This window comes from Erpetoichthys calabaricus, chromosome 1 (genome assembly GCF_900747795.2).
Source record: "Erpetoichthys calabaricus chromosome 1, fErpCal1.3, whole genome shotgun sequence".
NCBI classification, from domain to species: Eukaryota; Metazoa; Chordata; class Cladistia; order Polypteriformes; family Polypteridae; genus Erpetoichthys; species Erpetoichthys calabaricus.
The window spans coordinates 88,983,635-89,271,992 of record NC_041394.2 but is presented as its reverse complement, the minus strand read 5'-3'; the positions used below and the strand labels follow the sequence as shown (position 1 = coordinate 89,271,992).

At 38.2% G+C, this 288,358-nt stretch overlaps 3 protein-coding genes and 3 long non-coding RNA genes across 6 annotated transcripts; 3 read left to right on the top strand and 3 right to left on the bottom strand.

Moving 5' to 3' along the window:
• Window positions 1-14,295: 14,295 nt before the first annotated feature.
• Window positions 14,296-15,040, top strand: LOC127526580 (uncharacterized). The gene is made up of 2 exons (XR_007934076.1): window positions 14,296-14,499; window positions 14,951-15,040. It is a non-coding gene; the product is annotated as an uncharacterized LOC127526580 (long non-coding RNA).
• A 33,466-nt stretch (window positions 15,041-48,506) lies between these two features.
• On the bottom strand, window positions 48,507-231,067 carry LOC127526581 (uncharacterized). The gene is made up of 3 exons (XR_007934077.1): window positions 230,645-231,067; window positions 48,613-48,833; window positions 48,507-48,556 (listed from the first exon to the last, which is right to left on the bottom strand). It is a non-coding gene; the product is annotated as an uncharacterized LOC127526581 (long non-coding RNA).
• Window positions 52,266-55,373, bottom strand: LOC127526579 (uncharacterized). The gene is made up of 5 exons (XR_007934074.1): window positions 55,195-55,373; window positions 54,614-54,773; window positions 53,603-53,812; window positions 53,118-53,298; window positions 52,266-52,648 (listed from the first exon to the last, which is right to left on the bottom strand). It is a non-coding gene; the product is annotated as an uncharacterized LOC127526579 (long non-coding RNA).
• On the top strand, window positions 55,507-91,125 carry LOC114646349 (uncharacterized). The gene is made up of 12 exons (XM_051922239.1): window positions 55,507-55,792; window positions 59,004-59,181; window positions 63,405-63,560; window positions 66,636-66,772; window positions 68,760-68,914; window positions 69,842-70,030; window positions 73,650-73,739; window positions 77,064-77,153; window positions 85,087-85,209; window positions 85,336-85,467; window positions 87,858-87,974; window positions 90,053-91,125. Exons 1-12 carry the CDS (start codon window positions 55,783-55,785, stop codon window positions 90,161-90,163), a joined length of 1,488 nt encoding a protein of 495 aa, XP_051778199.1. The 5' UTR covers window positions 55,507-55,782; the 3' UTR covers window positions 90,164-91,125.
• rce1a (Ras converting CAAX endopeptidase 1a) lies at window positions 171,591-213,790 on the bottom strand. The gene is made up of 8 exons (XM_028803223.2): window positions 213,539-213,790; window positions 212,317-212,419; window positions 205,062-205,145; window positions 189,795-189,873; window positions 182,433-182,600; window positions 178,410-178,481; window positions 177,582-177,644; window positions 171,591-176,491 (listed from the first exon to the last, which is right to left on the bottom strand). Exons 1-8 carry the CDS (start codon window positions 213,700-213,702, stop codon window positions 176,256-176,258), a joined length of 969 nt encoding a protein of 322 aa, XP_028659056.1. The 5' UTR covers window positions 213,703-213,790; the 3' UTR covers window positions 171,591-176,255.
• Window positions 231,068-231,161: 94 nt separating the features above from the next.
• Window positions 231,162-275,313, top strand: LOC114653002 (uncharacterized). The gene is made up of 12 exons (XM_028803222.2): window positions 231,162-231,441; window positions 234,636-234,813; window positions 239,037-239,192; window positions 250,230-250,366; window positions 252,703-252,857; window positions 253,431-253,619; window positions 257,270-257,359; window positions 261,727-261,816; window positions 269,969-270,091; window positions 270,218-270,349; window positions 272,742-272,858; window positions 274,242-275,313. The coding sequence occupies exons 1-12, from the start codon at window positions 231,432-231,434 to the stop codon at window positions 274,350-274,352; spliced, it is 1,488 nt and encodes a 495-aa protein (XP_028659055.2). The 5' UTR covers window positions 231,162-231,431; the 3' UTR covers window positions 274,353-275,313.
• Window positions 275,314-288,358: the final 13,045 nt, after the last annotated feature.

Genomic DNA, 288,358 nt, shown 5'->3' with positions numbered 1-288,358 from the left:
ATAAATAACCCAATAAGAGATGCAAATGATTTTTAAGTAGAATTTACTCCTATACAGATAAATAGATGTATTTATAGACTATATAATAGACAAGGGTTATGTTGCTGAAGTACCTAAAGAGAACCTGAACTGTAATGATGACAGAGTGCGGCATATTCCACATGAGGGTGTGTATTATCCAAAGAAACATAAGATTAGAATAGATTTTGATTGTATAGTCACTGATCAGGGGATCAGTAATCAGTAGTTGTCAGTAGACAACACAAAGGGAGCTACAGATTCAGTAACTTCTTCAAACAATCTAGTAGATGTGATGTCCACAGAACAAGAGGTTGGTTCAAACTGATGGATTAGTCCAATGAGCTGCTGTTTAGGAAAAGATCTAAAAGGATCCATTAGCAACCTCTCAGCACACCGCACCTCATTATAAGTCTGAGAACACACAATTGAAGCTCTTAATTTATTTACTGGTTAAAAAAAAACAAAAAAAACAATAAGCTAAAAATTGTTCACAGCCAATATTTCTTGACACATCTATCTGTAGAATAGGATTGACATGATTGTTAATAGTTTTAAATAACAGTGTAGGATTATGGTTATTTTTAAAAAGTTCTGAGAAACATGCCACCCTGCCCATTTTAACAGCAACAATATCAGTGAACAAATTTAAAAACATACGATTAATTCTGTAGCTTTCCAAGCTCTTTCAGCAGAATCTGCTCGCTAATCCAAGAGGCTTGAGAACATCCTTCCCTCCACTTTCTTCATAAAGGTGCAACAGAATGTAAGATTGACAAAGAAATGATTAAAATCATATACCAGCTGTGAGGTGTCAGCCATATTCATAACCATCAATTTAGAGCAAGAAGAAGAAAAAGCTGAAGAAAAATTTACAACAGTAGCTGAATTTATAATATGTAAATGTCCTGGCCAACATTTTTGGGGGCAGTGGAAAGTGAAACATGATACTGCTATGATTGGATACACCAAAATCTTGAATATTTAAAAAGATATGGAAGTACAGCAGCAGTGAATATTAAATCCAGAGTGTGACTGTGATTATGTAATGATTCTGTTACGTGGTGCACCAAATTAAAGGACAGAGTCATATTCAACAACTAACATGTCTGGCTTAAGCCTCCATGACTACAATTTTAACGAACTGTGAGGATCACTATAAATTCAGACCAATCAATATGCCATTTTTTGATAAATAATGGATAAACACTAGTTCATAACATAATTGCTGCTTTATTTTTCTCATCTGCAGAATCCAAACCCACCTAGTAAAGTGCAAAGGGAAAGCAATATCTTTAACTACTGAAACTTAGATAAATTTAAACTGAAACTTAGTGGAGTAATTCAACATTTTTGCACAATATAGCAACCCCTCATAAAATGTTGGTATTATTTATAATCATTTGCTGCAACATAGTTAACTATAACATCCTTTACCACTTTTTTTTTTTTTATTAAACTCTAACCCAGGGGTGCCCAATACGTCGATCGCACTGCATTCAAAAAATTTTTTTTAAATCTTACTCTATCATATATCCTCCCTATGGCATTTGCCACTTGATTGACATGCAGAGCAGCCAGTCTGAGATCTCTTTTCTTCTAACACACTGGTCATCCCGCACGCACGATTAAATGTGTGAGCTACTGCAAAACTCCGGCTATCTAAGTGATCTAGTTAGCCTTCCAATTTATATCAACATAAGAAGGGATTTAAAATTTTTTTTGCTGTTTTTTGGTGGGGGGTGGGGGGGTGTTATGGGCTGGGTGTGGAATTGGAAGAGGATTTTTTTTTTCTCACAATGTCACAATTGAAGTGTGTGTAATGGGCTATAAAGCAGTGTTTTAAAGAAAAGGCAGAATTTCTGGAAAATTCTGCTACAGGTTATTGCTGATGGCTATCTACAGGACACAAATATTTACCTGTCTTGCTAAAGAGTCACCTGCTTTGAATAGTCAGACTGCTTTGATTTAGTATCTCATCTACACACAATGTGTAGATACAGAAATGTCTGCTTCCTTGGAAAATTAACGAGTTGTGGGGACATTGGTTTCTAATCAAGTACTCAAAGTAAATGTGTTTACACTATTTGTTATACAGAGTAAATTGGTTTGCACCATTGTTTTCACTGATTACCATGTTCATCTATGCAGAAATTGAAGCATATATATATTTCTGGGAAAAGGAGAATAAAGGTAGAAGAGAACAGAGAAGTATGGTCTGAGACTTGGGACTGCTGTCTGTTTCTTTTATGTTTTACACCATATTGCTGTGGCTACACCCTGTAGCAACAGTGGCTTGTACCTGGCCCAGGTTCCCCTAGGCCTGAGGTCGGTAACAATTGGGGGCTCGTCTGGGATCAGCACCCTGTCATGGAGACAGTCATCACTACACCTGGTAATTCCTGTTGTGAAACTTCAGGGACGACTCCTGTAATTGAATCATCCAGAGAGCCCAGCTTCAGGTACAGAAGGGAGATGGCAACATCCGGACCACGCAAGATGCTGATCTGGGAAAGCCATAAGAAATTAATATTGCTGGATTACAATCAACTCAGCATTCTGGCTGCAAGTATAGGAGATGAAGGAGGAGATGAAACTGTAGAACTCTCACAACTAGGTGAACAAGAACTTTATTATTTCCTTTTTGATTATATTAAGAGTGAAAAGTTGAGAAATTTGGAGGACGAAGGCATGTCACACTTACTTCATTTCCAGGATATGATTTCACAACTCCTAACCAAAAAGGATTTCAACCCTGCTAGGAGTATGGATTGTACAGGTGTTACCACTGCAGGGCCGGATCAAGATATTCATTCGAGCTGAGCTAAACATTTTGGCCGAAACTTTGAAAATTTTAGGAGGAACTCTATGAACTTGGAGAAAGGATGTCTTCCTTACATGACTTCAGATCAAGTGGTAAGACTCACTGATATTGCTACTTTTCTGCCTCGTAGGGAGTTCAAAGTCCATGGTGGGCAAATCTATGATGGGGGCTCTGAAATGTCATACAGTAACCTTTGCAAACAAATAGATGTAGGGTTACATGAGGGATTTACCGAGTTTGAAGTTGTTAAGTCTGTGCTAAAAGTAGTTAAACCTGGTATCTTCAAAAAGTTTCTTATGAGTAGAGATGATCTCACATTAGATGAGCTCAAACGATTTCTTAGGTTACACATTAGGGATAAAAGCAGCACAGAACTGTTTCAGGAACTGAGCTACACAAAGCAACAAGATAGGGAAACACCCGAACATTTTGTATATAGGATAATGGATCTTTGACAACGCGTGCTGCAGGCATCAGAGCAGCATGGAGCTGAATTCAGTTATGACAGAAAATTAGTTCAGGGCATATTTCTTCATACCCTTTATCAAGGGTTCAATGAAAAAAATAACAACATCAGACAAGACATAAAACCATTTCTTACTGACTTGAAGGTGACTGATGATATAATTGTAGAGAAGATAACTAAATCTACCAGGGAGGAAGCAGAGAGAATAAAGCGTCTTCACACTCCGAGTGAACATAGGTCAGTCTCTGTAAATTCAGTACAACAAAAGGGCAGTTCACAGGCTGATCAGACTGAACTGAGTCAAGCAAACGATAGAATGCAATTTGACAGTGAAGCTATAAAGCAGTTAACTGCTCGAGTGTCTGAACTAGCAAAACAATTTGACAAGATTGTGAACAATAACGATAATGATAATTTGAAAGTTCTTTGTGGACATCAAGCTCATAATACTACCCTTGAGTAGCTGGCAGCTCAAGTGTCTATGCTAAAAAAAAATTTTGAAAAGATCACAAAGCATACTGGTAACAGTACTCGGACAGATGTCTGTGCACTGCCACAATTAAACACTCAGGTCTCAAGAGATAGTCCTAAAAGAAGATGTCAAGAATGTGCCCAGCAGGGAAAAGAATGGTGTACTCACTGCTTTCGCTGTGGTTTGATGGGACACAGAGCTGTTGGCTGTACTAAGAGATGGGAATCGGGAAACTGGGGAAGGTCACTGGAGAGGGGACAACCAGTGACCAACAGGAGTAACAGATCCCCCCAGACTGAGGCTCCCACAATGCAAAACACATATCTACTGCCCCCTAAAGAAAAACATGCTGCCCAACTAATTGGGAGTCGCTTCATGGTCACGTGTGTAATCAATGGAATTCAAACACAAATGCTGTTAGACACAGGAGCACAGGTTAGCATAGTAGGGAGAGAGTGGGTAAGGAAGACATTGCCTGATTTTAAGATTCAGTCACATGAGAGTTTATTAACAGGAAGTGCACTCTGTATTACTGCAGCAAATGGCACTGAGATTCCATTTGAAGGGTGGATTGAGGTGTCACTTCAGATACTGAGCTCCAGGCATGGGCAGGTAGCCATTGATGTTCCTTTGTTAGTAAGTCAAAGTCATGTTAACTGTCCACTGTTAGGCTTCAATGTTATAGAGGAACTGATCCGAGAGAACTGTGACCAGACCGATACCACCAGTCTTAGCGCACTGCTGAGTGAGGCATTAAACCTGAAAGGTGACACAGCAGATAATATCATGTCTGCAGTAGGAGTAAAACCTGGGGAAGCAATATCACCAGGTATTACAGTAAGGATGGGGAAAAAGGGGCTGGTTATCCCAGCATGTCAAATATGTCAAGTGAGATGTAAAATTAGGGCTTTGCCTAGACGAGGCACAATGACTTTTGAGCCACTAGCAGAGAATCATTGCCCAGAGGGCATTGAACTACTCCCTGCCATTGTTGACAATCCAACTGGTACTTCAAAACTAATTACCATACCTCTCCAAAATTACACCTTACATGATATCTACCTTCCTAGTGGAACATTACAGTAATCCCTCGCTATATCGCGCTTCGCCTTTCGCGGCTTCACTCCATCGCGGATTTTATATGTAAGCATATTTAATTATATATCGCGGATTTTTTGCTGGTTCGCGGATTTCTGCGGACAATGGGTCTTTTAATTTCTGGTACATGCTTCCTCAGTTGGTTTGCCCAGTTGATTTCATACAAGGGACGCTATTGGTGGATGGCTGAGAAGCTACCCAACTTACTTTTCTCTCTCTCTCTTGCGCTGACTCTCTCTGATCCTGACGTAGGGGGGCTGTTCGCACACCTAGACTATACGGATGCTCGTCTAAAAATGCTGAAAGATTATCTTCACGTTGCTACCTTCTGTGTGCAGCTGATTCGTGAAGCGACATGCTGCAAGGTGCTTCGCATACTTAAAAGCTCAAAGGGCACATATTGATTTTCTCTGTCTCTCTCTCTCTCTCTCTCTCTCTCTCTCTCTCTCTCTCTCTCTCCCTGCTCCTGACGGAGGGGGTGTGAGCTGCCGCCTTCAACAGCTTTGTGCCGCGGTGCTTCGCATACTTAAAAGCCAAACAGACATATTGATTTGTTTGCTTCACTCCTTTGAAGAGGAAGATATGTTTGCATTCTTTTAATTGTGAGACGGAACTGTCATCTCTGTCTTGTCATGGAGCACAGTTTAAACTTTTGAAAAAGAGACAAATGTTTGTTTGTAGTGTTTGAATAACGTTCCTGTCTCTCTACAACCTCCTGTGTTTCTGCGCAAATCTGTGACCCAAGCATGACAATATAAAAATAACCATATAAACATATGGTTTCTACTTCGCGGATTTTCTTATTTTGCGGGTGGCTCTGGAACGCAACCCCCGCGATGGAGGAGGGATTACTGTATTAGGCACTCTAGAAGAAATTATTGATATCTGGCCAGTCCTTCCCCCACCATCTGACCCAGTAATACTCAGCCAGCTAGTTGAAGGCCAAGTCAATGCTGCACACCCAGAGTACAGTAGAGTTAATCAGGGAAGCAACAAATACAAGGTTACTGCTAGGGAGAAATGGAACCCACCAGTAGATTTGTCCCACTTAAAAGAGGAAGAACGAGAGGTAGTCAAGCACATGTTATATGAAGAATCAGATGTATTTTCACGTGAAGATGGTGAAATTGGTTGCATTCCAGATTTGAAGCTAAAAATCCACTTGAAAGATGATACTCCTGTGCAGAAAAAGTACAATGCTATTCCAAAGCCCTTATACAAAGAGGTGAAAAAATACATCCAGAACCTTTTGGACAATGGTTGGATAAAGAAGTCCACTTCGGCTTACTCTTCTCCAGTTGTCTGTGTCAGGAAAAAGGACTTAAGTTTACGTTTTTGTGTGGACTTTAGAGAGCTAAACCATAAAACCATCCCTGACAGACACCCCCTGCCACGCATTCAAGACCTACTGGATAACCTTGGGGGCTACTCATGGTTTTCAATCCTGGATCAAGGAAGTGCATATCATCAAGGTTTCATGGATGAGAACTCAAGATCTGTCACTGCTTTCAGTACCCCATGGGGGCTATATGAGTGGGTACGCATTCCTTTTGGCTTGAGCAACGCTCCTGCAGCATTTCAAAGATGCATGGAAGGGGTACTGGAACAATTGAGAGATGAATGTTGCACTCCATATTTGGATGATGTACTTTGCTTTTCCAAAACATTTCATGACCACGTGGAAGACTTGAGACGGGTACTGTGTCGAATGAGAGAGCACGGAATAAAATTACGACCAGAGAAATGCGAGTTATTCAGACAACAAATCCGGTACGTAGGTCGTCTAGTGTCAGAAGAGGGGGTACAGATTGACCCTAAGGATTTGGAAGCAGTCCGACAATTAGTGGAAAAGGAACCCACAACAGTTGGAGAAGTCAGATCATTGCTGGGCTTCCTTAGTTATTACCGCTCCTTCATACAGGACTTTTCCAGGTTGGCAAAACCTTTGTTTGAACTTTTAAATGGTACTATTGGAAATACTGGAAAATCTAGCTTGTTGACTACAGTAAGAGGGAGGATAAAATCCAATGTACAGCTACCTTCAAGGACACCAGTTCAATGGACTAATGAACATCGTACAGTCATTTCTAAATTTGTGGATATACTCACCACTCCACCCATACTGGCTTTTCCAAATTTTGAATTGCCCTTTGTTTTGCACACTGATGCATCAAACGAAGGACTAGGAGCAGTACTTTACCAACAGCAGGATGGTAAACTACGTGTAATTGGCTACGGATCGAGAACACTCACCCCAGCTGAAAGAAATTACCATCTCCACTCTGGCAAGTTAGAATTTTTGGCCCTGAAGTGGGCAATCTGTGAAAAATTTAGAGACTATCTATATTATGCACCCACCTTCACTGTATATACTGACAATAACCCTCTGACATATGTTCTGAGTACAGCAAAATTGAATGCAGTGGGTCATCGCTGGGTTGGAGAATTAGCAGACTTTAACTTTGACATCAAATATCGCCCTGGGAAAGCAAATACAGATGCTGATACACTGTCCCGCTTCCCTGTGGATTTACAGGCCACTATCACTGAGTATAAGGAAACAATATCTCCAGAAGTCGTCTCAGCTGTCTGGCAGGGGGACAAAGCAGCTAAAGATAAAGAAGTGCCATGGGTGGCTGCTCTACAGTTCACCTCAATGGATAACGATGTGTTGCCAGGAAGTGCTGATACAATCACACCAAATGATATTAGGGTTGCACAGCAAGAAGATGCTACCATCAATGAAGTGATTAACCTCAAAAGCAAAGGATGGGGTCCAAATAAGAAGGACAAGGAACAAATGGGAACTGAAACAAAGAGACTGATACATGAATGGAACAAACTCACCATTGACAAGGGAGTACTGTACAGGCAAGTAGGAAAAAGAAAGCAACTTGTTTTGCCACATAAGCTGAAACCAGTTGTCCTTAAAAGCCTCCATGATGATATGGGACATATCGGATCTGACAAGGTGATTCATCTGGCCAGAGAAAGGTTTTATTGGCCTTACATGCAGCAAGAGATTGAAGATTATGTAATTCGACAATGCATCTGCATCAAGCAGAAGCACCCTAGTAACCCAGACAGAGCACCTATGGGCTCTATTACTACAAGCGAACCTTTTGAACTGCTGTCTGTGGACTTTCTGCATCTTGAGCCAAGTAAAGGAGGTTATGAATATGTTCTGGTTCTGATGGATCACTTCACTCGCTTTGCACAAGCATATGCCACCAAAAACAAATCTGGAAAAACCGCAGCTGAGAAGATTTTCCAAGACTTTATCCCTCGTTTTGGCTACCCTGCAAAGCTGCACCATGACCAGGGGCGTGAGTTTGAAAATAACTTATTTCAGAGGCTCCAACAACTATCTGGAATAACTCACTCCCGCACCACCCCCTATCATCCACAGGGGAATCCAGTAGAACGATTAAATCGAACTCTGCTTCAGATGCTCCGAACCATGGAAGAAGAGAAAAAGTCAAAGTGGAAAGATTACCTACCACAAATTGTGCATGCATATAATTGTACAAGACACGAATCAACTGGCTATTCACCATTTTTCCTCTTGTATGGCAGAGCTCCAAGATTACCTATCGATTTGTTGTTTAATCTTACAAGTGACAATGAGGAAACAGACAGCCAGGACTTTGTGCAAAAATGGGCAACCAAGATGAAAGAAGCTTACCAGATTGCTGCAGATAACAGTCGGAAAGCATCGGCCAAGGGTAAGCAGTATTATGACCGTACAGTGAGGGGCGCTATTCTTCAACCAGGTGACAGAGTCTTAGTCAGAAACCTATCTGAGAGAGGAGGCTCAGGAAAACTCCGTGACTACTGGGAAAAAGAGGTATGTCGTATTGTGGAGAGAATTAAAGACAGCCCAGTGTACAAGGTACAGCAAGAAGTTGGTAGCAGAACACCCCGGATACTACACCGCAACCTCCTGCTCCCTGTCAATGACTTACCTCTTGTAAAAGACACTAAATTGAACACAGTGAAAAGGAAAATGCAAAGACCAGCAAAAACAAATAGTGAGACACCAGACTCAGCATCTGATCACTCCGATGAGGAAGCAGAAACTTCATATGGCCCCCGTCGCTTGCCATGCTTTCCTGCACATGTCAGATCTGAGGTCATAGAATCTGAGTCACGCTCCAGGCTCAGAGCCAAGGCCCGAGAGGTCTACTCGGAACCACGAGAACCACGAGAAACTGACAGAAATCCTTTGCAAGGAACATCAAGGGAATTAGGACTGGAAATGGAGACCAGTGTTGCTGAACCCCAGGTGGGGAATATTGATGAATCAGTGGAACCCACAAATGGTCAAGAATACCTAGCAACAGAACACCAGAGTGACAGAGAAGGGGACACTTTAAGAAGATCGACTCGCACTGTCAGACCCAGAGAAGTATTCACATACCACAGACTGGGGCAGCCATCATACCAGCCTTGGAATCCTGGTGTCCATGCAGTTATACAGAATCCTATGTATCTGTTACCAAGCCCCACAATAATGTATCCAGCATACCCAGAATTTGATTATTATGGTTGAAACACAATAGACACTGAACTAAAGGCCGAGCCTTTGGAGCAAGATGTCAGGAGACATCTCAAAAAAAAATATAATGGGCTATAAACCATTGTTTTAAAGAAAAGGCAGAATTTCTGGAAAATTCTGCTACAGGTTATTGCTGATGGCTATCTACAGGACACAAATATTTACCTGTCTTGCTAAAGAGTCACCTGCTTTGAATAGTCAGACTGCTTTGATTTAGTATCTCATCTACACACAATGTGGGGATACAGAACTGTCTGCTTCCTTGGAAAATTAACGAGTTCTGGGGACATTGGTTTCTAATCAAGTACTCAAAGTAAATGTGTTTACACTACTTGTTATACAGAGTAAATTGGTTTGCACCATTGTTTTCACTGATTACCATGTTCATCTATGCAGAAATTGAAGCATATATATATTTCTGGGAAAAGGAGAATAAAGGTAGAAGAGAACAGAGAAGTATGGTCTGAGACTTGGGACTGCTGTCTGTTTCTTTTATGTTTTACACCATATTGCTGTGGCTACACCCTGTAGCAACAGTGGCTTGTACCTGGCCCAGGTTCCCCTAGGCCTGAGGTGGGTAACAATTGTAGATAAGATACTAAATCAAAGCAGTCTGACTATTCAAAGCAGGTGACTCTTTAGCAAGACAGGTAAATATTTGTGTCCTGTAGATAGCCATCAGCAATAACCTGCAGCAGGATTTTCCAGAAATTCTGGCTTTTCTTTAAAACACTGGTTTATAGCCCATTACACTATAATTGCTGCTTTATTTTTCTCATCTGCAGAATCCAAACCCACCTAGTAAAGTGCAAAGGGAAAGCAATATCTTTAACTACTGAAACTTAGATAAAATTAAACTGAAACTTAGTGGAGTAATTCAACATTTTTGCACAATATAGCAACCCCTCATAAAATGTTGGTATTATTTATAATCATTTGCTGCAACATAGTTAACTATAACATCCTTTACCACTTTTTTTTTTTTTTAATTAAACTCTAACCCAGGGGTGCCCAATACGTCGATCGCACTGCATTCAAAAAATTTTTTTTAAATCTTACTCTATCATATATCCTCCCTATGGCATTTGCCACTTGATTGACATGCAGAGCAGCCAGTCTGAGATCTCTTTTCTTCTAACACACTGGCCATCCCGCACGCACGATTAAATGTGTGAGCTACTGCAAAACTCCGGCTATCTAAGTGATCTAGTTAGCCTTCCAATTTATATCAACATAAGAAGGGATTTAAAATTTTTTTTGTTGTTTTTTGGGGGGAGGTGGGGGGGTGTTATGGGCTGGATGTGGAATTGGAAGAGGATTTTTTTTTCTCACAATGTCACAATTGAAGTGTGTTTGTCTGATCTGTCAATCTATCATTGCTATTCCAAAGAAGGAAAATGTGGAAAGGCACTTTCGAACTGTTCATAAAAACTACGAAACTGACTTCCTTCCGAAAAGCAATCTGAGAAAGAGAAAGGAGAGGGAACTAAAATCGCAGTTAATCGGACAGCCGTCATTTTTCACTCGGCTGAATTCAAAAGCAAAGGCAGATACACCGAAGCATCATTCCGGGTAAGTCACTTGATCATTAAGCATAAGAAGTCCTTCCAAGATGGAGAGGTGATAAAAGAGGCCTTCGTTGAGGCAGATGGCTAGGGAGAAATTCCTGCGGAGATTTCAAGACCCCTGGCCAGACAAAAAGGAGTTTCTCCTTGTCATTAAACAGGCAGAATACAAGTAACTTTATAACGATCAATGGCTGCTAGACTTGGCATTTTTTTTCCGATCTGACCAACATGTTGAATGAGCTTAATTTACAGCTGCAAGGAAAAGACAAAACCATGGTCAATATGATTGGCTCAGTTAATGCTTTCAGACGAAAAATGCAACATCTGTCCTCAAAGCTGCAGCGCCTTGATTTGGGGAACATCCAAAACCTCGCGTCAGAGCTGGAGACGCAATGGAAGGCGTGTGCACAACTTGACAGCATACGCTACACAGAGCAGATTGAAAACTGTCTGTCAGACTTTGACAGACAGTTTCAAGACTCAGCTTTACTTGAGCCAATCGCTACATTTAAGTGCTATCCATTTAGGGAAGATGTTGAGGGTGATTCACCCGTATCAAAAATTGCAATACTGTTTCACCTAAAACCCCTCTACAGTGGAGGATGAGATTTTGACACTACAGGATGACATTCAGCTGAAGTATGGGGCTCATGGACAGTTTTGGAACTTACTCACAGAGGAAAAGTTCCCAAACATGAGGAAATGTGCTACCTCCTTGACTGCATTATTCGGCTCTACTTATTTATGTGAGTCAGCCTTTTCCCACATGAAGATTATTAAATCCAAATACTGTAGTGACCGTAAATGTATTGAATTGTTATTGTGCCATAAGGGTTATACGGCAACATATATTTTATGTATAAAGTATACTCAATGTGTATATATATATATATATATATATATATATATATATATATATGTATGTGTGTGTATATATAGCATTTTTAATGTAGGTAGATCATTTCGACGTGGTCATTTTAAAAGTAGCTCACATGCCGAAACATTGTGGGCACCCCTGCTCTAACCTATTCTTTTATTTGACTGGAATTTAAATATCAGATGTATGGAGCACTGTAGTTTGTGTACCGATCTGTAATTTGCTTAATTATGTGCCAGTACCGACAGAATAGATTCTTGCACTTTCCATTGTTGAATCAGCAGCCGTATGAGCAGACATTCCATCATTCAAATGAGCAGCTCAAGTGCCAGCTACAAAGGAGACTTCAAAAACAGCAATCCTGCCACAATTCCTCAAACTCCACTGTGGTGCAGCTAAGCAATCGGTCCTTTAAAGGACAGCAAGGAACCTTAAGTGATTTCAGAGAAAGAATCAATTGGGTCGGCTCTGGTGAACACCATGCACTGCTAAAATGCAGAAACTCAGTGGAATTACTCTCACACCTTTATTAGAGATATTTTGAAGATGTTTTGGAAATCAAATAAGGTTTAATCATCTTTTTCTTTTTTTAAACAAAATTTGTTATTGAAGTTTAGCAACAATAAATGCAGGATTCTCAGACATAAACATTCAATAATGAGGCCCAACAAAAGAAAAGTAAAAAGAAACACTGATAACAAGAATAAGAACTGCTAGCTGATACCCAACCCAGTAAAACCCACCCATATGAAAGCTGGAAAGTAAATTATGTAGTCTTAGGAGGCTAACTAAGGAGGCTACTGGCAGCATGAGTCAAAGTACTAGTTATCTTCTTCTTGGACCAGAAATGAGAAAGGTCTGCCTGCAGACTTCCAGAGCTCTGTAATTCAGGAGCTCTGCTTGTTGAAATGCCGGCTTATTTGCAAAGTGAAAACTCTGAGAAGAGTTAGCACTACATGGCACTCCTAATGCAAGTCACACCTACAAAACAGTACTCATTCTTCTTTAGTAAGATTAACCCTCCCACACCCTAATCTTAAGCCACTGTACGAGGTATGCCTTGAAAAGTGCATTTTAAGAAAAGACTGGGCATGTTGTGGAACATGACATATGTGTAATGCAAAGCATCCAAGTGGTATTGAATGTGTGTAATTTGGTTAGCTAATCAACAGACAGTGCTGTGTATCTCCTGTCTGAAGGGTTAAGAGAGAAACAAGCGATTGTGCACCACTAAAACCCTCCCCCAGTGTAACCTTTAGTTAGCTCGACACTGAACTAAAGGCCGAGCCTTTGGAGCAAGATGTCAGGAGACATCTCAAAAAAAAAATAGGGGAGAGTGTAATGGGCTATAAACCAGTGTTTTAAAGAAAAGGCAGAATTTCTGGAAAATTAACGAGTTCTGGGGACATTGGTTTCTAATCAAGTACTCAAAGTAAATGTGTTTACACTATTTGTTATACAGAGTAAATTGGTTTGCACCATTGTTTTCACTGATTACCATGTTCATCTATGCAGAAATTGAAGCATATATATATATTTCTGGGAAAAGGAGAATAAAGGTAGAAGAGAACAGAGAAGTATGGTCTGAGACTTGGGACTGCTGTCTGTTTCTTTTATGTTTTACACCATATTGCTGTGGCTACACCCTGTAGCAACAGTGGCTTGTACCTGGCCCAGGTTCCCCTAGGCCTGAGGTCGGTAACAATTGTAGATAAGATACTAAATCAAAGCAGTCTGACTATTCAAAGCAGGTGACTCTTTAGCAAGACAGGCAAATATTTGTGTCCTGTAGATAGCCATCAGCAATAACCTGTAGCAGGATTTTCCAGAAATTCTGGCTTTTCTTTAAAACACTGGTTTATAGCCCATTACACTATAATTGCTGCTTTATTTTTCTCATTTGCAGAATCCAAACCCACCTAGTAAAGTGCAAAGGGAAAGCAATATCTTTAACTACTGAAACTTAGATACAATTAAACTGAAACTTAGTGCAGTAATTCAACATTTTTGCACAATATAGCAACCCCTCATAAAATGTTGGTATTATTTATAATCATTTGCTGCAACATAGTTAACTATAACATCCTTTACCACTTTTTTTTTTTTTTAATTAAACTCTAACCCAGGGGTGCCCAATACGTCGATCGCACTGCATTCAAAAAATTTTTTTTTAATCTTACTCTATCATATATCCTCCCTATGGCATTTGCCACTTGATTGACATGCAGAGCAGCCAGTCTGAGATCTCTTTTCTTCTAACACACTGGCCATCCCGCACGCACGATTAAATGTGTGAGCTACTGCAAAACTCTGGCTATCTAAGTGATCTAGTTAGCCTTCCAATTTATATCAACATAAGAAGGGATTTAAAATTTTTTTTGTTGTTTTTTGGTGGGGGGTGGGGGGGTGTTATGGGCTGGATGTGGAATTGGAAGAGGATTTTTTTTTCTCACAATGTCACAATTGAAGTGTGTTTGTCTGATCTGTCAATCTATCATTGCTATTCCAAAGAAGGAAAATGTGGAAAGGCACTTTCGAACTGTTCATAAAAACTACGAAACTGACTTCCTTCCGAAAAGCGATCTGAGAAAGAGAAAGGAGAGGGAACTAAAATCGCAGTTAATCGGACAGCCGTCATTTTTCACTCGGCTGAATTCAAAAGCAAAGGCAGACACACCGAAGCATCATTCCAGGTAAGTCACTCCATCATAAAGCATAAGAAGTCCTTCCAAGATGGAGAGATGATAAAAGAGGCCTTCGTTGAGGCAGATGGCTAGGGAGAAATTCCTGCGGAGATTTCAAGACCCCTGGCCAGACAAAAAGGAGTTTCTCCTTGTCATTAAACAGGCAGAATACAAGTAACTTAATAACGATCAATGGCTGCTAGACTTGGCATTTTTTTCCGATCTGACCAACATGTTGAATGAGCTTAATTTACAGCTGCAAGGAAAAGACAAAACCATGGTCAATATGATTGGCTCAGTTAATGCTTTCAGACGAAAAATGCAACATCTGTCCTCAAAGCTGCAGCGCCTTGATTTGGGGAACATCCAAAACCTCGCGTCAGAGCTGGAGACGCAATGGAAGGCGTGTGCACAACTTGACAGCATACGCTACACAGAGCAGATTGAAATTTGCCTGTCAGACTTTAACAGATGGTTTCAAGACTCAGCTTTACTTGAGCCAATCGCTACATTTAAGTGCTATCCATTTAGGGAAGATGTTGAGGGTGATTCACCCGTATCAAAAATTGCAACACTGTTTCACCTAAAACTCCTCTACAGTGGAGGATGAGATTTTAACACTACAGGATGACATTCAGCTGAAGTATGGGGCTCATGAACAGTTTTGGAACTTACTCACAGAGGAAAAGTACCCAAACATGAGGAAATGTGCTGCCTCCTTGACTGCATTATTCGGCTCTACTTATTGTAGCTCGCATGCCGAAACATTGTGGGCACCCCTGCTCTAACCTATTCTTTTATTTGACTGGAATTTAAATATCAGATGTATGGAGCACTGTAGTTTGTGTACCGATCTGTAATGTGATTAATTATGTGCCAATACCGAAAGAATAGATTCTTGCACTTTCCATTGTTGAATCAGCAGCCGTATGAGCAGGCATTCCATCATTCAAATGAGCAGCTCAAGTGCCAGCTACAAAGGAGACTTCAAAAACAGCAATCCTGCCACAATTCCTCAAACTCCACTGTGGTGCAGCTAAGCAATCAGTCCTTTAAAGGACAGCAAGGAACCTTAAGTGATTTCAGAGAAAGAATCAATTGGGTCGGCTCTGGTGAACACCATGCACTGCTAAAATGCAGAAACTCGGTGGAATTACTCTCACACCTTTATTAGAGATATTTTGAAGATGTTTTGGAAATCAAATAAGGTTTAATCATCTTTTTCTTTTTTTAAACAAAATTTGTTATTGAAGTTTAGCAACAATAAATGCCGGATTCTCAGACATAAACATTCAATAATGAGGCCCAACAAAAGAAAAGTAAAAAGAAACACTGATAACAAGAATAAGAACTGCTAGCTGATGCCCAACCCAGTAAAACCCACCCATATGAAAGCTGGAAAGTAAATTATGTAGTCTTAGGAGGCTAACTAAGGAGGCTACTGGCAGCATGAGTCACAGTACTAGTTATCTTCTTCTTGGACCAGAAATGAGAAAGGTCTGCCTGCAGACTTCCAGAGCTCTGTAATTCAGGAGCTCTGCTTGTTGAAATGCCGGTTTATTTACAAAGTGAAAACTCTGAGAAGAGTTAGCACTACATGGCACTCCTAATGCAAGTCACACCTACAAAACAGTACTCATTCTTCTTTAGTAAGATTAACCCTCCCACACCCTAATCTTAAGCCACTGTACGAGGTATGCCTTGAAAAGTGCATGTTGAGAAAAGACTGGGCATGTTGTGGAACATGACATATGTGTAATGCAAAGCATCTAAGTGGTATTGAATGTGTGTAATTTGGTTAGCTAATCAACAGACAGTGCTGTGTATCTCCTGTCTGAAGGGTTAAGAGAGAAACAAGCGATTGTGCACCACTAAAACCCTCCCCCAGTGTAACCTTTAGTTAGCTCCTCAAAAGAGCTGGGAGATGGTCACAAATAGGACAACATGCAGAAGGAGTGCACCTTGTATTCTGTCATGTGGGTATTTCAGTTTAGTCCTACTTTGTCCTATTTGCTCTGTACTGCAGTTGGAGAGTAGGGAGTAGAACTAGGAGCTTACCTAAGTGAAAAGTAAAAAAAAAAAAAAAAAAAAGTTGTCAAAAACTACTTTATTCACAAAAAAGCCAAAACCAAATAACATGGTGCTAAAACCAAAAGAGGAAATAAAGTTCAAGTCAAAAAAAACAAAGAGGACAAGAAAGGAAAAAGTCAAAAGAAACAAAAGTAATCATTTCAGGTTCAGTCAAAGTCTATGCAATGCAGATTTACACTGGAATATATACAGTGCATCCGGAAAGTATTCACAGCGCATCACTTTTTCCACATTTTGTTATGTTACAGATTTATTCCAAAATGGATTAAATTCATTTTTTTCCTCAGAATTCTACACACAACACCCCATAATGACAACATGAAAAAAGTTTACTTGAGGTTTTTGCAAATTTATTAACAATAAAAAAACTGAGAAATCACATGTACATAAGTATTCACAGCCTTTGCTCAATACTTTGTCGATGCACCTTTGGCAGCAATTACAGCCTCAAGTCTTTTTGAATATGATGCCACAAGCTTGGCACACCTATCCTTGGCCAGTTTCGCCCATTCCTCTTTGCAGCACCTCTCAAGCTCCATCAGGTTGGATGGGAAGCGTCGGTACACAGCCATTTTAAGATCTCTCCAGAGATGTTCAATCGGATTCAAGTCTGGGCTCTGGCTGGGCCACTCAAGGACATCCACAGAGTTGTCCTGAAGCCACTCCTTTGATATCTTGGCTGTGTGCTTAGGGTCGTTGTCCTGCTGAAAGATGAACCGTCGCCCCAGTTTGAGGTCAAGAGCGCTCTGGAGCAGGTATTCATCCAGGATGTCTCTGTACATTGCTGCAGTCATCTTTCCCTTTATCCTGACTAGTCTCCCAGTCCCTGCCGCTGAAAAACATCCCCACAGCATGATGCTGCCACCACCATGCTTCACTGTAGGGATGGTATTGGCCTGTTGATGAGCGGTGCCTGGTTTCCTCCAAACGTGACGCCTGGCATTCACACCAAAGAGTTCAATCTTTGTCTCATCAGACCAGAGAATTTTCTTTCTCATGGTCTGAGAGTCCTTCAGGTGCCTTTTGGCAAACTCCAGGTGGGCTGCCATGTGCCTTTTACTAAGGAGTGGCTTCCGTCTGGCCACTCTACCATACAGGCCTGATTGGTGGATTGCTGCAGAGATGGTTGTCCTTCTGGAAGGTTCTCCTTTCTCCACAGGAGGACCTCTGGAGCTCTGACAGAGTGACCATTGGGTTCTTGGTCACCTCCCTGACTAAGGCCCTTCTCCCCCGATCGAGTTTAGATGGCCAGCCAGCTCTAGGAAGAGTCCTGGTGGTTTCGAACTTCTTCCACTTACGGATGATGGAGGCCACTATGCTCACTGGGACCTTCAAAGCAGCAGAAATTTTTCTGTAACCTTCCCCAGATTTATGCCTCGAGACAATCCTGCTTGGTTTGTGCTCTGACATGAACTGTCAACTGTGGGACCTTATATAGACAGGTGTGTGCCTTTCCAAATCATGTCCAATCAACTGAATGTACCACAGGTGGACTCCAATTAAGCTGCAGAAACATCTCAAGGATGATCAGGGGAAATAGGATGCACCTGAGCTCAATTTTGAGCTTCATGGCAAAAGCTGTGAATACTTATGTACATGTGATTTCTCAGTTTTTCTATTTTTAATAAATTTACAAAAATCTCAAGTAAACTTGTTTCACGTTGTCATTATGGGGTGTTGTGTGTAGAATTCTGAGGAAGAAAATGAATTTAATCCATTTTGGAATAAGGCTGTAACATAACAAAATGTGGAAAAAGTGATGCGCTGTAAATACTTTCTGGATGCACTGTAATTTGTAAGTATATTTGATAGAAAGAATCTGCAAAAAGGATTAGAAAGAAACACATTTTTTATTGTTCTTGTTAATTTTCAACATGTCCACCATCATTACTAATACAAAGGGTAATACGATTCTGTAGTTCTCATAAAACATTTTCAAGCTGATTTTCAGTAATACCTGTGATGACATCAGTTATCTTAGCTTGCAAGTCTTCTAAAGATCGAGGCTTGGTTGAATAAACATTAGTTTTCACATGTCCCTATAAAAAGTAATCCAATGGAGTCAAATCTGGCGAACGTGGAGGCCAAGAAAATGGTCCACCTCTTCCAATCCATCTGTTAGGGAATTTCTCATGTAGAAACTGTCTAACATGCAAAGCCAAGTGACAAGGAGCACCATCTTGTTGAAACACTGTATTCTCTATCAGTCCTAATTGTTACAGTTGAGGAATAAAGTAATTTGCAGCATTTCTAAATAGCTATCAACATTAACAACATGTCCTTCAAAAAAGAATGGCCCTATGACTTTTATGTTCAACAGACTCATGTGGATTTTCAGTTCCTCAAATATGGCAAAAATAAAACTAAGGTCAAACAAAAACTAGATAATGCAAGCTTTCTAATCCTTTTTACAAATTCTATCACATATACTTACAAAGTTGCAACTATTTTAAACTTACACACAGACTTCATGGACACCCTGTATTTTCAAATTCTCCAATAAAATACTAACATTATATTTGGGCTATTTAAATTTTTTTTTTTTTTTACATCTTCTTTACAAAAGAATTCACAAAATGTTGTAAAGCTAAGTGACATCACTTCGGCAGCAGTTTTCTTCAGCATGATTGGTGAGATGGCTTTGTCCTGTGATACAAAGTATAAACTATACTTTTTACAACTGCACAATTTTCAAATAATATTGCATTAGTGCGATGATGTTTTCTGATTAGTACTATTCAGGTCATACAATGATTTCTTCAAAATATCACATATATTATTCTCTTTCTTTTATTTTCCCCCGTGAGCTTATTTAGTGCGAGCAGGAGCACGCAGGTGGCCGGTTGCTAGTGCTATGAAAAGCTTGACTTGGCGGCGATCAAAGCACTAGTATTGTGCAAGGCATTTACGGGGTCCACTGAGAAAAGAGCGTTCATTCGTTCAGAAGGAACATTCTTTCCTCTGCATGTCCTGGAGTCCTGTGCAGACTGAGCAAGGTCAGGGGGGAAAAAAAAAAAAACACGGTCACCGATTACAACCAAAAGAAAAGTACACGAATGAGAATGAGTAATATAAATAATGTTGCATCCGTGCCACAATGTTTTCCGAAATGTACTATAAGGTCATAAAATGAATAATTCCAAATATCATATATACCCATGTCTCTGTTTTTTTGACAGTGTGGCTTTGACATTATGGGCCATAAGATGCATACTAATTCAGCGTAAGCAGGAATGCTCAATAAAAATGAATAAAAAAAATCATGTGACAACGAGATACAAATAAGGCAGATTCGCCAGTGTTTGTGTTTCAGCTTTTATCCCTCCAGATCAGAGAATTTCCAGTTCGATGGTCTCAAAACACCACTCATATCTACATTTATTCCCAGTTTCAGATAAAAAGTAACAGCGTCAGATCCTTGGGGGGGCAGTAGTATGTATCGTGATCATGACAGAGAGAATAAAAGTTTAAAAAAAAAAAGGTAACTTTTACACACTGTAAAAAATAACGCGTTAAAAGTACTTAAAAAAATAAGGCAACAAATTACAAGCAATATTTCTGAGTAGATTTAATATACTGCACTACTGAGTAAACTTAATTTATTAATTTACTCAAATTTACCTAAAAGAAATGAGTTTGATTAAATATAAGTAGTGGCAAAAATGGTTTATTTTACTCCGATTTTCATTTGAATTACAGTACTAAAAAAAAAGAGTAATAATGCAACGCTGGACAGTAACGACTGTATAACAAATACATGCTAAAATTCCATATATCTTTATTTATTTGAACATACACAGATAGTCACAACAACGGAGTTGTATTTTCAAAGGAAAATTAAATCAAATGTCTGAGGATAATTTTTACTGAATTACTGACATTCAAATGTCAATGAAAATTTTCTTTTCTTTATTTAAACTTTCTTCAAAAAGTATATCTCAATCAAATAATGTCCCAGGAATGAGTGCTAAACGGGAAGGAAACGTAGAGAGTGAAATCCTGACGCAGATGGCGCTCTTCAAACATGTCCTGCATTTACGCCAACATATCCGCTTAAATCAATGGCCGCCTTTTCCACTACTTCTCAGTATGCGATAGCGAAAATCCTGAAATAAAATAGGACGTAGGAATTCAAACATCGCTAAATAAATCACAGTATTAAAAATTAACCAGTAAATACATTACTTGTGTAGAACACTAATTAAATAAGAAGTCAAATAATACCGTGACGGTTAGGCAAACGTCTTTTTATGTTGTTTACAGGTCGTAGTTTAGGACAAACGCCATAGCGTTCTCAAACTTATCTCAAAGTGTCATTTTCTTTTTCTGTGTAAAATAAAATTTTAAACGATAAAAAAAAATATGAACATATGTAACTATCCGAGAAATGTGCCTGCTTTTTAAAGCAAACCAACGAGGTAGGTTGTTAGAAAGACGCTACCTTGCCCGCCATGTTTCCCACATGAAGGGAAAGGTTTCGTGAAAATAACAAATGCTTACATCTGTAACTATGCGAAATGAAATACTAGTTATTCATTACGGAATTAATATGCTTTATACTTACACATTCGTAGTAAAATAACTCTTGTTATGGATAAGCGTTACAGCTGAATGCGTTCTTGTAAAGACCAAGAAACCGATGTGAGAGGAAGTGCCCTGTCATTACATTTCGATGTGAGAGGAAGTGCAGTATCATTAAGTTTAACTTAACTTAAATGTGTTTAATTCACAGTAGTTTTTTTACTTAGAATAAGATATAAAAAATGTTTACATTTTCAGAAAAATAATAAGTTAACATTATTCATAATTTTTTTATTGAATTAGAACTAAATAATCAATAAAAAGGGTAAAACTCATTTTTATTAATTAAAGTAATGATTATTTTGCGTATAGTTAGCTATATTTTTTTTTTTTTTTCACACATGCAAGATTTATTTTTAACAGTGCAAGTACTATACATTTACAGTGGCTGTTACAGATGCAAATAAAATGCATGTGTTTATTGTATAATATTAACAATAAGAGCAACTCACTACTCAAAACAGTAAATATACGAGGCAGTCGGGATCGAACCGGAGGACTCTTGATTATAAGTCAGCAATTCCAGCGCCACGGAAGCTGTTGTATCATCCTTGAACCTTTGGTGAAAGTGTTTGTTTGATCTTTGCACTTCAGGCTTTACACATTTTATAGTTTATGTCTACATTTTGTCATTTATTACTATGAAAAACGTTTCTGTTTTAATGATGTATTTTTTGGTTAAATGCACTTTTTGTGTTTAAAGATTACGTGCACTTTAGTTTGTGTTGTTTAATGTATTTCTTTTTTATTGTGATGGTCACACTAATATAAAAACATTTATTATTTTCAAATTCATATGTTTCACTGGTTATTTTAATTTGATTATTATTAATTTTAATCGTGTTAATGCAGAGACGACAGGGTGACATTCACAGGTGGACAGACATGAGCAGATGAAGTAAGACATGCACTGGAGCCCAGAACAGGATGTGCAACCACAGGTCGCAGGCTTCAAAATAGTCAGGCATGAAATAATCGTGACTAATCAAAAATAAAAATGATTAGACGACTACCAAAATAATCATTAGTTGCAGCCCTAGTTGTGGATCTTATTACATATTATGTGAAATAAAAAATATTACCCCACAATCTGTGAACACTTCTCAATAATGATAAGAATAATTACAGATGTACTTTACTAACATAAAATTCAACATTTATCATAATTTAAATAGGAATAATAAATATAATGATTAAATACTTTGTGTACATTTTCAAATTACGTTACAGATAACTGAGTACACACTTGGAAGTGAAATTTATGAATTTATTTATATATTACCCTACAGGTGATATTTAAATACATCACTTCTGATTTTTTCCACCATAGATCTTTACTTAAGACACTTTGTTGGAGTACTTAAAGCACTGCAAATTTCTTCAAAGATCTAACGTTTTGCATTTTTTAAGTGTTCACTTAGTTAAATTCCCAGACTTTTACAAGCAATGGCTGTCTCAGACAGAAAATACAACACAATACAATTAATTTTTGTATCGCCCAAAATAACACAAGAAGTGCCGCAATGGGTTTTAACAGGCCCTGCCTCTTGACAGCCCCCCAGCCTTGACTCTCTAAGAAGACAAGGAAAAACTCCCAAAAAAAACCCTTGTAGGGAAAAAATGGAAGAAACCTTGGGAAAGGCAGTTCAAAGACAGACCCTTTCCAGGTAGGTTGGGCGTGCAGTGGGTGTCAAAAAGAAGGGGGTCAATATAATACAATACACAAAACAGAACAAATCCTCAATATACTATAAAAATAAAAATTTTACAAGTACGGAGCAGAATTTAACAGTAGATGTTATCCCATAATATGATACAACTCACTACTATTAGTCAGGGAAATATTCCACATTTTAAATGTTACAATCAATCACATTTCATGTTTTTTCTTTTTCTCCCTCGTGTAATATTCTGAGGAAAAACCCCAAATCTTTAACTTTGTACCTCAAACTCAGGGTTGGGGGTGCTTGAGTATGGGGATGGCAAATACTTTTGGCAAAGCAACATGTAGCAGTTACCACTTGTGACTCTCTGTGTTCTTGCAATAACCAGCACCACCCACTAGGATAACACTGCCACTTCCATCCATCCATCCATTGTCTCCCGCTTATCCGAGGTCGGGTCGCGGGGGCAGCAGCTTGAGCAGAGATGCCCAGACTTCCCTCTCCCCGGCCACTTCTTCTAGCTCTTCCGGGAGAATCCCAAGGCGTTCCCAGGCCAGTCGAGAGACATAGTCCCTCCAGCGTGTCCTGGGTCTTCCCCGGGGCCTCCTCCCGGTTGGACGTGCCCGGAACACCTCACCAGGGAGGCGTCCAGGAGGCATCCTGATCAGATGCCCGAGCCACCTCATCTGACTCCTCTCGATGCTGAGGAGCAGCGGCTCTACTCTGAGCCCCTCCCGGATGACTGAGCTTCTCATCCTATCTTTAAGGGAAAGCCCAGACACCCTGCGGAGGAAACTCATTTCAGCCGCTTGTATTCGCGATCTCGTTCTTTCGGTCACTACCCATAGCTCATGACCATAGGTGAGGGTAGGAACATAGATCGACTGGTAAATTGAGAGCTTCGCCTTGCGGCTCAGCTCCTTTTTCACCACGACAGACCGATGCAACGCCCGCATTACTGCGGATGCCGCACCGATCCGCCTGTCGATCTCACGCTCCATTCTTCCCTCACTCGTGAACAAGACCCCGAGATACTTGAACTCCTCCACTTGGGGCAGGATCTCGCTACCAACCCTGAGAGGGCACTCCACCCTTTTCCGGCTGAGGACCATGGTCTCGGATTTGGAGGTGCTGATTCTCATCCCAGCCGCTTCACACTCGGCTGCGAACCGATCCAGAGAGAGCTGAAGATCACGGCCTGATGAAGCAAACAGGACAACATCATCTGCAAAAAGCAGTGACCCAATCCTGAGCCCACCAAACTGGACCCCCTCAACACCCTGGCTGCGCCTAGAAATTCTGTCCATAAAAGATATGAACAGAATCGGTGACAAAGGGCAGCCCTGGCGGAGTCCAACTCTCACTGGAAACGGGTTCGACTTACTGCCGGCAATGCGGACCAGGCTCTGGCACCGATCGTACAGGGACTGAACAGCCCTTATCAGGGGGGCCGGTACCCCATACTCTCGGAGTACCCCCCACAGGAAACTAATCTAGAGCTTAATAAGGTAAAATGACTTGCATCATAATAGTATAAATAAAGGCTTTGCATAACTAGATGTATTGTCAGTACCTTCACTATCAAAGAGCAAATGAGAAACTGGATTCAAGCAGACAGAAGAACAAGCTCTTTAAAAAAGTTAATTCTTTATTAAGGAAATTTCAATTGATATAATTAAAACTTCTTTACATACAATAAACTCCAAAAACAGATTGTCTTAAAAGCTCACACAATTAGACATGCAATTTATTTTCTGGTATACTCGCACATCTTGAAAATACTTTTTCAGAAAATATAGACCTCAATATATAAACATCTTCAATCTTGATATACAAAATTCACTGATGTGAAAATAGAAGGGTGAGAAAACATTGCTCAAGGTCTGTACAATAAACCTTTAAAATAAACAACTATTCTTGAAAACATGTCTACAGAACATGTCTGATGTCTTCAATGAAAATCTTTCCTGAGACATGTGCACAACATCTGCAAGGATAACCTGGCAAGACTGGTATTCACTAGAGATGTGCTTAATAAGCATGCAATAATTTCACGCTGAGCTTAGCCTCGGCTTAGATCAGGTAAGATGCTGAGGCATGCAAAGAAATAAGCATTATTTACCAATTACTGTATATGAAATGACTTTCAGATAAAGGCTTTTACATGGACATAGAACATTTGCATTCATCAGCTCATGGAGTATGAGACTAATTTTAAACTATGTTTGAGCGAGAAAAAAAAGTGAAGAGTAAATGTTAATACATCTAAATGCTATTATTTTAAAGCTCTTTGGGAAAAATGTGTATTGTGGTTATTTTACAAAAAATACAATAATAAATATGTAGTATTTCATAATATATTAATGATCTACAGGGGAAGGCAACATCTTGAACTTAACACGTAGGTTTCAACTGCATTAAAACAGTTAAACATTCACTCAACATTTGTTTTTAGTCTCCATTACATTATTTCTTTATGATCAGCTTCCCTTGGATTTAAAGAGTTAGGATTGGTTAAAAAAAAAAAAAATCCATCAGTAGTTACCATAGCATGCACATAAGATTTTCACATAAACTCAGATTTAATCATTAACACCATTAGTTTAATAGCACATTTTATGAAATTAGATTAAGCCTTTGAAGTCATAAGATACACTTTCTTATAAATGCATACTATTTTTCCTTTCTGTTTATCCACTTATTTGACCAGCATTGAAGTGACAAGGAAAAACAAACAGAAAAAAAAAGACTAGCTCTATTCATAAAACAGTGTTATATCACTGCTTTAAATAAATTCATGTAAAATGTAAAACAACAATAGAAAAACACATTTAAATGGGTATTAATTTCTGTGCAACTATAAAGAGTGTGCCATGTTTTAAATTAAGTACAATGCCCGATTAAATAACCGATTAAAACATAACACAGAATGCCCACAAAATACAGCTTTCTTACAATCATTGGACATTTTATCTCATCCTATTTTAAAGCTAATGCTGCTCTTAAAAATTATTTAAAAATATTTAGATTTAAGGAAATCACACCAGTGCACATGAAGTACTGTGAAATGTTCAGCTCACTGAAGATTGTACCCCAAATAAGAAAATAAAAATACAACACAAAGAACTATCCAATCCATGAAAAAATAAAAGGGGAATAAAAAGGATATCCTCACCTTTTTCAGGACTGTAAATAAATGTGCACAGTATCTGAAATACAGTATGTCAAAACACACCATACTACATGTCACTAACCAAGGTTTATCTATGACAAACTGTTCACTCTCTGTCCTGGGGTGTTGCTTTCACTCTCTACAAAAAGATTACAAGGTGAGTTAACACAGACGTGATTTCTGCTCTGGACTGGACAACTAATGTGAAAGAAATTGAGACAGTAGCAAGCTCATAGTTAATGAGCACTATATATTTCTTTTTTTTTTTTGGAAGCAATTCATTGTCTTTAAAGGATTTATTTTTGTGAGAGTGATACTATATTTCTGTTTTAATTATACATAAAACATTAAAATTGTTGGATTCATTGATAATGTGTTGTAAATAAAAAATAATTCCTGAAAGGTGAACTTAAAAGGAAAAAAAATGGATGCACAATTACTCCTTTTTCTGTGTATATATACATACACATACACGCGCACACATACAGTACATATATGCATATACACACTATTGTGTGTGTATAATACAGGGTAATATAACTTTCACACACACACACATACATATATATATACACACACACTAAATTGTGTACAAACACACAAATAATAGCAGTACAAAAGTCACACTATCAAAAGTGTGTAATGTAAATAAAGATAAGTAGCGCACAGTAGGGTGTACTATAACCACTTAACTTATTTTGTCATCATAAAGCAATTAAAACTGTTTTCCCCAAATACAGTAAGAGACTTTCAACTACCCTGTGAAAATCCCACAGCTATATCATAGTATGACATTAAAACTACATCAGCACTGTCCCACACCAGTTAACCTGCTAACCTTGCCACAATATTAGCAGTTACTTTAGAGTTATAACCTCTGACACATTGGCAGGAAGTGTTAGTCATGTACCAGCACACAACCATACAGGTATTGAAGTTTTCAAAGACTGAATTGTAACAAACATCTCAACTGTGACTCTGGAACAACTCAGTACGCAAGCTATATTAAGCGTCAACAACGAAGACTCGCTACACCTTAATGAACAAGTGCTGAAACTTATCCCTACTGACGAAGTAACTTTCACCAGCGTGGCCTCCATCGTCACAGACGATCCCGCTTTCAGTCACAGACAATTGTATGTTGCTCTCTCCAGAGGTCCATCTTTTCATTCACTCACAGTGGTATCCACAAACCCACCCCATTTGGACAACTGTGTCGTTCAGCAAGTGTTCACCCATCAATACATAATTATGCGGCGTATGTTACGCCGCGGGTTGGCTAGTATAATATATAGCACAACAAAATCTCAAGTACAAACCGGACTGAACCTCAAAGCAGTGAGCACAGTTATACTTTTACTAAAATATGCTTAACAGATCTATGTTGAATAATTACTTGATTAACATATGTATCCTTGATCCAGTACCTACAGCATTTTTTTTTAAAGTTGTCTCCGATTTACTAATCAATATTTTATATAGTTAATTTTTCATTGATGTGGGTTTTTTCCCTAGGTTTTCTAATAACTGTTGTAATTAAGTGGCAGCACGGTGGCGCAGTGGCTAGTGCTGCTGCCTCGTAGTTAGGAGACCAGGGTTCGCTTCCCGGGTCATCCCTGTGTGGAGTTTGCATGTTCTCCCCGTGTCTGCGTGGGTTTTATCCCACAGTTCAAAGACATGCAGGTTAGGTGCATTGGCCGATCCTAAATTGTCCCTATTGTGTGCTTGGTGTGTGTGTGTGCGCGCGCGTCCTGCGGTGGGTTGGCACCCTGCCCGGGGTTTGCTTCCTGCCTTGTACCCTGTGTTGGTTGGGATTGGCTCCAGCAGACCCCCATGACCCTGTAGTTAGGATATAGCGGGTTGGATAATGGATGGATGTTGTAGTTAAGCCACAACTTAAATATAATCTTGACGTTTCTGTCTTGGGCAATTTTAGATCTACCTCTGGCCTGCCTTTTTTAAGTAAAATTCTAGAAAATGTAATTTTTCGATAGATAAATGGCTACTTCTGAATACGTATCACTCATGTTTCAGACCCAATCATAGAACAGAAACCACATTGGTTAAAGTAGTTCATTACTTGCATCTTAAACCTGATTCAAATAATAGTTCTTGTTCTACTGGACTCGATAGTAGCTTTTGATACCATTGATTACAGCATTCTTATTGACTGCTTTAGATGGTGGGTTGGCCTTTCTTGAAGGGCCTTGGGCTGGTTATATTCTTATATCACAGGAAGTGAACTCTTACATCAGTTGTGGTCAGAGATGCATATTATGTATGGTCTGTAACAGGGATCTATTTTTGGCCCTTTATTATTCCCTATCTACATGCTCCCATCAGGTCTGATCATTTCCGAACATAAAGTAAGTTGCCAGTTATAGAGATGATACACATTTATTTGTTGATAGAACCAGATAATCCGGAAGTTCTAAATCCCATGACCTAGTGTATTACAAGCATCATAGAATGGATCAGTAATAATGTCCTTAGAATTATCCAAAAAACACATAAACTTTAATCACTGACAGCAAACAAAAATTTGTTGACTTCAGAAATACACCAGGCCATCTGGTTTTATAAATAAGGCTAGGAGTAATTAATCTAGGTGTGATTTTAGATTCAGAGCTAAGCATATTACTGAACTACATTTTTTCACTTAGGAAACATTGCAAAAGTTTAATCTTTTGTATCACATCAAGATGCTGAAAAGTTAGTACATGCTTTTGTCTTCAGCTGTCTATATCATTGAAATGCACTCCTACCAGAATTACCAAAAAAAGATAACACTTGGCTGCAAATAGTCTAAAACGCAGCAGCAAGAATTTTAACTAATAACATAAAATCTCACCAGTCTAAGTACCCTGGCTGCCTTTGTCCTTTAGGATTGGTTTTAAAATACATTTAATTCTATATAAGGCTCTACATAATCTAGCACCTTCTTATATTTTGGAATCCTTGTCCATTTACTTTCCCCAATTGTAATCTCAGATCATCTTAACACTAGTTTACTCAATATTCCATGAATGAAGCACAAGAATTGGTGAGGAAGCTTTCAAGAGTTGGGCAATATGGACAAAAAAAAAAAAATCCCACTACATTTTTTTGTATCAGATGATTTTGATTATTATCATAATATAGTTTTATATTAATGTTTCTGTTTTTAGAGTGTATCTCTACTAATTTATTTTGAATAAACAACTTAAAATAAAAAAAATATATATTACTAAGCAGATAAAATTTATTTTTCAGAAATGGCACATAAACTATTAATTTAACATTTCCTTAAGAATTCTTCAATGTTTTTGATCTTCAGAATGATTGCACTTACAGTAGTTCAAATTAACAAGGCAATGCATCAATGTATAAAAACAGTGTGCAAAACAATTTAACAGTGCAAATATGTTAAACAGCAAACATAACAATGCAAACCAAATCTGCATTACTAGCTGCAAAATATATCTATCTATATCCTTATCAGTTTTTGTTTGGGTAGATTAAATACTGCTTGAGCCGATGCCAGATCGCGCTGCTTTTTCCATGAAAAGAAAATGTGCTGACCACTTTTTAATAAACACCTATAGCTCCTTCAATTCTGCTATCTCTTCCAAAGAAAGTGACCATGTTTGTGATGTCCCGATGCCTTTTTGATTTTCTACTATATGGGGTCATAGCGACAAATGATGACACAATCGACTGCTGTTTAGGAACAGCACCACTGCTCACAGGCTTGCTAGCCACATCACTCAAGGGTTCGTTTTGACATTCAGCATATTCAACTGGATATTTTGATGGTGGAATAGGTTTGTGGTATCAGTCATTGTTGGGACCTGTTGGCAGCATATCTTGCATGCTGGATTTATTTGTGGCTGGTCCAATTTGAGGTAGCCAAACCACTTCTAAACTTTGGATGACATGTGCCATTTAGTTGGTCTCTTCCTGGGCAGACTTTCCTTTTCAGCCTTACTTACCAGGACATCCTCGTTGCACAGCATGTTTCCCAAACATCTATGTTGCTAATGTTTACAACATAGTGTCTTCTTTGGGATGGTCAAATTTTCACAGTGCATTGTGATTGACTGTTGTGCTGGCATTTCTCCAAGCCTGCATGATGTACAAGAGGCCACAGGCATTGTTCATCGCAACACATTGTTTTTTAAAACTTATTATGGGAAAAACAAGTTTTATCGATTTTTATAGGCTGCATTTGTCATTGTTATCATCAAGTTTTTTTTTGTTTGTTTTTTTTGCCTGATCAAAAATCAAAATCATTTTACCGCCCAGCACTACAGCTTTATTTCTACATACCAAAAATCTGGACTATTTTACTATTTTTAAATACAGTTCAATTTGTGGTTTTATAAGATGGTCAATAACCATCACTTATGTATTTTCCATTTTTTTCCCAGTACTTTGTGATGGCACCATGTGCCACCGCCCCTTGTCCTAGGTATGCTATAGCCTGATGAGCTGCTTTGAAGGGGAGAAGGCTCCATAAGAGTATTCTATTAGTGGTGACTGATTAAAGAACCATACAATGTCTGGTTGGCTGGGGGGGCTGGGCAGTCTTTTGGCCTTGAAACCCCACAGGACTATTTTCTTCAATATCCCACCAAATGAACTTTTTTTGTCTTCCCTGCCCATCTGACCATGCTTTGAAATTAAGTTGGCCATTATGATTCTCTACAGTTATAAATGCTATTTAGTTTTTACTTTTTTTATATACTACTGTTTACCTACTATTTTTGTAAAGAACTGCGAGCTAATTTCATGATTAACAACATGCTATATAAATAAATGTGTTTATTATTGTTGTTATTGAAAAAGAAAAGAATGTGAAAGTACTGCAGTGGCAAAGGTCAAAACCAACACCTCATGGGAAAAAACTGTACAATACTTTTTTCACTACAGAAGTTGCAAGATGATTCTCTGTTTATATTTCAACATTAGGTTTTGTGTTTATGTTGCAATTCTTTCATACTAGCAAACACTGCACAGGGCTCATAGATAGGAGTATGCTTATTAACAATAAAAAGAAAATTAAACTGAATGGAATAAATCTTAAACACAGAAGACATTTTAAAATATACCAAAAAAACTGCCACTTAAAGCATGCTTAAAATTTTTAAATTCAGCTTTTGCAACCACTTCAAGTTAAGATTCAGTTGAAAGTAAGCTGAAGTAGTTAAAATGCTTTTTGTGAACTTAAAAAAACTAGACTTTGTTAATATAGAAAAGAATGTGTATAAAATAACTAACACATGAACTACTTTGGGGAACTATTGCTGAAAAAGAATAAAAACAAGAGAAAATGTTACCATTTCTACATGCAGAGGAAAAGATGTATTGTAGGCCTTTTTAACAGAATGACGTGTATTAATATTTTAATTGTGCAATAATTTGTAAATGTTAGTGACAGCTAACAATTTTGGACAACCTGCTTATTGCTAAAAATTCTATAGCATGTTAGTAGTTTAATCAAAAATTAAAATTCTACTGCTCTTTATATGAGGCCTTAAATGGTAAAATATTTTTCATAATAGAAATAACCACAATGAGCTGCACAAAGAAAAAATATCAGAATTTAGACTTGAAGTCAAATGATTTAAACAATATATCCTGTATTTTTCATTTGAAATACTATGCACATTCAAATAAATGCATACAATGCAAAAAATGCACAGTGACGAGAAAAGAGAGAAATGAATTCCTATAACAAAACTGATGACTTACCATTGTAAGCAGCAGAGGCAGTGTTGCAGCAAAAAAAATGCCCTCCAGACGAATTCCCATTAAAGCAAATAGACATGGGCCAGGCTGTAAAAATAAATAAATAAACCCTTGTTACAGAGGGAAGTAACCATACAATATAAGATTCCATGGATGATGTTTAAAATGACAACCTTTTTCCTATTACTTACACTGAGTTTTTGTAGTGAATTTCCCATCGGGATTAATAAAGTATCTATCTATCTATCTATCTATCTAGTGATGGTTTTGAAATATCGTTTGTTGTTGTTCCCTGCCGGCTTCCAGTAAGCGACATTAAAGACCAAGTAACAAGTAACTTTGTTACTTGCATCTTCCATGAAAACAAGAGATTATTATTTTTTTTTTTTTATTGGCCATGACTACAAACATGATGTAAGTATCACATTTAAAACAAAACATTTTTTTAGTGGTGCATACCTTAAACAATTGAAAGATTATTTCACATCAAAAACCATCGAAAAACTCTTTCAACTAAATGCCAAAATGATCATCACAAAACATTTGTGCTTTGTGCGATAAACTAGGCAAAAAGTTGACTGTCATCATATTTAATAATTAAATTTGCACAAAACCTGGAAAACTGGCGTGTGCTTACACATATACACACACACTTTGACACCTGTCTCACAAAAATCAAACTTGTGATTTAAAATGCAAATTCTTTTAATACAGTCTTACCAATTCACATTATAGGATTGATGAAAAATATTAATTATTATTTTAAATTATAACCCTGCAAAGACAGAAATGGATGAAATGAACAAAATTTAAAAAAATATTTAGAAGCACCATAGTGGCTCAGTGGGTGGTGTTACTGCATCACAGTACTTGGATCTCCATTTCATTCTCAGCTGGGGTGCCATCTGTATGGAGTTTGCACACCTTGTGTTCTACCATGGGTTTCTCCCACAGTGAGAAGTCATGCTCTTAGAAATTCTAAAATGGCTCTGGTGTAAGGGAATGCGGGTAATGAGCAAACATCAGGCTTAGGATAGACAGTCATCTTGTATGTTTCTTTTTGCTTTATTACATGAGATATGAAAATGTGAACGGCACTCCAAGGCTGCTGAATTGAAAGAGCAGCATATGAACGTAAACAAAATATCATTAAAGTGACATTTGATGATTTCCTAGTCAGCATAATATAGTTCTTTACAATGGCTGTTTAATGCAAACAAATGTAACATCCATGCAGCTAAATTTGCATTTTCCCCACCAGAAGATCTAAGGAATATCTTATCAAAGTAAGTTAGTACAAAATAAGACATTTGCGAGCAAAATTAGTTTTTTTTCTGCCTGTATCTCTGGAAAAAATATTTATCTGTTAGTTTACTTCAATATTCTGTTTTTTTAAACATGAAATTGTCTGTGCTCAGTAAACTTTGTGGTAATTAATAACACACAAATAAGAGAGTAGCCATTTAAGATAATGTGAACTGCTGTGAGATAATAAAATGAGCTTATAGTCTTATATACCATTCCTCTTAAAGGAATACTCCATCTGAAAATGACATTTTTTCCTTATAGGTTACTTAACCCATGTGCTCTGTAGTGCTGGCCAAGGAATTTTTTTTTAATTTCATATTTTCTTGGAGAAAGTACATTAAAAAAATTCTCATAAATGGGAACTATAGGTGACCAACACTGGATAGTGACAAAACATTGTTAAAAACGTCTATATTTTAAAAAAAAAAAAAAAAAATCTCACATTACTCATGTGAAATATCCACTTCTTTTATATAGTCACCAACTCAAAACATGCAAAATAAATGCTCTTTTTTGCTAATATGTTGCAAACAGACGCTTCCTGAATTATCAGGGGCTATGTAAACAGTATACTCAAAGACTCACGGGAAGGAATTTTTGGCTTGAAGACCCACCCTTCCCATCATTCGTTGCTTAATAGTCCCATCTTCATGTTTTTGTGTTTGTTTCCAATTTACTTTATTAATCTCTGTGAGGAAATTGTCTTTTAGCATGACCTTTTACAAAAACTACCTTCTGTGAATTAGTTTCCTGTTTACATACAGGCTGATAATTTAGGAAGTAAATATTTAACAACTTTTCAGCAAAAATGCATTCATGTGGATTATGTAACACAAGTAACGAGAGATTTCGCTTTTTCTTTTTCATATGGATATTTTCATAAAGTCTGCTACTGCTCAGTGTTGGTAACCTACCAATCCCATTTATAAGAGTCTCTCTTATGTACTTTCTCAAACAGACCGGAGCTATTTCTTAGAAAGTCAAAAGACATGCATATTTTGGATAAAAGAAAAAACATGTTGATTACTCAGAGCGGTCAATTTAACTGTAAACTTCTGCTTAAAGCATCAGAACTTTATTACCTGACTGCAAAAACTTCTAGCAGTTACCTTAAAAAATATATCCATAAATAACTTCCCTATGTAAAATGCACAAGTACAAAAAACCACTTCATACTGACAGGTACGGTGTCAACAGATTTGAATTGATCCCATGCACTTCTGTTAGGTCCCCTGTTTTTGAGCAAGCACTAGTAAAAATATCTTTCCCAAGTAAACTGGAAACAGGTTTTAATAGCTGTGGATAGCCACAGCTGTCCGATTTCCTATTATTTGCTGAAAGAAAAAGCAAAACTTTGTAGAATGATGTGTCAAAAAATGCTCACAACAAACTCTACCAACGACACCCTTTACATAAAATGAAAGCCACTGACAAATGGAAAATGAAAAACTGGGTACACTTCAAAACATATTTATAAATTATGGTTAATTTAAAAACCTTCCCAATACTAAAAAACTGTGTAACCCAATTGAAAATAATGAATCTTGAAACATTTCAAGTAAGAATATAATTGCATAACCTTTACTTTTGGACAAGTTATTAGAACTACTTTTTTATGAACTAAATTGTCAAAAGGAAATTTTATAAAACTATTGTACAAACTTAATTTGTAAAATCAAATACAAATGCTGGATATTAATTGTCTTACTAGATTTTACATTACTAACTTTAATGCAAAGGGGAAAAAAAATCTAACTGCAGTTTTATGTTTTTTTTTATTAATTTTATTGTAATCATTCCGTACATATAGATCAATTTTTACGAAAAATAGGATTGAAAGCAAATCAAACCCCACCCCTGAGAAGGAGAGTATGGCCAAAGGAGTAATACTTAAGGCTTGTAAACATGTCTAATTATTGAGTTTAATAGGGCAAAAAAAGATAAATGGAGAAGGAAAAGAAATGCGGAAATAATTATTTCTTCTTACTCTAAAATATTATTGATTAACTGCAGTTCTTAGAAAATTCTATGTGTGTTATGTGCATATTTAAAAATTCCAAATGTGTACTTCATGCATGTTCTCTGGCCTTACTTAGAAATAGCTCCCGGTTTTCGAAATACTTGTTTCACTAATAAATAAGGTAAGACAGTAGTTATCTGGCCTAAAGTGGAGCAGGCAATGAACACAATCTTGCAAATTTAATGTGATTAAATAGCTTAATTAGCTGTTCTACCCAGAAGCACCTGGTAGAGTGATAAAATGTACATCACATTCATAAAAAAAGGAGAACTGACACTTTTGACCTCTTCATTGTGGCAGAAAGACTTATTTTTTTTAGATTATTCGGGACCTAGTGCTTGAGATATTACTGTAACATTAATTGTTAAGATTTAGAGAAACAGAAGTAATTTTACCTTGGATGCAATCTGTATAACAGTTATATTAATTATCTTAATAGTTCAGCAATAATAATGAAATGTTAGAGACCATGTAGAATGCACCACAGTCGTAATGGACAACTATATCAATGAAGACTAATGAGGGTCAAGCAACCCACACACCATCTTTCACCATGAGCAGCACTCCTGGCAGATTCCCATGAAGTGGCTGCCCCCTCTCACTATCACAGTCTCAAAAGACTTTTGTCATTCCAACTGAAATACAGATCTAATCACAACTGGGCAAATTGCTCGCTCATTATTTGCCCTAGACAAAAACAAAATATGACCTTTTCTGTTCATCATAAAATAATTTTGTAAAAATAGTAAACAGGCTTTAAATATGATGAATCTATGAGTTATTAAGTGGCAAACATAAAATTGTTCCTCTTCAAAACCATAAAGACCAACATGGAACTTTTACAGGAAAATAAAAGACATTTTTATATTTTAGCTAAATTAAGCTTACACTTAGCATAATTTTAAAATAAATAAATAAAATAAAATAAAGTCTCCTATTCACCTCTCTGCAAATTAAATATGACTGGCTATATTATGCTGCCCAGGAAGCAGAAAACATAAACTTAGTTAAGAAGAACAGGTGGTCAAGATATCTAACCTCAAATTTCACCTACAACTTCAAACAGCTGTAACACAGGAAAATAGATATCCTACTCAAGGTGTTTTCACACCTAGGTTGCTTGGAGATCTTTCAAACTCTGGAGTGATATCCCTAATAGTCTGGTTTGCTTAGTTAGATTTGAACACATCAGTCACATTTTAATGTGAACCAAAACAGGACTCGGACTTTTTAGAAATGGTGTTCTCAGCACAGTACTAAGTGAACCGTGGAGATGTTCATACAAGGTATGACTATTACCTGGCACTTGATTGATATAACTAGTGCTTTTTGATTTTTGATTGGTTGGAAGCACTATAGACCGCTCAAACATGTCAACTGAGGATACCATATGCTCTGCCCTTCACCTCTCCCTGACACATCTGGATAAAAAAGACACATATGTCAGGGTGCTATTCATAGACTTTACCTCTGCCTTCAACACAATCAACCCACCAAAGCTGGTTGTAAAACTGAGCAGGTTGGGCCTGAACACCACCCTCTGCAATTGGATCCTGAACTTCTTGACAGAGAGGCCCCAGTCAGTTCGGATGGGCTGCAACACTTCCAGCATCATCACACTGAGCACTGGGGCACCGCAGGGCTGCATGCTTAGTCCACTGCTGTTCACCCTGCTGACTCACAACTGCACAGCCACGCACAACACCAACCACATCATCAAGTTTGCGGATGATACGACGGTGCTGGGACTGATAAGCAGGGATGATGAAACAGCATACAGAGATGAGGTGGAACGGCTGTCTGCATGGTGTGAAGACAACAATCTATCTATCAATGTTGACAAGACAAAAGAGATAATCATGGACTTCAGAAAATCACGTCCTGCCCACATCCCACTCAGCATCAACGGTTTAGATGTGGAGACTGTTAGGAGTACCAAGTTCCTCGGTGTGCACATAACTGAGGAACTTACGTGGACACATAACACCTCATCACTAATCAAGAAAGCCCAGCAGGGACTACACTTCCTGAGGCGGCTGAAGCGAGCAAGTCTTCCCCCTTCCATCCTCACCATGTTCTACAGAGGCACCATTGACAGTGTTCTGACCAGCTGCATCACTGTCTGGTATGGCAACTGCAACATATCCAACCGCAAGCGCCTGCAAAGGATAGTGAAGACAGCAGAGAACATTATTGGGGTGCCTCTCCCTTCAATACAGGACATATTTTACAAACGCAGTGTCCACAAGGCCTGCAGCATTGTGCAGGACCCCTTACACCCCTCACATGGACTTTTCACACTTCTGCCATCCAAGAGAAGATTCTGCAGCATCAAAGCCAGATCTGCCAGGATGCAGGAGTGTTTTTACCCCCAAGCTGTTAGACTCCTTAACACCAGGCTGCCCCCTGGGACCTTCCACACGGCCTCAACCACCGCTAAAAACAGAACATGTCGCCTAAAAACTGAACATGTTGCTAAAAACAGAACATACATGCGAGCCACTTTCCTGCAAAGACGAGTGTGCATGTAGAAAAGAACTGAAAATCTCATACTGACCTTTAAGCATTTTGACACTCTTGTTATCCTTCTGCTGTGAAACATTCTGACCTGTCATGGTTTACACATGTCTTAAACAACTATTAGCATACACTAATAATAGATATAGATAATACAGAAATTATTTATTATATTACATATCTTACACATCAATATTGCTGCTACTTCTTTGTCCTATCTTTGCACAATGTCTTGTCTTGTTTGTGTTTCAACTTTTAATTTTTAAATTTTAAATTTTAATTCTATTTTTAATTTATTTATTGCACGTCATGTTGTTACACTGTGGACCCTGAGCTTCGCAATTTCGTCTATCTGTATATGGTTGAGATGACATAAAGTTCACTTTGACTTTGAATTACAGAGCTGTCGTACATTGAGGCACACATTTCTTAAGGCACAGGAACCATTTAGAAATTGTATCTTAGAAAATGCAAAAGATATAAACCAGAAGGCAGAAACATTAAATCAACAGAAAGAGAAACCCAGATTCAAAGAACAGAAAATTGAGGAGATCAAACAGAATTACTGACAACAGCATAGGAAGTGAGACAGCTTTTTGTTTATATGTACAGTATCTGGCACTGCAATTCCCAGTTTGTTTTATAGGATTATTTTTGTGCAATACATTATTCTCTACAGCAGTGTATAATATTAGGATGGTGTCATGTACTGCATATTGTGCTGTTATTTGTATTTACTTTCGTTATGTGAACAGATGTAACCTCAAAGGAATTTTCTAGCAACTACATTGCTACATAATTGAAAGCTAAAATGTTATTGTTCAGACGCTGTGTTGTTTCAAAACTCTGTCAAATAAGGGATATTTTCTTATCTTGTTTTTGTTTATACTTCTCTTTTTTTTTAATTTATAAAAACGTGACTTTAAAAAGAGATGGCTTATTTGTAACGGGGGAAAAAGCACCAAAAATTGCCAGAAAAATAACAGAATGCAATTGCTCAAATAAAAAGAAAGGTTAAAAAAAGTCACTTAAAACAGAAGGTAAAATATTATGTAATTGTTTACAACCATATAAAAATTCAAAAAATTACTTTGTCTATTTTGATACTTGAAAACGTGATACTTGAAATGTTTCAAGAAATGCTATTACTGTATCTGTCAGATGGCAAAAATGATGCATTAATAATCTACAAAAGTCACTTAAAAACAGGAGGAGAAATATTATCTAATTGTTTGCAATCATATAAAAATTCAAAGAATTACTTTGTCTCTTTTGATACTTGAAAACGTGATACTAGAAATGTTTCAAGAAATGCTATTACTGTATCTGTCATATGGCAAAAAAGATGCATTAATAATCTACAAATACTTGTACGTTTTTACTTTACCTTAATGCCTGTATATTCTCGCCATGTCCACACAAAAACTGGGGAGAGGGCAGACACAATAAGCACACTGGTGAAGCGCCTTTTAATCACTGCAGGATGATCCCTAAGTGAGAGGAAAACACAAAAAATAGCAAAACATGCATTTGTATAGTTTTACTACAAATATATTCTCTAATACAGGCTGTTTCTCAGATTTTATAGCCTCAGCAAAAAATGGAAAAAAATCAACTTTTTGAACCTGCTTATTTTTCATTACAGGGTCAAGTAAAGCTAAAGTCAAGAAAAGCATATTCAGCATTAACAACAGGTCCATGGATCAGGATCTAAAATCATGTAGACTGTAAATAAAAATTAAGTATCTCACATAACTGATGCCAAAATTCTTCAAACCCACTATAAAACAACAGTTTAAATTAACTTCGTAAAGTATTAAAAATTTCCTAAACATATATTTTCATAGGACATCAGAAAGTCCCTGATATTAAGAAAAATGACTGTGAATGGGAAGAATGCAGGAGTTCAAATTGTACGAGTGAATGCTATTGCTTTCCCCAAACTTCCAATGCCTTTGATCAATAAGGACTGAACATGAAAAATCAAATCTAACCTAATTTTATGTCACATATAAGTATACACATGGAACACATTTGACAATGATATTTGTAAAAGAAAACTTTCTTTACTGCACCCGTCACTATTCAGCAACTTTACTCATACCCAATATTTGGATGCCACTTGAAGAATATTACTTAACAGTTTTTCTAAGCCTTTAAATGATACACTAAAAACAAAGAACTGTGATATGACCATTTAAATCACTTTCATATATATTGTAGCAGATATAGCGCTTGTCCACCTCTTGAACCCTCAGGTACCACTCTTGAGACCAGGTGAAAGTACAATAACTATTATTTTTATTATTATACAGTGCACAAAGCACTCCACACACCCCACTCATATACTACAATAATTCTCTCTCTATAAACACAATCCTCCACTCCCAGACACTTTGCCCTCCTACCTCCCAGCTCAGCTCAAATGTCTGGGCTTACCCAGAGTCCTTTTATAGCCCCTGACCCGGAAGTGTTCTAAGCACAACCCACAAGTCCATTTCCTTCCGGGTCAGGGCGAACAGTCCTCTTCTTCATCCCGGGAGCACGTCACTTCCTCCAGTCACGTGACTGACACGCACTCCCGGGTTATAGGGCATGCAAGAGCCCACTAGCCCCCCTACAGTGACTCCTGGCGGCCCCCAAGGTATCCAGCAGGGCTGTGTCACAACACTACAAAGTCCATGAGGCCCTGCTGGAACTCGGGGCACGAATATGCTGTCCGGAGGGCTCCTCCTAGCGGCCTGGGGGTGAGGGCCGGACTGGAAAGCTGGCAATCCTCCACAATATGCACACATTTATAAAAGTGTGTATATGTGTAAACACATACATACTACGAAGCTGAATAAATCATGGGCTTTCATAATGTCACAGGTGTCCGGTCACACTTGTAGGTAATCTAACTTAGACACCATTAAAATATCCGACTACGCCACCCAGTTTTATTAAGAGAATGGGAACTCCTGAAATTTACCAGTAATAGCACACAGGTTTCTTTAAATTGGGCGGTGAGTAAACACACAATGAAAGACACAACAGTAATTTAGAAAAAAGCAACAGTAAGTTCTATTGTACAAGACAATATAAGGTACATTAAAAAGATAAACGAACATAACAGAACCTAAGCATATCAGGAATTAATGTCCTTTTTTTAAAAGGAAAATACACAGTCCACACTCTGAAAGTCCGTAAAAACAAGAATTGGAGGATACAACCTTTAGTGGTGCAGAGTCCGGTTTGGGCACTGTGTTACCCCAACACTTAATTGTTCATGGATGCACTCTGTTCCCCGGCAGAAGTTGTGTCAAATTGTTGACTCCCTGTCAGCGTCTCTTCGTTGTTCCTTTTTCTTCCACTCTGGGCTCCTTGTGTTGCTGGGACCTAGGCACGCCTCATTCCTCGTCTGTCAGCTTTGCTTGGTCCTCTCATGCGGCTTCCCTCTTTCGCTGGACCCACAACTGGCGTCTCCTTATGGAGCTGTCTCTTCCTCCCTGGAAGTATATGTTGCCGTCCTTGTGCCTCACGTCGTGCCAGCCAGGTACCCTTGTCTGCCTGCGAGCCCCTGTGCCCTGTCCGAGTGTCTTGGCAGCGTTTCCTGTGGACTCTCCCTCCTGCCTTCTGCTGGCCAGCAGTTTATATTTACTTCACCCCTCTGTTGTCAGTCCTGGACAAACAGTTTAATCAATGGCACATCTAAATTGCCTGGGTTTAACAATTAATAAAAACACAAGTTAACAAAATGTATGGTTACCAAACATTAATAAGTACAGATATGCTGATTAGGAACCAATATTTCCAAGCCAGGTAAATACAGACATTCTTCTAAGGCCAAACTTCAAAGCAGTGACTCCCTTGCAGGACAGCAAATACCATTAATAAGTACAGACAGCCTTTTAACTTCTCACCTCCCAGTCCCAACAGTGGGTGCCTAATGGAGCCACCCAGTGCACAAAAAAAATGTAAAAGTCTCCCCCTCTGACATCCCCCCAGACTTAACCATTGTCAGTCCCGGACAATCAGTTTAATCTTCTTATTCTCTATAACGGGCTGGGGGTCTCCCCAAATTTTCCCTCCTCGATTGGCGCAACTCCACAGCTCCCCTCTCTGGGACATCACTATTTTCTCTCGAGGCTGGGTTTCCCATTGTCCAAAACCCATATATGGGAAGTCCAGGTGGAGATGGTTCGGCCGTTGGGGTAGCTGAAGTACTTAGTGGAGACAAACAACAAGGCTTTAAAGCATTACGGTGCACATTTTTCTCTCTACCTCCCCCTTCTGGTCTCACTTTATACACCACCCCAGAATCCCCTACCTGGCCCAGCACAACATAGGATTCTTGGTTCCCCCAACCTGTCAGCTTCCCTTCTGCTTGTCTACCTCTATTCCTCAGCCATACTCTTTCTCCAGGAAGCAATGTAATAGTCTGAGCTTTCTTATGCCAAGCTGTATTATGTTGTACTGCCTTATCCATCCTCCCCTTAGCAGTTTGACCTGTATTGGGTAGATTCTGCAGACGTCCCTTCACCCATTCTTCCCTCGTGCCCCCTCTGGCAGGGACCCTCACACTATGGCAGAAGGCTGGTTGTTTGTATCTGCTGAATCCATTTTCCCGGTGTGCCTTGGCATGTCGACACACAGCAGAGCTGTTAGACCCTGCTTCCTGCGTACTGGGGGCTGCTTGTGACAGTACCACTGGTGACTCTGGAGCCTGAAAAACAGCTTGCCAACAAGCAGAGATTACATTCATTCCAATCAGCAATGGGCTTGTCTGGACCTCATCTCGCACAATCACAACCCCTCTTGCAGGTAACTTTACTGTAGCCACCTCAAAATCCATTGTGGCGTACCCTGTATAGGGGATATCCAACCCATTGGCAGCTTTCAGGGTAAGAAGAAACGGGACCTGCCCAACTTCTATGTTATCTGCAAAATGCTGCTTGAAAAAGCTCTCTTGCATCAGGGTAACCTGGGATCCAGTGTCTAACAGTCCATTTAAGGTTTTCCCTTCAATGGTGACCTGTACCACGGGACATTCACCAATAAGAGGGGATATTGCCTTTCGAGTTTCACTGTCCAACCCTGCTATCTGGCCCACAGCTGCAGGGTTCACAAGTTCAAAAGTAGGGCGCCCACTAGAGGATGGACAGTTCCGTGCCAAATGACCTGCTTGTCTGCACTGATTACAAATGGGCCTACCTTGTGAATCCCATGCATAACGGCTGTTAGTGCGAGGCCTCCTATCTGGCTGAGAGTGTGCGAATGGCTGGGCAGCATCAACCTGTGGAACTTCTGGCCTCAGTTCCTTCAGCAGCTCCTGAGTCCATTCCTTCATCTGTGTTTTCAGGTCACCCAGAATCTCGGCCTTGAATGCTAGTCTCCAGTCTGTCTGTGAATGAGAGTTAGTTGCGGACAACTCACCAATAGCTCCGCAAGTTGCTTCCCTGTGTCCCGTATAATTACATTCCCCTTCCAGCAGCAGGGCCTCTTGATGCACTTCCCCAAAAGTTTTATGTGGATTATGGCGCACAAATGTCCATAGTGCTTGTCGCAGTCCACTGTCATGGAGGCCCAACAAGAGCTGATCTCGCAGCTGTATATCGGAGGGGGCTTGGGCTGGGCTACACTGTTGTAACCTGCAATGAAGTTCTCTCAATCTAAGGACAAAAGCCCTGAAAGGCTCGTTAGTCCTTTGTGCACAACTGTAAAATTGGGGACATCAGAGTAGCTAACGGGACTTGGTCACCATATAATCTATCTAGAACCAGAAAAATCTTTGTAACCCTATCTCTTTCTTCCACACTCAACACACTGACTTCCCGTTTGGCATCCCCAGTCAATGCTCCCATCACAATACTGACCTTTTGAGACTCCCCATATTCAGCAGCTTCTAATAACCCCTGTATCTGTTCTTTCCACTCAGCATAATTCAAATCACCTTTTTCCCCACTAAACTTGGCAATCCAAGGTGCACCGGCAAAAATAGGCATCATCATGATGATAATAAAAACACAGTAAAACTACCCCACAAAATCAATAACTAAATAAAAATGATTTTTAAAAAAATGCCTAGTACTTCCAAGTGTGTTACTCACAAGCCCAATCCTGCCGACTACTGTCAAAATTATGTCACAGGTGTCTGGTCACACTTGTAGGTAATCTAACTTAGACACCATTAAAATATCCGACTACGCCACCCAGTTTTATTAAGAGACTGGGAACTCCTGAAATTTACCAGTAATAGCACACAGGTTTCTTTAAATTGGGCGGTGAGTAAACACACAATGAAAGACACAACAGTAATTTAGAAAAAAGCAACAGTAAGTTCTATTGTACAAGACAATATAAGGTACATTAAAAAGATAAACGAACATAACAGAACCTAAGCATATCAGGAATTAATGTCCTTTTTTTAAAAGGAAAATACACAGTCCACACTCTGAAAGTCCGTAAAAACAAGAATTGGAGGATACAACCTTTAGTGGTGCAGAGTCCGGTTTGGGCACTGTGTTACCCCAACACTTAATTGTTCATGGATGCACTCTGTTCCCCGGCAGAAGTTGTGTCAAATTGTTGACTCCCTGTCAGCGTCTCTTCGTTGTTCCTTTTTCTTCCACTCTGGGCTCCTTGTGTTGCTGGGACCTAGGCACGCCTCATTCCTCGTCTGTCAGCTTTGCTTGGTCCTCTCATGCGGCTTCCCTCTTTCGCTGGACCCACAACTGGCGTCTCCTTATGGAGCTGTCTCTTCCTCCCTGGAAGTATATGTTGCCGTCCTTGTGCCTCACGTCGTGCCAGCCAGGTACCCTTGTCTGCCTGCGAGCCCCTGTGCCCTGTCCGAGTGTCTTGGCAGCGTTTCCTGTGGACTCTCCCTCCTGCCTTCTGCTGGCCAGCAGTTTATATTTACTTCACCCCTCTGTTGTCAGTCCTGGACAAACAGTTTAATCAATGGCACATCTAAATTGCCTGGGTTTAACAATTAATAAAAACACAAGTTAACAAAATGTATGGTTACCAAACATTAATAAGTACAGATATGCTGATTAGGAACCAATATTTCCAAGCCAGGTAAATACAGACATTCTTCTAAGGCCAAACTTCAAAGCAGTGACTCCCTTGCAGGACAGCAAATACCATTAATAAGTACAGACAGCCTTTTAACTTCTCACCTCCCAGTCCCAACAGTGGGTGCCTAATGGAGCCACCCAGTGCACAAAAAAAAAATGTAAAAGTCTCCCCCTCTGACATCCCCCCAGACTTAACCATTGTCAGTCCCGGACAATCAGTTTAATCTTCTTATTCTCTATAACGGGCTGGGGGTCTCCCCAAATTTTCCCTCCTCGATTGGCGCAACTCCACAGCTCCCCTCTCTGGGACATCACTATTTTCTCTCGAGGCTGGGTTTCCCATTGTCCAAAACCCATATATGGGAAGTCCAGGTGGAGATGGTTCGGCCGTTGGGGTAGCTGAAGTACTTAGTGGAGACAAACAACAAGGCTTTAAAGCATTACGGTGCACATTTTTCTCTCTACCTCCCCCTTCTGGTCTCACTTTATACACCACCCCAGAATCCCCTACCTGGCCCAGCACAACATAGGATTCTTGGTTCCCCCAACCTGTCAGCTTCCCTTCTGCTTGTCTACCTCTATTCCTCAGCCATACTCTTTCTCCAGGAAGCAATGTAATAGTCTGAGCTTTCTTATGCCAAGCTGTATTATGTTGTACTGCCTTATCCATCCTCCCCTTAGCAGTTTGACCTGTATTGGGTAGATTCTGCAGACGTCCCTTCACCCATTCTTCCCTCGTGCCCCCTCTGGCAGGGACCCTCACACTATGGCAGAAGGCTGGTTGTTTGTATCTGCTGAATCCATTTTCCCGGTGTGCCTTGGCATGTCGACACACAGCAGAGCTGTTAGACCCTGCTTCCTGCGTACTGGGGGCTGCTTGTGACAGTACCACTGGTGACTCTGGAGCCTGAAAAACAGCTTGCCAACAAGCAGAGATTACATTCATTCCAATCAGCAATGGGCTTGTCTGGACCTCATCTCGCACAATCACAACCCCTCTTGCAGGTAACTTTACTGTAGCCACCTCAAAATCCATTGTGGCGTACCCTGTATAGGGGATATCCAACCCATTGGCAGCTTTCAGGGTAAGAAGAAACGGGACCTGCCCAACTTCTATGTTATCTGCAAAATGCTGCTTGAAAAAGCTCTCTTGCATCAGGGTAACCTGGGATCCAGTGTCTAACAGTCCATTTAAGGTTTTCCCTTCAATGGTGACCTGTACCACGGGACATTCACCAATAAGAGGGGATATTGCCTTTCGAGTTTCACTGTCCAACCCTGCTATCTGGCCCACAGCTGCAGGGTTCACAAGTTCAAAAGTAGGGCGCCCACTAGAGGATGGACAGTTCCGTGCCAAATGACCTGCTTGTCTGCACTGATTACAAATGGGCCTACCTTGTGAATCCCATGCATAACGGCTGTTAGTGCGAGGCCTCCTATCTGGCTGAGAGTGTGCGAATGGCTGGGCAGCATCAACCTGTGGAACTTCTGGCCTCAGTTCCTTCAGCAGCTCCTGAGTCCATTCCTTCATCTGTGTTTTCAGGTCACCCAGAATCTCGGCCTTGAATGCTAGTCTCCAGTCTGTCTGTGAATGAGAGTTAGTTGCGGACAACTCACCAATAGCTCCGCAAGTTGCTTCCCTGTGTCCCGTATAATTACATTCCCCTTCCAGCAGCAGGGCCTCTTGATGCACTTCCCCAAAAGTTTTATGTGGATTATGGCGCACAAATGTCCATAGTGCTTGTCGCAGTCCACTGTCATGGAGGCCCAACAAGAGCTGATCTCGCAGCTGTATATCGGAGGGGGCTTGGGCTGGGCTACACTGTTGTAACCTGCAATGAAGTTCTCTCAATCTAAGGACAAAAGCCCTGAAAGGCTCGTTAGTCCTTTGTGCACAACTGTAAAATTGGGACATCAGAGTAGCTAACGGGACTTGGTCACCGTATAATCTATCTAGAACCAGAAAAATCTTTGTAACCCTATCTCTTTCTTCCACACTCAACACACTGACTTCCCGTTTGGCATCCCCAGTCAATGCTCCCATCACAATACTGACCTTTTGAGACTCCCCATATTCAGCAGCTTCTAATAACCCCTGTATCTGTTCTTTCCACTCAGCATAATTCAAATCACCTTTTTCCCCACTAAACTTGGCAATCCAAGGTGCACCGGCAAAAATAGGCATCATCATGATGATAATAAAAACACAGTAAAACTACCCCACAAAATCAATAACTAAATAAAAATGATTTTTAAAAAAATGCCTAGTACTTCCAAGTGTGTTACTCACAAGCCCAATCCTGCCGACTACTGTCAAAATTATGTCACAGGTGTCTGGTCACACTTGTAGGTAATCTAACTTAGACACCATTAAAATATCCGACTACGCCACCCAGTTTTATTAAGAGACTGGGAACTCCTGAAATTTACCAGTAATAGCACACAGGTTTCTTTAAATTGGGCGGTGAGTAAACACACAATGAAAGACACAACAGTAATTTAGAAAAAGGCAACAGTAAGTTCTATTGTACAAGACAATATAAGGAACATTAAAAAGATAAACGAACATAACAGAACCTAAGCATATCAGGAATTAATGTCCTTTTTTTAAAAGGAAAATACACAGTCCACACTCTAAAAGTCCGTAAAAACAAGAATTGGAGGATACAACCTTTAGTGGTGCAGAATCCAGTTTGGGCACTGTGTTACCCCAACACTTAATTGTTCATGGATGCACTCTGTTCCCCGGCAGAAGTTGCGTCAAATTGTTGACTCCCTGTCAGCGTCTCTTCGTTGTTCCTTTTTCTTCCACTCTAGGCTCCTTGTGTTGCTGGGACCTAGGCACGCCTCATTCCTCGTCTGTCAGCTTTGCTTGGTCCTCTCATGCGGCTTCCCTCTTTCGCTGGACCCACAACTGGCGTCTCCTTATGGAGCTGTCTCTTCCTCCCTGGAAGTATATGTTGCCGTCCTTGTGCCTCACGTCGTGCCAGCCAGGTACCCTTGTCTGCCTGCGAGCCCCTGTGCCCTGTCCGAGTGTCTTGGCAGCGTTTCCTGTGGACTCTCCCTCCTGCCTTCTGCTGGCCAGCAGTTTATATTTACTTCACCCCTCTGTTGTCAGTCCTGGACAAACAGTTTAATCAATGGCACATCTAAATTGCCTGGGTTTAACAATTAATAAAAACACAAGTTAACAAAATGTATGGTTACCAAACATTAATAAGTTCAGATATGCTGATTAGAAACCAATATTTCCAAGCCAGGTAAATACAGACATTCTACCAAGGCCAGACTTCAAAACAGTGACTCCCTGGCAAGACAGCAAATACCATTAATAAGTACAGACAGCCTTTTAACTTCTCACCCCCCAGTCCCAACAGTGGGTGCCTAATGGAGCCACCCAGTGCACAAAAAAAAAATGTAAAAGTGTCCCCCTCTGACACTTGGTCCAGATTTTTTAAGACGGCTTAAGAGAAAGGAAATGATTTTTCAGCCTTGAAGAAAGAAGCAAAAGAATGTACCGTGACGAATTTGTAAGAAATTCATGTACAAACGCTGCTGCCGCTACATTGTAAAAGTACAAAATAAAATAACTTTAAAATTTTAAACTGAAATCACCAGTTCAATTTCTATACAGGTAGTTAGCTAGATAGATAGATAGATAGATAGATAGATAGATAGATAGATAGATAGATAGATAGATAGATAGATAGATAGATAGATAGATAGATAGATAGATAGATAGATAGATAGATAGATAGATAGATAGATAGATAGATACTTTATTAATCCCAAGGGGAAATAATTTCCTGTGTTATGTAACTAAACTACTTACTTCCCACATCAAATAATACTCTAAGCACAATCTTTTTTTTAGTTTTGTGCACCTTGTCTGCCCTCGGGCAGTACGTTTGTACTGCCGCTTTCTTTTGTCTGCACAAATTCCTTTCGAGGTGCCTTCTAAGCAAGAGTTTGCGTTTTTTATGCTGATTTTGAGTATGCATTTTCATTTAACTCGTATTTCCTACTACATTCTAAAAATACTTTTAAATGTATGCCTGTGGCGATGTTTAGCTGTCCCCATGACAGATCGATCAGTCCAGGATATGTTCGTGGCTCTGCCACAGCACCTCACAAGTGGAAATTGTGTGCTGTACTGACAATTGACGGACGAACATTAAACCTGATTAGTTGTTGTCTATTCATTAGTTAATACATTTATGAAGTAGCAGTAAATTATAATAACTCGAAATATGGCAGCTATTAAAATTAAGTGACTGGTAAATTCCTCTGTAAAATAAAAATGTCTATGCCAAAGACTTAACTTGATATAAGTATGAAATCTATGTCAGCATGACTTTGTAAAAGAAAGGCAAGTCAGCACAGGACGGTCACCGTAGCGTAGGGTGTCACGCTTCTCAGTGCAAAGGGCGCGGTACAGATTTGAGTAGCCGCTGGCACAGCCAATTGAGGTTATGATCAAGATACGCGTGCTGTAATATGCTAATAGTAGAGACACACGTTTACTCTCTACCAATCCGTTGCCACATTTGCAATTGTATCCGGCTGCAGGTCGCTGACTCGGCCTTCCACGCCCCCGGCCTTCCGCGCCCCCTGCCTTCCACATCACGCCCCCAGCATTCATGTCCGTCCTCTGTAACATCGCTTTCGTTGAAAAACTAGTAACGTCGATTTACCATGTAACCCTAAAAGACGATATTAATATGACTTCCTGCAATCACGAGGCAAGAATCCGAGTTTCTCTTTATGATATTACTTAAAAAACAGTTTTATAATTTATGAGTCAGGATTCGATTGTTAAAAGAAAGAGGGCATAACATATTTTTAGATTAAGGAAACCCCATACTAAATTTGAATGTGGATGCTCTAACTGCTATTATAGTGAATTCTATCATTCAAAATATTTGAAATTATTTTTATGGTACTTTTGTACTAAACGGCATGTCTGACATTATTTCTGGAACCTCGTTCAATAAAGGAAAATTCCGTTAATGACATTAATTTATTATATTACAAAATAAATGATGATCAATAACACAACAAAGCAATCAACAGGCATGAAAATAAAGGTCTAAACTTTCGAGTTCAAAAGAAACTTTTAAAATTGTTTATATTGAACAATTTTTTAAATGATCCAGCTTACTAATACAGTTCATACCTTCACTTCCATTGTTTGTCTTGAATTGTGTTTTCTTAATTTTGTTCTTCGCTGCTGCTATAATGTTGATAAATTTCAAGTGGAGTTATTAAACTTTCAAATGTTTACCTGGTTTTTAATTTTAATGCATAATTGTTCTCCCTGGGACCCTAACTAATAAATATGTACTTATCAAAAAAAGTGAAGCAATCTCTCAAATTGCTTAATAGATATTATATCGTTTGTTTTTCTAAAGAAATGCAAACATTTGCATTATTGAAAGTTGCACTTCCATAAACTGTCGTTTTTATTTATTTTGGAACTGAACTAACAGATTTTAAACTTAACTTTAAAAATGTTTCGTTTGGGTCGATACAATAATTACAAATCAATTTTTTAGTGATTTTAAATCATTTAATCGCCATATACCATTTCTTGTATTAGGAATTTGTCATTTGTTTCATACCCCAACTTACTCTCCAAACGGAGATTTACTTTTTTGTAAATAAGATTACCTTTATTAGGTCATCGGTGTCACTGCCTGCTCAGGATTCTTCCCATAGTGTGTTCAGCTGTCTTTGACCACTTTGTGCCTGTGTTGTCATCGTCTCTGTTGTCTGATTTGGTGTAACGCCTGAATCCTACAAAGTGCCCCCTGGTCAGTGTCCCCTCTTGATTAGTTAATGGTTTTTTTGATTCTGTCAGACCACGTATTGTTACCTTAATAAATGCTAGCTTGATTTCTGGTTGTGTTCCTGCTGCCTTGAAACATGCTGTGGTGCAGAAACGTATTATAAAAAACAAAATAAGGACCCTCTAATGTGTCAAATTTCAGGCCAATTTCTAAACTGCCTTTTTTATCTGAAGTCTTTGAAAAAGTTGTCCTAACTCAAACATTTCTAGATGAAAATAGTATTCTGGAAAAATTCCAATCCAGATACAGATGTTCTTGCAGCACTGAAACATCCTTGTTAAAGGTTAACAGTGACCTCTTCCCAATTACTAATCCTGGAGATTCTGCCATTCTTGAACTGCTAGATCTTACCTCAGCTTTTGATGCTGTGGATCTTATGATTCTTATATCCTGCCTTGAACAGTATGTAGTCATCCAAGGTAATGCCCTGAAATGGTTTAAATCTTATCTAAGAAATAGGAGCGTTTCTATTCATTTGGGTGAGTTCTCATCCTCTGTAGCTCCTCTTACTTGTGGGGTTCCATCCTTGGACCAGATATCTTTTTGATAGGCATGTTACCTTATAGGCTCCATTGTTAACAAGTATGGTTTCTCTATACTGATGACACTTAAATATATTTGCCACTAAAATCAAGGCGAGAAAATACAGACCCTCCATGTGTGCTTGAATGATTTTAAAACCTAGATGGCAATGCATCTTCTTAAACTAAATGATAATAAAACTGTGATCATGGTGTTCAAGAGTTAAGAAAGTTTGAGTGTCTCTGATATTGCTCTTGGACCCCTTTCCATATATGTATCATAAAGCTTCAGTTAGCCCAGGTGTGATCTGTGACAGCTCATTCAAACTCGACAAACAGATAAATTCTGAAGTTAAATGAAGCTTTTTCCAGCTGAGACTTTAAGGTAAAGGCTTTTCTTTCTTTCTGTGATCTTGAAAAGGCCATCCAAGCTTTTACAGCATCTCGTTTGGACTATTGCAGTTCTTTGTATGTAGGTATTGGTCAAGCCCTGTTACGACGCCTACAACTATTCCACAACTTTGCTGTTCGCTTATTGAAGGCTCTCGTAAGTGTGGCCATATTTCACCAATACTGACCTCACTTCACTGGCTTCTGGTCCATTTCAGAATTGATTTTAAAATTCTGTTTCTTGTTTTCAAATGTTTGAGTGGATCAGCCCCATCTTGCCTCTTGGAATCTCTTCACTTGTATATGCCAACAAGATCCCTGTGGTCTACTATCCCGATGCTCTTAGTTGTGCAGAGGTCGAGGCTGAAGCAAAGGAGGAATCGGGTGTTTGTGGTGGCTGCTCCTTTTCTCTGGAATGGCTCTCCTTATTATATTAGGTCTGCTCCATCACAGGCCATTTTTAAGTCATCATTAAAGTCTTATTTGTTCTTGCTGCCATTTGACCCTCCAAGAGGTTGACATTTTTTGTATACAGTATTTTGGCTCACATACATTCAGGATTATAAATATGTATATATGGGTATTTTAAGTTTATCTTTTATGTAATGGCTGGTTATTCTTGCAGTTTTGTGATGTGTACATACGGTATATTTGAACTGCTTCTTTTACCCTTTCTTGTACAGCACATTGGTTCAGTTCTGGTTGCTGTTGTAAATGTGGTTTATAAATAAATATTGCCTTGCCCTGTTTTATAAAACATTATTTTAATACATAACACTAAGACAATGGACTGTAAAAATGAAGTTGGTTTGCAACATTTATTACAAAAAAGTTAAAGAATATATAAAATATAGAACAAGAATTGTAGGTTGTAACTGAACAATGAGGGACATGTATGTTTGTTACATTTTCTCACAAAACTCAGTCATTTTCCTTTTTCCTCTCACGTTAATCTAAAAACAGATGCATGTCTTCCATATGTGAAAAAAATATGTCTAAAGACATATTCCCTCTCCTCTTCTTCTGGAAATTCAGATAGCAATCAAATTTCTGAAGGGCCTCCTCAGTGTCGTCTTTGTCCATTGACAGTAATGCAGGGCGTGAGATTCGCCCTTTGAACACGGAAATGTTCTCAGCACACCACTTCTGTGCCTCGGTGAAATGCTGAAGGATTCCATCCTGCTGTAATACATTATATTAAAAAAGAAAGAAAGAAAATTCTTTAAATGGTCATCATAAAGCTCATAGCCTTTTCCTCCACATTTACAAGGAATGTAAGGAAAGTAAAAAAAATAATGTACAGTAAATTTAATTTATTATACATTATTAACATTACTGCTTTCGATCACAGATTCTACAAGTCTTCAATGTTTCTTACAATACACTATTATTAATACAGCACACAATGCATTTCAAATGTTTTAAGGCCTTTAAGAGTTGTACTAGTACTACAGTTTGTCAGAAGATATAAAACAGGCTTTTAGTCTTTTGGGCTGTGACTCCTACTGCTTAACGATTAACAGTCGGCATCTGAGACAAGCATTAAGTCTTTTTATACATTTTATTCACTATACCACAGGCATTGTAAGCCAGTATCAACAAAATGTAATTAATCTTTCTTATGGAAGTTTATAAAATGATGTGTCTGTACCTGCTCATCAGTGCCCTGTGCTGGATGTTGGAGAAGGGACGCTGACATTTCTTCTAAAAGAAAAAATCTGAAATCTGCAGAATGCATTGCTATGGAACAGAATAGCAAGACATTTGTTCATTTCAGATGTAGTGCCAAGTCTTTACTCTGTCTTCTCATTAATGGTTCAATAAAGTCTAAACTTAAAAACATAGAAAATAATATTTACTTAAGGAAATGTTAAAAAAGAACCAAAAGAATAAGCACAAAAAATGACCCTGTCCTGGCTGTCCATTGTTTCTGTACCTTCTAATTTTTTGTTTGGTTCTTGGCCTTCATTTAGAATGATGTGAGCAGTTACTTCAGTGATATGAAAAAGAAGCACTAAGTTTATAATGGTAAACATTTGGACTATTTGTCTTTGATTTACAATATGGCTAAGTATATTTGCCATATTGCCGCAGAACTAAATTAGAGTTATTAAAGGAAATTTAAATTTCATTTACCCCTTGGTGCTGGAGTTCTCAAGTAACATTCTACACCAGCTCTTCCACAAAGCCAGCATGTCGTTCTAAAGAGGACTGAGCAGAGTCACGTTGTTAAAAGGAGTTTAATGTTACAAAAATATTTATGCAAACCATTAAACATACATTTAAATGATCTGGATTTTGAAAGGTAGGCGTTTCTGGAACTTCAAAACCACTATGGACAGTATGCTGAAATTAAAAAAAAAAACAAATATAATAAAATAAGTTAAACATAACACAAATATCCAACACAAATTGTAGAAGGTGACAAAAATGGGAACCAGCAACCAGATATAATCCTCCCTCTACAAATACTACAATGAAAGAAGAGAGGACTAAAGTTGAGACACAACTCATTAAAATTGAAGGGGACATCGAGGATGAAATACAGAGACACCACAAAATGGTCCTTTGGAAACCTGGACACAACATTAAATACAGACATACAAAAAATGATAGTTACAATATGAAATGGTCATACCATCAACATGGAAATTCCACAGCCATGGCTATTCATTTGACTTGGAAGGCCCTAATACATCCATCCATCCATTATCCAACCCGCTATATCCTAACTACAGGGTCACGGGGGTCTGCTGGAGCCAATCCCAGCCAACACAGGGCGCAAGGCAGGAAACAAAACCCAGGCAGGGCGCCAGCCCACCGCAGGGCGCACACACACCAAGCATACACGAACACACCAAGCACACACTAGGGAGGCCCTAATACAAGGGGTAAAAAAATTTAATCAAAGAAAAATATTAAATACTGACATACAATAAACTGTTGACAATGACTTTTAACAAAAACAACAATGGAATTGGTCACTTGGGACACACCCTGTGTTACATCTGTAAATAGTAAAACCTGCCAAACAACGGAAAATGCTCAGCTTTTTAACCTGTATTTAAAAAATGTTCCAGTTCAGAAAGCTAAACGTCAGTATTGTTTGCAAGCACACACTCTTAGCATACCCTGTATATATACTACCTGCATACTTGACAATGTGGCCTTCATGACTCTGAAGGTGACGTAGCAGGATGCTGTAGTCTCTGTGCTTTTTACAAAGAGGGCACTTGGATTCAATTGGATATTTAATCAATGTTATCAAAGTTGTTTTTATATTCTCTGCCTTTATGGAGAAATGTGACTGTGGAAATCAAGACAAAAATAATATGTAATACTAATTTGGCAGAAAGCGCTAACGTGCTTTTATAAATAGCTAACTTAACTAAGTTAAGATAAGATATTTAACATACGTTAATGACGACGACAAACATAAATATCTTTCATATTGTACACTAACATTGCAGATTCTCTACATAACATCTCATAAAGAAGTGTAAAAGTTAATATAGATGAAATAATACGGTAAGCATTAAAAAGAAATAATACAAGAGGTAAAAAATAATTAAAACGATATGCTTAAAAATAGGATATGTCAGTAATGACGATAAACAGAGAACACTTGGATTCACTATACTGTATATGATCGTACATCTCATTAGTTTTGTTTAATGGATCTAAAGTTTCTTTAAATATACTGAGCTTTTTATTCTGTGAGTCCATACCTGGTTCTGTTGTGCCATTGTTCCGTGTCAGAAAACGTTTTCAGCCCCTTTTCTTTTTCGAATTGGAAAAACTGTACAGCAGCTCTTCTTCTCTTTCTACGGACTATAGGCGGTTGTGGGGCGGACTGTGCAAGGCAGGAGGCGTGGAAGGCCAAGTCTGCGACCTGCAGCCGGACCCTTCTCACCTGCAGCCGGACCCTTCTCCACATTTGCGCAACATTCCTCCGCCTTTCCGCCAATCGTCAGCGAGGCACTCCGCCTACCTGTCAAGCAATTCAGCGGTTTCAGGAAATATAAACGAGGTAAGCGAACACACTGTAGCAAAAAAACAAAAAAAAACTACTTTTGGCTAGTAGCTTTTATTTTTTCGTTTTAGATTTAGCCGTATAGATGCAGTCTAAAGGCCGGCTAAATGAAAGAAAGAGCCGCAGTTACAGCAGAACAAGAGTTGCTATTCATAGCGTCGTTTCCCTGGATTTCTGCATGATTGAATATTGATTTTCAGGAAAGTGGTTGATCTGAAGTTATTTTTTACAGAAGCATATTTAGTCACAGATTTTTAAGCATTCTACGTGAACCTCAACGATCATGGATGAGGGTAAGAAGCAATTTTTAAAACAGCGGATCCGGATTGGTTATTTGAATCAAAGATTACATCAAAAAAATACGTAAAACGAAAGATTCAACAAGAGCGAAGTGGCATTGGTAAACACGTGAAGTTCTTGCGATTTCGCTGAAGTGTAGAGTAAACAAAAGCAAAGTGAATACTAAAGGCTGATCCGTTGTTGAATAAATGTCCGTGTAAATTTAAAATTGCCATATTATTGTAAGACAGATAGCTACATGAATTTTAATATGGCTTTTTGTTTTTGCTAGCATATAGCTTTATTTTTTTCTTCAGCCTGGAAAAATGAAGTCAGTATTCGAGTGCCGATAAAAAAATGATTTTATATAATCAAAAAATACTTTTAATTAGAACATATAATTGTGACCTTTATTCTGAAAAATATAAATCATATGAGCATAAACATAAATTTATAATATTTTTAAAAATGAAAGTGAGCCAGTCTGATTTTCATTACCGTCTTGTGCAAACCTGTTGGTTGGCAATATTAGGCGCAAGGTCATCCTCAGTCGGGCATACAACCAAACTCAGATGCACAGTGTCTTTTAAAAGTTTCTACACAATCAAACAAATCATGTTGACGTAAAGTACTGTACGTGCTGGGAAACAAACCCGTATCCTTAGAGTTGCTGCGTGACAATTATTAATATTACTAGATGTACTGAAGTCACCAAAAAGAGCGCAATTATGTTAATTGATAAAGCATCAGCAAGCCAGAATTCGCGGATCTATTTAATTAAGTTGTACTTTTTCATCTGAGTTTTCATCTATTTACAGTATTTATATTTCCGTAGAGAGCATTGTTCTGTGGCACCCACGTCCCATGTGGGGAAAAATAGATCAAATGCATGGACCTCGCTTTTTAATTTTTCCGGTTATGATTTATGAGACAAATATACAGTTTGCTCATCTTGCTTTATTTTATATTTTTGCGAAGAGGATGCAATCTCTTGACTATACTGAGTGAAGGTAATCAGCGTAGTTATAGTACAACTCAAACGTGCCCTCGCGTGACCTGCCCTTTACGGACGCCATCCCTGGAATTAGATGGAGTGGTAGTGCGCAGTCATCCCAGAGGAGGCTTTCCTTGAACCGTTGTGCCACGTGTTTGCCAGTCAGTAAACTGCGCCTGTAAGTTATAGATCGTGATGATTACATACGTTTCTGCATTTTTAGTGATTTTTTAAAATATTGTAGCGACCTCGCGGCTAGGTTCGAAGAGGAAGACACAGCATAACAAAAAAGTGAATGCAACTCAGTTTACTCAGAACCTTCTAAGATGAATATACAATTGTAAACCAAAATGAACTAGAACTATTTAAAATGATCTATAAACCTCTCACTGTTATGGCCACGAGAGACTCCATAAACGAACTCCGATTCTCTACTCAGAATCCACCGCACTACCCAGTTCGTCATTCCCCTCCTCATCTGCCCTATTCCGTTGTCACCCGAACCAATCAGAAATCTTCGAATCCGTTTTCAACTCTTCCATCATGGTGTACCAACCCTTTTCTTCCTCCCAATGTCAATCATTTCCCTGACGGCAGTCCTCAGCGCCATTCTTCGACCTCCGCCCTCTCCGCTACGCGCAATAGTCCCTCAGGTGTCAGGCTTTACACCGGCCGGAATGCTACAGTATCTTTATATGGCAATGACAATGACAAAATTCATCATCAACTAAATTTTTTGGTGAACTAAACTATCAGCAAAAACAATGCATTTCTATGGGTTTTTCCATCCATATGCTTAACCACCATGGTTACAGGAGCTGCAGCATACCCTGGACCAAGACCACATGTCCACAGCAGTAACAAATATTGCAGGGTCAGCATCCACCATAATACATATATTTTCACTGTGTTGGAGGACAAGTATCTGGAGTGAAACCAATACACTGCAAGAATGTGCAGACGCCCACAGAGCCAGTGATTGTGAGCCAGCAACCTAGAGCTAAGAGGCAGTAGCACTAAACCTCTACACACCACATTGTCCTATAAGTCTTTAGTTATATTCGCCAACGGGTTTACATTTATTATGAAGTGATATACCTATTGTTTTATTCTGATATTTTTTACTTACAAACAAAACTAAAACTTTATCCAGAGTTTCTTTTGTGATCAGTTTACATTGAAGCTTTTAAAATTTGGATGGAAATGCTATTCTGGATATTTAGTTTACAAGTTAAGTTTAAACTAATTTATTCATTAGGCATGGCCTTTTTTATATCATAAATTCGTTAAGAAATGTTAGATTTTTTTTTCATCTACTTTAGTAAAAGAACGTGTTTGCTTGTCTGTCTGTGTGTATGTCCAGTGTGTCTCTGTAATTCCAAGTTTTTTAGCAATAAAATGCATTGCATTTGTCATCCAATAGATGGCGCATCAGAAACATTTTTAGTACATTAATATGATGCATTGCATTTGTCATTCTAATAGATGGCTCATCACAAACATTTACACTGCTTTTACGAATCCAGTGCCAAATGGCATATAACAGAGACATATGCATTGCATAGTGCACTGCAAACCTTAATGCTGAGGTCTATGTTGGTGAGGCTAGGGATCTGCACCGACAATCAGAAGGTTGCCGGTTCAAATCCCGTAAACGCCAGTAGTGACTCTACTTCACTGGGCCCTTGAGCAAGGCCCTTAACCTGCAATTGGTTTGTCCTGGGTATGACGTTAATCTGCATCCAGCTCTGCAAGCAGGTCCTCCAACTTACAGGGAAAATTTGGGAACTGGTGGCAAGATTGGCACTTCAGTCACTGTAAAAAAAAACCTCACACTGTTCCAGTGTGGTGCTGAGGTGTCACTTGCTGCACTCATGTCCCAATCTATGTGATTCGTTGTGTGGTGGGTTTGGCAACACATTATCAGCGCATGCTCCCAACCTCTCAGACGGTTGGCACAGGTAGTTTCTTAATAATATCGCTCTTCATCAGGTATTTAGCTTTTTCTTAAATGCAAGGCAAAAGAGTAGGTATTCCAAGTATTTCTATGACAGTTAAACATTTAAATATTGCTTATTTGGTATGACAATGAATTTCTGTGCTATTCTAAAAAAGAAATATTTTATTTTGAGTACTTATACTATGGGTAACTAGCCAACAAAATGTAAAAGCACAAAGTTACCATTCTGTATGACAAATAATTAAAATGTGGTTCTCTGTTTTGCTCACAGCCTGTGCACGTAAGAATATGACTGAGTTCTGGAAAGAGCATTCAGTGGAGGCTACAGTAGAAGAGATGATGCTGGATTCTAGTGCCCAGCAAATCTCACACCATGAAGTTCCAGAGATCTTGAGTATTCTGCCAAAGCTGGGTGGCATGAAGGTGCTTGAGCTTGGAGCTGGTATTGGGTATTGTCCCCTGCATATTATATTTTACTAATGAGTACCTATTACTGATTTTGGATAAAATTCATTTATGTTCTATCATAGAGTGTATTAGAAATCAATTTGAAATGATTGAATTGAACACATTATGTTTTAGGAAGAGGTAAAAGTAAATACATAAATTGGTTTCATTTGCAATAATGTAGGATTTTTAGTTAAAAAAGAAGAAAAAATCAGTAAGCTGCTTGTAGATAGATAGATAGATAGATAGATAGATAGATAGATAGATAGATAGATAGATAGATAGATAGATAATACTGTATTTGTCCTCCAGTCATCCAATTTATGACCTTCCAGTTCCAGTGCAGGATCTTGGAATAGTGGAGCCTCTGTCAGCAGCATTCGGTGCAAAGGAAGAACCACACCCTGAATGATACACCAGTTAATCATGAGACACATTTACTCACACACATTTTGGATTGACTTATACAGTAGTTGCCAGTCATTATACCAAGTGTGTCTTTGAGATGTGGGAGGAAACCAGGGTGCCCAGAAACTCATACTGGCACAAGGAGAATATGAAAACACTACAAAAACAAAACTCAAACTGACTCTTCTGGACCTATAAAGGAGCAGGATTAACCACTGTGCCACCATGTCAAACCCATGGAATACCATAACGAGTATTTACTATACAATAGACTCTTGAAAATATATCAGAATCCTTACTCTTCTAGCACTGTCAGAAATGTATCAAATGTCAAACTAATGCTACTTAATGCAAATACAAATGATAGCAATGGACAAAGGAATTTGAAACCATTTGAGCCCCTTAGAACCCCTAGGTAGTTCTGCATACTGTATGGATAACAGTAACTAATACATGCTTTGCATAGATAAAAATGCCATCTAGAATACTGCTAGAAAACATATGTCTGTATTATTTGGTATTTTATTTAAATCACTGGGTCATCTTTCTTTCCCAGATGTAATGTGTCTCTCAGGGCTTCACTATTGGTTTCCGTGCATTTCTGCTTAAAATATATTCTTGCAATTCATACTTTGCTAATGCATATATAGAGATTTGTCTACATTATCATTCTATATTCTATACATTCTACAGACATTTTTAATTAAAATAAGAGTCAATGTTCAATAATGATTTCAATATCTGGGCATCTATAAAGAGAAATATGATTTATATTGATAAAATGTAGGTCACTTGAAGTTAACAGCATAACACATTGTATTTTTCATATATTAAAGTATATTTGCTCAAGAGCAGAGCTACGCACACTAAATTAATTTTCTATGCATAGAATTAAAAAGTCATGTCATTTTCTAACCCACTTGATCCACATCAGGATTACGAGGGTGCTGGAGCCTAGCCCAGCTAATATAGGGGATAAGGCAGGAGGAAACCTGGACAGGGTGCTAGTCCATCGCAGGGTAACCACACACACACACACCACAGCCAGTTTAGCATCTCCAATTCACCTAATCTTGATGACATTGGGCAGTGGGAGGAAACCAGAGCACCCAGAGGATACCCACACAGACACAGGAAGAACATACAAACTCCATGTAGGGACGACCTGGGACATAAACCCTGGTCTCCTTACTGCAAGGCAGCAGCGCTGCCACTTTGCTGCCCAAATTTATGAGTAATTAATTAAAATACCACCATTGACATTGTGTGACCCTGACCAAGCCACTTCATCCGCCAGTGCTCCAATTGGAAAAAGAAAAGAAATGTAACTAATTTTATCTCAAATGCTGTAAACAGCTTTTGATAAAAGCATTGGCCAAATAAAGGAATGTAAGTGTAAAATTAATAAACACAAAAGTGTAGGCCACAATTATTTTAGCTATAACACTTTCAAAAAGCCTGAAAAACATTAAAATGATTAATGTTAATAAGTATAGTAATTTACAGTCCATGTATCATCTCTTGCCTAATGAAAAATTATGTCACCTGTTTTAGATATATGTTCATAGTTGTACTGCAAGAATTTAGCTGGGAGAAAGTGTTTTAAATATAGCCCCAATGCAGAGAATCTTTATATTCAAATAATAATAATAATAATAATACATTTTATTTACATAGCACCTTTCTCATGCTCAAAGCACTTCACAGAAATTCAGAAAGAACAACAGGGCATATGCAACACTGGATACAAATGATATCCTCATGAAACACTATATAAAGATAAATACAGGATATACAAAACTTTGAAACAGAATAAGAAACAAGAAATAAATTAAAAATATAAAAATACAAATACTACAAGAAAACCATGAACAAATAACATAAGTTGTGATACAAATGCAAATTATCTTGAGCATCTGGACAGAGATGATAAATTGAGCATAGGATCAGAATGTCAGGGTAAGTTAAATGCCTTCCTGAGCAAATGAATTTGTTTTTTAAAAGGAATGAATTAAGTCAGCTGATCTGATTGATTTAGGCAGGTCATTCCAAAGACTGGGTGCAATAGAGCTGAAGGCTCCTTCAACCATAGAGTTTAGGTTATTTTGGGGCACAATGAGATTGCCAGAATCAGTGGACCTTAGTGGGCAGACACGAGCATAGTGATGCAGGAGTTTACTGATGTAGTCCAGTGCAAGGCCCTTTTTAAGTTTTATAGAATAGTAATAGAATTTTGTATTCAGTCTAGGACATAAAGAGTCAGTGAAGGTGGACCAGGATGGATGTAAGGTATTGCTGTTGCTAAATGGTGGAAATAAAAGGATTATTATAAAACGATGACAGTAATACTAATGTAAAAAGGACACCTTATTGTACCCTAAGATAAGTTATAGCAGAAAGTAAGACATTTTATTTCTTTCTGCTTCTCACAGAACTAATGTTGTAGCAGGAACTAAGGGTAGATGTTAACTGGTAGGGTCTAAAAGTCTTATTATTAAAGGGACAAAGGGAGACTAACAAAGGTTCCCATTAACAATATGTTACAGACTGTATCTGTCATTCTCTGCATTACCTTGCTTTATAAGAGTATATGTAAATGTTTTTAGTTTTTATGTACATGGATGTATGGTCAATGAAAGTGAGTTCAGACAGGGTCCTGGCCTACTAACTCAGAAACTCCAAAGCTTGGATAATGAGAACAACCTACCATCTAAGACAAAGAAATTCAACAACAAAAAATGCAAAAGACTGTAATTTTCCAAAATGCTGAAAGAATGAAAGAAAAAGGCAGTTTCACCAGCAACAGCAGGTTAGTCAGATACCCAACACTACTCACCAAAGTCAGGTTCAGCCAATCATGATGAGTTATGACTGGTAGAACTGACGTTGAATGACAACGTAGACAGAAACTGCTGCAGCACGGACATAGACAGCAACTTACTGAAAACACCATAAAGATCAACAAATAGTCTTTAAATTTTATTTTTGCCCATTGTTTTTATGTTGTATTTGATGTAAAATTTATATTTAATCAGGGACTCTGTTATTGGCTAAGGTATTGGCTAAGCGGCTAACTCTCTTTGTAAAATCACACTCTCTACATGACACCTTAGTCAACTTGCTGAGCACCTTTAGCAAATGGCTGATTCACTTCAGAGATTTTTTTTTAACAGCAGCTACTGTATCAGACGTTATAGCATATTATTTGTCTAGACAATGTTTTTCTGCCTTTGCAATGTGTAATTTTGATATATTATGAAAAAATGGATTTTGGTTTTATTTTATTAATTTTGTTTTACTCTGTTGGGGCAGAATGGTAGCACAGTGATATGCTGCTGCCTTATGGATCCAGTCTCCTTGGTTTGAACCTTGTGCCTGATTCCACATTGTCTGGTTTTCCTCTGGTTACTTCTGTTTTTCTCCCACATTCTCAAAGACATGAAAATTAATTAATTAGAGATTCAAAATTAGCCCCTGTGAGAATGCATGTGTGGGTGTGAGTGTGTGTGTGTGTGTCCAGGGCTGATTTCTGCTTTACACCCACTACTCGCTAGTATAGGCTGCAACATTTGTCAACCTGAACTGGATTAGGCAAACCTCTAAATGTTGTGTGTTACTTTTATTGTTTAAACTTGAGTGTATTCTGTTTAGTTTTTTACACATTTCTGGCTGCTATTACAGTACAGGATTTAGGTTTATATAATACTGCAGTTCTCCTTGTGGTTAATAAAGTATACAGTATTTCCATCTTTTAATCACCAACATCAGATTCTCCAGCATTAAATACTTCCAAGGTAAACTTTTGTCATTTCTATAGGCGATACACAAAACATCTTGTGAAAGTTGCTCGTCATGTTACTGCTGTGGACTTCATGCAGAAGTTCTTGGATAAGAACAAGGAAGATAATGGTCACTACAGCAATGTAGACTTTCTTCAGGCAGATGTCACTTGTCTACAATTTCCTGACAATAGGTATGCCTGCTTACAAACATCTAACAGTAAAGTGAACTTATTTGAATGCATGAATATAATTCAGCTATGTTCTGTAAGAAAAGATGAATTGAAGATGCTGCATGTCTCACTGAGGAACTCATGCAATAACTCTTTGGAAGCACATAGTGTGATTGTACAATATGACCCAGCATTCTACTCATCTATACCATATCATTCTGAGATTCATGAAAGATAGTTTTAATCTATAAATTGTCAGATTCAAATAAAGGTAAAGCTTTCTTCAGCAATACACAATGAGTTGTTTTTGCCCATAAGTATTAATTTGATTTTTTTATCTTATCTCCCACATGTACTGTATTAATTAAAAAATTGTAAATCAAAGCTCAAGCAGATGGTTAATTAGATGAAAAGGACAACTAAACACCTACAGTCTGAAATAGTATATTTACATGAAGACCCTACATAAATTAATGGGTTAAAGGTTCATCCAGGAAATATAATTTTAATGTGTAGAGCTTACAAATAGTTGAAGATTAATTTTGTAGTGAAAAATAAAATTTGAAACACAATGTCACATCTATACTGCGGCAATTGAAACATAATTCTTTAATCTCTCTAATTATTTTTCGAGCATGCAATTAACTTTTGCCCATTTTTCCATCTTGCTGGCACACACTGGTGCAACACTATATTGATTACATTCAGTATGAGGATGAAAACACAGGTCATGTTACAAATGCATGCTATGAAAATTTAATGAACCCACTAGAGAGTAAATGCAGTCATGTCACGTGTGAATAACATGTCTTAACTTTAATACATAGCTTGGCTCAATTTCCTGCCTTTAGTTAATTCAAAATGTACACATCAAATACATAAATTAGAGATCAGGAATCCAAAATAACATTGGAATCCAATTATACTCAAGAATTAGCCTTACTTAAGAGATTATTCACAGTAAAACTTTGCAAGCACTGCTATAATCTATACAATTAGCTACATTGCTACAGAGGGTACTGAAGTTTCATGTTAACTCAAACCTGCTGTGGTGTTTTTTTAGTTATTGTAAAGTTATGTACTCAGACCTACTTCATCCAAGCCAGAGTTGCGGTGAGCCAGAGTTTGTCAGGACAGATGTCAGGAACCAATTCTGATTGGAGCACCAATCTTTTCTTGGGGCTCACTCATGCACATATCTTCAATGATATTCACACAGAAACAATTTAGAAAACCTCACACGCACACAGGGAGAATGTGCCTACTCCACATAGACGGCAAGCATTTGCAGAATTTCAATTGTAATTGTGCAAAGCAAAATATTTATTTTTTTAGTTGTAAAATATGATTTATAATATGAATTACAACATAGACTTCAGATTACATACAATAAATCAATTATCTGGCCATCTGAAGATTAAGTACAATATGAATGAACTATTTGGTGTGTAAAAATTCCAGTAGTGTTAAAGGTACACAGTATCATTAAGTATTCTGAAAGCGGTCACCATACACTTAATTTGAACAGTATATATTTAGACCTGTGCCATCAGACAGTTAACTGATTCACTTTGGTATCATGGTCCTTTTGTATAAAATATGATTTAACAGAAGGTGGGGTTTTTTGGGATGGTGGGGGGAATTTTCGAATGAATCAGCGCATCCTGCATTGGTAGAGTGTATTCAAGTAGTAGCCATTAAAATGTAAATTTCAAAAAATATCAGATATGAACAGGGATTTAAAGAGTACATAAACACTATAACACTAAATCTATGAAGAGACACCCACCTTCAGAATCGGATTACATTCTTTCTATCGATGATTAGCTTATTTTTCCCTCAGTTACTGTTACAGTGTATAATTATGCTTTGGCATAAATGCTTTGGAAAATCTGTTAGTTGTTAACTTCTGTGTAACAAGAGCTTAACACAGGCTTTGTGTGTGTTACACATCAATAAGTGAGTAGAGCTTAACACAAGCTTTGTGTGTGTGTTTCACAGAAATACATGAGTAAGAGATGCACAATTGCAAACCTTAAAGATCCTATTATATTCTAAAATGTTACTAATAGATCCATTATCTTCTCAACTGGCATGCACCTTGAATTCAAACAAATACAATTTACAGCAAGAGTAAAATCATAAATTCTTTATGTTTGTTATGTTTATATTATGAATCACTCTCTTTTACTTGACTTGCCAGTTGAAATTTAACTGTCTGCATTTTGTAGAACACTTTGGTATACCCCATGCATTAACGTGTGTTTTTTTTCTCATGAGGAAATATAGTGAACATGTCTAACACTTTGACACAGAGGTTAAATAAGTATAATCCTTTCCTTTCCAACTGCACAGTCATTTTCATACGCCATTTTAGTTCAAATGTCTGCAATATCCAATGCATCCTATGCTTGTGGTATTCATTATTAAAGGTCAAAGACTGTCATTCAAGATAGCAGGTATTAATAAGCATACTGTACAAATTGCTTTTCTCATGGACAGCTTTATGTCACATTCTCAAAAGGTGACAATTAAAAGTGTACCTGTTCTCAGTGAAATAAAAGGAGAATACAAGTTCTTCTGGTTTGTAATACAATTTGAATTTGAGCAATGCCTGGTCACTTCACCTCTTAGCAGAGTTTTGCTGCAGCATATCTGATTTGGACAACTAGTTCAACACCCAACAGTTTTACAAGTGTAAGAATCACATATGAGTTTTATTTTACAACACTATTGTTATGCTATAACAAAACAAATATCTGCAAATATATTGTACTCTATATTGCATTTTATTTTCTAATTAAAATGTCTCCAAATTGATTCTTTTATAAATTAAATATTAGTTAACTGATTTATATAAATATTTCAGATGTTGTTAGAAGCCTTGTGCCTATTTATAAAAGAACAATAGTAACTATGAATTTAGCTCAGATCAAAATGTTAGTTGTGTCTGGTGATAGCTATAAAGGTTAAACACTATCTTTCATTGTTTTTTGTGACAAGAAAATTAAAATAAATATTTAAATACAGTCTGCTTACATCTTACCACCTTTTACTTGTCTTGATTACTCTAAAGTATTACTCTTAATGTCATAGATTTGATCTCATCTTCTCTAATTGGCTCTTTATGTACTTGAGTGATACTGAGCTTGAATCTCTAACACAAAGGATGCTCAGGTGGCTTCAACCAAATGGTTATCTTTTTTTCCGTGAGTCCTGTTTCCATCAATCAGGTACGCATCTACTAACAATACCTATGGAAGTAATGGCAAATTGTCATCTTTAGTACAGATAAAATGCTCATTTAAACAGGGACTCCATATACTTCTAAAATGTGACACTGAAAAGAAGTATAGGCTGGAATAAAAACATTAGGGCAGGGGTGTCCAACTCCGGTACTGGAGGGCCGCAGTGACTGCAGGTTTTCATTCTAACTATCTTCTTAATTAGTTTGTTTTTTGTGGTAATTAATTTCTTTTGCCTTAGTTTTAATTAACTTGACTCAGACCCCTTTTTCCTTAATTAGCAGCCAAACAATAATGAGATACAAAACGAGCCGCCACATAACCTGTGGCCATCACACAGTATCTGAAAATTAAGAAAGATTAAGGTCTCAGTAAGGTTGATCTGCTCTGGTCAGCAAGACATTTTGGTCTTAGAAAAAACAGAAAATCAACAGTTTTGGAAATGTCTGCTGTGGCAGCAACAAGCCATGGATGTAACTAACGTGTGAACGAGCCCCGGACACAGACATGTTAGTTGCACCACCACACGTTTATTTACAAAAGTCTTGTGCCACACAAACAATTCATTCATTCATTCATATTCTCATTCTCTCTCTCCTTGCTGATAATGAAATTTGGTATTTAACTGATTGGCTTGTTAGTGTTTTCATTCATCCAAGAGAAATTTTAATTGCACTGTAGTGTTTCCTTCTCTGAGAACATTATTCATGAGTTTTGTAGACCAGAACAAATTTAAACTTAATTTTTCTGTTCCCCTCTCATTTATTTCTAAACATTTTTTAACACAGATACTTCATGGTGTATATACACAGGTTTAAAAAGGAAGCACGTTAGCTAGAGAGTTGCTGGTTTATTGGTTTTCTGCATTTCATTATTAACTAATGTCTGCTTAAGAAAACAGGCAACAATTAAAACTTAAATGCATCTGCTAAAAACTAAAATAGGCAATTAAGGGTCCTGAATTGTAACAGGTAAGATAACTAAAAGTAAGCTCGAAAAAATTATTGCTTTAGTAGTAAATAAATGGGTTTTAATTAAGAAACTGGTTGAAGTAAAAACTTGCCACCACTGCAGACCTCCAGGACTGTAGTTGAGGACCTCTGATCTACAATGTAACAAAAATTTGTCTTACGTTAAATACCAAGTTTCATTATCAGCAATGACTGTGTTCTAATTAGGAAACTGGCTGGAATGAAAACCTGTAGTCACTGCAGCCCTCCAGGACTGTGATTGAGGACCCCTGATCTATTGGCTTGCTTCTCAACTCATTTCTGTTTGGTTACCATATAATGAAGAAAAGGCATTAATTAGCAGTAAAAACTGGTCACTGATTAAGAAAAAGGGTTAGAATGAAAATCTGCAGCCCTCCAGGACCGGAGTTGGACACCCCTACTTTAAGGGTATGGAGGAAACCAGAGAACTAGAAGGAAAACTTTGTTATTGTAATTTTTTGGACAAGCAATGTCAATTCAAATATTAAGATTATAAAGGTTAAAATTTCGCATAACCTAATTTTTCCATTCACCAGTTTTTAACACATTTGAGAATATTTACAATGAGGTTTCAAATGAAAGTGGCATGACAGTACAGTGGTTAGCACTGCTACCTCACAGATCCTGACACTTAACTTTGAGTCCCATCCTGATCGCTGTCTCTGTGGAGTCTGCATGTCATCTGCCTTGTGTGTGGGATTTCTCTAAGTGCTCTGGTTTTCTCCCACATCTCAAATACATGAATGTTAGGTTGTTTGATGAATGTAAATGAGCTTTTTATGAGAATGAGTGCACGTAAGCATGTGTATTGCAATCAGGCTTCCAGCAACCCTGTTATTCAAATAAGCAGGTTTATAATATGGGGTCATGTTTTAACTTTTATTACAAAGAAAATAAGTAGACTCTTCCTTATTATATGGCACAGAGTGTTAAATAACTATTTCTCCTGAAACAAAACAGATCCTGTTACTTTTCATTTGTAGGAGATACAAAGAGGAGCTTTAATCCCACAAAACATCGAACTCCAGCAGATTACAATCACTTGCTGATGTCTGTGGTACAGAAAAACCCAATGGGTGGAGAACAGTGTTTTGGTTTTGAAATTGCCATGACTAAGTCAGTCCAAACTTATATTAAGGTAAATCAAATGCTGTATATGGTAATGTGTTAAGGAAGGAAAAATCTAAAAACACTTACACCTATATATATCCAGAAAGAACACATTATTGTCTTAAAATACACCAGTTTTGCTCCCACATCACAAAGACATTTGTGTCAGGTAAATCAGTGACTTGAAATTGGCCCTCTATGGGTCTGTGCCTGAGTGGGCATTGTGATTAACTGATGCTCCATAAATATGTGTGCCTTGAAATGCTGGGAAAGGTTCTGTATAGGTAAACTGGGTTAAGCAGATTTGATAGTAGATGGATGAATATTTTTATTGGTTCTCCTTTTTACCTTATTCATCTGAGTTTCAGTTTATGTTAAATAAAGACTGAACATTTGAAATGTAACTTCTGTTCTTACTTCATTATTTTCCATGTAAGATTTTGGTATTGGCACAGTGGCGCAGTGGGTAGCGCTGCTGCCTCGCAGTTAGGAGACCTGGGTTCGCTTCCCGGGTCCTCCCTGTGTGGAGTTTGCATGTTCTCCCCGTGTCTGCATGGGTTTCCTCCAGGTACTCCGGTTTCCTCCCACAGTCCAAAGACATGCGGGTTAGGTGCATTGGCGATCCTAAATTGTCCTTGATGTGTGTATGCCCTGCGGTGGGCTGGCACCCTGCCTGGGGTTTGTTTCCTGCCTTGTGCCCTGGGATTGGCTCCAGCAGACCCTGTAGTTAGGATATAGCGGGTTGGATAATGGATGGATGGATTTTGGTATTTAATTTCTGCACTCTTAATGATAATATTGTTATGAGTATTTTTTATGAATAATTACAATAGAATGCAAAAAGGAAAGGCCTGTGAAAGCAATGTGTTTATAGTACCTTTTCCTAAACATGAAAATTTCTTTATATATGGCACTTTGTTTTGTATATAAGCTGGAAGCCATTTCTCCCTATTAGATGAAGAAGAACCGGAACCAGTTATGCTGGCTTTTGCAGATGGTGGAACGCAACCAATCAGCCAATCAAGGATTTGAGACCTTTCAGCAGTTTCTTGACAGCAGGCAATACTCACGGCAAGGCATACTACGATATGAAAAAATTTTTGGTAGAGGTTATGTCAGTACAGGTGGACCCCACACCACCAAGGTACAATCTGTTTATTTTCAATGTATCTTATGCAGAATATCTAAACTCTTGTAGATTGACTGGAACTTTATGTCTAATTCATTTTATAAAAGTTTTCTATAACAAGGTGTTCAAAAGGAGAAAAATCCTCAGTGAAGGAAAATGTCTTTTTAATGTTATTTCTTTTAATATTGTTTCAAAATAACATATAGGTTTTGAGATACCATGCATGATTAATGTGGCATCTTGTCAATTAGCGAATTGAAGTCACACAACTTTTCAAGTGTACAAATGCCATAACTATCACCCAGTCAAAGCCTGAATAATCACTCACACTAAGCTAGAATGGCAAGGAAGTTTGGATTTTCCCTGCTATGCAGGCAGGGTGAAACAACTACTAAGACTTCAGTCCCATGTTCAATAGCAGTGGCTGCTCACCAAGAAGGTAATAATTTATTAATAGAGAATGTAGCATGGCTAACTTCAACAAGCTTGTGCAGAAGAGATGTCTTCGAATCATAATGAAAATGCCAAAAAGACACAAGGACTGAAGGAGTTCTCAGTTAGACAAAATGTTATGTTTGCAAGTTATGGGAGATAGGTGGGTGACATGTTAAAGGTGTCCTTGAAGTCAATGCCATTACCATTGATGTACTTCAGTGTTACAAATGACACCAATGCTTATTTAAATGCAAAACTACATTTGTTTTAGAGGTGTTATGTGGCATTTATAGGATGAAAGGCCTTAGTTGGTAATTATACAGCAGCTTATGATCTCCCAGTAATCTATTATGGTAATAGGACTGCACTTTTACATTTTAATTAGATTTATTTTTGTACAATGCTCATCACTAAGTATATTCTCACAGAGCTGTAAACAGCCTACAGGTAAAATTTAAATTACAAATTTTACAATTTCTGCGGTGGGCTGGCGCCCTACCTATGGTTTGTTTCCTGCCTTGCACCCTGTGTTGGCTTGGAGTGGCTCCAGCAGACCCCCATGACCCTGTAGTTAGGATATAGCGGGATGGATAATGGATGGATGGAATTTTACAATTTATTTTTACAAAATACATAATTTAAATACATAAAATTGCAGATATGGTAAATACATAAAATTGCAGATATGGTAAAACACATGATACAACAAAGTAACTTCAAATGTATTACCATAAAGAGATCCTAAAATATAAGACAATTAACAGTGGATTAGAGGAAAGCATAAACTGTATTCAGGAATGTCCCCTAACAAAATAAACCTATGGGGATCCATGGTCAGTTAAAACACAAAGGTAGACTTGGAAACCTAGACTATGTGACTGCCCATTCTCTCCTTTGATAATGGAAATGTAATTTTTTTCTTTTGCATATCTCTCTAATGATAAAACTATGATTATACAACAGAATAATGAAAGATTTTTGACCTAAACATTTAGCTGTGAGGATTTGTAGGTTTTGTTTTTGGAATTTAAACATTCATCCATTAATTCAATTAAATTCTTTATTTAAAGATAAAATAAAATGGAACATAAAAATTGTGTACATTGTGATGGTCACCAGGCATGGGCTTGTGTTTCAGCTAGAATGGTTCAAGGTTCCTTACCTGGCCAAGATGCCAGTTTAATGGAGGGACAGTGGGAGACCAATTGTACAGACTATTTCCTCACCTGACGCAATAAGTGGCAGTCTTCCTAGACTACGGTGCCTGGGAAGTTTAGTTCAGTAGTGCAGCCCTGCAGTGTTCTATGGGTGCCACCAGGGGGAGCTGCAGGGACAAATCGTCCCACCTTAAGAAACATGTGCCTGACCCAGAAATACCTCCTACTTGTGGTAGAATCACATCAGAATTGCTCCTGGGTCCTGAATAAAAGATGACGCCCATCCTCATTCAAGCCAGAGTGGGTGGATATGGACAAAGCTTGCCTGGAGGAGTAAAAGGACAGAACAGAAGGAGAAGAGACAGAATAAAATAGGATCTGTGCTTGTGTGATATTTGTTCATCATTTGTGAGGCATCTGTGAAAATAAATCACTGTTTTATCTGATACTTGTGTTGGATTGTCTGATTAGTGTGCTGGAGGGTTTGGGAGCTCACTGGTGCCCCCTAAGGTTCCCAACATACAGTCATGGTGGAAAAGTGGTTGGTACTTTGGTTGAAATTTTTGTCTTGAGTTTAGATGCCAGCCCGGATACTTCTCTTCAAATCTGTTTGGATTTCTGCCCAGGATCTCCATTTTTCTTCCATATAAGTTACAAAGTTCAAGCTGATTGGAGACTCAATATTGGCTTCATCTGAATCAGTTTTACTGTGCCTAATAATGAACAGGTGCCACATTCAGGACTGGCTTAATTTCCGAAAACTGTATTCAGGAAGCCCAAGGCTATAAAGCAGCTTTAAAACTCTTTCCTAGGGTCACTTCCAGTTAAGCTCCAAAATCACTAAGGGGTGCCTACCATTTATTCTAGAAATACCAGCCAAAAGCTCTCTCTAGCAGCTCCTGATGTTTCTACACCATTGAGTCTCTTCAGTTTCACCCAAAGGACCAAATATCCTAGGTAGCTTACCAACACACTGTTTTAACAATGGGAAAGCAGAGTCTCGTACATTATTTTTGGGAAACATATTGTCTCTTTTGGTCAAGGGATGTTTCCCCCTCTGGGGATTCCTCCTTGGTCTTTCTAGTGCATTTTCTCATTATTGGTACGACATTGTCCTAAGGCAGGGGTAGGCAACGTCGGTCCTGGTGAGCCGCAGTATGTGCAGGTTTTTATTCCAACCCGGTTCCTTAACGAGAACTCAATTATTGCTGATGAAGCACATATTGCATAAGTGACATTTTGATGCTTCATTTTAGTGGTCTCGCTTGTTAAGGTTCTCCAACCTTAATTGCTTATTTCAATCTTAAACTGCTGCATTCAGTGTTTTAATTGCTCCTTATTAGCAATAAGATGTAAAAGACAAAGCAGCCAGCAGTTCTCCAGCTAGCTTTTTTCCAATTACATCTGTGTGTGTTCATCATGCACTGTTTGATTTAATAAAACACTTAATAGAAAAATGTGACAGACTGAAAATGATCTGTTTTAGGCTTCATATCATTTGGATGATATCCTTGGAAAGGAAAAAAATCTACGATATAAGAGCCTTACATTGCACAGACTAACAAGCCATAAAATTAAATAAGGTCTGAGATTGGCAGTGATTGGTTTCTAATTAAGCAATTGGGTTGGAATGAAAACCTGTAGCCACTGCGGCTCACCAGGACCGACGTTGCCTACCCCTGTCCTAAGGAATCATTGCATGATTCCACTAGTGTCTTTCTGAGGCACACAGAGCATTCTGTTCTTTTATGGCCGTGATGATTCCCTGCTCTGGCATTTGTAGTACCTCTCCTGCTGCTGCTATGTCTGTCTCCCTCATGCCATGACCTCTGCCCATCTGGTGATGATCTTGCCTTTGACATGTTATTGCCAGCCAGGTAGCCCTTCATAGTGTATTAAAAATCTACCTATTGAGAAGTCCAAAACAGTATTAGTAATATTAGTAGTAGTAGTATGAATTCACTATAAAATATACTAATGTCAATCAGGTTCCATAAAGTTTAACTGCTTTCTCCTTCTCTTCTAATTTCTGTGCTTTGCAGGAGTTTGTTGATATGTTGAATCTTCAGCCAGGACAGCGAGTGCTTGATGTTGGTTGTGGAATTGGGGGAGGAGATTTTTACATGGCAAAGGTAAATGCATTATAATTACTCTAAAAGTTAAGTGTACACCCATACTTAATATGTCATTCAATATTCATGTCTTGGGAACGTAGCAGGAGTGCATGTTCAAGTTCAAATGTATTGTCATGTTTACAGAGTGCAGTGAAAACCTCCAGAGCTATAATATCATGCAGAGTAGGCCTTATATTGCTTTCATTTGAAACTATTTCTGCACATTCATTTTTCAATATGTAAAAGGCTCATTTTAATAGCTCTGCAGTTTCAGGCAGTGATTAAGCAGTGATTCCCCCACCCCATATTGTTATGGTATTGCATGTGCATATGTATTTTATCATTGTTTTTGAGTGATTAAGTTCCTTATTTTGTATGTTTGTTGTTACGTTTATTATTGTGTTCAGTCCCTTTACATGTTGTTATGTCTCTTGTGTTTTGTGGGTAAATCCCCAAGAGGTGGGGCCACCCTGACATCACCATGTCTGAGCCCTCTCTCTAGCTATTTAGGACAAAGCCGAAGGAGAGCTCAGACTTGGCGCTTTGAAGTCAATTGGAATTATGTTGTTCGTTGTTTCTGGATTTACTGGCTTTTTTGATACTTTTCTGCCTTGTCTTTGGTTTATGATACCTGGATCTTGTATTATACTTATTAGCTGAGTTTACCCTTTTTGGCATCTCCTTTGTACTTTTCTGCTCTTTTTTTTAACACACTTCTCTTAACTTCACCTGTTTGTTGTCTGGTACAAATCTTGTAATTGATATTTAAGCCACTTCCTATTGTCCAAATGACTTGAAATTTTGCACACTTACTCATTTCCGATGACAATACATGAATCAATAATCAGTTTAATCTATGTTAATTAAGAAATGAAATTTTCAGATGAAGAATAGTTAAAGATTTCACCAATAGATGGTGCTAGTAACAGATAGAAATATTAAAGGAAGTGTTAAAATATTGATTACAGAATTATAATAAAACAAACCCAAGACTAAAAAGTTGAAAATAATATATATATAAAAATACTTTTTAAAAAACACGCTTATATTAAGTTAAGAAGTGTACTAAAAAGTAAAAAATAAATCTCTCATACATCACTTGTAAAATAAAAGCATGGGCGCTTTTCATCATTCAATAAAATCTTAGCAAAAGCGCCCATGCTTTTATTTTACGAGTGATGTATGAGAGACTTATTTTTTACTTTTTAGTACACTTTTTAACTTAATATAATCGTGGTTTTTAAAAAGTATTTTTTATATATATATTATTTGTATTTTTGATTTTCTTAAATAACCCTTTTGATCTATAAGGATTCTTTGTTGCCCTTCTATGCACAAGCCAAAGGTTTCAGTCATTCTCCTCTTGTAGGGCTTCTGATCTATTTTTGGGATATTTTAAGTATATTTTTGAGGCTTAAATCCATTTTGACCCTGTAAGGCCTAAGGAAGGTCAATAGAGGTTGAATTAAGCTCATTGGGTTAAAGCCTTTTCCAGGAAGGCATAGGAGGCCTGGCTTGGTCAATGAAGCCTTTTGGGGGCTTCAATCCCCATTCTTGGTATGGTTCTAACTGTAATTAATGACACATATACCTGGTCCACCTGAGTTAGTCCTCCACAGTCAGCCATCTGAAATATGCATAATTTTTTAAAAATTGAATTCAATTTACTGTATCGTCAGTTATTGTATATATATATATATATATATATATATATATATATATTGTCAGAAAAACGACCAAAAGACATCGAGAAGGTTTGGGGCAGCCATCCATTTAATCGATTACGGCTGCAAAAGTTGTCAAAAAACAGAGACATGCTCATTCAATCGAGTCCAAAACAGAACTGATCTCCAGGTAGCAAGATGGCAGCTTTAAAGGCCAGTAGCGGAAGTGATGTCATCCCGACCGGAACCAGAAGTGACATCAGTGGCTGCCCCAGAGCCGGGTGGGATTTCCCTAGAATGGTCTGTAAAAGATCGAGAGGGAAAATTAGTGCACTCCGCTGGCATGGAACTACCTGTATTTAAGCCCTTTAGCTGCCTCCTAAACACACGTGTGTGACAATATATACAGCATATACTGTATATATATATATATATATATATATATATATGAACACATTATATGATAATAATATTAAACTTGTTAAATCCAATTAAGGGTCAAAGGATCAAACACACACAATAATATGTATATACATATATTATATGTATATAATATGTATACATATTTAACTGTATATAAACACAGGCACAAATAAACTAAAAATTGTCATCCTTTTAAAATAAAAACATTTCAACGGACATATACAGACATAGAAAAGTGACAAATAAACAAACGCAAGTCTTCATTCTGTCTCAGCCTGTCTAAATGTATTTTTAACTTGTGTTTGTCTGGTGGTCTGTCTTGCCCATTGTACACCATAGTACTACACTAAAGCTAACTCAATATCACATCTTATTTCCCTGCAAACCCAGTTGAGGGTTTGCCCCACTCTCTTCTCCATGCTGTGCTCTATTGCTGTCTGCTAGTAAGGTTCCTTTAAATCACATTCCAGGGTCATTGCCAAGCCACAGAATCACTTCCAACATAAACACCGGCCTTTCAAGCTAAAATTCCAGACCCTGGTATTCCATGTCCGCTCAGTCAGTGGGGCAGCCATAGTGCTTTACAATGTATTCTGGGGCAGTCTGGCCTATTGCGGCTGACAGGTACTGCTACCCAAGCCTCCTCCTCTCTCTACAATGAGTTGATCAGCCATTTCTTTCAATAGTTATGTAGCCATCTAACTAGCATTCCTGGGGGAGCATTACATGCTTCCGTCTAGATGCATTTCTCTCTCCCTTCCTCTTTCATCTTTCTCTGTATGTGTTAGATTGTAATGCCCACTAGTGGTCCATGTAGTCCTATACTGGTCTAAGCAGAACCTTTCTTGCTACCATATGGGTTTCTATTTTTTTTCTGTTCTCTGTGTTGCCTGCATGGCACTAATGTGCTCTGTACCATCCTAGGTTGTCAATCCCCTTAGCAAATTACTATTATCCATAAGTAGGTAAATGTAATCCTTTATCCATACATTTCCTGAACTTGAATAGTACCCAGTGATGCCTGGTATAGACACCAACACCCCATGACACTTAACTGGGTAAGTGGGATAGAAAATGGATAAAAAGATAAATTAAAAGATGAATGTAATGACACTTTTTACACAAAGAAAACATGTTTATGGTTAGGAACACTAGCACATTCCAGAAAGGTTCGAGTTAGCATTTGATGTTTAGGTCAGTTTTAAGCAGGATTGTTAATTTCAGCTTTAATATTCCTACAATTGATTTTATACAGGCATTTAAGGTTGAAGTACTGGGGATGGATCTTTCATCCAATATGGTTGAGATAGCAATGGAGCGTGCCTTACAAGAAAGCATACCTTTGGTAAGCATTCATCTTTTTTGTTTTTTTATTGAACCTTTGGCCATGAATAGACATGGTATATATCCAAACATCAACTTTCTCACTTATTCAGTCTAATTCAAAATGCTTGTAATCAGAATGTAACAACAAATGCAAGAGGCACCAGTGAGCTTCAGGACGGACCCCAACACAACCACACCCACACTTAATATTTAATTCATTAGGCATGTCTTGGGAATGTAGCAGGTGTACATGTTCATTTTCAAATTTATTGTCATGTGTACAGAGTGCAGTAAAAACCTCCAGAGCAATAATAAACATGCTGTAGTCAAATATGGCCCTTACCTTGAAATCTATGGATTCTTAATTTTCCAGAAGCGATAGAACACATTATTTCAAATTTACTTGGATTGCGTTGCAATGATTTACACTGCAGGTCTTTGTGACTCTCATTCATCAGTCACCTTTAATAAGCATACCACAGCTACACCTCCATGGTCAATGTTGAGGCTTCTTCCATTATTGTTCTTGGCACTTTCTAGATTCTACTTGTGCTTCATGAGTAAGACTTGCATTAGGTATTGAGTAACATAATGCTTACCAGTGTACTGAATTTTACCTGTTTGTTTTCAGCCATGTCCCAAGTGCTTTCATCAGATTCATCTACCTTACTAACCTTTTGTTGTCATCCTTATACAATACAATACTGTTTATTTTTGTATAGCCCAAAATCACACCGGAAGTGCCGCAATGGGCTTTAACAGGCCCTGCCTCTTGACAGCCCCCCAGCCTTGACTCTCTAAGAAGACAAGGAAAAACTCCCATAAAAACCTACTAAAGAAAAATGGAAGAAACCTTGGGAAAGGCAGTTCAAAGAGAGACCCCTTTCCAGGTAGGCTGGGTTTGCAGTGGGTGTCAAAAGAAGGGGGTCAATACAATACAATACACAGAACAGAACAAATCCTCAATAAAAAATAAAAAATACATTTTTTTTTAGAAGTACGGAGCAGAATTTAACAGTAGATGATATCACATAATAAGATTTGGATAATTTTAGACTCCTGGAGACCTCATCCGTCAAGCTGCGTCCCCCATTTGGCCATTCCACGGCTGAAACAGTGTTGGGCCAGCCAATCCGATGAAAGGACCCCTCTTTCTCATGATTCCTGCGATCCTCCATCAGGGATGACTTTACCTTAGGCAGGCAAAACAACTTGGCAGGTGGGCCTTGGCACCAAGTGCCATATTTGAGTACCGAGAAGAGAAACAGAAGAGGTGAGGGTTAGTATCCAATTCTAACTATTATGTTACTTATGTTTTAGTGCTAATGACTAACAACAGAGATGCAGTATGTGCAGTTAATCAGCAGCTCTAGTCAGGATATGCTAAACTGAAGTAGTGAGTCTTCAGCCGGGATTTAAAAGCTGAGACCGAAGGGGCATCTCTTATAGTAGCAGGCAGACCATTCCACAGTTTAGGGGCCCTGTAACTAAAAGCTCGACCTCCTATTGTTATTTTATTAATCCTTGGAACCATAAGCAGACCAGCATCTTGAGATCTTAATGTGCGCTGTGGTTTGTAAGTCATGATAGGTTCAGACAAGTAAGCCGGACCTCGGCCATTTAATGCTTTATATGTTAAAAGAAGGATTTTGAAATCTGCCCTAAACTTAACCGGGAGCCAGTGTAAGGATTTAAGAACTGGAGTTATGTGTTCGTATTTTCTTGTTCTTGTAATAATTCTTGCAGCCGCATTTTGTATTAACTGGAGGCTGTATAAAGAACAGTTTGAACATCCAGTGAACACCGCATTGCAGTAGTCAATTCTACTAGAAATAAATGCATGAATTAATTTCTCAGAATCCTGTTTATTTAGAAAGCGCCTTAATTTCCTAACATTTGTAAGATGGAAGAAGCATGTTTTGGACAACTTTGTAATATGCGCTTTAAATGACATGCTAGAGTCAAAGATAACTCCTAGATTGCGGGCTGATTCAGTAAAATTAATTGGGATTCCAACTGAGTTAAATGATGACAAAATATTGTTATGATCAGCGTCATTCCCTCCAACAATTAACATCTCTGTTTTATCTGTATTTAAAGTCAAGTAGTTCTCATTCATCCACTTCTTTAATTTGCTAACACAACTAATTAAAGACAACATCGGAGAAACTTCATCTGATTTAAATGAAAGGTATAACTGGGTGTCATCTGCATACGAGTGAAAATTAACATTATGTTTCCTAATGATAGATCCCAGTGGAAGCATGTAAAGTGAAAACGGTAAAGGTCCCAGTACTGAGCCCTGCGGGACACCATATTGAACTTCTGTGTATAATGATGGAGTACTGTCAGCACATTTCTGTACATATTGGAATCGATTTGATAAATAAGAACTAAACCAAGCGAGCACGGTGCCTGTAAGCCCAACATCATTTTCTAGCCTGTGTAGTAAAATAGAGTGGTCGATGGTGTCAAATGCTGCACTTAAGTCCAACAACATAATTACAGTGGAGTTTCCTTCATCAGAGGATATCAGAATGTCGTTTACAACCCGCGTTAGTGCCATTTCTGTACCATGACCAGTGCAAAAACCAGACTGGAATTTCTCAAATAAATTGTAATGCATAAGGTGTGACTGAAGCTGATTGGCGACTACTTTTTCTAGTATTTTAGAGAGAAACGGTAGATTTGAAATAGGCCTATAATTATTTAGTATGTGTGGGTCTAGGTCTGACTTTTTAAGTAATGGTTTAATGCAGGGGTGGGCAAAGTCATTCCTGGAGGGCCGCAGTGGCTGCAGGTTTTTGTTCCAACCCAATTGCTTAATAAGAAGCACTTATTGCTCTAGAAACACTTCTGCTTCATTTTAGTTATCTCCCTCATTAAGATTTTGAACCCTTATTGCTTATTAAGTCTTAAACAGCTGTATTCTTGGTTTTTAATTGCTCCTTATTAGCAATAAGATGCAAATGATAAAAGAAACCAGCAGTTATCCATTTTGCTTGTTACCCTTTACACATGTGTGTATTTATCGTGCACTATTTGGTTTAATTAAATACTTCAAAGGAAAGAGAAGAAAAAAAAGTGAAGGATTGAGAATTACCCATCCGTTTTACACTTCAAAGTATTTGGATGATATCCTTAGAATGGGAAAAAAAATCTAGGATATGAGAATGACTTGACATAGCAGAGTTAAAGCACTAACAAGCCATGAAATGTAATTATTGGCAAGGATTGTTTTCTAATTAAGCAACTGGGTTGGAACAAAAACCTGCGGCCACTGCGACCCTCCAGGAATGACTTTGCCCACCCCTGGTTTAATGATTGACACTTTTAGTGCATCAGGTACTGTGCCATGCAATAATGAACTACTGATAATGTTTAGAATACGCGCTGCAAGAACATTCATTGCACTTTTTACTAGTTTTGTTGGCACTGGATCTAGGGAACAAGTAGTGGGCTTCATTTTAGAAATTAAAGTTAAGACTTCCTGCTCAGTTACAGGATTAAAATTACTAAAGTGCTGAATGCAATGTGAGACAGGGTCTGCTAAGCTAGTATTTGGTTTGTAGTGTGATACAGAGATCTGGGATCTTATATTTTTAATTTTCTCATTGAAGAAGTTCATAAAATCTGTACTGCTAATATCTGTTGGTATTTTGCACTGTTGATCTGAATTTCCATTTGTTAATTTAGCCACTGTTCTAAACAGTACCCAAGGATTTTAATTATTGTTATCTATTAATGTAGAATAGTATTCTGAGCGAGCTTTAAAGAGGACTTTTTTATATTTATTAACACTCTCTGTCCATGCAATTTGAAAGACATGAAGCTTTGTTGTTCTCCATCTGCGCTCCAGTTTTCGACACTCTAATTTAAGAGCTTGAGTGTTTTCATTAAACCAGGGAGAGTTTCTATGTGCTTTGCTATATAAATGTAATGAATTATTATTATTATTATTATTATTATTATTTGATCACTTTTGTTTTAAGGGGAGCCACTGTGTCCAGAGCATCTCTCAAAGTCACATTATAATGTGATGTTAGCTGATCTAAATTGTTTTCCACAATTACACTTGATTTACTCAAAGTATCTATAAATTTTGAAGCAGAATTACAATCTAGATGTCGCACTGTCTTTGTTTTAATCTGGGAGTGTGTTGACAAGGGCAGGACTAAATCAAATATAATTAAGTAGTGATCGGAAATAACTTCATTTATTGGAGTTATATTTAAATTTTGAATTTCAACTTTGTAAGTTATAATTAAATCTAATGTGTGGTTATGATTATGAGTTGGACTTTTGACAATCTGACAAAATCCTACTGAATTTAACAAATAAGTAAAACATTTGCTAAAAGTGTCAGTTTCCACATCAATGTGTACATTAAAATCCCCCATCAGTACTACGTGATCATAATTTATAGCCAAATCAGATAGAAGGTTGCTGAATTCAGTCATGAACAATGAATACGGCCCTGGTGGTCTGTAGACTAGAACTATAATTGTGTTGGAATCTGTTTTAATATTTAAAATGAATGCCTCAAAGGATGTAAAGTTGCCTACATTTTTAGAAGTGATTTGCATTTTGTTACAATGAATTATTCCAAGGCCTCCTCCTCGACTAAAATCTCTAGACTTATGAAGGAACGAGTAGCCATCTGGTGACGCCTCAGCTAGGGGGACAGTGTCACATTTACTAAGCCAGGTTTCAGTGAGAAGACACAGATCAGATTTTGTACTTAATATAATATCATTTACCAAAACAGCTTTAGTGCCAAGAGAGCGAATGTTCAATAAGCAGCATTTAAAACTGCATGGTTCTTTCTGAACTGCTGATATATTTTTTGTTTTAATTTGAAGTAAATTTCTATTACAGATGCCCCTGGTGGAGGGTCTGGTTTTATTCCTTGGTCTAATTATACACTTTATTTTTTGGTTATCGATTAATTTAAGGTTTGTATCAAGACTAAATTTACTGGATGCCCCATGACAAGGATTATGGGTAACAGATACAGGAAAGTAACAGGTGGGATAAACAACAGCCTGTGATTTAAGATCACATGACTGCGGCCTGGATGGTACTCTAATCAGTGAACCAGGCAGTTTTGCTGCCATATTTTGGGATAATACATAAGATCCCCTCCAGTTAGGATGAAGACCATCTCTTCTGAAAAATCCAGGCCTTTCCCAAAAATCATCCCAATTGTTCACAAACACTATGCTTTTGTTTGCACACCAGGTTTCTAGCCAGCAGTGAAGAGAATGCAATCTGCTATAAATCACATCCCCTCTATGTAATCTTGGTAAGGGGCCAGATACAACTAAATTCCGACATTTTCTTTTGGCTTTGATGCATAGAGAGATGAAGTTCCTCTTTAATACCTCAGATTGCTGTGAATAAATATGCCGACATGCAGCAATAAGGTAGATACTTCATCGTCTGCGACACGGTCCAATGCGGCCTCTATGCCAAATATCTTGGCCCCTGCGAGGCACTTAACATTAACTGCTGGTTTAACACAGTTTGGAATTCTAACATTCCGCACTATGGAATTGCCAATTATGAGCACTTTCTTATTCTCAGTTTCCACAGGCGTGCTGAGGAGTGCTGAGAATCTGTTCTGGGTCCGAATTGGTGACCTGGGTGCCGGGGGACTACATTTTGGATTCTTAGACCCCCGTCTTACTGTTACCCACTCGCCCTGTGGCTGAATTGGTGCTGCTGACTTCGGCCACGCATTGACTACAGTGGGACCAGGAGAGACTGAAGCCGAATCAGAAGTAGTCGAATTGTCTAAATAAACTGAGTCAATCCAATTTTCGGTTTGCCTAATCGCTATCAGATTCCTAATGTGGTCCTCCAATTCGCGTATTTTCCCGACCAACTCTAAATTAACTAAACACTTTTGGCAGGTGAAGCTGTCTACACTGTCGGCCGGAAAACCTGAACTGTACATGCTGCAGGACACACAACATATAAACGTGCCCTCAACGGGCAGAGAGCAGATAGAACTTACGTTTAGTGTTGATGTCATCTTCTCCGTTTTCTGTAGTTACTTAAGTGCTTTCTGCTTCAGAGACCATCGGCTTTACGTTTCCACCACCCGCTGAGCGATCGACTTTAGTTTCTCACTGTCGGTTATTTCTACTGGTCAGCTGCCGGCTTTACTTCAGATGAACTTGCTCGGGTATTTGCGAAGGGCTACGTGCCTGTCGGAAACGCCGCTGCTCTCAATTAAGTAATATTTGTGTTGAAGATCCAATTAAAAGTGCAAGATGCTGTAACTGTATATGCTAAAAACCACACACCTAGAAGAGAACCAGGTTTTGTCTGATTGTAGGCATTATTTCCATAGAATTAAGGCAAGGATACAGAGAAAACAAAGAAATTCCACATACAGAACATTCCACCTGTTTCATGTCCAACAACAGCATGTGGGAAACCTGATTATACTATTTCTAGTGTTTGTCTATAATAGTACTTGTTAACCTGTTTTCCAGTCAGCTCGATTTGTGTTTAGTGAAGCAACCTTTCAGCTCCAGAGTCCTGTGTTTGAATCAGCCTGTTTGAAATTTGTACATTCTCCTAATAGTAGTGTAGGTTTTCTTCCCATGTCACCAAAGTCATTTTAGTTTAATTGGCTAGTCCAAATTGCCACAGCATGAGTGACTAGGGGTGTTTACATTAATAAGTTCTACAATGAAACAACGTCTTGACATGGCCTAGTCCCTGTCATGTGCCTAATGTTGCAGGGTTAGTAGATGTTTCTCTGCAATCCTGAATGGGTACGAGAGTTAGAAAATGGATACATGGATGGATATGTGAACTCCACATATTCCAATGTCAATTTGGAAGTAAGTCACCCAAAAAACAAAAATTTGTTTCATGAAAATATTTTATAAAACTGTTGTAATTTGCCATTATGAAACACTGTGTTCATTTTCATATTTTGTTTTTTAAGTCACATATACCATTATTTAAATTTATTTTTATTTTGATATGGAGGTATGAGGGTCTGCGGTGGGCTGGCGCCCTGCCTAAGGTTTTTTTTTCCTGCCTTGTGCCCTGTGTTGCCTGGGATTGGCTCCAGCGGACCCCTGTGACCCTGTAGTTAGGATATAGCAGGTTGGATAATGGATGGATGAATATGAGGGTATCTTAAGCTGTCCGAAAACCCAAAATAATGACAAAATATAGCAAGAAAAAAGACTTTTTAGAAAAAATAAGAAGCAAAAAGTGATAACAATGGGAAAAGCAAGAAATATTGACTGAAGCACCAAACATTCCCTTTTATGTTTTTCTCGCCCAGTGATATGAATTCTTCTACCCTAGAATGTTGGTAAGTCCTCCCACTGTCAGATTGTATTCCTCTCTAGTTATCAGGAACTCATAAGGTACTTCCTTTCTTGTGAGAGTCCCTCTTCCTGGCTATCTCTGTCCTTATTTTACACTAGTCTGTATTTTTGTGATTCTTATTTTTCTGTTGGCTGTTAAGCAGAAATGCTAGTGTTCTGTATGCATTTATCAGAGTTTAAGAAATGCTCCCATTATATAATTGTGGGCAGTTCCATACCTTGTCATTAACAAACAGCACAGTAGTAGCTTTAGTGCTGAATATTAGTCTTCCAAAGCATGTGCTCCCAAAAGAAAGTTAATCTGTTTAAGGGCAAAACTAATATAAAAGAAATAACAAAGTATCATTCTTAAAACCACTTAATCCAATTCAAGTCTTTTGGGGGGAGGCTGAAACAAGGCAGAAACTAAACCTGGATGGGGCACCAATTTACCACCGGGCCCACTCATGGGTTTAAATACCATACCTGATTTCTGTAGCATGTGGAGTTTGTACATTTTCCCAATGTTAAAGGACTACTCCTTAAAATTAGGAAATAAGGGAACTATTTCTCTATACAGTGCTCTAAATCGTTTATCCTTCTTTTGCTTTTTAGGTGCAATTTGAAGTTGGAGATGCTACAAAGAGACTGTTCCCTGATGCTTCTTTTGATGTAGTGTATAGCAGGGATACTATCCTGCATATCAAAGACAAACTGGCTCTCTTCAAACAGTTCCATGTGAGCTATGCACTAAAGTATTTACAGATAAGGTTTCCCTTAGTATTAAAAATAAGGTTTCATTCAACAAAAATACCATACTCATGTCAATTTCTGTGCTAATATTTCACCTGTTATGTTTTGCAGTCTTGGTTGAAACCAGGAGGGAAAGTGTTGATTAGTGATTATTGTTGTGGAGAGAAACCCTGGTCTCCTATCTTTGAGGAATATGTCCAGAAAAGAGGGTACATTCTCTGTACACCTCAGGAGTATGGCAAGGTACTGTATGTATGCAGAGGACTGTATTTTAACCCAGAACTTTTAAACAGTACGGATTAGACTGAGTTTCCTCTGAATTATTGTACAAGTTTGTAGTCTTAGTCTGATTAAGTATGAAACATAATTACAACAATAACTTTAAAAAGCCTGAAAAGTTATCAATGTGGAATGGATGGTATTAATACAATTTTATTTTTTAATCCACATCCTCTAAAACTAAGATGAAAAAGTGTAAAAGTAAAGCTTCCCAGTCCAGTGTAACCTGTTTAATAAAGTAAACTCAATCAATAGAAGAACTATTAGCTACAAAAGTACATTTTTTTCAGTTCACCCATCCATTCATTTCAAAAATGCATACCCAATTCAAAACCTTGGAAAGCTTGTTTCTGTCCCATCAAAACTGGGTAGAGGGTGAGAATCAACTGTGGACAGGAAGCGAAGCCAGGAAACAAATCCATCACAGGATGCACACAACAATGCATGTTTAAGGATACCTTATCATGAATCAAAAAGTACACATCTCACTATTAAATGTAATTCAAGGTAATGTCATTTGAGAAAAACACCATAAATTTCACAATAGAAAAGATGAGTTGCCATACAGTATTCAAAAGCAAAGGTATGTTTACAATAAAAATGTAAAGGAAATAAAATCGGAGTGACATTAATATCAAAAAACTGTTACACATTAAAATTTTAGGTGTGTTTGTTTGTGTCCTGCGGTGGGTTGGCACCCTGCCCAGGATTGGTTCCTGCCTTGTGCCCTGTGTTGGCTGGGATTGGCTCCAGCCGACCCCCGTGACCCTGTGTTCGGATTCAGCAGGTTGGAAAATGGATGGATTAAAATCTTAATTATATTTTATATTTCACATCTTCTAATGTCAGGTTTTGAAATATGCTATTAGTTATTCACATTTTACAAACTGATATACCCAATATCAAAGTGGCTTACAACATTCAAATTTGAATTTAAAATACACAACAGTCTAGAAAATGGATGGATATGTGTCCTTACTTATTCCCATCGTTCAAATTTCTCATTCTGCACATAAAATATGTGCAAGACATGAACTCATTCACTGAATGAGATTCACATTCATAACAGAGCTCAACTTGGTTCTTCTGAGAAAACCCAGTAATTTAAAAAATAAATAAAATAAAAAAAAAAAAAAAAGAAAACCCAGTAATGTGTGCTTGCGCAGGTATCTGTTATTGGGAGAAAATTGCATTTACCATAACCTACTTCTAAGGGTTTGACAATAAGCAGAGTTTAGGCCTTAGCATCATATTTGACTGAAGCAACTGGTCTTAGAATGTACCTAGCTATTATAAACACAGCCAGCTTGAACAAAGATCTGACAAGATGTTATAACAGGCTGCCTGACATATAAAAATGTATTTCCTGTTAAATTTACTACTTTGATAGTCAATAAACAGTCATGCAAAACCAAAACATGGGGACTGAATATTCCAACACCTCAATAATTTATGCTGTACCTTTCCTGTATCTGCTTTTTACATGTTTATTCCTAATATTGTACTGTTCAATTATTATATTTGATATTATATTATAATCTTACTAGCTTTGTAAAGTGTCTTTTTATGTTGAATGTTGTGCTATGTAAACTAAAAAAATTTTTTTGTATATTTTTCTTTTCAGTAGTTTGTATACCTCATAAGTATTCAGTATGGTTTAATGATTAGAGCTTTGGACAATGTTTATTTTAGGGATTTTTTAAAACCATAGGAGCCTATATACAGAGGACTCTTACAAGCAGATATAATGTGTGATGCAGAATGCACAATAATGTTACTTTCTAACTACAAAAATAAATAAAAACATTTATAAAGAGACAAGATTATTCTGAATGGTTACAGTATTTTGTTTCTGAAAAAGCATGGAAGGAGTGAACTGATTTAAATATCGTATCTAGTTCATTCTTTAAATGGTTCCAGGATATTCTCCTTAACAGTACTGTATAGTTTGTTCCTAATTCTCACCACTGACAATATAAAGTGTTACGTGTTTGCCTTCTTACTTTTACTGCCCTTTACACATTTTCTGGATTTAAATTGTCAGTATCTTTTTGAGTATTGAACCTTTGGATTTTACAAACTCTCCACCTGCTTATAATACCTGCTCCAGCATAGTACACATGCTCTTTGTTATATTTATCCAAAAGTTAAACCTTTCAGCTCATCCAGTGCACAATGTAAAAAGTAGCCTTGGTGTTTCTAGCTTGGTATCTTTAAAGATATGACACCCAGAATGCCTTTCATATAAAAACAAAAGGATTTGAATAAAATTTAAATTGTACAATAATTCACTTTACTCTTGGCAGATTTATACTCATCTTAAATCAAAACATAAAATATTTGTTTCTCTACAGTTATTGGAAGAGGCAGGATTTCAGCAGGTACATGCAGAGGACAGGACTGCCCAGTTTGTTCAAGTACTGAAGGAGGAGTTGCAAAGATTTGAAGACATCAGAGATGAATTCATTGAGGTAAACAGATAAAATGAACTTTATATCCTATATATAATTATACTTTGCTACAATATCGGATCCACAAAATAAATGTTGAAAGCACAGGAGCTGATAACATCAAAAACAGTTTGAAGGATCTTTCGTACGCACTTTCCATTTCTATTTTACTTGAATAACATTTTTGGAATATGAAATTAAGTACAGGTGAACATTAAACAAAAAAGATGAAAAAGCCTATTCCGAACTAAAATCCAACTCTTTAGTTTGCATTTATTTAAAAAAAATAATAAATGTGAACTTGGAAAATGTTTCAATATAAAGTGGTGATAGTCAGACATTTCTAATAATAATAACAACCACGCTTCAGAGAGAAAACATGGCTTTTCCAATTAACTTTAAGGAATATCAAGATAGAAAAATATAACATGCTATTCACAAGCCCGTTTAATCCAACTCAGAGTCATGATGGGGATCAGAGCCTAACCCAGCATCACAGATAAAAAATGAGTTGGTCCATCACAGCTCCCACTCCTTCAGACACCAATATTTAGTAGTAGTAGTAATAGTCCAGTTTCATAATCACCAACTAACCTAGAAGATAAGTGTTAAAATGTGATAGGAAAACTGGAATATCATGGCCAACACAACACACACAACAACTAGACATGCGATTGGAACCTAACATGCTGGACTGGTGAGACAGCAGCATTAACCATTGTACCACAATGCCATCCAAAATTCTTATTAAAAGTACATTTAAAGCCTAGCATGCTATACAATAATTAGAAATTATTACAAATGACTTGAAAATTGGGTGGCACGGTGGCGCACTTGGTAATGCTGCTGCCTCGCAGTTGGGAGACCAGGGAACCTGGGTTCACCTCCTGGGTCCTCCCTGAGTGGAGTTTGCATGTTCTCCCTGTGTCTGCATGGGTTTCCTCCGGGTACTCCGGTTTCCTCCCACAGTCCAAAGACATACAGGTTAGGTGCATTGGCGATTCTAAATTGTCCCTAGTGTGTGGGTGTGTGTGTGCGTGTGCCCTGCGGTGGGCTGGTGCCCTGCCCGGGGTTTGTTTCCTGCCTTGCACCCTGTGTTGGCTGGGATTGGCTCCAGCAGACCCCAATGACCCTGTAGTTAGGATATAGCGGGTTGGATAATGGACGGACTTGAAAATTGAAAACAAATCATAATGTTAAAGCACAAACAGATAAACATAATGATATGTTCAAAGAAATATATTTATATGCAAGGTGTTTTTAGGTCTAGATTTCAGATTTATGAGTGCAATACCAGAAAAATATTTTGTAGTATAAGCCAGTGTATGAAGCATGAATCTGTCAAAATGGGAATGAAGTGTTAATAATATTGAGTAGCAGGTGAACTGTAGCAGACATGAACACACGTTGTGGGTTTTCCCCCATATCTCAAAGACATGCAGATTAGATTAGCCAACAGCTATGAACTTGTCCTGTATCAGAGTTTATGTGATTGTGCTTAATAATGGACTGGCATCATGACTAGGTTTGCTTCCTAATTTGTGCCCAGTGCTGATAGGATATGTTCTATCACCCTGAAAATGAATTAAATTAAACACGCTTGATAAAGGATGAATGTACTGTATACTATATGTTAAAGTGGAGCTGCAAAAATCCAAATCTGTAATGTTCAATACATTACTTACTGATATATCAATATGAATGAAGGCATAATTAGATTCATTCAGTGAATCAAATATTACACAGTGAATGAAAACTCATGGCTGTCACAATCCCAGATGTGCACCCCGGCTCTGTTTAGCTTCATCTGATTTCAGTTGTGATTATTTCAGTTCTATATAGTGTAATTTAAGTAATTGGAATATTAGTTGAACGTATTATATCTCTTTTTCAGTTAGATAGATGTTCTTATTTTACTTTTTTAGATAATTAAAATGCAATGAACTATATGGTTTACAGCAAACTAGAGTCAAAAAAGGGGTGGTTGGGAGGAAATGTGTTAATTCAAAATTAAAGTCTAAGCTGCTTCCAATAAACATTTAATCTTTCTCTTGTCACTGAACTTTCTGTTCAACTAAATATGTAATTGTTCTTTGCAGGAATTTTTAGAGGAGGATTACAACGATATTATTCAAGGTTGGAATGAAAAGCTGAAGCGATGTGAACTGGGTGACCAGCGATGGGGATTGTTTTATGCTGAGCACAAATAAATTTAGAGATGAAGAGAATGAGCAGCATATATGAATCTTGTAGGCCAACTGTCCATTTGTAAGCACTCAACAATGACAGAAAAAGCAGAGAATGTATTCAAAAACACTGTAGCTCTCGTGTAGCACAGCATAACATTACCTTCTCATACCTGATTAATCAAATTGTTAATTTACTATAATTTCCAGAGTACAGTACATCTTTTGAAGATGGTTCCTTTATGCATTAGATACATGCCTTTTTCTTGTAGAGACCATAAAAGTTGGATCTCAAAAGGCACTTCCTTTGTGTTTTCCTCACATAAGCCAAAATACACATATTTTAGACTGATTGGCAATTTTGAAAATGGCTATGTGCGAGTGATTGGACTCTTCGATGGTCAGGCGTCATGTCCAGGACTGTTTCTTACTTTGTGCCTAGTGCTTCTGTAAAAGGCTGTGATTCCCACAACCCTATATCGTATTAAGTGGTTTTCAGAATGTTATGTTTTGTTATATTGCATTCATAAATGAATATATTATCACATCCTTTAAAAGTAACGCACATTTGCAGAAATGAGCTCATAGCTTACTGCCTTAAATGCTGATACAGGATTAAAGTTTGCAGAAAGTGAAATTGTACAGGAAATGCAGTGCTATGGTCTAGGATACTCCCTCCCAAATACAATAGACAAAGGTCTATGAGATTAATTTGGCATGTTTTCTATTCAGTTCATCTCATCAAATGGATTTAGGGCATGTGAGTTCCACCGGGATTAAGCTGAGATCAGTGTGATGTTCATGTTCTGTTTTGATAACAAAGCCCAACACTGAGATATGTAAAGCAAGGGCTGGCATTATCTTTGAGCTGCCTTAATACATGAAAATCAGTGTGTACAAATGTAAAAGTAATCTAAATTTTTGAATGGTATTATTATAAAATGTTTTCAAATTTACTAAGATTTGTAATTAAAAATATAATTATATTAACCTGTGATTATTGATATGATGAAAGACACCCCTGCTGTTTGCTTATAGGAAATCTTCTTTATCTCATTCCAATGTTACTTTGGAGCAGAAGTTAAAACTAATCCTGGAAGGTTTGGACAGATGAACCTCATTTTAGCACACAAAACAATTAGGGTGTGCTGGGGTCTCACACCCTGTCATTCAGCTTTGTTCACACCGATGATAACGAAGCAACAGCCAAAGCCAGGCTCGGCCAGCCGCAAGAGGACATCAGCGTATATGTGTGCAGAAACAGGACAATGGTGGACATCAAAATCAAACAGGTGCAAGCTAATGAACCATCTAGTGAGCCATGAGTTTGTATCTTTCTGCCTGTAGAGCCACTGTAACAGAGCATGGTCAGTCACCAGGGCAAACCGCCTACCCCACAAGTAATTGGAGAATGCCTCCATTTCCAACTTAATTGTGAGGCATTCCTTCTCATTGGTCAAGTAATGACATTTCCTGTGAAGCAATTTCATGCTCTGGATTTTATGGGATGATCTTCCCCATCAAAACTCTTGAGACAGTACAGCACTGAATCCAAATGCACTTACATCTGTCTGAAAAATTAACTCCTTAGAAAAATACAGAATCCTAAGGACCAGGTATGATGACAAAGCAAAAAGTCAGAGAAGGACCTTTCACAATCATTGGACTAGACAATGCTGTGGTTCTTTCGCCCTTCATCTGGTCATTGAGAAGGGCAGCTCAATGTGCAAAATTCAGGATGACTCTCCTATAATAACCAGCGAGTACAAGGACAGCACAAAACTGCTTCTGCATTTCCAGATGTGGATACGCACGCACCTTGTCCACCTTGTTCAACTGAGGACTAATCAAACCGTTCCCCATAGAATACCCAAAATAATGCATTTTCGACATACCCAATATACACTTCTTAGGATTAGCTGTCAACTCAGCCTGTCTCAAGCTGTCAAGCACTGCCCGTAGGTGGGTGAGCTAAAACTGCCAATCATTACTGAAAATGACCACACCATCGAGATACGCCCCAGAATACACAGAATTGGGCCGCAAAATCATATGCTGGAAAGTTGCAGGTGCGCCATGAAGAAAAAATAGGAGCCTAGTGAATTCGAACAACCTGTCTGGGGTTGCAAATGTGGTCTTCTCACACCTGGATTCTTCAAGAGGTACTTTCGAGTACCCCTTTATGAGATCCAGGGTGGAAATATATGAGACTTGTCTGAGTTTCTCCAGCAAGTCATCAATATGCGGCAACAGGTACAGATCAAATTTGGAAATCTTACTCAAGCGTCTAAAAACTATACAAAACTGAACAGAGGTATCCGGTTTTGGATCTAGAACATTTGGACTGCGCCATTCACTTTTACTCCTGCAAATCACCCCTAATTCGATCATCTACTTCACCTCTTTGCATACCACATCACTCTTTGCTTCTGCTATACGATACTGGCGCATCTATACCTTAACACCAGACTCAGTCAAAATCTTGTGTTTCACCAGTGTCCTCTGTCCAGGCAAGGATGAAATGACATCCAAGTTCTTTCCAATCAGCAACAGCAACTCAGCCTTTTGAGTGTCCATGAAATCATCACCAAAAACAACCTTAGTCTGAGGGATTTCAGCGGTAATGGCAAACACTTAGTTAGGGTCATGCCACTTCATCAGAAGATTAACATGCAGTATGTGAATGGTCTTCCGATAGACCAGAATTCTAACCTTATAGTTCACTAGGCCCATTTGTTCCTCCACCACTGCAGGACAGAGCCATTTCACCAAAAACATATGTGGGTCAGATGGGATCAAAACAAGAACCTCATCACCCTTTTTGAATTTGCAAAGTCTGCTTCTCCTGTAATAATTGTGTTTTTGTGCCTCCTGCACAAGCTTCTGATGCTCTACCACTATAGAGAACAATTTAGAAATTTGTTCCTGAAGTGAAGTAACCCAATCGACAAATTTCAAACCCGGAGTTATAGTTTGAACTCCTGTTCATTCTTCCCGAAAAACACCCAACACACCATGGGGTCACCTCTCAAATAGTAATTCAAATGGACTCAAGCTGGTAGATGCCTGAGGGGATTCACAAAAAGCAAACATGAGAAAGGCAACACCTTTTCACAGAATGTCGGGTCATCATGAGTCACATGCCGAATCATCTGCTTTAAAGTCTTGTTAAATCGTTCAGTCAGGCCATTTGTCTGAGGATGGTAAACACTGGTGCTCAATTGTTTAATTGCAAGGCTCTCAGATAACTGTTTCATTATGCAGGAGGTAAAAGGCATACCCTGGTCAGTTACGATCTCGCGTGGTGTGAAAACCTCCATTAAAGCCTGTGCGTTAGTCTTACGCAAAGCAGCCACCACGGGATATCTTGTTGCATAATAAACCAACAGAAGCATATACTGATAACCATGTTTACTCTTAGGAAGTGGACCAACAAAGTCTAACCCAACTCTCTTGAAAGGGACATCCAAAATAGCCATCGGTGAAAGGTGGTCCTAATGGGTCTATGAGCTGAAGCAGCTTGACAGTTAGGGTAAGACTTACAAAACTGCTCCACATCTCTGCCAATATTCAGACAATAAAACAATTTCAAAATACAATCCCTAGTGTTCTCTGCACCGAGATGACCCCCCAAGACATGTGTGTGAGCATTTTCAATACCGTCTCTCTATAACTGCTTGGGACCACCAACTGCTGAATCAGCCCGCCCCCAATGCGATCGGAAATTACCCAATACATGAAGTTATTCTTACCTAAAAAGTGCAGAGTTTTGAAACCAGTGCCCTCCCATTCTTCATAATAACAATCATCCACGACATGTGCTTGTTCAAATTCAAAATCTAAGCTGCTGTCGGCTCATTATAAACATGCATGATCTGCTCCCGTTTCATCTTACAGTACTCTACGACTGGAAACTGATCTGATTTTCATATTAACCTGGCTTTTGGCTCCGGGGCGATCACGCCTGAAATTACCAAGCGTTACTCCTTGTGCCTGTGTATTGGAACCTCCAAATCCTGCTACCTCCTCCTGCTATGCTTTCTGCTGCTTTGCTATCGCCGCTCACCTACGCTACCACACCCGCCTGTCCTACCGGTTCCGCTGTGCTATGCTGCTTCTCCAGTGCTATTCAGATAAGTATTGCCCAGTATCATGCTAAAATACTCTCATGACAAACTCCTTCTTATTAAATAGTTTGTCCAGAGCAAATGGTCTGACTGGAACATCCTAAAAGACGCCGGTATTTTGCAACGCCCGAAATATATACATCGTGGGTCAGGTCGCCGCCACCGTCGGGCTGCGAATGAAGAGACCACCGGCGGCATTTGCTCAGGAATACACCGTCTTTCTCATGACCCTGGAAATGGAAGTGTCAGTATGCCAAATTTACATTATGTGGAATTAAACCCTGATCGCAGCTCTGTGCAAAAAGAAGCCTCATTAACTAACATTGCACTATTTACAGTAACTCGAGGTCTCTTAATGGCAAAGCATTGGTGCTGTCAGAACTCATCACTGACACCAAACTTGATATTCTGTGTTTAAAGGAGACTTGGCAAAAACCAAACGAATTTGCGTCTCTCACAGAGGCGACTCCAATTGGTTTCACTTTCCACACAGAGCCTTGCAGCTCAAGACAAGGCGGCGGGCTTGCAGTAATTGTCAGAGATGACTTAAACATTAAACGAATCCCGATTGACTGTCCATTGTCTTTTGAGTGCCTGGCTCTTAAACTAATAACGAAATCAGGTCCTGTCTCACTCATTGTTCTTTATCGTCCCCCAAAATACAATGCATCCTTCTTATCTGATCTTATTGAACTTTTGACATACCTAAGCTCTTACTCTCAGAGAATTATCCTTCTTGGTGATTTCAACATCCGTATTGACATCCCCACATCTAAACTGAGGAATGAATTCCTGTCCTTACTGGACTGTTTTGACTTGACACAACATGTTGATTTTCCAACCCACTCTGGCGGTCATATATTGGATCTGATCTGCACTTCTGGACTATCTGTTGCCAACATTTACAGCACTGATTTGGGACTCTCTGACCATAAAGCAGTATTTTTCACTGTTTCACTGCCTTTCCCTCCTCTTACCTGTAAACGACAAATTTCTTACAGAAACCTTAAAAATATCTGTCCCTCTATCCTTTCTGGATCCATTTCTGATCTTTTACTGTCTTCACCTATTCCACCAACACTAGATAGTCTTGTTGACCACTATAACTCAGCCCTTCATTCAGCATTAGATAAAACAGCTCCTTTAAAACATAAGGAGGTTTCCTTTAAACGTTCAGCTCCTTGGTATAACTCAGAATTGCGATCTATGAAAGCAGCTGGCCGACGCCTTGAGAGAATGTCACGTAAGACTGGCCTCACCGTGCACATCCAGGCTTTCTCTGACCACCAAAGAACTTACAGAGAAGCACTAACTTCTGCCAAGAACACCCATTACGGCAGAATAATAGAAAGTGGCCATGATAACTCAAGGGTTCTGTTCTCTGTAGTTAATAAACTACTCGAACCCGCATCTGGCCCAACTACCTCTTCTACTGAAGTCTGTGAGGAATTCCTCCACTTTTTCCGTAACAAAATTAATGATCTAAATAATTCAACTAACATAAATACATCATCTGTTTATATCTCTCTCTGTTTTCCCACTCCATCCAGCTCCTTCTCTAAGTTCTCACCAGTCACATCTGCGTCTGTTAATAACCTGCTTTGTAAGATGAGGCCGACTACTTGTGTACTGGACCCCATCCCCACCACACTACTTAAATCCTGCCTTCATGCCATAATCCCGACTGTTACAACAATAATAAACTCATCCCTTGACACTGGCTCTGTGCCGCTCACTTTTAAAATTGCTTCTGTAACCCCAATGTTAAAAAAGTCTGGTCTTGATGCTGACAATTTTAACAATTTCCGGCCTATTTCCCACTTACCTTTCCTGTCACAAGTTCTTGAGCGTGTTGTAGCTTCCCAACTCACCAATTACCTAACCTCTAATAATTTGATGGAACCCTTTCAGTCTGGTTTCAGGGCACGGCACAGCTGTGAAACTGCTCTGCTACGGGTAACCAATGATTTGCTTATGGCAGCAGACTCTGAACAAACTAGCATATTAATTCTGTTAGACCTCAGTGCAGCATTTGACACTGTCAGACATGACATCCTACTGTCCAGAATGGAGAACATGCTGGGTATCTCTGGCACTGCCCTCCAGTGGTTCAAGTCCTATCTGACTGATAGGCAAGAGGTTGTTAGTCTTGGCAAGAGCAGATCCAGCTCAGCGCCAGTCACACAAGGAGTCCCTCAAGGCTCTGTCCTCGGTCCTCTGCTTTTCTGTATTTACATGCTTCCCCTTGGCCATATTATCCGTAGCTATGGACTGGGTTATCATTTTTATGCAGATGATACTCAACTCTATTTCAATGTTAAAAGTGGAACTTCATCAGAGCTTTCTCAGCTCACAACCTGCCTTAGTGAAATTAAAACCTGGATGGAGCAGAACTCTTTAAAATTAAATTGCAATAAAACTGAACTCCTGCAAATTGGGACTAAAATGCAACTTAATAAAATGAGCTCCTTCCCAGTCCATCTTGGCAGTGATCTCATCAGACCTGCCTCTCCTGTAAAAAATCTTGGTGTCATTTTTGATTCCTCCCTCACTTATTCTGCCCACATAAATCACATTAAGAAACTTTCTTACTTTCACCTCCGTAACATATCCCGTGTTCACTCCTTCCTCTCCTTTTCTAACGCTGAGAAACTTGTCCATGCTTTTATCACATCCCGCATCGATTATTGTAATTCCCTACTGTCAGGTGCCCCTTCTAATCTTATATCACAGCTCCAGCTTATTCAAAACTCAGCTGCAAGAGTCCTTACTCGAACCAGAAGCAGCGAGCACATCACACCCATCCTGCTCCGTCTTCACTGGCTCCCTGTGTCCTACAGAATCGAATATAAAATCCTACTAATAACTTACAAAGCCTTAAATAACCTCGCGCCAAACTACATCAGTGACCTTCTCCATCACTATGTGCCTGCCCGCCCACTAAGCTCCTCTGCTTCTGGCAATCTTGTTGTGCCCCTCACTAATCTACACTCCATGGGTGACAGGGCCTTCAGCTGTATAGCGCCCAGACTCTGGAATGACCTACCGAAATTAATCAGGTCAGCTGTCTCCATGAATTCTTTTAAAAAACAACTCAAAACTCATCTGTTCAGGAAGGCTTTTAGCTCTACTTGACTTTATTACCCTTCTTTCAGTTTACTTCTCTGTCAAGATGCTCATGTAACCTGTGTGTGTGTGTGCTAGACCATCAATTATGTTGTCTGTTTCTTTTTTCTTTCAGAATTCACTGTCTTGATCTTCTTTATTTATTTATCTGGTTTGTACAATGCTATATACTGTATATGCTGCCGTTCTTTATTATATTCTGTAAGAGCCTTGAGCATGGGAAAGGCGCTATATAAATAAAATGTATTATTATTATTATTATTATTATTATGCAAACTACAGCTATGTGTAAGCCAATGCATCTCCAGAGCCCCACGCAGCAAGAGAAAAGGAGGTGAGTCCAGGTTTCCAAAAAAGACAGCTTTATTGCTGCAAAGATAGGAACAGTTGAAAGCATTTTCAAAAAGGAGCTGTCACTTCAGCATACACAAACACAGCAAGCAAGCCATGAGAAAAACCTTCAGCCATAAGACCATTGCCAATGGAATGAAGAGCTGCTGCCAAAAACCCATTTGTGGGAACAAAATTATGCACAGAAACACAAGAACCAAGGTAGTAAACAATGGACTGACAAGACAAAGTTACAAATTTTTGGCTGAAACAGGAGGCAGTTTGTCAGAGGATGAGCTGGAGAGAGAACCACATGGATGAGTGTTTGTAGCCAGCAGTGAAGTGTGCAGAAGTTCCCTGCATATTCAGGGCTATATTTCTGCAAATGGTGCTAGTGATTTGGTCAGAATTAATGGAATCTTCAATGCTGGGACGTACAAGCAGATTAGTTACCCATTACCATCAGGGAGGCATTCAATTGCTTCCAACTTTATTTTGCAATAGGACAAGGAACACAAACGAATGGCCTAGGTTATAAAGACCTATCTTCAAGAGAAGGTGCAGGGGCCACATCTGGGAGTACTAGTGTCACAGAAGCAAGTGAAAGAACTGAGTCAAGTTATGTAAGATGTTTGGAACAAAGTACTAGCCGATTCCTTATAAAACTGCACAACACTAGACCTAAAAACAGTAATGCAGTACTAGAGGCAAAATGCTGTCACGCCAAATATTGATTTGATCAAGTTTTTTTTTACTATTTACTGCTTTTTAGACTACATTTTTCATATTTAAGATGATTTTTACTTCATTATTTTAATAGTATCCTCACTTTATAGAATTTTTTAACATGTGTCTAAGATATTTGCACAGTACTAGGATTATGTAGTCATTGGCAAAGCATCTGTCCCCAGCTCTGGCCCTGACTCTAATTCAAGCTTATAAATCCAATTTTTCTAACTGTACCTTGCATAGAATATATTATTATTATGATCGATTGGCAATTATTAATTTACAGTAACAGCACACTGCACGATAACATGCAGTGAATACACTTGACTTGAGCATTCATAGTTTTCATACTCTTTCTCTGTACGTTTAGCATTCCTTTGTTCAGAGGTTGATGTGCTTGCTGCCTCCTGAGCAGCTCTTCTTTTCTCCACCCTAGTGGCCTGCTTCTCTTCTTTCGTCGGCATCTTTTCGCATTAAAACTGATTAAGTGTTTGTGATGCAATTACTTAGTATGTTTTCTTAATTTTTCACTTAAGCTGGCACTTAAGTCTTCAATCTGCCTCAAGAATGATTTAAGATATGAAGAGGTAGGGGAAAGGATGGCGAAGGTGGTAGGGAATGAGAACGGCACCATGTGTATGCACCACACAGCCGCCCTACTGGCTGCTGCCAAGGGTTGATTCTGCAATAAAATAAAATAAAAATAAAAAGAGGAATAACCTTGGAGGTCAATCCTCACCCCGAAAGTGGATAGTAGACGTTACATAGTATATGTGTACCAAATTTCAGTTCAATAGGTCAAATGGTTTGCAAACTACAGATGATATAAAATCCTGGACAGACAAACGGACAGCCACGGTAGTGTATTATATCCTCTTTAATAAAATTCCTGTGTGCATCCAGGTGTCCGTGTGTGTGTGTCTTCTGGTGAAGTGCGCATGCACGGGGCACGGTGCAATGTGCGATATTACTGTCAGAGAAAGTTACAGGCATTTTACGTAAATACAAACCAGTATTACTGCGAGAGGAAATTAAAGGCATATTACCGACGCACACGCCTGTATTACCGCCAGAGAAAATTAAACGTATATTACGGATGTACAAGCTAGCGGACATACAAGACAGTATTACTGTCACAGAAAATTAAAGACACACAATACACGGCGGCAGCCCACGAAGAACGGTCAGCTCAGCAAGTAAACATCAACAAAAGAAAGGCTGAAAGAACGAAAAATACGACCAACAAAAAGAATGAGGTCAAAGTCCCTTGCCATTTAATATAGACTGTTCCTACTAATATTTATGCAACATTATTCTAACGGACTTAATGACTAGTATGAAGATAATACTATAAAATATGATGCAAACCTCCATCTTACAAGATATATGGTTAGCAATTAAGTGTTAGCAAATGAAGATGTGTGTTACAAGTGAGCTTCAGGACTAGGATCCCGCAGAACTATTTGCACTCTGATACGGGCAAGTATTAGTGGTCAGCATTGAGAAATAAGGGGTAACAAATTGCCTGTAATGTGCAAAGTCTGGTAAAAATGTCATTTCTTAGAATATGGACAAAAACCATTACTTTATAAAAATTAATGTTTGTGGTGGAGTGGTAGCTCTGAGGCTAGGAATCTGCACCAGCAATAGGAAGGTGGCCGGTTCGAATCCTGCAAATGCCAGAAGTGACTCTGCTCCGTTGGGACCTTTGAAAGGTCCTTAACCTGCAATTGCTTTGTCCTGCGTATGATGTTAATCAGGTTAAGCAGGTGCTCCAACTTACAGGAAAAACTTGGGGGTTGGTGGCAGGATTGGCACTCCAGCCACCATAAAAATACCTCACACTGTTCCAGTGTGGTGCTGAGGTATCATCCTATGCACAGCTGCACTTGGGTCCCAATCCAGGTGGTTCATTGTGTGGTGGGTGTAGCAGCATGCTGTATCAGTATATGATCCACACCCCTCTCTGTCTGTCTTACACTTTAAATACCTAATCATAATGCTGTTATTTTTATAATTTTATTTAAAGCATATTGGGAAAATGAGCAGGCAGATATGCAAAGCACAATCAAAACCAGACAGTGTTGCAGAAAGATGCAATGTGTCCTGCCTTTCTAACATTAAGCAAGAAAAAAAAGTTAATTTGTATTGAACTCATATGTCGACATTTGTCCATATAATTTTTGTAGCTAATAAAGGCTTTATGAAGCTTCCCCAATGCTGTGTTGACAAGGCTACAAAATTCTGCAGATGCAATATCTGCATGTGAAACATGCTTCTAAATGAAATGGACACCAAAGTATAACAAGGCACCATTTCTATTTTTTTGTCATTTAATACCAAGTAGCTCTGAAATGTAGAAGTATCTGTATAAAGGACACTGTGATAACAATTCTGATACATAAGTGTTGAACATCATGAACATGCTCTTACTACATGGGACGTAGTTTCCATACCAAACCTAAGTAAAGAAAAGTACAACTTGCCATCTCAAGTCAAATGAGCACTTTCAGTACACACAAATGTGTTCATGCCAAATGTGCACACCTACATTGAAAAACTTAGTTTTATAATGGTTGACAAGAAGTAATATCTAAATGGCCAATGCGACTCCAAGTTCTAAAATCCACCTTGCCATTTTTCAAGAAAGTAGTGTAAAGTACTGCGGTGGGTTGACGCCCTGCCTGGGATTGGTTCCTGCCTTGCACCCTGTGTTGGCTGGAATTGGCTCCAGCAGACCCCCGTGACCCTGTGTTTGGATTCAGCGGGTTGGAAAATGGATGGATGGATGGATAGTGTAAAGTAGGTACTTGTCTTGCTCTTTTTTCCAAGCAGCTTAGTGTAGACATGTGTCTGTCTGATTCATTAAAAATAAAAATCCTCCCGTAAAAGGGGGATTAGACCAAGTTTATTAGAAAACAGTGTAGACGACAGGTACAAAGTATTTGTGGAAATTAAAAAAACAGTACCATCTACTTGTATAGCTCTACTGGGCATATAACATACATACATCATGGAGCTGCACTGGTACTCACTGTCATGCCATTCTATAACTTTATTTGCATATCTTGTTTATGCTGTGTATATTACATAGCATTTCCTGTGCAACTGTTACATCCCAGCTTGGTACATCAACCTTCTTGAAAGTTTAAACCAAGTTAAATCTGCAGTTTGCATACCATTATGTTTTTATCATTGTGTTAGCCAGCAAGACATCTGCATATTAAAGCACTTGGAACTCAAAATCTTGTTCCAACTCCATCAAATATTAGCCAATTTCACATCTGTGACTCTAACTCCCCAGCATTACACAGTACTTTATTCAAATCTATTCCTTGGTTGAAAATTAAGTGATCAGAGTTTAATAACTCTGTGACTCACAGCTACAGGGACATTAGTTTGAATCCCTGTCTTTGTCTATGTGTAGTTTGCTTGTTCTCCTTGTTTCTGCACTGATTTTTCAGTTTGCACCCATATCCTAAAGACAAACACTTTAAACACTGCTATAAACTGGCCAGCTATTAGTTTGGGAGTATGTCTGAGTGTGTGCCTTGTGTTGAGTTGGCATCAGCTTTGTATGCAATGCTGCAAGGATTGGCTTTGACTCCCTTGACCTCTGTAAAGGAATAAGTGTGTTTGGAAAACAAATTGGTGGATGATTGAATGTACAGAATAAAAATAACACACTTACAAAAGAACACTGTTTACAGTCCTAAATGGCTCAAAGATCTCAGAGTGACACGTAATTGGTTCTACTCTTAGGAGTCGGAGTAAAACCATTTTATCAAGTTTTCCTAATTCAAAAAACTACTCCTAATTTCACCAAGATTTAGAAACACTTGTTAGCTGTCCTAACTCATTAGAAGTTGGCAGAAAATGGTATTTGGGCAGAGATCCACAATCACATTCAAGGAAAGGCAGAATGTTCTGGAAATGCTAGACAACAAAGAATTTGTAAAAAGTTACCAATTTGACAAAAATGTGATAATATAATCTTGTTCATTGTGTGATTGCTACATCTACATAGATAAGCCATGCGCCGTCGGCTGAGATGAGAACAAATTTAATGGTAAAATGGACCTTTGCAATAGCAATGATGAACCAACCAGCAATCATTTTTTGAATTTTGCACCAAACTTTGAACAACCTTACAACGTGTGAGTAATATGAAGATGTATAAATTTTCCCTGACTTTACATGAAGTAATGTTAAAGCAAGATGCACTCATGGAAATCAGCACACACATGAAGATCATTGCCCCAAGTGTAGACGAGCATGCATATGTAATTCATAAGAGATACTGCAGGACACAATACAACATACAGGTGGGTGATGGATGCAAACTGTGCTGTAGCCAGTGGCACAACACCCTGAAGATAAGCAGGGCTGAAAGGGTGATTAACAGCTAAACGTCACACAAGTACACTGAGCTCTACATTCTGCATACTCCTGGAACATTCTCATTACACTTTACAAGCCCAGGATGGTTAAAGAAGGCAGGTGGAGACACTTGGGGCATTGGATAAATAGAGTGTCACAAAGAGAAGGGGGAATCACAGAGAGAGGCTTGACACGGCACAGGAGAAGATGACTGGGAACACTGAAAACATGAACACAACTTCAGAAACAATGCAATAAACGCTGTGGCTAGTATATGTAATTGTTACTTTGTGAGGCACTGCCTAAGGCCATAACGTGAAAGGTGATTCTTCTGTAAGTACAGCTGTAGATTGTTAAATAAATGTGCCCGATTTTGGGCTTTCCTCTAATTCGGTGTGTGTACATAACAGAAGTACATAGGTATGCAGCCAGGAATGACAAGCAACACATCCCAAGGCACAGTTGGCAAAAGGGATTCCCAAGATGAAGCTAATGAATGCCTGTTGGCGGAGCTGGGTGCTAGATATCCTAGTATGGAGCAACATCACAGACCATGGCTTGATGGTCTCAACATTTTGCAAAAAGTAATTCTTTAGCACTGCACAGAAGAAAAACCCAAAAGGGGTTTAAATGTGCACACCTGCCAAAATCAAATACTGTAATAATTATAAACAAACAAATGTTTTACACTATACTTATGTGTCTGAAATGGTGGTCACCACAAAATGCACAACAGAAAATAATTATTTGCCTGCTTACTTGTAGAAACGACCTATCTTGTACTGTATGCCTTACTTTCTTGGTCAGGGTTGTAGGGACAAAAAGACTATTCAGGCAGCAACAGGTGTAAGACAGGTCCCAGCCCTGAATGGGAGATTAGTCCATTGTTGGGCAGCAGCATTTTTAATATCTAACATAAAACCTATACATTAAATGCATCTTGATAAATCAATCCATCCATCAATTTTCAAACCCAATTACTGTATGCTGAGTAGAGTCATGAGGAAACCAGGGTCTGTCCCAGCAAGCATACAATAAAATAAATGACAAGAGGCTCTAAAGGCAAGGAAATGAATGGTCAAGAGTAATTTAAATAAACATGACCAAAAAATACAGAACTTCTTGTTCTTTCAACTCTTTAGGGTGGGCTCTTTTTCAAGTAGTCTTGGATAAATATTTAACTATAATGGTAAGGAAAATTATTCAAACAAGTCATCCATCTGTTGTTTTACCAACTTTCATCATTCAGGCGAGTGTTGCTAGAGGACATCTTGGTTGAACCGAGCACAAAGCAGGAACATGCCACGCAATCCAGTCCTCTCATATGGTGTTGATTTAAATTCAACACTGCTGAAATTATTTCAGATCTTTGCATACAGAGTCACTAGGAAATGTACAGTATGTGTATACAGTGAGAACAAGGAAACTCCATTAATCCTGGGGGCCCGTGCTCTGTGATGTGGCATGATGGCTGCTGTATAACACATACATTATGCAAATTAATTTCATACCACCTTATAACATTCTCAAAATCACGTAATCCAATTCAGAGACATGAGGTGCCAGAGCCTATCCTAGCACAAGGAGGTGCAACAAACCCCCAAATGAAAAATGTGTCAATTTGTGGTGTTACAAAGTCACAGAGAACTTTCGTCTCATTAAGCAGCATCAAACTCAAGGCAGGATCCAACTGAACAATAGAATCAGGAGACAGAACATAATAGTAATAACAAGCCACAGTCAAAACCGGAAGGATGAGATCCAAATAAGCAATGACCAAGGACATCAGACAAACTTGTAAATCAAAAGACTCAGTGAAAGAATGAAAAAAACCCAAAACTTCTTCATGTAGAGAAAAGTGAAAATACAAGACAAAAATCAAAGTTGAAGGACAGGAAGCAATTCAAAGCAAGAGAGATCTTTAACCACCATGATTCTAGAGCTTCAAATAATAATAATAATAATAATAATAATAATGATAATAATAAAGCATTTTATTTATAGGACACTTTACATTAGCAGTAAATCTCAAATTGCAACATAAAAAGTTGAAACAAAGGCAAAGCAAGATAAAAACACAGATAAAACAACAATAATTATAGCATTCTTATTAATAAGCCTTCCTAAATAGAAAAGTCTTTATCTGTTTTTGAAAACAGCCCACAATCTGCTGTGTTCTTAGGCTGTCTGGTAGGGCATTAATATATATAATATATTAATATAATATTAATATTAATATATATAATATAACCAAAAAACAAAATATGTTTTACCTATTTTTAATTTTTTCTTCCTAACCCAAGAGACCATACAAATATACTTGCCCTTATATGAAGGTGGATTATGTTTTTTCTATTAATTTTATTCTATTTAGATTTATGTAGATTCTATGTGTAATTTTTCTAGACTGTCATGTTCCATATATTTTGTGGGTGTATCCCCAAGGGGTGGGGCCACTCATCCATCATAGTTATGGGACTGCCCCCAGCTTCAAAAAGGCAGGCTTTGATTTGAAAGCCAAGGCAGTTCATTTTAATTGCACTCTGATGGATTTTGGTGAAGCTTGTAAGTATTGTGTCTTCTTGGATTTTTTGCTCTGGTTCTTGACTTATTTTTGCTCTGTTTCTTGGGATATTCTACAAAATTTTGTATTAAGACTTGTTACTTTTCCATGTGTGCTGAACATAGATAGATAGATAGATAGATAGATAGATAGATAGATAGATAGATAGATAGATAGATAGATAGATAGATAGATAGATAGATAGATAGATAGATAGATAGATAGATAGATAGATAGATAGATAGATAGATAGATAGATAGATAGATAGATAGATAGATAGATAGATAGATACTTTATTAATCCCAACGGGAAATTCACATACTCCAGCAGCAGCATACTAATAAAGAAAATATTAAATTAAAGAGTGATAACAATGCAGGTATACAAACAGATAATAACTTTGAATAATGTTAACGTTTACCCCCCCAGGTGGAATTGAAGAGTCACATAGTGTGGGGGAGGAAAGATCTCCTCAGTCTGTCAGTGGAGCAGGACAGTGACAGCAGTCTGTCGCTGAAGCTGCTCCTCTGTCTGGAGATGATACTGTTCAGTGGATGCAGTTGATTCTCCATGATTGACAGGAGCCTGCTCAGTGCCCGTCGCTCTGCCACAGATGTCAAACTGTCCAGCTCCATGCCTACAATAGAGCCTGCCTTCTTCACCAGTTTGACCAGGCATGAGGCATCCCTCTTCTTTATGCTGCCTCCCGAGCACACCACCACGTAGAAGAGGGCGCTCACCACAACCGTCTGATAGAACATCTGTACCATCTTATTGCAGATGTTGAAGGACGCCAGCCTTCTAATGAAGTATAGTCGGCTCTGTCCTTTCTTACACAGAGCATCAGTATTGGCAGTCCAGTCCAATTTATCATCCAGCTGCACTCCCAGGTACTTATAGGTCTGCACCTTCTGCACACAGTCACCTCTGATGATCACGGGGTCCATGAGGGGCCTGGGTCTCCTAAAATCCACCACCAACTCCTTGGTTGGAACATGTGATTCATGGATGGAATGCTTGTCTACTTGCTCATCTAAAAAGTCAAACATATACTTGAAGTGACAGGGTGCCACCTCTTTGTGCTGTGCTGAAAATTGTCTCAAAGAAGAATTCACAATATGGTTGCATTAAAATGGCAGAAGTTAGGGTTGCCTTTTGATAAATCCCATTTCCATAAGAACTTAAGAATTTGACAAATATCATCAAGATCATTCAGTCCATCGACCCTGTTTGTTTAGTTAATAGCTAAGCTGCTCCAATATCTCACCTAGATACTTCTTAAAGGTTGTCAAGGTTTCTACTGTACTTTGGTAGTTTGTTACAGATTTTCACAATTTTCACAAATGCTTCCTGACTCCAGTCCTAAATGCAGTTCCGCTTAATTTTTACTGGTGTCCTCATGTGATTCACCTTCAAGTTGAATCTGGTGGATCTACTTTACCTATGTGTTGCTTCTGTAGTCTTTTTTGTGCAATTCAAATAAATACTCTTTTTAGAAAGATATTTTCTTGCTTTGCTCCTTATAGACAGGGGGGTAACAGTGAGCCCCTCTCTAGTGAAACATTTTGAGTGTATTTTGGGACATTTTAGAATATATTTTTGAAATTTAAGAGTTAAGCACATGTTAGTCTGGTGTACTGTAGGACAAAGCCAGTTTCTCAAGTGGAAGCAAGGGTGCCTTTCAGTTTACCTCCTCTGGGTTGGCTGGTGGGAGTCAGGTGTGCTTCAGTGGCTATTTCTCAAGCTCTCACACCACTTTGTCTGTTTTGTGTGAGTAATCCATGAAAGATGGCCACAGAGGGTCAGGACCTTGTTTCAAGTCTCATCCGAAGGATGGCACCAACTTTTTACAGCACAGTGTCCTCGTCACTGCACTGGAGCATTGGGATCCGCACACAGACTACTGGGTAAGCTCACCCTGTCGGCAACAGCATTAAAAATTTTATCAAGTCTGGTTGGTGGGCTGTTTGTCCAGTATAATAATAATAATAATTCTTTACATTCATATACCACTTTTTTCGCTACTCAAAGTGCTTTTCAAAGGGAAGCCACTTTCACCACCATGATGTGATGGCGTCCATATTTGCCAGTACGCCTATAACATATTAGCTATTAGGTGCTGAAGGGGTGAGAGAGATAGCCAAATAGAGACAGGGGATGATTAGGGGGCCAGAATGACTAGGCCATGTTGGGCAATTTGCCCAGAACATCAAAATGCATCTTACTCTTTATGAAGGATGCCCAAGTATCTTTAATGACCACAGAGAGTCAGGAGCTTGGTTTTACAGCTTATCCAAAGGACTGCACCATTTTTAAAGCACAGTGTCCCAATCACTGCACTGGAGCATTGGGATCCACATTCAAACCACAGGGTAAACACCCCTGGCTGGCATCACCAACACCTCTTCCAGCAGCAACCTGTACTTTTCCTGGTTGGTCTTCCATCCATAGATGAAAGAACAAATTATTTCTTGCATTTTTGTCACAACCTGCAACGTGTCAGAAGATGGTGCTCAGGAATGACAGTAGAGTTCTTTGCTTCAAGTCTGGGTTTCTTGTTCATATGTTTGCTAACTAAAGTTTGCTTTGCAATAGCATATCACTAATAATACCATCTACTTACATCTAAACACCCAACAAACAAAATGTTGGCCTCACACATTATATAGTTTATGCCAACATTTTGTCATTTACTAAAAAAATATGAAAAACGTTTCTGTTTTAACAATGTGTTTACACAGATTATTGTATTATAGAAATGGAACACACATGAAATACATGTGTTCCAAACAACAATCTATTATTTCCACTCTAAAACTCCAGCACTTCACTCCTAGATAATCAAGGCATGAGCTGGAAGAACTTTGTACACATTCTGCGGTGGTGGGGGGATAGAATAGCAGGCTGCTTGCTTGCTTGTCTTGATCAGCACATTTACAGGACAAAAGACGCTGATGGAGAGGTGCAATGGGATTTAAGGGGGGCCGGATCTACGAGTTTTTTCGTAGACTCTGGTAATTCTAGTGTTAATGGAGTGAGGCGGCATCTTTTATAATGCCCCGGATGTGCTCCAGGTACTTTGCGATGATATTCCGGTGGCACCCGGAAGATCTCTGTGTGTGCCTGGAATTTCTGAGTGGTGGAAGTGCTGCATACAAATCTCGCTCCTCTTCTCGCAGCACTTCCAGGTGTGGCGGGAGTGCTGCAGATCTTACTTCCGGAGATGTCCAGGCGCCACCTGGTGGTGGCCACGGACCCCAACAACTTTGAGCTTCAAAGCCCCAAGCCTGCGGCCCCGATACAACCCAGGGGGCTGTCCTCTCATGTCCCTTGCTCTTCCTGGCCTCCAGGCAGGGCACGATCCCCGGCCATCCATCACAATATATACATTCTAATATCTGCTTTTAGGATTTGCTTGACAATGCCAACTATGTCTATCAACCTAAGAAGATTCAAGAAAATCCTTACTGATTTTGTGGGCCCAGGCCCACCTATTCCTTCACCCCAACAAAGACTAGTCAAAAAGATAGAGAATGTGGAAAGGAGTCAGCAAGAATCTTTATGGAACACAAATGTCCATGGTTCGTGGGTATAACATTCTAGTTTTCTTTTTAAATTATTTTATTAATTACTAGTACAGGTAAGAGAATAGTTAAAAAAATATTTGCTATCTCTTACCCTACGTGTACCTTCAGTGTCTTTCCTCCGTATTCATGTGTGTGTGTGAATGCCTCTTCACCGGCGTCTTCTTTTCTTGGGCATGTTCCCATAAAGCCTACTTTATCATTTTGTGGGCCCAGGCCCACCAATACCTTCACTCCAATAAAGATCTGTCAAAAAGATAGACAATGTGGAAGAGAGTCAGCAAGAATCTGTATGGACCACAAATGTATGAAGTTGTGGAGACATGGAGGCACATGACCAGACAGCAGGCTCACAAATTGTATATTTGCAATGTTTTATTCTTACTCTTTTAATTTAATACGTTGATCACAGTTTAGAGTGTCCATGTCTATTGTTAAACATCGTCACAATCCCCCTCGTGTTCTTAGATCCGCAGATCAGCTGCTCCTAACTGTTCCCAAGGCACATTTTAAAGCTCGTGGTGAAAGGGCTTTTTCTGTCTGTGCACCCAGGCTCTGGAACTCCTTACCTTTAGTGGTTAGGCAAGCCACTTCAGTCGCCACATTCAAATCACACCTAAAAACTCACTTCTTCACATTGGCTTTTAATTCTTAACCTGTCTTATTTCCACTTGCTTTTTGCTATTTATCTGTTTTATTGGGTCCCCTGACCTGTTTTTTAGTGTCTCTGTTTTAATTCTCTCTTAATGTTTGTTTTTAATGTTTTGCTTTTAGTCTTGCTTGTTTTAACTGTACAGCGCTTCGGTCAGTTGTAATGCTGTGTTTTTAAGCGCTTAACAAATAAAAATGGTATGGTATGGTATGGTAAACACAAATAGTTCTATTGTGCAAAAACAACCTATCACTTTCTTATGTTAAATATTGCAGATTTGTGGTACTGATTTATTAGTTATATGTACAGTATTCTTTATAAACTGATACAATTGTATTGCATTATTATGTTAAAGATGAGCTGTATATGAAATATTCATAAATTTCATTAGTCTATGGAAGCTTGTATGATTATATCTGCCCAGCTAGCAGGAGTACAGTAGGCATCCTTGTTATTGTTATTTTTTTTACCTTTTTCATTTTTTCAGATACAATGACAAGTGAAAGGAGAGACATATCAGCTATGCTAATTCTAATCTGACATTTATAGATTTTAGGTAGCAGCCTGACATTCGAATGTCATCTCTCACAGGATTGCTTTAGATCATGCTGAGTCCTGTGATGACTTAGCATTTCTTATATCTGCAAGTACCACCAATGGTGTACCACATAATGTATCTCACTTCTGCTTTGTAGTGCTGCCTCTTTTCCATTACTTATTTTGATGCTTTTCTTTAATGTTTATGTTTCTTCATTAGCTCTTGTCCTCACATGTATTTATGGTTGAGTTTCACATTTATGTTCATTATTGTGAGGGCATCCCCAGCTGCTGTAGATGTTATATTGATTCAGCATCAAACTGAAAGATGAATACATGGCTCAGACTCTCCTACTGTAACCACAAGGTAGATATGAGATAATATATCTTACTAGAAAGGTCTGCAGCAGCAGCAGCACAAGATAACTACTGTAGTGCTTTGAGAAGAACCTGGGCAGAGGGTGTTTGATGGGTAATTCCATAAAAAAGAAAAACAATTCAGTTAATTAGAGGTGGGGTCCAAAATACCAAACTACAGAAAACTTTACTATGACATAGTGATGCAGTGGTTAGGACTGCCGCCTCATAGCTGATACTGAATGAGCAAGACGAGATGCTGGCTAACGCAATGCGGAATCGAATGCTGCTCTCCGTTGCTGAGCCAATCAGCACCCAGGAACTTAATCGCGTGTTCTGATTGGGTGGCTTCTCAGCCATCTGCCAATAGCGTCCCTTGTATGAGATCAACTGGGCAAACCAACTGAGGAAGCATGTACCAGAAATAAAAGGACCCATTGTCTGCAGAAATCCGCGAACCAGCGAAAAATCCACAATATATATTTAGACTAGCAAAATACCCGCGCTTCACAGCGGAGAAGTAGTGTGTTAAAGAGGTTATGAAAAAGTAAAGGAAACATTTTAAAAATAACGTAACATGATTGTCAATGTAATTGTGTTGTCATTGTTATGAGTGTTGCTGTCATATATATATACATATACACATATACACACACATATACACACATATACAGATATATTATATATACATATACACATATATTTTTTATATATATATTTTTTATATATATATATATATATATATATATATATATATACACATACATACATACATACATACATATACACACATAGATGCACTTACAATAACATAGAAATCAATATAAACAACATTAACATCATTATCATATGAGAATATGAAGTAATATATAAGAAGCACATTTCATATAAATATAAATTATTAAACAGTAAAATCTTCTTCTATAATTTGCTACCGTGGCTTTTCGTTGGTCTGTCCAGGATTTTAAATCACCTGTAGCTTGCAAACCGTTTCACCTATTGACTTGAAATCTGGTACACATATAATACGTCACGTCTGCTATCCGCTTTATGGGTGATGATTGTATTACTCTTTTTATGTTTATTTTATTTTAGAATCAACTCCTATCTGCGCACACCAGGGCGGCCGTGGGCAGATGCGTATGGTGTATTCACTCCATGTTATCGTGCATTGCGCTGTCAGTGGTATTTTGATAAAAGAATTTGAACAATATATAAGAAGCGTATAAATTATTAAACAGTAAAACATTAACATTTAAGAAGTAAAGTTACATTGAGTACTACTGCAGTGCCTTCGGGTATACCTCATTTTTTCTTTGCCCATTACATGCTTAAATGTATACATTTTTTGGTGTACCTACCCGAGAACACGCGACATATAACCGACCGTGGGAGAAGCATGGATTTTAAACATGCGTTGAGTTCATCTGCTGGTCTCCCTCGTGGAATAACTGGTAATGTTTGACTAAAATGTACAGCGAGTAAAACGACATTACCTCCTTTTTTTTTTTTACGATCTCTGAGATCTTGCTTTTTTCGGTTCAAGGCTTCATAAGCTCTTTTATGTTCCATGGTGTACTTAATAAGTACTAATTATCCCAAACCATCATCTTTGAATGTTGCAAGACTTTCGCCTTGTATGTAGATCGGGGTAATTACATTCATTGCATTCCTAGTCTGAATCACAATCTGATTGTATGGGTGGTTACCTGGCACTGTAGGGTTGCCACCCATCCTTTAAAATACGGAATCGTGCCGCGTTTGAGAATGAAATTGCGCGTCCCGTTTTGAATCAATACTGGACGGGATTTATCCCGTATTTTTTTAATCATTTTTTTTTTAAAGCAGCGTCTCATGCAAATCATCCCACACGCATTTTATGAAGATGCCTCCTTTCCTACTTTTGATTGGGTAATACTTGATGTCATCGTTAGTTTGATTGGTGTTTTTAACTGTCCAGTGAGGAGGGCGTGTCTTTTAAGTACAGTCTGCAAAGTGTTGGCACTGAGATGTGGCGTCAGCGCCATACTTGAAGCCCCTAACGTTGCGGTCAGCAAGTCGGCTAACATCTGCCATGTGCCGTCTTTCAGTTGCGAGAAGCAGATCATAGAATGGTTGAAACTGTTGCCCCTAACGTTGCGCCACGGCGTGTGGTTCGTTTATACCTCGTGTCTTCTCATTAAACTTTTATCTCGCGAATATGTTATTGCAATCCGCAGCGGGAGCGTTTCTATAAACTTTATTTAAACTTACGTTTTACACCGTGGTTTGTTTCCCTTATGAACATGCTTGTATGCTTAACTCGCTCCGTTCTCAATTGTTTAATTAATTTTTTGCTCTTCGCTGTTTGCGGCTGTTCCTCCATTTCCCCCTACTTCGGTCTTTTATCTCGCGAATATGTTATTGCAATCCTTAACGGGAGCGTTTCAATAAACTGATTGAAAATAGTTTTGCATTTACCTTTTTAGTAAAAGGCGAGCTTTTAAGCCTGAGAAATCACCCCGTAAATGCACACGTTTAATTGGACATGTGTTAATATGTATGGTTACACAGTATTAAAAGACAGTGAACAACGTCAGTTACCTTTGTTCCCGCGTTTGATAAAAGGTGAGCTTTTAAGCCTGAGAAATCACCCCGTAAATGCACACGTTTAATTGCACATGTGTTAATATGTATGCTTACACAGTATTAAAAGACAGTCAAAAATTAACGTCATTTACCTTCGTTCCCGCGTGCGACTCGTGCTGTAAATCTCTTCCTTGTTTTTAGTTCACGTGATTACGTAGGAGGCGTGATGACGCGATACGTGACTCCGCCTCCTCCATTACAGTGTATGGACAAAAAATATGTTCCAGTTATGACCATTACGCTTTGAATTTCGAAATGAAACCTGCGTAACTTTTGTAAGTAAGCTGTAAGGAATGAGCCTGCCAAATTTCAGCCTTCCACCTACACGGGAAGTTGGAGAATTAGTGATGAGTGAGTCAGTCAGTCAGTGAGTCAGTCAGTGAGTCAGTCAGTCAGTCAGTCAGTGAGGGCTTTGCCTTTTATTATTATAGATATGCTTACATATAAAATCCACAATAGAGTGAAGCCGCGAAAGTCGAAGCATGATATAGCGAGGGATTACTGTAATGTTAATAATCTAAGCTACCAAGCAGTATTGGTAGATAGTAGGACACTTTTAAAATCAGACTTGATGTTATTTTAGCAGAATTAAGTGGATAGGACTGGTGAGCTTTGTTGGGGTGACTGGCCTGTTCTCATCTAGATTGTTCTAATGTTGAATTCTAATAGCAATGGTTGGGTTAATTGGCTGCTTCAAATTGGCCCCTTAGTGAGTGTGGGTGTGTGTGTGTGGTGCCCTTTTCAGAACTGATTCTTACTGTTAAATCTGTGCTGAGATGATTACACTACAGCTCCCTGAAACAATAAATGGTAATAAGCAAGTCTAAAAATGTGTTACTATTTTATCTGATGTATCCCAAGTCTCCCATACTTCCTATCTAATCCAGATGGTCTGTACTGTGACGTTCATCAGAGGATGATCCAAGAATGGTAACAGCTGAACTGCTTGAGGAGGTGAATGGGTGTTTATCTGGGAGAGGAGAGTTCTTTCATAGATATTACTGTTGTGGTTGTATTGTTTAATAGTCTAACAGAGACGTAATAACCCTTGGACAAGTGGTGCACCATGCCTGCTTGCGTAGGTGTGTTCTGCGACTTCTGCATTTGGCTTCTGAATATCTCCCTTCACATCACAGTGCTCTCCATCTCACTTGATGATTTTTCTCTATATGATTCGTTCATAGCAAGCACACTACAAAAAACAAAAAAAAGAGTTTGGCATAGAGCTGCTGGTGGTTGGGGTGGGGAGTCTTGATATTGTCAGTGTAACTTCATATGTGGAGCCATAAGTAAATAAGTGCCAGTTTCAACAAGAGCCATTCCTGTGACAGAGTGAGAATAGGGGTGTTTTTAGGGTTTAACTTATGTATTAGACTTATAGGTTTTAGTGCTTACGTGAAAGCATACAACCACTTGTGCCGATTGCTGTTGGTACAGATTGGCTATCGGTGCACAGCAAGGGGCCGCTTCTTAAAGAGGGCTATGGTGAGTGCAGGGGGAGAGACAAAAAGGAAAACACAGATGAGTGGAAAGATTGATTTCAGTTGGTGTTATGCAGGGATCCTGGAGAGCAAAAAGGGAAGATTTTGGTCATGTTGATCAGGACGGAGTAGGACTGAAGCTTGGATCTAGAGTGTTCATGTCTGCTACAGACTTCAAAAAGAGAAGAATAAGACATGGTGTGGCTCCTTGGACTAAAGATAGTCTCTGCAGGTACCAGCAAAGGTAGACGGAAAGGAGGCGAGGGCAGTGTGGCAACAATGGGAAAAAGCCAAAGAGAAGCGAGTTGTTGGGGTCTCTGTCTGGTGGTGATGTGGATGCTAACGACTTTGCATGGTTTCCCATTTGTTATTCCTGTAAGGATGACGGGACAGTGGAAAGAAAATGAATTTAATAGCTTTTACTTTAGTTATTGAACACGTTGTTGGGCTCTGCCTTTTATGAAGATTATTTATTGAAAACACTGTTTTAGGCACAATTCTGCACATTCTTCTATGCACTTTAAAAATAAACACAGCATTTTTTTTTTGCATTTTCAATATTTGTGTTTAGCTCTTCAGTTGTCGCAGTCCATCTCGGTCTACAAACTACAAGATGCCTGATTTGTGCAAAGGTGCCTATTGCTACAGACACTGGGGTATCACAATTTTTTTCTGATTTTGATATAATTTGTTAATCTCCCAGGGAAATTATTTATTCGCATGACCTTTGGGGGTCAGCCATTGCAGAGAGCCCCTGGAGAGCAATTTTCTAGGCCTTGCATTCTTGCATTTGTTTACAATATGGTCCTTCCCCCAGCCTTTCAGACTTTAGCAAAAACTTTGCTTTATCTGCATAATTAAATAGATTGGAAAATGTCAAAATATTGTCAGGTTTACTTTTGTAACCTTTTTCAGTAGCACTTGTTCCCAAACAGTCCGCCGGACTGATGTTCACTCACTTATGTTGACCTGTTTTGTAAGTCGCTTTGGATAAAAGTGTCTGCAAAGCAAACACATTTTAAAGTAAATGTAGTCTAGCACACGTGTCTTTGGTATGTTGAAAGAAAACCAGGAGACCCACAAGAAATACAACGCATGGAAACAGAGAGGCCATGCAAACTCCACATAGACAGGACAGGATTTGCTGTGATGCAGCCGCCTTATAATTGAATGTCACACTTTAACAGGTTTGCATTATTTCTAACTCTTTAAGCAGTGGCACTGCTAAATCTACATGTTGGGATTGTGTCAAATGGACTGCTGAAATCACTGAATAAAGTGTTGAGTTAACTGTTATAAAACACTGAAATTCCATGGCTGTTCTTCAATAACCTGCTGTCATTGAAGTATATGCACTGTGCACCCACAATATTATAAAGCCTTCACTTTTCTTGGGCCATGTTTCATTCTTTCAAAGCTGAAGGCAGCTTTATAGCTCCAGTGTTTATCTTTCCTTTACTTTTTATTATTCAGATAAACTCATTTCCTCTTTGTTTCCTTAGCATACAGTAGAACAAGAGAGCCACCAAAGTGCTTGCAATCAAATGTGCCGAGGTTCCCTTTGAAAGACTACATTTCCAGATGTGGTGCTTTCACCACACAGTCGGAGAAGTAAACATAAGCCACTTCACATCAGCAGCACCAGGCTACAGTCCAGATTATCACAGCCTAGATTTATGGCCACTGCTTCCTGTCACTGAAGTACAAAGAAATAATTCTTTATCGGTCTTCATCCTGAAAACGCATTTCTTCCCCTGAGAAGAAATATGGTCATAAGATCTGGAGTTTTGAAGGAACAAAATGTCCGAGATGAAAACTGGCTTGACCAGTTCTATTCCTGTTAGTTCACCTTTTGAGTTCCAAGATGGTTGCTTGTTAATCTCCACTCTTTAGGAAGCATTGCTGATTCTTTACAATCTGGAGCAAGTCTTCTGAGATCTGTGTCGCTGTCATGGCTGCTTCGATGGGAGACAATAAGCACAGTTAGCCAATGCTTTTTACTTAAATCATCATCTATATTTACTGCAAAAGTATGCAACCCTCTTTTATAATTAAGCCAATTCTTTCCCATTAACTAGTTAGATGAGTAACATTTTCCGGCTTATTAATGGAATGGAATTTTTTTTCTTTCTTCGTTGTTTGAAGACTTCTTGTCTGAGATGAACTCATGCTTGCTTTGAAGATGGTGTGACTGGAAAAAGTATTCATTTAATGAAGCATCAACCACATGCTCAATATATACATTTCTCATACCAGTTAAGCACCATTCATACAGCAAATTCCATTTTACGCATGGCTGTACACTAATCTGGGTGGATTTCCTGAAAATGATTTATCTTAGTGAATAATTTGAAAACTAATGAATGTGTAAAGTACTTGTCACCATTTCTGAAGGGATTCGTTATCTAATGACGCAGTTTAAAGTGCGTGTTCCTTTGTTGACTCCTCCGTTGAAAAAGCGTCGCCAGTCAGAACGGAACAAGTCATCCACTAAACCAATAAATGTTGAGTATACTGCCCACTATCCATCCATCCATTTTCCAACCCGCTGAATCCGAACACAGGGTCACGGGGGTCTGCTGGAGCCAATTCCAGCCAACACAGGGCACAAGGCAGGAAACAATCCCGGGCAGGGTGCCAACCCACTGCAGATCCTGCCCACTATTAAACCTGAAAAGTTCATATAAAAGTTTAAAATGAGCATTGCTAAAACACCAATAACAGTTATTGCTAAGACAGTAAAGTCTGAATCAGATGGAAACAATATGACTCAAGAGTGTATGTTGTATTTATTAATATGACCGAACTAGCATGTCAAGTAACAAACACAATGCATATATGTCAAACGTTATTTGTACACAAACTTGATGAATGCATTTATTTTTTTGATTTTTTTATATACTTTATTAATCCCTGTCTTTTTGCATGACCATTTGAAGTCAGAGCAAAGGGTTAACAGAGTAGGATCCCTTCTGGCAGTTATGGGATTTGAACCAGCAACCTTCCAGACACCAATGCAGATCCTTTGCCAAAGAGCCATTTGTGATAATGTTCACTCGTGCATCAAAACCCAACTCAATTCCAAAGTTTTCTTCATCAGTTTCCTCATCATCTTCTTCTTCATCAAGGGGAAGGTGTATACCAGCTTGCACTGCAATGATGTGTAGCACAGCATGCACAAAAATAACAGCGAGGCAATGTTCAAGAGAAAATCTAAATCCCCTCTGGTGATTTCTATAGACACCAAAAGCTCACTTCTCAACTTCTCCAGCAGTTTTCAGTTGTAGCCTTCAGTCAACATTAACAATTCAGGGTCAGTCATGGGGCACTCCCACCACCACCACTTACAGTATGTATTTTGACAACCCAGTCTGAGCAGTCTGTAAGTCATCCTGAAAAAGCCAGATAAGTTTGATTTTGTTTTAAGTTGTAGTGGCAGAGTCTTGTATATCCAAGAGTTGCATACAAGGAAAGGAGGAAAGTAAGTGTCGTGGACCATGCAAACAGAGGTTTGTCTATCTAGTATCTCATGTTTGTTGTACTACAACAGAATGAAAAAAGGAGAAAGAGGGGTTGAAACCACAACATAGCTTGTCATAAAAATGTGTGTAAGGCCACTGGTACTGTCCTGCGGTGGGTTGGCACCCTGCCCGGGATTGGTTCCTGCCTTGTGCCCTGTGTTGGCTGGGATTGGCTCCAGCAGACCCCCGTGACCCTGTGTTCGGATTCAGCGGGTTGGAAAATGGATGGGTGGATGGCCACTGGTACTGTCATGCAACATGCCAATTGGCTGTCAACTGAAACCGAGCTGAAAAGCCATGAGGCAGTTGTAGAATTTGTTAATCTGACACCCTCAAGGCAGAGATCCGACAACTGCAATCATTAGGTTTGATGAGCTCTCTGATTCAAAGTCATGTAGTGTGCCACTGGCTTTGTAAACTATCATACATTCCCTGTTTTATATACTGTAGCACTTTTCTACATTGAAACACCATTTCCTTACATGTATTTTTAAAAAGTGATACAGAACAGTCATATAGTGAACCAGAGGTGAAGACTGAACCGGTAGACTTAAGCTTTAAAGCCCAAAGCCTGAACCACTGCAAAAGTCAAAGCAAAACTATGCATTTCCAATTCGTCAAGTTTAAATATAACCTTGATGGAACCTCAACCTCTAATCGACCAGCCTGTAGATGTCATACCTCACCAGAAATTCCTTCAAAACTCAGTTCATCAAGGATTCTGCTCCTCTTGCACAGCACTACTAACTGTGAACTTTTGTTAGCTGTGAAAACTGCAGATTATCAATCAGCAGATGAATCTTGGCTATTAAATAAAGGCAGTTCAGCAAACGTCTCTCATGCACACATGTTGACATACCAGTAACATCACCACAGTAATGTACACCTACATTTGTATTGTCTTCTAGAATTTTACAATGCACGAATCCAACAAAGGCCACTGGTAAACTTGCATCCCATTTGAGAATAAGTAGAGCTGAAGTTGCTCAGGAAGCCAATTTTATATGTCCATTTTAGTGGTCTGAATTGGTTTCGTTTTGTTCAAAATGGAGTCACTGGGGCAAAGGACAATAGATGAACTGCTAGTGCTAACACAAACTACAGTTTGGTCTGAGGAGAGTGTTCAGCATGACTTGGAAACTTCAGAGTGTATCAGGAAGGTAATCCTTACAGAAAGTGGAAGAAATGGTAATTGTGTGCAGAAAGAAAGAACACAACATTAAAAATGTCTATCTTCCATGTAGGAAAGCACTTAATATACGATGTAGCTGCAGCGATTTGACTGGAGGCCTTTTCAGGCCCTGTGCTTGCTGGGATAGGCTCTGCCTCCCCGTGATCACGCTCAAGATGAAGCAGGTTTAGAATATGGGCTGATGGATGTAGTTAATGTACAAATAAAACCCATTTATCAGTAGAGTTTTTAATGGAAAAATGTGAAAAATCAGGAAGGAGGTCAGCATTGGGCAATAACAAAAATATTTACTTTTTGAAAGTATTACTGCCATTTTTGATATATTTTAAAATATGTTATGATATATATTAGGAAAAATATACTGCAATATCTATATACTATATATATATATATATATTGAAAAATATGTAAATTATTTTGCGGTGGGCTGGCGCCCTGCCCGGGGTTTGTTTCCTGCCTTGCGCCCTGTGTTGGCTGGGATTGGCTCCAGCAGACCCCCGTGACCCTGTAGTTAGGATATAGCGGGTTGGAAAATGGATGGATGGATGGATGGATAAATAGAAAGTATTGCCATTTTTGTATGTTCCAATATATTTTATATATTTTAATATATTGCACAATATATTTTGGAGCATATATTTCTAAATATTCAGATTGTGGAAGGTGGCCCGGACACAGACAGGCAGACATCGTTTCAAGCACCACAACACGTTTATTTACAATACTATGTACAAGTGAAACACACACAACCCCAAAACTCCCCCAAAGTTCAGACCTTTCACAATGATGCCTCTCTCTCTTCAGGTTGCCTCCTTTCCTCTCCTCCCGAGCTCCATCCTCGTCCACTCCTGACTCAAGCCATCAAACAGAGGGAGGTGGCCTCTTTTATAATCACCCGGATGTGCTCCAGGTGCATCCCGATAATCTTCCTCCGGCACTCCCCAGTGTGGCGGAAGTACCGGCTGCGCACCCGAAAGCACTCCGGGTGTCCCTGGTCGTCTTCCCCCCAGCACTTCCGGGTGTGGCGGAAGTGGTGAGGACCAGGGCTCTCCAGGCATTGGGGCGCCCCCTGGCCGTGACCATGGGCCCCTATAGGGTTGAGCTTCCAAGCTCAGTTCCCGTGGTCCCCAAAGCCTGGTATTAAAAATATCTAATATATATCTAGTTGATGTATTTTATACCTTTACATGTCCTAATCAAAATCACCTTGTGACACAGTACAAATTACAACCCGCTATTTACCTGGTAACATGTAATGTTTGTCCTCAAAACAGTACTTTGAAAACTGCAACTAAAAGTAGGTGATTTCAAATAATTTGTATCTAAAAGCTTGTTGCTTTGTAATTTAATGCTAAATCAGAATATACTTTTCACTAAAAACATTTCCTTAAGCACCAACCCTCTAATATATCAGGCTTATTTATAGTTAAAATTGTAGATCTGGCAGTAGATTTAAGGCCTGTTTATACTTGCTGTGTCCACATTGCCGCAAGGGTCTGCTAGGGTGTGTGTGACGTAAATTTTGTCATCATTCTGGCATGCGTACTCTAGTGTCAGTGACCACACAGCTCTAAAATTTTGCAGCTGTGAGGCCTTTTGCACACTTACTGAGCATGTGCTAGACAAGAAAACGTGTGCTCGTTGGAGGAACAGTTATGTGAAGTGTCACTACCTGCTTGTACACAATCCAACATTAGTGATGTGCAAAACGATTCTTTTTAGTCATTGGATTCAGTTCATTCAGTTCACCTAAATGATTCAAATCTTTGAATCACTGATTCGTTCACTTCAAAAACAACAATAAGATATTCTAGTTTGAAATCTAGAATAGTATCAAAACTTTAACCACCAAACAACATAAACAATATAAAAATTAAGCATCAAAATAATAAATCATAATAATAATAATCCTCTTTATTGAATTTTGGCAATAAATAAAATTTAAACAATATATAGAAATAAATTGCACAAATGGAACTTTAGAATAGGGTATACATCACAATAAAATTTTAAGAACATTGAAATATGACTAAATAAAATTATTTTCAGTTTTGGATTAATCTCCCATAATTTCCTTCTTTTATATCCTGTACTTTCTGATGCAATCTGCCATATATATCATCAGTGACCTGAACTGCAATTCAATGTACTGCGAGTCTCTTGTCTGCAGTTTAGTACACAAAGTAATTCTTTCTGTGAACTAGTTCAGTGTACTGTACTGTGAGTCTCTTGTCTGCAGTTCATGAATGATCTTGCAATGGTTCTCCAGATCAGTAGGGGGCATACAGTGTCATTCAATCAGCCAGTGTACTGAGACAGCCGATCAAAGGGTGGTGCTTGGTGTCATCTGCCAAGTCAGTCATTGGCTAGTTGTCATCATAACTGTTTTGCTGAAACAGTTTATTGATAGGCTCTTTCTGGAAGACAGCAGCCATTTTAGTGAAGATAAGACGATATCCACAAATTTATGCCGAGAAATTACCCAGACAAAATGGAAATATACACGAGATTGATATGTAAAGGCAAATAAAGCAGGGAAAAGCAGGGAGGTTCTGTTACCACATGTGGGCATTAAGTGTCACGCAACAAACGCTTGAACTATAAACCAGACCAGAGTGCACATCCAATGTGCTCGAGTGTGTCAGTGGCTGTCTGTGTCCGAGTATAAATGGGCCTTTAGTCATCTCCAGAAAGTTAGATTGAAGAAATGCACATTTAATAATTTTTTTGCAAACAACTACTTGACCAAATTGTATATACAGTACAGATTTTGTACATGTAACTGACATAATCAAGCAGAACATTGTCTTTTCCCTTTTCTGTGTTATTTCTTGGCTCTCTCTTTTAGCTTGTCATCTGTGTTTCTCTCTTTCTTTTATTTATTTGTTTCAGGTCTGTAGTATTTTCCTGCTATTAAAAGATTTAATTGTATTTGACTTTATCAAGGTTTGAATTACATAGGTGATCTTTATCAATGCTTGTGCTTTTGCTCATGTGTTTACATTTTTTAAATAACTTACTTAGTTTAATCATTTTATCTTTACATTTTTTCCTGTGCAGCTTTATTCTCTTTTAACTTAGAAACTCATACTCTGAGAATTTGTTTCTGTGACATTTACACAACAATGTTGTTTCCCACTTCCCTATTATTATTTTTTCCAGTATCGTGTACTCTCATACTATTTTACTCTACTCTATCTTATAAAAAATAAGACCTTCATATTACTTTGTACACAATGAGCTTGAGACATGCTAGATATTGAACCCTGGTCTCTGGAGATGTGTGGAACGTTTTTTTGAATATCTCAACAAAATAAAACCTTCTGCTGAATCTATTTATTGATCCATTCATTTTTCAAATCTCCTAAATCCACCTCAGGGTTATGTAGGTAGGAGTCTATCATGGCATCACTGGGGACCTGGCCATTACTGGGCACATTCACACAAGACAAATTCAGCAGCATCCAGTTAACCTAACCTGCAAGTCTTTGACATAAGAGACGATAATCGGAGTTCCTGTATAAATACCTATAAAGGCATTTCGTGGTGGAGGGTGGGCATGCAAACAAACCCATTCTCCTGAGGCTATAATGAAACAAGGCTAACCACTGCATCACTGTGCTAACCATCTACTACAAACTTTTATATGTTACGCATTTTTTCCTGTGATTCAGTCTCTGGCTTATTATAAATATGACCTTCAGTCCACTCCTGTGGGAAATATATTCAAGGCATTGTAGCAATGGACAAAGTCTCCTAACAGAAGTCTATTGTGTTTTTCTGCTCACTCCCCAGAGAAGAGAAAAACCACATACCCACTGGATCCGTCTCATTAAGTCTCCTCCTAGCAAACAATAGCGTCCCCTGAATCGCATTCAGAAGACAAGACTAATGACTCAGGAGGAGGAAGAAGGGCACAACAGGGTCTACTCAGATGAGACAGACGTAGACAAAGAGAGAATGATAGATTGCAGTCCATCTCTTCAACAATGAAGCATGGAAATCCTCTGCAGAGATACTTTTTAATTTCCTCCATAATAAACAATGTTAAATTTTGAATGGCATCACAAAGTGGCACGATTCATTTCCACCATACGTATTCAACATTGGTTAAAATAAGGAAAGAAAATGAGCACTGGTCCTACAGCATAGTCTCCATTGTGCTGAAGGCAGTCATTACACATAAGTTTATTATTTGCGTTTTTGACCTTCAGTGGCTTTGTGGCCATTCTATAACTGCATGGCTCCCCATGACCAGGTCAGTAAATGGAAGAATGAACGAACGAACGAATGAATGAATGAATGACTGGGCAGTCTAAAGGTGATAGCCATGCTGCCTCATGCCACTTAAATTCCTGGCTGAAATGCCTTCTATGCAGAATGTGGATATTCTCCCTGCACTTACAAAGGTTTCTCCAGAATTCTTTTTTTTCTTCCTACTGTCTCGGGTTAAGCCTTTAAATGAATATTTGTATTTAATCTTAAAAGATTTCTGTCTCATTCCAGGTTATGTTCCTGCAGTTATGGTAGGCTGTTACTTCTCCACAACACTACATTCTATCAAGTAGGAGTTAAGATGAACTTTAGTAGGCTCCCTAATGTGTCTACAGATTAAGAAAAACACATTTCAGATGGTTTCTAGCATGCAGTGATGGTCTCCTGCAGCAGTTTAACATACAAAGTCTGTGAGCAGCAATGCAATTTTGACATCAATTCCTCTGCCTCTGGTGCTCATATTTGAAGCTATGACTTCTTTATTTAATTTTCTTTCATGCACAAGTTTAACATAAGTGATGCAGATCCTCATGGACTATGAATACAATAAAGCGTCCACTCTCTTTTTCATTTACTGTTGCCCATAATCTTTTGTCTTGCCTCTCTTAGTTGTTTATCTACCAAAGATGCAGTCACCTGCTTACCTTTTGTGGGCAGCTTGTGTTGGAGTACCTCCATATTGTCACAGCCTCTCTATCTGCCTACCAGTGGCAGGTCAGTGCTCACCAGTGGTGACAAACCTGACATCACTTTTTCAGTCACTGACCCAGTTATTGTTGTAAGGCTAATCTGGCTCCGTTAGACAGAAGACGTCAGGTGTTTTTCCCTGTTTGCAGCGCCTCCTACTGGCCTTTGCCTAACAAGTGGTTTTATTTCAGAGTTTCCCTTTTCTAGCATTTGCATGTTTTATGTTTTTTTTTTCCATCAGTCAGTCATGGACTCAGTTATATTTCTCTGTATTCAGTCCCATTACTTTTGTTAATGGATCTAACAACCTGGATATGACTTTCCTCAAGCCGTAGGATCTGTTAGGTATTTCCTAAAACTTTCCAGATCTTAAGGAGAAAATGGCCGTTGTGTTTGTGGCATGAATAAAGGAAGAGTTTGAAGTGAGAGTGGGATTGCATCATGGCTTGGGATTGGGCCCATTATTTTATCTATATTACTAACCGAGAATGGTAAACCGGATGGCATGGACGCAGGTACACGGCGATGGGACCATGAGACGTACTGCGCAGGCGCGTACAGCGCACGTCTCATACACCGCAAGCGATGTCGTATCCACCACGCACGAAGGAGTCACGGCCCAAAAACGAAAGAGCTCAACTGACGTGAATGAGAAATGAAGCAACAACGCGCCCATAGCTAACGACTACCGACACGGCCACACAAAAAAGAGGATTCTGCGCTGCAGCCCAGATTCAAACAGAAGAGGCTACGGAGGCCCCACAGGTCCACACACCGCCATATTGCGAGTGGCACTACTGCGGAGTGAAGTTAGGAATAATGTGCTGCCTGGGATTGTACAAACCGCTGAACGCGTTACACCAAATTCAAACACAATACAGCTCAACGATACAAACACGAGCCCACCTGGATAAGATCAATGAATGCAGGCGCCTACAACGCGTGTCTGAAACTGCGGAAGCAAAGCAGGCACGGGTTCAAAACGAACGAGCTCGACTGACGGATATACAAACACGCGCCCGCATGGATACAATCAATGAACGCAGGCGCCTACAACGCGCGTCTGAAATGCCGCGGGCAAAGCGGGCACGGCTCCAAAACGAACGAGCTCGACTAATGTATTTCAGGATACCCAACGCTGGGGGTAGGCGAGCGAAGCGAGCAGGGGGCGGAGCCCCCTTGTAATACAATAATGGATGAGATCAGCAAAGAAGTGAGGAAAGAACTTCCATTGTCTGTTCTTTTTGCAGGTGATCTTGAATTATGTGCAACGGAGGAACTGGAAATGGAATTAGAAAATTGTTGAGATGGTGTAGAGGAGCATGGGATGGATATCATAAGTAGATCAAAATCTCAATATATGTTCTACTACACTGGGGGGGGTAAGAATGGAAATGTGAAAATGGGTTAGGAGAAATGGAGCTTTATCAGTACTTAAGATCAATGAGTCAAAGAAACAGAGACGTAGGTGGAAATTAGGCAGAAAATAGGAGGAAAAATGTGAGAAAGCGTTCCAGAATACTCTGTGACCCAAGGATAGCTGCCAAGATAATAAAAAAAAACACACAAAATGAACAAAACAGTAGTGAGATCAGCAATGTCATATAGCTTGGGGAGCAACAAGAGATGAAAAGTTTGCTAAGGATGCCCTGGATATATTAAATGTGAAAGGGATGTGGTGGAAGATGAAGGAGAGAGACTCTAGTGGGCTGGATGTATATGGAGATAAAAGGAAAACGGTGTGCTATGTGGAGAGTGTTAGGGATGGAGTTGTCAGAAGAAAGGACGAGAAAATCAAAAACCAGATAGAGAGACATCTTAATGAAGGATATGCAGATTGAGTTGTAACAGAAAAAGAGGACAATGATAAAGAGTTGGGGTGCCAATGCACATGCCCTCTATAATTTGATGAAGCATGATTGTGTCCAGTAGGGGAAGCTTGCTCCCTGGGAATGAGTTTGTTAGTGATTGTAGTGTGTTATCCATCCATCTCTTATCCAACCCGTTATATCCTAACTACAGGGTCACGGGGGTCTGCTGGAGCTAATCCCAGCCAACACAGGGCGCAAGGCAGGAAACAAACCCCATGTTACTTGACCCAAATCTAAATAGATATGACATAAAAAAAGAAATACCCCTTCCCTAGTGATACAGCGGTAACAGAAAATAAATCACGTTGGAGAAGTAATTTCTTTTAATGTCGGCTTACACTGAAAATCATATCTTGAATGAAGCTCTTGACAATAACCGGTCTTGAAGGGGGAGCCAGAGATAAGAAAAAGTGGAAGTCATCAAATTCAGCAACATGGAAGGCATTCTGAGAAACCGGCGATGGCAACATCATCAAATCGTCTGGGTTAAGCTTTGAAGGTCTGGGCAATTGTCAAAGCATTTTATACAATTTCTGTAGGTCACAAGTCTCCAAAGACGAGCATGTTGTGACGTTATAGCCTCACCATGATGCTAATACAATATAGTACAGACAGATTCTGGGACAAGATTCTCAATAAACTTTAGGAATGAACCACAATGAGCAATATGCCAGTGAGTTTACAACAGGTAGGAATAAAAAATTACTTTAACAAGGTTTTTGGACTTACCATCAGGTTGTTTCTTTCATTTTTTTTTTTTCAAATGTTCCACCATTTGTTTCAGGTGCAAGCCTCGCATGTACCATTCCACTTTTAGATGGCGCCGAAGCTAAATGCAGTCATGGGTGCCTGGGAAGGTCGAAAGACAGCTATAGGAGGAGTCCAGGTTGGATTAGTAGTGTACCTGTACCATAATGTTTCCATTTGTATCTTAGTAACCTCGAGGTTAGGTATAAATGTTTTTGTTGTTTAGTGTTTTATTATGTGTATTTTGTTGTTGGATATTTTGATTTTTACTTGAAGTGTATGATTTCCCTGGCAGGCCCAAAATGATATCTCCCTATGTTTAGGCAAGCCAACCCTGTGAATAGAGAAGTCTTTTTAAGTACCGTTGTAGCCGTAAGAGGGAGACAATCGTCTGGAGAGAATTGAAAAGAAGGGTTAGGTGGCGCAGTGGTAGTGCTGCTGCTTTGTAGTAAGGAGACTGTGGAAGATTGTGGGTTCGCTTCCCGGTTCCTCCATGTGTGGATAGCGCTTTGAGTACTGAGAAAAGCGCTATATAAATGTAATGAATTATTATTATTTATTATGCCAGACTAAGAGGTGCCTGGTGGCTGAGCTGCTGGTTGATGTTAATGAGTGGGTTAGGCTCCTGAGGACCAAAAAACAGCTCCTGAGATTTTTTTTGAGGAGTTATATTTTTGACCTGGGTTGAAACAGAGTCCAGTTTTGTTTTATTTTAAGGCTGCTGATGCCCTTACATGGACTAGAAGTGACTATATATATACAGGTAGTCCCCAGGTTACAGACATCCGACCTACGACATACGAACGGGGCCGCAGCTGCGACGCATGCGCTTCAGTAACTGCTGCTCTGTCATCTTCAGCCTGCTTATGCTGCAAGCGGTGGCTGGACGGAGGCTGGAGGGGGGGAAATTTTGCTGCTCGCGCAGTGTAGTGTCCCTCGGGTGGCTCCTGGCGGCAAGTGGTTTCACTGTCCACCCACCACACGGCTGCCCCGTTCGTTCTAGGTGTGCGGCTGGTAATGCTGCAAGCGGTGATCCGGTTGTGGCTGAACAGGGCGGCAGGGGGGTAGCATTATAGTGTGCCTCGGTTGGCTGCGTGTTGAATGGGGGTGGTGGTGTTGCGTACGCTGCAGGCAGCATACTGTAGTGGAGGTGACTGTGAGGTGGGCTGGTGATGAACCGTCCCTCGCTGCCCCCATTCATTCTCAATAGCAATACTGCTTGTACTGTTACGCACATAGCAGGAAGTTGTCTCTTGTCAGTACAGGGTGGTCCAGATCTAATTATGCAGATCCAGATCGTCTGGATGACTTTGATTTATGCAGGGACGATTCCAGTTCGGCGCGAAGATGATTCTTCATGTCATCAGTTCGCACACTTCTCGATGGTTCGGGATTTTTCGGGTGATTTTCTAGGTAATAAACTGAATAAGTTATGACATAATTAGATCTGGACCACCCTATACATCAGACATGCTGACGACTGGTGCCTTTGTAATGGGCTAGAATTCAGTATTCTAAAAAAAATGACATTTTGGTGTGTTGCTTAGTGTCATGGGCTATAAAGCAGTGTTTTAAAGAAAAGGCAGAATTTCTGGAAAATTCTGCTACAGGTTATTGCTGATGGCTATCTACAGGACACAAATATTTACCTGTCTTGCTAAAGAGTCACCTGCTTTGAATAGTCAGACTGCTTTGATTTAGTATCTTATCTACACACAATGTGGGGATACAGAAATGTCTGCATCCTTGGAAAATTAACGAGTTCTGGGGACATTGGTTTCTAATCAAGTACTCAAAGTAAATGTGTTTACACTATTTGTTATACAGAGTAAATTGGCTTGCACCATTGTTTTCACTGATTACCACGTTCATCTATGCAGAAATTGAAGTATATATATATTTCTGGGAAAAGGAGAATAAAGGAAGAAGAGAACAGAGAAGTATGGTCTGAGACTTGGGACTGCTGTCTGTTTCTTTTATGCTTTACACCATATTGCTGTTGCTACACCCTGTAGCAACGGTGACTTGTACCTGGCCCAGGTTCCCCTAGGCCTGAGGTCGGTAACACCTTCTTGCTGTGATAGCGTGTGCACTACTGTGCAGAAGAGCTCATCTTAACCTTTTGTCTTCACCCTTCAACAATGTCTCTGAAACACAAATCTGATGCAAGTGCTGGTGATACAGTAAAGAAGAGAAAAACCATCACCATTGAAAATAAAGTAGAAATAATAAAAAGGTCAGAGAGAGGTGAAACTCCATCATTCATTGGCAGAGCACTTGGTTACAGTCGGTCAACAATAGTATTTGTTAAAATAATGTACCTGTTCCGACTTACATACAAATTCAACTTAAGTACAAACCTACAGTCCCTATCTCGTACATAACCCGGGGACAGCCTGTATTAGGGTAAGAACCTCTGTGTTTAACAATTTCTATTTTTTGTCTTCATATTTTTCATAATTAGATTTGTTTTGTCACAGGATTATTTATACATTTTTTGTGCATCCTTTTACACCAGCAACTGTTTTTTTTGTCTTCTGTTCTCTATCATGGAATAATAAAATTACCTTTTTTTTTAACATCTCTGCCTCTCTTGTGCCTCTCTTATTAACCCCTCAGTCCTGTCCCAAACTACTAGTAGGCCATCTGCTTTAGTAGACGGCGTGTGCCACATGTCACAACCAAAAACATGGAAAAAATATTTTTCTAGCAGAGCATCACTGAAACAGCACATCAAAAGATGAACATGTATCATCCAAACATGGGAACAATTGTATGCTGACAGAGTGTGAATAAAAAATAGCACCCCATTTGCTGGAAAACATATAGCAACTGTTTTAGATGACACCTGCTCTCCTATAATAGCCTGCCCTAACAATTCCTCCTTGTCCTTTTTCATCTCTTTGCACTTCTATGGTAGTATCAGCTTCTCTATTTCAGTTGCTTCCATACTTTGGATAGCTATGCCAGTGCAGGTTTTTTTTTTGGCCTAAAACCTCACAGAACACAGTGAGATTTTTGTTGTTAACCCTTAGTTGACTACAGCGATCCAAAAAGACACACAATTATTGCAAAGTCCTCCCTTACAGATGGAAGTTCACAACAGAACTATTCCAAGATGGCGGAGCTTACAGTTTTGGGCCCTTCAGACAGGAAAAGGTGGGTCCAGGTGGACGGACACCGAAAGTGACATCAGGGGTGCTCTAGCTGCTAATCAACTGGTCTGCAGGGGGAGGAAGAGAGAGAGGCATTAGGACACAGTGCCAACTCCTGGAGTGGTGGTAGAATTGCAGTCACTCTGGCCCTTCAGCTGTCCCCTATGTGCACGTGTGTGACAGGGTGTATAAGGAAGTGACAGGGCCAGTTGTGCTAGTAGCAAAAACAAAAAAACAGCCTAAGAAATCTGCAGCTCGAAGCCCACTGTTCATTTTATTCTCTAAACAACTGCACTGGGTTGACCACTGGTACTGCTTACTGGAGAGCACTGTTAAAAGTGCAAAAGTGCAAGAGATGTGTGTTTCTTTCTGAAATAAAACAAAACATTTCTTTCTTGGAAGCTAGAGAAAAATGTCAGAAACAAAAGGTAAACTTTTCTGAGCACAACAATGTGTTGTTCTAATCCGGAAGAATTAACCATAATCATTATCAGGAGAAATTCCACACCAGCACCAAAAGGAAGACTGAGTCAAAGACAAAATAGCAAGAGTCAATACCAGTATACCATAAACAAGACTTTCAAAGAGCACTTGTTAATTGGTTGAAACCATATCCTGGACAAAGCAGTTTATGCTGTAGTACTGCAATTTATCAGGATGTATCAGGAAAGCAAGCCCTAGCAACCAGGCAAGTTCTCATAGCAACCACTATCTGATCATAGCAACTTTCAAAGTGGTGATGCAATGCAGTTAAAATTTAAATGAAAAAAAAAAACACTTTATTGAACAAAGAAATAAAACTCAAACTTGCACATGAAAATAAACCCCCCCAAATAAAGCTTTCAAAATATGAAATTGTCAAAACTTTAAAAATATATTCAAGCTACACAAAATTTTTTAAACAGACAGACCTGGTTTTAAGTTTCTCAGCCAGAAATAGAAGCTCTTGGCAAAGAGAGATACACCTTCACTGTGGCAAGCCTGGATAATGGAAAAGCCAGAAGGAAAGAAGAAGGGGGATTCACTTTATACTATGGCACACATGCTGATCTCAGTTCTAGAAGGTGTTGCAAATCACTTCTGCCACATGGGTTTCGCATTAACTATTTATTGGCCTCTTTTATACAGTAGGTTTATAGCGTAATTGGTGTCATGTGTACAGAGCACAGTGAAATTCGTACTTGAATGTGCAAATCAACAAACAACACACTACCATGATCAGTGAGTAGAACCACCTTACCGGGAAACTTATGTCTTCTGGCGCACTTTACTATCTGGGGCATTGATAGTCACAAACTGAGAACCAGGATGAAACCTGCACCAAGGTGAGCGAGAAGACAAGACAGACTTACATTACAAAAGCAGTAGTAGAGTTTAATAAATAAATTATAATAAAAGTGCAAATCAGTGCATTTTGAAATAAATAACTCAATATATAATTCATCTTTAAAATTCATGTCATTAATACTAACAGTATCTTGGGTGCATATAACTAAATCAAAACAAATACGTTTAAAACCATTCAGTTCATGGAGAGATAGTCCTTTGAATTCTTTCTATCTTTTCACATTTAGTCCTCGTTAGGACCGCAGCCTGCTGCTTCTCAGTCTGCTACCTCAGCCAGTCCTCAGACACCCTAACTGCCACCTGAGCCGGTCACCGCAGACCCTAGCTGCCACCTCAGCCAGTCACCTCAGTTCTGAAGCTGACACCTCCATTTGTCACTCTCTCGGATGCCGACTTGTCTTGATCCTCCTGCCTTTTCCTCGTTCCCATGGTCTCTCTCTCTATCTCTTTCTCTGTCCCATCTGCTCCTGTGCTCAACAGACAATATCATGGCCATGGCATGAGACCACCTTATAGTTTTTGGTCTTGCGCCTCCTTTAAGTATCCAGCCAGGCCATCCCTGCCATTTCTATTCTCCCATCCGGCAATCACTAAATTCCTCCCCTTTCTCTCAACAACACCACTTTCTCCTCTCTGCACAGACCCATCCCTTTTATCGTTCTCGCCTCGCAGCTGCTGAATTCTTTGCTTTTTGTGTCAGAGTTGCTGCTTTTATTTGAAAGACAAATAAATACTAGCATATCAAGAGATCGTGCTACATGCTGTGGAAAAGTGATTTATTTCTCATTATTTTTAAATTCCTTTGGATTTATTATGTGCATGAGTAAGTGCAGGTGTGTGCAAACTGCAATGGATGAGAGTGCCACTCTGAGCTCCTTCCTGTCTTGACACTTTGTTTTTTAACATTTCATTGAAATTATTAAAAGCTAGTAACATTCCACACAAGCAAGTCAAACTTGACAAAAACTAAATTCAAATCAAATCAACCCCAACCCATGTGAAAGAGAGCTAGGCCAACAGAGAGAGTAGGAATAAAAAATAAAAATGGGAAGAAAATCCTTTCCTCCAAATTAAATGCTTATTCTAAAATGTTATTGATCAGATCCTGTCAGGTTTTCAAAAAGTTTTACACAGATCTTCTAAATGAGAATTTGACTTTTTCCAATTTCAAAGAGTATATAACATCAGTTATCCGCTAATGTGTTAGGATTCTTCCAGTTGAGCAAAACAAGTCTACATGCTAGTAGTGAAGTAAAGGCAATCACAGATTGTTTGTCCTTCTCCACTTTAAGGCCCTCTGAGAGCACACCAAACACATCTGATAGTGGATTAAGACGGATTATGACACCAAGGCTGTCTGATAGGCAATTCAAAATTTTCGTCCAAAATGACATGAATGTGGCCCAGTAAAGCTGGGGCTCGATTGCAATGTTCGTAGGTTGGATCTTGCCCTGGAAACACCTCTGACAATTTCAAATAAGTTAGATGTGCTCGATAAAAGTTTTTAAGTTGAATAATTGTCTGCTTTGTGCATATGGAGATAGAGTGAATTCTGTGTACGGCTACCTTGACACTTTTGCTGCCATGAAAGAACCAACGTCTCTGATCTAGAGAAACTAAATGAAAAAATGGATAGGTAATTTACACCATTTGCACAATGTTTTGGTGAAAATGATAAATGTGTCCAAGCAACAGGCAACAATTTGCTACACCAAACATTACACACAACAGGCAGTAAGTCCAAACAGAGTACTTATCACTGACAAAAGCTCGTCGTCAAAGTAATTTCACTCTAAATGCAGAGTACCTGGCTACTAGGGATTCAATTCATCTGATAATCTCCTGAATCTCATTTTTTTATACTCGATTACGGGAAGCCGGAGACAAGGCGGAATGAAGCTGAAGAGAGGAACATTTCTGATCAATCCCAATTAACTGACTGGGAAAGGTCCATACAGATGTCTCTAGAGCTGAGTTATCGCAGCGCTATCTGATCCACCACCACGGCTGAAGGATGTCTATACTTCTTACTCCTTATACAAACCCCCCAACCGCTCACACTGCACTTTGCTACATTCCAATTAATTGTATGCTCTAGCTGCTTGGTGGTTCCCCCTTTGATAGGATCCATGTTTTCTGTAAAGTAGTGGGGATTGTGTGGGGGGCCCCTAGATTTTTAAAACTGGGAAACTGACTGAAAGTCCATCATGCATTGTATCAAAAAGTTTTCTGATTCTGTCTTGGTTGTGATTACAGGTTTAGGGAGTGCAGACAAAGCCGGCTCTGGTTGAGTTACACTGAACATTTACCCTAACATGACAAACATGGCATTGTTATTTTACAGCATCAGTACATTTGCAGCAGCCGTCTGACTCCTGCTGTGAAGCTCTAATTTAATCAAATATCTGAAGTGATAAAGCGGTTATTTCTTTAAAACAAGAAACAAAGAGCTTTTGCAGATTTTAACAGCTGCTCACAGAAACAATGCACGGCAGATTGGAAATGCACTTTGATTTTACAAATTGCCTTAGAAAATTGAACGTTTTGTCTCAAAGCAAAATGCCATTTTCAGCTGGCTAATGTGCTGGCTGCAGAGGTGAGAGTGGAGATGCACAATCTGCTATCTTCTTGATCTGTATAAACCAAAAATGCCTTTGAAATCCAAATATGTTGTGAAAATAAAGACCAGATTGCTGGGATTATTCGTCTCTCTGGATCAGCTGACTCAGATATCAAAAGAGTTACTGAGTTTGTATTTATTCTTTCACTCTCTTATCCTAGTAAAACAACACAATAGATCTTGACTGAAGTCTGCAGACATGTTATGCAATATAATTATTGTTGTTATCAATTGAAAAATCTCAGTGCAGAATTTGAAAAAGAAATGCGTAGCTAAGAGTAAAACAAGAAGAATGGGAGCAGAGACTTTTTTACAACTTGGAGCAGATGAAATGAACAGCTTCATAAGGATTTCAGTTTGCTGTAATTACAGTTTTCTTTTTGTTTTTTATTCAATGGTGGTTGCATAAAACAATAGGAGAAGCAAATCTGACAGTCTACACTCTAAGAAGCCATGAAACTGAAACATGAAAAATATTATATAAGCAAAGAGGTAGGAAGTCAAAGAATGGGAACTTGAACAGTAAAACAATACAGTTAAACAGATGACAAGAATTAGGGCATCCGTCCATCCTTCAGTATACTCTACTGATACTGCCATTTACAAATGTGTTAGTACAGAAAATCAAAGGCAGGAAAGTTAATAAAAATACCTAAATATGTCAATAAAGTGCATAATGAATCACTATTCAAGGGTGCGCCACCATCATTAATATCTTCCACATAACATGCCTCTTGTGCCTCTTGACTTTGGGTTTAGAAAAGCTGTGGAGGAGGTTCTCAACCCCTTTTTACGTTTGGTCTGGTGCTCCTCTCAGTCCCTCCTTTTGTCTGCAGTTTCCCTTTGGACCCTTCTATCCGTGAAATGCTGTGGCCACATATGAGAGGGGTCAAGGAAATGAAAAGAGGAGCACTGAGCTAGCAGATTTGCTTGAACATTTTGCTTCTTCAAGTCTCTCTAATATTTGAGACCATTCTGGCAGCTTTTTAATTCACTTAGGCTTCCAGGAATTTCTCAGTAACCAGTCTCTTGAACAGTGTACCATACCAGATTGCTTTAAATCTTTTGTTATTGTTCCTTTTTCCAAAAGTGATCAAATAAGCTGCCTCGATGATTACAGGCCTATTGCTCTTACATCGGTTCTAATGAAAATATTTGAATGGCTTGTTCTAACCCATCTGAAGTCTGTTGCTGCTACTGATCTTGACCCTCTTCAGTTTGCATATCGAACAAATAGATCTATGGACAATTGCATCAACATGGGCCTTCGTTTTGTGCTGACACTTCTGGACTATAAAGGAACTTATGCCAGAATACTGTTTGTAGACATCAGTTCAGCTTTTAACATCAATGTCCCTGAACTGTTGGACTAAACTGAATCCTTCCATTTGTAATTGGATTTACAGTTTTCTGGTAAACCGGAAACATTACATTCGTGTGGGCTCCCACCCCTCATACTGACTCTATATTAGTACAAGTGCCCCTCAAGGCTGTGTACTTTCTCCACTACTTTATTCCTTGTACACCAATGACTGCAGGTCCACTGATCCTTCAGCTAAAATTATTAAGTCTAATTATTAATGGCAATGAAACACATTATAGAAAAGAAGTGTCTCGTCTTGTGTTTTGCTATGCTTTCAACAACCTAGTGCTCAATACCTCCAAGATAGTGGAAATGGTCATTGGGTTTCACAAACAGCAGTTACCACCTCTCCCACTAGAAATGAATGATTGTAAAGTCAATATGGTGGAATCCTTCAAATTTATGGGCACAACACTCTCAGCTGGGACATTAACACCACTTCCATCACTAAATGGGCACCGCAGTGATTGTACTTCTTATGCCAACTAAAGAAATTAAATATTCCCCAGCTAATCCTAGTTCAATTTTACAAAGCCATAATTGAAAGTGTAATCACATTCTCTATTGTTGTCTGATTTGGTCCAACAACGGCACACTCCAAAAATAAATTACAGCGTGTTGTGAGGTCTGCTGAGAAAAATAATTGGCTGTGCTCTCCCATCTGTTGCAGACCTGTATACATCTCGTGTCACTAACCATGTCAAAAGGATCACCACAGACTCACATCACCCAGTTCATCACTTATTCCAAAAACTTCCCTCTGGTAAACGTTTCAGGTCAATTAAAAATAAAACTAACAGACACCTCAATAGTTTCTTTCCCACAGCCGTAGCCCTCTCAAACCAGTAACTTAGCCTGTCTTTTTTGTATATTCATGCGTTCTTTCATATAATGTATGAAGATGTGTGTGTTTACAGTGTATGTAAATGTATGTGTGTGCATATGCATATACACTACACACTCAAAACACTTTCACTTGTACATCATCATTTGCACATATCCTTCATAATTACATTATTCTGTAACTTTGTGTGAAGATTTTCTTTTTTTTACCAATGCTATTTATGTTATTTGTAAGTGGTGCTGTGCTCTGTTATAAGCAGCTCCCAACCTACCAAGTCAAATTCCTATATATTAAGTACTGGTGAATAAAAGTGATTCTAATTGTGATTCTGTTCTGATTAAATTTTCAAAAAGCTATCTTTAGTGAAAAGGCTTGTTTTCAGATTATTTAACATCTTACTGTAATCATCAACCAATCCAGACCTAAGCACAACATTGTAATGGCTCTCAATCCTGTTGTGAATGACCACTTCCTCAGCATAGATGTACTGTATATGTCTACCTCTGAGCTACTTTTGGTAGGCCATCCTGAAGTAGCTGAAGAAGAATGCTGAAGTGACCTGCTGCTAGTGGATGCCAACCATATGTTTCCACCTAACTGTCTGTCTTAATATAATAACTCAGATATCTTATCCACCACATGACCCAATGATTCACGCCAGTGTTGATAACAACATTTAAGTCTGCTTGCACATCACTTTTGCTATGACCAGATTGACACAGGTCCTTAAATGTTTCTTCAAAAGAGAAAACACATGTATTTTTAGTGTGATCTCCAGCTCAACTCAAGAGGCAGGTTGTCCAGTATTACATTTTGACAGGCTTTGGATTTATTAAGTAATTAAAATTACCAGCAATTCTGAATCTCACTTCTTAACTTCAGTCGAAACATCCTTCTCTCATCCATAAAACACACAGACCCAACTAGTCTGCCTCAGACTGAAAACATTCTTTGTCACCATCTTACCTCTTGGCTGGACAATTTAAACTCTTTTTTTCAATTTTCTTTCAGCAGGTGTCAGACATGTTGGTGTAGTGAGTGTGTTATGGGTCTGTGCTGGACACATACAGGGAAGGAATAAAGTGTGACACTGCCACTCACTTGTGTTCTGTCTCTTTCCTTAGAGTGGAGAAGGAGAAAATCCCGGGAGATTGTTGAATTCATTTCCTATATGTCTGAAACCTCGCCCCTTCCAGTTCCATCTGTGTATAACTCAGACTGCCACCAAAAATGGAGTTCATTCATGGAGAAGCATCTGTCGAATCCAGAGCACTGAAACTCTAAAGACTTTTTTTTCCAAAAACAGCAAAAAGACGATTAGCATGATTGTGCGTGTTGTGGACACTGGCCTGGACACAGACAGGCGAACACCGATGGTTCACCCAACACACGTTTATTATACATATTCCGCTATTTACAGTGTACACAACCCCAAAACTCCCCCTAAGTTCAGGCCTCACAATGCCTCTTCCTCTCTTCAGGCTGCCTCCTTTCCTCTCCTCCTGAGCTCCGTCTTTCTCCATTCCCGACACAAGCCAACGAATGGAGGGAGGCGGCCCCTTTTATAATCACCCGGACGTGCTCCAGGTGCCTCCCGATTAACCTCCGCTGGCACTCCCCAGTGTGGCAGAAGTACTGGCCGCGCACCTGGAAGCACTCCGGATGTCCCTGGTCGTCTTCCCCCCAGCATTTCCAGGTTTGCCGAGGTTTCCAGGCATCGGGGCGCCCCCTGGCAGTGACCACGGGGCCCTATAGGATTGAGCTTCCAAGCTCAGTTCCCTTGGTCCCCAAAGCCAATAGGGCGGTTGCCCCCTCGTGGTCTGGAGGAGGCGTAATCCCTTCTCCGGTCCTTCCGGGCATCCCGGCTGGGTGCCACCCCCAGCCGCTTGCCACAGTGTTTTTGTCCCTTGGACACTACACTAAATGGGGTAGCCTGCGGGACCCCAACCCTCATTTCTTTGTTCTTTGTGTTTATTTAAACAGGCTACATGCAGTTCACAATGCCAATGCCAGAGTCTTGACTGGCATCAAGAACTGAGCTCACAGTAACCTCAGCATTAGCATTGTGCCCAAAGAAAAATTGTCCACAAAATTCATCTAATTTGGTTACTTTTTGTTAATTGATGGTCAATTATTTAGAAATTAATTTCACCACTTCTTTTGCTTATATTTTATATTTTGTCTGTTGTTTTTCAGCCACATCCTTACCTTGTGGATTTGTACAGTCATTCCTAGGTAGCCAACTTCATGATCTTACAGTCCTTGCGATTAAATGGAACAGATCTCTACAAAACAAACAGAGAACCACCCCAAAGGTCAACGCCTGAGTAAGAAAATCTTAACAGTCAGTGCCTAGAACATAAACTAATGTTCTTTAATGAAGAAAAAATGTGTTGGTACCCCAGATTTTTTAAATGCAAAATGAGATTATTGACATGGGCCTCATATGCTATGGAGTAGTCCGAAGCCTCCTTAATGTTTTCAAAATGAAAAAATGTTATTTTGTATAACAGAAACATGTAAATACTAAAACGTCAGCATAAATACAGTAAGAAAGGTATGTCTAGTGTCCACTGCTGTACTAATTCAGATTTAGTACATGTCCTTTGTGTGATATGTTTTGAGACAGTCACCAACACACAGCTCAACGTCCCAATTAGGACAGTATCAATGTGTTTATTTGCACACTTTTCTTGTTATATTTTTTCTGTTGCTGGCGCATGAGAATGTAGAATGTCAATGCCTGATCCGCACGGAAAATGTACCCATTGTATTATTGTAGGCTACAACAGCACAAGGCTTTGTGACTTCTACATTTCTGCTGACATGAACATTTACAGTTGCTGCATTGTGAACAGTGCTTTAGTGGGCTAACAGCTTTCTTCTCCTATTTGAACGCAATCATTTTGTCTTTTTGCTACACACCTGGTTGCACCACTGTGAACTTTCAGATGACCAAATTCACTGGGCAAATCATGGTGGTTTGATTGTATAGTGCCGTACACATCAGTTTTGTCATCTGATTAAATGTCTGATGACCATTTTACATTGTCATCACAACCACTTGAATCAACTAATGGTTCAGTTTTAGTTTGTTCTAAAACTGGCTTTACAGCTTCTCTTTTACACACCATTGTGTTTTAGTTGAAGGCTCTGCCCCACTCATGGATATTAATTAGTTACCGTAGAGTGGCAGAACGCTTAGAAATATTCATGATTTTTTGCAGTATGATGTTATTAAATGTACAAGATGGCAGCAGAATGCTTTCCTGGGTGTTATTTGGGCTTAACTCTCCATGTCTCATCAAAATCAGTTAAGCCAAGTGCTACTTAGGATTACCCATATTTACATAGACTTCTTAGCCTGAGAGATGCTCGGGGTTTCCACCAAGGAGATTAATAATTAAAAGTACAAATGCCATTATTAACATTAATAGAAGAAAGTCAATCTTCAACTGTCATTGAGGACCTATTAAAAGTGCTTCAGATCTGTCTAGATGTAACAGAAGAAGTTTCATATTCATCTGATTTGTAATTTTAGTAATGATAATTTACTAAAGCAATTCAGTGCAGGGAGCCCATCAGATTAACATCTAGAGCAATGACAGAGCCAGTCCATCTTAGATCAGACTCATGCAGCCACCAACACTTCCTTACTCTGGGCCTTAGGAACTGAAATCTGAAGTGCTCACAGACAAACTCACACAGTCATGGGGAAAATGTGAAGACTCTGCCCAGAATGTGGACAGAAGGATCCAAACCCAGTTCTCTGGAGTTGTGAGGCAGCAGTTTCCTATGACTGTAATAATATATGCAGAATTCAAAAACAAAACCTGAAATTATAGTGTGGTTGATTTTTAGGCATTATAAAAGCACCATTAAACATTCCTTATTTCAAAAAAGCTAGGGAATTGAGAATTGCTGAAGATTACTGGTAACCAGCAAAGGCTATGAACCTGCGCAGAAAGACACTTCCTGTTGACATGCACTTCAAAGATGGAGAAATGTCTTTTAAGCAAGGAGATGTTGATGAATGTGTATCATCTCATTACAAGGAACATAGCTGAATGGGTAGGGAAAAAAATAGCATCAGAACTAAATAACCTAAAATACTTGCTTAATCCAACGCAGGGCTGTAGAGGCTACAACTAAAGAAGACCACTTAAAATATTTTTTCAATTATCTGAAGAAGAAAAATTGATTCCGGAGAAATATCCAAGCACTATGTGCCTCTTAGTGAAAAAAGACAAGCATTATCAAGAGAAATACACAATACTCATAAAATGTACTTCAAAATGAAGGTTCATGCAGAAGATAAAGTTTTTAGATCCTAAAGAGCTTACGGTACAAGACTGAACCCAGAATATTCTTAAAGGGTCACAAAAACTACAGACATAAGTATTTGTTATAAGTTTCAAAGAACACATTGACCCTGGTTCAAAGGTTTATTTATTCTATTTATAACTTCAGCTGCACAAGTTTAATCACATTTTTCTATCCCCTGTTGTAATTTACTTTCCTCATTTTTAGCTCATGAAATGTGGTGGACTATTACAAATGATGATCTTTAACATTTTAGAGGGATTCTAGCCATTAACTAGCTGAATAACTCTTTTATAATACTCAAAGCATTTGCACAATCCTATTATTATGTCAAAAATGTGTGTGTGTTTGTGTGTATAGATAGATAGATAGATAGATAGATAGATAGATAGATAGATAGATAGATAGATAGATAGATAGATAGATAGATAGATAGATAGATAGATAGATAGATAGATAGATAGATAGATAGATAGATAGATAGATAGATAGATAGATAAGGCAGAAGACAACAAAAAGGTATGGGGATGGCCACCCCGTATACTTGAAAACTGGTATGAAAAAATTAAACACATCTTTACAGATCATCGTCCAAAACAGAACTGACCTACCAGGATGAGTCTGGTCTATAAATAAGGCCAAAACAGGGAGAGGTGCGATCAGGGAGTCTGAAACAGGAACTGATGTTGTCTGTAGGTGGGTTCTGGATAGCGGAAGTGATGTCATCAGTGGGTGGACTGGAGGGGACATTCATTGGGGGGGCTCGGTCTTCGTCTGGTCTGCAGAGGTACAGGAGGAGAAAGGATCACATTAGGCAGTGCTTTGGTCAGAGTGACATTATCATGTCATTTATGAAACAAGAAAACTGTAAAGATCAGGCAGGAGATACAGAGGGCCATGTGGCTGGACAGCTAATGGGCACTATGCTTTCAGAAGGTGCAATGCATTAGACAAATGAAGTAGCTGAGTGAGAGGAAGAAGTCCCGGTAAAGGGGTGGAAGGTGTGCAAGGACAAGTTTGAGTGTGAAAAGTGCTGGAACCTTTGTTCGGCGTTGGTGACGGAGCGCAGGAGTCACACAGGGAAGCGGCAGCAAGCATATGGATATATAGATGAGAAGGAACAGTGTGGTGTGTTCAATCAGCACAAAGTGAACGATTGAGTAGAGGGGAGTGAGAGTGAAATAGCAGCATGCTACCTGTGCCGTAACACTGAAGTGGAAGACAGTATAGAGGGGTTAGACGAGTCTGAGTGCGATTAGAGTTAAGGCAATCATAGAGCTGCTTTTATGTCAGCTTCTCCAGGTAGTCCCATCCACTTCATACAGGTTTTGACCACATAAGAAGCATTTCTCTCTCAAGTCAGGACCCATGGGCACTACACTGTTATTTCCACAGTGCACCAGGTGAAAAACAATTGTTTAATTATCAAGTTGTTGATGGTGATGAATGTATGTATTTGCAGAGTTTTATCACAAGTTTTAATGTATGCATATTTAAGAGATGTTTATTCTTTCAATTAAGTTAGTCTTCAGCAGTGTATTCAAAATCAACAGCCATTTTGATTATTTCATTTTTATTTTGACATGTTCGTGTCTCATATGCTATGCCAATTTGATGATTAATATGTTGGCCTTGTTTTCTAAATGCCTAATTAAGGTTGTACTTGCTCAAGTAGTATTTTGTTAAAAGTTCAGGTGTAAGGTTAAATTTGTGATTCAGTGTGCATTTACTTCATGACTTATGCATTAATTTTGTAATTACATATTTTAATATTAGATGCAATTAATCGAGATTAACTGCATACATTTATGCAATTAATTAGCTATTTTTTTAATCAGTTCTCAGCCCTAATATTATATATATATATATATATATATATATATATATATATATATATATATATATATATATATATATATATATATACATACATACAGATACGTGTCCCGCCCAGGATGTACAGGATATAGGTGAATTCCTTACCTGGCCAGGATGCTATACAGAAGGATGGAATAAATGGGGGCATTACCCAGCCAGAATGACTTATTTTTCCCATCCCAATTGGGATGACCAAAGACTTCTAGAAATGACTACAGAAGGCAAAAGGGAGCAGTTCACGCCACAGTATACTAGGTGGCACTGTCCCTCATATATAGTCCCAGTCTGGACACCCACAGGGCTGCATGGGAGTTGGAGTTTGGAAGCACAGCCCTGTAGGGATCCCGGGGTGATGATTGAAGGTGCTGCTGGGGGAGGACATCCCTTGCTTCCTTATAACCCAGAAGTACTTTCAACTGACCACGTCACATCACTAGAAGTGTTCCTGGGTCCACCTTAAAAGTAGCCCACTGCCATAGCTCAAGGAATCAGAGTCGAGAGGCAGTGGGCAAACCTCATTGGTGGAGGAAAGAGAAGGAGAAAAGAAGGAAAGCAAGCACTTAAAGTCAGTGTATTGGCTGGATTGTTATTTGAAGCAGTGTGAATTAAAGAACCATTTATTTAAACTCAGAGTTGTGGTTGGGTTATCTGTGTTTGGGGTATGGGGGTTTGCTAGCTCCCCCATCTGATTAATATATATATATATATATATATATATATATATATATATATATATATATATATATATATATATATTATAATAAAAAAAATCCTCGGACAAGATGAGACTTTTTAGCCTGGGACGAGACGTGACTTTTTCAGAGAGATACTTTCATGTCCCGAAAGACAACACTTTGTGCAGTAGATTTAACCAAGTTAGAGATAATGAAAGTACTAAAATTCAAAAGTCTCAAAAAAATGATAGTAAAGATCGCATTAGCTCAAACAAACGGAAATTATTATTCAGTGAAATAATGTTACAGCGAAAAGAGATCGAATATACTATTCGGATTTAAACTTTAAGTTGGAGACTTGTAGATTGTCTAATTTGTGTTGCCATCAAGGAAAAGTAGTGTTTCTTCCCAATGAAGAGGCGCATCTGCGAGAATTAAAAGATTTGTTGTTTGGTGAAAGTGAAATCACTTGATCATATGCAAGTGGCAGAGATGCACAGTGGCTGGGGGGGGGAAGGGGGTATTGGCAAGCATAGTGAGCAGGGGGCAAAGCCCCCTAGTGTATGTATATATACAGTATTAGAACATTAGAACAACTGTAAAGGGAATAGACCATTCAACCCAACAAGCATGTCTATCCTGGATTCTCCAAACTAACATCAAGTCGAGATCTGCAGGTTCCTAAATTCCTACTCTTCACTGTCTGGTGATTTATTCCATGTGCTTATGGTTCTCTATGTGAAGAAAAACTTTCTAAAATTTTGTGAAATTTGCCCTTAATAAGTTTCCAATCATCTCCCCATATTTTTGTTGAAGCATTTAAAGTAACAGCCTTTATCCATTGAAAAAATATAATCATTATCAAGACAAATATACAGTATAAGGTGCTCATGTAATGTTTCTAATTGTATGCACTTCATTCAGGTCACCTCTTAAATTCCTTTGCTTAAACTGAAAAGGTGCAGCTTCTTTCAGTCTTTCCCCATAACTCCTTAGGACCTTCTCCAGCCCTGCTATGTCTGTTTTATAATATGGAGACCAAAACTGAACACTGTCAAAGTTAAATCACAAAGCCAGTCCACAGGCCCGGCCTTAGGCATAGGCGAAGTAGGCGACCGCCTAGGGCCCCGGCGTCCGGGGGGCCCCGGATCGACTCCTTGGTCTAATTTTCACGCATTTCGCATAGCTTCCAGGGCGGCTCTCCGCCCCCCTCAGGGGGCCCCTGGACCCCCCTTTCGCCTAGGGCCCCATAATACCTAAGACCAGGCCTGCAGTCCAGGATGAGAAGGATGAGAAGAATACCATTATTGACATGCACATGGAGTCACTCAGTACACGCAAAGAGATGATTGACTTACAGATGCTGCTAACACTTCTTATATATACTTGTCAATTACAGAACTGTGTGATTAGTTTCATGTCCTTGCTAGTTACTGATAAACAAGACCCTAGGAGTCAGGATTCTGCTACACTAGATGGTACTGGTTTTCTTATCCATACTTGTCCTTGGAATAAAGTAGCAGCAGGGACTGGGTCACAGATTTAAAGGCTTTAATTAAAATGCTTTCTAGCCATTCTAGATGCTAAAGGCAAAAGCTGATAATTAACACGGTCAGAAGACACTCAATACAATCACTATATAATCAATTTGTGAAAATCATATTTATCAGTAATAATACAATAGAACTCTCACAATGTCCCACTTTGTTCTTCTGGAACAACAATAATCAATCATCATTCACTTTAAGTAATTGATTCAGGTAGGTCTACATTGGCATAAGGTTTGAATGACTGAGCAGCATGACCAATATCAAGAGGGGCACAAAGACTTGCATAGTATATTAAAAATACAGTAGAATATTAGAATGATGATGATTAGAAAAAAATTATTAGAGTAACAAAGACTGTGTTTAACTAGGCCAGACAAAAAGGAAAAAAAAAATAAACCAGTCAATATTCCATTCTGATGTCCAATCAGGAGCAAAAACTCAATGAGCCACATGCAGAACCTTATAGACCAGATCAGATATATTGTGAGAAGTGTCTGGAATGTAGGCACACCATTTTTCTTCTATCAAACTTCAGGTACTGTACCTCCTTGTGCTGCCAAAAGCATATCCAGGATCATATGATTTTGCAAGGTCACAGTTTTTGTAGCAAGAGTCTCTGCCTAAAGTTCTCAGAGGTGAAATTAGTCATTAGTTTTAGTACATCGGACAGTTCATTTATGTGTGCTCCAGATACAGGCCCAAAAATGTGTGGAAGAAACATTGCTCCATACCACAGGCCATCACTGATAGGAGTTATCTGAGGAACTGACTTGAGCAGAAGGTGGAGCAGGGCCTAAATAAACAGTGACATCAGGTAACACATAGGCCAAGTAACACACTCCACACCAGTCCAAAGGCAGCCACATATGAGCCTGACAGCCATAGACAAAGATGATGTTGGTGAGTGACTCAGGTTTGTTGTCTAGCATAGCTAGAAAACAATTTGACTCAAGCTGAACATGTGTCCAAAACCCCCATGGAAAGCTGAGAATGTATTTTGGCAGTTCTGGGTTTTCCCAACAGCAGTGGAGGTGGAAAAACAGCTCCTCGTAAAACAGTATTTAGACGGCACACCTTTAGAAGTGAAGAAGTAAAGTGATCTGGCGAGATTGGTATTGGTGCAACTTTGAGAAAATACCCAGTCCAGTGTTTTTTCAGCAGGCTAAATTTGCCTCTCTGATATGGTTTGAGAGCAGAAGACGCCACGTACAAATGTTACCATCCACTTTAACATAGTCCCGTTAATAAATAAACTAGTAGGATGGATTATGTGCTGGCTCACCACAGGCATGAGGGGCATCTTGGTCATGAGAGCACTGGTGACACTATAATGTATGATACCATTAAAGTTAAACAGGGTCAACAGACCCATGAGTGTCTCTGACTATAGTGGTATTGGCGGAAGAGGAATGCCATGCTTTCAAAAGTCTATTTCTATACAATTTGTGGGTGAGGAAGCTTTTCCTTCCATTATATTAGCTAACAGGATTATTATGATTATATTAAACTAGGGGGCTCCGCCCCCTGCTCGCTTCGCTCGCCAACCCCTGGCGTTGGGGAATGACAAAGAGTGAGATGTATGAATTAGATATAGAATAGTGTGCAGGTTTGGATGATGCCTATATAAATACAAAATAGAGTGTTTGGCATAGAGTAATGTTTTATTGGAATATTTCTCTGTATACAACATTAGTAGTAAAGATGGTGTGTTGTCTTTGAATGAGTCTTCCTTGGCATGGATCATTTTTAACTTTAACTTTAATGTGAGATGAACGTCGAACACATGAGAAGGCAACATAAAGTTGTCCATGTCCAAAAACGGGTTCAGAGAGGTAGATGCCAACTTTGTCCTTGGTTTGTCCTTGTGATTTGTTGATGGTCATGGAAAATGCAGGTTTAATGGGGAACTGTCGGTGTTTCAATGTAAAAGGTAATTCCAGGTCAGAACTCGTAAGGTCAATTCCAAGAATGAGAACAGTATTGTTAGCATGTGAATCTGAAAGAACTGTTGCTTGAATAACATCGTGTGTTATGGTGTTGACGACTAACCGTGTGCCATTGCATAAACCCTGTTTAGTGTTAAGGTTTCTTAATAGCATGATTATTGTTCCGTTTTTAAGGGTAAGGTTGTGTTGTGGTCATCCGTCCGGGTTAATAGTGTTCAAATATTGTAAGGGGAAATTCAGATGTTCATTGTTGTCATCAGAGTCAACTTTGTCAGAGCTTAGAAAGAGCCGTGTCTCTCCAGGAAGTAATGAAATGACCTGGTTAATAATGTGATTAACATTAATATTTTTTGGACATAATATAGTGCGTTGTGTTAACCACATATGCGAAATCAGTATGGGCCATTGCCTTTTGGTGGCCTGATATGTACTCTGGTAGATGCAAAAGCAAATGAACTATTGTAGGATCTAATGCAGTTCATAAAGTTTTTACTTTCAGGCACATCCTTAGTTAGAAGCTTCTGTAGATATTCAGGATATGAATGTAAAGGAGGCTTTCTAATCTGCCCCTTTTGACAACAACGTGTAAATTCATTATTTGTATTGCCAGTTGTTTCTTCTGTGAAGTTAAGTGAATGACAATGATTGCAAATGGCATTCATTAATCCCAATGAATTTTCCTCAATAGTGGACTCATTATTGAAAGCGTTGTCAGCCAACTGGCGTAAGCGTTTAGCAGGTGTCTGGCGTTGATGTCTGTGACGGGCATGTTTTGCTTGTGGTGTTTGAGTGCCGCGTTGTTGCATGTCCATTATTTGTGACGCGCTATTTTTGATTTTTAATTGATTCGCCTCCGCTTTGCGCAAAGTCCGTTTCACTCTACGTCGTGCATTGTTTGTATCGTGCCTTGTCCGTTTTTGTATGTCGGTCAGTTGAGCTTTCTGCTTTTTGAGTCCTGCTTGCTTGTTTTCTGGCCGGTCATATGCGCGTTGCTTTGCTCCCTTTTTTGTATGTCTGAGACGCGAGCTCTTTCTTTTGAAATTGTGCTTGTTTCGATGCAGCACTTTGAGACGCGCGCTGTATGCATCTACGTTCAATGTGTCTGTTCATTTGGGCACGTCTCTGTAACGGGGTTACTTGAGCTTTGCGTTTTTTGATCCGAGACATTTTTTCTCACGTATTTTCCGAAGCGCGTTGTATGCGCTGCCGTGTATTCTTTTGGTTTCATTCGTGTTCGTGTGTTTGGTCCCATTATCCGATCCGAATCGTTTTGTACCCGTGACCGTATATGCATGACTTGTTTGTTCCTCAGCGTGCGAAATATGGATAAGTAATAAGGAGGATCGCACTCACTGTTAATATGGAGCCTTTCTCCAGTTGAACGGTTAATAGTGCTTTATTTTAATGAGATCCACCTATGCTGCCTAGTGTGAAGGTTTTGAGATGACGTATGTTTAATATGGACGTTTCCTTTAAATATGTGGCTTTGGGTGTCACTTCTTATTGATTTGGGTGGGGGGGGTTGTTGTTGCGTGAGCGTCTTCTTTCTTTTTGTGTTCCTGTGTCTTGTTTGAATCCCCCTCTTTGTGTGTGTCCCGTCCCTTGCTTGTAGGGTCTGTGGGGCGGTTTTGTGTTCTTTTTTTTTGTCTTCCATGGGCTTGTTAAATCCCCCTCTTGGTGTGTGTCCCGTCCCGTGCCTGTAGGGTGTGGGGGGGTGTGGTCGTGCCTTGCTGTTGTGCGCTCACTCCTTTTTGTCCGCCTTTCTCCAACTCTCGCGGACTCTTTTTGCGCCTGCGCCTCTCGCGGACCCTCATACGCCTCTCTCGCCCTCTTTTGTCCGCCTTTCTCGGCTCCTCAGCCGACTCTCGCGGACTCTTTTTGCGCCTGCGCAGTACGTCTTTTTGCAGCTACGGCCCATTGCCGGATGTGCCTGCGTCCATCATCCGGTTTAGCATTCTCGGTTAGTAATATGGATGGCTGAGATTAATATTATTGCTCTGATTTTAAAATATGCCTTAGGACATGCCTTGCCATGCTGTTAAGTCCTCAGGACATGCACTTGGGTCTTTCGCTCAAGGCTTACTTGATCTGCGGACAGGGTGGCTTCTCCCTCAGCCTGGGTCATTTCAGTGAGGTTCATCTTCTTTCTTCCCTTTCTTCCTAGGAGGCAGCTACAACTCAATGCTGGAACTCAAAGCCATTGAAATAAACTGTAGTCCAGTTGTCACTCAGTTAATGGTTTGATTATACTCTTCCAGTGACAAAACCTTTTCCTAGCAGTAGGATGTGTGGACTAAGTCAGGTCAATCAGGTCTCTCTTGCAGTCTCTGCATTGTGCTGAAGGTACGTCATCTGCTGACAAAAGACTTACGAATTTTCTCATTAGTAAGCAACAGAGCAATATTTCATCAAAAAGTGTTTGGTGATCCAAAAGGAGAAGGGCAAAGGTCACCACTTCTTGCATCAGTCATATCATGAGTAATTACAGAGTTTTCAGGCCTAAATTTTAGTTTTGTTGGGGGCACCCCTAAGTGACATTAAAAGTAATGGCAGCGCTTCAGGCCACTTAAGCCTCACTTGTGCACAAAGTTTTAGCAACTTGTTCATAATGGCACCATTGGTGACCTCTACCAGACCTGTACTCTGTGGTCTGTAAACGCAGTAAGGCAAATGTTTAATTTGTATACTATTTTCAATTTCTGTATTTTGATACATTATCGGAAAGTGCTGACGTGTTACCTATTGGTTGGATAATCAAGTGTAAATTAATGTAATCCAATAACATTGTCACACATGCACGTCTGTGGCCCGGCTCATCTGAGGTATGGAGGGGAGCACTGACACTAACCAAATCCTCTCTTGTTCCCTCCACTGCACAAGACAACGGACTCCACCTCGTTGGGTCCCACTGCTGCCAGAAGGAAGTGTTCAGTCTTTCACCAAACCTACTGCAGGACGGGGTTCCTTCCTTGCAGAACAAGCCTTGTAGCAATCTTATTTCAGGATGTTTCTTTGTATTGATGCATCAACATCATTGAAGTTTTCATATATTTTTGTTGGAATTAAACAAGAACAAGCAGGTTGGCACTACAACATTTTCCAGTGGTGTCATGCAGTTCCATTCTCAACCACAACATGTATGATGTGGGAACAACTGAATATCCATCCATCAGTTCCTTTATCCATTATATTTTAGGAACTGAGACAAGAACTTATAATGGCAACATCAGATGCAACGAAGTTTGCATGGATCACTTTCACTGCACACCGACTTATACTCACTTTCACAAGGTTAATTTACAGTTAGAATTAGAACAATCAGAAGAATACATCTTTGAGATGTGGGGCGAAACTGGGGTACCCAGAAAAAAAAACTGACTTCAACACAGGGAGAACCTGCAAACTCTACACAGTGGCCAGGCCTGATGGGATCGTAACCTGGACATGTGAGGACGGTTAGTGCTAGCTATTGAGACACTGTGTTGCTAACAAATGATTTCACTTGTGTGTTAAGTCACGTAGCTCCTCAGTTCTACAGAACCAGATATACAGTATTGTGATCCACATTCATTATCCTTTGTCTTTGATTTGCTTTTGTAAAACAGCAGTACTAGGGTGTTGTACCGTGTTAGCCATTATGAATGTAGAGAAAAGCCAAGCAAAATGACACCTTTTATTGGCTAACTAGAAAGATTACAATATGCAAGCTTTCGACATATTGTAATCTTTCTAGTTAGCCAATAAAAGGTGTCATTTTGCTTGGCTTTTCTCTACTTTTGTAAAACATAAATTGAGATAGACACTAAGAGGTTGTTAATATCTTCACCTCTCAAAACAACAGCAGATGATATTTTATGCCAGCTAGACTGAATAAGTAACATAAGATCAAGCACTGCTGCTTTACAGCTCCACTGACCTTGGTTCTAATTTCACTCCAGCTACTGCCTGTGTGTATTCTGTATGTTCTCTCTGTGTTCAGATGAAGTTTTTTTTGTTTGTTTATTTTGATTCCCAGCTGTATGATGGGCTAGCATTCTTACCAGGGTTACATACATTCTGTGCCTTTCGAATCTCTCTATGACCCTCAAATGGAATAAGTGAATTTGGAAAAATAAATTAATAAATGAAGAGACTCCAAGATCAGTTGCAGTTTGGGAGCTTGGATGTTCATTCTAAGCTATTAGCCCAATAACACAAAACGGCAGTAGCTCTGATTTAACAGATTTTACAGGTTAGAATACAGCTTTTATGTATATTCTTGTTAAGTATTATTTTGTTATACGTTCTGAATACCAGTCTATTACTTCAAGAGGCAAATCACATGAAACTTAAAACTTGCTCAGAAAAGGTGCTTCTGTCTATTTAGGGTAATAATAATAATAATTCGTTACATTTATATAGCGCTTTTCTCAGTACTCAAAGCGCTATCCACACAGGGAGGAACCGGGAAGTGAACCCACAATCTTCCACAGTCTCCTTACTGCAAAGCAGGGTAGTGCGTGACTTATTTTTAACCACTTTTATTGGAAGCCTAAGAAAGACAGATGACACTCATGCACATACCAAAAAGGAAAAAACATTTTAACATGAATGAATTGTTAAAAAAGAACAATGCTGCCATCTAATGGGTCACATCTAACATTTAAGAATTTAAAGCTCTCATAGTAAATATGACCAGTAGCCATTTTATTGTTAAAACCCAGCAATTCTGGAATTCAATATACAAAATACTATTCTTTCATATTCTGCATGTGTCCACAACTAATTAATGCTCCTCGTGTTTCTTCCGCAGCACTTGATGCCACAGCACTTGAAGCACACCTGGCCGATTGATAGGCCCCTGAATGGCATCATCCTCGAGGGAACCACATGCCAGTGTGCATCTTCCCACTGCTACAGAGCTGACCCTTGTTGGAGTGCTGACTTGATAAACTCTAGGTAAGTGTGTATTGAGCACCAACACAAGTTGTGACAATTTAATTACCTGCTCGGCCATGTAGTGTCGCCTGTGCTACAAAGTGCTACTGAAAAGTTGGAGCTGTTGAAAGTGGCATATGGAGAGGATGCTATGAACATGTCAGGTGTCTTTGAGTGGCATAAAAACTTTAAGGAGGGGCAAGGAGATGTAAACGATGACGCCAGAGATAGATCACCCATCAATGTCCCAAGCCGTGATGCACTCAGTGTTCACAACTTCCAGGTTAATAAATCAATTACCAAATTGGATCATCCAACATATTCACCTGACTTGTGAACAGCCCCTGGAAATATAAATAGCCATGAAAGGACAAAGATTTATAGATACTTCTGGCATTCAGTGTAAAGTGACAAAGGAACTCAAGGGTGGGTATTCAAGAAACAGAATTCCAGGCATGTTTCCAGAAATGGCAATCATCTCACTAAATGCATAGCTGCAGAAGGAGATTTGAAAAGGCTAGTGCGCAGATACACACACATTATTTTTTTCCTTTATTATAGGTTTATTCAATGCATTAAATGGTCACTATTTACAAAAATAAGGGCTATAAATATTTATTAAAACTGTACTCTAAATATGTGACACAACCTATCATATGTTGTTATTCAATATACAGCACACAGGCATGGTCAAGGAGTTTAGCTGTTTCAAACAAACATTAGATGACACATGGTCTTCAAGGAGATTATTCTGAAGCTTTATAATGCACTGATGAGGCCTCATCTGGAGTACTGTGTGCAGTTTTGGTCTCCAGGCTACGAAAAGGATATAGCAGCACTAGAAAAAGTCCAGAGAAGAACAACTAAGCTGATTATAAGGCTAAAGGTGATGAATTATGAAGAAAGGTTAAAAAAGAGCTGAGCCTTTTCAGTTCAAGCAAAACAAGATTAAAAGGTGACACGATTGAATTATTTGAAAATATGAAGGGAATTAGTACAGTGGATCGAGACTGTTATTTTAAAATGAGTTCAACAAGAAACTGTGATCAGGTCCGTGCACACAATGCCTTGCCTAGTTTTTGTGTGCTAAAACATGGCACTGTATATACACTGCAATTACAGAGTTGCACTTGTGCCATTTGCAACACATTCAGACCACTGCCCAAGGTACAAAAAGGTTAAAAAAATGCATTTTTTAAACAACAATAACCACAAGGCGAGACAAACATAGCAATATGACAAAGTATAAAACAAGTAAAATAACAACATCTGCTGTCTTGCAACTAAATAAGCAGATTTTACATCCAGTCTCTCAAGTGAAGTGGATAATCCACACCAAAGGTTCACTTTAGCCCGTATCTCTCATTCTCCTCTGCACACTACACTTTACTAACCTCTTGACTTTTAACCCCATCCCATGGTCACTTCTGACTGGGACCTGAAACTATTCCCTGTGGTTAGGGGCTACACTACATTTGCTCAATTGATACAAGGCTTGACCACTCTTTCCCCTCACCATGAGGCTTCTTTTTCGCTTACCTCTTTCAAGGCTGATTTTTTTTTTTCCTAGAAAAATTCACTTTTTCAGAAAGATGACAGAAATTCTTTTTACACAAATTGTGGAAAATATGAGAGTAACAAATATCTGAATGTTTACAATCTTTCTCCAGTGTGGCTGCAGGTTTTTGTTCCAACCAACTTCTATTTTTAATAGGACTCCTGGGCTAATTAAGTGATGTGTTATTTCACAACTTTTGTGTTTTGGAAGCAATATAGAAATTAGAAAACTTAAGTTTGGTTAAAAAAAAAAAATTATATTAAAATGTACCAAGCAGTTATATGGGAATAATGTATTTTGTTCTTTTTAACAATATTTTCATCTTTATTTTCATTCTACTTTTCCAGGGGGGTATTTTCCGTATGTCGCTTAAATCATCCGAGATCAGATGCCTCATCTTGGATGAGTTAATGCCAATGACACTCATCCGGGATAAGTCGGTATTTCAAAAGCAGCCGTGTAGTAGATTAGTTTAGCTGGATCTAATCATCCGAGATGAATGCGCGCGCCCACGCGGATTGAAAAACCCATATTTATTGAGTCTAGAAAACACGATCAGCAAGTCTTTGATAGGCTGTAACAAAATAACGAAAGAACGGGCGCATTTTTTTTTCACACACGCGGCGCAAGACCTTTTATTCGAAGGACATGAAGAATTTCAAGATTTAATATGCACAAGGGGTAACACTGCAAAAGCAGCCCAAACCAGAAAAGACAGCTGGCAAAAAGTGGCCGACAAATTAAACTCTAAGTAACGTGCATTGTACTTACTGAATTAAGCGTTTCATTTCCTATGTGTCAGATTATTATTTAATATGTCATAATTCCAGATCAAACGTGAGCATAAGGAGAACATGGGAACAGGTTAAAGTGAAGTAAAAAAATATACTTCAAGCTGGTAAATATCGGTATATAACTATTTAAAGAATTGTTGACATAAAGAATCATATATAATATAAAAAACATTAATTCTAAAGCTAATAAGAAGGCAGACAAGCAAAAAACAGGTGGAGGTCCATGCGGTCCAGACCTAACCCCTGCAGAAGAGTTGGCTCTCCAGCAAAATGCCCATCGCCCTGTTTCTGAGGGCATTCCAGGGGGAAGCTCCTCCTCAGAACCAGTGGCAGGATGCAGTGGTCACTTCATTTCAGGTAAAGGATGGTCATTGCATATATTTGTCATTGATGTGTGCCATAGGTATGTTCCATATAGCCCTCTTTTTTGTTGGGTCAGTTGCAGGGAATGTCATATCCCTAGAACCTGTGTCTGACCAACGAGATATTGACGAAGGTCAAATATATAAAGTATCTATCTATCTATCTATCTATCTATTTGATGAAGACACTGTGTCTGACTATTCAGATCTGCGTACAATCCAGTGCCCCAATCACATTTGGAAATCCTGGGTAATGAGAATGTTAGGCTGATTTTGAGATTCTTCATGGAACTGTGGGTGTTTTAGCCTGTGTATTACCTACCTGCAATGGCATGAAAACGCCTCTTTTATTGTCTGCACACTCAGGTGTCCAGGAAACATTATGAAAACCCGAAGGAAATATTTCAGAGCCAAACAGATTTTACGAATTGCCTGGCAAACTGCACTTTTAGATAGATTTTCCACATTGCCTACAGTATATAAAAAAAGTGCTGCTTGCAAAAAACCTCAAAGCAATGCCTACTGTCTGTGTGGTTGTGAGAGCTCGACTTCGCCTAGTTTGATTTCGAATATAAGGTGCTAATAAATCTTTGAGGTACAATATTCCCCCTCAGCTAAAGCGGTATCTTTCGAAAAGAATTTCCTCCGGGAGCAATAAAGGATCTTGCCGATCGCGCAAAACCCTCTCAATATGAAATTCTCTTCTTCTAATTTGCGCACCGATATCAATTGGTCGCTCATTCATGAACGGTGAAGTCATGACTGAATGAATTCCATGCACAGACACTGATTAAGTGTGTGAGCTAATCCTTGTTTACGTAGAACAAACCTGTTCCGAGCAGGTTTGAGGATTTGGATGTGCTGCTATGACAACACATTCAGCAAGAGTTTCGAAAAACTGACAGATCCAGGATCAGGCCAAATCGTCAACAATTACATCCGGCTAAACGAGTAATCCACGTACGAAAAATACCCCCCAGGTGTTCTAATTGTTTATTTAATCCATTATTTACTAATTAGTGGGTCTGATGTTAAAGTAGTTGCAGCCTTTGATTATTCAGTGTTCTTTGCCTGGGTGTCTGCCCTGCTTGTTTTTAATTGTCATTAATAAGATACAATGAAGAGGAAAAACTGCACAGAGAAAGGGCAAAAGTTAACCATTTAAATATTTCAACATGTCTTATAAATGTAAATATCATGCTGCTGTGCTTTTCTGAATGTAGAATAAGAGAAAATAATAGCAGCTAATTAAATGAGATCAGTGTTATCAGGTGTTGTCACTGATTAAAAATCTGGTTGGAACAAAAACCTGCAGCCACAGGGGGTCCTCAGGACCGAGGTTGGGAAGCACTGCTCTATACAATTTTGAACTAGACGATACTGTTCAAATCAACCAATTGTGTGCATTACTAATCACACTATTGGTCATACATTTTGTGCCTTTTGCTACATAACCTGACATGTATTTCTTGTTTTCAAAAGCAGCTTAAAAATGATGTTCAATTAACCAATAATTTCATGCCATTCTGAAGTGAAACGCACATAACCTGTTTATTTCATGGGCTTTGCTGCCATCTAGTGGAAGAAACATAAAAATCCACTGCAGAAGACATTTTTGGGTATTAAGGAACATTTTCTGCCTTCTGCCACTTGATGTCAATTATTGTCAGTTCTCACCAGGAAAGAATTAAATTGCCAGTTCTCCTAGACAGCCTCCTCATTGATGATTCTAACCGAAGGACAGGGTGGTCAAATACATTCTCTTCAAGGATAACGTGCCCTCTAGGGACCAGGGAGTGTTTTCCATGCCATTTCCTGCTTTGTTTTCAGGTAAAGGGTTGGTTGTCCCTGATAACTGCTTGGTTACAGTTTGCTTTCACACAGGCCATCCTTCTCCTTCATGCTCATGCGGAGGCACATGACCATTACACGTCTGGCATCAGCTGAACACATACTGTTTCCCAAACACCACCACCAGAGGCTCGGTGCTCCCACACTGAAGTGTGTTGAACCTTCCCTTCAGCCAGAGCGGCTGTCCCTTCTGTTTGTAGGTCCCCTTCACAGTATCATCCAGGTTGGGCCCTTACCCATCTTTTCATTTGGAAACCCTCCTACAGGACAATGAATGGCACACTCTTCAAGGTTGAAAGGTAACACTGGATAGCCTACATTATATTATTGGGCATCTAAAAATGAATATAGCACTGTGTTTATATCTCTTTATAAAATGTTAGTAAGTGGATGTTCCCAAATCTACTTAACTTTTCAGAGTTTACAAGGCTCATTACCACATTCTGGCAACTTTTAGTGTTAGGTAGGAACTCAGCATATGTTGTCAGTTCATCACTGGACCAAATAAGTCTCTGGTTCACCTAACAAGTATCCAGAACCCGATTAATTCTGATCTCCTAAAAAGAAAGGAGCAAACAGAGAAAACAGAATGACTGGAAGTATATTTCATATAAATAACCCAATAAGAGATGCAAATGATTTTTAAGTAGAATTTACTCCTACACAGATAAATAGATGTATTTATAGACTATATAATAGACAAGGGTTATGTTGCTGAAGTACCTAAAGAGAACCTGAACTGTAATGATGACAGAGTGCGGCATATTCCACAGGAGGGTGTGTATTATCCAAAGAAACATAAGATTAGAATAGATTTTGATTGTATAGTCACTGATCAGGGGATCAGTAATCAGTAGTTGTCAGTAGACAACACAAAGGGAGTTACAGATTCAGTAACTTCTTCAAACAATCTAGTAGATGTGATGTCCACAGAACAAGAGGTTGGTTCAAACTGATGGATTAGTCCAATGAGCTGCTGTTTAGGAAAAGATCTAAAAGGGTCCATTAGCAACCTCTCAGCACACCGCACCTCATTATAAGTCTGAGAACACACAATTGAAGCTCTTAATTTATTTATAAGTCTGAGAACACACAATTGAAGCTCTTAATTTATTTACTGGTTAAAAAAAAACAAAAAAAAACAATAAGCTAAAAATTGTTCACAGCCAATATTTCTTGACACATCTATCTGTAGAATAGGATTGACATGATTGTTAATAGTTTTAAATAACAGTGTAGGATTATGGTTATTTTTAAAAAGTTCTGAGAAACATGCCACCCTGCCCATTTTAACAGCAACAATATCAGTGAACAAATTTAAAAACATACGATTAATTCTGTAGCTTTCCAAGCTCTTTCAGCAGAATCTCCTCGCTAATCCAAGAGGCTTGAGAACATCCTTCCCTCCACTTTCTTCATAAAGGTGCAACAGAATGTAAGATTGACAAAGAAATGATTAAAATCATATACCAGCTGTGAGGTGTCAGCCATATTCATAACCATCAATTTAGAGCAAGAAGAAGAAAAAGCTGAAGAAAAATTTACAACAGTAGCTGAATTTATAATATGTAAATGTCCTGGCCAACATTTTTGGGGGCAGTGGAAAGTGAAACATGATACTACTATGATTGGACACACCAAAATCTTGAATATTTAAAAAGATATGGAAGTACACCAGCAGTGAATATTAAATCCAGAGTGTGACTGTGATTATGTAATGATCCTGTTACATGGTGCACCAAATTAAAGGACAGAGTCATATTCAACAACTAACATGTCTGGCTTAAGCCTCCATGACTACAATTTTAACGAACTGTGAGGATCACTATAAATTCAGACCAATCAATATGCCATTTTTGATAAATAATGGATAAACACTAGTTCATAACATAATTGCTGCTTTATTTTTCTCATCTGCAGAATCCAAACCCACCTAGTAAAGTGCAAAGGGAAAGCAATATCTTTAACTACTGAAACTTAGATAAAATTAAACTGAAACTTAGTGGAGTAATTCAACATTTTTGCACAATATAGCAACCCCTCATAAAATGTTGGTATTAATTATAATCATTTGCTGCAACATAGTTAACTATAACATCCTTTACCACTTTTTTTTTTTTTATTAACCTCTAACCCAGGGGTGCCCAATACATCGATCGCGATCGACCGGTAGATCGCGCTGCATTCAAAAAATTTTTTTTTTAAATCTTACTCTATCATATATCCTCCCTATGGCATTTGCCACTTGATTGACATGCAGAGCAGCCAGTCTGAGATCTCTTTTCTTCTAACACACTGGCCATCCCGCACGCACGATTAAACGTGTCAGCTACTGCAAAACTCCGGCTATCTAAGTGATCTAGTTAGCCTTCCAATTTATATCAACATATGAAGGGATTTAAAAAAAAAATTATTTTTTTTGGGGGGGGGGGTTAGAGTTTATGGGCTGGATGTGGAATTGGAAGAGGATTTCTTTTCTCACAATGTCACAATTGAAGTGTGTTTGTCTGATCTGTCAATCTATCATTGCTATTCCAAAGAAGGAAAATGTGGAAAGGCACTTTCGAACTGTTCATAAAAACTACGAAAATGACTTCCTTCCGAAAAGCGATCTGAGAAAGAGAAAGGAGAGGGAACTAAAAATCGCAGTTAATTGGACAGCCGTCATTTTTCACTCGGCTGAATTCAAAAGCAAAGGCAGACACACCGAAGCATCATTCCAGGTAAGTCACTCCATCATTAAGCATAAGAAGTCCTTCCAAGATGGAGAGATGATAAAAGAGGCCTTTGTTGAGGCAGATGGCTAGGTAGAAATTCCTGCGGAGATTTCAAGACCCCTGGCCGGACAAAAAGGAGTTTCTCCTTGTCATTAAACATGCAAAATACAAGCAACTTAATAACGATCAATGGCCGCTAGACTTGGCATTTTTTTTTCCGATCTGACCAACATGTTGAATGACCTTAATTTACAGCTGCAAGGAAAAGACAAAACCATGGTCAATATGATTGGCTCAGTTAATGCTTTCAGAAAAATGCAACATCTGTCCTCAAAGCTGAAGCCTTGATTTGGGAAACATCCAAAACCTCGCATCAGAGCTGGAGACGCAATGGAAGGCGTGTGCGCAACTTGACAGCATACGCTACACAGAGCAGATTGACAACTGTCTGTCAGACTTTGGCAGACGGTTTCAAGACTCAGCTTTACTTGAGCCAATTGCCACATTTAAGTGCTATCCATTTAGGGAAGATGTTGAGGGTGATTCACCCGCATCAAAAATTGCAACACTGTTTCACCTAAAACTCCTCTAGATTGGAGGATGAGATTTTGACACTACAGGATGACATTCAGCTGAAGTATGGGGCTCATGAACAGTTTTGGAACTTACTCACAAAGGAAAAGTACCCAAACATGAGGAAATGTGCTGCCTCCTTGACTGCATTATTCGGCTCTACTTATTTATGTGAGTCAGCCTTTTCCCACATGAAGATTATTAAATCCAAATACTGTAGTGACCATAAATGTATTGAATTGTTATTGTGCCATAAGGGTTATTCGGCAACATATATTTTATGTATAAAGTATACTCAGTGTGTGTGTATACATTATATATATATATATATATACATATATACACACACACACACATATATATATGTGTGTGTGTGTGTGTATACATAGCATTTTTAATGTAGGTAGATCATTTCGACCTGGTCATTTTAAAAGGTAGATCGCAAGCCGAAACAGTGTGGGCACCCCTGCTCTAACCTATTCTTTTATTTGACTGGAATTTAAATATCAGATGTATGGAGCACTGTAGTTTGTGTACCAATCTGTAATGTGCTTAATTATGTGCCAGTACCGACAGAATAGATTCTTGCACTTTCCATGGTTGAATCAGCAGCCGTATGAGCAGACATTCCATCATTCAAATGAGCAGCTCAAGTGCCAGCTACAAAGGAGACTTCAAAAACAGCAATCCTGCCACAATTCCTCAAACTCCACTGTGGTGCAGCTAAGCAATCAGTCCTTTAAAGGACAACAAGGAACCTTAAGTGATTTCAGAGCAAGAATCAGTTGGGTCGGCTCTGGTGATCACCATGCAGTGCTAAAATGCAGAAACTCGGTGGAATTACTCTCACACCTTTATTAGAGATATTTTGAAGATGTTTTGGAAATCAAATAAGGTTTAATCATCTTTTTCTTTTTTTAAGCCAAATTTGTTATTGAAGTTTAGCAACAATAAATGCAGGATTCTCAGACATAAATATTCAATAATGAGGCCCAACAAAAGAAAAGTAAAGTGAAACACTGATAACAAGAATAAGAACTGCTAGCTGATGCCCAACCCAGTAAAACCCACCCATATGAAAGCTGGAAAGTAAAATATGTAGTCTTGGTGACGGCTGGACCAACAGCAAGACCTGGAAACTAAGGAGGCTACTGGCAACATGAGTCACAGTACTAGTTATCTTCTTCTTGGACCAGAAATACTTCCTTAGAAGGCTGGCGTCCTTCAACATCTGCAATAAGATGCTGCAGATGTTCTATCAGACGGTTGTGGCGAGCGCCCTCTTCTACACAGTGGTGTGCTATGGAGGCAGCATAAAGAAGAAGGACGCCTCACGCCTGGACAAACTGGTGAGGAAGGCAGGCCCTATTGTTGGCATGGAGCTAGACAGTTTGACATCTGTGGCAGAGCGATGGGCGCTAAGCAGGCTCCTATCAATTATGGAAAATCCACTGCATCCACTAAACAGAGTCATCTCTAGACAGAAGAGCAGCTTCAGCGACAGACTGAGGAGATCGTTCCTCCCCCAAACTATGCGACTCTTCAGTTCCACCCTTGGGAAGGGGGTAAACGTTAACATTATATAAAGTTATTGTCTGTTTTTACCTGCATTATTATCAATCATTAATTTAATATTGTTATTTGTATCAGTATGCTGCTGGAGTATGTGAATTTCCCCTTGGGATTAATAAAGTATCTATCTATCTATCTATCTATCTAGAAATGAGAAAGGTCTGCCTGTAGACTTCCAGAGCTCTGTAATTCAGGAGCTCTGCTTTTCAACAGCTGGTTGAAATGCCGGTTTATTTACAAAGTGAAAATTCTGAGAAGAGTTAGCACTACATGGCACTCCTAATGCAAGTCACACCTACAAAACAGTACTCATTCTTCTTTAGTAAGATTAACCCTCCCACACCCTAATCTTAAGCCACTGTACGAGGTATGCCTTGAAAAGTGCATTTTAAGAAAAGACTGGGCATGTTGTGGAACATGACATATGTGTAATGCAAAGCATCTAAGTGGTATTGAATGTGTGTAATTTGGTTAGCTAATCAACAGACAGTGCTGTGTATCTCCTGTCTGAAGGGTTAAGAGAGAAACAAGCGATTGTGCACCACTAAAACCCTCCCCCAGTGTAACCTTTAGTTAGCTCCTCAAAAGAGCTGGGAGATGGTCACAAATAGGACAACATGCAGAAGGAGTGCACCTTGTATTCTGTCATGTGGGTATTTCAGTTTAGTCCTACTTTGTCCTATTTGCTCTGTACTGCAGTTGGAGAGTAGGGAGTAGAACTAGGAGCTTACCTAAGTGAAAAGTAAAAAAAAAAAAAAAAAAAAAAAAGTTGTCAAAAACTACTTTATTCACAAAAAGGCCAAAACCAAATAACATGGTGCTAAAATCAAAAGAGGAAAAAAAAGTTCAAGTCAAAAAAACCAAAGAGGACAAGAAAGGAAAAAGTCAAAAGAAACACAAGTAGTCATTTCAGGTTTAGGACTAGTCAAAGTCTATGCAATGCAGATTTACACCGGAATATACAGTGCATCCGGAAAGTATTCACAGCGCATCACTTTTTCCACATTTTGTTATGTTACAGCCTTATTCCAAAATGGATTAAATTCATTTTTTCCTCAGAATTCTACACACAACACCCCATAATGACAATGTGAAAAAAGTTTACTTGAGGTTTTTGCAAATTTATTAAAAATAAAAAAACTGGGAAATCACATGTACATAAGTATTCACAGCCTTTGCTCAATACTTTGTCGATGCACCTTTGGCAGCAATTACAGCCTCAAGTCTTTTTGAATATGATGCCACAAGCTTGGCACACCTATCCTTGGCCAGTTTCGCCCATTCCTCTTTGCAGCACCTCTCAAGCTCCATCAGGTTGGATGGGAAGCGTCGGTGCACAGCCATTTTAAGATCTCTCCAGAGATGTTCAATCAGATTCAAGTCTGGGCTCTGGCTGGGCCACTCAAGGACATTCACAGAGTTGTCCTGAAGTCACTCCTTTGATATCTTGGCTGTGTGCTTAGGGTCGTGCTGAAAGATGAACCGTCACCCCAGTTTGAGGTCAAGAGCGGTTTTCATCCAGGATGTCTCTGTACATTGCTGCAGTCATCTTTCCCTTTATCCTGACTAGTCTCCCAGTCCCTGCCGCTGAAAAACATCCCCACAGCATGATGCTGCCACCACCATGCTTCACTGTAGGGATGGTATTGGCCTGGTGATGAGCGGTGCCTGGTTTCCTCCAAAATGTGACGCCTGGCATTCACACCAAAGAGTTCAATCTTTGTCTCATCAGACCAGAGAATTTTCTTTCTCATGGTCTGAGAGTCCTTCAGGTGCCTTTTGGCAAACTCCAGGTGGGCTGCCATGTGCCTTTTACTAAGGAGTGGCTTCCGTCTGGCCACTCTACCATATAGGCCTGATTGGTGGATTGCTGCAGAGATGGTTGTCCTTCTGGTAGGTTCTCCTCTCTCCACAGGAGGACCTCTGGAGCTCTGACAGAGTGACCATTGGGTTCTTGGTCACCTCCCTGACTAAGGCCCTTCTCCCCCGATCGAGTTTAGATGGCCAGCCAGCTCTAGGAAGAGTCCTGGTGGTTTCGAACTTCTTCCACTTACGGATGATGGAGGCCACTGTGCTCACTGGGACCTTCAAAGCAGCAGAAATTTTTCTGTAACCTTCCTCAGATTTGTGCCTCGAGACAATCCTGTCTCGGAGGTCTGCAGACAATTCCTTTGACTTCATGCTTGGTTTGTGCTCTGACATGAACTGTCAACTGTGGGACCTTATATAGACAGGTGTGTGCCTTTCCAAATCATGTCCAATTAACTGAATGTACCACAGGTGGACTCCAATTAAGATGCAGAAACATCTCAAGGATGATCAGGGAAAACAGAATGCACCCGAGGTCAATTTTGTGCTTCATGTCAAAGGCTGTGAATACTTATGTACATGTGATTTCTCAGTTTTTCTATTTTTAATAAATTTACAAAAATCTCAAGTAAACTTTCATGTTTCACGTTGTCATTATGGGGTGTTGTGTGTAGAATTCTGAGGAAAAAAATGAATTTAATCCATTTTGGAATAAGGCTGTAACATAACAAAATGTGGAAAAAGTGATGCGCTGTAAATACTTTCTGGATGCACTGTACTTTGTAAGTATATTTGATAGAAAGAATCTGCAAAAAGGATTAGAAAGAAACACATTTTTTATTGTTCTTGTTAATTTTCAACATGTCCACCATCATTACTAATACAAAGGGTAATACAATTCTGTAGTTCTCATAAAACATTTTCAAGCTGATTTTCAGTAATACCTGTGATGACATTAGTTATCTTAGCTTGCAAGTCTTCTAAAGATCGAGGCTTGGTTGAATAAACATTAGTTTTCACATGTCCCTATAAAAAGTAATCCAATGGAGTCAAATCTGGCGAACGTGGAGGCCAAGAAAATGGTCCACCTCTTCCAATCCATCTGTTAGGGAATTTCTCATGTAGAAACTGTCTAACATGCAAAGCCAAGTGACAAGGAGCACCATCTTGTTGAAACACTGTATTCTCTATCAGTCCTAATTGTTCCAGTTGAGGAATAAAGTAATTTGCAGCATTTCTAAATAGCTATCAACATTAACAACATGTCCTTCAAAAAAGAATGGCCCTATGACTTTTATGTTCAACAGACTCATGTGGATTTTCAGTTCCTCAAATATGGCAAAAATAAAACTAAGGTCAAACAAAAACTAGATAATGCAAGCTTTCTAATCCTTTTTACGAATTCTATCACATATACTTACAAAGTTGCAACTATTTTAAACTTACACACAGACTTCATGGACACCCTGTATTTTCAAATTCTCCAATAAAATACTAACATTATATTTGGGCTATTTAAATTTTTTTTTTTTTTTACATCTTCTTTACAAAAGAATTCACAAAATGTTGTAAAGCTAAGTGACATCACTTCGGCAGCAGTTTTCTTCAGCATGATTGGTGAGATGGCTTTGTCCTGTGATACAAAGTATAAACTATACTTTTTACAACTGCACAATTTTCAAATAATATTGCATTAGTGCGATGATGTTTTCTGATTAGTACTATTCAGGTCATACAATGATTTCTTCAAAATATCACATATATTATTCTCTTTCTTTTATTTTCCCCCGTGAGCTTATTTAGTGCGAGCAGGAGCACGCAGGTGGCCGGTTGCTAGTGCTATGAAAAGCTTGACTTGGCGGCGATCAAAGCACTAGTATTGTGCAAGGCATTTACGGGGTCCACTGAGAAAAGAGCGTTCATTCGTTCAGAAGTAACATTCTTTCCTCTGCATGTCCTGGAGTCCTGTGCAGACTGAGCAAGGTCAGGGGGGGAAAAAAAAAAAACACGGTCACCGATTACAACCACAAGAAAGTACGCGAATGAGAATGAGTAATATAAATAATGTTGCATCCGTGCCACAATGTTTTCCGAAATGTACTATAAGGTCATAAAATGAATAATTCCAAATATCATATATACCTATGTCTCTGTTTTTTTGACAGTGTAGCTTTGACATTACGGGCCATAAGATGCATACTAATTCAGCGTAAGCAGGAACGCTCAATAAAAATGAATAAAAAAAATCATGTGACAATGAGATACAAATAAGGCAGATTCGCCAGTGTTTGTGTTTCAGCTTTTATCCCTCCAGATCAGAGAATTTCCAGTTTGATGGTCTCAAAACACCACTCATATCACATTTATTCCCAGTTTCAGATAAAAAGTAACAGCGTCAGATCCTTGGGGGGGGGGCAGTAGTATGTATCGTGATCATAACAGAGACAATAAAAGTTTAAAAAAAAAAAAAAAAAAAAGGTAACTTTTACAAGTACTATACATTTACAGTGGCTGTTACAGATGCAAATAAAATGTATGTGTTTATTGTATAATATTAACAATAAGAGCAACTCACTACTCAAAACAGTAAATATACGAGGCAGTCGGGATCGAACCGGAGGACTCTTGATTATAAGTCAGCAATTCCAGCGCCACGGAAGCTGTTGTATCATCCTTGAACCTTTGGTGAAAGTGTTTATTTGATTTTTGCACTTCAGGCTTTACACATTATATAGTTTATGTCTACATTTTGTCATTTATTACTATGAAAAACGTTTCTGTTTTAATGATGTATTTTTTGGTTAAATGCACTTTTTGTGTTTAAAGACTACGTGCACTTTAGTTTGTGTTGTTTAATGTATTTCTTTTTTATTGTGATGGTCACACTAATATAAAAACATTTATTATTTTCAAATTCATATGTTTCACTGGTTATTTTAATTTGATTATTATTAATTTTAATCGTGTTAATGCAGAGACGACAGGGTGACATTCACAGGTGGACAGACATGAGCAGATGAAGACAGACATGCACTGGAGCCCAGAACAGGATGTGCAACCACAGGTCGCAGGCTTCAAAATAGTCAGGCATGAAATAATCGTGACTAATCAAAAATAAAAATGATTAGACGACTACCAAAATAATCATTAGTTGCAGCCCTAGTTGTGGATCTTATTACATATTATGTGAAATAAAAAATATTACCCCACAATCTGTGAACACTTCTCAATAATGATAAGAATAATTACAGATGTATGTTACTAACATAAAATTCAACATTTATCATAATTCAAATAGGAATAATAAATATAATGATTAAATACTTTAAGTACATTTTCAAATTACGTTACAGATAACTGAGTACACACTTGGAAGTGAAATTTATTAATTTATTTATATATTACCCTACAAGTGATATTTAAATACATCACTTCTGATTTTTTCCACCATAGATCTTTACTTAAGACACTTTGTTGGAGTACTTAAAGCACTGCAAATTTCTTCAAAGATCTAACGTTTTGCATTTTTTAAGTGTTCACTTAGTTAAATTCCCAGACTTTTACAAGCAATGGCTGTCTCAGATAGAAAATACAATACAATACAATTAATTTTTGTATAGCCCAAAATCACACAAGAAGTGCCGCAATGGGTTTTAACAGGCCCTGCCTCTTGACAGCCCCCCAGCCTTGACTCTCTAAGAAGACAAGGAAAAACTCCCAAAAAAACCCTTGTACGGAAAAAATGGAAGAAACCTTGGGAAAGGCAGTTCAAAGACAGACCCTTTCCAGGTAGGTTGGGCGTGCAGTGGGTGTCAAAAAGAAGGGGGTCAATATAATACAATACACAAAACAGAATAAATCCTCAATACACTATAAAAATAAAAATTTTACAAGTACAGTGCAGAATTTAACAGTAGATGTTATCCCATAATATGATACAACTCACTACTATTAGTCAGGGAAATATTCCACATTTTAAATGTTACAATCAATCACATTTCATGTTTTTTCTTTTTCTCCCTCGTGTAATATTCTGAGGAAAAACCCCAAATCTTTAACTTTGTACCTCAAACTCAGGGTTGGGGGTGCTTGAGTATGGGGATGGCAAATACTTTTGGCAAAGCAACATGTAGCAGTTACCACTTGTGACTCTCTGTGTTCTTGCAATAACCAGCACCACCCACTAGGATAACACTGCCACTTCTCATTTCATTTTATGTTTGGAAACTAATCTAGAGCTTAATAAGGTAAAATGACTTGCATCATAATAGTATAAATAAAGGCTTTGCATAACTAGATGTATTGTCAGTACCTTCACTATCAAAGAGCAAATGAGAAACTGGATTCAAGCAGACAGAAGAACAAGCTCTTTAAAAAAGTTAATTCTTTATTAAGGAAATTTCAATTGATATAATTAAAACTTCTTTACATACAATAAACTCCAAAAACAGATTGTCTTAAAAGCTCACACAATTAGACATGCAATTTATTTTCTGGTATACTCGCACATCTTGAAAATACTTTTTCAGAAAATATAGACCTCAATATATAAACATCTTCAATCTTGATATACAAAATTCACTGATGTGAAAATAGAAGGGTGAGAAAACATTGCTCAAGGTCTGTACAATAAACCTTTAAAATAAACAACTATTCTTGAAAACATGTCTACAGAACATGTCTGATGTCTTCAATGAAAATCTTTCCTGAGACATGTGCACAACATCTGCAAGGATAACCTGGCAAGACTGGTATTCACTAGAGATGTGCTTAATAAGCATGCAATAATTTCACGCTGAGCTTAGCCTCGGCTTAGATCAGGTAAGATGCTGAGGCATGCAAAGAAATAAGCATTATTTACCAATTACTGTATATGAAATGACTTTGAGATAAAGGCTTTTACATGGACATAGAACATTTGCATTCATCAGCTCATGGAGTATGAGACTAATTTTAAACTATGTTTGAGCGAGAAAAAAAAGTGAAGAGTAAATGTTAATACATCTCAATGCTATTATTTTAAAGCTCTTTGGGAAAAATGTGTATTGTGGTTATTTTACAAAAAATACAATAATAAATATGTAGTATTTCATAATATATTAATGATCTACAGGGGAAGGCAACATCTTGAACTTAACACGTAGGTTTCAACTGCATTAAAACAGTTAAACATTCACTCAACATTTGTTTTTAGTCTCCATTACATTATTTCTTTATGATCAGCTTCCCTTGGATTTAAAGAGTTAGGATTGGTTAAAAAAAAAAAAAAATCCATCAGTAGTTACCATAGCATGCACATAAGATTTTCACATAAACTCAGATTTAATCATTAACACCATTAGTTTAATAGCACATTTTATGAAATTAGATTAAGCCTTTGAAGTCATAAGATACACTTTCTTATAAATGCATACTATTTTTCCTTTCTGCTTATCCACTTATTTGACCAGCATTGAAGTGACAAGGAAAAACAAACAGGAAAAAAAAGACTAGCTCTATTCATAAAACAGTGTTATATCACTGCTTTAAATAAATTCATGTAAAATGTAAAACAACAATAGAAAAACACATTTAAATGGGTATTAATTTCTGTGCAACTATAAAGAGTGTGCCATGTTTAAAATTAAGTACAATGCCCGATTAAATAACCGATTAAAACATAACACAGAATGCCCACAAAATACAGCTTTCTTACAATCATTGGACATTTTATCTCATCCTATTTTAAATAATTTTTAAGAGCAGCATTAGCTTTAAAAATATTTAGATTTAAGGAAATCACACCAGTGCACATGAAGTACTGTGAAATGTTCAGCTCACTGAAGATTGTACCCCAACTAAGAAAATAAAAATACAACACAAAGAACTATCCAATCCATGAAAAAATAAAAGGGGAATAAAAAGGATATCCTCACCTTTTTCAGGACTGTAAATAAATGTGCACAGTATCTGAAATACAGTATGTCAAAACACACCATACTCTACATGTCACTAACCAAGGTTTATCTATGACAAACTGTTCACTCTCTGTCCTGGGGTGTTGCTTTCACTCTCTACAAAAAGATTACAAGGTGAGTTAACACAGACGTGATTTCTGCTCTGGACTGGACAACTAATGTGAAAGAAATTGAGACAGTAGCAAGCTCATAGTTAATGAGCACTATATATTTCTCTTTTTTTTTGGAAGAAATTCATTGTCTTTAAAGGATTTATTTTTGTGAGAGTGATACTATATTTCTGTTTTAATTATACATAAAACATTAAAATTGTTGGATTCATTGATAATGTGTTGTAAATAAAAAATAATTCCTGAAAGGTGAACTTAAAAGGAAAAAAAGTGGATGCACAATTACTCCTTTTTCTGTGTATATATACATACACACGCACACATACAGTACATATATGCATATACACACTATTGTGTGTGTATAATACAGGGTAATATAACTTTCACACACACACACATACATATATACACACACACTAAATTGTGTACAAACACACAAATAATAGCAGTACAAAAGTCACACTATCAAAAGTGTGTAATGTAAATAAAGATAAGTAGCGCACAGTAGGGTGTACTATAACCACTTAACTTATTTTGTCATCATAAAGCAATTAAAACTGTTTTCCCCAAATACAGTAAGAGACTTTCAACTACCCTGTGAAAATCCCACAGCTATATCATAGTATGACATTAAAACTACATCAGCACTGTCCCACACCAGTTAACCTGCTAACCTTGCCACAATATTAGCAGTTACTTTAGAGTTATAACCTCTGACACATTGTCAGGAAGTGTTAGTCATCTACCAGCACACAACCATACAGGTATTGAAGTTTTCAAAGACTGAATTGTAACAAACATCTCAAGTGCTATTATCCTTTTAATTATAATCATGCAATAATGCACAAGTGTTTGTGCTTGTGACATTAAAAAAATTGCATTGCTTTGTATTATTGTCTGCTGAACTGCACAAACTATTTTGGGAGCTTGAAATAAATAAAAAATTCATATGCAGGCTATCTACTGAATCAGCACAAAAAGTACAATATCAAGGAAACTTTTAGCTCTCCAGGTGGTGTTTAGAGGTGTCAACTGCTTTTATTATGGTAAACTGCTAATGTTTAAAAAGGAAGAGTTAATATATTAACAGATGGAATTATGATTAATAGCTTAATTAGAAAGGAAAAAACAACTAAAATTGTTGCTTAGAATGCTTACTGTAGTAAATGCCTAATAAGATGAAAAACACAAAATGAGTGAAAGGATAAAAAGTGAAAAGAAGTGAACGGTCTTTGACATTGGATTTTAAAAAGTTTGGGTTTTTTTTATTATTTTTTTTTTGAGGCCAACACAAAATGCTGAAAAGAGGGCAAATAAATGTGGTATTACAAAGAAAACAATTAAGGGAATAATAAAATATGATCTGTGAATTTTGAAAGAATTAACTAAAAACAACACAACAGAAAATGTTGCCAGGTGTTCAAAGATGCCTTTACACCAAGCACACTACACTAAGGATGAAAGAACACCATTTTAAATAAAACTGTTTAGAATCTACAGCACTTCTATATTTTGTTTAGGAGTAGAACCATGACAAGTGCAAATAATACACTTTATTTGTGCATCAGAAAGATTATGATTTCTGCTTCCATATATGTTTTAATTCTTTGAGAGCTATTATTTTTCCCCGTTTTGGCCCAAGGGTAAATATTTTTTTCAAAAATCTCAGTTGTCTGAAAAGCACACAAAACAAGGATTTCACATATAAATCAACATAAAATATTTATTTATATCAAATGTCAGTGTTTTATGTTCAATAAGCCTCTACACTATATAAATTTACATACGCTAGTGTTGTGCACTACCACATTACACTGCTTGCAGTACGTGTTATACTGGTGCCACTGTTTCAGACGTCTTTTGCTGCATACTGTGACTACTGTTGCCGCACAGCCGCTGCCGACAGTGTAACGCTTACTGCAAGCAGCATACCTGTAGCAAAGAGACTCAAACTATAACGTAACAGCAGGTTTTGTCGATGCTTACAGCTGACTACCTCCCTCTACCCCTGGATGTCGATTAAATCAACATCTGCCTCAAGTCGACACCCACCCTGAAAGAGTTAAAATCCTCTTGGAGGCAAATGTACAAGTTTGAAAACTCACTAAAATCCTTAAATATGAAAAGGCTGTCCTCACAAGGACTGACATCCCATCCCTTTACAGTGTCTGCCTTGATTCGGAGGCCTTCAGGGTAGGTTCTGCCCCCTACACAACCCTTAATTGATTAAGTAGCTCAGAAAAATAAAGGAGATGTTGACAGTTTTCCCCATATAGGAACACGTACTGCAGCAATACTAACTATTGCTTAGAATAGAAAATTACTGCTCTCTTCACAGTGAATAATTCCATAATCTCTGCTAAATATCAAATGAAATGCATTTTCAGGCTACATGCAAAAATATCATTTTTATTGTTTAAATCATTATGTGGTTGCATGGATTCTAGACACTTCATTTTCCTTGAAGGCTGTTGGCCTACCATTGCTTCTGCTTCATTTCAGTCATGTGTCCAAATAAGCTAGGGCATCTTAAAGGTCTCCAAAATAGACAACACGTTATCCTCATGTTTAATGATGCCTTCAACGGGTCTAAAACTGTCATAAATCTCAATATTTCCATGCAGTAAGAATGGCATTTTCACTCAAGACACTCTATGTATAGTGTTTATCAGCAGCAGAAGTACATACAGCTTGGGAACAAACGTTAAGCCCATGCTAGTTACTGAACTATAATTATTTAAGAAAAAAAAAAAAAAAAAGCTACACATTTTCAACAAGAAGTTCAAATGTGCTACATGAACAACTCATTTGCATCCCTGAATTTGTGTGAAATGTTACAGCTGAAGATCCAAGTCGTAGAACTCGTATGTCATCACAGTGTTGGGTGTGAAAGCAATAAAGCAGCACCAAATATGAAAAAGTTTAAATTCTAATACATCAATAAATCAGATGAGTTCTATGAAATACGTAATCTCAAATAAATTCTTTCTAAACCAGACTAGTATGAAAGTAGTGATACTTGATCAAAAAAACAGATGTAAACTCTGAACACTTTCTTTAGCTCTTGAAGTACAGGCTTAGAACACCATGTCATGATGATACAAGTGAAGCTCAAGACTGTCAAAGCAATATAGTGCTGTAATGACCAAGTAGACCCAAAGGGATTCAAGAACTGACAACATGGCCACTTACTCAACTTAGACTGAGTAAAACCTGCAATTTGCTGGGGAAAAATCATGCAAATACAAGTTTATTAAATTTTTAAAAAATGTAATTAATTTACATCAAATTATAAAAAGGATACTATTTTAGAATGGAATCCAACAATTCAAAAAATATATTCCAATAAATGCCAAGTATTTTATAATTCAACTAAAAACTGATCGTTGTCCATGAACATCTCGATCCAACCTATAAATGATATCAGCAAGTGCCCACATTGCTGGGAAACTTGTTTTGGGAACTTCCTACACTCAAACCATTTTGGACAAAAAGTTTGTACATCTTTTTCTCCTCGGATCTAACAGCAGTATTTAGGGTAGTATCAGATGGACTAATACTGTGCTATGAAACAAATCTGTTGTGATAGCTTATACCACACTACTTGCAAGAAGAGTTTTGATGCTCAGGTGAAAGATAACAAAATCTACCTTTCAAAATTCAGTTTGAAGGTGATATTCTGTACTTTGAGTTTGGTAAAAACTCGAATTCTCCTTACAAAAATGAATTCACAATTTGTTTTTAAGAATATAGCAAGAATTCAGCACTCTAGGACTGTGCTGAATTTCTTTATTTTACTTGTCGTTTTATTCTATACAAAGAAACACTTTAGATGGGTCTTTCTTGACACAAGTTAGTCAAGTGAGGGTTGAGTACAGAGTTTGGATTGTGTTCGGAACATGCTGTACTGTATATACTTGCTTTTTTCTTTTTTACATTGATTGTGTTTTGTTTATATGTTTTTGGCTCTAGATAAAATAAATAGCAAACCATTTTACTCAATACAAATAAGTAATTTAGTGTACAATAATATACTTAAAAGTCTAACTGTAATTATAACCTGCATTTTTCACATTTACTAGAGAAATTACTGTAATAAACACTTTAAGGGGTAGATTATATGCTTATATTATTAAAATTATTACCCAGAAAAATTCAATTTCATAATTGTATTTGGGTGTTCGCATAACAGTCTAATACCCAATTGTTTTCCTGCTCTGAATAATGAAAGCTATAGCTTCAGGTGCTCTAAAAGTAGGTATCACAAAACATTTCCACATACACAGTTTTTTAAAAGTAAACTAAACAGACAAACCTTTTAAAGTCTCTTCAATAATTTACAAACTAAACTAGAATTGGTTTCTGCTTTGCACCTGCTACTAGTTTAGGTTCAAACTCCTTTTAACCATGAACTAAATTAAGAGAGATGGTTAAATAATTGAAAGGAAACATTCAGAAAGCAATCACATACCAAGAAAGTAATAAGAATAAAAAAAATAATTTTGATGCTTTCAGATTATTTCATTATCCTAATTTCATCATGTACTTGGGAAAAGTAATGTGGATGCAGGATGTTTGTTGCTGGTGGTGACTGGAGAAGCAAGTGTGTAAGGTTATGATGGACTATCTAGTTGCAGTTCCCAACTGGCAAGCGACTAAGTGATTATATTGAAGGAACTGTTTTGCTGGTACACAAATGGATATTTCTTTTCATTACTCCTGCCCAGAAGCAGTGGTTCCTAATGTACTCAATGATTTATTTACTTCCATCAAACAAGCTTAATACAACACACTCAACTGCAAACCAGAATAGTGCTCTCTCTTTACAACTAATTTAAAAATGGAGAAACAGAAAAATGTCAGTCTTGTACATATTTATTGAAATCCCCTACATTAATTACTCAGACTTATTCAGCCGCTATGCATCACCTACGTCTATCTACTTAACATTCAGAACAAATGCAGAACATTATTTGCATTTTCAGTGTACAGCATATTAAACTGAAAGTTAAACTAACAAGGATGAATTACATGCTCTCTATATTAGCTATACAGCAACCTTCAAAAATATTTTTCATTAATTCCAAAATAAATAACTTTAAGGTGAATAAATGCGCATGTTTAGAACAAGTTGTACTAGAAGCCCGTTCAGCCAGTTTTAAAATATTCAAAAGCCACTTCCATGAAGTTATGACTTATTCACACAGTGAGATAAATATTACTTCCAACAAACACTCTCTCTCACAGACAATCACTCCAAAAATAATTGTACAAATCTATTTACTCACTTTCACAAAGCCACATCAAAATATTAACTATCATTTTGCTTAAATATTTTCAAATGTAGTGAAATATCAAACAAACTAAAAGACATCATGACAACAATTTCCATCTCAAGCAAACATGTATAACCTAGTAGTCTGAGGCAAGAATGATATTGATTAATCAATATTCAGATTCACTGTAGTACTACACACTATACTCACAATCCATCCGTTTCAGAAAAATAAGTGAAATAACATATTGCTGTGTTGAGCAAATGGAAAAATTGCACTTTCCCTACCATATATTCCAGGATACTCAGTAGTGAAAGACTAAAACATAAAATAAGGATGATACACCATTAACTATAAAGCATTTAAATGTAACATGAAAAGAAATGTTTGTTAAAAGGTTAATAGTCCAATCTAAAAAGTAACTGTAAAATGGCACTGTGTCAAAACACCAGTCAGCTGAAGTAAAATACAAACTGTCCTAAGTTTCAGCTATTTATAAATTACATTGGGAAAAGTATAAGAAAATTATTATTGCTACCATATGGATGATGTTCTTACTGCAACAACAAAATACAATATTTGTGAAGCAAGCATGTAAAAAAGTAACAAAATAGTAATCTTAACTTGTGGAAACAATGAAGCAATGCACTGAGCAAAGTCAGATTAATGTTGATTTTCATTTAACAAAATACTGGCAATTTAAAAAATGTATGCAATTTTTGCATCAGAAATAATAAAAATATAATGAAATTAGGACTAGATTAAAATAAATAACCTGAAATTAAGGGTCAAAACATACACATTACAGATCTCCACATTTGTGAAAAGATGAAACAAGTTTAACTAACTAGATAAATACTGCACTGGACAGGATGGCAACTTTTGTATAGCTTTTCTACATTTAATGTTTCAACACATTTTAAGCACCGTTTTTAAACAAAAGCGCTATATAAATGTAAAGAATTATTATTATTATTTAAAGCTTACAGACTAGGTTTAAATACCAAAAAGTTTGCAAATTAAAAACAAAAATTGCACATTTCAGAAAAATATTTTGTAATGCAAACTGCAGTAGTCCCTTTTAATTTACCAAAAATGAAATATTCTAAACTATATCAAGAAATCTAAATATCTAGGTATCTAAGGAGGTATTTTTTTATTCAAATGAGCCTTTCAGAAGCTCAGCTCAGATATATTTGATAATTTTTGTTGAATTCAACTTAATAACCAAAAATTACAACAGGATTATACTTAACTACAGCCATCCAAAATGACTTTATGAATATGCAACTTTCAAAGTCACTTGTAGCTTAATGTTTCTTTGCAAGCATTTTTAGAGGGGATCATTTATGAAGTATAAAATGAATAAGTTGCTGAAGTAACTACTAAATCAATACATCTTGGAAGCCCTTTGACTATTATATTTTGGTACTCCGCCATTATTGAAAAGATCTGTCAAGTATTTTACTGCAAGTTTAAATTATAAATATCTTTGGAATCCAAATATCCTTGGAAATATTTAACAGACTTCAGATTACCACAGTATAAAGATCTGAATTAACTTTCTCACTTATCAAGGGATCTCACATGAAACATTAAAAGGTACAAATGACACATCCTAACAAGGTGATGGAAAATATGTAGTCTAAGTAATCACACTATAATTCAGTCAAAAGAAATATGCAATAAATGCAGATGCTGCCTTTCACTAATGTCAGAAACATCTTGTTATACCTAATAAAAGAGGTTAAATGTAAATAAAAATATACCCTGTCCAAAATACTCTGCATAACCTTACAGGAAATAAACCAAGTTTAAAATTAGGGATATTAATAAATATACTGTAACACAACACACTCCCCGTACCACACCACAAAAACACTTCTTTTCTCAGTCAACTGCATATATGTTTTCCCCCAAAATATAGCTCTCTTTAAACAGATATTTTAAAATAAGTTTGTTTTTTAATCTGGAAAAAAGAATGGCATCAGTCCCTGAAGACTCTATATATCAATCACAGCATTTCACTAAAATTGTAGTTCCATTGCTTAAAAGCTGGCTTTATTGTCCTCTGCCCCTGAGCTGGCTATGGCTGCATTAATGGGGTATCAGACCGAAGGACAGACCTTGCGTCAGGAGCACAAAGTTCCTACCCCTCCCTGGGTCATCTGAGCCAAACTGCACAAAGGTGCACTGCCATAAAGCGTAGGATCTGTCATTGGGAAAAGAAGTACAAGGAACAGCAGCATGCCAAGCAGGTAAAAAGTGAAGATAGTGATTCTCTGTGAGTGCTCCAGCGCTGTACTTAGTGCAGGGAATCCCATGTAGTTACAAAATGAGTGACACAGCACTGGGCCCACAAGATGTCCTACAAAACAAAGGACAAACTCAGATATACTTTGTCAGAGAACCCATTAAACTAATCTTCTATATGTTTAGTTTGCTACATGAATCAATGCTTCATTTGTCAGGCCTATTGTAAATGAGTAACAACATAAACGATGACCTCCTATATGTACAGGAGACTGCCAGATATATTTCTAAATGGCAGCAATGTAATGAGGGTCAACTGCTTACAACTAATAATGCTAATTTCTACATTTATATTTTTTGGAAGGTTAAGAAACTCAATTAAATTGTTATCTGCTCCTCAGAACAGGTGCAGTCATGTCCGTAAGTATTTGGACAGTGACACAATTTTCATCATTTTGGCTCTATCTATCTATCTATCTATCTATCTATCTATCTATCTATCTATCTATCTATCTGTACACCACCACAATGGATTTGAAATAAAGCAATCATTATGTGATTGAAGTGTAGACTTACTGCTTTATTTAAGGGGTTTACCAAATATACTGTATGAGCTATTTAAGAAGGAGAGACATTTTTATACATGGTCCCCCTTTTTTCTGGGGCTCAAAAGTATTTGGACAAACTAACATAACATAACCATAAATATAATGATCATTTTAAATATTTGTTTGAAAATCCTTCACAACAAATGACTGCCTGAAGCCTGTAATGATTGCTTTATTTCAAATTTATTATGATGGTGTACAGAGTCAAAATTACATCATTGTTCAAATACCTGATTGTGTATGGGTGTACTTGTTTTTGTTCATTTAAATTATTGACAATTCAAATTATTTAACAACTTTTTTGCACACATACAAAAATACAGTAGTGTACAAAAATTCCAATTGGTTTCACTGCAAAGATAAATAAAATGCACTGAAATTCAATTTTCATAGAAACCAGTAAACAATCTAATTAATAACAGTTAAAATAATTCTGCAGCTTTTTATTACTGAAATAATTATATATATGTAAATTGCACTACAAAAAACGTCATTTAATATAATGAAATAGTTTCAGAAACAAAAAGATGGTAAGCAGGCACAATATTCACAAATTATATTCCAATTTTGTAGTTATATAATAAGCTAGTAACCTACCAGTTCGGACAAATATAAATGCAGTGTATGCTCCAAAAACAGCTGTATATGAAAACTGAAAGACTGAAAAGAGAAACACAGGAGAGGTTAAACACGGCAATATTTAGCTCAATATAAATTTAACTAATTATAGTATGAAATACACTTATTTATTTAAATGACTTTCAGTATAAATATGATCAATCAAGAAATAAATCATTATTCTGAAGAAAATGACTAGTCATATATAAATGTACTAATCAAAAAATTGCTATATATTTGTCTGCATTTTTAAACAATCACTAACGGATTCATCTTTCTGTGAGTGAATAATCATTGCACTTTTTGCATAAATAAGTGAAAATATGCCAGTGGAGATTTGGAAAATAAAAAATTATTACGTAGTTAGGAAGAGGAAAGCAGCACAGATTTGAAAATTACTTTCAGCCATTAACAACCCCTCTCAGCAGCTTGGAATGCTGGGGACATTAAAGTAGTGTCAAAAACACACATGGGTGCAACAAGTGACTGGCATCTGCAGCACAACTGCAAGAAGGCAGATTGTCAGTATACACTAGCTTACTACTGGCACATTCCATTCACACAAGAACAGTTCTAAATCAAATCTTCATCATCATGTACTGTTCTTCTTCTGCTCTACCATTCACACTAATGTAGCTATACATCTACAATACATACAGTGTTGCTGTCGGTGTTAATGCTAACTATACAGTTAACAAATGAATGACCATTCAAAAATGTACCAATTAAGCATTTTAAGCTTATTGTTATTATTAAAAAAGCTAAATCAACTCACAATGAAAAAAATTATTAAAATATTAAGCTTACCTGCAGATAAGAAAATGCCTGATAGTGTCCCTTGCCGGAATCGAAGGAGCTCAATAACATGATGAAAATGGGCTACAACCAAGGAAAAAAATAACTATTAAGGAGATTAATTTTCTGTAAAAGTACTGAAGCATTCTTCTGTAGTTTACTTAAGTGACCCAAGCATTTTAAATCCTTGCCTGCATTCAAGGAACCAAGTGAAGGATTTCACTATTTACCAAACTGGTCTTTCTCCATCAGTTAACCTAGGTGTAAAAATGTCTGACTGTACTTTTATAATGATTCATTTGTAAAAGTAGTTATACAACCTAAAGCTTTCCATTTATGCTCTTTATATACTACTCTTTGCAGAGAAATGTTTGTTTAAATGTAAATTTGCATTATTTGTTTAAAAAGATCACTTTACTCTTTTCCACATTCTAATTAGCTACTGTTGTTACTGAAGTGATTTATTTACTGAAGTGATATATCTTTTTTTTTTTTTTACTGTTTGTAAAGTCTGCATATGCTGGGTTCATGTGTATTAATGGTGTTTTCATTAAAGAACCTTGATTCAGACTGCAGCAATGTACAGAGACATCCTGGATGAAAACCTGCTCCAGAGTGCTCTTGACCTAAGACTGGGGCAACGGTTCATCTTTCAGCAGGACAACGACCCTAAGCACACAGCTGAGATATCAAAGGAGTGGCTTCAGGACAACTCTGTGAATGTCCTTGAGTGGCCCAGCCAGAGCCCAGACTTGAATCTGATTGAACATCTCTGGAGAGATCTTAAAATGGCTGTGCACCGATACTTCCCATCCAACCTGATGGAGCTTGAGAGGTGCTGCAAAGAGGAATGGGAGAAGCTGGCCAAGGATAGGTGTGCCAAGCTTGTGGCATCATATTCAAAAAGACTTGAGGCTGTAATTGCTGCCAAAGGTGCATCAACAAAGTATTGAGCAAAGGCTGTGAATACTTATGTACATGTGATTTCTCAGTTTTTTTATTTTTACTAAATTTGCAAAAATCTCAAGTAAACGTTTTTCACGTTGTCATTATGGGGTGTTGTGTGTAGAACTCTGAGGAAAAAAATGAATTTAATCCATTTTGGAATAAGGCTGTAACATAACAAAATGTGGAAAATGTGATGCGCTGTTAATACTTTCTGGATGCACTGTATATTAAAACAAACATTAATAAAACATTCATGTAAAATGAACATTACTATTTAAAATTACATATAATAAAATAGAAGTAATGCACTATGGCAGCACACTTTGAGTGTGGGTTTAAAAATGAAGAGAAAGAGAAAGATCTAGTGCTGAAGAGTGTTGCTTCCCAGCACAGAATAAAACTGGCCTGCAGCGAAAAGTAATTGCAGACCCCTATCTTGATGCATAAAATATTTATCTGGTTACAATGATGGTTTAACCTGTAGAAAAAAAAGTCATATTCCTCATTCAAATGCAGCAGTTTGCAGGTTTATACTTAATGTTACTGTAATTTCAGAATAGCATACATTCCGAAATTCTTTGTATTGACTGGCAGGTCAATTCTTGATGTGTTTGGCTAAATTTGTTATGTGGTACAGGCTTACATGTATCTCATGGTTTTGCTCTCCATTAGTTACAAAACCAAAGTATTTTTTAGGTGCCACTCCGACAACCCTCATTATTTATGTAATTATGGGTGCTGGTGAAGGCCCTGATGCTGCTGAATTAGCCATCTTATTAACGCCTGTGAGTGAGCAGAAACGGGGCTGCCGGGCCAATTGATACCCTAAGTAGCTCAAATGTCAAAAGCCTGCACAAATTGGAAGTGCATTCATAATGAATGCTGCTGAATCAACACCGAGAAAGGAGTATGAAATTTTAAAAAGTTGATATTTATTGGTAATTCAATACATTTGACAAGCCTACACATGTGTTTGTGTGTATATGTAATCGGTCCTATTCAAAGGAGTGACATGTCATAGGAGTGACATAACAAAGGAGTGAAACTTCAGATATAAATTTCAAACGAGTGACAACCATCCAACCAACCATCCAAGTGATAGTTGAGGCGACAACGATTTTTTTGCTGAGCGTACTTTCAGTTGTGTTAATTTTAATAATTTTTATAATTTTTTTTTTAAATCATAATTTGTCACTCCATCATTATGTCACTCCAATAAAATGTCACTCCTTTAATACGGTATTTATGTCACTCCTTTGTTAGGTCACTCCTTCGATACAGACCCATATGTATATATTCTCTTAATTCAATATGGAAGAAGGTAGGTTGAGCTTACATTTTTACACATTTTTTTTGCATGTTACCTTATTTTAGGTTTTTGAATACAGTATAATAAGGCAAAACACAGTGTGCTATTTGTCATCTGACATGAGATGTACAGTAATCCCTCGCTACTTCGCGGTTCACTTTTCGCGGATTCACGACTTCGCGGGTTTTTAAATACAAGTGATTGCCTGCCTATCGCGGAAGTTATGTTCCAGACCCATCAGCAACAGGAGAAAATCCGCGATATAGAAAGACCATATAAATAAACATTTTTATAGTTTAAGCCTTAAAATACCCATCCCACATGCTTTAAACTTATAAAACACACTTTGTTAACACATATGATATGTGGATGTCGGGCTAAGGATATGAGTAACATCTCACTATTATAAAACATTTTAACTTCACGCAAGACAAGACCGTGAGACAGGAAAATTGGTGATGTACAGGCTTTTAAATTATTGACAGGCACAGCGACAAGCAGCACAAAGCCAGCACAAAGTCCACTTCTCCTTAGCGTTCATTCAGCTCCCCATCCCCTTGACAATGCGAACTACGCCTCCGGGGAGGGGGGTTTGAGCTAACGTGCGTTCAGCCCTCACATACCCACACACACACTCCTCCTCCTTCTGAACGCGCAGAGCGACAAGCAGGCATTTTGGCAGAAGCAGCACAAAGTCCACTTCTGCTCAGCGTGAGTTCAGCTGCCCCCCTTCACAAAGCGAGTGCAGACACATTGACGTCTGATCGTTGCGTGCAGTGTGCAGTGTTGGTCTGCAGTGTTTAAGAATGTAGAAAGTGTTTAAGAGCATAGGAAGTGTTTATAAGAGTGTGGGAAAGGTTAACAAGAGAGTGAGAAAGGTTTATAAGAGTGTGGGAAGGGTTTATAAAGCCTTAAAATATGTATAAATAATAAAATATAGGTCACTACTTCACGGATTTTCACCTATCGCGGGGGGCTCTGGAACGTAACCCCCGCGATAGGTGAGGGATTACTGTATCTAATTTTAGGGACCCTGATGATGGTTAGCTATGTTCCAATATGGAACATCATAAAAATTTAAAAACATGACTATATATGGTGTATGATAATCGAATTAGTGTACAGTTATATTCGCACTTGCAAATCAAATAAATTGTGGTAAATGACAGAATCAAGTCTATGTTGATAATCTCAGACTGATCTAGTGAAATGATGGAAAGTACTACATTCTCATAGATTCACCATAACCTTTATAATTCACAGTTTCTCTTTAGTTTTGAAGAGCATGGATAATATTAAAGGCAACACATTAGTGGAATTTTTAAATAGATGATCTGTCCAGGCCTGCACTTTTTATGGAAGTTTAAATTTGAAATACTCCACATTCCAAGACAAATAATGAAAAAATACCCTTCAAAAATACAAAAAATGTATTCACTAATGCAGGGATTAGCCTAGTAAATTTGACAATGTTACATTGGACAACAGTCAAGGTATTGTTAAACAAAGGCTGTCTGATTTTTTTTCCCCCCAAGTAATAGTTTACAATTTCACACACCAGTGAACTAGATGTATTTCAAATGCAATTAATTCATTTACAGAATACAGAGCAGGAATCAAACCTGGATCAAACAACCTTTCTTTGGATTTAAGCCACAAACACACACAATCTTGAATCATCAATCAAACCACTCAAACTTTTACACAGTCACTATAAACAACAACAACAACTAATATAAATAGTTTTCTTTCTCCGTCTAAACAGTGGTATAACTCACCAACTCCAAAAAAGAGTGGACAAGTAAAGATGGATGACCATAGCCCTGCACATGGAATGAGCATAGGTAACATACAGGCTCTGAACACCAGTTCTTCAGTCAATGGTGCCACCACCTGGTTCCGCATCCACCGCATGTCTGAAAGGCACAGCATCCAGAACCTTGGATCTATGGAAACAAGATTCAAGGTTTCTTTATTTAGTCATGTTTACAGAACAAAACATGAAATTTACCATCTCAGTTGCACCTAGTAACAAGACAGAAAAAAATAAAACAAAACAGTGACAAGACAGGCTAAGGTAATACATATCTCTCTATTATAAAAAGAAATCCTGTCCCCTGTCCTGATAGTCTACGATACAAATCAGTAGTGTAAAGGCAGTCATGCAGCACACACAGCTCCAGGGCTCAGTGCATATAAAGTGTATAAGGTCAATATGGTAGAAATGAAATGAATAGGGTAGAAATGAAACATCGACGATTAAACGAAGAAGAAAGAAAAGCACTGAGAAAAGAGACTCAAATGCGTTGGACAGAAAAAAGAGCAAAAAAGAATAATTGAGGTGCAAATTCAGAAAATAAGGAAAGTAATTATCAGCCCAGAACAAGAGGAATTGAAAAAAAGCACGTCCAATCCGGCTCTTAAATAAATGACAGTGAGTAAAATGACAAAGTAGAACTTCATAGAGATGTTTACAAACGTTGGCGCTAAACACATGCAGAGCAGGTTAGAGATTATGAAACCAGGGAAATTAGAAAGGCTCAAAAAAACATTGCCGCTATACACATGTGGAGAAAGTTAAAGGATATGAAAGTAGGAAAATTAGAAAATATAAAAAAGTAAAGATCGCAGTAGCGCAAACAAACAAACTGCCTCATTTAATTATGTACCAGTCTAACTTTGGTTTTGCACAATAATTACTATACTATTGCACCTTAACACTTAATTCTACTTTATTCACATAATTTTACTTATTTATTATGTTCTACTATGCTGTTATCTTTCGATCTATGACTTTTTGTTAATCTAACTGATATTCTTCTAACTTTGCACAGTTTTTGATAAGCGGATCAGGATGCATTTCACTGCGTATTGTCCTGTATAACTATGCATGTGACAAATAAAGAATCTTGAGAATTTCAAAAACGGAGTTTACCGCACATGCATTTATTGGTTACTTTGTTAATGTATATATATTTATATGTCTGCTTATTTAAAAACCTAAATTTACCCCAGGAGTCAAAAAAGTTCTGTCCAGCCCTTGTACAAAAACCTAGACAAAAGCTGGGGTATCACCTTGGTAAACCCATGTTCTTTTGGAACTGAGAGAGGAAAATAGCACGACTTTACAGACAGGAGTCCAATGCAGAACTCTACTTACTTTGTTTACTTTGTAAAAAAAAAATTATTAAATGCTGATGATGTAGATCGTTTTGTCTATGCTGAAATTCCAAACAGAGAAACCTATCCTGACCTCATTAAAAAGATTCAGCATATTGGGACTCGCAAAATTACAAATATTGTTTTTACAGAAGTTCTGAAATAAAAGTGAAACTAATGAAATAGCAACAATTCAAAGAAAAAACAATCTTAAAAGTGTGTATCCGGAAAACCAAATATGGGGGTTGGCGAGCGAAGCCCCCTAGTCTACACAAAAATGTAGATAGGATACATATCAAACCTTAATCATTTTCTCCGATATTCCTTATAAAAAAGTTGTATGGCACTAGGAAGGAAGGAATTTCTGGAGCGATTTGTGTGGATTTTCAAAGAGACTATCCTTCCTGATTTACTGAAGTTCTACATATAATGGATGTCTGTCGTCAGTTGAGATGATTTCCCCGTTTCTTTAGCATTGTCCACTGACACACTCTTGCTAGATCATCTACAATTAACCCCAATAACTTCAGCTGCATGCTTAGTAATCTGCTGGAGCTTTTTTAAATTTTGGTTTGTCAGATCACTAAACCAGACAATGAAACTGAAAGTGATAACAGACTAAATCATATTGTGATAAAAGGAAAACATGGAGTCCTTGAGGAGAAATAAGCACTGATTGCAATTAGAGAATATTTTTTTGTTATTTGCATTTCAGTTAAGGTTGTTTTCTAGGCTAGTTCCTAAGTATTTACATTCATTCACTATTTCTACCTTCTCCCCAAAACAACAATGGGTGAACATACACATTTCTGTTTTTTTAAAATAAAATATAATTTCTTTGGTCTTTTTTATATTCAGAGTGAGAGTTTTTATTACACCAGTAGAATTTTAAAGCATATAAAAAGTTTTTTTAGTGCTTTTATAAAATCGTGACTACATGACGACCCAGAGACTAATTCCAAAGAAGGTGTTTATCAATTGGACACAGACTGAAACACAGACACAGGCATATTCACTTACACGGCACTACCAGTGCTTGCTCCCACATGTTGAGGTTAAGCTCAAAAAAAAAAAAACACACTCACACTACGGTTGTTGGCAATCATAGTGACCACATTTTATCAGGTCATTCCCATTTTCATGAACGTTTCTGTGTCAGTTTTTGATGCATGGAATATTACTTTTACTAAGATAGCTCTGCTAACTTTAGAACAGGACCCAACAGACATGTTTTACACATTAGTTTTACCGAAGACTGACCAAGAATCAGCACCTTCTTATATTCCATTAAAACATTATATAATCCATTATCTTATATTACTGCTATGAGATGTTTAAGGACAGAGTTTCATACTGTATAAGTCTATTAAGAAAACCCATGGAAACAGAAGAATGTACAAACTTAACATAGGCATCAAGCAACACTTGCTGGGGTTATGATACTGATGCACAAAAGTGTGCAATATAAAAATAAACTAAGTTTAATAGCATAATACTAAAACCTATTATTTGTACTTTTCTGAGCATGCAATAACTTTCTTAAACAATAAACTACACCACGAGTGATCCCTGAAGAAAACATGGAATGAAATGCCTTCAGAGATGGAGGTCCGTGAGGTGGTGCAAATAAATAAATAAATAAATAAATACAAAATACTACACAAAAGCACTGTCCTTTCTCATCTTCCATCTTCCTCAATCCCAGCCTGTCTCTCTTGCCATTGGGCCTTTCCACAGAATGGTGTCACAACTCCAGATTCATAAAAGCAATGGCCAAAGGCAACTTTTATCTCAATTCTGAAGTCATTTTTACTATAAACCCTCCAATCATTAGTGATTAAATATTTTGCATATAGGGACACCGCAATACAACAGTCTCAAATCCTGTGCAGCACCAAGTGAAAGCTTACCCAGTTAGGAATCCTACACGGTCACTAATTAAGTCAAAAGTTTAGTAGATTATAGTCAAGCTCTGCATGGCATGGCATCTGTCTCAACCGCTGTATTCAGAACCAGGAACCCTGCTTAATTATCTGCGGTCTAGCTTCCGGACATTCCCATATTTATTGGCAGCGATTTAGGTTTTTTTTTTAATTTAATTTAATTAATTTAAGTTAATGGTGATTGGACAATTATTGATGCACTATTTCATGTTCATGTCAAGCTGTGGTATTGCATGAGGAGGTTGGAGTGGCAGAGAAGTACGTAAGAGCTGCACAGGATATGTACGAGGGAAGTGTGACAGTGGTAAGGTCTGCCGTAGGAGCGATGGATGCATTCAACGTGCAGGTGGGATTACATCAGGGATCAGCTCTGAGACCTTTCTTATTTGCAATGGTGATGGACAGGCTGACAGACGCGATTAGACAAGAGTCCCCATGGACTATGATGTTTGCTGATGACGGTGTGATCTGTAGCGATAGTAGGGAGCAGGTTGAGGAGACCTTGGAGAGGTGGAGATATGCTCTAGAAAGAAGAGGAATGAAGGTCAGTAGGAACAAGACAGAATACTTGTGTATAAATGAGAGGGAGGTCAGTGGAATGGCGAGGATGTAGGGAGTAGAGTTGACGAAGGTGGATGAGTTTAAATACTTGGGATCAACAGTACAGAGTAATGGGGATCGTGGAAGAGAGGTGAAGAAGAGAGTGCTGGCAGGGTGGAATGGGTGGAGAAGAGTGTCAGGAGTGATTTGTGACAGACGGGTATCAGCAAGAATGAAAGGGAAGGTCTACAGGATGCTAGTGAGACCAGCTATGTTACTGTATATGGGTTGGAGACGGTGGCACTGACCAGAAAGCAGGAGACAGAGCTGAAGGTAGCAGAGTTAAAGATGCTAAGATTTGTACTGGGTGTGACAAGGATTGACAGGATTAGACATGAGTACATTAGAGGGTCAGCTCAAGTTGGACGATTGGGAGACAAAGTCAGAGAGGCGAGATTGCATTGGTTTGGACATGTGCAGAGGAGAGATGCTGGGTATATTGGGAGAAGGATACTAAGGATAGAGCTGCCAGGGAAGAGGAAAAGGGGAAGGCCTAAACAAAGGTTTATGGATGTGGTGAGAGAGGACATGCAGGTGTTGGGTGTAACAGAACAAGATGCAGAGGACAGAAAGATATGGAAGAAGATCCACTGTGGCAACCCCTAATGGAAGCAGCCAACAGAAGAAGTTGTCAATGATTTACAGATCACAACTGCCATTAACGTAACTGCAGATGAGCAAGCGTGACTTTACAGAGATGGTAACTTCAAAAATCAATGATTTGGTTACTTCTCTAATGAAACAGCCCTTCATAAATCATTCACTTGAAAAAAAAGAAGATAAAGGGGCTTGGACTGGACCAACCTGACTTAAGAAATCAGCAGCAGGCAAGTGATCAAGGACAAACTTACACACTGACTTTTTCCTGCTTCTGATATGACAAAACAGAGTTGGCTAACTGGAGGTGTAAGTAATGCCTTCTTTTGCTTTTTCTGTTTCAAAGTGTCGGCACCAAAGCGACAGGGGTAAAAGACCTAAAACATCTTTCAGATAGACCAGTGTTTTTCAACCAGTGTGCCGTCGACATAGTGTAGCACACTTTGATCTGAACCTGAGGGGGACAAGCTCCATAGGCGATAGGTCTACTAGGAGAAGCTGACATAAACTCAGCTCCACAATCACCATGTCAGAGCACTTTCTGGTTGCTAGAGTTCATCTGCCCCGGGTGTGTGATTGCCAATGAGCTTCACATGGCTGCTGGACAGTGGGCATAACAGTTGCCTCTGAGGCAGAGTAGGGAAGATAAAGGGGCGAAGCAGCTAAGTGATGCCACCAAAGTGCTCTTTAAGTGCCATGTCTGTGAACGGTGATCTCAGAGCTCCTTTTTTCTTTTTTTTGTTTTAAAAACCAGCTTCTCCGGTACTCCCGGCCTTTCAGGAAATTGATCACGGTGTACAAGATATAATAATATATGTATAACATATAATGAGTTTGTGGTTAGTGTAAAAAAAAAAAAAAAAAAAAAAAAAAAAAAAAAGTGGCGCGTCTTGGGATGATTTTGGTTACAAAATGTGCCATTACAATGGGGGTTGGGAAAGAGGTTGGATTTTATAATGTGAATTTGTGCCCAGGTGAGGTAAACCTGGCAAACTTGCAATTTTCAGTTGCAGACTTCATTTACATAATCTTAGTGAGCTAGAGACAATCATAGTCCCATGACTTCGTGTTGTGGCATACCCAGCAACATGGACCAATCAGTCTGTGACTATCCTCAACAAAAAATGCACAGGTTTGAATTGTCTTAAATCGTAGGGTTGCACTTTGTCATTCTCTCTGTGAGAACTAATCAGTGCTCAGGTGGAAATACAATGCAGCTACAAGAAATAAGGAATGTGGATGTTTTGGACCTCGCAATCAGAAAGCAAGCGTGTCTGTGAAATGTCTCATGTTTTATATACCACGAGAAAATGGAAAAAAAGAGAAGAAAAATGGACCAAGACTGCAACTCAACTGGAAAGCATTCATAAGGCACCAACTATTTCAGGCAGTACATTATTGGCCGTCAGAAAAAGAGACAAAAAAGAGACGAGGTTGCAATGCTTTGAAAATATGAATGTATGCTGGGAACCTGTCACAGAGTTATGAAGTTTGTTATCCCCCATGATTTCTAGTCGTGTAATCTGACAACTTCAGATGACAAGATCACCTACTGTGGTCATAAAGTGAGACAATCCCTCTGACTATAAGTCTTGGAATGTTCCAATGACTTTCTATAACCATAATCTTTGGCAATCAGAGATTGTTAGCATATTTCCAGTGAAACAAAGAAAATTTGGTTATGATCATGTCTTATCTTGAGCACAAAATACCAAGCAGGTTTAAATCTGTATTTACGGAGTACACCAAGTTAATTATGCAGACAGAACATAAATATGCCCGGCTACAGTTTAAACTCTGAAGTAGAAAAGACACTAGAGCTTCTACTTTTAAGCATCAAACTGCTCAATTGTAAATGCAGATAAATTAACAGTACTGCTTGTTACAGCTTAGGTGACAGATTTGAACCCAGCTAGTATAGGTGATAAGTAAAATTTTAATTATTAGTAGTAAAATGATAGTTAGTGGTAGGACCTACACTTTTATAAATGTACAGATATTTCCATCCATCCATCCATTTTCCAATCCGAACACAGGGTCACGGGGGTCTGCTGGAGCCAATCCCAGCCAACACAGGGCACAAGGCAGGAGCCAATCCCGGGCAGGGTGCCAACCCACCGCAGTGTACAGATATTTACAAATTCATATTATATATAATAATAATTCTTTGCATTTAGCCCATCTGGCACAGTGTTCGGCACCACTGTCTCACAGACTCTTATCAGACTTCTGTCCACACAGAGTGTTTAGGTTTTTTTTTCTTTTTCAAATACAGATTCTGATTTTCCCTTTACATCACAATTCTCAACTGTCCCAGTATTAGTGAGTGTGAGTAAACATTACTGTGCCCTCTAACATATCTACAGAACAGTCCACAACTTACTCTAACATTCTGTCCGATACTTCTCCCATTGACACTAAAAATGGCAAAAGACATTTGTATTTTATAATTAAAAAGCAAAAACACCAAAATATTACTCTCTCTCTAGCAAGGAGACAATTAGCTTTAGTGAAAATAAAAAGTACAATTAGAATTCAGCTAAAATTATTAGAAAAGTAAATGTGCCACCTATACATTTTTGTGAACAAAAAAAATCCAAATTTTGTTCAGCTTTAAGGCATTTATAAATGCAGAAAAGTCTTGAAAACCATAAAACTCTTCATTATTTAAAATATTAGAATCACTTTCACAAACTTGAAGACATACTCTGAGCTTTATGGCTTGATTTCCCAAAAAGCTACTTCTCCATTTTGAACTTCATTGACAAAACAGCGAACACAATTTTTCCAACTTAAATCTGTAAGCACAAAGTGACTTTAACTACTAACTGGATAACTTACCAAAGTAAACTTTAAGGCCATCGATAAAATCCCATGGGCAATCCATTGTCAGCTGTATTAAGGGGCCCAGAAACAATACCTGTAATAGAAATGTTATTTATTAAACAAATATTGTCCTTCCTCTACACACATGACTTTTGTGGTTGAAAACAGTTTTAAAATTAAGCTACTTGCAGTAAACATACAGTGAAAATAGTAGTTTTACATAGCATGACATAAAGAATCAAACCCTAATATTAGACAAATTTAACCTTATATGAGAAAAAAAATTACTAAGTTAATAATTGCTCAACAGAAAACAAACTAACATTTCCAGAAGTCAGTATATCGTTCCATACTGCTTCCGAAACAATTAAGGTGGTAAATTGAAAAAGGTGCTGCTAATCCAAATTACTGAAGACTCCGAAAACGTGAATCATCTACATAAAGGCAAAACTCTTTAACAGTTTGGCAAGAAACATCCATTTTTATGGTTTGACCATGCCAAGTCCAAAATCTCAGAGAAGCAATTAATGCTGTTCCTCTGTCTGAGATGGGTTTGACAGGCTAGTTACACTTTAAATTCCACTATTCTACAATAAGGAGGATTATTTAGAAATAGAACACATTTAAAAAATTGTTTAGTGTCTTTGCACAACTGTAGGTCCCAGCAAATTTATGCAAAGATCAGACTATATGATGCCGCAAGACATTGCAAAGAATCCAGTGCCTTCATCTGGAGTTGTACAGGCCTCTGCCCACATGGTACATAGAACAGTTGATAAATCAACTATGATTAAAAGAAATAAGCAATATAGCCTTTACAGAAGAGGGGCCAGAAAAAGCCATTATTCTCCAAAAAGAAATTGGCAGCAAAAAATTATGATTTCAAAATTTAAAATGAACAAACTTGAAGACTTTTGAAAAAATGTCACAGCCTAACAGTGTATTACTGCTACTTCATAAAACCATCAATCACTTGTGGAAGGGTGAGGATTTAAAATATAGACACCAGAATGAAATAACTTGCAATCTTCGAGTCTGTCTTGAAGTCTTATTTATTAGAATAAGGAAATGTGAGACCAAAAATAATCAAGCAATACGGTAACAATTTAAAATACACCAGTAAATAAACAACTGAATGGTTACTGCTACTATTCAAGATTTAAAGAGTGTGTGTAATTGAAGAGGAGTCACTCCAAATTTCATCTTGTTTGCAAAGAATTTGAAGCCACAGAAAAGAACATTCAGCACCTTCCCACACTAAAAAGCAAAAACGAACATTTTCAGACAGTTCAAAACACTGTTGATGCCTCTGCTTCTTTAATTGTTTGTATACCCATCACACTTCGTCTTCAGCTGGATCTTGTTTGTTTTACCCCAACTCCTAACCACAAAGCAGATCAACCACAGCAGCACCAGGAGTACAGAACTACCTTGCAGTTCACCTACATTTTCCCAGCCTGTTCTATCTGATTCGGCTTCTCTAGTGCTCATGTTATGAACATCACAATGATGGTCTTGTCAGTTCTTAAAATCTTTGGACTAGAGACACTGGAACTATGGTGTTGCACCTTGGTGTAAATGACATCAGATTTCACCAGACAAAAAGTGGTGAAGGAGGGCTTCACTTTTTCAAGTCGTGAGGGAGTGGACTCCAGCTATTAAAGTATTGATCTCCAGACTGCTGACAATAATAAGATGATCAGACAAGAGTTATAGTAGATTTCTATCTATGAATGACTGCGTAAGACCCTTCTATAAGGGACCCAATATTGGTTACATCGACAACTGGGATATTTTCAGGGATAGTACACATTTCTACAGAAGGGCCAGACTGCACCCCAGTAGATTCAGGGATTAGGTCCCCTCTGCAAACATTACTGAGGTAATACAACATTCTTCACAAACTTTCATTACTCATAATAAAAGCTATAACCTTACAGAAAAATTTAATAATATGAAATGGCCCTATCTAAAGAGGTGCAATGCTTCAAATAAATTGCAAACAGATTTTCTTAAGAGCATAATAAGTTTGGTGTTAATGTCAGTAACTTCATTATCAACAGCTTCTGCACAGGTGTCACTTTCTGAAACTCTTAATATTGCATTATTTAATATTACATCATTCAATAGTAAAACATTTTATACTAATAATCTTATTATTGATAGGAAAACAGCCCTTTTAATTCTATGTAAAATGTGGCTCAATAGTGATTGATCTGCAGTACTTTTTGAGGCAGCATCACTGAACTTTAATTTTACTCAGTGTAGGAAGTAAAGAAAGGCAGTAGGTTAGTAAACATTTTCTCTTAGAATGTAAATTTTAAAGGATGCCAGACTCTGTAGTTTAACATCTTTTGAGTATTTGTCATCACTCTTGCAGGAGTACCACGTTGACTTGATCGCTTTTTATCGACTGCCAAAATATAATGCCTCATTTATTTTTTGAATTTTTTACATTATTATTAATTTTAATTAAAAGCAAATAAACATCTATACAATCAAATCAAACTTAACAAAACCAAAATTCAACCTCCACCCAAAAGAAAGAAAGAAGAGCTAGCCAAGAAAGCAAATCTTTGAAGCAACAAGGAAGGAAGAGCATTCTTTTCCCTGATATAAAAGATTATTGTAAAATATTGATTAGATACTGCCATATTTTAAAAAAAAAGTTTTGAACAGATCTTCTGAGTGAGAGCTTGTTTTTTCCAATTTCAGATAGGTGGTGGGTTGGGAATTTTTCCAGTTGGGCAAGACAACTCTGTGTGCTAGTAGTAAGGTAAAGGCAATTACGATTTGTTTGTCCTTCTCTACTTTACGCCCATCTCGGAGTAAACCAAACATAGCTGTTAATGGGTTAAGAGTGATTATAGTACTAAGGCTATCTGATAGGCATTCAGGATTTTGTCCAAAACAATGTTAAATTGGTGCATGTGCAAAACATATGGCTCAGTGATTGGAAAGCTACAAAATGTATAGATATTTTCAAAGCTTTTGACTATATTTAATAACACCTAGTTTACAAGTAAAAATGGGGCCACATAATAAGACTGGTTAATGAATATTGGTATATACGATCATTACTATATTTTCTTTAATGTAATAAGATTAAACTACCTATTGACAGGTGCAGATGTCTAACTGAGAACTATAGGAACTCCTGCTCTTCTGCTCCACTATTTGCATGGTGTAATGTCATGAATTTAAAATTTATAATTTATTTTTTGCCCACACAAAAAAAATTTAATTGAATTTTAAAAGGGTAGTTAACATCAAATTGTCTTCTCACCTGAATTGTATCACCTTAAAACATCTGTTTTGACAGTTTTACCTCTGACTGTGCTGATTATCTTATTACTTAGAAACAGAACTCTGACAGCCAGCCAATCATAAGTGTTTAACAACCCAAGTCACAAAGTTGTATCCTGAAGCCGTATCACAGAGCCCAAATCACGAAGAAACCCCATATCACATATCATGAAGACGAGAATTTTAATATAAATATGTCTTCAACAGCACAGTACAGAAAGAGAAGAACAGCAATGACAAAAAGAAAAGGCGACCTAAACAAAGTATAGAGCAAGATTTGTGTGACCATTTCATCTCAATGTCGCAGAACATAACTCAGGCATTTAGCCAATAATTGTTTTAAAAAAAAAAAAAAAGAAAAAAAAAAGCCACCCTACAAACATTCATCATTGACATCTTCAACTGAAGTCTCTTTTTCAAGACATATACTGTATATACAGTAATCCCTCCTCCATCACGGGGGTTGCGCTCCAGAGCCACCCGCGAAATAAGAAAATCCGCGAAGTAGAAACCATATGTTCATGTGGTTATTTTTATATATTTTAAGCCCTTATAAACTCTCCCACACTATTATAAACATTTCACGCACAATTATACAGCATAAACCCTTTATATTCTCTTAGATATTAGGTAAGATTCATTGAAATTATGTATGTAAACACAGTTTACATACAGTAAAACCTAAATATTATTTTAAAGATATCGAGCGTCTCCGATATCACATATGTTACAGCCATTACGACAGACAGGCCACCATCAATAAATACGTACAATGCAAGAAAAATTGTATACAATAAAATGTGTGTACAGTGACACTAAACTATGTACATGTAATAAGTACTGTACGTAAATAATTAATTATGGTTACTCACCAACAATGACACGACGACTTGTCCGATAACGATGAGTTTAATTTTACTGCACATCAAAGGATAGCGTTACAGCTCTTCTAAAGGAGCCTCTTCAGGTGACTGTTTAGCACCGCCATTGTTCTTCTTCCATCACTCTTCAACCCAAATCCCTAAAGCAGATTCCATCTAGACTACTGCCTTACAACGTCCACTTGCAACTCATTTTGTGCCCTGGTTAAAAGACACTGCGGCCGTAGATCTTATACGCTTTTCCTCCTTTTTAAATAAAAAGAATCGTGGACTCATTTATGCTGTAATGGTGTCCTGCAGCAGTGTAGCTGTTTCCTTCCTTCAACATATCCAAAACTTTTACCTTTTCTGCAATCATTTGCATCTTCTGTTGGCGCTTGTGCATGTTAATGCTGAATGAGTGAGATTAGTACTTCCTGGTTAATGCAGCACTCCGTCGCTGAGCCAATCAGCAGCACACAGGAACTTAACCGCATGCTCTGATTGGGTAGCTTCTCAGCCATCCACCAATAGCGTCCCTTGTTTCAATTCAAATGCGTCCCTTGTTTGAATTCAAATGGGCAAATCAACTGAGGAAGCACACGTACTGTAGACCGCAGACATCCGCGAAGCAGTGAAAAATCCGTGATATATATTCACATATGCTTACATTTAAAATCCGCGATGGAGTGAAGCCGCGAAAGACGAAGCGCGATATAGCGGGGGATCACTGTATATACACATCAAGAGTGATGGAAGTAATCAGGTAAATATTTAGAGTACCTGGAGCAGTTAGGAGGTGCAATATGAAAAATGCAAGGTTTTATCGGGCTGCAGATAAAAGCTATATCCAATAGTGATCAGTACATAAAGTAAGACTTTCCTTAGTTGCTAAATGGCCTATAGCCAAGGATGTTGAGCCTTTGTATGTCTGAATATATTGGAGACCAAAAGTAATATTTAGATCTGTGACATATTTAAGACATCGTACATTGTTTGTGCCAAAGATACAGTAAGTCTCTAGACTAGGGAGTGATGCATAATTCATACGGCAATTTTGTCTGTGTGTATGGGTTAATCCTGAGATGCGAGAGTAGACCAATCTGATAAACGAACTTGGTGAGTTCACTTACCCCTGACGAAAGCAAGAAAGGGTAATACAAGGGGAATACTAAGATTATACACAAGGTTATCTCAGTTAATAGTCAGGTGGTTAAAGTCCCCCTGTAAACTTGCCTTTTTAATGTTACTAAAAAGATGTGCGTTGAAAAATTACGTCTGCATTGAACTTTCTATAACTCACTACAAAAATAAGATCCTTTACCCTAATGCTTTCCACGGGAAACCACATGGTCTCACTAAGATGAGGTCATCATCCAACTGAAGAGGATTTGCGTTTAAATTCTGTTTCACATACACAGCAACTACACCCCTTTTCTGTTCTTCCTATTCTTCTTTAAAAATGTGTAACCCTCTATATAATACTTATCCCCATTTTTTTTTTATTTAGCCTGGTTTCTGTTATTGCTACTGTATATCATAAGTATGCTTCTCTACATACAACTCCAACTCACTTGTGTTATTTTTTGATACTTCTAGCATTAAAGCAAGCTACTTTTAATGTGTTACTCATTTTACTTTTACATTTAAACAGTAGATTACTATTTACACAAATATGCATTTTTATTTTAACACTACTGTTTGTTCCTCCATGTACTGTTCTAAACCTGGCCTGTCCTAAACTCTCTGCCTCCCCACAAAGGCTAGTTTAAACAATCCTCGACCAACGTATTCATAAGCCTCCCAAACACATTGGTGCCTTTTCCAGTTCAGATGTAACCTGTCATAACAGAACAGGTTCCATCTGTTCCCAAAAGAGTCCCAGTGCCCCATAAACTTATACCCTTCTACACTACACCAAGATTTGAGCCACGCTTTAAGCCTTCTAATCTCCTCAATCCCACCTGGACTGGCGTGTGGCACAGGCAAAACTTCAGAGAAGACTACCTTGTCAATTCTGCTCTTCAGAATAGCACCTAACTCTGTAAATTTGGATCACAGAATTGACAAAACTACCTTTATGTACGCCATTGGTTCCAACATGGACAATGACAACTGGATCCACCCGCACTCTGCCCAAGAGGCTATACACCCTTCCAGGGAGGTCTCCAACCTGTGCACCCAGAAGATAACACACTGTGCGAGATTCTCAGTCTCTGGAGCAAATCTACGCTTCAATCCCCCTAATGATTGAGTTCCCAATTATCACTACCTCTCTCTTTCTGGGAACTGTTTGAGTTAGTCCACTGGGACTCCTCATGTCTGCCTACAACTTCAGAATCTTCAGAAACACTATCCTGCTCCACAACAACCTGAAAACTGTTTGACACTTCCAATTCTGGGGTTGATGCCCCTGGACAGTGTGCAAAATTTACTTTGCGCATTGTGACTGTGACCCACCTATCTCTATCTGTCTGGTCTGGAATCTTCTCTCACACCATCTTTGGCATGCACTCTCTAAAGGACACTTAGGCCAGCTGCACCAATTCTCTACTAAAACACAGGCCAGCGAACTCCTACTCCAGTTCAGTGACCCTGAGCTCAAGGTGCTTGATCAGCTGGCATCTCCAAGCTGTCCTCTAAAAAGTCCAATATTCAACAGGACTTAAATTGCACTGGCATAATTATTAAAATTAAATGATTTAACGTAAAGCTAAAACTAAAAGAAATTAGATTAATTATTTTACACTTTCTAGGCTCTTAAGCTCCTGTAATATTCTCCCCCTCGACTGCCTGCTGTATTTTTCTTTCTATGAGGTTAAGTTTTTTTCTCTATCTGCTCTCCTACCCTTGCTCTCTTTTTATCCCTTACTTAAAAACTCTCCTTTCGCACCATTTGTACTCCTTCATATTAATGAACCCTTACACTGCCGCTCTCTTAACTGCTTTACTTTCCTGACTGCTAAGAACTGTCCAATCCAGAAAAACTTTAATGAATATCCACCGCTTGTCAATTTCATACTGTTTTGTCTTCTCCTATAGCTGCTTGCTATCAGCTTTTAAAGCTAGCCACCTGCCTATATGCCACAAAGTCTTCCACTTTACCACTTTAAAGTGAGCTGCTGCCCTTCTCTTTTTTGACCCACTAAGGAAAAATTGTCGCTACTATGCTGGTTATTTACTTAGAGACTCCAGCATCAGCTACTGCCGATGCCCTGCCTAGCCGATGCTGGTTTGAAAACAAACAAGTACACGTACCACCTAACTTCCTTTAATGTCTGAAGTGATATCCTTCACATCTTCTATAACTTTGTGGCAGCCACTACGATTTTCTATGCTGTGGTGTGCTGGGCTGGTAACATCACGTCAGGAGAGGTCCATCAAATTAACATCAGGGTCTTTAGCAACACCCCATCTCTAACGGCAGTGATGCAGGGACAGCTCTATAGCTGCTTTGCTGCATCAGGTAAACAGTAAACCAAAGGGTAAAGTAATAGGTTGTCCTCTGCAGGATCAAGCTTACAGTGTAACGTGCTTGTTGCACAATGTTTAGAACATTTAACACTGAGCTTTGACCTGCTCTTCCTCTCACTCTCCTGATCTCTCTCCTCCAGTCCACATCTGCCACAGCAGTGATTCCAAGCTGCTGCTGGTGTTCTAATCTGAACATGGGAGCTAAAGCAGGATGCTTGGCCATGTCACAGCTCCTATCTCGTGTGCTGAAGTAACAGCATCTATTTTGAATGATGTCTTGAGACTATGCCTGCCTTCGCTATACAGTAATAAAGTCCCTGTATTTTCCTTGAAAACCTAGAATCACCTTCTTGTGTCACGTGCAACTCTGTGACCCAAGCTTGAGCACTTCTTATACTGTTAAAAATATTTAATTTGAAAATGAGACATTAGATGCTTAGAACTTTTTTTTTTTTTTTTTTTTTTAAATATAGACAGAATTACAGGTATGATACCGAATAAAAACAATATGTTAGATGAAGATGAAGGCATGATTCCAAATGCTTTCGTCACGTCATACTTCTTCATTCCAGAATGAACGTTTTCCAGGATTGTTACGTTTTTTTTCAGCGTAAATAGAATCCATTTCTCACTTTTTCTGTTCACCTCAAAGAAAACTTTGAGAACCACTATGAAACTCGAACAGTACATTATCCGCACATGAAACAGCTACCCACATGGACACCAGGTGGAGCAGTGACTCAGAATTCAGCTAAGTTTATGATGTTGCGCCTACACTCTTACCAAGACTGGGCAAGACCGGAAATTTCACAACAGACTGTCTCTTTCTTTGAGACAGCCTGTTGCACGGTTCCTAAGACTCTGCGTGGAGAGTGTAGGTGCGGCATAAAGTACTTTTTGCATTGCATTATCATCTTCAGTGGCCATTTTTGATCCAAAAAACGTTACACTGAAATTTACATTTCATTAAAACAAAATTTGTTCAACTTGATGTTGTATGAACATTTGTTAGGGCCAACAAAAAGAATTTGTTATTAATTTTGTTACTTCAGTATAGGCTATAAAGGGATTTAACCTGTACCACAGCAATATGTTTGCTTAATTCCTCAATGTGACTATAGAAGCCATTGCAGAAATTTTCTTTCTTTTGATTTTTCTTGCTTTACAGTCATTCTGGTTTCTGTTCAGACCAAAGAGGTTGTGTATATTTATTTACTTATCTACATATTTATGTATTTATTTATTTAAAGAGCTTCTATAAAAAGCCAAATTTTCTCCTGGGGACATAAAAGTTCTATCAATCAGATTAAGGGTCCCATCATTTTTATTTTTTCCATGCCATAATTTATGTTATTATTTGAAATATTCTGTTGAACCAAAACTCTAAAGCAAAGTCTGATTTTTGTTAAATACCGAATAAACAATGATGGGTGCCAATTACTTTTGTCACTTTCAAGTTATTTCAGAGACAATTGTGGGTTGTTCTTTTTTCATGGAGGGGCACCAACACATTTGTCCATGTCTGTAAATGTTAGGTTTTTGCAGCATTCTTTTAGGAGACTGTATATATAATATATAGCACAACAAAATCTCAAGTACAAACCAGACTGAACCTCAAAGCAGTGAGCACAGTTAAACTTTTACTAAAATATGCTTAACAGATCTATGTTGAATAATTACTTGATTAACATATGTATCCTTGATCCAGTACCTACAGCATTTTTTTTTAAAGTTGTCTCCGATTTGCTAATCAATATTTTATATAGTTAATTTTTCATTGATGTGGGTTTTTTCCCTAGGTTTTCTAATACAGTGGTGTGAAAAACTATTTGCCCCCTTCCTGATTTCTTATTCTTTTGCATGTTTGTCACACAAAATGTTTCTGATCATCAAACACATTTAACCATTAGTCAAATATAACACAAGTAAACACAAAATGCAGTTTGTAAATGGTGGTTTTTATTATTTAGGGAGAAAAAAAAATCCAAACCTACATGGCCCTGTGTGAAAAAGTAATTACCCCCTGAACCTAATAACTGGTTGGGCCACCCTTAGCAGCAATAACTGCAATCAAGCGTTTGCGATAACTTGCAATGAGTCGTTTACAGCGCTCTGGAGGAATTTTAGCCCACTCATCTTTGCAAAATTGTTGTAATTCAGCTTTATTTGAGGGTTTTCTAGCATGAACCGCCTTTTTAAGGTCATGCCATAGCATCTCAATTGGATTCAGGTCAGGACTTTGACTAGGCCACTCCAAAGTCTTCATTTTGTTTTTCTTCAGCCATTCAGAGGTGGATTTGCTGGTGTGTTTTGGGTCATTGTCCTGTTGCAGCACCCAAGATCGCTTCAGCTTGAGTTGACGAACAGATGGCCGGACATTCTCCTTCAGGATTTTTTGGTAGACAGTAGAATTCATGGTTCCATCTATCACAGCAAGCCTTCCAGGTCCTGAAGCAGCAAAACAACCCCAGACCATCACACTACCACCACCATATTTTACTGTTGGTATGATGTTCTTTTTCTGAAATGCTGTGTTCCTTTTACGCCAGATGTAACGGGACATTTGCCTTCCAAAAAGTTCAACTTTTGTCTCATCAGTCTACAAGGTATTTTCCCAAAAGTCTTGGCAATCATTGAGATGTTTCTTAGCAAAATTGAGACGAGCCCTAATGTTCTTTTTGCTTAACAGTGGTTTGCGTCTTGGACATCTGCCATGCAGGCCGTTTTTGCCCAGTCTCTTTCTTATGGTGGAGTCGTGAACACTGACCTTAATTGAGGCAAGTGAGGCCTGCAGTTCTTTAGACGTTGTCCTGGGGTCTTTTGTGACCTCTCGGATGAGTCGTCTCTGCGCTCTTGGGGTAATTTTGGTTGGCCGACCACTCCTGGGAAGGTTCACCACTGTTCCATGTTTTTGCCATTTGTGGATAATGGCTCTCACTGTGGTTCGCTGGAGTCCCAAAGCTTTAGAAATGGCTTTATAACCTTTACCAGACTGATAGATCTCAATTATTTCTGTTCTCATTTGTTCCTGAATTTCTTTGGATCTTGGCATGATGTCTAGCTTTTGAGGTGCTTTTGGTCTACTTCTCTGTGTCAGGCAGCTCCTATTTAAGTGATTTCTTGATTGAAACAGGTGTGGCAGTAATCAGGCCTGGGGGTGGCTACGGAAATTGAACTCAGGTGTGATACACCACAGTTAGGTTATTTTTTAACAAGGGGGCAATTACTTTTTCACACAGGGCCATGTAGGTTTGGATTTTTTTTCTCCCTAAATAATAAAAACCATCATTTAAAAACTGCATTTTGTGTTTACTTGTGTTATATTTGACTAATGGTTAAATGTGTTTGATGATCAGAAACATTTTGTGTGACAAACATGCAAAAGAATAAGAAATCAGGAAGGGGGCAAATAGTTTTTCACACCACTGTAACTGTTGTAATTAAGCGGCAGCATGGTGACGCAGTGGCTAGTGCTGCTGCCTCGCAGTTAGGAGACCAGGGTTCGCTTCCCGGGTCCTCCCTGTGTGGAGTTTGCATGTTCTCCCCGTGTCTGCGTGGGTTTTATCCCACAGTTCAAAGACATGCAGGTTAGGTGCATTGGCCGATCCTAAATTGTCCCTATTGTGTGCTTGGTGTGTGTGTGTGCGCGCGTCCTGCGGTGGGCTGGCACCCTGCCCGGGGTTTGCTTCCTGCCTTGTACCCTGTGCTGGTTGGGATTGGCTCCAGCAGACCCCCATGACCCTGTAGTTAGGATATAGCGGGTTGGATAATGGATGGATGTTGTAGTTAAGCCACAACTTAAATATAATCTTGACGTTTCTGTCTTGGGCAATTTTAGACCTACCTCCTCCCTGCCTTTTTTAAGTAAAATTCTAGAATATGTAATTTTTCAATAGATAAATGGCTACTTCTGAATACGTATCACTCATGTTTCAGACTCAATCATAGAACAGAAACCACATTGGTTAAAGTAGTTCATTACTTGCATCTTAAACCTGATTCAAATAATAGTTCTTGTTCTACTGGACTCGATAGTAGCTTTTGATACCATTGATTACAGCATTCTTATTGACTGCTTTAGATGGTGGGTTGGCCTTTCTTGAAGGGCCTTGGGCTGGTTATATTCTTATATCACAGGAAGTGAACTCTTACATCAGTTGTGGTCAGAGATGCATATTATGTATGGTCTGTAACAGGGATCTATTTTTGGCCCTTTATTATTCTCTATCTACATGCTCCCATCAGGTCTGATCATTTCCGAACATAAAGTAAGTTGCCAGTTATAGAGATGATACACATTTATTTGTTGATAGAACCAGATAATCCGGAAGTTCTAAATCCCATGACCTAGTGTATTACAAGCATCATAGAATGGATCAGTAATAATGTCCTTAGAATTATCCAAAAAACACATAAATTTTAATCACTGACAGCAAACAAAAATTTGTTGACTTCAGAAATACACCAGGCCATCTGGTTTTATAAATAAGGCTAGGAGTAATTAATCTAGGTGTGATTTTAGATTCAGAGCTAAGCATATTACTGAACTACATTTTTTCACTTAGGAAACATTGCAAAAGTTTAATCTTTTGTATCACATCAAGATGCTGAAAAGTTAGTACATGCTTTTGTCTTCAGCTGTCTATATCATTGAAATGCACTCCTACCAGAATTACCAAAAAAAGATAACACTTGGCTGCAAATAGTCTAAAACGCAGCAGCAAGAATTTTAACTAATAACATAAAATCTCACCAGTCTAAGTACCCTGGCTGCCTTTGTCCTTTAGGATTGGTTTTAAAATACATTTAATTCTATATAAGGCTCTACATAATCTAGCACCTTCTTATATTTTGGAATCCTTGTCCATTTACTTTCCCCAATTGTAATCTCAGATCATCTTAACACTAGTTTACTCAATATTCCATGAATGAAGCACAAGAATTGGTGAGGAAGCTTTCAAGAGTTGGGCAATATGGACAAAAAAAAAAAAATCCCACTACATTTTTTTGTATCAGATGATTTTGATTATTATCATAATATAGTTTTATATTAATGTTTCTGTTTTTAGAGTGTATCTCTACTAATTTATTTTGAATAAACAACTTAAAATAAAAAAAATATATATTACTAAGCAGATAAAATTTATTTTTCAGAAATGGCACATAAACTATTAATTTAACATTTCCTTAAGAATTCTTCAATGTTTTTGATCTTCAGGTTTTCAGAATGATTGCACTTACAGTAGTTCAAATTAACAAGGCAATGCATCAATGTATAAAAACAGTGTGCAAAACAATTTAACAGTGCAAATATGTTAAACAGCAAACATAACAATGCAAACCAAATCTGCATTACTAGCTGCAAAATATATCTATCTATATCCTTATCAGTTTTTGTTTGGGTAGATTAAATACTGCTTGAGCCGATGCCAGATCGCGCTGCTTTTTCCATGAAAAGAAAATGTGCTGACCACTTTTTAATAAACACCTATAGCTCCTTCAATTCTGCTATCTCTTCCAAAGAAAGTGACCATGTTTGTGATGTCCCGATGCCTTTTTGATTTTCTACTATATGGGGTCATAGCGACAAATGATGACACAATCGACTGCTGTTTAGGAACAGCACCACTGCTCACAGGCTTGCTAGCCACATCACTCAAGGGTTCGTTTTGACATTCAGCATATTCAACTGGATATTTTGATGGTGGAATAGGTTTGTGGTATCAGTCATTGTTGGGACCTGTTGGCAGCATATCTTGCATGCTGGATTTATTTGTGGCTGGTCCAATTTGAAGTAGCCAAACCACTTCTAAACTTTGGATGACATGTGCCATTTAGTTGGTCTCTTCCTGGGCAGACTTTCCTTTTCAGCCTTACTTACCAGGACATCCTCGGTGCACAGCATGTTTCCCAAACATCTATGTTGCTAATGTTTACAACATAGTGTCTTCTTTGGGATGGTCAAATTTTCACAGTGCATTGTGATTGACTGTTGTGCTGGCATTTCTCCAAGCCTGCATGATGTACAAGAGGCCACAGGCATTGTTCATCGCAACACATTGTTTTTTAAAACTTATTATGGGAAAAACAAGTTTTATCGATTTTTATAGGCTGCATTTGTCATTGTTATCATCAAGTTTTTTTTTTTTGTTTTTTTTGCCTGATCAAAAATCAAAATCATTTTACCGCCCAGCACTACAGCTTTATTTCTACATACCAAAAATCTGGACTATTTTACTATTTTTAAATACAGTTCAATTTGTGGTTTTATAAGATGGTCAATAACCATCACTTATGTATTTTCCATTTTTTTCCCAGTACTTTGTGATGGCACCATGTGCCACCGCCCCTTGTCCTAGGTATGCTATAGCCTGATGAGCTGCTTTGAAGGGGAGAAGGCTCCATAAGAGTATTCTATTAGTGGTGACTGATTAAAGAACCATACAATGTCTGGTTGGCTGGGGGGGCTGGGCAGTCTTTTGGCCTTGAAACCCCACAGGACTATTTTCTTCAATATCCCACCAAATGAACTTTTTTTGTCTTCCCTGCCCATCTGACCATGCTTTGAAATTAAGTTGGCCATTATGATTCTCTACAGTTATAAATGCTATTTAGTTTTGACTTTTTTTATATACTACTGTTTACCTACTATTTTTGTAAAGAACTGCGAGCTAATTTCATGATTAACAACATGCTATATAAATAAATGTGTTTATTATTGTTGTTATTGAAAAAGAAAAGAATGTGAAAGTACTGCAGTGGCAAAGGTCAAAACCAACACCTCATGGGAAAAAACTGTACAATACTTTTTTCACTACAGAAGTTGCAAGATGATTCTCTGTTTATATTTCAACATTAGGTTTTGTGTTTATGTTGCAATTCTTTCATACTAGCAAACACTGCACAGGGCTCATAGATAGGAGTATGCTTATTAACAATAAAAAGAAAATTAAACTGAATGGAATAAATCTTAAACACAGAAGACATTTTAAAATATACCAAAAAAACTGCCACTTAAAGCATGCTTAAAATTTTTAAATTCAGCTTTTGCAACCACTTCAAGTTAAGATTCAGTTGAAAGTAAGCTGAAGTAGTTAAAATGCTTTTTGTGAACTTAAAAAAACTAGACTTTGTTAATATAGAAAAGAATGTGTATAAAATAACTAACACATGAACTACTTTGGGGAACTATTGCTGAAAAAGAATAAAAACAAGAGAAAATGTTACCATTTCTACATGCAGAGGAAAAGATGTATTGTAGGCCTTTTTAACAGAATGATGTGTATTAATATTTTAATTGTGCAATAATTTGTAAATGTTAGTGACAGCTAACAATTTTGGACAACCTGCTTATTGCTGAAAATTCTATAGCATGTTAGTAGTTTAATCAAAAATTAAAATTCTACTGCTCTTTATATGAGGCCTTAAATGGTAAAATATTTTTCATACTAGAAATAACCACAACGAGCTGCACAAAGAAAAAATATCAGAATTTAGACTTGAAATCAAATGATTTAAACAATATATCCTGTATTTTTCATTTGAAATACTATGCACATTCAAATAAATGCATACAATGCAAAAAATGCACAGTGACGAGAAAAGAGAGAAATGAATTCCTATAACAAAACTGATGACTTACCATTGTAAGCAGCAGAGGCAGTGTTGCAGCAAAAAAAATGCCCTCCAGACGAATTCCCATTAAAGCAAATAGACATGGGCCAGGCTGTAAAAATAAATAAATAAACCCTTGTTACAGAGGGAAGTAACCATACAATATAAGATTCCATGGATGATGTTTAAAATGACAACCTTTTTCCTATTACTTACACTGAGTTTTTGTAGTGATGGTTTTGAAATATCGTTTGTTGTTGTTCCCTGCCGGCTTCCATTAAGCAACATTAAAGACCAAGTAACAAGTAACTTTGTTATTTGCATCTTCCATGAAAACAAGAGATTATTTTTTTTTTTTTATTGGCCATGACTACAAACACGATGTAAGTATCACATTTAAAACAAAACATTTTTTTTAGTGGTGCATACCTTTAACAATTGAAAGATTATTTCACATCAAAAACCATCGAAAAACTCTTTCAACTAAATGCCAAAATGATCATCACAAAACATTTGTGCTTTGTGCGATACATTGTTTCTGTAATTAAGTTGGAATTAAACTAGGCAAAAAGTTGACTGTCATCATATTTAATAATTAAATTTGCACAAAACCTGGAAAACTGGCGTGTGCTTACACATATACACACACACTTTGACACCTGTCTCACAAAAATCAAACTTGTGATTTAAAATGCAAATTCTTTTAATACAGTCTTGCCAATTCACATTATAGGATTGATGAAAAATATTAATTATTATTTTAAATCATAACCCTGCAAAGACAGAAATGGATGAAATGAAAAAAATTTAAAAAAAATATTTAGAAGCACCATAGTGGCTCAGTGGGTGGTGTTACTGCATCACAGTACTTGGATCTCCATTTCATTCTCAGCTGGGGTGCCATCTGTATGGAGTTTGCACACCTTGTGTTCTACCATGGGTTTCTCCCACAGTGAGAAGTCATGCTCTTAGAAATTCTAAAATGGCTCTGGTGTCAGGGAATGCGGGTAATGAGCAAACATCAGGCTTAGGATAGACAGTCATCTTGTATGTTTCTTTTTGCTTTATTACATGAGATATGAAAATGTGAACGGCACTCCAAGGCTGCTGAATTGAAAGAGCAGCATATGAACGTAAACAAAATATCATTAAAGTGACATTTGATGATTTCCTAGTCAGCATAATATAGTTCTTTACAATGGCTGTTTAATGCAAACAAATGTAACATCCATGCAGCTAAATTTGCATTTTCCCCACCAGAAGATCTAAGGAATATCTTATCAAAGTAAGTTAGTACAAAATAAGACATTTGCGAGCAAAATTAGTTTTTATTCTGCCTGTATCTCTGGAAAAAATATTTATCTGTTAGTTTACTTCAATATTCTGTTTTTTTAAACATGAAATTGTCTGTGCTCAGTAAACTTTGTGGTAATTAATAACACACAAATAAGAGAGTAGCCATTTAAGATAATGTGAACTGCTGTGAGATAATAAAATGAGCTTATAGTCTTATATACCATTCCTCTTAAAGGAATACTCCATCTGAAAATGACATTTTTTCCTTATAGGTTACTTAACCCATGTGCTCTGTAGTGCTGGCCAAGGAATTTTTTTTTAATTTCATATTTTCTTGGAGAAAGTACATTAAAAAAATTCTCATAAATGGGAACTATAGGTGACCAACACTGGATAGTGACAAAACATTGTTAAAAACGTCTGTGTTTAAAAAAAAAAAAAAAAAAAAAAAAAAAATCTCACATTACTCATGTGAAATATCCACTTCTTTTATATAGTCACCAACTCAAAACATGCAAAATAAATGCTCTTTTTTGCTAATATGTTGCAAACAGACGCTTCCTGAATTATCAGGGGCTATGTAAACAGTATACTCTAAGACTCACGGGAAGGAATTTTTGGCTTGAAGACCCACCCTTCCCATCATTCGTTGCTTAATAGTCCCATCTTCATGTTTTTGTGTTTGTTTCCAATTTACTTTATTAATCTCTGTGAGGAAATTGTCTTTTAGCATGACCTTTTACAAAAACTACCTTCTGTGAATTAGTTTCCTGTTTACATACAGGCTGATAATTTAGGAAGTAAATATTTAACAACTTTTCAGCAAAAATGCATTCATGTGGATTATGTAACACAAGTAACGAGAGATTTCGCTTTTTCTTTTTCATATGGATATTTTCATAAAGTCTGCTACTGCTCAGTGTTGGTAACCTACCAATCCCATTTATAAGAGTCTCTCTTATGTACTTTCTCAAACAGACCGGAGCGATTTCTTCCATCCATCCATCCATTTTCCAACCCGCTGAATCCGAACACAGGGTCACGGGGGTCTGCTGGAGCCAATCCCAGCCAACACAGGGCACAAGGCAGGGAACCAATCCTGGGCAGGGTGCCAACCCACCGCAGGACACACAACAAACCACACACCACACACCAAGCACACACTAGGGGCCAATTTAGAATCGCCAATCCACCTAACCTGCATGTCTTTGGACCTGTGGGAGGAAACCGGAGCGCCCGGAGGAAACCCACGCAGACACGGGGAGAACATGCAAACTCCACGCAGGGAGGACCCGGGAACCGAACCCAGGTCTCCAGGACTGCAAAAACTTCTAGCAGTTACCTTAAAAAATATATCCATAAATAACTTCCCTATGTAAAATGCACAAGTACAAAAAAAACCACTTCATACTGACAGGTACGGTGTCAACAGATTTGAATTGATCCCATGCACTTCTGTTAGGTCCCCTGTTTTTGAGCAAGCACTAGTAAAAATATCTTTCCCAAGTAAACTGGAAACAGGTTTTAATAGCTGTGGATAGCCACAGCTGTCCGATTTCCTATTATTTGCTGAAAGAAAAAGCAAAACTTTGTAGAATGATGTGTCAAAAAATGCTCACAACAAACTCTACCAACAACACCCTTTACATAAAATGAAAGCCACTGACAAATGGAAAATGAAAAACTGGGTACACTTCAAAACATATTTATAAATTATGGTTAATTTAAAAACCTTCCCAATACTAAAAAAACTGTGTAACCCAATTGAAAATAATGAATCTTGAAACATTTCAAGTAAGAATATAATTGCATAACCTTTACTTTTGGACAAGTTATTAGAACTACTTTTTTATGAACTAAATTGTCAAAAGGAAATTTTAATAAAACTATTGTACAAACTTAATTTGTAAAATCAAATACAAATGCTGGATATTAATTGTCTTACTAGATTTTACATTACTAACTTTAATGCAAAGGGGAAAAAAAATCTAACTGCAGTTTTATGTTTTTTTTTATTAATATTATTGTAATCATTCCGTACATATAGATCAATTTTTACGAAAAATAGGATTGAAAGCAAATCAAACCCCACCCCTGAGAAGGAGAGCATGGCCAAAGGAGTAATACTTAAGGCTTGTAAACATGCCTAATTATTGAGTTTAATAGGGCAAAAAAAGATAAATGGAGAAGGAAAAGAAATGTGGAAATAATTATTTCTTCTTACTCTAAAATATTATTGATTAACTGCAGTTCTTAGAAAATTCTATGTGTGTTATGTGCATATTTAAAAATTCCAAATGTGTACTTCATGCATGTTCTCTGGCCTTACTTAGAAATAGCTCCCGGTTTTCGAAATACTTGTTTCACTAATAAATAAGGTAAGACAGTAGTTATCTGGCCTAAAGTGGAGCAGGCAATGAACACAATCTTGCAAATTTAATGTGATTAAATAGCTTAATTAGCTGTTTTACCCAGAAGCACCTGGTAGAGTGATAAAATGTACATCACATTCATAAAAAAAAGGAGAACTGACACTTTTGACCTCTTCATTGTGGCAGAAAGACTTATTTTTTTTAGATTATTCGGGACCTAGTGCTTGAGATATTACTGTAACATTAATTGTTAAGATTTAGAGAAACAGAAGTAATTTTGCCTTGGATGCAATCTGTATAACAGTTATATTAATTATCTTAATAGTTCAGCAATAATAATGAAATGTTAGAGACCATGTAGAATGCACCACAGTCGTAATGGACAACTATATCAATGAAGACTAATGAGGGTCAAGCAACCCACACACCATCTTTCACCATGAGCAGCACTCCTGGCAGATTCCCATGAAGTGGCTGCCCCCTCTCACTATCACAGTCTCAAAAGACTTTTGTCATTCCGACTGAAATACAGATCTAATCACAACTGGGTAAATTGCTCGCTCATTATTTGCCCTAGACAAAAACAAAATATGACCTTTTCTGTTCATCATAAAATAATTTTGTAAAAATAGTAAACAGGCTTTAAATATGATGAATCTATGAGTTATTAAGTGGCAAACATAAAATTGTTCCTCTTCAAAACCATAAAGACCAACATGGAACTTTTACAGGAAAATAAAAGACATTTTTATATTTTAGCTAAATTAAGCTTACACTTAGCATAATTTTAAAATAAATAAATAAAATAAAATAAAGTCTCCTATTCACCTCTCTGCAAATTAAATATGACTGGCTATATTATGCTGCCCAGGAAGCAGAAAATATAAACTTAGTTAAGAAGAACAGGTGGTCAAGAAATCTAACCTCAAATTTCACCTACAACTTCAAACAGCTGTAACACAGGAAAATAGATATCCTACTCAAGGTGTTTTCACACCTAGGTTGCTTGGAGATCTTTCAAACTCTGGAGTGATATCCCTAATAGTCTGGTTTGCTTAGTTAGATTTGAACACATCAGTCACATTTTAATGTGAACCAAAACAGGACTCGGACCTTTTAGAAATGGTGTTCTCAGCACAGTACTAAGTGAACCGTGGAGAGGTTCATAAAAGGTATGACTATTACCTGGCACTTGATTGATATAACTAGTGCTTTTTGATTTTTGATTGGTTGGAAGCACTATAGACCGCTCAAACATGTCAACTGAGGATGCCATATGTTCTGCCCTTCACCTCTCCCTGACACATCTGGATAAAAAAGACACATATGTCAGGGTGCTATTCATAGACTTTACCTCTGCCTTCAACACAATCATCCCACCAAAGCTGGTTGTAAAACTGAGCAGGTTGGGCCTGAACACAACCCTCTGCAATTGGATCCTGAACTTCTTGACAGAGAGGCCCCAGTCAGTTCGGATGGGCTGCAACACTTCCAGCATCATCACACTGAGCACTGGGGCACCGCAGGGCTGCATGCTTAGTCCACTGCTGTTCACCCTGCTGACTCACAACTGCACAGCCATGCACAACACCAACCACATCATCAAGTTTGCGGATGATACAACGGTGCTGGGACTGATAAGCAGGGATGATGAAACTGCATACAGAGATGAGGTGGAATGGCTGTCTGCATGGTGTGAAGACAACAATCTATCTATCAATGTTGACAAGACAAAAGAGATAATCATGGACTTCAGAAAATCATGTCCTGTCCACATCCCACTCAGCATCAACGGTTTAGATGTGGAGACTGTTAGGAGTACCAAGTTCCTCGGTGTGCACATAACTGAGGAACTTACGTGGACACATAACACCTCATCACTAATCAAGAAAGCCCAGCAGAGACTACACTTCCTGAGGCGGCTGAAGCGAGCAAGTCTTCCCCCTTCCATCCTCACCATGTTCTACAGAGGCACCATTGACAGTGTTCTGACCAGCTGCATCACTGTCTGGTATGGCAACTGCAACATATCCAACCGCAAGCGCCTGCAAAGGATAGTGAAGACAGCAGAGAACATTATTGGGGTGCCTCTCCCTTCACTACAGGACATATTTTACAAACGTAGTGTCCACAAGGCCTGCAGCATTGTGCAGGACCCCTTACACCCCTCACATGGACTTTTCACACTTCTGCCATCCAAGAGAAGATTCTGCAGCATCAAAGCCAGATCTGCCAGGATGCAGGAGTGTTTTTACCCCCAAGCTGTTAGACTCCTTAACACCAGGCTGCCCCCTGGGACCTTCCACACGGCCTCAACCACCGCTAAAAACAGAACATGTCGCCTAAAAACTGAACATGTTGCTAAAAACAGAACATACATGCGAGCCACTTTCCTGCAAAGACGAGTGTGCATGTAGAAAAGAACTGAAAATCTCATACTGACCTTTAAGCATTTTGACACTCTTGTTATCCTTCTGCTGTGAAACATTCTGACCTGTCATGGTTTACACATGTCTTAAACAACTATTAGCATACACTAATAATAGATATAGATAATACAGAAATTATTTATTATATTACATATCTTACACATCAATATTGCTGCTACTTCTTTGTCCTATCTTTGCACAATGTCTCGTCTTGTTTGTGTTTCAACTTTTAATTTTTAAATTTTAAATTTTAATTCTATTTTTAATTTATTTATTGCACGTCATGTTGTTACACTGTGGACCTGAGCTTCGCAATTTCGTCTATCTGTATATGGTTGAGGTGACATAAAGTTCACTTTGACTTTGAATTACAGAGCTGTCGTACATTGAGGCACACATTTCTTAAGGCACAGGAACCATTTAGAAATTGTATCTTAGAAAATGCAAAAGACATAAACCAGAAGGCAGAAACATTAAATCAACAGAAACAGAAACCCAGATTCAAAGAACAGAAAATTGAGGAGATCAAACAGAATTACTGACAACAGCATAGGAAGTGAGACAGCTTTTTGTTTATATGTACAGTATCTGGCACTGCAATTTTCAGTTTGTTTTATAGGATTATTTTTGTGCAATACATTATTCTCTACAGCAGTGTATAATATTAGGATGGTGTCATGTACTGCATATTGTGCTGTTATTTGTATTTACTTTCGTTATGTGAACAGATGTAACCTCAAAGGAATTTTCTGGCAACTACATTGCTACATAATTGAAAGCTAAAATGTTATTGTTCAGATGCTGTGTTGTTTCAAAACTCTGTCAAATAAGGGATATTTTCTTATCTTGTTTTTGTTTATACTTCTCTTTTTTTAAATTTATAAAAACGTGACTTTAAAAAGAGATGGCTTATTTGTAACGGGGGAAAAAGCACCAAATATTGCCAGAAAAATAACAGAATGCAATTGCTCAAATAAAAAGAAAGGTTAAAAAAAGTCACTTAAAACAGGAGGAGAAATATTATCTAATGGTTTACAACCATATAAAAATTCAAAGAATTACTTTGTCTATTTTGATACTTGAAAATGTGATGCTTGAATGTTTCAAGAAATGCTATTACTGTATCTGTCAGATGGCAAAAAAGATGCATTAATAATCTACAAATACTTGTACGTTTTTACTTTACCTTAATGCCTGTATATTCTCGCCATGTCCACACAAAAACTGGGGAGAGGGCAGACACAATAAGCACACTGGTGAAGCGCCTTTTAATCACTGCAGGATGATCCCTAAGTGAGAGGAAAACACAAAAAATAGCAAAACATGCATTTGTATAGTTTTACTACAAATATATTCTCTAATACAGGCTGTTTCTCAGATTTTATAGCCTCAGCAAAATGGAAAAAAATCAACTTTTTGAACCTGCTTATTTTTCATTACAGGGTCAAGTAAAGCTAAAGTCAAGAAAAGCATATTCAGCATTAACAACAGGTCCATGGATCAGGATCTAAAATCATGTAGACTGTAAATAAAAATTAAATATCTCACATAACTGATGCCAAAATTCTTCAAACCCACTATAAAACAACAGTTTAAATTAACTTCGTAAAGTATTAAAAATTTCCTAAACATATATTTTCATGGGACATCAGAAAGTCCCTGATATTAAGAAAAATGAAGACAAGACAATGCCAGGAGGATCACAAGGCACAGAAAAGGTGCAAATCACTGTGAATGGGAAGAATGCAGGAGTTCAAATTGTACGAGTGAATGCTATTGCTTTCCCCAAACTTCCAATGCCTTTGATCAATAAGAACTGAACATGAAAAATCAAATCTAACCTAATTTTATGTCACATATAAGTATACACATGGAACACATTTGACAATAATATTTGTAAAAGAAAACTTTCTTTACTGCACCCGTCACTGTTCAGCAACTTTACTCATACCCAATATTTGGATGCCACTTGAAGAATATTACTTAACAGTTTTTCTAAGCCTTTAAATGATACACTAAAAACAAAGAACTGTGATATGACCATTTAAATCACTTTCATATATATGCACACATTTATAAAAGTGTGTATATGTGTAAACACATACATACTACGAAGCTGAATAAATCATGGGCTTTCATAACATAGATAGCAAGATTTTTTTCCCCCAAACGCTTTGTAGCCTTGACAGACAAGTACACAACCGTGGCTGCCATGGCTCTTAGAAATATAAATTAAGCATCAACAAGCCGAAAGTAGTAAAAATTAAAATAAAACTTTATTTTACAGAAGTAATGAGGTTTGACCGCACAGATGCTGCCCACCTCTAAGCAGTTCCACTTGGTTCTGAGCGCACAGAACACTCTACATCCTGCTGCCAGTTTTTTTTTTTTTTTTTTTTTTTTTTTACCTGGGCAGGTCGCTCCTCCATACATACAGGCTGCCAACGTACGAGCATGCCAGCAGCAGACACGAGAGCACAGATGCAAAACAGAGCCTTCGCGACCCAACAAGCGGCGCCTCTGGCAACGTATCAGCATCAAGCGCGATCATCACTCCGTCCCCTTCGGACATGGCGGCGGCCGCCGCACTTTTAAACCTCTGTACTGTAGGAAGAGCCACGGGATTTTGTAAACTTAAAAAAAAAATACGGGGAAATGACTTCATCAATGAGCGCCTGCATTGCCTAGCCAATCAGAGCCCTGGTTCTTTCGCCAATTTTCTTTTTCGGCGATCTTTTCTGGCACCTAGTGGATGTAGGCCGTTAATGCAAGCAAGACCTGAAGTCCCGCGGAAATACAATTGGTTCTACGCAATCGAACCGTTAGTCGAGCTTTTTTGTTTTGCATATATCAAGTCTAATAGTTCGGGTTGCTGTTTGACAACTCTAGAGACATGCTTTCTCTGATAGTGTAGCGTTTTCAAATTCTTCATGTCTTTCAGAGAAGGCACACCCACAGTTTTTAAATGGTTTGTTTCGGAAACTATAAAGTGCTCCCCAAACCCCGTTTCAGCTCTTGTTATTCTCCTTAGGGACAGAAAATCATGCCAATCACTGTATGTGAGAAGTCTTCACGTTCTTGCTGGTGTTGATTTTTCTTTTGGTACTCTTCCCATGTCGCGAAGGGCATGCGTGTTAGATTAACTGTCTTGCCGAAATGGGTGAAAATGGTTATCGATCTGCAAAGTGAATTGATGCCCCGCGACCCTGCGCTACAAAATCGACTTTGAAAATACATAGATTGATAAAGTACCTTGAGCTGCGTTAGACGTTTCAGTGTCATTAAATAATTATTAGAAAACCGCCACTAGGTTTTCTAATAATGCTCCACGTAAAGTGCGGCCATGAGTGGAAGACCTCAGGAGTATGTCCTTGGACTGTTACTTTTTCTTATTAATATTAATAACACCGATTCCGGAATAATTAGTAAACTTGTGAAAATCGTATAATAATGGAAGAATGACGGGCAGACACTGAAGAAGCAGCAAAAAAAAAAAAAATCAAAAACACTTGGACGAGCCTCAAAACAGGGCGAACACTTGGAAAAATTCAGTTTAATGTTGGAGAGTGTAAAGTGCTATACAAATATATTCCTGGGTTCGGCACAAAAAGAAGCCCAACGCCAAATATGGGCGAGTCAGAGTCAAGAGGCAGCAGGAAAAACTATTGGTTGATGGACGGGGAAAAATTAAGTAATATTTGTGGTTATATTTGTGTTTTGGCTGATTGTTGGAAAGAGGTATGTAGAAAGGTGTTTTGGGAAGGACTATAAGTCCTTTATTTTACCCAATCAACGTGTTGTGCTTTACTTAGTCTATGGTTTGGGACTATCTCAGGCATCCCCTTTTGGTAAACAATATACGCATATATTTTTATTTTGTACTTGTTTTATAACCTCTGTTTTAGATATTTTATGTGCATAGGGCAATTTATTACATTTTAAAGTAGTCCTGTTGTTTACAACTAGACTAAGTGATCTCTTACAAAGAGACTGTGTTGGTCACCGTATACATCAGACAGCGTGTTTGCCTGCAGGAGCAACACTCTTTAACCTCTATTTGGAATTGGACCTATAAACAGTAGGGTTTAAGCATCTAGTAATTAACCTGGAGAATTCTACTGTTAATCTTGAAGACTTTATGGGACTCACAATCTGCATGTCAACTAGATGGATTTGGTACCGTTGCCCTGAGTACATTACTGCTGTTTGTGATGATGTATTGGATCATTCTTCACTTTGGGGTTATCTAACTCTCTTTCATATACATACTCCTTTTCATTTATTGTAATTACTGTCTATGTAGAGAGATCTGTTTGTGAATTGTGTGGTTATATTTTGGGTTTATCCCACATCTAATGGTATACTAAGATTTGTAACATAATTAATTATGCATTTAATATCTAAAAAGATTTTCAGTTTTGTTGATGTTTGGTGCAGTTCTGATTCTATTCCTCATTTCATCATTCATTATATATTATCCATTTTTTCTATCGATTCTTCTAATTCATTTACTTTTTTATAACTCAGTAGATTAATATTTATTATTAAATGTGATTTTTTAAGGTTGGATATATCTGATATACTGTGATTACCAATGTTGTACTCTGACATCTGCTAGTGTTATATTCTGCCAGGACAGGATTAAGGCAGATTTGTTTTAAAAAGGATCGGAAGAGGATGCATAGTCTTATTGTAAATCAGGCAACAGTTTGTTACTAAAATATCACATTTATTCTTTCATAGAAACCCCATTGCCGCAGTGAATAAACATTGCAAGAAAATGGTGACACCTATAAAAACCAACAATATAATATGAAGTATTTCCAACAATAAAATTAAGTTAAGAAAAAATACATAATTTTTTTTTAATTTTATTAAATTTTTTAAAATCAAATAACACCCCATACACATAACTCGAGTTTTACAAAAAGAAAAAAAAAGAAAAGAAAAAGGTTCGAAACAAATCAGCCCCCTGAGAAAGAGAGCTAAGCCAGCACTGTAAAATGTTATGCTAGTAAAGACAAATGAATAGATAAAATAATAAATGAATAGAGATAAATGGAGTAAAAGAAGGAAGAGAATCTGCTTCCTCAGTTTAAATGTTTATTCTAAAATGTTATCGATTAGATCCTGCCAGGTTTTGAAAAAGTTTTGTACAGATCCTTTAAGTGCAAATTTGATTTTTTCCAGTCTCAAATAGTATATAACATCAGTTACCCAATGACTTAGAATAGGAGAGTTAGGATTCTTCCAATTGAGCAAGATAAGTCTACGTGCCAATAGTGTAGTAAAGGCAATTACAGTTTGTTTGTCCTTCTCCGCTTTAAGCCTTTCTGGAAGTCCACCAAACACAGCTGCTAGTGGATTAGGAGGGATTGTGACACCAAGGCTGTCTGAAAGGCATTTAAAGATTTTGGTCCAAAATGATGTTAATTTGGTGCAGGCCCAAAACATGTGACCTAGTGAGGCCGGAGCTTGATTGCAGCATTCACAAGTTGGATCTTGCCCTGGAAACATTTTGGACAATTTTAAATGAGAGAGATACGCTCAATATTTAATTTTAAGTTGAATAATTCTATAATTTGCGCATATGGAGCTCGAGTGAATTCTGTGCATTGCTACTTTCCACTCCTTTTCTGAAATATTGAGTAAGATATCCTTTTCCCACTTTTCTCATGGATCTTTGAAAGGGAGGGACTGTAAAATACTTTGATATATTACAGAAATGCTGTCTGAGTCCTCGAGACTGAGAAATATTTTTTCCAGTATAGAGGTAGGTGGGAGGTGAGGAAAATTGACAGGTTCTGTTTAACAAAGTTTCGAATTTGAAGGTAGTGAAAGAAATGTGTTGCTTGTAAGTTAAATTTGGAGTGTAATTGTTTGTAGGATGCAAAAATATTGTCTATGTACAGATCTCTAAACGATTTAATCCCAGATGTTTTGCAGGTATTAAAAACTGCATACTTTTGAGAGGGTGGGAAAAGGTGGTTCTTGTGCAGAGGTGCCACAGATAAAAGCTTCTCTATCTTAAAATACATCCTACATTGGTTTCATATTCTGATTGAGTGAAGCACAATTGGGTTGTTGGTATATTGGCAATAACTTGTATTTATAGGGTTACAAAGCAAGCAATATAAAGAAGTACTGTAGGATTTTATTTCTATTGCGGACCAAGCCTGTGTATGTTCATCTATTTCTATCCATGTCCAGGTTTTTATAGCTTGTATGTTTTCTGCCCAGTAATAAAATTGAAAGTTAGGTAGAGCCATGCTGCCTTCCACCTTAGGTCTTTGTAGGGTCACCCTTTGGATACGTGGATGTTTTGAATTCCAAATAAATGAGGTTGCAGTTGAATCTAATTTCTTAAAAAATAATCTATTGATGTATATTGGAATGTTTTGAAATAAAAAGAGAAGCTTAAAAAATTAATTTCTCTATTATAAAAAAATATAACGAGACAAGACTATTTCCAAGAGATTTTTTTCAAGTCCCGCGAGATAAGACTATTGCCAAGAGATTTTATCAAGTCCCGCCCTCCTCTCAACCATTTACAGTTAATGGCCCACACCCATGGTCCTCTCACCTCTCATTCGTGTGAATGCTTTTGTCAGACACAGTTTCTGCGCTCTCAGCTCTTATATATTTTTTCGTTTTGCTCACACAGCCCCCAAGTTATATACAATAAAAACCTCAAAATTAAAAAAGCAGACAAATTATTAAAATATACATAGCATAACAGCTATTACAGAACTAGTTATATTCTCTCTTACCTTTTAGCTGCAAATAAGATGCACTAGGGTCATGTTGGAGGACACATGCTAGTGAAGGAACCAAATAAAAGGAGGGAATAGTTCTTGGAAAATGAATGATCAAACAACGAAATAGACTAAGAAGTGCTCCTAAGAGATGGGCTTGAAGAGGACAGTAAGATTAGAAACCACAGTTCATTTTTAGTAAATCATGATCTTAAAGCCTTCAAAGAACATGAACATGAAGCCATCAGGGGTTTAGGTTCTTGTTCTTTGGGTCATGATTAGTGCACTGTGAACATGAAAGATGAATCATCTCAATATGTGTTTTATCTTCTTCTAATAGCGGTCTGCTTATTCTTCCAAGATCTACGTTTAAAAGAAGTGGTGAGGTGACTTTTTGCTATTATGCACCAAAAATCTGAAATGTGTTACCAATAGAGATACACCAGGCTAATACTGTGGAACATTTAAAAAAACTCTTAAAATCCTACTTTTTAAATTTTCCTTTTTGATATCTTCAACTTAGTTTTACTCTTAATAAGGGAGATAAGCATAAAATTATAATTCTCTTCAGTGAACCTGCAATCATTAATCTTTACTTTTCTCTGTTGTCTTTTATGGTTCAGAACTCCACCACCACCTGATCAAGGTCCTGTGCAGCCACCTTTGATGTCTGGATGAAAGTGGCTTCCACAGCTAATCACAAGACCCGCTGCGTTGAATCCTTTAAGAGGAAGCCTCAAAAAAAAAAAAACAATAAAGAACTAATTAAGAACATTTCTGTTAGGCAGAATGCCAAGTGGGGATTGGGTGGGTTTTTGTCCTGGAACCCCTGCAGATTTAGTTTTTTTTCTCTGGAGGGCTTTTTTTCCACCTGGCCCTCTGATTTCAGACTGTCATATAGAAACTTACAAAATAACAATTCTATATTTAAGGTCTCTGCTTCTCCTAATTACATATCTTTCTCATTTACTGAAGTGTGCGTTATCTATTTAGCCTTTAAGTACTATTTATTCATTATTCTTATCTGATTTTAATTTGCTTTTCTTTTACTTCTTTGACATGTTGTAAAGGACTCTGAGTTACATCTTTTGTATGAAAATGTGCTATAGAAACAAATGTTGTTAATTATTCATTATTATCCAATACACACTACAATATGTATTTTTTCATCATAGATCATTTTCCTAATGCAAATATTTGCATTGAAGCTAACCATACAATAAATGAAAAAAATTTAAATACTTTTGTGTGTTGCACACAATTCTGCAATACTTTAAAAGTTATACAACAGTGAAGAAGGTGACATTACTACAGAAAAATGGGCTATTTGCTTTTCGTCAATTAGCTTCTCATATTCTCCACACGATTAGAGTTCACTGCTTCAATAAATTAGCCATTTAGATTTAAGAAACATGTTTACAGATCATGTCAAGCTGCATTGTTCTGTCAACAACATGAGCAATCCCCAAAAGAAACTGTTGGTGTTGTGTGTGATGGTCTTAAGAGGAATCTAGATTCTAAGCAAGGCCTCCAGGCTTATGTAAAGGAAGTAAACTCAGCCCCTAGTGTTTTCATTGTATTGCTTTAGGGATCAAAATTAATAATATCACAGCTGCGTTCAAAAACACCTGAAAGGTTAAAGATCTCTTAGCAGGGATGACAACGTGGCCATGCTAGTTAAACTTTAATTTTCACATACCACTGTTAAATATGCCTGCCTTTCTCCACCAATCAAAGGTCAAGTGCTAGGGATGATTTGATACGGAAACATTTTAAACTGCTGTATTATTTTTTTGGCAGTTTCTTCACATTTAAAATCAATGATACTTCAAGTACTTGGCAGAACTTTTATCTGGCATTACAAGATTGGGCTACACAAACAAAATCAATGTTTATCAAGCTAGTGCTTGGAGATATTTTTGCCAACTAGGGCAAAGTCCTGCTGACACTAAGTACATTAACATTATTTTTTTACCCCAAGTGTAATTTTCAGAAAAATTATTAACACACACATATCTATTTTGGACGGCAGGGTGACGCCTCGCAGTTAGGAGATCTGGGTTCACTTCCCAGGTCTCCCTGCCTGGAGTTTGCTGTTCTCCCTGTGTCTACGTGGGTTTTCTCCGGGGACTCCGGTTTCCTCCCACAGTCCAAAGACATGCAGGTTAGCTGCACTGGTGATTCTAAATTGTCCCTAGTGTGTGCTTGGTGTGTGGGGATGTGTGTGTGTGTGTGCGCCCTGTGGTGGGCTGGCGCCCTGCCCGGGGTTTGTTTCCTGCCTTGCACCCTGTGTTGGCTGGGATTGGCTCCAGCAGACCCCTGTGACCCTGTAGTTAGGATATAGCGGGTTGGGTAATGGATGGATATCTATCTATCTATCTATCTATCTATCTATCTATCTATCTATCTATCTATCTATCTATCTAGATAGCACTTTGAGCTACTTTTTGTATGAAAATGTGCTATATAAATAAATGTTGTTGTTGTTGTTGTACTGTATATTGTATATGTTCACAAATACTATTTGTCTCATTTTAGGACCCAGGGTGCAAGGCACTCTCATAAAGACAGTTAGGAGACATTAACTAAAAAAAAAGTACTTTGAAGTGAGTGAAATAAATTCACTTAGTGTAAGTTACAGGGAACTACAGCTTACTCTAGCTGCATCAGGCACATAAAGGGCAGCCCTACACAACTCCTATTGGTTAAAGTAGATTGAGAAAACAAATGAAAGAAATAAATTAACAAGTTTCCACTGTGGACTCAGGTTTGTTTCCTGACTCCAGTGACATACAGTTGAGTTCATCAGTGGGCCAAAATTATCTCTGCAAGTATGTGTGAATGAGCAAAGCGTGCACCACTTATGATGAACTGTCATCATACAAGGTGAATTTATGAAATACACTAAGAAGAATGCATACACCACAATCAGACTCATTCAGTTTTATCTTTTTTGCCATCATTTTCTAGTAATGGTGTGCACAAAGGGGACATGGGAAAAATCTTTCTCAAGCTGTTATAAAGCAAATTCTGAGTGACTATGACATTCAGACAATCTGACAATCTCCCCTCCTGTAAAATGAATGTAAAAGTCAAGTCAAGTTGGGGAGCATGCACTAGTACAGTGCGTTGCCGCACCCGCCACGCGACAAAACAACTCAGGATCCCGGTAGGCAACCCCCCAGGCAGATACGCGGTCCAGTCCCACCCTCCAGAAATGACCCTCCATCTGCCGCAGCTAGGTGTTACGTGGGCGACCCCTTGGCCTGGTCCAGCCACTCAGGTCCCCAACAATGAGGATCCTACGAGCTGGATCACCCTCGGGGAAACGCGCCACATGGCCGTAGAGCGGTAACTGATGCTCCCTCACAATGCAGGTAATGTGCCTCATTCGGGACTCCATGAGCAACCGCTCATTCAACACAAAGTCAAACCAATTGTACCCAAAGATTTTTCGGAGAGACACAGTACCAAAGCATAAGAAAAACATACTGATCTGCAGTTGGCACAGAAGACCAAAAGAGAGGGTTTAGCATCCCTGTTTAGTTACCATCTGTGCAGAGTTTACATTTTCTTTCCATATCTATGGTGTTTTTTTTCCTCCAAGCACTGTACTTTGTGCCTGATTGTACTAGGTTATGCTGTGGCTCACCATGATCCTGAATTGGACTAAGTGGGATGAAAAGTGGACAGGTGACAAAAGCGACCCATCTACTTCATTTCAGTTTTATGGTTAGCTAAAAACGGATTGCCCAAATCTGTCTTTTACATGTTTATACTTTTGTAGGGTCAATATTGTCACATAGACAGAAATAGTGAAATTCATACTCGCATGTGGTAGTAAACATGCAAAATGTTGCCACTTTCTTGAGCCATGAAGAGTGAGTTTTACAACCTTACCTTGAAACCAATATCTTCCTTATCTCAAAACTTCTTTCTTCCTTACCTGAAAGATCTCAGGACGTGTTGCTGCCCACATGTGAGACACTTGTTGAAATATTGCAGGTGTCTGTTTCAAAATTATGACTGGAATGGTTTCCCCACAACACCAGTGTATAATGAATTCATGCTTTAGGTTCTCTTAACCATCAGTTGACTGCTTATCAGAAACTCCATAGTGCTCTTCCTTGTTGTTTCTTTCCATGCTGGGAATAGTTCCTGGGGAGAACATACAGAGACTGGGGTATTTCTGTGATGCTATTTCACACCAAGAATACAGAATTTAAAAAGTCAGCATTGGAAAGTGTGCAGAATATTACATACTACATTTTATGTTCTCTGCTGGCTCTAGGTGTTCCTAATGCTGTTATACACAAGAATGTATTTGCTTATCTCCAGTTGTATTGCAGTAAAAAGGCAACCTACAGTTGAACAAAACCACCATTCATGTTGTTACAACACTTAACCAAAGACTGGGTAGCTAATCACAATCAACAGTAACACTGAATATACAACAGTCAGAATCATTGAATGACTCCAACATACATGTGTGAGAGATTATGCCTCTCATGATGAACTGATCTATATAATTCAGTAGAGGTCCCTGTGGGTGCTAGTGGTTCAATTTAAATGATGCAAGCTTGAAAATGGATGATTTACAATGAACACTGATCATGTGAAGGTACTCTTGGAGTTGCATTTTAAAACCAACAAGAACAATTCTGAAATATTAGTAAGAGAATATCATAAACTGTATGCAGTAAGCCATTAATTATAACCTTCTTGAGCATACTTGTTTTCTTTTAAATGTTGGTTTATTATACAGTTTAGTACAGTTTAGTACAAGATGACAAGTTTTGCATAATTGTTTTGTGTAATTGTTCATTTGATGTATGTAGATAAGACTAACATGACAACTTTTTCATGGAGATCATGGAAACAGAACTTCAACAGTTAAACTTTATTTGAAAGAAAGTCCAAACATATGCAGGTTAGGTGCATTGGCAATCCTAAATTGTCCCTAGTGTGTGCTTGGTATGGGGGTGTTTGTGTGTGTGTGCCCTGCGGTGGGCTGGCGCCCTGCCCGGGGTTTGTTTCCTGCCTTGCATCCTGTGTTGGCTGTGATTGGCTCCAGCAGACCCCCATGACCCAGAGCTAGGTACTGTATGTCGTTTGAAGTATTGAGAGATAGAAAAACAAATCCTACATCAGAACATCCTCTTGAGTAATGGAGATTTTATTTAACTTTGTACTTTATGTTTACTCTATGTTGTGTGTATGATGGTTTCACCAAAAACTATTCTTGGAAATTCCTGAGCTATTTTGACATCTTATTCCAGGCTAAAGTGAGCCCAAATGGGTCATTCTTCTTTACACTATATATGAAAAACCATTAATACTAACTACTGTTAATATTTAACACTGAATAATACTTATTGTCACACCAATATAATGTAAAATATGTATTCATGGACTCATCTCTGGTATATATACAGCACCAAATTATGTCATTAGCTTAAACTTAATTAAACCCTTTTATAAAAGTATTTGTCCACATATTCATTACAACACAATGATGCTTTTTAAAGCAGAAGGCACAACAATTATTGTAAAAGACTTCTGTATTATGATGTAGCAGCAATATTATTTATCCTACTTGTTTGTTCAATTTCCCTTCATATTATTCTAGCTTTTCTGACATTCATTCACTTGCTCTTCTAACCTATTTAAGAATCTTTCTAACTTACTTCTTTTAATTATGGTCATTAAGACCATAATTGAAGGGATATAGTTTTAAATCTTGTACACTTCTCTCCTCTGAGAGTCATTTTACCATCTCAGACACAGTAAGATGTCTTAACGTTCATATGCTCACAGATCCTTATTTTTCACCAAAGCAAAATGTCTATCATACATATAGAATTAAACAAGGGTAAAATAAAATCTGATTGAAATCCCCTGTGTAACAGATGTGAAGCAGAAATATTGACATCCCTAAACTTTATACTATCACCTTCTACTGACAATCACAGAAAAATGGAGTAAACAGGTAAAGTGACATCAGGACCTGCATTTTCTACAGAGGCTTCTTCATATTACACTTATTTTTAAAACTTTTAAATTTTATACTATTCCTGTATAAACCCTAACGACCTACATATTCAATTTAAATTTGTGGATCACCTGTATGTTAAACAACCAAAAGCAAGATGCAATGGGTCAGGCACTACCAGTTTATGTTTTCCAAATACTCCTAGTATCTTCCTTCAAATATTTTGCAACCACTCCCCCATCTCTTACTTCTCATCTTACTTCATGCATTTGACTCTCTTACCTCAGACCTCTCTATTGATATTTTTCTCATTTACTCTCTTTCTGCTCACTTATATAGTGGAGTTGTTTTTCTCCTTGGGAACCATTACAGCCAGGTTGGTACTGGCTTCTTCATAGGAATCCCCAATCATCCTTTAAAAACTTCTGGATGTACTGTTGCAACAGCCTGGTTCTTCTTGAACTTTCTTATTTGCTGATAAAGGAGCTATCCAGTTCTAATATGAGGATGAAGGGTTGATTGTTGGAGTGAGGGTCAAATTGGTAAATTTCTGTTCTAATAATTTCTTTTAAAAAATTAAATGTAATTTGCTTACTTCTGTTTATCTGTTGGATTCAACAAAAAATTTGATGACAAAAATAAATACCTTTAAATTAAATTCCATATTCCTTAACACTCAAGGGGTCAGTAATCTAGAACAAGAAGATATAATATTCATAAGGAAATCAAAGCATTAAGAGAGCAACCTGAAGTGTAGATTTCTATAGTTAGTGAACACTATTCTGAAAGGACTTTAGCATAACAATATGTGGATCAGGAACATGAAACAAAATAAAGGAACATCAAAAAAAAAAATCTGGAGAGAGCTTTCTACATTTTGAGTAGTACCAGGTTGCACTGGTTAACCAAAGACCAGGACTGAATCCTGTGCCCATGTGTTGTATGTTTGTATTTGTATCCAGGTACTCTGGTTTTGTTCTCACGTCTCAAAGATGAGCATGTTAAGTTACTTGTTACTGTCATGTTACAGCAACAGTGTATTTCAGTAGGCCCAGTAATGAATGGACTGACGCACTCTACAGGGGTGATTCCTCTCTTGAGCTTGATGCTGCCAGAATAGGCCTGGAGTTGGATTATATGGATTTGAGAAATGTTTTGTTCTTCTATTTGTAATGGTAGCTTATATAATTAATGCGGTATTACATTTTTTTATCTTCGTTTGTTGCCATTTGTGGGAGATTGTGCTTCTAGCCAATCTTCTCTCTAATATATACTGTAGGTCTACATAAATGATTCAGTGAAGAATTATTCAGAGGAGTTGAAAGGGAGCAGTTGTACAATAAATAAATAAATAATCCAACATCAGGAAAAACCTTCCTTCTAGCATGAAGAATCTGATATCCTAAAAGGCAGTAGGTGGACAAATATTTAGAAGGGGTGACGGCGTAGTTAGAAAATACTGCAAAGAATATAGGAAGTTAACATAACACAATATTCTCAAGTATACATCTGCAACAGATCACCAGTGGGTTACAACAAAGTAGGTAATTCATGTCATAAAAAGTCAGATATGCAAGTCTGAGATGAGTGTTCTCTTTAGATTTTCTGCCAGTAACTCTAGAACAGCTGGTGTGCCTAGAGAGGAGTCACATGGATTGTGTCTACTACTATTACAATAGAGAAAGTATAGGCACACCTGCTATCAGCATGCTAACATTGTTTCCAGTGTGCTATTCAATTTGTACCTCATCTCCACACCTTTGATTCCCAATCCATATGAGTTAAAAGATCCCCATGTGTAACATGCTGCCCATTAGTCTGCTTCTTTGGTTGCTTGTGTAAAGAGGTTTCTAAAGTTTGTTTGGCAGGATGTTACCCATCTAATCTTGTGCTATTATTTAGAACATTAATTTTATGTAAATAGTCTTCTAGTCTGCTTTTGGAGATAGTTTCTAAACTTTTACATAAGATAATGTAAGGCTTACTTAATCTAATGCATATATATAAGCCATGGGAGTACACAAACTCAAGAAGGCGCAAACTGTAGATAGTCAATGGTATAGGGCATGGGATTTGATCATAGGATGCTGAATCTAACCAAGGCACTCACCACTGCGCTATCCTTAAAATGTTAACAATTATCAAAAGCTTTGAGCATGTGCTTCATAATACATTATTAAAAGCGTATTTTTCATTGCTTCTTATGTGCCCTGAAGCTACAGTGTTGAAAAGTGTATCTTCTATCTGCAGATTTCAAATAGAACTTGGATGGAATCTAAATGCACAACACCACACTTTCAAGCACAAGAGTTCCAAAGTACATTAATGCATTTCACTTTATTTCTGCATCTATTTTGCAAATCAAATATAAAAAGAGCTTTATCAGCATGATTAACAAGGTTTGAGTTGCCAAATCATAAATAACACACTAACCAATTCACATTACAGATAAGGACAGCACTCTGGCAGTCATTTATATTCTTGCTTACATGGACTGGTTATGTTGGGCAAGGTTGTGGGATCCAGCAGCTGTGAGGCATCTGTTGGTGAATAAAAATTCAAAGATCTTGACTTGGGCGGCACAGTGGCACGGTGGGTAGCACTGCTGCCTCGCAGTTAGGAGACCTGGGTTTGCTTCCCAGGTCCTCCCTGCATGGAGTTTGCATGTTCTCCCCATGTCTGTGTGGGTTTCCTCCGGGTACTCTGGTTTCCTCGCACAGTCCAAAGACATGCAGGTTAGGCGCAATGGTGATTCTAAATTGTCCCTAGTGTGTGCTTGGTGTGTGGGTGTGTGTGTGCATGCCCTGCGGTGGGCTGGCGCCCTGCCCTGGGTTTGTTTCCTGCCTTGCGCCCTGTTTTGGCTGGGATTGGCTCCAGCAGACCCCCGTGACCCTGTAGTTAGGATAAAGTGGGTTGGATAATGGATGATCTTGACTTTGCTGACGATGCTGTGATCATTGCAGAGTCAATGGAGGCTCACATCAGGGTTCTCGAGAGACTGAGCGAGGAGTCCAAGTGTCTGGGTTTGCGAGTGTCCTGGATAAAAACCAAAGTCCAGGCCTTTAATGACCTCTTAGGCACAGCCATCAGCAGTGTGTCTGTCTGCGGAGAGAATGTCGACCTTGTTGATAGGTTTACTTACCTTGGCAGCAACATTCATGTCTCTGGTGACTCTTCCTATGAAGTCAGTAGATGGATTGGGAGAGCATTGGGGTTCATGAGGTCACTGGAAAGGGGTGTGTGGCACTCCTGATATCTTTGCAAAAATACAAAGGGCAAAGACTTTAGAGTCCTAGTGCTTCCTGTCTTGCTATATGGTTGTGAGACATGGACGGCATCCAGTGACCTGAGACGAATACTCCTTCAGTTCTGTGTCTCTTCGGAAAATCCTTGGGTACCACTCGTTTGACTTTGTGTCCAATGAGTGGTTGCTCAAGGAGTCCCGAATGAGACAAGTTACCTACATTGTGAGGGAGCATCAGTTATGGCACTATAGCCATGTGGCATGATTCCCTGAGGGTGATCTGGCTCAAAGGATCCTCATTGTTGAGGATCCAAGTGGCTGGACCAGGCCATGGTGAAGCCCACATAACACCTGGCTATGGCAGACAGATGGTCATTTCCGGGGGGATGGGACTGTACCTCATGTCTGCCTGGGGGGGGATGCCATCCAGGATCCCAAGCTGTTTCATCATGTGGTGGGTGTGACAATGCACTGTACCAGTGCATGCTCCCCAACCTGACCTGACCTCACAGCTCAGTTTCTGAGAATGTACACTTTATAATTCTTTCTGAGTTTACGTGGATTTCAATAGGTATTTGAAGTTGCATTCAAATTCAAAAGACATGGCTGCTAAGATAACCAGTGACCGTAAATGAGAAGAGAGAGACAGTGTGTGTGTACGTGTATGTGTTTGTGTGTGTGTTTGTGAGAGTGTGCCCTGCAATAGACTGCCAGCCCATCCATGTATGATTTCTTTCTTATACCTGATGTTGCTAGGATAGACTGCCATTCTAAATAAAAATCATACAGGTAAAAAGTGAATTTAAAAAATAGCTAGATGAACTTGTAGACTGGATAATAGAAAAAGAGATATGGATAACAAAAAATAGATGTAATCAATAAAATCAAGCAGCCAGGGACTATAAGGACATTATTCCTCTTTGCGGAAGTGTATTTCTTTCTTGTATCTGTTGGCACCTGTATTTTTGTGGGCAGGCCTTGTGATTGATTTGCACTCTGTGCAGGACTGCTCCCTGCTTTGTGCCCAGTGCTGCCAGGATAGGCTCTTGCACCATGCCCCCTGACACACAAGAAAAACATTAGGTTAATTTGAGAATGCTATGTCATTCTATCTTACCTAGGTTTCTTAGATGTGGAATCATTTCAGGAATTCTCAAATATAAAATTGGGAGATATTTGTCCTATGATTTGTTCAATAATGTATCTCTGAAGTTTGCTGAATATCCAGTGAGAGAATACTTTCTAGTCAGTAAGATCAAACTGAACGAATAAGTAACAGGTGTTTAAACTGTGCATTGTATTTGGTGAAGAAAAGAAACAACTAGATTTCTGTCTTCATGACTGCCTGCTCATAGTGACCATTAAGTGTCCAGATATTTACGTGTCTCTCTGTCTGATGATCATTACAACATAGTACACCGAACTGGCAGATAACATTTTAGTGATAAGAATCACAGCAACACACAAAGTACATATTCACAAACCTAATCCACTGCACAGAGATTAAATAATTAGAGCCTGTCCATAAGGCACAAATAATGATGCAACACTGACCAACTGTTGCAGGCTGCTCTGTGATTCATTCACCACACACTGAAGTAATATCAAGCTCCACATGCTGAACTACTTTGAATGGCTGAATAGGGGTTTTGTTTGAATAGGGCTTTGTTTGTATGAAAATATTGTATAGAATAATATTACAAACAAGGTGCCAATTAGCACTTACTCATGAAACCTGCTTATTCTAATATAGAATTACTGGGAATCATCTTATATGAGCACCACTGACCACCAAGAAGAAAACAGCCCTAACAAAGCACTGGTCCATAACAGGACACAGCCAACACAAACAACAATTATAGTTGGATTTGAATTCAGGTCTATAAAACTGTGAGACAGTACTGCAGGGTTAACTACTTTGCCAACATGACACTTCTATCAGTGCCTAAGCATCTTTCAAATTACCACTTTATTTACTAAACATTTATTTTTACAAGTCTGTATCTGGGCAGATATAATTTATTTCCCCTCATGAATATTTGTGCTTTGACATGAATGATCACAAATGAGAGACTTCATTGCTACCATTTCCTTTCATCTCATTGCATAGTTTCTTCAGATTTGAATTATTCATGCCAGAGTTGATGCTGGTTTAACATCTAAAGTTTAGCTATAGGAAATATATGTGGTATTTTACAATTTATGTACAATGAAGTGCTAAAGTGATAAAAAGTAATAAAGCTATTACTGCAAACTGACCAATATTAAGAGGGCTCCAACTTGTTCTCTTGCTATAGCCCTTAATACTGTATATCAATTTCTTTTACTAATAAAGCACAGATTGCACTGAATATCTAAAAAATAAATGCCTAACTATTAGTAGTGCAGAGATATTTAAGTCATACCTGATGACAAAGACCAGAGCCTTTCAAGACTACAATTATCAAGAAGGCTCAAGCTACACTATTCCTTTCAAATCCTTCTTCCTCATAAGAATGGAGCATCTTACTTGAATAACCAGCACTCTTCACACAACATCTGACTCATTGTCTTCACCTACTGGGAGTATGGTGTCTGCATCACCGTTTTCCCGTAATCAACTGCTTTCTACCTTGGTACAATAAAAGATTCCAGTTCCTCCCCGTACTGAATTAAAATTGATTCACAATACAGATGAATATATTGACCACTAAAACTGAAGGTACTAAATTTCACAATGCTAACCATTGTACTATCAGACAGTATAGATATCCAGATCTGAGTAGTTTGTTATTCATTTTGACTACAATCCATATAACGTCAATGTACCATGCACTTGGTCCAGATTTTTTAAGACGGCTTAAGAGAAAGGAAATGATTTTTCAGCCTTGAAGAAAGAAGCAAAAGAATGTACCGTGACGAATTTGTAAGAAATTCATGTACAAACGCTGCTGCCGCTACATTGTAAAAGTACAAAATAAAATAACTTTAAATTTTTAAACTGAACTCACCAGTTCAATTTCTATACAGGTAGTTAGCTAGCTAGCTAGCTAGCTAGTTAGCTAGCTAGCTAGCTAGCTAGCTAGATAGATAGATAGATAGATAGATAGATAGATAGATAGATAGATAGATAGATAGATAGATAGATAGATAGATAGATAGATAGATAGATAGATAGATAGATAGATACTTTATTAATCCCAAGGGGAAATAATTTCCTGTGTTATGTAACTAAACTACTTACTTCCCACATCAAATAATACTCTAAGCACAATCTTTTTTTTAGTTTTGTGCACCTTGTCTGCCCTCGGGCAGTACGTTTGTACTGCCGCTTTCTTTTGTCTGCACAAATTCCTTTCGAGGTGCCTTCTAAGCAAGAGTTTGCGTTTTTTATGCTGATTTTGAGTATGCATTTTCATTTAACTCGTATTTCCTACTACATTCTAAAAATACTTTTAAATGTATGCCTGTGGCGATGTTTAGCTGTCCCCATGACAGATCGATCAGTCCAGGATATGTTCGTGGCTCTGCCACAGCACCTCACAAGTGGAAATTGTGTGCTGTACTGACAATTGACGGACGAACATTAAACCTGATTAGTTGTTGTCTATTCATTAGTTAATACATTTATGAAGTAGCAGTAAATTATAATAACTCGAAATATGGCAGTTATTAAAATTAAGTGACTGGTAAATTCCTCTGTAAAATAAAAATGTCTATGCCAAAGACTTAACTTGATATAAGTATGAAATCTATGTCAGCATGACTTTGTAAAAGAAAGGCAAGTCAGCACAGGACGGTCACCGTAGCGTAGGGTGTCACGCTTCTCAGTGCAAAGGGCGCGGTACAGATTTGAGTAGCCGCTGGCACAGCCAATTGAGGTTATGATCAAGATACGCGTGCTGTAATATGCTAATAGTAGAGACACACGTTTATTCTCTACCAATCCGTTGCCACATTTGCGCAACATACCTCCGCCTTTCCGCCAATCGTCAGCGAGGCACTCCGCCTACCTGTCAAGCAATTCAGCGGTTTCAGGCAATATAAACGAGGTAAGCCAACACACTGTAGCAAAAAACAAAACAAAACTATTTTTGGCTAGTAGCTTTTATTTTTTCGTTTTAGCCGTATAGATGCAGTCTACAGGCCGGCTAAATGAAAGAAAGAGCCGCAGTTACAGCAGAGCAAGAGTTGCTATTCATAGCGTCGTTTCCCTGGATTTCTGCATGATTGAATATTGATTTTCAGGAAAGTGGTTGATCTGAAGTTATTTTTTACAGAAGCATATTTAGTCACAGATTTTTAAGCATTCTACGTGAACTTCAACGATCATGGATGAGGGTAAGAAGCAATTTTTAAAACAGCGGATCCGGATTGGATATTTGAATCAAAGATTACATCATAAAAATACGTAAAACGAAAGATTCAACAAGAGCGAAGTGGCATTGGTAAACACGTGAAGTTCTTGCGATTTCGCTGAAGTGTAGAGTAAACAAAAGCAAAGTGAATACTAAAGGCTGATCCGTTGTTGAATAAATGTCCGTGTAAATTTAAAATTGCCATATTATTGTAAGACAGATAGCTACATGAATTTTAATATGGCTTTTTGTTTTTGCTAGCATATAGCTTTATTTTTTTCTTCAGCCTGGAAAAATGAAGTCAGTATTCGAGTGCCGATAAAAAAAATGATTTTATATAATCAAAAAATACTTTTAATTAGAAAATATAATTGTGGCCTTTATTCTGAAAAATATAAATTATATGAGCATAAACATAAATTTATAATATTTTTAAAAATGAAAGTGAGCCAGTCTGATTTTCATTACCGTCTTGTGCAAACCTGTTGGTTGGCAATATTAGGCGCAAGGTCATCCTCAGTCGGGCATACAACCAAACTCAGATGCACAGTGTCTTTTAAAAGTTTCTACACAATCAAATCATGTTGACGTAAAGTACTGTACGTGCTGGGAAACAAACCCGTATCCTTAGAGCTGCTGCGTGACAATTATTAATATTACTAGATGTACTGAAGTCACCAAAAAGAGCGCAATTATGTTAATTGATAAAGCATCAGCAAGCCAGAATTCGCGGATCTATTTAATTAAGTTGTACTTTTTCATCTGAGTTTTCATCTATTTACAGTATTTATATTTCCGTAGAGAGCATTGTTCTGTGGCACCCACGTCCCATGTGGGGAAAAATAGATCAAATGCATGGACCTCGCTTTTTAATTTTTCCGGTTATGATTTATGAGACAAATATACAGTTTGCTCATCTTGCTTTATTTTATATTTTTGCGAAGAGGATGCAATCTCTTGACTATACTGAGTGAAGGTAATCAGCGTAGTTATAGTACAACTCAAACGTGCCCTCGCGTGACCTGCCCTTTACGGACGCCATCCCTGGAATTAGATGGAGTGGTAGTGCGCAGTCATCCCTTGAACCGTTGTGCCACGTGTTTGCCAGTCAGTAAACTGCGCCTGTAAGTTATAGATCGTGATGATTACATACGTTTCTGCATTTTTAGTGATTTTTTAAAATATTGTAGCGACCTCGCGGCTAGGTTCGAAGAGGAAGACACAGCATAACAAAAAAGTGAATGCAACTCAGTTTACTCAGAACCTTCTAAGATGAATATACAATTGTAAACCAAAATGAACTAGAACTATTTAAAATGATCTATAAACCTCTCACTGTTATGGCCACGAGAGACTCCATAAACGAACTCCGATTCTCTACTCAGAATCCACCGCACTACCCAGTTCGTCATTCCCCTCCTCATCTGCCCTATTCCGTTGTCACCCGAACCAATCAGAAATCTTCGAATCCGTTTTCAACTCTTCCATCATGGTGTACCAACCCTTTTCTTCCTCCCAATGTCAATCATTTCCCTGACGGCAGTCCTCAGCGCCATTCTTCGACCTCCGCCCTCTCCGCTACGCGCAATAGTCCCTCAGGTGTCAGGCTTTACACCGGCCGGAATGCTACAGTATCTTTATATGGCAATGACAATGACAAAATTCATCATCAACTAAATTTTTTGGTGAACTAAACTATCAGCAAAAACAATGCATTTCTATGGGTTTTTCCATCCATATGCTTAACCACCATGGTTACAGGAGCTGCAGCATACCCTGGACCAAGACCACATGTCCACAGCAGTAACAAATATTGCAGGGTCAGCATCCACCATAATACATATATTTTCACTGTGTTGGAGGACAAGTATCTGGAGTGAAACCAATACACTGCAAGAATGTGCAGACGCCCACAGAGCCAGTGATTGTGAGCCAGCAACCTAGAGCTAAGAGGCAGTAGCACTAAACCTCTACACACCACATTGTCCTATAAGTCTTTAGTTATATTCGCCAACGGGTTTACATTTATTATGAAGTGATATACCTATTGTTTTATTCTGATATTTTTTACTTACAAACAAAACTAAAACTTTATCCAGAGTTTCTTTTGTGATCAGTTTACATTGAAGCTTTTAAAATTTGGATGGAAATGCTATTCTGGATATTTAGTTTACAAGTTAAGTTTAAACTAATTTATTCATTAGGCATGGCCTTTTTTATATCATAAATTCGTTAAGAAATGTTAGATTTTTTTTTCATCTACTTTAGTAAAAGAACGTGTTTGCTTGTCTGTCTGTGTGTATGTCCAGTGTGTCTCTGTAATTCCAAGTTTTTTAGCAATAAAATGCATTGCATTTGTCATCCAATAGATGGCGCATCAGAAACATTTTTAGTACATTAATATGATGCATTGCATTTGTCATTCTAATAGATGGCTCATCACAAACATTTACACTGCTTTTACGAATCCAGTGCCAAATGGCATATAACAGAGACATATGCATTGCATAGTGCACTGCAAACCTTAATGCTGAGGTCTATGTTGGTGAGGCTAGGGATCTGCACCGACAATCAGAAGGTTGCCGGTTCAAATCCCGTAAACGCCAGTAGTGACTCTACTTCACTGGGCCCTTGAGCAAGGCCCTTAACCTGCAATTGGTTTGTCCTGGGTATGACGTTAATCTGCATCCAGCTCTGCAAGCAGGTCCTCCAACTTACAGGGAAAATTTGGGAACTGGTGGCAAGATTGGCACTTCAGTCACTGTAAAAAAAAACCTCACACTGTTCCAGTGTGGTGCTGAGGTGTCACTTGCTGCACTCATGTCCCAATCTATGTGATTCGTTGTGTGGTGGGTTTGGCAACACATTATCAGCGCATGCTCCCAACCTCTCAGACGGTTGGCACAGGTAGTTTCTTAATAATATCGCTCTTCATCAGGTATTTAGCTTTTTCTTAAATGCAAGGCAAAAGAGTAGGTATTCCAAGTATTTCTATGACAGTTAAACATTTAAATATTGCTTATTTGGTATGACAATGAATTTCTGTGCTATTCTAAAAAAGAAATATTTTATTTTGAGTACTTATACTATGGGTAACTAGCCAACAAAATGTAAAAGCACAAAGTTACCATTCTGTATGACAAATAATTAAAATGTGGTTCTCTGTTTTGCTCACAGCCTGTGCACGTAAGAATATGACTGAGTTCTGGAAAGAGCATTCAGTGGAGGCTACAGTAGAAGAGATGATGCTGGATTCTAGTGCCCAGCAAATCTCACACCATGAAGTTCCAGAGATCTTGAGTATTCTGCCAAAGCTGGGTGGCATGAAGGTGCTTGAGCTTGGAGCTGGTATTGGGTATTGTCCCCTGCATATTATATTTTACTAATGAGTACCTATTACTGATTTTGGATAAAATTCATTTATGTTCTATCATAGAGTGTATTAGAAATCAATTTGAAATGATTGAATTGAACACATTATGTTTTAGGAAGAGGTAAAAGTAAATACATAAATTGGTTTCATTTGCAATAATGTAGGATTTTTAGTTAAAAAAGAAGAAAAAATCAGTAAGCTGCTTGTAGATAGATAGATAGATAGATAGATAGATAGATAGATAGATAGATAGATAGATAGATAGATAGATAATACTGTATTTGTCCTCCAGTCATCCAATTTATGACCTTCCAGTTCCAGTGCAGGATCTTGGAATAGTGGAGCCTCTGTCAGCAGCATTCGGTGCAAAGGAAGAACCACACCCTGAATGATACACCAGTTAATCATGAGACACATTTACTCACACACATTTTGGATTGACTTATACAGTAGTTGCCAGTCATTATACCAAGTGTGTCTTTGAGATGTGGGAGGAAACCAGGGTGCCCAGAAACTCATACTGGCACAAGGAGAATATGAAAACACTACAAAAACAAAACTCAAACTGACTCTTCTGGACCTATAAAGGAGCAGGATTAACCACTGTGCCACCATGTCAAACCCATGGAATACCATAACGAGTATTTACTATACAATAGACTCTTGAAAATATATCAGAATCCTTACTCTTCTAGCACTGTCAGAAATGTATCAAATGTCAAACTAATGCTACTTAATGCAAATACAAATGATAGCAATGGACAAAGGAATTTGAAACCATTTGAGCCCCTTAGAACCCCTAGGTAGTTCTGCATACTGTATGGATAACAGTAACTAATACATGCTTTGCATAGATAAAAATGCCATCTAGAATACTGCTAGAAAACATATGTCTGTATTATTTGGTATTTTATTTAAATCACTGGGTCATCTTTCTTTCCCAGATGTAATGTGTCTCTCAGGGCTTCACTATTGGTTTCCGTGCATTTCTGCTTAAAATATATTCTTGCAATTCATACTTTGCTAATGCATATATAGAGATTTGTCTACATTATCATTCTATATTCTATACATTCTACAGACATTTTTAATTAAAATAAGAGTCAATGTTCAATAATGATTTCAATATCTGGGCATCTATAAAGAGAAATATGATTTATATTGATAAAATGTAGGTCACTTGAAGTTAACAGCATAACACATTGTATTTTTCATATATTAAAGTATATTTGCTCAAGAGCAGAGCTACGCACACTAAATTAATTTTCTATGCATAGAATTAAAAAGTCATGTCATTTTCTAACCCACTTGATCCACATCAGGATTACGAGGGTGCTGGAGCCTAGCCCAGCTAATATAGGGGATAAGGCAGGAGGAAACCTGGACAGGGTGCTAGTCCATCGCAGGGTAACCACACACACACACACCACAGCCAGTTTAGCATCTCCAATTCACCTAATCTTGATGACATTGGGCAGTGGGAGGAAACCAGAGCACCCAGAGGATACCCACACAGACACAGGAAGAACATACAAACTCCATGTAGGGACGACCTGGGACATAAACCCTGGTCTCCTTACTGCAAGGCAGCAGCGCTGCCACTTTGCTGCCCAAATTTATGAGTAATTAATTAAAATACCACCATTGACATTGTGTGACCCTGACCAAGCCACTTCATCCGCCAGTGCTCCAATTGGAAAAAGAAAAGAAATGTAACTAATTTTATCTCAAATGCTGTAAACAGCTTTTGATAAAAGCATTGGCCAAATAAAGGAATGTAAGTGTAAAATTAATAAACACAAAAGTGTAGGCCACAATTATTTTAGCTATAACACTTTCAAAAAGCCTGAAAAACATTAAAATGATTAATGTTAATAAGTATAGTAATTTACAGTCCATGTATCATCTCTTGCCTAATGAAAAATTATGTCACCTGTTTTAGATATATGTTCATAGTTGTACTGCAAGAATTTAGCTGGGAGAAAGTGTTTTAAATATAGCCCCAATGCAGAGAATCTTTATATTCAAATAATAATAATAATAATAATACATTTTATTTACATAGCACCTTTCTCATGCTCAAAGCACTTCACAGAAATTCAGAAAGAACAACAGGGCATATGCAACACTGGATACAAATGATATCCTCATGAAACACTATATAAAGATAAATACAGGATATACAAAACTTTGAAACAGAATAAGAAACAAGAAATAAATTAAAAATATAAAAATACAAATACTACAAGAAAACCATGAACAAATAACATAAGTTGTGATACAAATGCAAATTATCTTGAGCATCTGGACAGAGATGATAAATTGAGCATAGGATCAGAATGTCAGGGTAAGTTAAATGCCTTCCTGAGCAAATGAATTTGTTTTTTAAAAGGAATGAATTAAGTCAGCTGATCTGATTGATTTAGGCAGGTCATTCCAAAGACTGGGTGCAATAGAGCTGAAGGCTCCTTCAACCATAGAGTTTAGGTTATTTTGGGGCACAATGAGATTGCCAGAATCAGTGGACCTTAGTGGGCAGACACGAGCATAGTGATGCAGGAGTTTACTGATGTAGTCCAGTGCAAGGCCCTTTTTAAGTTTTATAGAATAGTAATAGAATTTTGTATTCAGTCTAGGACATAAAGAGTCAGTGAAGGTGGACCAGGATGGATGTAAGGTATTGCTGTTGCTAAATGGTGGAAATAAAAGGATTATTATAAAACGATGACAGTAATACTAATGTAAAAAGGACACCTTATTGTACCCTAAGATAAGTTATAGCAGAAAGTAAGACATTTTATTTCTTTCTGCTTCTCACAGAACTAATGTTGTAGCAGGAACTAAGGGTAGATGTTAACTGGTAGGGTCTAAAAGTCTTATTATTAAAGGGACAAAGGGAGACTAACAAAGGTTCCCATTAACAATATGTTACAGACTGTATCTGTCATTCTCTGCATTACCTTGCTTTATAAGAGTATATGTAAATGTTTTTAGTTTTTATGTACATGGATGTATGGTCAATGAAAGTGAGTTCAGACAGGGTCCTGGCCTACTAACTCAGAAACTCCAAAGCTTGGATAATGAGAACAACCTACCATCTAAGACAAAGAAATTCAACAACAAAAAATGCAAAAGACTGTAATTTTCCAAAATGCTGAAAGAATGAAAGAAAAAGGCAGTTTCACCAGCAACAGCAGGTTAGTCAGATACCCAACACTACTCACCAAAGTCAGGTTCAGCCAATCATGATGAGTTATGACTGGTAGAACTGACGTTGAATGACAACGTAGACAGAAACTGCTGCAGCACGGACATAGACAGCAACTTACTGAAAACACCATAAAGATCAACAAATAGTCTTTAAATTTTATTTTTGCCCATTGTTTTTATGTTGTATTTGATGTAAAATTTATATTTAATCAGGGACTCTGTTATTGGCTAAGGTATTGGCTAAGCGGCTAACTCTCTTTGTAAAATCACACTCTCTACATGACACCTTAGTCAACTTGCTGAGCACCTTTAGCAAATGGCTGATTCACTTCAGAGATTTTTTTTTAACAGCAGCTACTGTATCAGACGTTATAGCATATTATTTGTCTAGACAATGTTTTTCTGCCTTTGCAATGTGTAATTTTGATATATTATGAAAAAATGGATTTTGGTTTTATTTTATTAATTTTGTTTTACTCTGTTGGGGCAGAATGGTAGCACAGTGATATGCTGCTGCCTTATGGATCCAGTCTCCTTGGTTTGAACCTTGTGCCTGATTCCACATTGTCTGGTTTTCCTCTGGTTACTTCTGTTTTTCTCCCACATTCTCAAAGACATGAAAATTAATTAATTAGAGATTCAAAATTAGCCCCTGTGAGAATGCATGTGTGGGTGTGAGTGTGTGTGTGTGTGTCCAGGGCTGATTTCTGCTTTACACCCACTACTCGCTAGTATAGGCTGCAACATTTGTCAACCTGAACTGGATTAGGCAAACCTCTAAATGTTGTGTGTTACTTTTATTGTTTAAACTTGAGTGTATTCTGTTTAGTTTTTTACACATTTCTGGCTGCTATTACAGTACAGGATTTAGGTTTATATAATACTGCAGTTCTCCTTGTGGTTAATAAAGTATACAGTATTTCCATCTTTTAATCACCAACATCAGATTCTCCAGCATTAAATACTTCCAAGGTAAACTTTTGTCATTTCTATAGGCGATACACAAAACATCTTGTGAAAGTTGCTCGTCATGTTACTGCTGTGGACTTCATGCAGAAGTTCTTGGATAAGAACAAGGAAGATAATGGTCACTACAGCAATGTAGACTTTCTTCAGGCAGATGTCACTTGTCTACAATTTCCTGACAATAGGTATGCCTGCTTACAAACATCTAACAGTAAAGTGAACTTATTTGAATGCATGAATATAATTCAGCTATGTTCTGTAAGAAAAGATGAATTGAAGATGCTGCATGTCTCACTGAGGAACTCATGCAATAACTCTTTGGAAGCACATAGTGTGATTGTACAATATGACCCAGCATTCTACTCATCTATACCATATCATTCTGAGATTCATGAAAGATAGTTTTAATCTATAAATTGTCAGATTCAAATAAAGGTAAAGCTTTCTTCAGCAATACACAATGAGTTGTTTTTGCCCATAAGTATTAATTTGATTTTTTTATCTTATCTCCCACATGTACTGTATTAATTAAAAAATTGTAAATCAAAGCTCAAGCAGATGGTTAATTAGATGAAAAGGACAACTAAACACCTACAGTCTGAAATAGTATATTTACATGAAGACCCTACATAAATTAATGGGTTAAAGGTTCATCCAGGAAATATAATTTTAATGTGTAGAGCTTACAAATAGTTGAAGATTAATTTTGTAGTAAAAAATAAAATTTGAAACACAATGTCACATCTATACTGCGGCAATTGAAACATAATTCTTTAATCTCTCTAATTATTTTTCGAGCATGCAATTAACTTTTGCCCATTTTTCCATCTTGCTGGCACACACTGGTGCAACACTATATTGATTACATTCAGTATGAGGATGAAAACACAGGTCATGTTACAAATGCATGCTATGAAAATTTAATGAACCTACTAGAGAGTAAATGCAGTCATGTCACGTGTGAATAACATGTCTTAACTTTAATACATAGCTTGGCTCAATTTCCTGCCTTTAGTTAATTCAAAATGTACACATCAAATACATAAATTAGAGATCAGGAATCCAAAATAACATTGGAATCCAATTATACTCAAGAATTAGCCTTACTTAAGAGATTATTCACAGTAAAACTTTGCAAGCACTGCTATAATCTATACAATTAGCTACATTGCTACAGAGGGTACTGAAGTTTCATGTTAACTCAAACCTGCTGTGGTGTTTTTTTAGTTATTGTAAAGTTATGTACTCAGACCTACTTCATCCAAGCCAGAGTTGCGGTGAGCCAGAGTTTGTCAGGACAGATGTCAGGAACCAATTCTGATTGGAGCACCAATCTTTTCTTGGGGCTCACTCATGCACATATCTTCAATGATATTCACACAGAAACAATTTAGAAAACCTCACACGCACACAGGGAGAATGTGCCTACTCCACATAGACGGCAAGCAGGTGCAGAATTTCAATTGTAATTGTGCAAGGCAAAATATTTATTTTTTTAGTTGTAAAATATGATTTATAATATGAATTACAACATAGACTTCAGATTACATACAATAAATCAATTATCTGGCCATCTGAAGATTAAGTACAATATGAATGAACTATTTGGTGTGTAAAAATTCCAGTAGTGTTAAAGGTACACAGTATCATTAAGTATTCTGAAAGCGGTCACCATACACTTAATTTGAACAGCATATATTTAGACCTGTGCCATCAGACAGTTAACTGATTCACTTTGGTATCATGGTCCTTTTGTATAAAATATGTGTAGCCCTCCCACCAAAAAAAAGACTGGCAAGTTACCTATGACATAGGATGAAATTTCACTGGTGGGATCCACATTAAACAACTCCCAATAAATTTTAAAAACCAATGGGTCCAATGAAACAATTATTATTTATAATTGTTACACTATTTCAAAGTAATGATTTGTAAGCACTTCACACAATCATGGGAACAAAAAAACAACAAACAAACAAACAAAAAAAAACCATATAACACATTTATTTAAACACACCGCTTATGGGATATTATCACAGTTCAACTTAACTGAATTTGTCTGAGTTACAGCACAACAAAAGTTTACACCTAGAAATCAACAATAAATATATATATATATATATATATATATATATATATATATATATATATAAATCGTTGGCGCGCTTAGTTGGAGCTCATACGCAGTACATAACTTCACGTGTCCTTCCAGAACTTTTCCCCGCACTTCTCATTTTCCTCCGTGGTTAAACACAGGAATATCACAGCTCCGTCGGGGATGACACCAGCAGCTTCGTCTTAATGCGGGATTTATTTGCGTTCCCTGATTAGTTGTTTCCTCCTGTGATATTTCTGATACTGCTTATTTTCATTTTCTCCTTCTGGGATAAATCATGTCAGACGTATTTCGTGCCAGCTGTGCCTCTGTGGCGATCCTCCAAAAAGTCCTTATCACCGAGCTCTGTATCGCTAAAAAAAAAAAACCCCGACTGCGCGGCTGCGTTTTTCTCTTCGACAGGTGAGGCGTCCACCTGCTTGGCGCGCGAGTGCCCTTCCCGCTCTCTTGTGGCGGCGAAAGCCACGCGTTCACTTAGCGTCAAGTAAACTCTTCTGAGTTCACTACTATACCCAACTAGGAGGGTGCTACACTCTCCCCCCACCAAAAAAATCGTTGTGTCCTCATAACGAAGGGGAAATACATTAGTCACATTGGATAACACTGGAAACCAAATACTGTATACTATAAGCAACATTTTGGAAAAATTCACAAGTTAAACAAACTGAAAACTATTTTGCAGTTAGCCCTACTGGATGATGAAACTGTCATCTGTATTTAGGTGCACCTATCCAAATATACTGTGTAGAACAATATCGCACTGGACACTTAGTACCTATTTTTGGCTCTCCAAGGAAATCATATTCTAAACGGTTTGGGACTTTCCTGATTCTCTGAGATCTTCTGTATGTTCCAACCTCTTCATTAGCAATTTGTACTGCCCCTTCATTTTCCACAGAAGAATCAAAGATCTCTGGGGCACTATTTTGAGCTCCTTGGGAAAATTCCATAGACCTTACTGTATCTCCACAGTCATCACAAAATTCCATAGCAGGACTTCTTATGTTGAAGCTCCCAGACTCCTCATCTGTGACTTGCTCTCTAGCATTCCCTACATGCTCTGATCCAACAGGGTCTAAACCCGTACAGGAAGGTTCCGGGAGATCATGATCATTAGCACCTCTGGAAGGTGCATAAATCCATTCTCCATCCTCATCATCTTCACTGTCCGAATCTTTTCCAGAACCTGGCAAATCGACAACTTCTTTATCTTGGACTTTTTGCACATCACTCATCTCCTGGTTCAAACATTGGGTTCTCTCTCTGCCCTTGTTCTCTCTCAAAGTTCTTTTCTGGGAGTTAGCATTACTGTCAACCTCAGGCAGTAATCTCAGATTATGTTCCACTGGAAGCAGATGATTTCGGTGAAAAATTCTTACAGGTCCCTCACCATCTTCTGGCTTCACTCGGAAAACAGGTAAATTGGGCATTTGGCTTTCAACAATATATGGCTTGGAACTCCATCGATCAGCCAATTTGTGCTTCCCTTGCAATCCAAGATTTCGAATCAGTACTCTATCACCAGGAGCAAGATGAGAGTAGTGGATTCTTTGGTCATGTCTCTTTTTATTTCCATCATTCTTTTTCCCAGCAGCAGCTTCGGCCAACTCATATGCTACCCTCAGTTCATTTTTCATATTCCTGACATACTTCTGATATGATTTTACTGACGAACTGTCACTTGAAACACTAAAACTCAAATCAACAGGCAGTCGGGCTTCCCTCCCAAACATCAAAAAATAAGGGGAGTATCCAGTTGCTTCATTTCGGCTGCAGTTATAGACATGTACAAGATGCCCAATATGATGACTCCATCTACATTTTTGTTTTGGGTCCAGAGTGCCCAACATGTCAAGCACAGTCCGGTTAAACCTCTCTGGTTGAGGGTCACCCTGAGGATGATATGGAGTAGTTCTCGTTTTTTTCAACAACTCGTGAATTAGCTGACTCTCAAAATCTCTTCCTTGATCGGAGTGTACACGCTTGGGTAGACCATAGTGAATAAAGTACTTTTCCCACAGTACTTTAGCCACAGTGGATGCCTTCTGATCCTTGGTGGGGAAAGCTTGTGCATATCTTGTGTAATGGTCTGTAATGACTAGAACATTGCAAGTGTTACTGGACTCTGGTTCAATGGAGAGGAAATCCATGCACACTAAGTCCATTGGTGCACTGCTGCTCAAATGACCCAAAGGTGCAACTCTCTTTGGCAAAGTTTTTCTCTGTATACACCGAGCACAGGTCTGACAGTACTGCTCCACATCGGTCTTCATATGGGGCCAATAGAACCGATTCCTAACAAATCCATAGGTCTTCTCAAAACCCAAATGTCCAGAATCATCATGCAATGATCGTAGAACAACCTGGTGAAATTTCTGTGGCAAAAGCAATTGTTTACACTTTGGTTTGTTGGGTGGCTGAGTGTAGCGGTACATCACTCCATCTTCCATCTTCAACCTTCCCCATTCCTTCAAAAGTAAAGAGATATATTTGTGTTTTCTCTTGTTCACCATGTGAATATCTCCCTTTCTAAATGCGTTCCACAGCTCACCCAACCAAGGGTCTTCCTGCTGTGAGGCTGACAGATCAGATAGGTTCAGTTGGGGCAGTGATGCAGTGCTTAATGTAGCTAGGTTGCAGTATGCTGCAGGTACTGCTTTAAAAGAGCATCCTAAACAATTAACAACTCTGTTGAATAAAGGACAGTTAAGCTTATTAACCTCCAACAGCTAACACAGGCCTCTCAATCCATTAGAAGAAATGCTTATCCAGTCCACATCCTCCACTGGGCTCTCATGGGCACGCCGAGACAAAGCATCCGCATCTGTGTTTTGCTTGCCAGGTCGGTATTTGAGGCTGAAATCATAGGGTGATAGAGCTGCCAACCATCGATGCCCTGCAGCATCCAATTTGGCAGATGTCAGTATGTAAGTAAGAGGATTGTTATCTGTTTGTACCTCAAATTTGGCCCCATACAGATAGTCATGGAGCTTTTCCACCACAGCCCATTTTAATGCCAAAAATTCTAATTTGTGTACTGGGTAATTCCTCTCAGTGGGTGTTAGGCTTCTACTAATGAAAGCCACTGGCCGCAAACCCTGCCCCTGGTCTTGATATAGGACACCTCCTAATCCCTCACAGCTTGCATCAATGTGCAACACATAAGGTAGTTGAGGATCCGCAAAAGCCAGTACAGGTGCCTGAGTAAGTTGAGCTTTTAGAATTTCAAAAGCTACTTCACATCTCTCATCCCATCTATCTCCAAATGGCTCAGTAGGCTTAAAGTAGACCCTTTCTGGCTCTTTCTCCTTATGTTTTTCTGCCTTCTTCTTCTTAGGCAAGCAGCCTTGCAGTAATTGGTTCAGTGGGTAAGAAACTTTGGAAAAGTCTTTGACAAACCTCCTGTAGTAACCACAAAAACCCAAGAAGGAGCGCAATTCTGATATAGTCTGGGGTCTGGGCCATGAAATCACTGCTTCTATCTTGGAGGGATCAGTTGAGATTCCATTTTGAGAGACAATATGTCCAACATAGCTGACAGATGTTTGGCAGAACTTGCATTTATCAAGTGATAATTTTAGTCCTTCATTTTTCAGGCGATCCAAAACCTTAAGGAGGCGCTCTTCGTGTTCTTCCAATGTTCGCCCAAACACAATGAGGTCATCCAGATACACCAAAACCTCCAATAAATTCATGTCCCCAACTGTTCTCTCCATAACTCGCTGAAAAGAGGCTGGAGCTCCCGTTATGCCCTGAGACATCCTTTCAAACTGGAAGAACCCAACTGGGCAAATGAAAGCTGTCTTTTCTTTGTCTTTTTCACAGAGAGGAATTTGATAGTATCCGCTTCTAAGATCCAACACACTAAACCACTTGCTTCCACTAAGGCAGGCAAGAGCGTCTTCAATTCTAGGAACAGTGTACTGATCTGGAATTGTACGTCGATTTAGGGTTCTGTAGTCTACACACATCCGTATTTGTCCATTCTTTTTACGCACTACTACTATGGGTGATGCATAAGGGCTCCTGGACTCAGTAATAATACCAGCATCCTTCAGTTTTCCCAAATGCTGTCTTACATCTTCAATATCAGCAGGGGCAAGCCGGCGAGACCTCTCCCGGAAAGGTTTATCTTCAGTTAGCCTGATTTCGTGTTGAGCACTCTTAGCACAGCCCATATCAAATTCATGACAGGAGAAAACATCTTTCCTCTCCAGCAGCTTTTGAGCTAGTCTTTTCTTCCAATCTCCGGGCAGAGAAGAATCACTAAAATCAAAGGAGTCCAAGGTCAACTGATTCTCAGCAGTCATCTCGCCAGGGGAGGAAATATGTGGCACAACCTCTATTGGGAAGATGTGAGCAATTGGCATACCCTGCTTCAAAGTAACAGCCTGATCAGACATATTCCGAACAGTGACTGAGATCCTTCTTGAGTGTTCAACTGGAGTGTTCTGCACTTCTGGCCTCACCATTAATGCCTCAGGAAACCGTGGCTCTTCAGGATGATCCACTAGGAAAGTTTTCCTAAATATTTTGGAATCCCCCTAACTCTTGCCATCTCTCCAGGAGACAATATGACAGGCTTTGGGTGCGAAAACCACACTGTACCTTGGCTTAAATCATCAGTCTGGTCAGCTGTTATCCTCATGACCTTTTCAAATGCGTCTTTCATGATGGGATGAACCACTAAAGTGTTCATGAAATCTTTCCCAACCCTTTGCTTGCATGCCTCAATCAGTTTTTTCACCACGGATGTATTTGTTCCTACTAGAATGGATGCTTCACCCTTCATTACTGGATCCGGACACACCAGCACCAGTGCATCAATGGCCTCAGTTACTCCAGTTACAGATCCTGGAAACTCGAGCCTCAAAGACAAACAACCATCATAAGGGTATTGCTGAGAACTTAAACCCCATATCTCCAAATTTCCAATTTCCATTAAAGGTAGATGCTTAAGGTACCTCTCATAAAAGGATCGATAGAGAAGAGTAACTTGAGACCCACTATCAAGTAAAGCTTTAGCATAAATGCCCTCTATCTGTATAGTAAGGATAGCGCTAGGCCCAAATAGCCCTGATGGAAGCACAGCTGTCTTTTTGTTTAGTTCATTGCACTGGGTGGAACGTGTCTTTTGAGGAGTTTCAGCCCGTTCCTCTACTGAGCCCCGGGGTAGTTTCCCGTCACCCTTCTCATTTTAATGAGTCGTTGATTCACTTTTCTCAAGTTCTCCTCATTTGCACAGTCCCGTTTAAAGTGGCCATCCTCTCCACATTTATAGCAGAAAATGTTTTCTCCACCACCTGCTTTGCTTAGAGCACTTCTCCCTGTAGCGGCAGCTAAGCTATGCATTTTGGGAGTGTCTGATGTCACTGGAGCAACAGCAGCAGACAGTAGACGAGCCATTTCACTTCTCAGTCCCCTAATTTCTTTCTTTAGCAGCTCAACCTCAGAGTCAGCTGAATCTGTTTTGTCAGAGGCCACGGAGGACACAGTTACACTGGCCTGAACAGTACTTCTATTATGAATCATGTTCTCTTCTTCTCTCACTTCTTTTAGAAGTTCAGTGAAAGGAGGTGGTTCACAAAACTTGTGCGTCATTCTCAACCTAAGTGCCACCATGTCATCTGGAAGAGCCCCTCGAATTATTTGCTCAATATGAAGGCGATTCAATTCAGAAGACTTCAGTCCCCCTTTTCGCAGAACACTATGTAGTAGCTTATCTAGCTTGATTATATACACAGAGAGCTTTTCCCCTTTTTCTTGGAAGGTATTTCTGAACTTCACCATCAGATCAGATGCATTCTCTGTAGGACCAAATGCTGTATCTAAAGCCTTCAGGTAGTCACAAGAAGTAGCTGAAGGATTTTCACCCTTCACAAACCTCACAATATCTGCTGCAGGCCCTCTAAGGCATTCCACTAGCCTCTGTTTCTTCACATTGTCAGAACACTGCCATTCTTCGAGAATATGTGTAGTGTGTTCAGCCCATACCTCATAGTCTTCCTCCCCATTTGGTGTAGGAGTCAGTCCAGAAAATGTCCGCAGTTTCCTGTAATTCTGTGCTTCTACTGGTGAGGCAGTTTGGCATTTCTGAACTAGTGAATTAATTGCGCTAACTAACTCAGTGTTAAGTGTGAGAGCTGGGGAAGCTACATTCTGTATGTCAGCTAAAGATTTTCCCTCTTGTTTCAAGAAAGACATAAGCTTAGTATGGAACTCTTCACCTTTACTACTGCCAGATGAAGGGAATGTAGCACTAAGTACTTGAGTGGACCATGGGCCTATTTCATCAGGAATTCCAATAAAAGCTGGGACAGAAATTTCAGAAACCTTTTTAGAAGTCTCTACTAAGACAAATTGCTCCCTACCTGTTTTATCACTGCATCGACCATGCACTTTTGTCTTGCCAGTTCCCTTAACTGTGTCTAGCACCCTATATATAACTGTGTCTGTAATGTCCAGTGGCACATTGCTTAAAACAACAGCATTCTCAAGCACAACATTCTTCTCTTTACACCAAGCAATAATCTCACATACATCCATATTGTACAAACTTCATCAATAAACAAACAAACAAGTTTGGAAATGGAAAAATATATATACAAAATTTCACAGTCGAGCACCAAGTAACTTCAAAAAGGCAGAAAACACATCATGCTATACAGGAACAGTATTTATCACATTAGTGCCCACCAAAACAACCCTTTTTTTTTTTTTTTTTAATAATAATAATAATCCCGGACGAGCCCCCACAAATGTAGCCCTCCCACCAAAAAAAAGACTGGCAAGTTACCTATGACATAGGATGAAATTTCACTGGTGGGATCCACATTAAACAACTCCCAATAAATTTTAATAACCAATGGGTCCAATGAAACAATTATTATTTATAATTGTTACACTATTTCAAAGTAATGATTTGTAAGCACTTCACACAATCATGGGAAAAAAAAACAACAAACAAACAAACAAAAAAAAAAACCATAAAACACATTTATTTAAACACACCGCTTATGGGATATTATCACAGTTCAACTTAACTGAATTTGTCTGAGTTACAGCACAACAAAAGTTCACACCTAGAAATCAACAATAAATATATAGGTGTATATATATATATATATATATATATATATATATATATATATATATATATATATATATATATATATATATATATATATATATATATAAATCGTTGGCGCGCTTAGTTGGAGCTCATACGCAGTACATAACTTCACGTGTACTCACGGTGTCCTTCCAGAACTTTTCCCCGCACTTCTCATTTTCCTCCGTGGTTAAACACAGGAATATCACAGCTCCGTCGGGGATGACACCAGCAGCTTCGTCTTAATGCGGGATTTATTTGCGTTCCCTGATTAGTTGTTGCCTCCTGTGATATTTCTGATACTGCTTATTTTCATTTTCTCCTTCTGGGATAAATCATGTCAGACGTATTTCGTGCCAGCTGTGCCTCTGTGGCGGTCCTCCAAAAAGTCCTTATCACCGAGCTCTGTATCGCTAAAAAAAAAAAACCCCGACTGCGCGGCTGCGTTTTTCTCTTCGACAGGTGAGGCGTCCACCTGCTTGGCGCGCGAGTGACCTTCCCGCTCTCCTGTGGCGGCGAAAGCCACGCGTTCACTTAGCGTCAAGTAAACTCTTCTGAGTTCACTACTATACCCAACTAGGAGGGTGCTACGTATGATTTAACAGAAGGTGGGGTTTTTTGGGATGGTGGGGGGAATTTTCGAATGAATCAGCGCATCCTGCATTGGTAGAGTGTATTCAAGTAGTAGTCATTAAAATGTAAATTTCAAAAAATATCAGATATGAACAGGGATTTAAAGAGTACATAAACACTATAACACTAAATCTATGAAGAGACACCCACCTTCAGAATCGGATTACATTCTTTCTATCGATGATTAGCTTATTTTTTCCCTCAGTTACTGTTACAGTGTATAATTATGCTTTGGCATAAATGCTTTGGAAAATCTGTTAGTTGTTAACTTCTGTGTAACAAGAGCTTAACACAGGCATTGTGTGTGTTACATATCAATAAGTGAATAGAGCTTAACACAAGCTTTGTGTGTGTGTTTCACAGAAATACATGAGTAAGAGATGCACAATTGCAAACCTTAAAGATCCTATTCTATTCTAAGATGTTACTAATAGATCCATTATCTTCTCAACTGGCATGCACCTTGAATTCAAACAAGTACAATTTACAGCAAGAGTAAAATCATAAATTCTTTATGTTTGTTATGTTTATATTATGAATCACTCTCTTTTACTTGACTTGCCAGTTGAAATTTAACTGTCTGCATTTTGTAGAACACTTTGGTATACCCCATGCATTAACGTGTGTTTTTTTTCTCATGAGGAAATATAGTGAACAATATCCAATGCATCCTGTGCTTGTGGTATTCATTATTAAAGGTCAAAGACTGTCATTCAAGATAGCAGGTATTAATAAGCATACTGTACAAATTGCTTTTCTCATGGACAGCTTTATGTCACATTCTCAAAAGGTGACAATTAAAAGTGTACCTGTTCTCAGTGAAATAAAAGGAGAATACAAGTTCTTCTGGTTTGTAATACAATTTGAATTTGAGCAATGCCTGGTCACTTCACCTCTTAGCAGAGTTTTGCTGCAGCATATCTGATTTGGACAACTAGTTCAACACCCAACAGTTTTACAAGTGTAAGAATCACATATGAGTTTTATTTTACAACACTATTGTTATGCTATAACAAAACAAATATCTGCAAATATATTGTACTCTATATTGCATTTTATTTTCTAATTAAAATGTCTCCAAATTGATTCTTTTATAAATTAAATATTAGTTAACTGATTTATAGAAATATTTCAGATGTCGTTAGAAGCCTTGTGCCTATTTATAAAAGAACAATAGTAACTATGAATTTAGCTCAGATCAAAATGTTAGTTGTGTCTGGTGATAGCTATAAAGGTTAAACACTATCTTTCATTGTTTTTTGTGACAAGAAAATTAAAATAAATATTTAAATACAGTCTGCTTACATCTTACCACCTTTTACTTGTCTTGATTACTCTAAAGTATTACTCTTAATTTCATAGATTTGATCTCATCTTCTCTAATTGGCTCTTTATGTACTTGAGTGATACTGAGCTTGAATCTCTAACGCAAAGGATGCTCAGGTGGCTTCAACCAAATGGTTATCTTTTTTTCCGTGAGTCCTGTTTCCATCAATCAGGTACGCATCTACTAACAATACCTATGGAAGGTAATGGCAAATTGTCATCTTTAGTACAGATAAAATGCTCATTTCAACAGGGACTCCATATACTTATAAAATGCGACACTGAAAAGAAGTATAGGCTGGAATAAAAACATTAGGGCAGGGGTGTCCAACTCCGGTACTGGAGGGCCGCAGTGACTGCAGGTTTTCATTCTAACTATCTTCTTAATTAGTTTGTTTTTTGTGGTAATTAATTTCTTTTTCCTTAGTTTTAATTAACTTGACTCAGACCCCTTTTTCCTTAATTAGCAGCCAAACAATAATGAGATACAAAACGAGCCGCCACATAACCTGTGGCCATCACACAGTATCTGAAAATAAAGAAAGAAGAAGGTCTCAGTAAGGTTGATCTGCTCTGGTCAGCAAGACATTTTGGTCTTAGAAAAAACAGAAAATCAACAGTTTTGGAAATGTCTGCTGTGGCAGCAACAAGCCATGGATGTAACTAACGTGTGAACGAGCCCCGGACACAGACATGTTAGTTGCACCACCACACGTTTATTTACAAAAGTCTTGTGCCACACACACAAACAAATCAATCAATCAATCAATCAATCAATCAATCAATCAATCAATCAATCAATCTCTCTCTCTCTCTCTCTCTCTCTCTCTCTCTCTCTCTCTCTCTCTCTCTCTCTCTCTCTCTCCTCACCCAACTCCAGTCCTTAATGAAGGGAGGCGGCTCCTTATATAGGCAGGTGGTTGATGACCACACCCTGCCACCTGCCACACATGTTTAATTAACAACAAGAGTCTGCTTTTAATTAAGAAACTGGTTGGAGTGAAATTGGATGGAGTTTGAAGCCCCAATTTAGCTGATCATCTATTGCAGGGGTCCTGAATCATGGTCCTGTAGGGCTGCAGTGGTTTTCCAGGTTTTCCTTCCAGCCAGTTTCCTAATTAGAGGACAATCCTTGCTGATAATGAAATTTGGTATTTAACTGATTGGCTTGTTAGTGTTTTCATTCATCCAAGAGAAATTTTAATTGCACTGCAGTGTTTCCTTCTCTGAGAACATTATTCATGAGTTTTGTAGACCAGAACAAATTTAAACTTAATTTTTCTGTTCCCCTCTCATTTATTTCTAAACATTTTTTAACACAGATACTTTATGGTGTATATACACAGGTTTAAAAAGGAAGCACGTTAGCTAGAGAGTTGCTGGTTTATTGGTTTTCTGCATTTTATTATTAACTAATGTCTGCTTAAGAAAACAGGCAACAATTAAAACTTAAATGCATCTGCTAAAAACTAAAATAGGCAATTAAGGGTCCTGAATTGTAACAGGTAAGATAACTAAAAGTAAGCCCGAAAAAATTATTGCTTTAGTAGTAAATAAATGGGTTTTAATTAAGAAACTGGTTGAAGTAAAAACCTGCCACCACTGCAGACCTCCAGGACTGTAGTTGAGGACCTCTGATTTACAATGTAACAAAAATTTGTCTTACGTTAAACACCAAGTTTCATTATCAGCAATGACTGTGTTCTAATTAGGAAACTGGCTGGAATGAAAACCTGTAGTCACTGCAGCCCTCCAGGACTGTGATTGAGGACCCCTGATCTATTGGCTTGCTTCTCAACTCATTTCTGTTTGGTTACCATATAATAAAGAAAAGGCATTAATTAGCAGTAAAAACTGGTCACTGATTAAGAAAAAGGGTTAGAATGAAAATCTGAAGCCCTCCAGGACCGGAGTTGGACACCCCTACTTTAAGGGTATGGAGGAAACCAGAGAACTAGAAGGAAAACTTTGTTATTGTAATTTTTTGGACAAGCAATGTCAATTCAAATATTAAGATTATAAAGGTTAAAATTTCGCATAACCTAATTTTTCCATTCACCAGTTTTTAACACATTTGAGAATATTTACAATGAGGTTTCAAATGAAAGTGGCATGACAGTACAGTGGTTAGCACTGCTACCTCACAGATCCTGACACTTAACTTTGAGTCCCATCCTGATCGCTGTCTCTGTGGAGTCTGCATGAAATCTGCCTTGTGTGTGGGATTTCTCTAAGTGCTCTGGTTTTCTCCCACATCTCAAATACATGAATGTTAGGTTGTTTGATGAATGTAAATGAGCTTTTTATGAGAATGAGTGCACGTAAGCATGTGTATTGCAATCAGGCTTCCAGCAACCCTGTTATTCAAATAAGCAGGTTTATAATATGGGGTCATGTTTTAACTTTTATTACAAAGAAAATAAGTAGAATCTTCCTTATTATATGGCACAGAGTGTTAAATAAGTATTTCTCCTGAAACAAAACAGATCCTGTTACTTTTCATTTGTAGGAGATACAAAGAGGAGCTTTAATCCCACAAAATATCGAACTCCAGCAGATTACAATCACTTGCTGATGTCTGTGGTACAGGAATACCCAATGGGTGGAGAACAGTGTTTTGGCTTTGAAATTGCCATGACTAAGTCAGTCCAAACTTATATTAAGGTAAATCAAATGCTGTATATGGTAATGTGTTAAGGAAGGAAAAATCTAAAAACACTTACACCTATATATATCCAGAAAGAACACATTATTGTCTTAAAATACACCAGTTTTGCTCCCATATCACAAAGACATTTGTGTCAGGTAAATCAGTGACTTGAAATTGGCCCTCTATGGGTCTGTGCCTGAGTGGGCATTGTGATTAACTGATGCTCCATAAATATGTGTGCCTTGAAATGCTGGGAAAGGTTCTGTATAGGTAAACTGGGTTAAGCAGATTTGATAGTAGATGGATGAATATTTTTATTGGTTCTCCTTTTTACCTTATTCATCTGAGTTTCAGTTTATGTTAAATAAAGACTGAATATGGATGGATGGATGGATTTTGGTATTTAATTTCTGCACTCTTAATGATAATATTGTTATGAGTATTTTTTATGAATAATTACAATAGAATGCAAAAAGGAAAGGCCTGTGAAAGCAATGTGTTTATAGTACCTTTTCCTAAACATGAAAATTTCCTTATATATGGCACTTTGTTTTGTATATAAGCTGGAAGCCATTTCTCCCTTTTAGATGAAGAAGAACCGGAACCAGTTATGCTGGCTTTTGCAGAAGGTGGAACGCAACCAATCAGCCAATCAAGGATTTGAGACCTTTCAGCAGTTTCTTGACAGCAGGCAATACTCACGGCAAGGCATACTACGATATGAAAAAATTTTTGGTACAGGTTATGTCAGTACAGGTGGACCCCACACCACCAAGGTACAATCTGTTTATTTTCAATGTATCTTATGCAGAATATCTAAACTCTTGTAGATTGGCTGGAACTTTATGTCTAATTCATTTTATAAAAGTTTTCTATAACAAGGTGTTCAAAAGGAGAAAAATCCTCAGTGAAGGAAAATGTCTTTTTAATGTTATTTCTTTTAATATTGTTTCAAAATAACATATAGGTTTTGAGATACCATGCATGATTAATGTGGCATCTTGTCAATTAGCGAATTGAAGTCACACAACTTTTCAAGTGTACAAATGCCATAACTATCACCCAGTCAAAGCCTGAATAATCACTCACACTAAGCTAGAATGGCAAGGAAGTTTGGATTTTCCCTGCTATGCAGGCAGGGTGAAACAACTACTAAGACTTCAGTCCCATGTTCAATAGCAGTGGCTGCTCACCAAGAAGGTAATAATTTATTAATAGAGAATGTAGCATGGCTAACTTCAACAAGCTTGTGCAGAAGAGATGTCTTCGAATCATAATGAAAATGCCAAAAAGACACAAGGACTGAAGGAGTTCTCAGTTAGACAATATGTTATGCTTGCAAGTTATGGGAGATAGGTGGGTGACATGTTAAAGGTGTCCTTGAAGTCAATGCCATTACCATTGATGTACTTCAGTGTTACAAGTGACACCAATGCTTATTTAAATGCAAAACTACATTTGTTTTAGAGGTGTTATGTGGCATTTATAAGATGAAAAGCCTTAGTTGGTAATTATACAGCAGCTTATGATCTCCCAGTAATCTATTATGGTAATAGGACTGCACTTTTACATTTTAATTAGATTTATTTTTGTACAGTGCTCATCACTAAGTATATTTTCACAGAGCTGTAAACAGCCTACAGGTAAAATTTAAATTACAAATTTTACAATTTCTGCGGTGGCCTGGCGCCCTACCTATGGTTTGTTTCCTGCCTTGCGCCCTGTGTTGGCTTGGAGTGGCTCCAGCAGACCCCCATGACCCTGTAGTTAGGATATAGCGGGATGGATAATGGATGGATGGAATTTTACAATTTATTTTTACAAAATACATAATTGAAATACATAAAATTGCAGATATGGTAAATACATAAAATTGCAGATATGGTAAAACACATGATACAACAAAGTAACTTCAAATGTATTACCATAAAGAGATCTTAAAATATAAGACAATTAATATAATTGTTGAAGTATAGCCAATTAACAGTGGATTAGAGGAAAGCATAAACTGTATTCAGGAATGTCCCCTAACAAAATAAACCTATGGGGATCCATGGTCAGTTAAAACACAAAGGTAGACTTGGAGACCTAGACTATGTGACTGCCCATTCTCTCCTTTGATAATGGAAATGTAATTTTTTTCTTTTGCATATCTCTCTAATGATAAAACTATGATTATACAACAGAATAATGAAAGATTTTTGAACTAAACATTTAGCTGTGAGGATTTGTAGGTTTTGTTTTTGGAATTTAAACATTCATCCATTAATTCAATTAAATTCTTTATTTAAAGATAAAATAACATGGAACATAAAAATTGTGTACATTGTGATGGTCACCAGGCATGGGCTTGTGTTTCAGCTAGAATGGTTCAAGGTTCCTTACCTGGCCAAGATGCCAGTTTAATGGAGGGACAGTGGGAGACCAATTGTACAGACTATTTCCTCACCTGACGCAATAAGTGGCAGTCTTCCTAGACTACGGTGCCTGGGAAGTTTAGTTCAGTAGTGCAGCCCTGCAGTGTTCTATGGGTGCCACCAGGGGGAGCTGCAGGGACAAATCGTCCCACCTTAAGAAACATGTGCCTGACCCAGAAATACCTCCTACTTGTGGTAGAATCACACCAGAATTGCTACTGAGTCCTGAATAAAAGATGACGCCCATCCTCATTCAAGCCAGAGTGGGTGGATATGGACAAAGCTTGCCTGGAGGAGTAAAAGGACAGAACAGAAGGAGAAGAGACAGAATAAAATAGGATTTGTGCTTGTGTGATATTTGTTCATCATTTGTGAGGCATCTGTGAAAATAAATCACTGTTTTATCTGATACTTGTGTTGGATTGTCTGATTAGTGTGCTGGAGGGTTTGGGAGCTCATTGGTGCCCCCTAAGGTTCCCAACATACAGTAATGGTGGAAAAGTGGTTGGTACTTTGGTTGAAATTTTTGTCTTGAGTTTAGATGCCAGCCCGGATACTTCTCCTCAAATCTGTTTGGATTTCTGTCCAGGATCTCCATTTTTCTTCCATATAAGTTACAAAGTTCAAGCTGATTGGAGACTCAATATTGGCTTCATCTGAATCAGTTTTACTGTGCCTAATAATGAATAGGTGCCCCATTCAGGACTGGCTTAATTTCCGAAAACTGTATTCAGGAAGCCCAAGGCTATAAAGCAGCTTTAAAACTCTTTCCTAGGGTCACTTCCAGTTAAGCTCCAAAATCACTATGGGGTGCCTACCATTTATTCTAGAAATACCAGCCAAAAGCTCTCTCTAGCAGCTCCTGATGTTTCTACACCATTGAGTCTCTTCAGTTTCACCCAAAGGACCAAATATCCTAGGTATCTTACCAACACACTGTTTTAACAATGGGAAAGCAGAGTCTCGTACATTATTTTTGGGAAACATATTGTCTCTTTTGGTCAAGGGATGTTTCCCCCTCTGGGGATTCCTCCTTGGTCTTTCTAGTGCATTTTCTCATTATTGGTACGACATTGTCCTAAGGCAGGGGTAGGCAACGTCGGTCCTGGTGAGCCGCAGTATGTGCAGGTTTTTATTCCAACCCGGTTCCTTAACGAGAACTCAATTATTGCTGATGAAGCACATATTGCATAAGTGACATTTTGATGCTTCATTTTAGTGGTCTCGCTTGTTAAGGTTCTCCAACCTTAATTGCTTATTTCAATCTTAAACTGCTGCATTCAGTGTTTTAATTGCTCCTTATTAGCAATAAGATGTAAAAGACAAAGCAGCCAGCAGTTCTCCAGCTAGCTTTTTTCCAATTACATCTGTGTGTGTTCATCATGCACTGTTTGATTTAATAAAACACTTAATAGAAAAATGTGACAGACTGAAAATGATCTGTTTTAGGCTTCATATCATTTGGATGATATCCTTGGAAAGGAAAAAAATCTACGATATAAGAGCCTTACATTGCACAGACTAACAAGCCATAAAATTAAATAAGGTCTGAGATTGGCAATGATTGGTTTCTAATTAAGCAATTGGGTTGGAATGAAAACCTGTAGCCACTGCGGCTCACCAGGACCGACGTTGCCTACCCCTGTCCTAAGGAATCATTGCATGATTCCACTAGTGTCTTTCTGAGGCACACAGAGCATTCTGTTCTTTTATGGCCCTGATGATTCCCTGCTCTGGCATTTGTAGTACCTCTCCTGCTGCTGCTATGTCTGTCTCCCTCATGCCATGACCTCTGCCCATCTGGTGATGATCTTGCCCTTGGCATGTTATTGCCAGCCAGGTAGCCCTTCATAGTGTATTAAAAATCTACCTATTGAGAAGTCCAAAACAGTAGTAGTAATATTAGTAGTAGTAGTATGAATTCACTATAAAATATACTAATGTCCTGCAATCAGGTTCCATAAAGTTTAACTGCTTTCTCCTTCTCTTCTAATTTCTGTGCTTTGCAGGAGTTTGTTGATATGTTGAATCTTCAGCCAGGACAGCGAGTGCTTGATGTTGGTTGTGGAATTGGGGGAGGAGATTTTTACATGGCAAAGGTAAATGCATTATAATTACTCTAAAAGTTAAGTGTACACCCATACTTTATATGTCATTCAATATGCATGTCTTGGGAACGTAGCAGGAGTGCATGTTCAAGTTCAAATGTATTGTCATGTTTACAGAGTGCAGTGAAAACCTCCAGAGCCATAATATCATGCAGAGTAGGCCTTATATTGCTTTCATTTGAAACTATTTCTGCACATTCATTTTTCAATATGTAAAAGGCTCATTTTAATAGCTCTGCAGTTTCAGGCAGTGATTAAGCAGTGATTCCCCCACCCCATATTGTTATGGTATTGCATGTGCATATGTATTTTATCATTGTTTTTGAGTGATTAAGTTCCTTATTTTGTATGTTTGTTGTTACGTTTATTATTGTGTTCAGTCCCTTTACATGTTCTTATGTCTCTTGTGTTTTGTGGGTAAATCCCCAAGAGGTGGGGCCACCCTGACATCACCATGTCTGAGCCCTCTCTCTAGCTATTTAGGACAAAGCCGAAGGAGAGCTCAGACTTGGCGCTTTGAAGTCAATTGGAATTATGTTGTTCGTTGTTTCTGGATTTACTGGCTTTTTTGATACTTTTCTGCCTTGTCTTTGGTTTATGATACCTGGATCTTGTATTATACTTATTAGCTGAGTTTACCCTTTTTTGGCATCTCCTTTGTACTTTTCTGCTCTTTTTTTAACACACTTCTCTTAACTTCACCTGTTTGTTGTCTGGTACAAATCTTGTAATTGATATTTAATCCACTTCCTATTGTCCAAATGACTTGAAATTTTGCACACTTACTCATTTCCAATGTCAATACATGAATCAATAATCAGTTTAATCCATGTTAATTAAGAAATGAAATTTTCAGATGAAGAATAGTTAAAGATTTCACCAATAGATGGTGCTAGTAACAGATAGAAATATTAAAGGAAGTGTTAAAATATTGATTACAGAATTATAATAAAACAAACCCAAGACTAAAATGTTGAAAATAATATATATAAAAATACTTTTTTAAAAAACACGCTTATATTAAGTTAAGAAGTGTACTAAAAAGTAAAAAATAAATCTCTCATACATCACTCGTAAAATAAAAGCGTGGGCGCTTTTCATCATTCAATAAAATCTTAGCAAAAGCGCCCATGCTTTTATTTTACGAGTGATGTATGAGAGACTTATTTTTTACTTTTTAGTACACTTTTTAACTTAATATAATCGTGGTTTTTAAAAAGTATTTTTTATATATATATTATTTGTATTTTTGATTTTCTTAAATAACCCTTTTGATCTATAAGGATTCTTTGTTGCCCTTCTATGCACAAGCCAAAGGTTTCAGTCATTCTCCTCTTGTAGGGCTTCTGATCTATTTTTGGGATATTTTAAGTATATTTTTGAGGCTTAAATCCATTTTGACCCTGTAAGGCCTAAGGAAGGTCAATAGAGGTTGAATTAAGCTCATTGGGTTAAAGCCTTTTCCAGGAAGGCATAGGAGGCCTGGCTTGGTCAATGAAGCCTTTTGGGGGCTTCAATCCCCATTCTCGGTATGGTTCTAACTGTAATTAATGACACATATACCTGGTCCACCTGAGTTAGTCCTCCACAGTCAGCCATCTGAAATATGCATAATTTTTTAAAAATTGAATTCAATTTACTGTATCGTCAGTTATTGTATATATATATATATATATATATATATATATATATATATATATATATATATAGTGAAACCTCGAGATACGATCACCTCTGTATACGAGAAATTCAAAATACGAGGAAAGTATGAGCGAAAAATTCAGATCTAAATACGAGCATTGGCTCGCATAACGAGCCACGAGCCAGGCTGTGGGTATAGCTCGCGGCTTAGCGAGGGGGCGTGGTAGCAGTTGCGAGCCGCGATCTGCGGTGTCTGCGTTTCTCACTTAAGTGCACAGGTGGGAAACTGCCCACATCCATGATTGTTCCTGTGGCTGATGGGCTGCAGCTGCCATGTCCTCCCCGCATATATAGAGAAGCGCGAGCCGGTTAAGGGGGAGAAGAAGTAAAAGAAAAGAGAGGAGAGAGAACGGAGGTGGCAGGCAGGCAGGCAGCCAGCAGCAGCAGCAGCAGTAGGAGGAAGTCGGTGCGGGAGAGCGAGCGAGTGAAGGCTCGCGTGTAGCTGAACAGGCGAGCCAAACAGCTGAAGCAGGACGGTGTAGAGAAGGTCAGCTGCATTAAGAGTGTCTCGCCTGTTGCAGAGCCTGCAGGTGAGACGCTAACAGAGAAGAAGCACCGGGGATTGTCATCTGTTTTTTAAAGACTGCATCCTTTTGACGTTTTAACCTCGTGTTAAAGGATTGTTATTCTTGTGTATTTTAAACCTCCACTTCACAACTGTTTTAAGGATTTATTTAAAGATTTATTGAATGCTCTACTGGACTTTGGACACCTGTTTTGATTCTTTTAATAATCAGTTATATTATTTACCGGTGTTATTTATTAAAGGTAGACTACAGTATATATAATTTATCAGTGTTATTTGTTAGGAAAATTGATTTTTATGTTAATATATTTGGGGTGCGGAACGGATTAACTGGATTTCCATTATTTTCAATGGGGAAGTTTGTTCTAGATACGAGAAAATCGCTATACAAGCTCAGTGCTGGAACGAATTAAACTCGTATCTAGAGGTTCCACTATATATATATATATATATATATATATATATATATATATATATATATATATATTGTCAGAAAAACGACCAAAAGACATCGAGAAGGTTTGGGGCAGCCATCCATTTAATTGATTACGGCTGCAAAAGTTGTCAAAAAACAGAGACATGCTCATTCAATCGAGTCCAAAACAGAACTGATCTCCAGGTAGCAAGATGGCAGCTTTAAAGGCCAGTAGCGGAACTGATGTCATCCCGACCGGAACCAGAAGTGACGTCAGTGGCTGCCCCAGAGCCGGGTGGGATTTCCCTAGAATGGTCTGTAAAAGATCGAGAGGGAAAATTAGTGCACTCCGCCACCCCCTGGTCTGGCATGGAACTACCTGTATTTAAGCCCTTTAGCTGCCTCCTAAACACACGTGTGTGACAATATATACAGCATATACTGTATATATATATATATATATATATATATATATATATATATATATGAACACATTATATGATAATAATGTTAAACTTGTTAAACCCAATTAAGGGTCAAAGGATCAAACACACACAATAATATGTATATACATATATTATATGTATATAATACGTATACATATTTAACTGTATATAAACACAGGCACAAATGAACTAAAAATTGTCATCCTTTTAAAATAAAAACATTTCAATGGACATATACAGACATAGAAAAGTGACAAATAAACAAACGCAAGTCTTCATTCTGTCTCAGCCTGTCTAAATGTATTTTTAACTTGTGTTTGTCTGGTGGTCTGTCTTGCCCATTGTACACCATAGTACTACACTAAAGCTAACTCAATATCACATCTTATTTCCCTGCAAACCCAGTTGAGGGTTTGCCCCACTCTCTTCTCCATGCTGTGCTCTATTGCTGTCTGCTAGTAAGGTTCCTTTAAATCACATTCCAGGGTCATTGCCAAGCCACAGAATCACTTCCAACATAAACACCGGCCTTTCAAGCTAAAATTCCAGACCCTGGTATTCCATGTCCGCTCAGTCAGTGGGGCAGCCATAGTGCTTTACAATGTGTTCTGGGGCAGTCTGTCCTATTGCGGCCGAGAGGTACTGCTACCCAAGCCTCCTCCTCTCTCTACAATGAGTTGATCAGCCATTTCTTTCAATAGTTATGTAGCCATCTAACTAGCATTCCTGGGGGAGCATTACATGCTTCCGTCTAGATGCATTTCTCTCTCCCTTCCTCTTTCATCTTTCTCTGTATGTGTTAGATTGTAATGCCCACTAGTGGTCCATGTACTCCTATACTGGTCTAAGCAGAACCTTTCTTGCTACCATATGGGTTTCTATTTTTTTTCTGTTCTCTGTGTTGCCTGCATGGCACTAATGTGCTCTGTACCATCCTAGGTTGTCAATCCCCTTAGCAAATTACTATTATCCATAAGTAGGTAAATGTAATCCTTTATCCATACATTTCCTGAACTTGAATAGTACCCAGTGATGCCTGGTATAGACACCAACACCCCATGACACTTAACTGGGTAAGTGGGATAGAAAATGGATAAAAAGATAAATTAAAAGATGAATGTAATGACACTTTTTACACAAAGAAAACATGTTTATGGTTAGGAACACTAGCACATTCCAGAAAGGTTCGAGTTAGCATTTGATGTTTAGGTCAGTTTTAAGCAGGATTATTAATTTCAGCTTTAATATTCCTACAATTGATTTTATACAGGCATTTAAGGTTGAAGTACTGGGGATGGATCTTTCATCCAATATGGTTGAGATAGCAGTGGAGCGTGCCTTACAAGAAAGCATACCTTTGGTAAGCATTCATCTTTTTTGTTTTTTTATTGAACTTTTGGCCATGAATAGACATGGTATGTATCCAAACATCAACTTTCTCACTTATTCAGTCTAATTCAAAATGCTTGTAATCAGAATGTAACAACAAATGCAAGACAAAAAGTGGCATCAGTGAGCTTCAGGACGGACCCCAACACAACCACACCCACACTTAATTCATTATGCATGTCTTGGGAATGTAGCAGGTGTACATGTTCATTTTCAAATTTATTGTCATGTGTACAGAGTGCAGTAAAAACCTCCAGAGCAATAATAAACATGCTGTAGTCAAATATGGCCCTTACCTTGAAATCTATGGATTCTGAATTTTCCAGAAGCGATAGAACACATTATTTCAAATTTACTTGGATTGCTTTGCAATGATTTACACTGCAGGTCTTTGTGACTCTCATTCATCAGTCACCTTTAATAAGCATACCACAGCTACACCTCCATGGTCAATGTTGAGGCTTCTTCCATTATTGTTCTTGGCACTTTCTAGATTCTACTTGTGCTTCATGAGTAAGGCTTGCATTAGGTATTGAGAAACATAATGCTTACCAGTGTACTGAATTTTACCTGTTTGTTTTCAGCCATGTCCCAAGTGCTTTCATCAGATTCATCTACCTTACTAACCTTTTGTTGTCATCCTTATACAATACAATACAGTTTATTTTTGTATAGCCCAAAATCACACCGGAAGTGCCGCAATGGGCTTTAACAGGCCCTGCCTCTTGCCAGCCCCCCAGCCTTGACTCTCTAAGAAGACAAGGAAAAACTCCCATAAAAACCTACTAGGGAAAAATGGAAGAAACCTTGGGAAAGGCAGTTCAAAGAGAGACCCCTTTCAAGGTAGGTTGGGCGTGCAGTGGGTGTCAAAAGAAGGGGGTCAATACAATACAATACACAGAACAGAACAAATCCTCAATAAAAAATACAAAATAAATTTTTTTTAGAAGTACAGAGCAGAATTTAACAGTAGATGATATCACATAAGATTTTGGAATAAGAATAAGATCCATCAAGCTGCTTCCCCCATTTGGCCATTCCACGGCTGAAACAGTGTTGGGCCAGCCAATCCGATGAAAGGACCCCTCTTTCTCACGATTCCTGCGATCCTCCATCAGGGATGACTTTACCTTAGGCAGGCAAAACAACTTGGCAGGTGGGCCTTGGCACCAAGTGCCATATTTGAGTACCGAGAAGAGAAACAGAAGAGGTGAGGGTTAGTATCCAATTCTAACTATCATGTTACTTATATTTTAGTGCTAATGACTAACAACAGAGATGCAGTATGTACAGTTAATCAGCAGCTCTAGTCAGGATATGCTAAACTGAAGTAGTGAGTCTTCAGCCGGGATTTAAAAGCTGAGACCGAAGGGGCATCTCTTATAGTAGCAGGCAGACCATTCCACAGTTTAGGGGCCCTGTAACTAAAAGCTCGACCTCCTATTGTTATTTTATTAATCCTTGGAACCACAAGCAGACCAGCATCTTGAGATCTTAATGTGGGCTGTGGTTTGTAAGTCATGATAAGTTCAGACAAGTAAGCCGGACCTCGGCCATTTAATGCTTTATATGTTAAAAAAAGGATTTTTAAATCTGCCCTAAACTTAACCGGGAGCCAGTGTAAGGATTTAAGAACTGGAGTTATCCATCCATCCATCCATTTTCCAACCCGCTGAATCCGAACACAGGGTCACGGGGGTCTGCTGGAGCCAACCCCAGCCAACACAGGGCACAAGGCAGGAACCAATCCAGGGCAGGGTGCCAACCCACCGCAGGACACACACAAATACACCCACACACCAAGCACACACTAGGGCCAATTTAGAATCGCCAATCCACCTAACCTGCATGTCTTTGGACTGTGGGAGGAAACCGGAGCGCCCGGAGGAAACCCACGCAGACACGGGGAGAACATGCAAACTCCACACAGGGAGGACCCGGGAATCGAACCCAGGTCCCCAGGTGTCCCAACTGCGAGGCAGCAGCGCTACCCACTGCGCCACCGTGCCACCCGAACTGGAGTTATGTGTTCATATTTTCTTGTTCTTGTAATAATTCTTGCAGCCGCATTTTGTATTAACTGGAGGCTGTATAAAGAACAGTTTGAACATCCAGTGAACACCGCATTGCAGTAGTCAATTCTACTAGAGATAAATGCATGAATTAATTTCTCAGAATCCTGTTTATTTAGAAAGCGCCTTAATTTCCTAACATTTTTAAGATGGAAGAAGCATGTTTTGGACAACTTTGTAATATGCGCTTTAAATGACATGCTAGAGTCAAAGATAACTCCTAGATTGTGGGCTGATTCAGTAAAATTAATTGGGATTCCAACTGAGTTAAATGATGACAAAATATTGTTATGATCAGCGTCATTCCCTCCAACAATTAACATCTCGGTTTTATCTGTATTTAAAGTCAAGTAATTCTCATTCATCCACTCTTTTAATTCGCTAACACAACTAATTAAAGACAACATTGGAGAAACTTCATCTGATTTAAATGAAAGGTATAACTTTGAAAAGTGTCATCTGCATACAAGTGAAAATTAACATTATGTTTCCTAATGATAGATCCCAGTGGAAGCATGTAAAGTGAAAACGGTAAAGGTCCCAGTACTGAGCCCTACGGGACACCATATTGAACTTCTGTGTATAATGATGGAGTACTGTCAGCACATTTCTGTACATATTGGAATCGATTTGATAAATAAGAACTAAACCAAGTGAGCACGGTGCCTGTAAGCCCAACATCATTTTCTAGCCTGTGTAGTAAAATAGAGTGGTCAATGGTGTCAAATTCTGCACTTAAGTTCAACAACATAATTACAGTGGAGGTTCCTTCATCAGAGGATATCAGAATGTCGTTTACAACCCGCGTTAGTGCCGTTTCTATACTATGACCAGTGCGAAAACCAGAATGGAATTTCTCAAATAAATTGTAATGCGTAAGGTGTGACTGAAGCTGATTGGCGACTACTTTTTCTGGTATTTTAGAGAGAAATGGTAGATTTGAAATAGGCCTATAATTATTTAGTATGTGTGGGTCTAGGTCTGACTTTTTAAGTAATGGTTTAATGCAGGGGTGGGCAAAGTCATTCCTGGAGGGCCGCAGTGGCTGCAGGTTTTTGTTCCAACCCAATTGCTTAATAAGAAGCACTTATTGCTCTAGAAACACTTCTGCTTCATTTTAGTTATCTCCCTCATTAAGATTTTGAACCCTTATTGCTTATTAAGTCTTAAACAGCTGTATTCTTGGTTTTTAATTGCTCCTTATTAGCAATAAGATGCAAATGACAAAAGAAACCAGCAGTTATCCATTTTGCTTGTTACCCTGTACACATGTGTGTATTTATCGTGCACTATTTGGTTTAATTAAATACTTCAAAGGAAAGAGAAGAGAAAAAAGTGAAGGATTGAGAATTACCCATCCGTTTTACACTTCAAAGTATTTGGATGATATCCTTAGAATGGGAAAAAAAATCTAGGATATGAGAATGACTTGACATAGCAGAGTTAAAGCACTAACAAGCCATGAAATGTAATTATTGGCAAGGATTGTTTTCTAATTAAGCAACTGGGTTGGAACAAAAGCCCGTGGCCACTGCGGCCCTCCAGGAATGACTTTGCCCACCCCTGGTTTAATGACTGACACTTTTAGTGCATCAGGTACTGTGCCATGCAATAATGAACTACTGATAATGTTTAGAATAGGCGCTGCAAGAACATTCATTGCACTTTTTACTAGTTTTGTTGGCACTGGATCTAGGGAACAAGTAGCGGGCTTCATTTTAGAAATTAAAGTTAAGACTTCCTGCTCAGTTACTGTGATGCAGAGATCTGGGATCTTATATTTTTAATTTTCTCATTGAAGAAGTTCATAAAGTCTGTACTGCTAATATCTGTTGGTATTTTGCACTGTTGATCTGAATTTCCATTTGTTAATTTAGCCACTGTTCTAAACAGTACCCAAGGATTTATATTATTGTTATCTATTAATGTAGAATAGTATTCTGAATGAGCTTTAAAGAGGGCTTTTTTATATTTATTAACACTCTCTGTCCATGCAATTTGAAAGACATGAAGCTTTGTTGTTCTCCATCTGCGCTCCAGTTTTCGACACTCTAATTTAAGAGCTCGAGTGTTTTCATTAAACCAGGGAGAGTTTCTATGTGCTTTGATCACTTTTGTTTTAAGGGGAGCCACTGTGTCCAGAGCATCTCTCAAGGTCACATTATAATGTGACGTTAGCTGATCTAAATTGTTTTCCACAATTACACTTGACTTACTCAAAGTATCTATAAATTTTGAAGCAGAATTACAATCTAGATGTCGCACTGTCTTTGTTTTAATCTGAGAGTGTGTTGACAAGGGCAGGACTAAATCAAATGTAATTAAGTAGTGATCGGAAATAACTTCATTTAATGGAGTTATATTTAAATTTTGAATTTCAGCTTTGTAAGTTATAATTAAATCTAATGTGTGGTTATGATTATGAGTTGGACTTTTGACAATCTGACAAAATCCTACTGAATTTAACAAATAAGTAAAACATTTGCTAAAAGTGTCAGTTTCCACATCAATGTGTACATTAAAATCCCCCATCAGTACTACGTGATCATAATTTATAGCCAAATCAGATAGAAGGTTGCTAAATTCAGTCATGAACAATGAATTCAGCCCTGGTGGTCTGTAGACTAGAACTATAATTGTGTTGGAATCTGTTTTAATATTTAAAATGAATGCCTCAAAGGATGTAAAGTTGCCTAAATTTTTAGAAGTGATTTGCATTTTGTTACAATGAATTATTCCAAGGCCTCCTCCTCGACTAAAATCTCTAGACTTATGAAGGAACGAGTAGCCATCTGGTGACGCCTCAGCTAGGGGGACAGTGTCACATTTACCAAGCCAGGTTTCAGTGAGAAGACACAGATCAGATTTTGTACTTAATATAATATCATTTACCAAAACAGCTTTACTGCCAAGAGAGCGAATGTTCAATAAGCAGCATTTAAAACCCGCATGGTTCTTTCTGAACTGCTGATATATTTTTTGTTTTAATTTGAAGTAAATTTCTATTACAGATGCCCCTGGTGGAGGGTCTGGTTTTATTCCTTGGTCTAATTATACACTTTATTTTTTGGTTATCAATTAATTTAAGGTTTGTATCAAGACTAAATTTACTGGATGCCCCATGACAAGGATTATGGGTAACAGCTACACGAAAGTAACAGGTGGGATAAACAACAGCCTGTGATTTAAGATCACATGACTGCGGCCTGGATGGTGCTCTAATCAATCAACCAGGCAGTTTTGCTGCCATATTTTGGGATAATACATAAGATCCCCTCCAGTTAGGATGAAGACCATCTCTTCTGAAAAATCCAGGCCTTTCCCAAAAATCATCCCAATTGTTCACAAACGCTATGCTTTTGTTTGCACACCAGGTTTCTAGCCAGCAGTGAAGAGAATGCAATCTGCTATAAATCACATCCCCTCTATGTAATCTTGGTAAGGGGCCAGATACAACTAAATTCCGACATTTTCTTTTGGCTTTGATGCATAGAGAGATGAAGTTCCTCTTTAATACCTCAGATTGCTGTGAATAAATATCATTAGACATGCAGCAATAAGGTAGATACTTCATCGTCGGCGAAACGGTCCAATGCGGCCTCTATGCCAAATATCTTGGCCCCTGCGAGGCACTTCACATTAACTGCTGGTTTAACACAATTTGGAATTTTAACATTCCGCACTATGGAATTGCCAATTATGAGCACTTTCTTATTCTCAGTTTCCACAGGTGTGCTGCGGAGTGCTGAGAATCTGTTCTGGGTCCGAATTGGTGACCTGGGTGCCGGGGGACTACATTTTGGATTCTTAGACCCCCGTCTTACTGTTACCCACTCGCCCTGTGGCTGAATTGGTGCTGCTGACTTCGGCCGCGCATTGACTACAGTGGGACCAGGAGAGACTGAAGCCGAATCAGAAGTAGCCGAATTGTCTAAACAAACTGAGTCGATCTAATTTTCGGTTTGCCTAATCGCTATAAGATTCCTAATGTGGTCCTCCAATTCGCGTATTTTCCAACCAACTCTAAATTAACTAAACACTTTTGGCAGGTGAAGCTGTCTACACTGTCGGCCGGAAAACCTGAACTGTACATGCTGCAGGACACACAATATATAAACAGAGAGCAGATAGAACTTACGTTTAGTGTTGATGTCATCTTCTCCGTTTTCTTTAGTTACTTAAGAGCTTTCTGCTTCAGAGACCATCGGCTTTAAGTTTCCACCACCCGCTGAGCGATCGACTTTAGTTTCTCACTGCCGGTTATTTCTACTGGTCAGCTGCCGGCTTTACTTCAGATGAACTTGCTCGGGTATTTGCGAAGGGCTACGTGCCTGTCGGAGACGCCGCTGCTCTCAATTAAGTAATATTTGTGTTGAAGATCCAATTAAAAGTGCAAGATGCTGTTACTGTATATGCTAAAAACCACACACCTAGAAGAGAACCAGGTTTGTCTGATTGTAGGCATTATTTCCATAGAATTAAGGCAAGGTTACAGAGAAAACAAAGAAATTCCACATACAGAACATTCCACCTGTTTCATGTCCAACAACAGCATGTGGGAAACCTGATTATACTATTTCTAGTGTTTGTCTATAATAGTACTTGTTAACCTGTTTTCCAGTCAGCTCGATTTGTGTTTAGTGAAGCAACCTTTCAGCTCCAGAGTCCTGTGTTTGAATCAGCCTGTTTGAAATTTGTACATTCTCCTAATAGTAGTGTAGGTTTTCTTCCCATGTCACCAAAGTCATTTTAGGTTAATTGGCTAGTCCAAATTGCCACAGCATGAGTGACTAGGGGTGTTTACATTAATAAGTTCTACAATGAAACAACGTCTTGACATGGCCTAGTCCCTGTCATGTGCCTAATGTTGCAGGATTAGGAGATGTTTCTCTGCAATCATGAATGGGTACGAGAGTTTGAAAATGGATACATGGATGGATATGTGAACTCCACATATTCCAATGTCAATTTGGAAGTAAGTCACCCAAAACACATGATTGAAATTTGTTTCATGAAAATATTTTATAGAACTGTTGTAATTTGCCATTATGAAACACTGTGTTCATTTTCATATTTTATTTTTTAAGTCACATATACTATTTTGATATGGAGGTATGAGGGTCTGCGGTGGGCTGGCGCCCTGCCCAGGGTTTGTTTCCTGCCTTGTGCCCTGTGTTGCCTGGGATTGGCTCCAACGGACCCCTGTGACCCTGTAGTTAGGATATAGCAGGTTGGATAATGGATGGGTGAATATGAGGGTATCTCAAGCTGTCCGAAAACCCAAAATAATGACAAAATATAGCAAGAAAAAAGACTTTTTAGAAAAAATAAGTAGCAAAAAGTGATAATGGGAAAAGCAAGAAATATTGACTGAAGCACCAAACATTCCCTTTTACGTTTTTCTCGCCCAGTGATATGAATTCTTCTACCCTAGAATGTTGGTAAGTCCTCCCACTGTCAGATTGTATTCCTTTCTAGTTATCAGGAACTCATAAGGTACTTCCTTTCTTGTGAGAGTCCCTCTTCCTGGCTATCTCTGTCCTTATTTTACACTAGTCTGTATTTTTGTGATTCTTATTTTTCTGTTGGCTGTTAAGCAGAAATGCTAGTGTTCTGTATGCATTTATCAGAGTTTAAGAAATGCTCCCATTATATAATTGTGGGCAGTTCCATACCTTGTCATTAACAAACAGCACAGTAGTAGCTTTAGTGCTGAATATTAGTCTTCCAAAGCATGTGCTCCCAAAAGAAAGTTAATCTGTTTAAGGGCAAAACTAATATAAAAGAAATAACAAAGTATCATTCTTAAAACCACTTAATCCAATTCAAGTCTTTTGGGGGGAGGCTGAAACAAGGCAGAAACTAAACCTGGATGGGGCACCAATTTACCACCGGGCCCACTCATGGGTTTAAATACCATACCTGATTTCTGTAGCATGTGGAGTTTGTATATTTTCCCAATGTTAAAGGACTACTCCTTAAAATTAGGAAATAAGGGAACTATTTCTCTATACAGTGCTCTAAATCCTTTATCCTTCTTTTGCCTTTTAGGTGCAATTTGAAGTTGGAGATGCTACAAAGAGACTGTTCCCTGATGCTTCTTTTGATGTAGTGTATAGCAGGGATACTATCCTGCATATCAAAGACAAACTGGCTCTCTTCAAACAGTTCCATGTGAGCTATGCACTAAAGTATTTACAGATAAGGTTTCCCTTAGTATTAAAAATAAGGTTTCATTCAACAAAAATACCATACTCATGTCAATTTCTGTGCTAATATTTCACCTGTTATGTTTTGCAGTCTTGGTTGAAACCAGGAGGGAAAGTGTTGATTAGTGATTATTGTTGTGGAGAGAAACCCTGGTCTCCTATCTTTGAGGAATATGTCCAGAAAAGAGGGTACATTCTCTGTACACCTCAGGAGTATGGCAAGGTACTGTATGTATGCAGAGGACTGTATTTTAACCCAGAACTTTTAAACAGTATGGATTAGACTGAGTTTCCTCTGAATTATTGTACAAGTTTGTAGTCTTAGTCTGATTAAGTATGAAACATAATTACAACAATAACTTTAAAAGCCTGAAAAGTTATCAATGTGGAATGGATGGTATTAATACAATTTTACTTTTTTATCCACATCCTCTAAAACTAAGATGAAAAAGTGTAAAAGTAAAGCTTCCCAGTCCAGTGTAACCTGTTTAATAAAGTAAACTCAATCAATAGAAGAACTATTAGCTACAAAAGTGCATTTTTTTCAGTTCACCCATCCATTCATTTCAAAAAATGCATACCCAATTCAAAACCTTGGAAAGCTTGTTTCTGTCCCATCAAAACTGGGTAGAGGGTGAGAATCAACTGTGGACAGGAAGCGAAGCCAGGAAACAAATCCATCACAGGATGCACACAACAATGCATGTTTAAGGATACCTTATCATGAATCAAAAAGTACACATCTCACTATTAAATGTAATTCAAGGTAATGTCATTTGAGAAAAACACCATAAATTTCACAATAGAAAAGATGAGTTGCCATACAGTATTCAAAAGCAAAGGTATGTTTACAATAAAAATGTAAAGGAAATAAAATCGGAGTGACATTAATATCAAAAAACTGTTACACATTAAAATTTTAGGTGTGTTTGTGTGTGTCCTGCGGTGGGTTGGCACCCTGCCTGGGATTGGTTCCTGCCTTGTGCCCTGTGTTGGCTGGGATTGGCTCCAGCCGACCCCCGTGACCCTGTGTTCGGATTCAGCGGGTTGGAAAATGGATGGATTAAAATCTTAATTATATTTTATATTTCACATCTTCTAATGTCAGGTTTTGAAATATGCTATTAGTTATTCACATTTTTACAAACTGATATACCCAATATCAAAGTGGCTTACAACATTCAAATTTGAATTTAAAATACACAACAGTCTAGAAAATGGATGGATATGTGTCCTTACTTATTCCCATCGTTCAAATTTCTCATTCTGCACATAAAATATGTGCAAGACATGAACTCATTCACTGAATGGGATTCACATTCATAAAAGAGCTCAACTTGGTTCTTCTGAGAAAACCCAGTAATTTAAAAAATAAATAAAATTAAAAAAAAAAAAAAAGAAAACCCAGTAATGTGTGCTTGCGCAGGTATCTGTTATTGGGAGAAAATTGCATTTACCATAACCTACTTCTAAGGGTTTGACAATAAGCAGAGTTTAGGCCTTAGCATCATATTTGACTGAAGCAACTGGTCTTAGAATGTACCTAGCTATTATAAACACAGCCAGCTTGAACAAAGATCTGACAAGATGTTATAACAGGCTGCCTGACATATAAAAATGTATTTCCTGTTAAATTTACTACTTTGATAGTCAATAAACAGTCATGCAAAACCAAAACATGGGGACTGAATATTCCAACACCTCAATAATTTATGCTGTACCTTTCCTGTATCTGCTTTTTACCTGTTTATTCCTAATATTGTACTGTTCAATTGTTATATTTGATATTATATTATAATCTTACTAGCTTTGTAAAGTGTCTTTTTATGTTGAATGTTATGCTATGTAAACTAAAAAAAACTTTTTTGTATGTTTTTCTTTTCAGTAGTTTGTATACCTCATAAGTATTCAGTATGGTTTAATGATTAGAGCTTTGGACAATGTTTATTTTAGGGATTTTTTAAAACCATAGGAGCCTATATACAGAGGACTCTTACAAGCAGATATAATGTGTGATGCAGAATGCACAATAATGTTACTTTCTAACTACAAAAATAAATAAAAACATTTATAAAGAGACAAGATCATTCTGAATGGTTACAGTATTTTGTTCCTGAAAAAGCATGGAAGGAGTGAACTGATTTAAATATTGTATCTAGTTCATTCTTTAAATGGTTCCAGGATATTCTCCTTAACAGTACTGTATAGTTTGTTCCTAATTCTCACCACTGACAATATAAAGTGTTACGTGTTTGCCTTCTTACTTTTACTGCCCTTTACAAATTTTCTGGATTTAAATTGTCAGTATCTTTTTGAGTATTGAACCTTTGGATTTTACAAACTCTCCACCTGCTTATAATACCTGCTCCAGCATAGTACACATGCTCTTTGTTATATTTATCCAAAAGTTAAACCTTTCAGCTCATCCAGTGCACAATGTAAAAAGTAGCCTTGGTGTTTCTAGCTTGGTATCTTTAAAGATATGACACCCAGAATGCCTTTCACATAAAAACAAAAGGATTTGAATAAAATTTAAATTGTACAATAATTCACTTTACTCTTGGCAGATTTATACTCATCTTAAATCAAAACATAAAATATTTGTTTCTCTACAGTTATTGGAAGAAGCAGGATTTCAGCAGGTACATGCAGAGGACAGGACTGCCCAGTTTGTTCAAGTACTGAAGGAGGAGTTGCAAAGATTTGAAGACATCAGAGATGAATTCATTGAGGTAAACAGATAAAATGAACTTTTATATCCTATATATAATTATACTTTGCTACAATATCGGATCCACAAAATAAATGTTGAAAGCACAGGAGTTGATAACATCAAAAACAGTTTGAAGGATCTTTCATACGCTCTTTCCATTTCTATTTTACTTGAATAACATTTTTGGAATATGAAATTAAGTACAGGTGAACATTAAACAAAAAAGATGAAAAAGCCTATTCCGAACTAAAATCCAACTCTTTAGTTTGCATTTATTTAAAAAAAATATTAAATGTGAACTTGGAAAATGTTTCAATATAAAGTGGTGATAGTCAGACATTTCTAGTAATAATAACAACCACGCTTCAGAGAGAAAACATGGCTTTTCCAATTAACTTTAAGGAATATCAAGATAGACAAATATAACATGCTATTCACAAGCCCGTTTAATCCAACTCAGAGTCATGATGGGGATCAGAGCCTAACCCAGCATCACAGATAAAAAATGAGTTGGTCCATCACAGCTCCCACTCCTTCAGACACCAATATGAGTCCAGTTTCATAATCACCACCTAACCTAGAACATAAGTGTTAAAATGTGATAGGAAAACTAGAATATCATGGCCAACACAACACACACAACAACTAGACATGCGATTGGAACCTAACATGCTGGACTGGTGAGACAGCAGCATTAACCATTGTACCACAATGCCATCCAAAATTCTTATTAAAAGTACATTTAAAGCCTAGCATGCTATACAATAATTAGAAATTATTACAAATTACTTGAAAATTGGGCGGCACAGTGGCGCAGTGGGTAGCGCTGCTGCCTCGCAGTTGGGAGACCTGGGGACCTGGGTTCACTTCCCGGCTCCTCTCTGCGTTGAGTTTTCATGTTCTCCCCGTGTCCGCGTGGGTTTCCTCCGGGTACTCCGGTTTCCTCCCACAGTCCAAAGACATGCAGGTTAGGTGCATTGGCGATTCTAAATTGTCCCTAGTGTGTGCTTGGTGTGTGTGTGCGTGTGCCCTGCGGTGGGTTGGCACTCTGCCCAGGATTGGTTCCTGCTTTGTGCCCTGTGTTGGCTGGGATTGGCTCTGGCAGACCCCCGTGACCCTGTGTTCGGATTCAGCGGGTTGGAAAATGGATGGATGGATGGATGAATAAAAGTTGAATGTATTAAATCTCTTTTTCAGTTAGATAGATGTTCTTATTTTACTTCTTTAGGTAATTAAAATGCAATGAGCTATATGGTTTACAGCAAACTAGAGTCAAAAAAGGGGTGGTTGGGATGAAATGTGTTAATTCAAAATTAAAGTCCAGGCTGCTTCCAATAAACATTTAATCTTTCTCTTGTCACTGAACTTTCTGTTCAACTAAATATGTGATTGTTCTTTGCAGGAATTTTTAGAGGAGGATTACAACGATATTATCCAAGGTTGGAATGAAAAGCTGAAGCGATGTGAACTGGGTGACCAGCGATGGGGATTGTTTTATGCTGAGCACAAATAAATTTAGAGATGAAGAGAATGAGCAGCATATATGAATCTTGTAGGCCAACTGTCCATTTGTAAGCACTCAACAATGACAGAAAAAGCAGAGAATGTATTCAAAAACAATGTAGCTCTCGTGTAACACAGCATAACATTACCTTCTCATACCTGATTAATCAAATTGTTAATTTACTATAACTTCCAGAGTACATCTTTTGAAGATGGTTCCTTTATGCATTAGATACATGCCTCTTTCTTGTACAGACCATAAAAGTTGGATCTCCAAAGGCACTTCCTTTGTGTTTTCCTGACATAATCCAAAATACACATATTTTAGACTGATTGGCAATTTTGAAAATGGCTATGTGTGAGTGATTGGACTCTTCGATGGTCAGGCGTCATGTCCAGGACTGTTTCTTACTTTGTGCCTAGTGCTTCTGTAAAAGGCTGTGATTCCCACAACCCTATATCGTATTAAGTGGTTTTCAGAATGTTATGTTTTGTTATATTGCATTCATAAATGAATATATTATCACATCCTTTAAAAATAACGCACATTTGCAGAAATGAGCTCATAGCTTACTGCCTTAAATGCTGATGCAGGATTAAAGTTTGCAGAAAGTGAAATTGTACAGGAAATGCAGTGCTATGGTCTAGGATACTCCCTCCCAAATACAATAGACAAAGGTCTATGAGATTAATTTGGCATGTTTTCTATTCAGTTCATCTCATCAAATGGATTTAGGGCATGTGAGTTCCACCGGGATTAAGCTGAGATCAGTGTGATGTTCATGTTCTGTTTTGATAACAAAGCCCAACACTGAGATATGTAAAGCAAGGGCTGGCATTATCTTTGAGCTGCCTTAATACATGAAAATCAGTGTGTACAAATGTAAAAGTAATCTAAATTTTTGAATAGTATTATTATAAAATGTTTTAAAATGTACTAAGATTTGTAATTAAAAATATAATTATATTAACCTGTGATTATTGATATGATGAAAGACACCCCTGCTGTTTACTTATAGGAAATCTTCTTTATCTCATTCCAATGTTACTCACAGCCTGTTATTCAGTTTTGTTCATACCGATGATAACGAAGCAACAGCCAAAGCCAGGCTCGGCCAGCCGCAAGAGGACATCAGAGTATACGTGTGCAGAAACAGGACAATGGTGGACATCAGAATCAAACAGGTGCAAGCTAATGAACCATCTAGTGAGCCAGGAGTTTGTATCTTTTTGCCTGTAGAGCCACTGTAATAGAGCATGGTCAGTCATCAGGGCAAACCGCCTTCCCCACAAGTAATTGGAGAATGCCTCCATTTCCAACTTAATTGTGAGGCATTCCTTTTCATTGGTCAAGTAATGACATTTCCTGTGAAGCAATTTCCTGCTATGAAATTTTATGGGATGTTCTTCCCCATCAAACCTCTTGAGACAATACAGCACTGAATCCAAATGCACTTGCATCTGTCTGCAAAATTAACTCCTTACAAAAATACAGAATCCTAAGGACCAGGTATGATGACAAAGCAAAAAGTCAGAGAAGGACCTTTCACAATCATTGGACTAGACAGTGCTGTGGTTCTTTCGCCCTTCATCGTGTCATTGAGAGAGGCAGCTCAATGTGCAAAATTCAGGATGACTCTCCTATAATAACCAGCGAGTACAAGGAAAGCACAAAACTGCTTCTGCATTTCCAGATGTGGATACGCAAGCACCTTGTCCACCTTGTTCAACTGAGAACTAATCAAACCGTTCCCCATAGAATACCCAAAATAATGCATTTTCGACATACCAAATGTACACGTCTTAGGATTAGCTGTCAACTCTGCCTGTCTCAAGCTGTCAAGCACTGCCTGTAGGTGGGCGAGCTAAAACTGCCAATCATTACTGAAAATGACCACACCATCGAGATACACCACAGAATACACAGAATTGGGCCGCAAAATCATATGCTGGAAAGTTGCAGGTGCGCCATGAAAAAAAAATAGGAGCCTAGTGAATTCGTACAACCTGTCTGGGGTTGCGAATGTGGTCTTCTCACACCCAGATTCTTCAAGAGGTACTTACCAGTACCCCTTCCTGAGATCCAGGGTGGAAATATATGAGACTTGTCCGAGTTTCTCCAGCAAGTCATCAATATGCGGCAACAGGTACAGATCAAATTTGGAAATCTTACTCAAGCATCTAAAAACAAAACAAAACTGAACAGAGGTATCCGGTTTTGGATCTAGAACATTTGGACTGTGCCATTCACTTTTACTCCTGCAAATCACCCCTAATTCGATCATCTACTTCACCTCTTTGCATACCACATCTCTCTTTGCTTCTGCTATACAATACTGGCGAATCTATACCTTAACACCAGACTCAGTCAAAATCTTGTGTTTCACCAGTGTCCTCTGTCCAGGCAAGGATGAAAAGAAATCCAAGTTCTTTCCAATCAGCAACAGCAACTCAGCCTTTTGAGTGTCCATGAAATCATCACCAAAAACAACCTTAGTCTGAGGGATTTCAGCGGTAATGGCAAACACTTAGTTAGGGTCATGCCACTTCATCAGAAGATTAACATGCAGGATGTGAATGGTCTTCCGATAGACCAGATTTCTAACCTTATAGTTCACTGGGCCAATTTGTTCCTCCACCACTGCAGGACAGAGCCATTTCACCAAAAACATATGTGGGTCAGATGGGATCAAAACAAGAACCTCATCACCCTTTATGAATTTGTAAAGTCTGCTTCTCCTGTAATAATTGTGTTTTTGTGCCTCCTGCTCAAGCTTCTGATGCTCTACCACTATAGAGAACAATTTAGAAATTTGTTCCTCAAGTGAAGTAACTCGATCGACAATTTCAAACCCGGAGTTATAGTCTGAACTCCTGTTCATTCTTCCCGAAAAACACCCAACACACCATGGGGTCACCTCTCAAATAGTAATTCAAATGGACTCAAGCTGGTAGATGCCTGAGGGGATTCACAAAAAGCAAACATGAGAAAGGGCAACACCGTGTCACAGAATGTCGGGTCATCATGAGCCACATGCCGAATCATCTTCTTTAAAGTCTTGTTAAATCGTTCAGTCAGGCCATTTGTCTGAGGATGGTAAACACTGGTGCTCAATTGTTTAATTGCAAGGCTCTCAGATAACTGTTTCATTATGCAGGAGGTAAAAAGCATACCCTGGTCAGTTTCGATCTCGCGTGGTGTGAAAACCTCCATTAAAGCCTGTGCGTTAGTCTTACGCAAAGCTGCCACCTCGGGATATCCTGTTGCATAATCAACCAACACAAGCATATACTGATAACCATGTTTACTCTTAGGAAGTGGACCAACAAGGTCTAAACCAACTCTCTTGAAAGGGACATCCAAAATAGCCATCGGTGAAAGGTGGTCCTAACGGGTCTATGAGCTGAAGCAGCTTGACAGTTAGGGTAAGACTTACAAAACTGCTCCACATCTCTGCCAATATTCAGACAATAAAACAATTTCAAAATACAATCCCTAGTGTTCTCTGCACCGAGATGACCCCCCAAGACATGTGTGTGAGCATTTTCAATACCGTCTCTCTATCACTGCTTGGGACCACCAACTGCTGAATCAGCCCGCCCCCAATGCGATCGGAAATTACCCAATACATGAAGTTATTCTTACCTAAAAAGTGCAGAGTTTTGAAACCAGTGCCCTCCCATTCTTCACAATAACAATCATCCACGACATGTGCTTGTTCAAATTCAAAATCTAAGCTGCTGTCGGCTCATTATAAACATGCAAACTACAGCTATGTGTAAGCCAATGCATCTCCAGAGCCCCACGCAGCAAGAGAGAAGGAGGTGAGTCCAGGTTTCCAAAAAAGACAGCTTTATTGCTGCAAAGATAGGAACAGTTGAAAGCATTTTCAAAAAGGAGCTGTCACTTCAGCATACACAAACACAGCAAGCAAGCCATGAGAAAAACCTTCTGCCATAAGACCATTGCCAATGGAATGAAGAGCTGCTGCCAAAAACCCATTTGTGGGAACAAAATTATGCACAGAAACACAAGAACCAAGGTAGTAAACAATGGACTGACAAGACAAAGTTACAAATTTTTGGCTGAAACAGGAGGCAGTTTGTCAGAGGATGAGCTGGAGAGAGAACCACATGGATGAGTGTTTGTAGCCAGCAGTGAAGTGTGCAGAAGTTCCCTGCATATTCAGGGCTATATTTCTGCAAACGGTGCTAGTGATTTGGTCAGAATTAATGGAATCTTCAATGCTGGGACGTACAAGCAGATTAGTTACCCATTACCATCAGGGAGGCATTCAATTGCTTCCAACTTTATTTTGCAATAGGACAAGGAACACAAACAAATGGCCTAGGTTATAAAGACCTATCTTCAAGAGAAGGTGCAGGGGCCACATCTGGGATTACTAGGGACACAGAAGCAAGTGAAAGAGTCAAAGTCTGCAGAAGAACTGAGTCACGTTATGTAAGATGTTTGGAACAAAGTACTAGCCGATTCCTTATAAAACTGCACAACACTAGACCTAAAAACAGTAATGCAGTACTAGAGGCAAAATGCTGTCACGCCAAATATTGATTTGATCAAGTTTTTTTTTTACTATTTACTGCTTTTTAGACTATATTTTTCATATTTAAGACGATTTTTACTTCATTATTTTAATAGTATCCTCACTTTATAGAATTTTTTAACATGTGTCTAAGATATTTGCACAGTACTAGGATTATGTAGTCATTGGCAAAGCATCTGTCCCCAGCTCTGGCCCTGACTCTAATTCAAGCTTATAAATCCAATTTTTCTAACTGTAGCTTGCATAGAACATATTATTATTATGATCGGTTGGCAATTATTAATTTACAGTAACAGAACACTGCACGATAACATGCAGTGAATACACTTGACTTGAGCATTCATAGTTTTCATACTCTTTCTCTGTACGTTTAGCATTCGTTTGTTCAGAGGTTGATGTGCTTGCTGCCTCCTGAGCAGCTCTTCTTTTCTCCACCCTAGTGGCCTGCTTCTCTTCTTTCATCGGCATTTTTTCGCGTTAAAACTGATTAAGTGTTTGTGATGCAATTACTTAGTATGTTTTCTTAATTTTTCACTTAAGCTGGCACTTAAGTCTTCAATCTGCCTCAAGAATGATTTAAGATATGAAGAGGTAGGGGAAAGGATGGCGAAGGTGGTAGGGAATGAGAACGGCACCATGTGCATGCACCACACAGCCGCCCTACTGGCTGCTGCCAAGGGTTGATTCTACAATAAAATAAAATAAAAATAAAAAGAGGAATAACCTTGGAGGTCAATCCTCATCCCGAAAGTGGATAGTAGACGTTACATAGTATATGTGTACCAAATTTCAGTTCAATAGGTCAAATGGTTTGCAAACTACAGATGATTTAAAATCCTGGACAGACAAACGGACAGCCATGGTAGTGTATTATATCCTCTTTAATAAAATTCCTGTGTGCGTCCAGGTGTCCGTGTGTGTGTGTCTTCTGGTGAAGTGTGCATGCGTGGGGCACGGTGCGATGTGCGATATTACTGTCAGAGAAAGTTACAGGCATTTTACGGAAATACAAACCAGTATTACTGCGAGAGGAAATTAAAGGCATATTAACGACGCACACGTCTGTATTACCGCCAGAGAAAATTAAACGTATATTATGGATGTACAAGCCAGCGGACGTACAAGACAGTATTACTGTCACAGAAAATTAAAGACACACAATACACGGAGGCAGCCCACGAAGAACGGTCAGCTCAGCAAGTAAACATCAACAAAAAGAAAGGCTGAAAGAACGAAGAATACGACCAACAAAAAGAATGAGGTCAAAGTCCCTTGCCATTTAATATAAACTGTTCCTACTAATGTTTATGCAACATTGTTCTAACGCCCGTTATTCTAACGGGCTTAATGACTAGTATGAAGATAATACTATAAAATATGATGCAAACCTCCATCTTACAAGATATATGGTTAGCAATTAAGTGTTAGCAAATGAAGATGTGTGTTACAAGTGAGCTTCAGGACTAGGATCCCACAGAACTATTTTCACTCTGATACGGGCAAGTATTAGTGGTCAGCATTGAGAAATAAGGGGTAACAAATTGCCTGTAATGTGCAATCAAAGTCTGGTAAAAATGTCATTTCTTAGAATATGGACAAAAACCATTACTTTATAAAAATTAATGTTTGTGGTGGAGTGATAGCTCTGAGGCTAGGAATCTGCACCAGCTATAGGAAGGTGGCCGGTTCGAATCCTGCAAACGCCAGAAGTGACTATGCTCCGTTGGGACCTTTGAAAGGTCCTTAACCTGCGATTGCTTTGTCCTGCGTATGACGTTAATCAGGTTAAGCAGGTGCTCCAACTTACAGGAAAAACTTGGGGGTTGGTGGTAGGATTGGCACTCCAGCCACCATAAAAATACCTCACACTGTTCCAGTGTGGTGCTGAGGTGTCATCCTATGCACAGCTGCACTTGGGTCCCAATCCAGGTGGTTCATTGTGTGGTGGGTGTAGCAACATGCTGTATCAGTATATGATCCACACCCCTCTCTGTCTGTCTTACACTTTAAATACCTAATCATAATGCTGTTATTTTTATAATTTTATTTCTGAGTGTCAGATATTTAAAGCATATTGGGAAAATGAGCAGGCAGATATGCAAAGCACAATCAAAACCAGACAGTGTTGCAGAAAGATGCAATGTGTCCTGCCTTTCTAACATTAAGCAAGAAAAAAAAGTTAATTTGTATTGAACTCATATGTCGACATTTGTCCATATAATTTTGTAGCTAATAAAGGCTTTATGAAGCTTCCCCAATGCTGTGTTGACAAGGCTACAAAATTCTGCAGATGCAATATCTGCATGTGAAACATGCTTCTAAATGAAATGGACACCAAAGTATAACAAGGCACCATTTCTATTTTTTTGTCATTTAATACCAAGTAGCTCTGAAATGTAGAAGTATCTGTATAAAGGACACTGTGATAACAATTCTGATACATAAGTGTTGAACATCATGAACATGCTCTTACTACATGGGACGTAGTTTCCATACCAAACCTAAGTAAAGAAAAGTACAACTTGCCATCTCAAGTCAAATGAGCACTTTCAGTACACACAAATGTGTTCATGTCAAATGTGCACACCTACATTGAAAAACTTAGTTTTATAATGGTTGACAAGAAGTAATATCTAAATGGCCAATGCGACTCCAAGTTCTAAAATCCACCTTGCCATTTTTCAAGAAAGTAGTGTAAAGTACTGCGGTGGGTTGACGCCCTGCCTGGGATTGGTTCCTGCCTTGCACCCTGTGTTGGCTGGAATTGGCTCCAGCAGACCCCCGTGACCCTGTGTTTGGATTCAGCGGGTTGGAAAATGGATGGATGGATGGATAGTGTAAAGTAGGTACTTGTCTTGCTCTTTTTTCCAAGCAGCTTAGTGTAGACATGTGTCTGTCTGATTCATTAAAAATAAAAATCCTCCCGTAAAAGGGGGATTAGACCAAGTTTATTAGAAAACAGTGTAGACGACAGGTACAAAGTATTTGTGGAAATTAAAAAAACAGTACCATCTACTTGTATAGCTCTACTGGGCATATAACATACATACATCATGGAGCTGCACTGGTACTCACTGTCATGCCATTCTATAACTTTATTTGCATATCTTGTTTATGCTGTGTATATTACATAGCATTTCCTGTGCAACTGTTACATCCCAGCTTGGTACATCAACCTTCTTGAAAGTGTAAACCAAGTTAAATCTGCAGTTTGCATACCATTATGTTTTTATCATTGTGTTAGCCAGCAAGACATCTGCTTATTAAAGCACTTGGAACTCAAAATCTTGTTCCAACTCCATCAAATATTAGCCAATTTCACATCTGTGACTCTAACTCCCCAGCACTACACAGTACTTTATTCAAATCTATTCCTTGGTTGAAAATTAAGTGATCAGAGTTTAATAACTCCGTGACTCTCTCACAGCTACAGGAACATTAGTTTGAATCCCTGTCTTTGTCTATGTGTAGTTTGCTTGTTCTCCTTGTTTCTGCACTGATTTTTCAGTTTGCACCCATATCGTAAAGACAAACACTTTAAACACTGCTATAAACTGGCCAGCTATTAGTTTGGGAGTATGTCTGAGTGTGTGCCTTGTGTTGAGTTGGCATCAGCTTTGCATGCAATGCTGCAAGGATTGGCTTTGACTCCCTTGACCTCTGTAAAGGAATAAGTGTGTTTGGAAAACAAATTGGTGGATGATTGAATGTACAGAATAAAAATAACACACTTACAAAAGAACACTGTTTACAGTCCTAACTGGCTCAAAGATCTCAGAGTGACACGTAATTGGTTCTACTCTTAGGAGTCGGAGTAAAAGCATTTTATCAAATTTTCCTAATTCAAAAAACTACTCCTAATTTCACCAAGATTTAGAAACACTTGTTAGCTGTCCTAACTCATTAGAAGTTGGCAGAAAATGGTATTTGGGCAGAGATCCACAATCACATTCAAGGAAAGGCAGAATGTTCTGGAAATGCTAGACAACAAAGAATTTGTAAAAAGTTATCAATTTGACAAAAATGTAATAATATAATCTTGTTCATTGTGTGATTGCTGCATCTACATAGATAAGCCATGCGCCGTCAGCTGAGATGAGAACAAACTTAATAGTAAAATGGACCTTTGCAATAGCAATGATGAACCAACCAGCAATCATTTTTTGAATTTTGCACCAAACTTTGAACAATCTTACAACGTGTGAGTAATATGAAGATGTATAAATTTTCCCTGACTTTACATGAAGTAATGTTAAAGCAAGATGCACTCATGGAAATCAGCACACACATGAAGATCATTGCCCCAAGTGTAGACGAGCATGCATATGTAATTCATAAGAGATACTGCAGGACACAATACAACATACAGGTTGGTGATGGATGCAAACTGTGCTATAGCCACTGGCACAATACCATGAAGAATACTCCTGGAACATTCTCATTACACTTTACAAGCCCAGGATGGTTAAAGAAGGCAGGTGTAGACACTTGGGGCATTGGATAAATAGAGTGTCACAAAGAGAAGGGGGAATCACAGAGAGAGACTTGGCACGGCACAGAAGATGACTGGGAACACTGAAAACATGAACACAACTTCAGAAACAATGCAATAAATGCTGTGGCTAGTATATGTAATTGTTACTTTGTGAGGCACTGCCTAAGGCCATAATGTGAAAGGTGATTCTTCTGTAAGTACAGCTGTAGATTGTTAAATAAATGTGCCCGATTTTGGGCTTTCCTCTAATTCGGTGTGTGTACATAACAGAAGTACATAGGTATGTAGCCAGGAATGACAAGCAACACATCCCAAGGCACAGTTGGCAAAAGGGATTCCCAAGATGAAGCTAATGAATGCCTGTTGGCGGAGCTGGGTGCTAGATATCCTGGTATGGAGCAACATCACACACCATGTCTTGATGGTCTCAACATTTTGCAAAAAGTAATTCTTTAGCACTGCACAGAAGAAAAACCCAAAAGGGGTTTAAATGTGCACACCTGCCAAAATCAAATACTGTAATAATTATAAACAAACAAATGTTTTACACTATACTTATGTGTCTGAAATGGTGGTCACCACAAAATGCACAACAGAAAAGAATTATTTGCCTGCTTACTTGTAGAAACGACCTATCTTGTACTGTATGCCTTACTTTCTTGGTCAGGGTTGTAGGGACAAAAAGACTATTCAGGCAGCAACAGGTGTAAGACAGGTCCCAGCCCTGAATGGGAGATTAGTCCATTGTTGGGCAGCAGCATTTTTAATATCTAACATAAAACCTATACATTAAATGCATCTTGATAAATCAATCCATCCATCCATTTTCAAACCCACTTACTGTATGCTGAGTAGAGTCATGAGGAAACCAGGGCCTGTCCCAGCAAGCATTTGGAGTAAGACAAGAACAATCCCTGGACAGGATAACCAGCCTTCATAGGGTGATTTGATAAATAATGATCCAAAATATATCCATGGAAAGCCTTAAATGTGTGAGGTGTCTGTTTAAACTAAAAACTACATTCTATTATAATGGCAAAAGAAATTTGTTAAGATAACCATCGTTCAACATACATTTAAACAGTGTTCTGAGATTTTTCTGGTGAAGAAGACAGAAGTTTTGAGGTAAGGTAGTTCAGCTAACTGGACATAGTGCCAGAGAGTGGTGATTTGTTCTTTGTTGATTAGAACATTCAAGTAAGCATTTCACCTTATTCTGTACACATGTCAACAATGATCCTACAAACCTGTAAACCTAAAAGCAGCCCATGCCAATTATAGCTATAGCTTCACAGACTGGATTCCTTGTAAAAGAAGGATGTGCATATTTTGAAAAATATGCATCTATAAACCTAATGACGGAGGCACACTGTCAGCCACACATGGAGTTTCAGTTTCAAAGATGAAGGAAAAGACCAAACTTCAAAAAGATGCCAGTCCTTTCCTACACTGTTAGGGTTGCCAGTTCACAGACACCTCTTTGGCATATGGGGGAGACCAATTTTCTGAAGAAATCAAAAATGAGTTAGAAAATGTACACACGGGATATCATTCAGGTACATTCTGCGACAAAGTTGGAGCATTTCACATTTTTTCAGATACTTCATCCTAGAGTTAGTTATATTTTTGTTTGTTAAATATTTTTGCAAAAGTACAGTAACAGCAGTAAAAGAATTGGATTACATGTGTTAGTCGACTATAAAAAAACCCAACACTTTACAATGTCATGTACTGTACTTAAAAAATTACCTTAAATAGCTGTGGGGTGGCTCAACATAGCAGATTCCAAGTCAAGTAATGTAAAATTGGTATCAATTGTGTGTTGTTGCTGAAGGGGCTGTGACTAACTGTTGTTCAATTTTCTTAAACATTTTTGAGAGTATACCCAATAGAGTAGTACCAAATAATTACCAAGTGAAAAATAACTATTAATTCAAAATGCCCAATGCTAGCATAAAATAAGTATCAATATTACCCTATGAAAGGAGAAAAGCAAATGAAATAAGTTCACCGTCTACTGTAGCTATTAATATTAGTTAAAACCAAGTAATTTATTAAAATTATATAAATTACTAAGAACTTAGAAAGAAACTGATTTATTGTATAATCTGAAAAAGAAAGGTGACACTTATCCTAACGTAGCTGTCACCTGTGGCGCTGCCCACGTAGTAGTGAAAAAGGACAAACTTTAAAAATCAATAAAAAATGTAACAAAAATGTAATTGTGGCCAAGCAGAAGGTAGGTACGCTCCAAAGTCAAACGTTGGCACCGTATCTGATCATGTTCAGCACTGATGGGAGAGCATCCCTCGAGTGGTGACAAAGGCACGTGGCTGTGATATCTTTGGCAATCAGCAGCTACCCTCTAAAATACACATAGTTCTGATCTCTATCTCAAAAACATCAAACGTTACTCCTTAACAATCTGTAGATGATAATGTCCATTGAACAAACAGGTACCGCTAGCTAAGCAGAGGCAAGGTACGCTACAACACGTGGCGAGAGGTAGACCAACTTGATTGGAGGGTGGCGCGTGAGTGAGTAGGGTCCCGCCCCCCCTTTCCCTCAGCCTGCAGCCATTTTCTCAGACTTGTGCAAATAATTCGGTACCGCAAGTGAACTATGATACTTAGCCCGATGAGGGAAGTCACAAAATCAAACGGAATGTTCAAGCAAATTATAGAAAAAAAAACCTGATCTAAATCCGTTAAGAAGTTCTCTCCTTAAAAGTAGACAGACATTGGATTTTATATAAATAGAGATATTGTAATTCCAGTCAGAAGATACATGAAGGCAAAAGTGGCTCTTCAGGCAATGTTGTACATTACACCACTAAGTATCTTCTTTAGCACAGCACAAACTGTAATGCTGTCATGCCATTGCTATTTGAGGCACAATCAGCCTCTTTCAGCACAACGACAAGGTTCCAGCAGCTCCAATCTTTGCCCTGCATTATAAACTGCTGTGCCCTTTCAAGTCCTATGCTATGTTTATATCACTTAGGGGAGTTAAAGCAGTAGGAGAAGGGTGATGCTGAATGAGCCATTTGCTTTCCCCAGCATCTGACATGCGTCTGACTCATTTGCATTGTGCAACCGAGTGGCTGTCAGACAAGTCTTCTTCTTCTTTTGGCTACTCCCGTTAGGGGTTGCCAGAGCAGATCATCTTTTCCCATATCTTTCTGTCCTCTGCATCTTGTTCTGTTACACCCATCACCTGCATGTCCTCTCTCACCACATCCATAAACCCTCACTTAGGCCTTCCTCTTTTCCTCTTCCCTGGCAGCTCAATGCTTAGCATCCTTCTCCCAATATACTTGGCATCTCCCCTCTGCACATGTCCAAACCAACGCAATCTTGCCTATCTGACTTTGTCTCCCAATCGTCCAACTTGAGCTGACCCTCTAATGTACTCATTCCTAATCCTATCCATCCTTGTCACGCCCAATGCAAATCTTAGCATCTTTACCTCTGCTACCTCCAGCTCTGTCTCCTGCTTTCTGGTCAGTGCCATCGTCTCCAACCCATTTAACATAGCTGGTCTCACTACCGTCCTGTAGAAGTAAAAGAGGAAAATACATAAGTTGACATAAACACTTTAAATTCATTGTTTAAGTCGCACAGAATGTTTCTCTGTTTTAAGACAGACGAGTTTGCAGATTCACCAATGCACTTCCAAGGGAGATTTTGAAATTTCCAAACTTTGCACGGCACAATGTTTGAGAAATGTCAATGAAAATTGAACTGTCCCATCAAATTTTTTTAAAGAAGTGTGCCAAATTTCAATTAAATTGGTCAGCAAGCGGGCCGAGTAGTTTCACATGTACAGACAGATAGACAGACATGGCTATCGCAGTAGGTGCTTCTCACATTATTTGAAAACGCACCTAACAAGGAAAAACCGCAATCTCCACAAACACAGTGACCTGGCCAGTATCAAGTTGTAATCTCTAGAGCTGCAAGACAATTTACCACAATGCTATACTAGCTCAAATTATGTTCTTTATTACAAGTGGTTACATTGCAGGAATGCCTTTTACTCTTCTAATTATTTGGGAAGGCATCATATTGAAATTTGTAAGCAACATGAAACATAAAAGCAGTGTCACTCAAGATGCAATATGATGACAGAACTGATGATAGGCAAGAGGCACATTTAATCATTATTTTTTTTTTTATTATACTTTATTAATCCCGAAGGAAATTACTTGGTTTTTCACATACCCCTTGGGGTCAGAGCACAGGGTCAGCCATTGTACAGCACCCCTGGAGCAATTGAAGTTTAAGGGCCTTGCTCAAGGGCCCAGCAGAGTAGCATCTCTTTTGGCAGTGATGGGGGTTCGAACTGGCACACAAAACAAATGAAGCCTGGTTTAGTTACTGGCTGAGGTATGTTTTGTGTGTAGTCAGTACATATTCCCATTTGCATGGGCTTGCCTCCAACAGCCCACACATGACATAAGCCAACTGTTATTTCCTAATTACTCCAGTGTATATAATTACGCTGGAGTGTGTCATGAATAGTACATAGCTCACTGTAAGCCCATTTTTGGTAAGCAGTTAAGAAAGTGAAGAGCAATGTTATCTGTGATCATACTAGCATTTTAAGTGATGTGCACCTTGTATTTTAAAGGCAACACGAACTTTGCATCTTCTCATGTTGTCTAAAAGTTCTGACATCCTTGAATGTCCTATACTCACTCCACCAAAAAAATTGAATTTTTTTCTTCAAAAAACCAACCTCTATCTTGGATGTTGACAAAACACTTCTTAAAAATTGTGAAATCACTTTTCGACTTTATGACCTGTGGTTTAAGCGGCTTTATTATTCTTTCCATCTTGTCTACAAAGTGGCTTCAATAAGTTTTAAAAGAAACATCTTTTTGTGCAGAAAACAAAAATCAACTTGTAATGTCCACAAAATGCACTTTCAAACAAACATATGCAGTGGTCAACA

Bases quoted from the DNA above. Each gene is read 5' to 3' on its own strand.
- LOC114646349 (XM_051922239.1), top strand. The intron at 66,773-68,759 runs GTACGCATCTAC...TTTCATTTGTAG, and splicing joins GTCCTGTTTCCATCAATCAG to GAGATACAAAGAGGAGCTTT. The intron at 68,915-69,841 runs GTAAATCAAATG...TCTCCCTATTAG, and splicing joins CAGTCCAAACTTATATTAAG to ATGAAGAAGAACCGGAACCA.
- rce1a (XM_028803223.2), bottom strand. From the start codon at position 213,702: ATGTCCGAAGGGGACGGAGTGATGATCGCGCTTGATGCTGATACGTTG. The intron at 182,601-189,794 runs GTAAGTTATCCA...TTGTTTCCATAG, and splicing joins TGGCCTTAAAGTTTACTTTG to ATCCAAGGTTCTGGATGCTG. The intron at 177,645-178,409 runs GTAAGCTTAATA...TTCTCTTTTCAG, and splicing joins AGGCATTTTCTTATCTGCAG to TCTTTCAGTTTTCATATACA.
- LOC114653002 (XM_028803222.2), top strand. The intron at 239,193-250,229 runs GTATGCCTGCTT...TTAATTTCATAG, and splicing joins CTACAATTTCCTGACAATAG to ATTTGATCTCATCTTCTCTA. The intron at 270,350-272,741 runs GTACTGTATGTA...GTTTCTCTACAG, and splicing joins CACCTCAGGAGTATGGCAAG to TTATTGGAAGAAGCAGGATT.